The sequence below is a fragment of the Nylanderia fulva genome, unplaced genomic scaffold (genome assembly GCF_048542155.1).
Source record: "Nylanderia fulva isolate GAGA-0341 unplaced genomic scaffold, ASM4854215v1 Scaffold54, whole genome shotgun sequence".
In the NCBI taxonomy this organism is placed as follows: domain Eukaryota; kingdom Metazoa; phylum Arthropoda; class Insecta; order Hymenoptera; family Formicidae; genus Nylanderia; species Nylanderia fulva.
Window position 1 is genome coordinate 74,598 of NW_028190632.1, and position 226,977 is coordinate 301,574.

Sequence of the window (226,977 nt, forward strand, 5' to 3'; positions counted from 1 at the left end):
GGGGGTTAATGGATATCGAGCGACTCGTGCCAGCTCCTCCGGTCGCTGTTCCTTCCACAGCTTCTTCCCGAGATTGTCAAAGGACGCGCGAGAGGACTGATAGACTGATTTATCCCCATCGCGGATAATGGCAGTACGTGCAGATCGCGATAAGGACCCCTTCTAGCAAGCGTCGCTATACGTGTGTGACAATATTGAATTTTCAATGTCACAATATTCGGCTACAGCGAGTGATATCGTAGATTTTAATCCTCAAAACGAGAATATAATCAATATGATTTTGGAGCAAAACGAGAGAAACTTTGTTTGCCGCGAAATATAGGTCTCTCCCATTTTTATCTGCGAGTGACAAAATGACATCGATTTTCGACAAGTTGATTTTAATATTATGACAAAATGTTTTTTTTATTTTGTAGAGAAAACAAATACGAGTTTAGTTTTTTAAATGGAAATTCAGCTTTCAATCATTCCATTAACAAATATTAACAAGTATTGTCTTTTTATTATTTGTATCTTAATTAATGATAGTTTTTTTTATTTTAGTATTTAATTGTCTTACGTTAGTGTGTTATACACATACACACGCACACACACACACATACACATACACAGCAAATAATAATTTAAATATCACGGACTTTTATATCTATAAACGTATGCATAAATGTAAATATATCCGTATTTTCAGAGAAATATTAAGTATCATATTTTTTTCAGGAAATTATATAAATATCGTAACATAATATCATAAAAATTAGAATTTATATAACGTTATAAAATATCTAAAATAACAAAATATTTATTTGAAATGTGAGCTATATTAATATATTAAAATAGCTTTGATTTAATTTTAATGTTATTTCTCAATGTATAAGTTATCGTGCGCAGATATTTAGAGATATCTACTGGACATACAAGAGGATGAATTCTGGTCTAATCCTGAAGGTATATTTACTTTTGAGATATAATGGATTACACATAGAACATATTTACAACCACGATTTTGTGCTTTGCATTATATTTACACAATTTATAATAATATGACAAGCATCAGGAAAAAAACTCGGGTTTTTTTATTTTCAAAGAAATATTATGTAATTAATGCATACATATATGCATATACATGAACAAAAATCATTTGGTTTAATCCACGCGCGTTCTTAAATTGAAGATATAAAATCTCAGGCACAACACTTTGACGTAATTTCCATAGATAATAGGATCCTTAAAGGCCCCTCTTTTAGACGCCCATGAGTTTCTCTAAATGACATTAAGGCGCACCGCGAATTTCAATTTTGCCATAGGAAAATCGCTCTAATCAGTTTTCGGCAGGAGAATCGATAACTTCTAACATCAATTTCCTTCGTAACTCCGTCGAGATCTTAATAATGCCGTTTAATCATCCATTTACATCTCCTCTATCTTCTTTTCAATTCAATCAAAGTTAGCGTAATTCAAACTTGTAACTTTACACACCAGTAAAACAAAAAGGATTTTTAAATCAAAGATTATTTTCACACGTTATATATTCTATACTACTTTAAAGTCGATTTTATTTTAACAACACTATTTTAAGATTTAGTTAATTAAGATATTGGATTTATTGCAAATAAAAAATGTGAACTTTTCAAGTTTGATTTGGATGTCATTCCATCATATACAGCAATTAACAGTCTCCGTAAATTCATTAAAGTACACAAGGATAAGTTACCAAGGGAACTCCATAATAATGTAGTTTATAAAATTGATTGTATGGATTGTGATGCGTCGTACGTAGGGCAGACGGGTAGATTGTTGAAAACTAGGATGAAAGAACATCGCAACAACATAAAAAGAAACGCGTCACAATTATCAGTCATATCGGAACATAGATTATTGAACCATGAATTTAATTGGGAGGATGTAAAAGTCTTAGACGAGGAGCCTTTTTTAGGTAAACGTTTGATATCCGAAATGATCCACATAAAACGTCAGAGGAATAGTTTAAATTTACATAGCGACACTGATAAATTAAATGAGAATCTTGATCTGTTAATAGAAAAATTTACCAAAATCTAGCTTTGTGATTTTACATAGCCGGGTTTTTTTGTTAGACTTTTGACATGAGTGCCGATTAGTTTAGTTGTTTTTATTTTTATTTTTATTTTCCTATTTTATTTTTATATTTGTTTTTTGCGTATATATGTATCGACTGTGTCGAGGTAGAATACCGCACAGTCGTTAGAGTGATGTGTCACGTGTAGCATCGTCTTCTCTCTGTTTTTGCTGTCGGGGTGAGTGTTCTTCCCGGTTTTTAATTTTTAATTCTTGTGAATTGTTCTACGTTTAATTTATACCATGTTGATTAGTGTTGGTAAGGGAGTCACGGCTCTGCTTCCTTCCTGACGATGGTCACCGTTAGGGAGACACTCCGACGGCCGGACGGTTTGAATAGGGAGAAGAATGATATTTAATTTATTTGCGGATTGTATGTATACGAGTTTTATAATTTTCTGATTGTACCGATTATCTTCTATTTTTGTTTCTTTGTATTTTGCAGCTACTGAAGAAGACCCGAAGTGGGTCGAAACGTTTAGAATTTAATAAATGAGTTTGATTTGAGATCTCATTTTAATTTATTAATTTTGTGCATGTCATCCGCACAGGCTCCGATTGCCGTCGAGATTTTATTTTTATTGTAACACAATAATTCGAGCCAAGATTAATAGTTTTTTTATATTTTCAAGTTTGCTTTCAAATACAAAACTTAAGCTAATTTTTCATTTCTCGACAAGTCTGGGATATCTCGTACACTATGATTCCGATAGCGATTAAAATATAATTTCTTCGACGAGAAATCGCGAGTTATTTGATATATAGTTTAATATCTTGGCGTCTTATCGATGTATTTATTTAAGTGGCAGTAAAAGGTAAATCGACTATCGGTATTTCCAATTCTCGATTGAACACGTGTGGATAGATGACACGTCCATTCAGCGGCACGTTTAAAGTACCCCTACGGCGTTTGCGCGCGTAGTACAACTAAACGTATGTAAACACATTTATCCTGGAATAATTCAGCAGTTAACGGTGCAACGCTCGACGTGCGTGCGGACTAATTTCGCTGCTAAAGGGAGTCGCTAAATAGCGCATGCACACATTAAGTCATACTACGCGAGTCAATGATAACACCGTGGTAATTTCTACCATATGAATGAAAGATTACGCTCTTGTATAGTTGAACACAGCGTCAACAAGTAAGTTGAATTGCACAAATTAATTACACATTAGCTGCAAGTGCGAGAGAGTTTTCAATATTTTTTGTGTATATATAAACTTTCGGTGCAAAAAAAATTGTGCTCGCGCTATTTCTACAATTATGTCGGAGAAACGTTTATCATATATGAAGCAAACTAATAATACAGCTTTCAAGTACGTTATATTCCTGCACGGGTGCTCTTAATTTCGCACGCTCTCCTTGTAACTTGTCTGATATCACGGTCGAACGATGCCGTTGTGAGATATAATGGATTCATTGCCATGCAAATTTGTTCGCGTTACATCTTAACTATGCTTGCTCGCGCACAATCGTGGAAAATTTCGTTGGTTCGTGAACTGAAATCGGAGTTCGCAGGCCAGCGCTTTTAATTTAACGTGAATTACAGCTATGATAAGTATATATCATGAACCATTTAATTATATCTACCTTGCGCTTTATTAGTTTTTTCAAACTTTCATAATTCATGATGACTAATATTGCGAACAAAACGTACAAACTAGAATAAATGATATACGTTTCTTTATTGTGTGAGACTGTTATAACATATGAATAAATTTTTTTTAAGAGACTGTGCCTTTATAAATCGTATATGTTTTGTGGCTTTATTGCACTATCGCATTACTGAGAGTGAAACACACAAGAAATGTGTGTACGTGTCTTTTATCGTACCGAGAGGACCGATGAAAAGCGATCTCGACGAATAAAAGTAAACGGTTGGCCCACTCGTTGCGCCAACTGGCGCGCCCGTTTAAAGACGCGAAGGGTTTCAAGAGGGCTCGATTGATGATACGTCGGGAGGGGAAGGAGTCGAGTGAATTTGCTGACCGGTCAAAGGATGACGAGATCTCGATTGCGCGATCGTTGCGCGTAAAAACGCTTCAATGCGAGCCTTAATTTACGATCGCGTATAAATTGCAGCATATAAATTCAAAGCACGACGCGTCGGTTTTTGTACGCGATATGAAAAACCGTCGCTCTTTGTTCGCTGTGCAGCGGGGCACGGCAGTCAGTCGAGCTCGAATCGATTTTTGAGATGTTGCAAAAATTGGTCGAGAGGAATTATATAGATATTATGATGTAGGTGTCAGACAAATTTCGATTATCGAGTAAATCTTGCTCAGTAAGTAGAAAAAGCGCGATATAGTCAGACATAAGCAGAAAGCTTGTTTCTTTTCACTCTTTTATATTTTTTTCTGTCTTTAAAAAACAATTTATAAAATATAAATTTAGGAGTTTATGGAACTAATATATATATATATATATATATATATATGTATTGTGTAATTTAAAAAATTTTAAAAATATTTGATTAAAAAAATAATGTACACGTGAAAAAAATAATCTTGTAAATTCAGGAGAGACTTTAAGCTTTAAACTTTACTCATCGATTATAAATTGTTGCAATACACGAAAGATATTCAGATATGAAAGTTATTTCATCGTGACAAAATCTTTACAATTTGGTTTTGCGATCCCCTGTCCTTCGTTCTTATTTTCTTCACACTTTCTAAAGTGATCCATGAGAGTTTATCCGCAGAGAATCGAGTGGAAAGATGAGTTATTAAATTTGCATTCTCGACCGACTGTCCTTGGGCTCGGAGCGCTCCTCGTGTTTACGAGTGTCATCGACCAAACGATCGTGAGCGAAGGTATGACAGAGCTAGGATGGGTAATAAGGAAACTGGTAGCGCGGCGTTGCGTCGTGCAGAAGGATAAAATGGAACGAATGATGGTGAGAGACAGGGATTTCATTACTCGGGGACAAAATCTTTTCAAAGCGAAGATTCTTAGCGAAAGAAGAATAAAAGTGCCGACTATAGTTTGCAAGCGCAGTCCGAAATAATCCTCCGGCGACGAGACAGAGTAATTTCAATTGTAAATGTCCGCGTAATGCTTGGGGCTAAGAAACGGCCAACGCTGAGTTCTCGCGCCGGACTTTCGCGATGCGACGTGTCTTAATCGCTTTTTCACGAGCTCATGATAATACGAACAGTTTCCGGTATTCGCTCCGCTAAACAACTTTATTCTCCTTCTTTGATGTATTATTTACCACTTTTCTCCAATTTCAAGCATTAAATGCATTACATTTTTTTATTTTACATTAAATTTAACATTAACTTTTTATGGAAAAACAGAAGAGTTATTTTCTGTTAAAAATATTAATTAATTTAATCAAATATTAATTAATTAATATATATTAATTTGTGTTAAGTTTTTTTTTAAGATATTTATTATTGTAAATATTTTTTTACTTAATTATAATAAATGATAGTCTGTAAATGTATACCGATGTGATTTGAGGAAATCAAATGTCAACATTTAAAAAATATCAGATGAAAAATTGTATGTCTTTTCCATCTTTTCAATCTGAGCATCCGAGTATACGCGACACGTGTGATCGACAGATTAAAAAGGAATCGTATACATCCATCACACACATATATATATATATATATATATATATATATATGTGTGTGATGGATGTATACGATTCCTTTTTAATCTGTCGATCACACGTGTCGCGTATACTCGGATGCTCAGATTGAAAAGATGGAAAAGACATACAATTTTTCATCTGATATTTTTAAATATTTATATATATATATATATGTCATCATTTTCACCTATATCGATCACTATGCTCTTCTTCACGCTTCTGGTATTCCAATAACGCGTGCGAGATCGTGGAACGTAAACGGTGGCGGAGAGATTGAAAGCTTCGCACGATCTTTTTCCTTCGGAAGAGAGGATAAATGGAGGCAGGAGAGAACTTTGGAAAGTAGAGGACAACGAGAGGAGAGAAAGAGAGAAAGAGGAGATACAGCACACGTAGAATGAATGTCGTAACTCGTGAAGGAAGCCGAGAAGAGCTTATAGTTAGCAACCCTCTTTTTCCTTCATCCTTCATCGCTTCCAGCTTCAACCCTGGACCTCCTACGGTGCAGAGGGTCTCACGGCAATACGAATCAGTTTCCTCCGAGTTTATATTCATAACGAATAAATTATTCAACTCGGTGCCGGGATTTCGAGCCCATCGGGATGTAGGCCCGTCACGTCGCCTCGCATTATCCACCTAATCGGAGAACGTGGAAAAGCCCCGCAACTCTTTCGAGCCGGTCGTTGTTCGATAAAGCCGGATCCGAGAGTCATTTTCGTCCGGCGGAATAAAAACAATTTGAGCGGATGAAAATAATTTTTTCACGTATCAATTTTCAAGCGATTACAAAGCAGAACATTATTATATACATATTTAATTTCTTTGTAAAACAGATTTTCATTAACTCTTCTATTACCGAGGGATTTCACTTTGCATGGGAGAAAGATCAAATTATTTATTTGACATAAAATTATGATAGAGAAATTATATTATAAGCTTATATTATGCATTATATTGTATCATATATTATCTTTCTCGATAGTGAATGTAAATTAAATTGTAGCGTATAATAATTGCGCACGGCAAGTTTTCGCTCTTTTTTTTTTCGGATGTACTCTATTACGTCTCACATTCTATAAAAATAAATTACTCTTTCTCAAACAATTTTACTGAGCGCGGAGAGGTTTAATGGAAGCGCCTGGAATGAATGTAGAAAAATATATATCAGCTTTGGTCGGACGGCAGTGCAGTGGAAAATCCGCGCGCTGTCGCCGACATGCCTTTCCGGCGTTTCCGAGTGAGAAATAATTAGCAGGTTTCGTCACTCGGCACGTATATCCGCCCGCGCGTTGCAGCGACCGCACTTTGAATACATCCCTCGGAAGCGAATATCGCGCATTTACTATACAGCACCGAAAAGTGCGACCTACCGTACGATACGGGTTAAAAGCGCAGTTAAAGCGGCAGGAATGTAGCTCGCACAAAAGGCCGATCGCATCGACGTGAACGCTAATCGTATAGTAACGTGGTGGAAACAGAATCTACGGTCGACTACAAAGTAATTAGCAAATTCACTATACTATTTAATCAATTAGACTTATCAATTTACTTAGAATTTATAAACTAGGACAAAAAAAATATTCTATTAGGCCTTAAAATTGAGAGGATATTAATTGGAAATTTTCGCATAATAACGCAGAAACTTTTTTGTCATTAAACTTGTAAAATTTCTATTGTTAAAATGTTATTACATGCATCTCGTTGTATTCGGATGATTTTTCAAGGGTTAGCGTTCAAGTTTTGCTCGTCTAAAACTTTCGACTTTCTCAATTTCATCTTTTGCATTTTAATACCTTTCGTCAGATAGCTTTCTGTGTTCATAATTGCTTCTTGTAATTTTCTGAACTCTCAACTTTTCATTCTATAATTATATCGGGCAATACATTGTTGTACGTATTTGTAAAGAAAATCATCGATAAAAGTCGTAGTTAATCAGCCGGTTCATTTATTTAACTTGGCACATTGTTTCTGTTGCTCGACAAACAGTCGCTTGAAGGATACTTAATTGTTTAAAATTTAAAATATATTTCCCGGCAAACATCTCGTAAATTCGGGTATACGCAATGAGAGAGCGACAGGAACGAGAAGAATAAAGGAAGGGTAAGAACGTTACTTGGTAGTAGAAGAGGAGCCTTATTAAGGGTGGCTCTTCCGCCTGCCTGCGCTTAAATTTCAGAACGTCGTTCTACGAAACACGGGCGACATCGTTAAGGCACGGCCGTCGAGATTAAAGGCTTTCTCGGATTCGAGAGATTTCAAGTCCGGGATTGTCCGCAATTAGTGCGGAACGAGGGGGTAAGGTAGCGATGGCGACGGCGACGACAACGATGTCGAGCTCCTTCAAGAAACTACAGAAAGCTTCCTGCGCGGGAACGAAAGAAAGTAGGAACGTTAACGAGAGGAATCTTAAGATGCGTCGCGATCGTTATCGACCCTTCTCTTTCTCTCTTCTCTTTTATTTTTTCCCGAATGTCTGAAAGATGATTGCATTCGCTGCCATCGTCGGACGAACATAACGGGAAGTCGAGAAGTTTGTAATTGATAGTTCTTCGTATATATCGGCTCTCGGGTTTATATCTTCTATGTATCATGGAGTTATTAAGGAGACGGATACACTTGACGTTTGCGATTAATTATCCTGCTTATGCAAGAAGAATAGAATCTAGAGACTAAAAGCTTTTTATGCATCACATGTTAGCGCGATTTTTCAGTGACTTCAATCATTACGCTCGGAGAGTTACGCTCGCTAAAAGAGATTGCTAATACCTACCATTCCAAAGAGACGATTCAATAATCAATATTATGATGCAAACAATTTCAGTTGAAAAATATATTTTTGCTTTCTCCGTATCGCGCGGTATTAAATAAGACAGATTTTCATCGTATGGTAATACTATTGTGCAAACATTATTTTAATGCGTAAATCATGTATAAATAATAATAAATGGATATTGAGAAATTACTTGCACATCCAGCTGTTTTCACAAATATTCATATTTTTCAATAAATGGAAAAATCCAATGGCTACGTTCGAAAACAGAAATTTTATTTTTTACGTTATTCTTATATTCATCGCTTGTTTTTCATTCGCGTGTGTGTTGACTTTAAAAAAACCAACTTTTCTACGATACATACTGCGTTCCACTTCAAAAATAGAGAGATCCACATAAAACGCGCGGAAGGGTTAATTTCGAGGGAAAAACAGATTTGATTTGGGAAATGTATGTACCTATTATCGAATTGTTCCCTAAAGAAGCACGTTTCTCTTTACGATAATTTTTTCTCGCCATTCATCATCTCGTATATAGATATCGCACAAAGCTGTTGTCCACTCGAACTCTCCTTTCAATCGGAAAGCGAGGGATTCGTTACCATGTGAGGATTCGTTACCGTGCAGTTTCGCGAATTAGATTTCCGTGAGTGTCACGTGTTCGCGCGCGCACTCACGGCTCTCTCACACGATCGCTCTATCTCGTTTCCAGCGAAACTTTCGAAACACACTGCGCCGCGCGCACTATGGACACACACGGCGGTACGACGTGTCACACGCGCGTTTACACGCGCAGGAAGTTGGACAGCTGTACTGGAAATTGTTTCCACGGGGAAAATGGTATGGATGTACGCCGTAACCGGCGTCACGATAGCACGGACGTTTCGCGACGCGACGCGAAACTTTCGCACGAACAAATTTACCCCATCGCGATACACTTCGATCGCTTCAATTACACGCCGTCGACGTTACGATTCCGATTATTGCACGATTAGTTGAAAATAGGAAGTTTCTATGACACAGGTTTTTTTGCATCCGTGACAGATTTGGTATTAGACGAAAGATAGAAATGATTGTGATCGCTTCGAGTTTCTTTCAATTTGGACGCGATAGGTGACATTTATTACACACTATTCAAGGATTGCACGCGTATAAGAAAATCGTAAAGTTTTTATGTAAATTTAATTGACACTGACATTTTCGTCTCAAAATCTTTTTTTTTCGTATCAAAGGTAAGATATACTCCGGGAAATGTTTTCCCCTCTTTTTTAATATCGTGATGCGACATCTTGTCGCGACAGCCGGAGCATTTCCACTCTTTATAAAAAATTGTCACTATAAAATATATATGTACATATTCAACGACGACTATCGTTCGCTTCTTAAATAAGCATGAATTTCCCTGAAAAAAAATTCACACCCCTCTCAGCGACTTAATAAAAATTGGCAGAGATATCGTCGAGCAGTGTGACACATTTTTAAATATAACGGAGCAGAAAGTGAAGGAAAAAATCCTCTTTCTTTTTTATGAGATAAAATTTCATGAAAAGGTCAATATCCGATATGTGCAATCCAGTATGTATCATAATCCGATATTATATATACGATATACGTATGTACGTATCTATATATATACATATATATATGAAAATGGGAAAATACTAAAATACGGTCATTTAAATTCACTCCCTCCTGCGAGCGCAATTCCAATTTTAACTGATTTTCCCCTCTTGGGTCCTACTTGTGCGAGTAACATTATAATCCAGAAAAAAGTGAGATAGCTGAGATAATCCAAAATTGATGTATCACATTAGCCGCTTAAAAAGAGAAAGATCTTAAGGCGCTTATATGTCTATTTTTTCACCTTGGAGCAACCATAGATTCGTGATCGTGATAAAAAGAAAGAACGCATCATCAATGTATTTACCTGCGAAGATTAGGCAGCGGGCCAGCATCCTTCGATCCTGTGGTCGAACACACCGCTCGGCCGAATTTGGCGCCTAGTTCCCCGAAGAGGACGATGATGCACGTCACCCTTGAGCGTCACCCCGATGCTCACGATCCGCCGCGGTGTCGTCGCCGCCGTCGTCGTCGTCGGCGACGTGCACGACGCACGGCGCGGGAACGTGGTGGCGATGGTGGCCGACGACGAGGACGAGCAGCAGCGGCGAATGCACGCGGTGCATACGCGGCACGCGGCCAGTCTAAAAGAGCCGGCGGCGAGAGAAGATTACGCGGGGGTTGAGAAGGTGGAGGACGCGCAAAGGGAGAGCAGACGGAAAAAAGGGGAAAGGGAGAATATAAGAAGGATATAGATAAGCAGACCCGAGAGAGCGGAAGAGGTCCGGCGGAAAACGCGACGCGCACGTCTACTACCCTCGCGACGAGAGTCTTTGGCCTCCGGCACCGCCGGCCACGACTGATCGCGCCGGGTAACCCCCCGCGAGTGTCAGGGCGCATGCGTAACCACCCTCTCTCCGACAGACATCCCTTTCCTCTCCTCTCTCGGGGGTGGTTGCGCGCGGGGTGGTTGCCCCTCTTCATGATGTCCCTCTCGTACGAGCGCTGGCTTCCGCCGAGGGGCTGTTGATGGGTGGTGGGTGGTAGGTGAGTGGGTAGGTAGGTAGGTGCAGGTGCTAGAATGGAGAGAAAAGAGAGGACGCACTCTCGCACACGCACAATGAGATAGCATTTTCAAATAGCGGACGTGATTTAGCTATTCAGCGAAGGTAGTGCTTAGGGAATATTAAACGATAAGAGGATAATGATTAGTTTTCATTATATTACAGATGGCTTTATCTACGATTACGGTTAAGATTATAAAGGTTCTTTTTCTTTATTATCGTTATTTTTTGATTTGAAATTTTGCCCCGAAGAAAATTCATTCTTTCTAGATTAGTGAATTTCCCTTTTCAATATACTTGATAGATTCTATATTATATAGTTCCCTTTACTCTCCCTGGGATTCACTCACTTTTGCGAGTTGATTTCCGCTGAGAGGGTTAGCAGATAGCTAGACGGATAGATAGATTGCCATGAAGAATAGAAGGCAATACGCACTCGCAGACACAGAACTGATCGCGCGCCGAAACTATTCCCAATACAGGATTTAATCATTCACTTAAGTGATACTTCGTGTAGTAGAGAACGTTACTTACAATTGGTAAGAGAGAGAGAGTAGTCATTTTCTTGTGTTGCAAATAGCCTTAGGATCTATTACGCCAAAAGCAATTGCAGCTGCTTGTTATCTCTGATTAGCTATCATTTTCTAGATTCTATATCTCTAAGTAATCTCTATTTGCAACGTATCGCTTTATTATATACTGTATTTGATTCTATTAGATATCTTGTAAACGTCAGAGATGATGGATCGTTTACAAAATAAAATTTAAAAATTGAAAACTCAATCTAAGCACGTCAGAGATTATAGATAGTACGCAGAATGCAAAATTAATCCGAAAGGTTATGAAAGTTTGAGTGTAAGAGTCCATTTTTTTTACTCCTAATAGTTATTGCCATCTGCCTCATTTAAGGGCATTTATCAATAGATATATATATAAAGTTTCAAGCGTGCTCGGTGGGAATCCAGCGATTCCTCCTACTTATACATATTATTAGTTTAAAAGTAGAGTCTATATTGAGAGAGAATTTTATATTTATATAAAAATAGCAATACTTAAAATTAATTAATGTAAAAAACGAAGAGATAAATATGATGGATCGATTGCAAAATAAAATTAAAAAATGAAAAATTCAATCAAGCACGTCAGAGACTATATAGATTAATAATTTTAATAAGTAATATTTTCATTCTAAATTTCTAAATCGATTTTTATAAATGCTCCACTATTTATAATTCTGTCAAGAGCAGCAATCGCTAATACAACAACAAAAAATTATTAGATTATTAGATAATATAAGAAAATTTTCTCAAGAAGCAATTAAACGCTTGCAGCAAGAGAATTTTCAAGTACAAATAGTAACCTTTTAGCCGCATTTGACGTGATGAATTTATATACGGGAGATGGATAGACGGAGACGGTAGACGAAAGATGAGACGCAGGTGTCACAAAGGACGAGAGAAGGGTATTCTGCGGCCCCAGCACGCGCAAGGCCTTCGTATTACACCCTGTGCACAATACTCGCGCGCGTGCATAAATTACCTGCGAAACCACGAAGCCTACGTATTTACGACTGCTGTGCATTATACAATATTTCGTGTCTGGGACAAACGCCGTCTTGCCAGACGCGGACGGGAGTCTGCGAATCGCCACTTTAATTAATTAGCTGCCTATCTCTTGCCGTAATTTATTACGAAATTCATTTAATTTCGTTTGTTTGTCTTTTTTAATATTTTTTTTTTTTTTTTTTTTCGTTGAAACTTTTTATGCGCTCTTCGCGCTGCGCGCACTCGGAAAACGTCAAGAACATTTTTCACGCTCTTTATATTTTTCATATTGTAGGTGGTGTCAGGATAGTTTTAGATGATGTCAGGGCGTAATTCTAATAAGGCTTCTAGTGGATCTTAACAAAGGATCTTTATTAGGTTAAACTGTACTCGATAGAACACGCACGACGGCTCACTGCCGTATATCTGTCCAACCGCTCTCCCTTTCCGCGGGGGACTGACCTTCTTAACCTTCTCCCTTCTTTCTTACGCAACGCCGCCAGGGGGGGAGAGGAAACGTAATTCGCCGCTCACGCGTGTATATAAATGAATATCGGTAGAATAATAATTCGCCTACAGTCGGCCAGCCTGACATTACGACCGTCTCGGTCGTACGTATAGGAACAAAACGTATTAAGTAAATATATCCAAGATATACAATTTCCGTTCGAACAAAGAAACATTTATCGAGTCTAAACTGCAACCGGTATCGTCGCGCTATTTCAAATACATCTTTCAAAATATTTAGGTGTTCCTCTATACTTTCAGTCGCTATCAAAATATCATCTAGATATAACAAGATATTACTCTCTCGGATGAGTTTATCAAAGACTTTATTGACGAATGTCTGGAACACTCGTGGAGCATTAGTCAACCCGAACGGCATTCGTAGGAATTCAAATTGTCCGATAGGCGTCACAAACGAGGTGTATTTTACCGAACACTCAGACATCTTAATATGATAAAATCCGTTCCTTAAGTCGAGACTACTAAAATATTTTTTTCCTTTTAACCGATCAATATGATCATCTATCAACGGTGTGGGAAAATTGTCTTTCACAGTAATCTTATTGATTTCACGGAAGTCGACACACAGTCGTGACTCGCCATTTTTCTTCCGCACGAGAACGATTGGGCTAGCGTAGGGTGAATTACTCTGCCTAATTGTACCTGTTTTCAATAAGTCGTCTAATATTACTTGCAACTTTTCTTTATCGGCATACGTTAAACGCCTAGGCCGGAAGGTAATCGGCTGTTCATTTTTTAATAAAATTTTCATCTCGGTTTCCGGTTCGCTCGCATCCGAATCCCATTTATCAACGTATTCTTTGTTATACAATCTTCGAACGCTTTCGACTACATGCGATTCGACACCGGGATTAATATTCAATTCTTCTCCAACTTTTACAGGATTTTCGAGATATTCTATTTGCATAATCTCGGTATCAAAATTGTTCTCGCTTGTCGACTCGTTTCTCCTAGTAATCTTTACCGTTTTACCTAGTTCGATTTTTATTAACGGATCTCGACAAAAATCGCGACCAAGTAATGCCGCACACGACATTGTTTCGTTCGGTACTACCAGAAAACGTAGCTGAATATTAATTCTTTCGATTTCGACTAATTTCGTAAAGGTGCCTATTACGCGAACAGGGGATTTATTTACTCCACAGAAACAATCGCTGTTAGGAGGTAGCGGTTCGCGCAAACTCGTCGGAACATACTCAGTTTTTATGAGGCTCACTGGGGAGCCGGGATCAACTATCGCGTCTACTGTATATTCACGATCCACATCCCCTTCAAAGGACACCGAAAACTTTAACTGTACACAATACGGATCGCTAACGGATATCGGTTCGATCAAGTTCACAACGTTCGTCGACTCGGGTTTCGACTCTTTCTCGGGACAGTCTTTTTCAAGTGGCTGGCTGAACCACATCGATGACAGCCTCCCTTAACTTTCTTCGGGTGTGAACATGCGGATGCCAGATGTCCAACTTCCTGGCAGTTATAACATTTAATTATCTTTCGGCGTGGTGTCAAATCTGCACTCGACGATGCTGGATTTTCTTTAAACGCTGAACTCTCCTTCGTCGACAATTTCCCATCCTTTTGGATTTTTCCTTGATCAATAGGTTTCTTCCATTCGCGATCAGGGAACTTCTTCGGGTGTAGCGTCAATCCTTTAAATGCCTCCAACAAATCCGACTGAGACTCGAACTGCATAATACGTGCTTGATCTCTGAGATTGCGATCAGGTATACCCTCGATGACATAATCGACTACTTCGTCATCTACTATCGGTACCCTATTAGCGAGGATTATTTTATCATGGAAGTAACTCGTGAATGATTCATCCGTCCGCCATGCTCTCTCTTCGAACTTCTTGCGTAGGGACAATCTTGATTGACGAAGGTCGAACATTCCCTTCATGGCCGCCAATAGATTTTCTATACCAAGGGTAAGATGATGTGGTTTGGAGTGAAACCACTCGGATGCACGTCCTTTTAATTTAGAGCTTATTAAAATTCTTGTCGCAGCATCATCCAAGGCGTACGACACTCGCAGCAATTGTACCTGCTGTTCCCATTTCCAGAACGTACCCTCACTGCCGTCGAATTCGCTCAACAAGTCGCGAATAGCCCTTACACTTTCGCTCATCGGTGGACCATTACGTCTTCTTCCGCCATCATTCATCTGCGGTGCTCCATGATCTTCGATGTTCTCTCGTCTAACGATATCTAATTCACGTTGAAGAAGAGCTCGTTCTCTTCTAAGTAGTTCATTTTCTCGTCGAATCAAGTCATTCTCAGTCAAAGGACCTTCAACGGATGCGTCGTTACTTACTTGGCTTTCATTGTCCTTGCCCGCGACGGCATCCCTCGATTCATGGCCCGCGTCAATCGGCTGATCGACACCGCGGCTCTGCCGTGACCTCTGTTCATCCAGTGTGGTCCATATCTCCGGGTCATTGGCAGTCAATCGATCTATCAGGTCAGCTTTGTTACCGGTCGCCGGCAACTTCTTCTCGCGGAGAATGTCCTTAATCTCGGCAAGCGTATACGCACTCGGCGGTCTCGCCATTGTTAGCGACACACTGCACTTCCCTTTTCTATACGTCCTAGCACACAGCGACGTGTTAATAAATGTTTAACCTCAGTCTAAATGTTTGCGACACACGTCGGCACAATTAGCACACAGCAAAGATTCGCGGTACACAGCGCGAATTACCGTCAAAATATTCGCGACACACAGCGCGGAATATTCTATCTCACAGGGATATCGCGTTACACGTCGATTCACCGCGCGCGATACGTGGACTCGCTTTCTCTCGTACGCGGCGGAACAATTAGCACGCAGCAAAGATTCGCGGCACACAGCGCGAATTACCGTCAAAATATTCGTGGCACACAGCGCGGAATATTCGGTCTTTCAGCACGCAGCAAAGATTCGCGGCACACAGCGCGAATTACCGTCAAAATATTCGCGACACACAGCGCGGAATATTCTATCTCACAAGGATATCGCGTTACACGTCGATTCACCGCGCGCGATACGTGGACTCGCTTTCTCTCGTACGCGGCGGAACAATTAGCACGCAGCAAAGATTCGCGGCACACAGCGCGAACAACCGTCAAAATATTCGTGGCACACAGCGCGGAATATTCTGTCTTTTAGCACGCAGCAAAGATTCGCGGCACACAGCGCGAATAACCGTCAAAATATTCGTGGCACACAGCGCGGAATATTCTGTCTTTTTGCACGCAGCAAAGATTCGCGGCACACAGCGCGAATAACCGTCAAAATATTCGTGGCACACAGCGCGGAATATTCTGTCTTTTTGCACGCAGCAAAGATTCGCGGCACACAGCGCGAATTACCGTCAAAATATTCGCGACACACAGCGCGGAATATTCTATCTCACAAGGATATCGCGTTACACGTCGATTCACCGCGCGCGATACGTGGACTCGCTTTCTCTCGTACGCGGCGGAACAATTAGCACGCAGCAAAGATTCGCGGCACACAGCGCGAATTACCGTCAAAATATTCGCGACACACAGCGCGGAATATTCTATCTCACAAGGATATCGCGTTACACGTCGATTCACCGCGCGCGATACGTGGACTCGCTTTCTCTCGTACGCGGCGGAACAATTAGCACGCAGCAAAGATTCGCGGCACACAGCGCGAATTACCGTCAAAATATTCGTGGCACACAGCGCGGAATATTCGGTCTTTCAGCACGCAGCAAAGATTCGCGGCACACAGCGCGAATAACCGTCAAAATATTCGTGGCACACAGCGCGGAATATTCTGTCTTTTAGCACGCAGCAAAGATTCGCGGCACACAGCGCGAATAACCATCAAAATATTCGTGGCACACAGCGCGGAATATTCTGTCTTTTAGCACGCAGCAAAGATTCGCGGCACACAGCGCGAATAACCATCAAAATATTCGTGGCACACAGCACGGAATATTCTGTCTTTTAGCACGAGCAAAGATTCGCGGCACACAGCGCGAATAACCTTCAAAATATTCGTGGCACACAGCGCGGAATATTCTGTCTTTTAGCACGAGCAAAGATTCGCGGCACACAGCGCGAATAACCTTCAAAATATTCGTGGCACACAGCGCGGAATATTCTGTCTTTTAGCACGAGCAAAGATTCGCGGCACACAGCGCGAATAACCTTCAAAATATTCGTGGCACACAGCGCGGAATATTCTGTCTTTTAGCACGAGCAAAGATTCGCGGCACACAGCGCGAATAACCTTCAAAATATTCGTGGCACACAGCGCGGAATATTCTGTCTTTTAGCACGAGCAAAGATTCGCGGCACACAGCGCGAATAACCTTCAAAATATTCGTGGCACACAGCGCGGAATATTCTGTCTTTTACTCGAGTAACACAAGACACGGTTTTCTCTGCATCGACCACAACACTTGGTCGTACTTTTCAAAGTCCCGTGTATCTCTCGTGCGTGTATTAACCTCACGGATCCTTCGCTAACTTCTTCTTCGATTCCACTTCTGAAGTTGTAGGTGGTGTCAGGATAGTTTTAGATGATGTCAGGGCGTAATTCTAATAAGGCTTCTAGTGGATCTTAACAAAGGATCTTTATTAGGTTAAACTGTACTCGATAGGACACGCACGACGGCTCACTGCCGTATATCTGTCCAACCGCTCTCCCTTTCCGCGGGGGACTGACCTTCTTAACCTTCTCCCTTCTTTCTTACGCAGCGCCGCCCGGGGGGGAGAGGAAACGTAATTCGCCGCTCACGCGCGCATACAAAGGAATATCGGTAGAATAATAATTCGCCTACAATATCTTCCCTCTAATATGCAAATGAATTTTTACTACACTTTATTCCCGCTGCTATTAACACCGCTCACTCTCTCTCTCTCTCTCCCTCTCCTCTCGTTATCTTCGTAATTATATTTTTTATCGCACATCGTAAGATTTTTTGTTCTCGATTTATTCGAAATATTATATATTTTTGAGACTCACATGTTTCTCTTTACTTTCTCGAGATATTAATAAAAAGGATCTTCTCTCGTCGCGCGTTTCGTCGGCGAAGAAGAGAGGCTCGCGATCGATCACCATGTTTAATTATTATCTTTATTATATATATGTTTTACGGTCCGGAGGACTTTCCGCGATGTGTTTCGCATCGTGTTGATCATCGACTGGCGCGAACACTTATCTGCTGTCGTGTATACGGAAATGCCCGCATGCAATAGGAGACTGTCATCGTCGATGGGGTAGAGTCGCGTGCAATAAAATTTCGATGGACACGCGGCCGCGACGGGATGGGACGGTCGAAAGTTTTCATGTTAAGCCCGACGAGGCTGGCAAAGCATCAGGCTGGGACCATAAAAGGTACGATGTGAAAGTACGAAAAAGAGAGACAAAGAGAGAGAGAAGCGAGGGAGCGGACCTAGAGAAAAATTTCAACTATATACAGCTGATATTTGGTTGCATTAAACTATTGAGAATTGATACTATAATTTACGCGAATATTATATTATACGGAAGCATTTATTACGAATAATTTTCTCTTCTCAGACATGCTTTATATAATGCATGTAATTGTGCTCATCATTCATCGTCATTATTCAATCATGAATATCCATCAATCGTTTATTGTTATAGCAACATAATTTAATCTATCATCGATATTACATTACCCATTAGTACTTTTAATGCTATTAGTGCAAAATATTTTTAACATGTATTCAATATCAGATTTAGGTTGAATCAAGATTGATAGAGCTCGTATTCGCGCGCGCGGTTTTGCCTTTTAATTTAATCATAGGAAAAAGAGAAGGGAAAATAGGAGAGAATAATAGGATATTTTTATTTAGCAAGAGAGTTTTAAATTATTCAGCAATATTTCTCAACGCCTCGTTCACCGGCGCAGCTATTTATTCGAGCTCATTCACCTCGGAGGGATTTGTTTCGCTGGCAGAGCGAACGTTTAGCGCGCGGAGTTGCGAGGTGTATGGAGAATTTAGTATAATAGTATCGGCGAAGCGAAGCGCCGTTCTCTTTCTCTCTCTCTCTCTCTCTCTCTCTCTCTCGTTTACTACACCTCGGACGTGCACGAGAGCGAAACGACTTCAATGGATCAACGAGGACAAGAGGATCGGCGGGGTCGCGACGGGGTTGTACGAGGTTTGCATGCGGCAGCGGCAACTCGGTGCAAATCGAGGTAGAGGGATACGACGACTGTGTCCGAGCATGTCGTTAAAACCCGACCCGGGGCTACGGATTGCGCGTTGTCGTCGTCGTCGTCGCCGTCGTCGTCTACCGGGTGTACACCCTCCGTTTTCATCCCTCTCTCGTCTTCTTCTTCGTCCGACAACGCGCCGGTCTATCATTCCATCCGGCTCGCTCGTTCGACTATTGTTGCCTCAAGTGCGACATAAAAGACTCGAAGATCGCCCCAACCCTTCTGGTCCGTCTGGTCTTCATTGTACCGGCTATTAGGACTGCCGTCTTGGCTCCTTCTCTCTCTCTGTCTACTCACCAAATTGCGACCCTAGCTACTAACCCTGCCTCACCTCTCTCTTTCTCGAGCCCCTTTCTCGTCGCGAGGGGTAAGTGCAGTTTGCGCAAATTCAAATTTATCCCCGGGTCACGTTCCCTCGAGGAGCGAATTAAGGGCCCGAGCATGGAACCGTCAGGAAGCACGCGTCGCTACTTAATCCTACCTCAAGCCCGCCTGCGAAAACGCGCGGCGGATATGCTGCGGCTTCGCAACCGAAGCGAACCTGGTGGTGGTTCACCCTTGCGAGCGAGGAGCTTTGCTTTTTCATTTCCGTCGTAGGATTTTACGGAAACTTACGGTCGCGATCTTAGAAGTAGAGCCAAGTAGAACTTTGTGTAACCTTCTTCATTGCTTTCTTACGTATGTGCACTTTAAAGTATTCTTTTTCAAATCTGACAAATGAAGCGATGAAACTCGCTCGAACGAGAATTGAAAAATTAAAAAATAAATTTTGTCATATATATTTATTTTTCTACATTCTCCGATAATATTTTTTATATCTTTTTAATGTGATAATATAATCATTTCCCTCTTTATTTCCTTCGTTCTCATTTGAGTCTATAGAGAAGTTAATAAAGATTACTTGCAAATAAAGTTTTTTCTTTTTGCCACGATTCCTACCAGTTCATCGCTTCTCGACTTAATTCTCATCGCATTCTTCGACTTTAAGCACGAGAAATAGCCGCATTCATAGCATTTCCTGGTAGAGATTCACGGAAACTGACTCGAAGGGGGACAGAGAGGCTGCAAGTCCCATCGCAAATTGGCTGGGTAATCGATGCCGGTCTTGGCATTCCATTCGGAGGTCAGACATGTACCGTTTAATTAGAATACCCCGTTCTACTGCCATGTTAAATACCAAATCGGAGGGACTGATTTAAATTTTTATGCTTCTCATTCGGATTTCTGTCATCTGAACGTGATCTCGACATCAAATTAATTCGGTACAATTCTGGCATTAAAGACTGAACGTATATTTTCTAAGTATTTTACGTATATAAGTTGTGATAAAATCAATATAGCGCAAATGTTTTAAAAATTGTTCAAATATATTAAAAAATATACAAAGTATTTAAAATTAAGAAAAATCTATTGCACACACACACACACACACATACACACATATATAATTATAAAATATCGTCTGTAACCACTACATAATATTCAGTATGCACAAGGCATCACATATGTTCGCTGATAAGTGTTTTAAGCAGGCAACCGTTTTATTTTTTTAATTATTAAATCCAGCTTCGTACGAAATTAATTTGTCCATGGGTTTAATAGGGCGTGCGATGTACGCGCGTGGAAAATATTAGGCGGACAAAATACGAGAAAGGAAATTATGTAAACATTACGCGAGAGAAAATGTAATCTCCGTCGCTCGAGAGCGGCCGCGTCGCATTAAAATTAGCAACTACCCAAACTCGCGCTTATACATAACGCAATATCACAAATGTCGGTGCGAGGCGAGCTCGAATGGTACAGAAACCATTAATTAACGGTCGTCGGTACGTTTAATTGGTATTAGTTTAATTATCGTGGAAGCTACGAGGTCTCGAGGGGAATCGGTGCCGAAGCAAGATGGCTGAATGGATAAATAAAAAAAAGAGGCTGAGATAGAGAGAGAACAGGTTCGTGCGGAGCAACCGAGAGAAAGAGAATTCTAAATATGTACGCGCGCATTCAACGAAGAAAAACAAGGGTGGACAAAGAGATTCGCGATGAATGAATGAAGAACTACGAAGTAGGTAGGTACAGTTCTTCATTACGAATATTGAATGCGCCATTAGAAGAAGCCCGGCAAGAGAATGATCGCGCTGATATTTTCAAAGAAAATGTTAAAAACTCGTGAAAATGTTGAGCGTATTTTCTCAAAATATCAAGCACCCTTTCAAACTTTAACGATGCAATCTTAAAATGTGAATATCTTGTAACAACTATTTCTCGAAATATACCTGAATAAAGTGATTGCGTTTATGTTATATGTGTAGTTATATCTTTTTGCACACAAAACGTGTGAAAATATATTAGTCTGTCGGAATTAAATTTGTAAAAATACAGTTTAACGTGAAAATCTTTTTCTTATAATGTGAGAAATAAATTGCAATTTTAATTATAGTCTCGAGACTTATACTTAACGTTGTACAAGTACATACAATATTTGTTTCATCTCAAGATGCTTATGCTTGTAAGCTTTAATCAGGGAAGATGCAAAATTAATAAGTCACCGGTACGGCGGTACATTTGATGAGACGCGAATTGAAAGATCGCGAGCTAATGGGGTTTATTAAATGCTCTTTAAGATTTAAAATACAATGTTACTTCGCGCGCGACCCTGTTCCGATTGCGAGAGGGGAGTAAAATGAAGAGAGCCGACTTTACGTTCGACGATGCGAGAAGAAGATAGGCCATGAATGGTGGTGTGGGTGCTAAAATGGCTACGTGAAGGGTCATAATTAAATTCAGATTTCACTGCGGGAACTCTCGGCGAAGAGGGTGGTAGGAGGAGGAGAGTCCTCGGAGAAAAAGAAATAAATGGACTCGACTGAACGGCGAGGACGTAAGAAAAGGTGCAGCCTCGCCGTTCTCGTAATTGAATTAAAATTTGAATCGTCGGGAGAGACGAGTGCCTTAAGAGCGCGAAACTATGAACGACGAGAAGGACGAAACGACGCGGGGGTCCTTCCTCGTCGACTGTGTCGATAGCGACACTATATCTCGCCACTGGCAATCCCCGCGTCGATTCCTTTTTCCAGTGAATTGTAAAAATGCAAAGTGAATTTTTTACGCGCGAACGTGAAGGGTCTTCTTTCTAGATATCGAGGAATTTTTCGCGCTGTATACATTTGTTACTAAGAAGAGAAGCTACGTTTCCGTACAAAATTTATTTATTTTAACTTTGTTCTTTCTGGTCGTCTTCTTTCTTTTTTTTTGCGCGATTTGTATATATCAAATCTGAATAAATTTATTTATTTATTTTAACTTTGTTTCCTCATCCTTTTCTCGATCTGTATTAAATCTAAATAAATCCATATCAAAATAGCATATTGTATTATTTACGTCTGACTGTACGCGAATGTTTTATTATAGTCTAAAAATTTACATATGTCCATGATTTTACAATTATATTTTCAATTCGATAAAAAAAAAGAATCGCAATATGGTTATATTTTCTTTCATAATATTGACCATAGGATTTAATAGAAATTTTTTTTCTATCTTTATTTTTAGCCCGCGAAAATCAAACTTTTCATGCGTAACGTCCAAAATATTTTTAATAAAGATACATATACATTCACCAAAAGTTTTCACATACATATTTTTTTACGTGTTAAGCACTGGCGAGGATATAAATATCGCGAGGATTACACACGTTGCGTTACAAATGTTACTACGCGCTATCCGTCCTATCGAGAGGCGAGTTTATTATGTTAGATCCGCCTCCGTGATTCTTGACACACTTAAGTTAAAGAGCCCATTACGAACGGCGCGGCTGCACGTTAGAGAGTATCATGTAACTAGGAAGAGCGCGGACCGAGAGTGCCATCGATGCGAGATTTACGTTCGCCCGTCATTCGAGAGTGCGCCGGCCTCGACGCGAATGCCTCTGCCATAACGCGAATGGAAGCCAAGAGTCACTTTAAAGTGCCGGTGCCCGCTGAAGGACGGAAACGTCGGCCTTTCAAGTCGAACTTGGGATCGTGTTAAGGGTACTCTCTCTTTCCTCCCGCGTTTGCGTTCCGTTAACTTTGTTTTCCTTTCCCTTCTCTCGTCACCCTATAGCTCCGATCATCCCCCGGTAAACGATCAGAATTCTGTCTACTTCAACACGTTTTGATTGTCCGTCGAAGGTTTTTATTTTTATATTTTTTATTGCATACGCCAATGATACCAACACATGAAGAGATTTTATTTCATTATTTTCCTTATAATTATTGTATTTAATTATGAGAGATGAAAACATCTGATATTTCTTCTAACGATATTATTTTAAAAAATCTCGTACGCAATATATTTGTAACTACGTTATAATCAGTTTTGGATTACTACTGTAAATTTCATATGTTTGAGGAATTTAATTTAATTTTGTTGTATTTTTTATAATGAAATTGTTTGCTTCCTATACGAATGTGTATGATTCTCGCGAATATATTATAGCTAATATTACGGAGATCGTGAACCTTATACCTTTAGGTTCACCTTAAATTAGATCGGTATATGTGGGAATATTATAACCATCTATTTCGTACTGTTCATTACCTATTTCGTATTATGATAAAATAAATTGTATGTGCCACTATTATCATAAATATTTATTAAAATTTAATTAAAATTTAATTATAAAATACTTTATTTACACTGCAATTTAATATTGTTTGTCAGTTCCGAAATATCATTGATTTCTAAATAAGAAATTTTCGTGCTTTATTTACGTAACAATCCCGACGTAAATACTTTATATAACGTTTTGTTTAATGTCGTTGAAATCCGTACGCACTTTCAAGCAAAGAGCCTTCAAGTGTCTCGAATTCCACCCTGCGTGCGTGATTTTCGCGAGATTCAACGGGACTCTATCCACAATTTCAATCTCCCTCGTGCCGAAAGAAAAAAAAGCGGTACTTGAGGTTTAGGCGAACGAGAGGCAAGGAATAAAGGACGAGAAGAGGTCGACGTTTGGGAGAAAAGAGGGACCACTGGGAGACGTTGAGCCGTGAATAAACGTACGTATTCATACAGCTGGACTCATTTCGTCTTTTATTCCTGAGATTTGTGGATTGATGATATCGCTCGTAGATGGAAATGCTTGTAATTTTTACAACGCCGCGTCTCCGGTTCGTCGTTCACCGACAACTACCCCATCTCGCCGAGGTCTGCTTACAACGCGTTTCTGCAACTTCGCGGAATACTCGTCGAAATCCTTGAGGCGATTTCGCGCGAAATAACCCGCGTCGAAACTTTCCCGGAACATTACCCTGCCGGGAGAAATTACGTCATTTTACTCGCCGATTATAAATTTCTGGTTTAAGTGCGGGAACTTGGAACACAACTCTGATAAATTGAGAAGACGATTTGTCGGTGCTGCAAATACACAATATATATATATATATATATATATCGAGGGGGTAACCACTAGCTAAAATGTTGTCCCACAGATTACATGATTTCATTTGATTTCATAATTTCATTTGATTTCATGATTTCATCTAATTACAAACGATTTCATCTGGTTACAAATGATTTAATCTGATTGCAAATGGATTTTTTTCATTACATATGAAATAATTTCATAAAAGTAATGATTTCATCTGATTATACAATGCATTTTCGTGATTGTACATGTAATTATTTAGGATTTTGTGACACATAAAATTATAAATAGCATTTTATCTTGAATTTGATCGCAATTTACTACGGAAAGTGCTCGTGCCACACATAATTTCATCACAGATTATGATTTCTAATGATTCCGCATGATTTTATTTGACTTTATCAATTACATCTGATTACAAACGATTACACGGGATTTCATAAGGATTTCATAAGGATTTCATAATGATTTCGGGGACACTGTCTCACGATTACATTAAGTGGTTACCCCTTTGATATATATATATATATATATATATATATATATATATATTTATATTGAAATTCACAGAAACATTTCCGAGATTATTTAGGAATTTTTTTATTACGACACTGGTGGCAATGTCTGCAAAGTTTACCGCAAATTCTGTCCGCTTGCAAATTATACTCGAGGCATCCCATTCAACAATTTTATCGATCGGCGGTAGACGAGTGTCACTCTTGCCCCTCCCGTTTTCGATTTTCCTTCTCACCCTCTCGCGAGTGTCGGTCAATACGACAAATCCGCCGGCAATAAAACACCGACACCGCCGCGTTGCCGTTCCTCTTTTTTGGCATTTTCCCCCGTCCTTTGTCCCTGTTCCTCTTTTTCATCTCGCATTCCGTTCGTCTCGCTCGGTCTCGCCTTTTCACTCCCCATTTCTCTTTCTCTCCTTTTCTATCTTTTTTTTTTCTTTTTTTTTTTTTTTTTTTTTTTTGCAAAACTATCGCTAGTATGCGCGTACGCGAGCAGCCTGTATGGATCGTGACTGCGTCGGTCCAACACCGAATAATAAATTATAGCCGGACTGTGGTGCGCGTGCACTCGAATTTTCGACCATGGGAAAGAGGCACGGGCAACGATTCGCTTATCTCCGACAAAATATTGAAAAGCGGTTCAAGATATCGATATAGCGTGAAAATATTCATGCTATTCCTGCGATTTGAAAATAAAAACAGAGAAAGACAAATCAATCTTTTATCGAATAGAGGAACATTGATTCATAGTACAACGTAGTTTTTAATCCATTGTAACGAATTTCACTTATTAGTGATATATGTCAAGGTTCCTATATCAAATTATATAATTAAAAGAAACATTTTTCACAAGATTATTACTCAATTAAATACTGTTCCTCGGTTTAAATTAAATCAATTAGTTTGATTTAGTTTAGCGTTTTTTATTACAAACGGAAAAAGAAGAGTGCTCTTATAAAAGAAATGTATTTGAAAGTTACTTGAAAGGCAAGAGGGTGTGACCTAACGAACCCGAAAATTGTGCGGGTGTAAGGAGAAGGATTGAAATGGGTGAGCGTTAATTAGCCGCGTTTTCCGATCAAAGTCTCGGGGTCTCGCAGACGCCGCATTTAATATTAATTCCCGGACGGCGAGAGGGAGTGGCGAACACGACTCGGTGGTGCACACGGATGGAGGTCGTTGGGACAGGATGTAGCGAGAGAGAGAGAGAGAGAGAGAGAGAACGCGTACAACGCTTAGGCGCCAACGTTGGCGCCCGCGGAACGTTCCCCAATTCTGATCCGGCAAGCGCAGCGTGCGCCTAATTGGTCAGATTTGTAATCGGCTACAGAGAGCGTCAGGTCGATTCGGGTTTGGCACGGTGAGGGTTCGCCAGTTGGGAGTTAAACGTGTGTGCGAAAGGGGTGAAACGGAGACGGACTGAGCAAGGAAGAGCGAGATATAATGATAGAAAAGGAGCGAGAATGGATCAAGAGAGAGAGGGTTGAAACAAGAGTGCACGGGAGGTACAGAGGGAGAAATTGCGCGGAACAGAGACAAGAAGAAAGAACGAGAGAGAGAGAGAAGAGAGATGATCGCACACGCGGCACAGATGTGTTTGAAACATCGTGCCGTTATAGCCATGCCTACCCTAAATTTATATCCACATCCTCTCTACCCTCCTCTCTTCCGTTTCGCGCACACTACTGAGCGTTTCGTAATCCGCGCTAATTTAATTGCTCGTCGTCATCGATGGCCATTAACCAGAATAGAATTGTCGGCAGTATCACTACCGGTACAAGGATCCGCCGGCTGCTGTTCGCGCAATGTATGGCGAAGGTAACGGTGACATTACAGAGTTCTAAACTGTCGTCAAAGTATTGTGCGAGAAGAGTTTTCCGTTCCTTTTCCAATGCTCCCTGTATTTTTCTTCTTCTGTTTCCCTGCTTCGCAATATGAATCGTGTTCTTCTTTCGTTTTAAATGCAAAGGTCGTAAGGAAATGCGTGTTTGAAAAGAACCAGATCTAAGGACTATATAAAATATATATATTTATGAAAGTTTTTGTGTCTCTTTGATATTGACATATTATATATTATTTATATATCTTTCTTTTATAACGCTAAGAGTTGGATTCTCTTTGCTCTCTTGTCAAAGATTCTATTTGAAAAAATTGTTTCGAAAAATACATTTCTCTCCAGCAATATCATCTCTTTTTTTCTCAAATTTTATTATAATATTTTAGATAGGTCGATATCGAAATATTGCTGAAAAGCGCGTTACGCGATGCACATTGTTCCCGGCATCATTGACGCCTGATTATTATCTGCCGTGTAATTTGACATCAGCCGATTGTTACGCGCGCAGCCATCAGCATCCAATAAATTTATGGGCCCGTGGATGTGGCCGGCCGTCTACGTTGAAGACCCTTCACACGAAATGTAATTGGCCAACTGGCCGAATGAGCGAACATTCGAACATCTCGTTAATGTAACGACTGCTAAGCGTCGTCATGATCGACCGAATCGCGGAGGTCATTGGAAACATCATCATTACGGGCATCTTCCCATTTTCACGTTTAACACCGCTCACACAAATGTATCTAATCCTTTTTTAATACCGCACATATTTCGTAAAGATTAAACGCAAATTAAACGCGCATATTACGCGATTACTCGCGCATAAGAGGCTTATTAAAACTTTGAATTAATGCCAATACGCTAATTGTAAGATATATCATTTTCAATATATAAACTTATAAGCACTCTATTATATTTTGTATATAAAATATTTTGACGTAAAGTACAATATATATATTTCACATAAAATAATTTTTTATGCAAACATGGAATAGAAAAGATTCTTCGGGAAGGCGAATCCGGCTTTTAAGTTTCTAGATAAAAATCCCGACGATCGTAAAAAAACATGAAAAGTAGAGCACTGTGCGTAAAGCGAGATGATTATGAAATATTTAAACGAAGATCGTGAATATAGAGGAAGGATTCCGCGAATGGGCGAAGAAGGGGAGAAAGAGAGATTTCGCGCTTCTTTGTTCCGCGGTGCAGAGAGATCGAGGGAAAACGCGCATTGAGGGTGAATCGCGAAAGCACGGAATATCGCATCACGGACCGCGAATAAAAAGTAATATCGGCAAGTGCTGTTCGCGTCGGAGCAACTCTATCGCGATCCTATCGGGAGACGAGCGCTCTCGCACGCTTCGCCATAATTAATCAAAGCGCGCGCGGATCCTGGAGGATCCAATTAGCGGCGAGCGCGCTCTATTCGGAGGCTGCCTAGAGAGTAGAGATCCGCCACGGCTATATAACGGAAATAATAGAGGATAGGACGCATATTAATGTTTTGCCCGAAAGGCATCGAGTACAGGCGCGAATACAGGCTTATATGGCCACAAGCGGGATTTGAAGTTGTCGATTTGCGTGTCTCTCTCTCTCTGTCCCTCGTTATTACCTCTGAACCCGTTCATCAATAATGACGAACACCTTTTTTTCCAAATGTCACTCGAACTGTAGTAGTAATGACCGTTGAAAGGGATGCGCAATTTTTTTCGAATCCCTTTGTAAAAAATTGAAAGATATTAAAATTAAATGAAAATCGCGTGGAGACAAATACTCTCGTTTGTTCAATCAAACATATTAATATCGGAAAAATATATCTCTTTTCGCACTTATTAATTCTAGGTATATGTTTAATTAAACTCACAATCAGTATATATAATTAATTTACAGACTTAACTAACTTTATACAGATATAGGTATATAAAGTATAGCATTTTGTCTTTCTTATAATAACGACGATGTCTTCTCGTAATGCGAAGGAAATGGAAAAGAGTAATAACATAGAAAGATATAGTACACTGCTCCTTTCTTCTCCCATTAAAAAGAATGCAATAATATTGTATAAGAATGCAAAACCATTATATATGTCCTTAGTAACCGGTATCGACGTTGATGCTTCTTCTCGACTCGAATTATTTTCGCCACGGGGGACTTGAAAATGCTATTATACACGTAATAAATCTTTTCATTGAAAGGCCAACACATAGTTTAATCTCAGTAGTAAGAATATTCAAGTCATTAATATATAAAACGTAGTCATTAAGAGAAGCAACGAGATGCAATTTCGCCAGCAAACACGAATAACAATAGTCGTGATTCGAAAATTACTAGAAAATTAAAAGAAGATTTGATATTATGTGTAATATATTACGAGGATAATCATCTTCTGTCGAGGGTAATCAGCACAAGGATGATGAAACTTGATATCAGCGTTAAGCGACAAATCGAGTCGCGCCTTGCTTTTATGACACGCTAGTAGAATGTAATTACCATGATATTGCTTGCACGACTATTACGTTGGAGTCACGCAACTGTTACATAGAAAACTTATTGTGTGTATACGTGTCTCTTAACGCTTATCCCGGGAAAAGCACATTGCGCCACATGCTAAACTTGGCGCTCATTACGTAGCTTCATAATTAGGCCAGTCCCATTTATTACACCGGCGTTTGAAGTAAAAAGCAGCATTCTTTTTATATATGATATTAGCGTAATAATATGAAATTAAATGCTCGTACAAGGGACAAAATCATAAACTTATTGCGCAAAAGTAACAAGATTAAATCAAATATCTGAAAAAAATGATTAAAGCGAATGTCGAAGAATTTTCAGTTTATGCGCGCTGACAAAAAAAACTTTGGAAATCAGTAAAATTGTACGTAGTGCTATTTGTCATTATGCGAAGAATAGAAATGTCACGCGGCGTCCACATCTGTCACCATTCATAATGTTTTGATATTAAACGGAAAAATGTGACAGATATGACGGAGGATTATATATAGCGAAAGCATTAAAGAAAATATATTTGGAAGGATATACTGCTCGGCCAATAAACCATGGTCGTCGCGAGGATTAATCAAAATTTTATGCGTCGTCCTTTGCGATCGCGAGCGTTACATCTATCCGTGGAAAAAAGCGCATCTAGATGTGCGCGATATTTATGCGATCGCGCAATATCGTAAGAGCGCCGAGTATCGATAGTAAATCCATACGTTCGGGATATTATATTTCCCTGCTCTCGTTGGATCCGCCCGGGCGCTTACGGTTTTAATTTCGTCCCGGGTTACGCAGGATCATCGCGGAAACATAAATCGGTAGAAAATCGCTAAATCGTAGCGCGTTTTTTTTTTTTATTTTTCCCGGTATGTGCGTTAGAGATATATATTTAAAAAAAAGAGGAATTCAATAGGGGGATATAATAATGAAATAAAAAAATCAATACACATCATTATTTTCTATCAGGGTGATGTTCATTTATTGTGAATTTATCGTTGAATCGAACGAGGGGGTGTGTCGATTTCCAGACAATTGAAAGAAAAGTGCATGAGTGATCACTGCGCTCTTTTTGTTCGATCGAGCGTAATTTCGCAGTGTGTTTCGTCACTTTTGTTCGCTCGTGCTCGAGATACCCGGGGTAATTGCCGGGATTCCACGGGATTGCTCTATGCATTTATAATCAGCTAAATGTCGGAGGGACGCCTCGCCCTAACGCTCTTTGGATCCTCGAAAGAGAGCGCGATGGGAAGTAAATGGGAGGAGGAGGAGGGTGGAAGATCATGATGCGAGGAAGCGGAATTGAAATATCAGGGCGCACGATTCACTCGTAAACGTAACGTCCGCCGATTTTCCGGATTGCGAAAGAAGGACGGCAGGCGAGGAGGAAAATGCGCCGTCTCGAAGGAAGTCGTTTCACCTAGACGACACGTTCGAATGGCCGGAAGCGGAGTGACGATATCGTTCACTGTTTCCAACAGACTCCCTGTATTGGAGATAGTGAGGGATAGCAGTATTTCGTACGTATGTGTTGCGACGCTTCCTCTTGCGGATTTATTCAGCGAAATACGAAATTTTTCGGTGATGTCCCGGTTTTTTTTCGTCTTTCGATGGCCGGATCTGACGAAGATCGAAGAGCGGATAGGGTCGGCGCGAATTGATTTGACGACGATCGATGCTTACAGCCGAGATACGCGCGGATGATCGGCAAACGAATTTCGCTCCAATTGCTCGTAGACGCCGTGAGCATTACCACCAGCCTGAAAGTTAATTTATACGATAAATAAACTTGCAAAGTGTACGTCGTTGCTTGCCGGACTGTGCATAGCGACGCGGTAATAATACAAAAAATTAAAAGTTGCATGTGAATAGAAGTTGCAATAAATTCTTGAAAAAAGAAGTTAAAATTTCCCGGCTTATCCTCTCTTGATACTTCTTTTCTCTTGGATAAGCGTGATTTATTTATAAACTGTACGAAGCAAATTGCGAAGATTATTGATATTAATGGACTTTAAATAATTCAAATTCGATATAAACAGAATCACAAGCATATAGTTATAAAAAATGTGTGTGTAAGATATATATTTACAATATTTCTATAATTTATACACTCAGACACTTGTTTAAGAATTGATAATAGTTGTTGACTTTATTTTTATTTTCTTTTTAATGCTATTAAATTGATCGACGAGCGAATTTCTCTTCGATTATATTCGCGAATATTATATCCGTAAGCTTGAAAGTTAATTTATATGATAAATAAGGTTGAGCTATGTATGTTAATGCATGCCGAATCATGCATAGCAGCGCGGTAATAAATTTGCAAAATTAAAAAAAAGAAGAAAGTCAATTTACGCGGCGTTAATCCTTTGGATTTCGCTTCACACGAGAATAAAAATATTTTATCTAAATCGATTCGCTCTTCAAATGCAATCTCGCCCAACTCTATTATTATATAATAAAAGTTTACGGTAAGAAAATACACGGCAAAAATGTCTTACCTCCACCGCCGCCGCCGCCGCCGCCGTATCCGCCGCCTCCGCCCAATTTCCATCCGCCACTTCCGCCGCCCGATTTCCATCCGCTGCTACCGCCGCCGTATCCACCGCCTCCTCCCAGTTTCCATCCGCCGCCGCCGCCGCCGAGGTTCCATCCGCCGCCGCCGCCGCCGAGGTTCCATCCGCCGCCACCGCCGCCGAGGTTCCATCCGCCGCCACCTCCGCCGAGGTTCCATCCGCCGCCGCCGCCGCCGCTTTTCCATCCACCGCCGCCTCCGTATCCACCGCCGCCGCCGCCGCTGCTGACGGTGATCACCTTGATGATTTTTCCGCCACCACCGCCGCCGCCGCCGTAACCACCGCCACCGCCGCCGAACTTCCATCCGCTGCTTCCGCCTCCATAACCACCGCCGCCGAATCCGCCGCCGCCGCCGCTGCTTATGTAACCACCTGTAATTTTCAGATTGTGATATCGATTTTTAACCACGTTTGAAAATCCCGATTCCCCGGCGTGATTACGTAACCCGTATGTAATTTATAGAGCGGTGTGAACGTGTGGGTTAGTTCGCGAGATGTGCGATTTATCGACTTTCTTTGTACGGTCGCGAGGACGGGACCAGGTGGTCGCGCGCGCGCTCATGTCGGCCCGCAAATTGCCACGAGGTATTTTGCGATTGCTACAAGAAGGGAACTGGTTGCGCTCCCGCCGATTGCGCAAGCCATCTTAAAGGGCAGGGGAGCGAGTACAAATAGCTCCCGAATTAAATCTTACGAGCTCGTTTAATATCGCTGAATCAACTGGATTAGTAATTGTGTATAAAGAATCGAACAAGGAAGATCAAATTTATGACATTTGTGCGCATTTCTCGTATATTTTTATCTCGCTTGTTGATTAAATGATATTATTCTTGCTGCGACGCGACGATAATTAATTTTCATGAAATCTGTGACCAACTTTCCAGAGAATAATTAACAGCTATCCGCGATTATCGTCTTGCTAAAAATATGATATTAGATTCTAGATAAAAAGACTTTCTATGTTAGCGTTTTTAGATACCGTGCCACGAATGAAACATTTTTAATCTGTCACTTTTACCAAATATTTTTATCTCGTTCATCACTTTTACAAAATTTTCAGTCAGAATAAACTCGTTAAAATTCTTATAACATAAAATTAGGCGCGATCGGAATTCCGTTGATGCTTTCAGAATCAATCACTGCGAAACTCATCGTTGTTTCGCTTTGCGATTTTGGAGTACCAGAAGAGGGTCCAAAACATCGCGAACACTTCACACGCGGGCGACATTCTCGCCATAATCCGCGATCACCACATTCCCATAAGCCTTTCATCGTACTCACCGTATGCGGTGGCAGCGAGTGCCAGCACGAGCGTAACTACGAACACCTGTAACGAGAGAGAGAGAGAACTCAGCCAGGCTTTAATAATCGCGGCACGCACGTATACATCGTTCGCGTGCGCGAAAGATAGAGAGATTACATTCAATAATATAATATATATATATATATAAAATTATGCATCGTGCAACCACGCTTCCAAGTACGTACCTTCATATCGGAGATGTTTGATGTCCGCTGGTCGGGCCTGCCGGCTCTTTTATAGCTCCTGCCTTTCTTCAGCCGGAGGCCCCCGCCCTTCTTCTTCTCGTTCACGAAAGCCCAACTTTCGTTGCCCACCACCGTCAAGTACGAAAATCCCCATATCGCCGTTTCCAGCCCCTCCACCCTCTCTTGTTGTCGCGCGCCACAACGAGACAATCTTGACACTCGATCCATTCCGCTCGCATCTCGAGATAGAGCCCTCTTCGTCCAGGACTTCTCTCTCGCGTCTGCTTTCGCGACATTCGCGACACTCGCTCGGGGGATGATGACGTGTGAAAAGTTGGGCGACCTCGTTAGCGGGAAAACGCGGTCATGATTCATCGGCCGAGATAATCGCGGCATATTCATCCCATTTAAAAAAGAGAGCTTATTAGTCCGGGGCGCGCGACGACAGGAGATTCCGCCATTGCGGAATCTTCTCCGCTCGTTTGCGCGGCGCGGATAGTAATTATCGCGCGGCGAATCGTGCTCGCTGGACCGGAAAAGCCAGGCAGACGTTTGCTCCAGTCCGCTTCTTCGTCAGTCCGGACACGCGCGCGCTCCGCGCCGGTGACTCTTTCTTGATGCTCCTAACCCATTTGGCTCCTCGCGGTTCTTTGCTCTCACCAGGTGAGCAAATCACGATTATACGAGATGTTGAAAATAGAACTGTCGAGACTCGAATTGTCGTAATCTACAGTTTGCTTTCCTCTTGTGTGAGCTGAATTTTTAATGCTATATTTACCCGCGCGAGATTCCTCGTTTTACGTTTTTAATTGTTGTCCCGTCTCAAACATTTTATTATGGAGAGTGAGAAATCAAAATTAAAAAAAAGACTCCAAAAAATAGGAAGATATATATGGTATATACATGTGCGAGAAAAATATGAAATATTAATTATATCTTGTTCTTATTTTTTTTAAATCTCTGTTTACGTGAATATATATTCTTGAGATGCGAATAAACTTGTTCTAATGCCTTTTAGAAGGGTGATGAACAAATCATGTGAGTCCATTTTTAGATACTGATCTTCGCAAAAAAGCGAAGATTATTTTTATAGAAAAGGAAAGCCTTGTTCGAAGGAATTGGCCAATAGTCGCGGTTGCTACGGCGCGTTGCACGAAAATTGTGCAAGTTCCATGCGAGGAGATAAACATCTCCGAGCCATTTTTATCTCCAAACGATCTCTTGGCAGTGTTACACTCGTCGAGACTGCCGCTGTTATTAAAGATCACGTAAATGAATCGTTATTCTGGATAATTCTTCTTGACGTAACAATCGATCGCCCGCTGATATTCCATTACGATTTCGTCAAGAATCGACATTCTCGATGACGTCGTGTGTCAAATCGTTGGACAATAGAGTTCGATAAAAAAGAGTAGCTGAAATTAAAGTAATAACGGAAATAATATTGCATACATACTTCTACATAAAGCGATAATATTTATTAATCTGAGGGTATATATTATATATAAAATAATATTTATAATTGCAGCCATATTTAAGACATTAATTATAGATTAGGTATACGTCAGATTAAAATAGAGCAAGGAACAAGACATTTATATTAATAACTCTGAAATATTCTGAGGTTGGACGCGTTAAAATATAACTCAATATAAAGAAATATTGCAGTTGTAAGAAGGATACTTTGCATCTCTATTTCGTTTTTAATTTTATTTTGTACTTTGCCCATGAAAACACCGAGCTTAATTGCGTCTCGGAAAACAAAGCATGATAACGGGTCGTCGTTCTTCTTCTTCGCGTGCCGACGAGGTAACGTCTCGCATGCAAAACTATCGGCTCGCGTTTTACTCTCGATCGTCGTACAAAAAGTAGCCGGGATATTCTGTAGAAGGCGAAGGCCTTTCTGGCCTTTCACTGATGCCGATGTCCGCACGGACGAGCCTGACCTCTTCGCGCTCGATTAGCTCATCGAACCGCACGATGATCGATATGAAGTAATTTGGGGAGACAATGCTTGTGTCATTGATGGTATCGTACATCAAGGTCGAGCGTAATAAGTCTCGACAGAGCAATTAATTAATGTCATGTCGTGTCGTCGAGGAATATGAAGAAGTGAATGAATGAAGCTTCGCACACACACATATATGTATGTATATATATATATATATATATATATAGAATCCCTGTTATTTTATCGATATTAGTATGCATCGTTTGTGTAATTGCGTTTAGAAATGTAGATGCGTGGTTACCTTTAAGGTAATTGGTGCGTTTGCTGCGGAATGCATCGCCTGTGAACGAAAGGATTTTTCTTAGAATTTTTACGTCGACAACTATCTATCTATTATATATATATATATATATATGATAGTTTGATAAAGTCTATAACTATCGTAACTATAATCATACGGTAATAGTAGAAGCGGACTTAGAAATACGAAATCTGCTCTCCGCTCCAGTGAAAGTTAGATAGTATTATGATATTTAACAATTTCAAGATGAAGTACGATATAAGATGATTAAAGTATCTTTTCGTAAATACATATCTTTGTACACCTTATATTTTGAAAGACTACAGAATAGTTACATTATCCAATATTACAGAGAATACGTCTATTATTAAATACATTAAAATTTTCTGGTATTTAAAAAAGATCTCTAATAAATATATTATAATTTTAAAATTATTTTTACATTGATAAATATTCTATATATTTGAAGAATACATATAAATAATATACAATGTATATATAGCAGACTTTTTATCTTAGATTCTTAGTTTGCATAATCATGGAGATTTTATCTTCATCGTCAAAAGAAAGATTGATGTATCCATTGACATACTTCGCCTTGAGGGGTACCGTTTCATCCGTTTCAAGACTATAATTAAATAAATCAACTCTGTATAAAGTTGTCTCGTGCCTGATTTTCTTCGCTCTTAACCGGGTTTCCTTCGCTATACGTGAGTAAGAAATAAATGGCGAACATTGTTGATCGAGGGAGGTGTGTATACGTTTGAAGTGAATTAGCAAAATACGCGTGCATCGTCGACATCGAGAAAGGACGATGGAATCTCTCTCGAACTGCGGGATGCCACAAGTACGTGACGTAATGTTACGTGCCTCACGGTCAGAAGGTGAAAACCGGTCGATGCCTGAGACTGCGGGATTTTCTCGCCGGAAAAACCGAAGCACATCACCGAGTGGATTCTCGATCGACCACTTTTGTGGTTTCGTTGCTGGCTTTTCAATGTCACATACAATATGTTATGCATGGAATTGAAATGTATAAACATTCTGAGGATTCATCATCTTTTTCTTGTGGGAGGAGGGAGAGGTTATTTACATGTAAAGTCTTCTTGATGAGATTTTTAATAAACAGTTGATTAAAATTAAATGCAGGAAATTGAGTTTAATTTTGTCATGTCAAATTTTAAATAAAGTTTTATTTTTATACTACAGAAATATACAATTTAAAATTTAATATGTAAAATTTTTTCGTAAAGTTAAAATAATTTTAGTTGCTAAAACACATACGCGCGTACGCACACACACACACACACACACACATTATAATACAAGTAAACATTTAAAAAAGAATTTAATTGGGACCATTATTTTCAAGTTTCAAAACTCTATTGTTCGTTATTGAAGCTTGTTCGATTAAAAATATACATGTCGAACGCAGGCGCGAGCATCGCTAGATCGTGCATGCCGATTCGCGCGTTCTCGTATCACACGTTTATCGATGATCGATAGGGATCTAACAAGTTGTAGCTCTCGTTAAAAGTTGCTAAAATATATAACGAAGCGCATGTAGTTGGCGAGCATTGAGCGAACGAGGGAAACAGCCAGAAACAACGGTGTGATAGAGTGACCGAATAAAGCCGACATAAAGCCGACAGCTGGAGCTAGCATTTACGGTTAATACCGTGCAAACCAATCCCTGCTTACGTTTCTTTTTTTATGATCATAATTTCAGATAGATAAACCCCATCTAATCGTTGCGCGTTTTAGAATATATCTTTTCGTCATCTTCTCTTTTTTTTAACATTAAGTATTTTTGTAACTAATCTAAAATTTGTATTTATACTTAATCAGTTCTTATTGAAAAATAAAAATTCTGATCTTATGTTTCCCATACATTCGAAAGTTTGACATTTGTCTTTCTATTTAATTTTTGTCGTATGAAAGAGGCCTAAAGATTGCAGCAAACGTGCGCGCGCGCGATAATTAGTCCATCCGCGGAATGAATGCGGTGTATATATATAAATTTCGTAGGAACGGATGCAGCTCTGCATCCGATCTTTCGTTTTACGCCGCGGGCGATCTTTTCGCAGGATTATTGGGTTATCGCTCTGAAAATCACAATCTACCGCCGTCATTTGCGAGGACTCTTGCGACGGCCGTTCCAATACTTACGCAGGCGGTAATGAGTGCCATTGTTTGTCGGACGGCACTTTATACGTAGCTTTTCACGTTCCCTTTGCATACGAATTTGCTGCTAATTACATATTAAATATGTATTTCCAACCGTTATATCGGATGTGTCTTCATAAGATTGCCAACTCGGCTAATAATCATAATAATCAGGAATTGGAATTGATTGCTGTGGAATTTATTACTTATATATTTGCCATATATAATATTATCACTTAATTATTTGATAATATATGATTTTATATATTTGATTTTATATATAATTATATAATTAATCGGCAACTTTTGAAGTGGCTAACACAATTTTGTTATACTAAATATTTTTGTAATTGTAGCTCATTTTGTATTGAAAAAGATGTCACTTTTAAAATTCAAGCTACCGCAGTTATTTGTTGACTACAAAAAGGTTTGAATTAATACGATAAATGTATACAATATCGTGTCTTCATATTTCGCTCGCGTTTCTATTCTGACACGTGAAATCTCTGCAGCTATGTCATTATACATTAAAAGCCTGTGTCATGCAAGCCTGAAGCCAAAGCACAACTCCTTAAGGGATAAGCTAATGTTGCTGAGAACGTCGCATGCGTCACAACACGCGATAGACAACAGTATATAACAATCGAGGTATTTGTCACGACCGACAAGTGACGTACAATCTCATCAAGAGGCAGAAATGCATCTTGTTTGTCACGAGCAGCAGCGACATTAATGCAAAGTCTAATTAAATCGAATCGCTTCGACGCGAAAGTCAAAGCGTAATAATAGGTATATTTATATCGATGAATATTTTTTTTCGATATTCCACTGGATATCGCTTGAAGAGGCTCGCTATATTAATATCTGGAATTATGTTGCCTAATGTTTCAAGCGCACAATTATGTATACCAGCGAGAAACACTCGGAACAGATTGCAAATTTGTTGCCGCGCCGTATATGAAAGGGAAGAGAGGGATTAATGCGTTAATGTACGTACTTGATGTATTGCGTCCTAGTGTGCTATTGAAACAATGAGAACCGCGAAAAGGGGGACTCGCGAAGATGAATACCCACGGCAATCTCTTCTTCGTAACGTCGACAGACAAATGCCGGAAAGAGCTCTAAAATCTGCCGAGACACAAGGCTATAGATTGCAGACCAAGTATATGCAAATTCGGCTTATAAAACACATACACACGATAAATGCAAAGCAGAGATGAGCGATCGGGGAGAGATGCACCATTATGAATAGTCACGCGACCTTACGGTCGATAGGGATGTAAATTGTACCCTCGTCGCGTGATTTGCAAATGCATTCATTATTATAGACAGCTTTTCGAAGAATGTTCTTTTCAATATTATCCGTTTCGTTATATCTCTTGAGGCATACACATAGTTTTATGGTTTAAGAATTTAAAATAATATTAAGCTATATCGCTTTTTTATCATTTGTGGAGAGATGATAATTTTCTGAGAATAATTTTTACTTGTGCATTTTTACATGCACGTTGCCTCGTGCATCGAATGAATTGAACGCGATGAATTACAATGGTACTTTAATTGTGCTTTCAATTCGAAAATGATCCCGATACAATGAAAGATATTTCAATAACGAACGTATTATCGGCGGATTAAGTGCTTGAAAGTGCTAACTGCGCTCGAGTAAAATCGGAAAACGGGGCAGATGGTCGCAAACGAGCACTTGCGCAGAATCGGTCCTTAGGTTGCGACCGCGAATTACAGAATTCAAAGGGATCCAGACATAAATGAAACCCGGCCACGAACTATTACGAGACACGAGGGACGGAAGAGCGTGACCGGTTTGGACAAATTGCCTCTCGATTTATGGCGACAGCCACGAGAGTTGGTCGTAGTGTGGGGTACGATTTGTGAGCTCCGCATGCGGGAAAACGCTCGGCGGTAAATACACGCAAATGGTGAAAAACAAAAAATCGGATTGTCGCGGCGCGGCGTAACGATATTCGTCGGATGAAACTCCGACCGAAATTCGCTTTCTAATCCGATAAGCTCGCGAAGCGCGCAATATCGACGAGTGCAATCATAACAGTTGGAAATGAAGATTAAGGGCCTCTCTCGTGAATTAAGCTTTAAAAGCGCAAAGCACCTCTTAATATCTAGTTTATATCTAATATTCTGTGAAGATAAGAAAAATATTATGTAAATAGAAAGTGTGTGAAAAAAATTGCGTAAAAAGAAGCAATATTTACGAAGATAAATCATATAATGATATACTTATATAAAAGGACGACATACGTTAATTTCACTCGAAATATGAAAATAACATACTTGGACGAAATTAGATTTTCGGACAATCCGGTAGTTTCGCAAAGTTACGTATTTTGTTCGAGATCTGTTGCAATTAATTCGTAATTAAGCGATTGTAATTAAAATGATGCAAGCGCGTGACTAATTGAGATGTTGATAATCAGTCGGTAGGAGTCTCTTCCCTTTTTTTTTCATCGTTGCTTCGGCGTCTTTCTTTCGACCGGAAGTGCGGAGTCAAGTAAGTCGCGAATGTATTACACGGACGTGGAAAAGGAAGGCGCGAGATATACAATATCTTGATACTTGACTCGAGTGCGATTTGATCACATCGCGCGATCTCAGATCGTGAAGCGCATTCGAGAGATTCTAGATGAATTTCATTAACGACGACGACGCAATTAAAGTGGTAAGGTCGTACTTGTCTTCGGCAACGTCCTCATCATCGTCGTCTCGTCGTCGTCGTCGTCGTCGATAGTAGCTCGTGAATCACTGCGCACGTCTATCGAGAAATCGATTCCGCTTCGACGACTCTAAGCACTTTAGGGACGTTACTCGTAAGAGAATTTGAAGCCTCTCTTATCCGCAACTTAACTCACTCCTAACACGCGTCTTTGCGCTTGCAAGTTTCGCCAAAAGATTCCCGACTATGTTCGAATTATTATTATGTGCCTCGCGGCCTGTCTTCATCGATATGCGTTCTTTGCACTTTCTTACGCTCGATTTTTCAGCGACTAAGGCTCTCGATCTATCTTAACTTCTCGATATTATAATAATATTTATTTGCATACACAATTAATTAATAAATAAATTTTGAATGAAATAATTTAACAGAAATTTTAATTGAACCAAACTTTGTAAACTTTGTTCGATCGTACATAAATTTATCTTCCGTATAATAATTGTACATATCGAGCGAAGCGAAATTTGAAAGACCATCAAGACTTTAAAGTTTTGTCTTGCTCAAAGCTGATGTTTCGATTAACGCTTGAGGCAAAGCCGGTTCGCGTACTAGAAAGCTAAATTGTGCAGACACAAAGATACGTTGTAAAGTAGCCACTTGAGCGGGGATTTTGCAAGAGATTTTTTTCTTTAAAATAATAGCGCGCGCGCGTCTTCACGCTATCATCACGTGCTCGCTTCGGAAAAGCTCGAGCGAAGGGCTCAAGGGCCTTCCTCTCGCTCCGTCGACTTTGACGATTCGGCGCCTCCGACGAAGGGCCTCTCGTGCCAAACGAGGTGTAAGCATCGAGGGTATTCGCACGAATTATCGAGCGACGACGCGGTCCAGATGCTTCAGGAATTGATTTTTCTACGTCTTTCATTTTATTTACCTTCTATCTTCTGCCGTCTTCTCGGTCCTTCCATCTCTCACATTCTCTGTGATTTCATAATTGCAATCTTTTCATAATTTATCATTTTACACATTTACACATGAGTAATAATTCTGCGCTTGAAAGTCTTCGCGAGAAATTCTCGCTTGTTATGTATTTATGTAGGATATACGTATAATATTACTGAACGTAATTTTTCTCAACGGAACTGCCATTGCATGTGTAACAGGTCTTTGAGAAAAACCTTGAGAAAAACCGCCGTGGAGAGATACAAGTATATGAACGCTTAGTGGGCGACGTATTAAATAAACCTAAACGAATCTCCTATAGTTTTTCCTTTATCGCGAAGAGAGAACCTTATTTTTTTCTTTATCAGAACTTCTTTCATCGGACGTGTTGACGCGCGCGGCGCGAAGCAAACTTTTCACACAGGAGGAGGAGGCTGCGACACATTTCGACGTGCATTATGATGCGCGTATTATGGTCGATGTAGCTCGCGGATCGATAATTTCGCACGTACAATCGCGATTGGCAAACGCGCCGATTGATCCGGGCGGACACGTGTATAGAGCCGAGAGAATCAGCGACGATCCATCGGTGGATCGAACATTGGTTGCACCAGGGGTGGACAGCTGCCAATCGCGAATGTAGCAATTCCAGCTCGGTCGACGCGACGCAGCGATGCCATCATCGAATTCCACTCGAGGAATCACGTGAGAATTCTGTCGCGCGGGAATTCGAGCGCTCTTTTTTTCCTCCCTTCCCTTCGACGACGACGACGACGACGACGACGACGATGACGACGACGACGACGGGGTTCCACGACGCTGAATTTCTACCGAGCTTTTCCACCGGCATCCCCGGCACGCGAGGATCGATGACGCGATCTCGAGCTTCTTTGCTCGTGCGATCGTTTATCGGCATTAGAAAATTCGACCCGCGCGACCGCCTTTTTTTTTATTCCTCGCCTCGTTCCGATCTTCTCTACAAATTCCTGGCCCAAAGCCACACAGGCCTTTCGTGGTCCTGAATTATTGGACGAAGCCGATCACTTTAACACACTTACGTAATTGCCTCATGATCATATATCGACGCTTACTGCGTATAATTCTGATATATTACGAGCTTAGACTAGCAAGATTTTAATGGTCCACTCACAAGTTTCAAAGAGAAGACTCATAATTTTTAACGTGGTCGATAATATATATTCGAAGCTCTGCAAATATTTGTTTCGATTTTTAGAGAATGTTTCTATCAATTGTTATGCATTTTCTTTTGGTTGCAAGATAGCAAGAGAATCAATAAAAAATTAAATATTCAATAGATATATAAAAGAAAAACAACCTTGCAAATTGCAGTAAAGAACATTAAGATATAAAAAGTTGAGAAAATATAAATGCTTATATAAAAATGTATATATAGTTAAAAAGAAGTTATATTTATATTATATGTATATCGAAATGACAAAGTATTCCAGCGCGATCGTGATTGAAGCATTAAATGAACATATCTCGGGCGAAGAACGACATATTTTCCTCCAGTTTTCGTCATGTCAAACTCCACTGCGAATTGAATTCTTCGCCTGCGAGAAACTTATCGCGATCAATCGATCTTTCCTCTTTACGTATAGAAGGAACGCTACATCATCTCCCTTGTCGGTCGCGCTGCTCCAGGCGGTTCCCTCGCCTTTGGCGAGACGAGTGACGTTCCACGCTAGGCTAGGCTAGGGAAATAAATTCGTGTTTACTTTTCGGAGATCGATTTGCCTCACCCGAATATTTTCCACGGCTTTCTGAGCATACCGCGGGCATCTATTCGTCGGGCAACTATTTGCCATTGCTCGTGCGGCTGAAAAATGCGAACGACGTAATCGACAAACACGCGCGGTAACTGTTTCGAAAAGTCGTACCGGCTTGTTGAAAATCAACATTTTCTGTATCCATTCACATATATTTCCATCTTTGACTGCGACACACGAACCGGAGCGGCGATGTAAATTGATGAAAATAAAGTTTCGATAAACATCAGTTTTCATATATGTGCGTATAACTACATATATTTTTGATGTGGTTTGTTATACATTTTTTTAACCTTTGATATTTTTTTTACTTCTTTTATCTTATAAAAAATCAATACGAAATTGATGAAAACAGTAATTAGGGTTAAAACGAGATAAAATTTGATGAATGGGCGTTTAACTGCACAATTGCATATTGTAACGCACCACCGAGTTTGATAATTGCGTCGTCGATTCATTGGCTTTTATTTTTGAAACACAAAGTAATTCACTTTGTTTTACGTAGTTAAATAATAACGTTAAATAATAAATAATAACATGGTTTAATATAATATTTGCGTCGTTTGTTTTTTATGAGAAAGTTGCTATTGAAAGCAAAGTATAAATTGGAGTTTTTACAGTGAATTACATTGGAATATTTCACACATGAAGTCTGTGTGGTTTATTATTAAAAAAAAAAAGAAAAAGGTTGCAATCAATTAATTATCTATTAATCAATCATCAATTATAATTATATAATTATCTTAATAAATTGTACTCTCTGATGTTGATCTTACAATATTTCTATGCACATTTTCATGGTTCTATTAACAGCCTTCGTTTTCATTTTTTTTCTTTTTAATACGTCGTCGTCATCAATCTTCCAGCTGAAGAAGCTGTTCATTGTAAAGTTCATTACGCACGTCTAGATTTCGAAATTCGTGCATTGAATTGGATCTCGACATGGGAATTAGCATGAGAAAAGAAAACAGAGAAAATAGATTTACCGCCGAATAGACTGATACTCTACGAGGAGATTCCTTTTTCTCCTTACAGAATATTTTCACGATAAAAAATTGAATAATCCAAGGAAGTCCTTGACACAAAACGCGTCAAAATCACGATGCGTAAAATTTCCACCATAAGAATTCATAATCGACACCTTTTGTAAGCAAAGTCAAGTAATTTGTCATACTTGCATATCTTTTAAACAGTTATTTATCACATGTTCTCGTCTCTTCTTAAAGATATTTTTAATTTTCTTTTCCACTAATACTATTTTTACTCTCCTGAAAGATGGGTGAAGAGATGAAGACACTTAAGATGATGAACATTCGTTATTCTCAAGAAAATTGTTTGTTATAAATTTGAAATTCATATTTAACGTTAAAGCGGAGCACGCTATAGTAATTTATTGAAACTTAGAGAGAAGAAAGTATTAGTTGCGCATATATACATGCGGTATGCAAATATCGATCGTGGGGCATCATCGCCCGTTTTGCGCGTACGCCCCACTAATTAATTCTATCTCGGCGAGAGACGAAGTGGTTTCTCATGTTCCCACGTCTCTGTGTTCCTTCCCGGCGCGGCGCAGCGCGCGAGAGATGTCAGCTCTGCGCCACGTGGAAAACGGCGCCGGGCGAGTGTGCAATGTGCATGCATCTCGCCGTGATATGATGCACCATCCGCTTTAACTCCTAATTATCGACGGCCGCGACGCAAACGCTCGTTCATTCGAACGCGAGTCTATCGCAGCCAAATCTATTGTATGTTAAACAGCTAATTGACAGCTTTTCATCCACGGTTGCTCCTCCGCTTTCTTTCGACCTTAATATCTTTTCGATCATTTCTCCAACAAACTGGGTCTCTCTTTAGAATCAACGTAAGATCGTGGGTGAAACCTGCGAGAATTTTTGCGAATACTATTTCGGAAGTGCGAGTAGAGAGAAAATTCTTTATACTTTGTTTCACTGTGTTTTATGTTGGATTGTAGTTTACTTTTCTTCGTTGCGAAAATATTTAAAGGAATTAGAAATCTATTTAATTGATAATTTTCACTAAGGAATATTTTTAAAGAATTCGAAATTCAATTCAAGGAAATTTGTAATGTCTTATACATATTTCCTCGCTTGCAATCATATTCTTCATTTCCAATAAATATTTGCATTTAACGTAAATGTAAAAATTTCGCAATCATCGATTATTCATCTTTCATTCGCTTCAATCGATTCCATTCATTTATATATTTAATGCGATATTGATTCCTCGAATGCAATCATGTGAAATAAGACGCGCGCGTAAACCTCTAAGCCGCAGAAGAATTCTCAGCTGATGATAATCGGTGCAATCGCGCATTGATTGAACGGGATGCGAGCGAAGGAGTCTGAGCGAAGTAGTCTGAGCGAAAGGAGGGACAACATCGGGAGAAAGTATTCGTAATTCTTGTGACACAAGCAGCTCGTAACCGTTAATTCTCGCGCTGGGTCTCTCTCGGTGATTGCGCAAGATCGCTATAAAAGTGCAAGCTGCACCGGCGCGGCGCGACGATGGCGATCGCCGACCGACCACGCTCTTTCTTTCTTCTCGTAGTCTCCTTCTCGAGTCATCGTCGCCAACCTCGAATGCACCGTGTCAAGGCTATCGGAGGCCGACGACACTGCGCGTTCCGTCGCAGTCGTCACGTTCCGGTACTCTTGAATTCTGTGCTCGTTCTTCCTTATCAATGACCGAGAGCGGAGATGAAAGGGAAAGCAGGAGCACGTCACGGCTGTCTGTCAAGCTATCACGTCTCCGTGTTGCTGGCACCCTCGAGTCAAGTCTTTAAGGTTGATGTCTTTTAAAAATTATTGACGTGTAAAATCTACGTATAAAATGATCACAGATTTATAAGTTTTTTTTTTACAAAGAAAAGAGGTTAAAACTTTACATTTATTTGAAATTATGTTTTGCAGCATAATATTATATACTTTATTTTTTGTTAAATATTATTTCTCGAAAGTACATAGTGTTTTTGAGATTGCATCTGTATCCAAGTGCAATTTAATGCATGCAATTTAAGAGCGTGACGCGATTAAACTTCGTCGTTAACTTAGATTACAAACTTCAAAAAAGTTTCGACGCATCTAACTCCCTGACTTTTCATTTACGCCGTAAACTCACGAGATAGAAGTAAAAGGATAGCGTTTATTTCGCTGGAAAATATTGTTGTTTAACTAAAAGATCCGAGGCAGGAACACAATTTATATTCAACTTTCTTAAATGTAATTTAATTCCAAACTAAGTATAGAGCAAAATATTAAATGCATATTGCCCTTTTTTTATGAATGTTACAGAAATTTTATTTCGCTCCACTCAAAAAATCGATTGGTACGACTTTGTCGCGAAAGCAATTTAAACGATTGTTGAACATCACATGAACGTAGAAATTCTCGAAGCGCGCGCCATTCTCAGACAAGATAGTTCACCTCCTTCCGGATTAAATGGGGAAGAGGTTACGAGCATTGCGAAATGCACTCACCCGGTGCCCGCACGTTCCGGATGGTGGAAGAATAAAAAAAAAATAGGAGACTGCGAAACACGAGTGAAAAGGTTGCGAATGTAATAAAAATATACGCGAGTTAATTCTTTGTCTTTTGCTTACGCATGTATATATAGCACTTTTGGTTCTGTGACAAACACGAAAAACAGGATATGTCGTAAAAACATCGTGGTATAATCGGTTAGGATTGGGTAACGCGTTCTCTCTCACGTTGACAATAATATTAAAAACTTTCGCGTTATCACACGTCTCTCTCTTTTCAGCAGTCAAATTAAGGTCTCTATTTTTGTAATTTTATGTCTTAAGCTGCGCGTTATGTGTCGTAACATGTAATTAATAATTCTTAACTTTGCGCCGCAAGATGTATCTTGGATGACATCCAAGACGCGAAGAGGGTATCAGCGATTTATCTATGCATTTTCATGAATATTTCGAAAGATTGCTCACAATTGTACGATGTTTGTGCGGTAATTTCTTATATTCATTGTCAGTATGGTAATGTGACATTTATTTGGCACAGAACGACTTAGAAAAGGAAGTGTCGTAAATACTGAAATCAGCAATAGGTTTGTTTAAAAGAGCATTCACATTAAAAAAACGAAGAAAAATTCACAAAATCCGGTTGCAGCAATGAATTGTATGCTGTATCGTGAATATTTTGTCGCGACATATCCGTTCGAGAAAGCAATTGTAATTATAAATTTAACGTATAAGACGGGCAACAAGAGCCAAATCGCGGATGACAATGCGTTATCCTAACGAAACTAAATAATTTTTTCGTTAGAATTAAATACCGGTGCACAAGGCACCAAATTTTTACTTGGACACGGCCAAGATTTTAAATATGAAATAATCTCATATTTTGAGATTTAATTTCAATACCCCTTTAACCCCCCTACGGAAAATAAATAAATGAATGCAAGAGAAAAATATAGATCCGAAAATCGCTGAATCGGGAATCGAACCCGAGACCTTTCGCTTGCCGGGCGACTGCTCTTCCAGCTGAGCTATTCAGATCCTTTCGATTCTATACTTTTCTCTGTTATATATATTAATGTTGGTAAACAAACGCATTTTTTAAGCCAGCGTGTATCAAATATAAGAGTTTTAACAAGGCTCTGTAATATAAATATAAATTTAACGTATAAGACGGGCAACAAGAGCCAAATCGCGGATGACAATGCGTTATCCTAACGAAACTAAATAATTTTTTCGTTAGAATTAAATACCGGTGCACAAGGCACCAAATTTTTACTTGGACACGGCCAAGATTTTAAATATGAAATAATCTCATATTTTGAGATTTAATTTCAATACCCCTTTAACCCCCCTACGGAAAATAAATAAATGAATGCAAGAGAAAAATTTGGTGCCTTGTGCACCGGTATTTAATTCTAACGAAAAAATTATTTAGTTTCGTTAGGATAACGCATTGTCATCCGCGATTTGGCTCTTGTTGCCCGTCTTATACGTTAAATTTATATTTATATTACAGAGCCTTGTTAAAACTCTTATATTTGATACACGCTGGCTTAAAAAATGCGTTTGTTTACCAACATTAATATATATAACAGAGAAAAGTATAGAATCGAAAGGATCTGAATAGCTCAGCTGGAAGAGCAGTCGCCCGGCAAGCGAAAGGTCTCGGGTTCGATTCCCGATTCAGCGATTTTCGGATCTATATTTTTCTCTTGCATTCATTTATTTATTTTCCGTAGGGGGGTTAAAGGGGTATTGAAATTAAATCTCAAAATATGAGATTATTTCATATTTAAAATCTTGGCCGTGTCCAAGTAAAAATTTGGTGCCTTGTGCACCGGTATTTAATTCTAACGAAAAAATTATTTAGTTTCGTTAGGATAACGCATTGTCATCCGCGATTTGGCTCTTGTTGCCCGTCTTATACGTTAAATTTATATTTATATTACAGAGCCTTGTTAAAACTCTTATATTTGATACACGCTGGCTTAAAAAAATGCGTTTGTTTACCAACATTAATATATATAACAGAGAAAAGTATAGAATCGAAAGGATCTGAATAGCTCAGCTGGAAGAGCAGTCGCCCGGCAAGCGAAAGGTCTCGGGTTCGATTCCCGATTCAGCGATTTTCGGATCTATATTTTTCTCTTGCATTCATTTATTTATTTTCCGTAGGGGGGTTAAAGGGGTATTGAAATTAAATCTCAAAATATGAGATTATTTCATATTTAAAATCTTGGCCGTGTCCAAGTAAAAATTTGGTGCCTTGTGCACCGGTATTTAATTCTAACGAAAAAATTATTTAGTTTCGTTAGGATAACGCATTGTCATCCGCGATTTGGCTCTTGTTGCCCGTCTTATACGTTAAATTTATATTTATATTACAGAGCCTTGTTAAAACTCTTACAATTGTAATTAATTAATTCGTATATCTATTCACCGCGCCATATGTAGTAATAACAATAATAATAATGATAAAAATTTGTCGGCTAGGAAATCTCGGGAAGGAAACGCGATGGGAAAGATACTCATTACTCGGCGCTAATGACGGTTAGATTGATTACAAGCCGCATCCGCGAAGGGCGGGCGAAGACGACCGCATTATTTAATGAGACGATGGTCCTTGCGGCTACATTTTCCATATAATATCGTGGTAGTGCCATACTAACATAACGAGGCGCGTATATACGTTTTAGAAGATACTTTCGCTTTATTGAGCGTCCAATTACTTCCGTAGTTTTAATTATTGCGAAACCCTTTCCGTTCAGTTTTCCACTTGGAAAAGCTCCTTTTTTCCAGAAAGAAAATGTTTCGTCCTTTGTATCATCGGAAGATAGATATTGGAAATTCAATCCGTCGAACGCGATATCCGTTTAACTGATTGACTTACATTTAATTCCGTTCTGATGGATACGGGAATATGAAAATTATATTTCATACGCGTGCTTTGTATTAATATTAAGAAATGTAGGTTCTCTCTATGTAACCCGTGTTACGTTGAGATGGAAAATATTATTCAGACATGCTATTCTCATACTTGTTTGCAATTTAAGTACAAATATATTCTTCCGAAAATCGACGTGAAAATTAAATTAGCATAAAATCGTAATCTTCTCGTGTAGAATACAGACGGTTCTTGTTGCACGCGAACTTCGATTTACGTGGCAATCTGCGAGAATGCATTTCTTGCGCAAATAGAGAACCATCTCTCTATACGCAAAGTATGAAACGAAGTAAACTGCCAAGCAATATAATCTAATGTCTAGCAACATTATTACATAGCATTTAATGCGATGCCGCACTATGGTTCTTGAATTCTACCCACTTAGCGGATAATTCTATACCTCCACACATCTGATTAGATGTAGATTTTAGCTCATGTGCCAAGTAAAAGAGAGACTATTACTTCCCAGCGTGAAAGATCCTGCTAGTGATAATTAACCGTGTGAAACGCTAATGCCCTGTACCAATTAAACTCAGCACATTGCGATTGCGAGAGAGTGTCGCGAAATACTTAATCTTAAACTTGGCAATTTATTGTACATATAAAGTACTCTTTATCTTTTACACTCTCTTGGACAACACAATCCTTTCCATTTATATAATTAAATTATTTTTTTTTTCAAAAATATAATATATACTTTTATATATATTTATTATTTATTATATTTGTAATTTATTTTTATATTTTCTGTATTATATTACGTACACAGTTGAAAGAAATTAAATTTTATAATTTTAAATTTCTTATTATTATGTATAATTTTTATTTTTTTGCTATATAATTTTTTTTCAGTTTTATCACATAGTTAACGACATGCATACAAACTGCGCGATGCGCGGTGCAATTTGTTCGATATCGAAGGGGAGGAGAATCGTTTAATGGCCGAGAGTTCCTTGCGGGATTTCTTTGCGGGATGATGCGGCAGGCGCTTCTTTCGCTGCGCTGTAAAGAACCGAATGATCGATGGCGTTGCTTCTCCGAGCGCCGTGAAATTCGCCTCCGGAGAGCAGAAGCTCGCATGAAAAAGACAGTTTTCGCGGATGCGGATAATCGATGCCCGCGCGCCATTTTCCACGCGCAATTAACGATTTTCCGTGGGTCGGGAATGCATACGTCCTCCCACTGACAACGAGAGATCACGACCTTAAGATGCGATTATGGAACATTCTCGCGTTAATACTGACTGCAAATGCTCAAGAGAGTACTTGAAAAAAAAATTATCCATAGATCAATAGAAAGTAAATATTACCATTCCAACATACTTTTCTATGTATTATATTTGATCAATTACTCATACTAGCAATTAAACTTAGCAAATGACATTACGATTTTTTTTCTCCTTTCCATAAGTTTTTGTCTGAATCCGTAATGTTCGTTTTATTGGACGTCGACCTTATAAATTGGAAAGGGTGTCGGCTTAATAGACGATTACGAAACGAGAGTCGCAAGTTGAAACGGGAGAAGACAGTCGAAGGGTGCAACCGAAGAAGACGAGAGAGGCGTCTGAGTAGAGGACTCGCAATTAGCTTTATTAAGGATGAGACCGAGTCGGTAGCGAGCGAAACCTTCAAGTAAAACGGATCGTTTTCCTAAACGAAGTAGTACTTGGATAGCGGATGTCAGAGAGAGCGCTTGACCGGTTTCAATGCAACGTAATGAATTTTAGTGACTTTTATGTTGCATCGCGCATGAGTATTTAAAATACAAAATTGATTTTATATAGTATATTGTTTTTTTTTATTTTTTTAAATAAAATCATTTAATTCTGGCGATTTTGAACTTAAAAACAATATTGTTATTTCATGTGTCAATACTGTTATTTCACTTTACTTTATAAAAAATATAAAATAAAATACATGATCGAACAATTTTCCTTTTATTACGTGAAAATAACACAAAAATTGAAAAATGCAGCACAGGGAAAAATAATCGAGTTTTATGTAAATACGCGTAAATATACGAAGATGACGAAAAATATGATAATTTCGAAATCGGAAGATGGAAATCGCCGTCTGAGTCATGTTGCATGAGTAAGATTTATTGAAATATTTATCCGACATTAAGGGCGCTCGGAAATTCATTCGTCCCGACACGTCCTTCCTCCCGATCTATCATCTTACGTTAAGGAAATCTTTCCGCGGGCAGGATCACGGCATCTACGCTATTTTTCACTGGTCAATGAAGTCTGAATCCCGAAGATAGATATAGAGGCGTCGCGCCGTAATCTTTCACGGGATATCTCATACGTATAAAAATTCAAAAGAGAAGCTCCATTATCGATTCATTCTAAAATAAAAAGAAAGCACGGTAATATTTAATGCATAAGGAATAACTATCGGTTTGAAACCGCATACATTGCTTGAATATATTATATTTCTAAATTATGTCTATAGACAAAAATTTAATATTAAGATAAAAATATCGTCCAATATTTTCCGATTTAGTTACAACTAATTATACATATTGATATTTTCGGTTGGAATATCTGTTTCAAATTAGGTGAAAAAAATCGGAGCAATCTATATGCATACAATTTTCAGAATCATGACGCATAAATTCTTAGAGGGAATTCTTTTTTATATCAATTACAATTTAACATAAAAAATAGCATATATTTATTTTATAGAAAATTTGATGAATAAAAGTAAGAGATGCAGTATATTGCACTCGGAGAAACTCATTGAACTCAATTCGACGAACAAAGACCGCGTCCTCCGCGTAGATGCGGATCAGCTGATTTTATGCTCAGCTCGCCATAAATATTTTCGCAGCATCGCAAGGCGAGAAACGTAAAACGGTTGAAGAATCTTCTTTCACGCGCTAAGATGCTACCGTTATTATAACACGACGGCGGATCCGGCGAGAATAAATTATTCGTAGACGATAAATAACTGTCCGTGCGCGTAGGAACGTGTATAAATGATGCGATGTCTTCGGTAACGTTGGCGTACACAAGAAGCGTCATTTTTACCAGTTTTTTCATTACCTCATTTTTTTTACTAGAGTAAAACCTTGTGCTTGGGTGACGCGACTACGTCGGGAATTAATGATGTACAGGTTTTTCTAAGTGCTTCTAAAGAGGCATTTTACGTTAATACTTCATTCATTGTCAGTAAACATCTTTCTCAATAGATAGGCATTTTGCGAGCATATTATATTACGAAAATAAGCTTACGTTAGAAGAGTGTCTCGACGAAAGAAGGAATTCCTGGAAATACCTACAATTATGTAGAAATTTAATTTCAAGAAAAATCTCGGAGCGTCGTTCTTTTAATAAATAAAGAATTAGAGAAAATTGCGTTTCTCTCGTGTGTGAAAAATACATTTGGGAGAAAAATCGGGGAAATATCGCGGGTGCGCGCGCTCGGAGACGTATAGAGGGACATTTTGCAGGGATTTCTCCGCGTCGTGAGCATCAGGCTCGAGAGGCACTTTGCGGACATTTTCCGCAATGTGAAATTACGGCCCGGAGTCACGGAGCTGGCGAGCGCGCATGCACGCACGGCGGAGCTTTCGATCGTGCAGAATCCAGCGTGTTACGTGCGAGCCTCCGCAAACTCATCACGCTCAATTTACGGTATCGATCGATCGGGCGGACCGACCGACCGACCGGGGGCGCGTCGTAAAGCGGAAGAGCGATATATTCGGCTACGCATCGAGATATTGCCGGCGCGAAGCGGCGTGTCCGTCCCCGAATGGAACTCGCGCGTTTCTACCTGCATTTATGACGTCGTAATCTGACTTTGACATCGCGGAATCTATACCCTTACGCTTCGCCGAAACTTAAGACTGCTCGCGGACATCCATTTTTTCGCCCGTTATTGGTGGAAAAAAATTAGGGGGCTGCGGCAAACATATTAGAGGTATTTTACAGAATATTGAAAGGAATTTCTAACTTGGTTTTAGCTTAATGTTTTTCTGGTTGTAGATATTTCTTCACGATATATATTCTTTATCTGTTAGGTATGATATAAATTATAAAATACGTCTTTATAATTAATTTAAAAAGTATGGTAAGTTATTTAAATTTGACCGCGGGAATTAGAGCACCGATGTATATTTAAAACGTTTTTTTTTTTAAATAAACTTAGAATAATAATAATAATAATAATACCGATTTGTCAGATTTTTCCGCGTTTTTAGTTTAAGTAAATAGGAACCAATAAAAATAAATTGTTCGATTCACGTGATTCTTTTGTGTGCAAATATCTGCTTTTCACGGTGCGAGAGCTTTAATTTTACGTTGATGACGGATTTAACTTTTGTTCGGGTCAAACGAATGCGGGTCAACGCTAAAAATTGGCTGGCGGGGGATACTTCGCAAAATAAGCCGAGTACGCGAAACGCCTGCGATTTACATCCGCGAAACACGGGAGTTACAGATCGGATTTACTTTTTTCCGCGACGTACGGATTTGAGTATCGCAGCTCTCGACGCGGTTGTTACCCTTTGCAAAAACTATCCCCGTCCGTCGATTCAGGAATTTCAATGTAGAATCCGATCTTCCGCCCCAATAAGCGCCGCGGAACGAGATAACTCGATCCGCGGAATATCACGGAAAAATTCTACTCTCTCGAAGAATATAGGCGGGCGTGCAGGCTGGACGCATTTTTTTTTATCGTTGTGTCGATCGCGCGCACAAAGCGAATTGGAAAAATGACAAGTTTAATCGGGACTGTCGCGCGAGGACACGGAGAGTGCAGAATTTCTTCTCAAACTCTATTCTTCTCTCTTCCCTCGATTTCGCTTGCTCGCGCTATTTATTCTCCTAAGAAAAAAATCGCATTTTTTCAAAGAAAAAAATCTTACAGCTTTATTTTTTAATTTGCCAAATTGTATATTTCGATTGTTTGTAATTCTTCAATTTTATTTTGCAGAAATCAATTTTAAACGAATGCGTTATCTCACTTTTTGGAATTGTGATTTTCTTCTTTGCATGCACCTGCCTTTCAATTATACAAATTCCTGCGAATTATATCAAGATTCAACATTAAATATTAAAATCTCGCTATACGAAATATGAAAAGGATAATTATCTCTATTTACATCTCGAGAAAAATTCTGTAGGAGCAAGAAAGCTCTATTTCTAATAAAAAACGAATCGAGAAAAAAGCGTCTAGTTTGTGACACATAAAAGGATGACGCTTTTTTATAAAGATAGGCGTGTTCCGCGCTGTAACACACGAATACAACCCTCCCAAGAATTACGAAGCGCGTTTCCGTTTCTCCACGTTTGTTTCTCCCTGCGATCTTTATTCCGCTTTCTTCTCAGCCCACTGTCTTCCATCATTTTGCCGGCGTTCGTGCGATCGTAAGAGAGTGCATCCCCTCGTTAACACATGAAACGCGCTCCTCCCATATCCCTAATAGGACCTGATTCAAAGGAGGTAGTGAAAGGCAGCGGAAACTTTTATTTCTCCTTTTTTTGTACATGTGTCGACCATCCCAGGTCGAGAAAGAAGAAAAGGAAAGATAAAGTTGTTGGTGAGAAAGTAGTATTCGCTTTTTGAACAATCAAGAATCACTCGAATGTCAAAAGTACATGTGCAATCTCAATTCTTTAATGATAATAATTAAAATAATAAAAATCGAGCCATTTGGATGAACATTTTATTATATTTTGTACACATTATATCTTATATCACGTACAAAGAAAGAGAGTATAATCATTATATAATGTTATTATATTCTGTAAAACTTGAAAATAAAGAGAGGAGAAGGAGAGAGAAAAATAATGCAAAAACTATTATAATGTTTCATTACAATGAAATGGTTGTTTCTTTTTGCCTTGATGTAGTCCGTTATTTATTTCTCAGTCTCTCGAATAATAGATTTCCAATTTGAAAGTAGTTGTTTGTCTTGGGAACCGCACATTTATCAGGATTAAAAAAATAAAAATAAAAAAAGGCGGTATAATGACGGTATAATTTGTTCAGCAGCCGATACCGCGTTCGTATTGAATGTGCATTTATAAGTCTGACTACCACATTTCGCATTTATCGGGATCGCAACAGTATAGTCAACGATACGGAGCAACTAATTATAATCCCAAAAGTTCCGCGACTACGTGCGCGGCTTTTCGAACAACGTTTGGCCGCTTGACGAGAACTTTTCCACTCTCTCGTTCCCCTCTTATGCTTTATTTCCTCGCTTTCCCGGAGATTCTCCGCTTTCCATCTCGCTCGATTTTCCCAGGGCATAATTAGAATCCGGGCCGCCATCGCTGAAACAATCTTGGTACAGATAATATAGATGTAACTGATACGCTTTTCTCTTTCTTGCTCTCAAAGTTTATCCTATTATGTCGAATAAAAGAATTTATCAGCGGAAATTTCGAACCGGCGACGACGGCGCAATACTGCGATCCTGATTAAAAGAAAGAACCTCCGGAAAGCGAGACCGTTACGCAAGCTGCCGCACCCGAGATCGTGCTCGGGAAGTGACTCGCTTTTGGCGATAATTAAGCTCCCGCGGCGGTAATGGTTCGCCGTTCTTATTGCGACGATGATCGCCGCCGGCCGATAATCGCTTCTGCGAAAAATCCTGGAGAAACTCTCACGCGCTTTGCAGCGAGATTGGCGGAGATTGGCCGCGAGAACATCTAAGAAATTTTTACTCGACGTTTAACTCGAGTCTAGGCTCTGCGCCTTAAACATAATTTATATTTTATATATTATACCGAGGGGGTAACCACTAGCTAAAATGTTGTCCCACAGATTACATGATTTCATTTGATCTCATGATTTCATTTGATTTCATGATTTCATTTGATTTCATGATTTCATTTGATTTCATGATTTCATTTGATTTCATGATTTCATTTGATTTCATGATTTCATCTAATTACAAACGATTTCATCTGATTATAAATGATTTTATCTGATTACAAATGATTTCATCTGATTGCAAATGGATTTTTTTCATTACATATGAAATCATTTCATAAAAGTAATGATTTCATCTGATTACATAATGCATTTTCGTGATTGCACATGTAATCATTTAGGATTTTATGTGACACATAAAATTATAAATAGCATTTTATCTTGAATTTGATCGCAATTTACTACGGAAAGTGCTCGTGCTACACATGATTTCATCACAGATTTCATAATGATTACACATGATTCCAATGATTACACGAAAATTCAAAATGATTTCTGCTGACTACATATGATTTCATTATGATTTCTAATGATTCCGCATGATTTCATTTGACTTTATCAATTACATCTGATTGCAAACGATTACACGGGATTTCATAAGGATTTCATAAGGATTTCATAATGATTTCGGGGACACTGTCCCACGATTACATTAAGTGATTACCCCCTCGTATTAAACACTTTGAGGCTCGCATCAATTAATTGCGGCGTAATAGGATTTTAGATCATTTTATGTTGACGAGACCAAATTCTGGATATTTAGTCAAACCATTGATTGATAATAATATTAGACATTTTGGTCGTCGATCGAAAAATCATTTCTTTCTATTAATTTTTGAAGAAAAAGAGGGACTGTGAAAATGATTAAGCCAGGTTTTTCCACATGCGCTTCGCGTTGTCGCGATATAAATAATCGATAATATGGGAAAGCAATTAATTATTATCTTCGTGACGATGATGTATTCCCGGCGGTGCGACCGATCAGTTGGGACAATCGACTAATATTATTTACGAAACTCGCTGATATACCGTGTCTATCGCGAGATAGATATTTACGAACATTCACGCCGCAGTAGCTCGCGCAATTTTAATCACGCCCAAAGTTATCCATATCCGTTTCGAGTTTCGCGATCCCGAGAGTTCGTAGGCGAACTTTGAAATTCGCAAAAATTGGATCCGCAGAAAGCTTCACATCACATCTGTCGAATCACGATGATTTCTCATTGCGCGAGTTCGATTTCGAGCCGAAGTAGAGATACTCGACGTAGGTTCTGGCAAATTGTAATTTCCAGCGAACCTATGCTATTTCAAGTCAGGCGATAATGTAATACAAAACCGTTCTCTTTTGAGTCGGGAAAATTAAACGCGTATATTTAATAAGATTAAGAAAAAATAATGTATAATTGTGTATTGTGTTTGACTGTATTAGTAAAGTAATTATTGGAAATTATTTATTTCGAAAAATTTCATTTATTTGACAGATTTTTTACAGTATCCTTCATATATCCAAGAATTGTATAAATAAATGATTTATAACTAACGAAAGCAGAATCTTTTTCCATAATTATTATTCTGAAACTTAGCGCTATTCTGTGTCTAATTTGCAATTCGAATCCGCCTGAAAAAAAAAACTTGCGCGCAGATCGAGATATGGTTTTGTCGAACGCCCGAAGCATCGAATTTTTTTCAACCCTCACAATGAGGACGTCGGGGAAAAAAGTGGAGAACGGTGGCAGAGAGCGAAGTTAGCACGGGCGAGCACGAGCTCGCGATAAGTGGGGAAGAAAGAAGCACGGTATTCGGTCGTTGTCGTCGACGTTGTCATCGTCGTCATCGTCGGTGCGAACGATGGCGAACGGAGAGATTTGCCGGGCGAAAACCGGAGGAAGTGGATGAAAAGTTCGAAATAAAACGATAACGAGCACACCGCACGCCGCGGGTTTGCCGGCAGAAGCCGTCTGCTTATTACGTCACGCTGAACGTAGTTACTAATTAGTTACATTCAAAGCGGCCGTACGAGCGAGGACGACTGTCGGTGAAAGGGGAGGGTGGCTGCCACCCCAACCCCCGGTGAATTTGTTTTCTCGCTGCGAGAGGAGAAAAAGAGAAGAAGACACGAGGGAAAACGAGAGAGAGAGTTTTGCACGCAAGAGCGAGAAAGACACCCGGGGTTGGGAGGAACGCTGGAAAAAGAGAGGCGGTTGGCGGCCAGGGGTTGGACCGCGGGGGTTGAAAAGACTGGAGCAAACGAGCCCGCACGGTAGGTAGTTGAACGCCGTCTCCTCTCTGTCTCTCGTACTTCCGGTCTCTCTGCTGTCTCTTTTTCTTCCTCCCTCTCATCCCTCTCTCACCCCTTTTTTTCATACATCTATCTTTATCTCTCCCTTTTTTTCTCTTTATATCTCCTCTCTCGTTTCTGTCCCATTCCGGACTCTCGCAACCCTTTTATTTCGCGATCTCGTTTCCGCGGCAGCGCACCTTTTTTTCCCTTCCGACCTGTATATGCTCGGCCTTCTCTCCGCCAACCTCGCCCCTGTTTTGTCCTTTACGCGCCCGCTTTTCCGGCTTCTCCTACGTGCTTCTCCGTTCCGACCGCCTGCGTATCCAGCGGGAAATCGATCGACTGAAACGGAACGAACGAGAAGGAATTGCGGTAAAACGGGGGTATATGAGACGTTTTAAAGGAATACCGCAAGAAAAGGATGCAGCGGTCGCTCGTACGTAACGGCCCCGTTCTGTCAGTTTTTCTGGATTTTCCTTCCGACACCACGTTGCTGCTTTTATTTTCCCAATGCATTCTCGCAGAGCTCTGAACAAATCCAAAAATAACACCTCTTACCACGCGAAGATCTATTGGAGATTATTGGTTTATTCGATTGACTTTTTCGTACCTCTTTCGACCTCACATTTGCTTTTATGTATTTTAATGTTATCTATCTTATCTATATTTTTTTTCTACAATTTATTTGTCACGTTTACTTTTATATAGCATTTTATTTTTCTCAGAATATACAAGTTTCTCTTCTCAAGTTTGATTTATGTATATTTTTCACGCTTACGTAGCCGCACTTATTTAATCATCGAATACACGTCGCTATTAATATTCACATTCACTTTTATATTCTTCATTTTATTATCTATCTAATATGCGCATGCGATTATTTTCCATCCGCCGGGAATTGCGCTGTAAGGCAAAATAAAATTATCTCCTTAAATATTTAACTTGGCTTATCGAAAGCAAAGCAACTTTGGACTGGTATCCGCGTCCCCGATGTTATTAATGACAACGCGGGCAATATCGTGCGTCGTTAAGAGTCGTGGAAGCGTCGTTGTATCGTGGAACTGGCCGGTTTTAGAAGTAACGACGAGTACACGCGGCCACCCGTTGGTTTGGGACGCTCGTATTAACGTCCGGGAAATCGGATTATGTCGTGACCTACAGCACCGCCTGTCTACTAACTCCTGCATTAGCCTCCCTTCGAGCAAATTGCATTTATCCTGCAGCGCAGGAGCGAGACGCCGATCGGTTCTCTCCATCCTCATCCCCGTTTCACCCTAGCTTTCTCCCCGTTCCGAGGGTATTCTACGAAGGTAAATTGCTAATTCGCGAATCGTGCAAACAACGCTACGGTGAAAATCCGCGCGCTTACTTTCGACGTCGATAATCATTATTCCACGGATATTTAAAGCGCGGACTTTAAAACCCAAATCCTTTTGCTAAATACCCAGTTTTTTGCCCAACGACCAGTTTGTAATAAATATTGCGGCGAACGTGTCTGCGTGTTTTTTTTTTTTTATATCAGCGATACGAATTTCCTAAGCGTCCATAATATCGGCGAGAGATAGAAATCGAAGAGAGTGCTTAATGCATCTGAGGTAGAAGATTGCGTGGTTTCTGAAGTTAACGACGCTCCTTCGCGATGATGCTCCGTTCGCACGCGATCGATAATTTCAATAAGGAGAAAAGTCGCCGTATGATTGAGAAACGAAGCAAGCGAAATGAAAACAAAGAGGCGGAAGTAAAATTGATCCCACAAACGTTTCCGCAGACTGCCTTTTAAAAAGAGTTAAAAAATCCGAAAGCAAAAATTAATATCATATATATTTGAACAATTAGCTTTTATAAATAATTTTTTGCATACGAAAGATGCGTCGAAATTGATTTTTAAATTTTTGGAAAATGGACAATTTTGAAATTGGAAACGGGAGATTTTTCATAAAATAAATATTGCTGACCGCGACACAAATAATATTTCATTGCAAATCCAATTGCGATAGGGATGCAAATCGCACTCGAGGCAACCACAATAATTGACAGTATCATGATGGCAATTTAATGACCAAATTGAAAGTGCGAGACATCGAAGGTTGCGGTTAATGATAAAGAATCGGGGATCTATTTTGTCTGCATGGATCTCGTTCTGTAATAGCAATAGCCGCGAATTCTTTCGCAATGGTACTAGCCACGTGTCTTCGCAAAGTGACAGGTGCAATTACGTTTACTTCGACGTTCAAGGCTCTCTCGGTCGAGCCACGGATATTACGCGCTGCCAAGCGAGTATGAATCGAAGGATCGGCTTTCGAAATCGATTCCATTACGTCGAAGGACGTGCAACGAAAATGGCATGATCCTTTCGAAATAAATCTTACGTGCAATGAGATAATCACCTGCGCGTTACACACTGGTTAATTCACTATATCCAGCAATAATATCTAATTTATAGACGTCGTGTCGTAAGTCTACAACCAATAAATTTTATTGTCAATAAGTGTTACCTCTTATTAATGCATATAAAATATTTTCGCTTTTTTATTTTATAACTGTGAATGCGCATATTTATGACCTCTTTTTTTGCACAACATAGTATTTATTATGTGTATTTTTTTATCGATATTTTGCTCATGTGATTAAAAACAACAGTTAATATATTTAATTTCTGTTGCACTATTAGTATTAATTAACTAGTCAAATAGTTAGTGGATGCAATGTATATATCGACTCTTAAAACAATAAATTTTCAGAAAGCAAATGATTCGATTTGTTTAATTGAAACGTTTTGCCGTTTTTGTATTATATTGATACGTGATGCCTGATTTTATCGCATTCCCGAATTTGAATTCTAGAATTTAAAATTATGAAATATAAATTTTAAAAAAAAGCTGTGCTTTTTTAATACATATATTAATTTTTTTTATTCTTGTGTATTTTATTTTAAAAAATATTACATTTATATGTTGCAGATATATTTTATTTTTCATTTAAAGATAATATAATACATCAAATGTGAATAATATGTAATTAAGTCGAATGTAATTATAATAATCATCTGATAATTGCTGATGTATATGTATACATATATATATATATATATGAGTTCATCAGTTTTATATGTCCCTTTTATTATTCGGATATTTCTTTCTCATTTTACTGTTTTTATACGATTGATATGCGTTGTTGTTTTAAATGCAAATATGTCATTGCAAATAACATTTGCATACGAGATACAATACACAGCAGTAACTGATAATAGTAATGTAATCGAGAATGCATTTTGGATATTGTCGAGATTGTTCCATAAATCCTATTGTGGTGCACAGATATAATTATACGATATCTTTTCAACTTCATTAAAATAAAATATCTTTATACAAGATTGAAATGAGAAAAATATCAAAATATTGTCTAGACGATAGATAGAAATTCACATTACGAAAATTTAATGCATCGTGCACGAATGCACGCGCTGCAAGTGATATTCTTTATCTAACATGTGGGTGCTGAACAGTGAATGTTCGTTCGCCGAAAATGATTTCTAGCAAGCGAACAAGTTGTTCGTCAGTAAAAAAAAAAAACGCGAATTGCGTAAGAGAAACAAAGACACGAAGGGTGCAAAGAGGAGACGAGAGAAGGATATGAATGATGAGTCCGATTTTTATAATGAAAGCCGTGCCATTTCGCGCGGAGAAAGGAAGAGTGCGTACATGGCCGCGTTTGTTTCTGGAGGACCCTTCAGACCACAGAATCATCCTGTTACGCCCCAGGGGATGAGGGAGAAAAATCCTAATAATCGCTGGTCGAAAAATATCGCCAGCAAACTCCCTCGACCGTTTAATTGCGCGCCGAGGCACAAAGCATATTGGTTTCCCGGTCGCATTTTCCTACTTTTCTTTCCATCAATCGTCCATCCATATCCCCGTCTGCTTTCTCTCCCTTTGTTGCGATTTTCATCGAAATTTATCATATACAAGGATATCTAATATTGTAGCTAAAAAAATAATCTCTCTTTCTCTCATCTTTTTATTACAGTAATATAAATTTAATCATTTTTAATAATATAATTAACAATTTTATTTCTATCTTTAAAATTCATATATTTTATTTATATTTATATGTTTAATTACTGACATAAAAGTTAGAAAAGTGAAATTATGTGAGATGTATATATTATTTCAATTCTGGCATGATTAATTATTCTTTTTTCTCGTCCAACTTTTTTTACATTTTTTCTTTTTCTAGCTTTTTTGTCATCTGCACAGACTGATTACAATTAATCATCATTTTTTCTCAATTTGTCTCAGATTGCAGATTACGATGATACTGATATTGTAATTATCTTTTTTAATAAGTATAATCACGTATTGGGGGAAATTCAATATTTAAAAATATGATTACATATCACGCGTATATATATATATATATATATATATATACAATCATTTTGCAAACGCATGTTGTATTATAATCAGAATTGTTAATAATGTAGCAATTAAAAACATTGTGATAAGTATTATACTTGAAAATCCTGTTTTTTTAGATTTTAGATAATAAATATATATTATAGAGATTTGTTTAATAATCTCCTTTAGAGCTTTTGCAAACATAGAATGATTGTTTATGATAATTATATAAATAATAATTATAAAACAAAAATAAATATATGTACACATATAATATTTTAAAATTATATAATTTTTTAACGTACAGCAACAGATTGCCACAAAAGTTAATTAATGAACAATGAGAAAATAGATTTTCATGTTTGATTGATTGTCCAAATTGTTTCGAATGATGGAAATAGATAATTTTTCGATTTATCAGCTGTTAATTTAAGTAGACGAGCAAAATGTACAAGAAAACTATATTGATTACAGAGTTGCGACACACTTTTTAAATAGAAACCACTAATGTGAATAATCGACAACATTTCTAAATATTCTTTAAACATTATTAAACACTAAATTACTTAAATCACTTTGTACTATAAAAGATAATTTTAGAAACTAATTTTAACTTGAGAGAAGTTGTGTACAAAATTTATTTACTACATGATGTTCACAAAATTAAGTACAGAGATTATTGAGGCAATTTGCGTTGTATACTTTAATAGAAATATATTATCAATAATAATTATATTATTGCTATTAATTATTTAAAATTATAAATATATCGAGTCTTTTAAAATGTATTTATAGTTTTATATTTATCATTTCTTATATGTATAATTAAATATTATTTCCTTTAAAACAAACACAATATTAATATCAGAAAATAAGAATATTTCATAAAAAAATAACCAAGAACCAAATATATTTCTATACGTTTGACATGTTTGTTTCTAAATATGATGAAAATATGTTTCTCTCTTTAAAATAAAATAAAAATAACTGAATTTAATTAATCTTTTATTGCTACATGGAAATTTGATTTTTTTATTTAAATATAATAATTACATATTACAGTTTGCATGGAAATATCCATTTGTTCGCAAACGGTGCGTGATATAGTAATATCGTGCGTCGAATAATTCAGCATTAAACGTAAAATCAAATATTTGTCACGAAAATTTCATGTCCGGCGTTGCACGATCATCAGTAGCTGCAATACCAATGTGTCATTTGCGGTATACCGGCTATTTCTACTTGTCGTAATGTTTGCTGATATTGCTGCATTTATGTATGGCATTTATTATTTCTCGTAAGAAAGAAGATTAGAACGTTTTATATCATGCCATGTTATAAAGTAATTTTTAAGCAATACTCATTTTATTAACATTTATAGACACAGATGTACAAAAAGTATTGTTCATTCAAGAAACTACGCAATTGAATTCATTATCATATGCGATACTTAAAAGAGCTATTAGAATCGTTATATCAATAATTAAATTAATATTCATATATTGATCAATTATTAAAATAATTTCTCGTGTAGCAAAAGTTTTGTTTAAATCTCAGAATTATCTATTTGCTCTTTGATTCCTAATATCACAAAATTTTCGAAATTAGGATAACTTTTCACATTACATTAGATGATTAAAAGGGGAAAGGACATAAGAATCATTGAAAGAGGATATATCTATTTTCAAATATAATAATAGTTTGATATAAAAGCATTAAGCAGGGCTTAATTAAATACGTAATTAAGTAATTAAATACGTTCAATGCTGCAGTTTTGTCGAGAAACTTGATTAAAAGTCACCATTTTTTTAACATATATAAAGTATATATTTATCTTTTGTCTTTGTCTGCAGATTTCTCATTTACGCGCGTATTCTATTAATACGTTATTATAAAAAAAATATATAGTCGCAGAACCATTTAATTTTCTAAAGTATTAGACATTTTATGTAGGTGATTATATTTTGATATTTTAACATATAATATTGAAAATACTTTTATTCAAGAGCTATCAACGTTTAGTTATCAACTTGCAACGCTCATAGAAAAATAGAAATAACGTCAATAATTTTAGTTTAATAATTCAAGTTATCATATTTAATAGAGTTAAATTAACGTATTGCTTTTATTATTAATGTTTGAGGCTGGTGAAAACGATAGTCAAAATATTCCGAATTTGTTTCTAAGATTCTAATGCATTAGAAATTTATCTATGATCTTTTATGTAGCAAAAAATATTTATTAACAACGTATACTAGACTTTTAGTTACATTAGCTGTTGTTCGTACACATTTTGAATACGTACATGTCGTCAGCTATAAATCACGTTTCGTGCAGATGAAGAAAATATTTATGCGATCTATTAAAACATACGAACCATGCATCGAACGCTGCCATGACCATGGCTATCGCTATAGTGAGCAGAATAGCGGGCAAATAAATTCTCATATTGTCGAAAAACAAAGCGTCGGCTCTCGAATCGCAATCGATCGTGTTGCATGCATGCTTAAATAACAATGCAAACGTGTTATCGTGAAATTGGTTTATATAATAATTGCTTCGACTTCTTTTATATTATTATACTTTTTATTGGATTAAAATGTGTAGTATAATAGATCTTCATCGATTGAACTAGTTTTATTGCTTTATACCAACTATTGCATTAATTAATATTTATAATTAGTTTCTCTTTTTTATTTGCTCTATATATTAAAAATTAAACATTGTGTGAAAAAATTATCAGCTCTTTAAATATTATACTTTCCACCTTATCATTTTTATTTTTATTTTTCCGATTATATTAATAGTTCGGTGACAAAAGCAGGGCGAGATTGTATATTCATTAGATATTATATTTAAATTTTGAAAATTTTACTTGAATAATTTATTTATTAATATATATAATCACACACATATAAATAATATATAAATTAATATAATTTTAGTATAGTAATTGTTCAGAGTGTGATAATTTTCTTGCAACTTAATTAATTTATGATTAAATTTTTTCTATAAAATTTAAATCATCTAAGTAATTTATAAAATTGACAACAAGCATATAATATTATTAGATTAAATATACATTTAAATATATTACTTATTTATTTATTATATAATAGTTTACAACCATATTTCAATACTAAATTGTTTGAAATTATAAACTATAAATTATAATAAATATGTTTTCTAAAAATATATTTATTGTAGATGAATTTTTGGTGCATATATTTATCTAATAATATTAGTAAAATCTTAATATGTTTCTCCAATTCTAATTTCAAATTCTTCTCAAGAAAATGATATAACATTTAGCCAATCCATGAACGCCTGAAAATAATGAAGAAAACTTATTATTACTTAGAATTAAATAATGTTATGTCTATATGCATATACATATTTCTTTCTATCTCTTTCATTGAATCATTATTATTAATCTAGAATATAACTAGCTTTATTTTTATTATCGATATAATATTCAACAAGAATTTAACAAATTGCAGCAAATGAATTACCGTTCTTGATTAGTTTAAGCTTGCATACAATGTGTTAATATTAATAATCAAATTATAATTATATTGTTATTGAAGAAATGGGAAAATATAGTAAGGAATAGCAATTAATCTAATCATGACTTACTCGCGGCATACGCAAACACGATCATTATTGCATCTTCCTCCGGTTTTTCCCCTGAGAATACAATGAGCGGCGCAAGCGCTATGGTCAACACCTGCACCAGATAAAAGATCACAAGTGAATCTACGTGCGCGATGGTGTTCTTTGACAGGTGTTTCTTGTGTCACTTGCAATTTCAAAGATTCGTCTTCCTTCTGCAGCAGCAATTCCCGAGGCATCGTATTTTTATCTAGAATATATAACAGAAAAGTGGTATTTTTATATGAAAATTGCAATAAAATAGTTATTATTATTTAAAAAATTGAAATAATTACAAAATTACAAAATAGAAAGGTAAAACGTTACTTTAAAGTATTTGCATGTACGTAGTAACAATAGTACTTTTTTACTATATAAATATTAATTTAAATATAATTTATTACATATTTTTTTAATGTATAAGAAAGAAAGCATGTTTCGTACATATATTTTATTTATAACAAAATCACTATTCAAACATTCTTATTAAGTTGTACATTTTTGTCGAGAATAAATTTTGTTTTATAAGAGAAGTTATAATAAATATATTTAAATTTTCTGATCATACCTTCAGTAGGAACTGCGACAACGACCGCAGTTACGATCAAAAGGGCGAACACGTAAATCTTCATCTTGAGAAGTGATGAGCGTTTTGTCAAATCTTGTAGTAGTATACCGTCAATAACTTGAGCGTTTATATACTAATCAGAGTGATTATAATACTGTATAGATAGTGGGGACATTGACACAACGATAAACTTTAGTGATTTCCCCATTTCTCCGGGAGGTTTCATCGGAATTTCCCAATTCGGAGACACAAAGTAAATACAAATGTATATATGTATATTTATATCTGCATAAAAGTGGTATATCTTATATGACATACAATCATAAAAATCAAATGTGTTAATGTAGCGATTTTATTTCCGTTCTAATATTAATATATAATTTATATTTATAACAGCATATTGCGTGTGTACAGCAAAAACGTTTTTATATGATTTTCTTTCCATTAATGCTATTATTTCACAAAAGTTGTTGTAAACAAATTAATATTAACGAAATTTTTTTATTTTTTGTCTGCAATGAAAAATTATATAAATATATATTCTACTTGAATATTATACATATAACTCTCATGAATGTTTTTAATTGATATTCAAAAACAGAAAACTATTTCAACATCAAATATATTTATCAATGTTAATTAATATATACATTTTTAATTTTTTATAATACTTTTAAAAGAATTTTCGTTTGAGAAAAAAGATTCATTCATGTAGAGCACATTTGTTCGTACATATATAAGGTGTATTTTTTCTTATAACATTCACCTAAAAATATAAAATTAGATGAATTGACTGTGCATGAACAATAAATTGCTAATTTATTCTATTATATTGAAATGATATTTAAACAATTTTTACGCTTTAATTATTAAGAATTCTTTTTTTTTAAATAAAAAGTATATAATACATATAAAAAGTATATACAACAACATATTGTATATAGAGCCAATTTAATTTATATAATATATTTATGCAATAATATTTTAAAGAGTAGCAAATTATTTGATGCGACAAATTTTTAAGTTATGATGAGCATGAATAATAATTATAAGCATGTGTTTTTGTAAAATATATGCAATAAAAGGTAAAGGTCTATTCTAAGCACATATAGAATTGATTTAATTGAGATTTGTTAAAGAGTGTGCATTTAAATGATATTTATTATATATTTCTAATATACAATACATATATACATACATTTGTATTTATTTATTGTTTTTTGCTTACATACATTATTTGTATTTAATAATAATGTTAAAAATAACAAAAATTATAATTCAAATAAAGAAAATTATACGCAACATATATCGATCAAAATTTTTTATTTATCTAAGAGAACAATTACAAAAATCAGGTTTGATCAAACCATTTAACCAATCCATTTTTTCCTGAAAACGATAAAAAATGAGAATAAGGCTTTATTATGGAATTAAAATACATATTTTAGGAGAATATATATAACTATGGTTCTTATTAGTCATTATGAATTCTACACGATACTAATTTTTTTTTAATTGTCTATGTAATATTCAAAACAATTTGAGATATTCTGTTAGCAGTAATAATATTAATTAAAAAGTTTTCTTTAATTTATGAACTTTTCATTTAATTTCATTTAATCCACCAAATAGTCGAGAATATAAGACTGTAATTATATGTATATTCGAATCATAATTTACTTGCGACATAAGCAAACACCATCTTTAGTGCATTTTCCTCCTGTTCTTCCAGTGAGAATGCAACTAATAGCACAAGCAGTATCGTTGAAACCATCTGCAAAAATTTCGCATAGAAAGCCTTCAGGTTCAACATGATTTTCTTCGGTAGATGCCAGTTGCAATTCCAAAGATTCGCTTTTATTTTCCATTTCCAATAAATCTAAGAGGAGTATCCAATCATCTTTATACTATTAGTGTACATAATATATATAGGGAGAAAAACATATACATATATATAATAAAATAAAATAATGTACACATAAAAAATTATTATTTACAATTTTACAAGATTAAAATAATTATCTACTACAAATATTTAAAAGATTATTTTAAACAATTTTTTAAGACTAGTAATATTAATATATTTAATAAAAGTCTCAAGAAAAAAATATATTTAATAAAAAGATAAATATATATATATATATATATATATATATATATATTATACAAAAAGATATTTTAAAAATATTTTTAATATACGATGCGTACACATATTTTATTTAATTTATAAATTTTTGAACAGTTTTCTCTTCTTATGCACTATATTTATGTTCAAAATAAAATTTATGTGCAAAATTATATTAAGTTTGTGTAGCAGTGAATTATAATAATTATAATAATACATACCTTCCATAGGCAATGCAATTGCGACTGTAGTCATGATCAAAAGAACGAATACGAAGATTTTCATTTCGTCTGGCAATGTCTAGCAATTGTCAGATCTCGTAAATATAGTAACATTAAATAGAGTATTTCATTGCGCTTTATATGCTATTTAAGATAATTACAATAATCTTATCATGTTTAATGGAAGAAATTGCTAAATAATGATAAATGATGATTTCAAATATGAGCAATCGTTTCAATGAATTTTCACAGAGATAAGAGAGAAAATACATATTTACATTTTAAAAACATCTGATTATAGCTATAATCACCTGAAAAAACAAGATATGAGCAATTATTTCTATCAATCAATATACAATACGCAATTGTACATATTTATGTACAATTTATATTTAATATTTATATTTATATTTATAATGATCGAGACAATAATAAACGTTCTTTGCTTTTTCTGTACTAATAATATAACATGTAATTATATATATTTTAATCTTATAAAACTTTATCAATATAAATAAATAGCAGATATTATCATTTAATCACGAAACTTGTTCATTATAGTATATAATATAGATAATAGTATATAATATAGATAATAGTGCATTTATCCATCCTTATATATTATTATTAATACTGCTAATTAATATTCATAACTGAATTTTTGATGACATTTAATCATATAATAATATAATATGATGCATATATAATAATCTATCTGAGAGCGATGTCACATATATAAATATCATATATATAAATATCACATATAAATATATTAAAGTTCAAGATATATAATGATTTGCGGTCACCAATTGTTAATTCAATAATAGTATTTCATTAAAGCAAACAAAAGGGATTAAAATAAATTTATTAATATTCGATTTTTCCGAGTTCTGCATGAATCAGTTTTTTGTCTTCACGTTTATGAATAATTTTTATATGCGTTGTCAAATTTAAATAAAGAAAATTATAGGAAATTTTTATTAAAAAATATATTGCTCGTACATATTACATATTGTATAGTAAATATAGCAAATACATAGAAACAGCTGTGTATAAGTGACGTCTAGATAAAAAATGGTACAACATGCACCATCTGCAGCACATAGCGCGCGTAATTATCTTCTTGTCTCAGATGATAAGTTGCGTCATTAAATAAGTGATGACATAACGCTAATAAAAGAAGCTAAGCACATATAGTATAGGAGTTAAAAAGGTATTAAAATTAATCTAATTTTAATTAGAGAAATGAAATCTTAATTTTTTTTATAAAAGAAAAAGAAAATATAATTATATTCATCGTACGTATTAATCGAACATAAAAAAAACTCTATGCTCAAAATATACATATAATTACAAGGAAAAAAATAATTATAAATAATCATAAATTATTTTATTATTCCTCATTCGATTTTTTTGATTATTATATGTTATATGATTTTTATTTATAGCTCGCTCCGCAAAGATTTGATTCCCACCTGAAGTCAGTTGCGATCGGTCATTTAAATTGACTCAATCATTCATCACAATTGATACGTGGGCGCTGCGGCATACATGCAGCACATATACACAGATTAATAGACAGATCGCCAAAGGCCTGCCTAAAGAAGAGACCGCCATCTTCGTGCGATAGACTTTGCCCCTTACCGACACACTTTGCCCCTGGTTCGAGTCCGTGCTAAATTTCGTAGACTTGAACCAAAAGACTTTGCCCCTGGTTCGAGTCCGTGCTAAATTTCGTAGACTCGACCAAAAGACTTTGCCCCTGGTGCAAGTCCAGGCTAAATTCGTTTGACATTACCAACAGACTTTGCCCCTGGTGCGAATCCAGGCTAATTGATCATGAGACCAATTTGAGAGATTTGGCCCCCGTTGTGTGTGTGTGTGTGTGTGTGTGTGTGTGAGAGAGAGAGAGAGAGAGAGAGAGAGAGAGAGAGAGAGAGAGAGAGAGAGAATATTTTACATATATGCATATATATATATAAAATTTATTAAATATAAAAAATATATTTTTTACACATAAAATGTTTTTTTATTGAAATAATCACGATTTTAAATGTGATATAACACAGTGTTCAAAAATTTTTTAATCAAATTTTTTAATTAAATTTTATTAAAGAAAATTACTTGAAATTTTTTACATTAAGAATTTAAAGGCTCCTTATTCTCTTGTAGAAATTTATCACTACGCCAATTAATCACTTATTTTGAGTATTTAAAATACTATAATATACAGTAATTTAAGTATTCGAAATAAAAGTGATTAATTACTCGAAATAAGTGATAAATTGGCGTTACTAGTAATAAATTTCTATAAGGGTTGAAATAAAGTATAAGAGATAAATAGGCTATATGTGAGCCGTATGCGAAATGTGAGATGTAAGACGCATATTGAAATTTAATTTTTCGATATAACTTTCAAAAATGTACACGAGGTACAAAAAATTAGCTTGGACATTTGTAAGACTTAAAATTGGGATTAATTCTCAATTCTATTAATTAAATTTCGATATAACACACCTTACATCCGCGCACGGCTCACATATATATAGCCCATTTATTAGTGCAATTTTTAAGTTCCTTATTTTTCAAAGTTCACCTTTTTACGTTATCAAATATTTTTACGTTTTCAAGAATTTTATATTTTTACTTACCGCAGTTTCTTATCCAAATGTAAAATCTTTTATCGCAGTCTATAAAAAATTGAAACAATTTACAATTTTATGATATAATATTATTATTATTACAATTTTTATATATATGCACATCTGTCAAATATCGTGATTTATTTCACATTATTATTATCTATTTTAATAAAAAAAAACAAAAACACTTGCAACAATCAAAAATAAACCGCCTGCCGCGAACGGAAAATGCCAAGAAAGCACGCAATTTCCGCGAATCTCGTAATTTTTTTGAAAAATCAACAATTTCAACGAAATTGTAAATTCTTCAAATCACTGCACAAGTATAATTCACAATAATAATTTTCAGTAACTACGATAAAAAATCGTATACTGAAAACCGCAAACGAAAGTGCAATGGGAGTAAGAGTAAAGTCTGTGATAAAATTAATTGGCAATAGAAAATTAATAATTTTCAAATAGAAAAATTTTGAAATTACCGAGGATTTACAAATAATAAAGTAAAAATATTAAATAATTTATGTGACTTTGTATAGTGAACACATCAACTTGGCGGAATCTTGACTACTCATCAATTTAAGTAAGCAATTCTAAACACAATTAAGATCTTTCACATAAAAAAAAATAACTTATTAATATAAATTAATATACCAAAAGAATAAAAATATACTTAGACAATCACGGTGAAATATACTGCAATGACAAACTTACTCGGAAATATCCTTGATGATGGGGACTAACTTTTTGATGCTGGATAACATCTAATTGTTTTCAATTCTCATATCAAGCGGTTCTGACGATAATTTTAACTAATAATGTTCAAAAGAATTGATGACGTGGAATGGGCCGTCAACCTGTTCTACTAACAACAGGGAACTCGTTTACATGTTTTTTGACATAATCAAAAAGTTTACCATCTTAACTAAAAAATGGTTAGCCGATTAGAAAAAATATCTAATTTAATAAATGTTATAAGCGTAACCCAATTTAAATTTATCGACTTATTAAACCAAAATGTTCATTAAAAAATAGACTCTAATGCGTAATATGTCATAATTTTTCTTAAGAGAATTTTTATTGTTTTTATATTTACTGAAGAAGGCTGAGGTAACAGCCGAAACGTTTTATTATTTTTATTATCATTGTATCTACTAAGAAATAAATCAATTATGTGTTGACATTACATCTCTCACTAATTTAATATGCTCGTTATAGTTGGCCCTGTCTTTCTAAATCTTATTTTTATAATATCACACGAGCCTTGTCTTTAAATATCTAATTGTTTTCCTTATTAAATTTAAATAATTTATGTTTTCGAATTTTGCTCGCGGAGAGGATCTTTAAAACAAGATTTTTAGAAGAGAGGACCTTTAAAATATAAACAGGCAAAAACGTTGGAAAAATTAAAGCGCGCGTTTAAACAGATAAACGCAATGAAATAAATACGCAATTGTTTTTACTTATCGCTGTAAGCTCACAAGCTTCTGACGTGCTATACACTTTTATATAATATATACAAGGTGTCCGGTAACTAACGGACCAATGATTAAGGGCGGATTCTCTGGCTAATTTGGAGACGATTTTTCCTTAGCAAAAATGTTGAGAAGTCAATAATTTTCGAGTTATAAGCGATTGAAAAAAATAGGTTTTTCGAAAACTAAACGTTTTGGAGTTAAAAGTCTAACATAATTACATTCTTCAGTTAATTTCAGGTAGAGTTTACTATAATAAAATTTTAATTTAAGGCTTAGTTATAAAGATACATAATGACAAAGATTGGAAAGTTGTAAAAAATGATGACCTTTTTCGACATTTTTGCTGAGGAAAAATCGTTCCCAAATTGACCAAAGAATCCATTTGTAATCATTGGTCTGTTAGTTACCGGACACCCTGTATATTGGACACGAGTTTCGTTTGTTTCAGATTCTCGAGAGTTGAAGTAGGAACATACGAGTATCATATATCGTTTGTGACTTGCCGAATGAAAGCAAGACAGAGAGCGAACGAGATGATGAGCTTAATAGCTCATAATGTTATAAATAAATAAATAAAAAATTATAACCTGACCTACTAATTATTGAATCTTTTTTTAATAAAATGTTTCATTATTATTATCATCTAAGTCTAAGTCGTTTAATTACTTTTTAGTTTTTTAATAATTAATTTAATTTATTCTAGTCATTTTTATATGAGAAAAATAATATCACGTATACGTTTTATAATGAATTAATATATTTCGGGAACCAAATTATATATTCTTAATAATATAAAAGTGTTCAAAAATTATATTTAACTTTTAATTTTAATTATTTTATAGCAAAGAGTTTCGAAATCTCTTACACACATAATGGTGATTTTTTTTCATCCATATAATTCGCAATTAAGTATATATGTTAATTATTAATTTTAATAAAATAAAAATTAAAATTAAAGGTCAAATATAATTTTTAAACACAAATATATTAAATTAATTATAAAACGTATACCTATGATAGTATTTTTCTCGTACAAAAATAATTAGAGTAAATTAAATTAATCATAAAAGATTAAAAATTAATTAAAGAATTTAAACTTATATTTTATATAATAATAATAAAACATTTTATTACGTCAAACCGTCGTGAAATAATTAAATAAAATTTGCTTAGTAAAAATAAAAGTTACGTCAAAGTCAAGTTTTCTAAGCTTATAAAACATTTTATTAAAAAACAGATTCAATAAATATAAGTACATGTTATATATATACTTATATTTATTGAATCTGTTTTTTTTATAAAATGTTTTATTATTATCATATATAATATAAATTATTTAATTATTTTTTTATTTTTTTATGAGTAATTTAATTTGTTCTAGTTATTTTTGTACGAGAAAAATACTATCACGCGGGTATACGTTTTATAACGAATTAAATATATTTATGTTCAAAAATTATATTTGACCTTTAATTTTAATTTTGTATTTTATTAAAATTAATAATTAACATATATACTTAATTGCAAATTATATGGATGAACAAAATCTCTATTATGTGTGTAAGAGATTTCGGAACTCTTTGCTAAAATAATTAAAATTAAAAGTCAAATATAATTTTTGAACACTTTTATATTATTAAAAATATATAATTCGACTCTCGAAATATATTAATTCATTATAAAACGTATACGTATTAGTATTTTTCACATATTAAAATGATTAGAATAAATTAAATTAATTATTAAAAAACTAAAAATTAATTAAACGACTTAGACTTAGATGATAATAATAATGAAACATTTATTAAAAAATAATTATAATAGGTCAGGTTAATATTTTATTTATTTATTTATTTATTTATTTATAACATCATAAAATTCTGTCCTTTCCGAAATACGCGAACGCTACGAAAAGATAAATCTCGTACATGCCGCCGGACGAGTTCATGAGCATGAGACGCTCTTATCTTGGGAACGTATTAATAGTTACTGCATTGACCGCTACTACGATATGGCGCTGAAATCAGTGAGAAATGCTGGTCTCTCCTTCATCCAGACCTTTGGCGATCTGTCTATTAATCTGTGACATATATACATACGTGAGACACACGTGCGTACATATGTATGTACCTCGTGGTGTGTAAAGTGGCTCTTTATTAAATTCACGTGTCTCGCCGACCGGCTCCCCGCTGCCGCATCGCATAAAGAGCCAGCTGTCAAACTCCGTCAAAGGAGAGAGACGGCTCGGACGAGGAGGAGCTCAGGTAATGGCGTGTCGCATGGCGAGCATCCTTCCGGCGAGCGTTCTTCCGGTCGAGAGCAAGAGCAGCCACAGCCAGTGGCTGAACGCTCAAGGCAGCAGCTGAGAGAGAAACGTCATCACCATATTGCGTAAGGTCGACGGACGACCGGCCCGGCGAAGATGTTCGCATGCGGTAGAACCATTGGCCGACTGCCCACCAGACTCACGCACGCGAATCGGTTCTATCAATCTGTAAAATATATCGGTACGTATCGACGCGGATTGTATCAATGGGCTTCTGCCAGCTCTTTCCTCGATCAGCGGCTTTTGAAAAAGCGATCCCGTCTTTCCCGCCCACTTTGTGATTTACGCTCTCTTGACGGGAGAATTTTGTCTATTTTTCCGGTATTTTGTTTATGTCATACTTGTAAATTTGTGTACACTCTAATTATATATCCGGATTTAGGATTGTTTACAATTTGCACGGCGTGTCTATTTTCAAGCGATATAACCTAAAAAAGTATGCTTGCTCTTGTAGATTAATTTGTATCGCATTTTTTCATGTATACTTTACAGATTTTTAAAAAATAATGAATAAGAGCACAATACTACATTTTATGAATTATATTTTTTACCATCTTTAATTTATTTTTCTGATATAAATAACATTTTTTTATAAGAAATATTTCTCATAATTTTTCATAGTATTAATTGATTAATATTCTCTTAATCAGTTTACTAAATATATATATATATTTTTTAGGGGTTGTAAATATTAGTAACTTACGCTATAGCAGCGATGCGAGCAATAAAAAATCTCAAAAGCCACGAGGTACCACTATCAAACCGGAGGAATGTATACCTGAATCTAGATATTCCAAGTCACAAAAAGTTGTTCCTCCTTGCGAAACAGGACCTAATGCATCTTGTCCAACAAAGCAAGAATGCAAGTTGAATGGAGATCAGAAACAACCAAATGATAAAGGCTCAGATTTTGGGAAAAATGGAAAATATCAATTTCGCTATTGGCATCTACTTGCTGCTTTGCTTGTAACAGGAGTTGCAGCATACAAGGTAGTACATCACAAAAAATTTTAAATAATTAATATAAGGATATAGTTTAATTAATCTTATTTTACTATACAATTTTTTTAAATGTTATGTTTAATATTTTTTAATATATATTTAATAGATATCCTCATCATCTTGGTGGAAAGATGAAAAAGCAAGTCAAAAAGGCAAAAGTAAACGTAAGTTAACTTAAAAATTATTTTTATTTTTTTATTATAATATAAATATCAAATTTATTATCTATATATATTATTTATTTAATATAGAAAAAAAAGAAGGAAGGAGATTTAGAGAAAAAGTAAAAGTTCCAGCAGAATCCAAATTGATACCTCAAGAAGTAACTTACTTACTGATAGGTGGAGGAACAGCTGCATTTTCAGCATTTAGAGCAATTAAATCTAGAGATCCCAAAGCTAAGGTATATTACGTAATACAAAATTAAATTTTTTTTTCTTTCAATTTAAATAAATAAGAATTTTTGTTCAGGTTTTAGTTTTAGCAGAAGAAGACGAATTTCCATACATGAGGCCACCCTTGTCCAAAGAACTTTGGTATAACACAGATAAAGAAACAACTGCACAATTACGTTTTAATCAATGGAATGGAACTCAAAGAAGGTAAACTTTTCTAGATTTAACCATATGATTTTTCAGCAATATTATTAATACAATTATATTTCTTTTCGTATTTATACAGAATTTTTACATTTATTTCATAGTATATTTTACGAACCACGGGAGTTCTATTCAAGTGTTACCCATCTCACGGAATCTGACAAGGGGGGAGTTGCTGTAGCCATGGGTTGGAAAGTAACAAAAATCGATGCTGTAAATAAAACTGTGGTTCTCGAAGATGGTCAGGAAATAAAATACAACAAGTGTCTCATTGCCACTGGTAAATTTTTAGTGACAATTGAAATCTCAATTTAAAATTGAATTTTTCATATGTAAATATATTTTTTTACAGGTACATCGCCGAAGAATCTGCCAATATTTGAATCTGTTGAAGACGAGATAAAAGACAAGATTATAACATTTAGAACAAAGAATGATTTTCTCGATTTGGAAAAAAGTGTCTCTAATTCTAAATGCAAAAATATTGTGATTATTGGTGGAGGATTTCTCGGTTCAGAACTCGCTTGCGCGCTTGCTAAAAGTCGTATGTTTTTTAATTATTAACAGAATAATCAATATATTTTAAAAAATATTTTATTAATTACAAAAGTATATTTTTTATTATAGATAAATCGAAAAATGTTTACCAAATTTATAAAGAGAAGTTTATAATGGCACAAGTATTACCAGAATATTTAAGTGAATGGACTACGAAAAAAGCCGAAGCAGAAGGTGTTCATTCTCTATCTAATACACAAGTTGAAGATTATAGATACAAAAATGGTCGATTGTCTCTCATTCTCACTGGTGGTCGGACTGTATGTTAATATGTTAAAAAATTTACGTATTTTTGATTAATCAAGTATCCTTATTTACTAATTTTATCTACTTTTTAATTTCTTTTTTAACAAAAAGATTGATGCTGATCAAGTGATAGTAGCGATAGGTGTCAAACCAAATACAGATTTGGCAATAACCTCGCATTTAGAAACAGAACCTAAGATAGGAGGATTCCTTGTTAATGCTGAATTAGAAGCGAGAAGCAATCTTTGGGTTGCTGGTGATGCAGCATGTTTCTATGATATCAAACTTGGTAGAAGAAGAGTCGAACATCATGATCATGCTGTCACTTCTGGAAGATTAGCTGGCGAAAATATGACTGGTGCAGGTAATGCTGCAAATCCGAAAATATTTCAAAATATTAAAGTACAAAAATCAAATGTGAAAACATAAATGGATTTCTTTCTAGGTAAACCTTATTTGCACCAATCGATGTTTTGGTCAGATTTAGGACCAGATGTAGGATATGAAGCGATAGGTATTGTAGACTCATCTTTGCCAACTGTTGGAGTCTTTGCGAAAGCGACGGAAGCAAATGCGATTAATGATTCTAGTGAAGTAAGTAGTTCTTGTAATAGTGTAATTTATATCTTGTAAGGCATAACATACTTTTTACTGTTTACTTTTATTTCGTTTTTCTTTTCAGAACAAGGAACAAAAGAAAAATTCAAAGGAATCACAATCTAATGCTCAATCAAAGTCATCAGTGACACAAATCACGAAGAATGTTGATAATATAAATCCAGAAGAAGAAGAAAAAGATATATCTGGAGATAATAAATCAGTGCAGGAACCTAAGAACGAAAATTTTGAGAAAGGTGTTGTTTTCTATCTACGAGATGATGTTGTAGTAGGAATAGTGCTGTGGAATATCTTTAACCGAATGTCTATTGCCAGACGAGTAAGTCTTTCTGTATCTTTATTATAATTTATTGTAATATTTCTGATTTTTATTTGGAGATATAAATTTTATCCATAATTTTTAGGTTCTTGCAGGAGATACAAAATATGACGATTTAAATGAAGTAGCGAAATTATTTACGATTCACGAAGATTAATTATTTGATTAACAAGAATGAGTGACAATATAGTAGGAGATTTTATTAAATGTAAAAAGATGCCCGAATTCCAGTCTGAGATATATTATTGGAAAACTTGCAAACTTGGAGAGCTCGCTGAATTTCGCAGGTATGCGAATTATAAGTGACAGTGCTATTTTATGTTGTATATTTGTACACGAAGATTTCTAAATGTAGTATATACACAAAACGTTTCCATATACGTACAAAATGTACGTTTCATTAGCTAATGCTAACTGAAAGCACACTTATACACATGAAAAAATAAAAGAATAATTTTATTAATTATATATAATGCAACATCAGTTGTTATTTGCTATATAAATATATCTACTGATATATAATTTTCTCAACATAAAAAGTATATAAAATATTTTCCTTTACAGGATAAAGTTTGCTGTTTTATATGTATCGTTAATATACATACATATTTTTCTTTTTTATTATTTTTAAGATACAAGCTAATAAGATACATTATATACAATTATAATTCATCTTCTGAATTCAGATTTTTAGTCATTGCCGGTAAAACTCGATTTCTATATCGTTGCCCCAAATTATCCATGTACGAAATGTAGTTATGACAACGATATTCGTCGAACATCTGTGTATGAAGATGCATTTAGTACAAGTTGTTTTATGATATATTAAATGTAAATAAGTCTATAACTTGATATATTTCATACACGTACCATATTTTCCGGCCACATCTTTTTACTCGTAAAATTCTCCAACAAAGTCTCTTCGCAGTATTGCAAAAGTGATATGCAATAATACACCATATAATCGGAAGGGTACAAGATGCAAATTGCAAAAAAGTGAACTATTTCACTCCATGGAAGAATTCCCCAGAAACATTGCGTTATCATTCTATTGGCTATCATCCACCAGTTCAGACCACAAACATCCTTATCGTTTAAAAATTAGAATATTATAATTTTTTTAGATGATTAAATTTGTTAAATGTGATAATAATTGAAAATAATTCAATCACCTTTAATCCATATTTAATATGTGGAAGCTCGATATCAACCATGGTTTCTAAAACTTGCATAAAAGTGAATTGCGAACTAGTATTCTCATTATTCTTTTCGTCAATAACTCTGCCTAATTTTGGCCAAAGGAGCAATGTCGATGGAAATTGAATTAATTGCATAATAAATGTCTTGCACCTGTAATATATAAATTATTGTTAGTGTACTAGTCAAGAGATATAAGTAAGGGATTAGACAATTGAATGAAATGGCTCAGTGACAGAATGTTTATTTGATATATAAAAGAACCCAGGTTCAAGTCCTTAGAAATCTTGATATTTTCCTTAAAAATAAAAATTTATACTTATTATCGTATTATATGGTAATAGGTCGATGACGAAAAATAAACATTCGAGAGTCAATGACCATGGAATCATTGACTCGGTGAATATCAAGTTTTCAATCTGAGACCTGCCAATGATGATATATGACTAGCTTGAGTTAATCATGTTGACAGTTTAGAAAGTCTTGTTCGATCGTCTATAATTCTTCGTAATTAATATGTTACAGGAGATTATCGATTGAATGAAAATGTGCTACTAGACCATATGGGAAATTAAAAGCTGTCAAATGATTAATTCGCGGGTCATCTGAGGCTTAAATTTTTTATTAATTATTTTTAATTTTTAATTAATAATTATAGTTCATTAATAGTTAATATTTTTTCTTTGATGAAAAATGAATTATTAAGTGAATGTATTACATACTTGTCTAAATCTTCATCACAAATAATAAACACTGTTGCCAAGAACCAGTCGAAACCTTCGAATCTGTTCGGTTTATTGTACTGTATAAATATGTAAGCAGAATGAATGAATTGTTTTAAATTTTTCTGATTATCGTCAGTATTTTTTAAAATCTGCCGTTGTTCAGCATAATTCAAAGCAAGATTAATCGCGTGTGTATCTTCCGGAAGCCAATAGTCTGCATCATATGTTATATTTTCTTGCCATTCAAACTGTTCTACCCATTCCGCAGTTGGGATAGCTTTGTGCATTTGGTTCAATAAATTCGTCATTGCTGAATTCTAAAACAAAAATGATTTTTTTCCTATTTAAATCCTTTCCTATCAATTCGTAATTAAATTGCCTACTTCAAATTTTAATGTTATTGTACTTTAAATTTTTATTTTATTTGCGTAAAATTACCTTCATCGGACATCGCGAGGCTTTATGAGCCGCTCTAACTTGCGATACCCAACCAATATCTAACAATCCGGGCCTCTCCTCCTGCAGCATGTCATTTAGTTCTGAATCACATTCCGCAACTGGAAACTCTATCATATCTGCGTATATCGTGGGAGGTGGAAATTCCGAAAATAGTTCATATTCGTCCAATGGTACTGTATGTTGCTTCCTATTATATGTCGTGTAGTACGATTTCAGTAAAATATTATGTCGCAAAATGCTAGAATCATCAATTATATATTCTTTTGTCGTTTCTGGCTTATCAACATCAATATCTTCATTCTCTATCATAGTTTGCTCGTAATCAGTTTCTTCGTCGGTTTGCTCATTGCGAATTTCAATTATTATTGTGCTCTCCTTCTGAATATTTAACAATGCTACCTAAAACAGTATTTATTATCCACACATACATATATATATATATATATATATATTATTTATGATAAATTTTTATACGTAAAATATATTACCTGAAAGTTTAACGAGTTTATTAAGTAGACACAAATGTCTATGTTCCAAATCACTACATTCAACGACAAAAGACCTAAATAATGATAACGTGAATTCTCATTTAATACAGCTTGCAGTAATTCAGACAAATTTGAAGGATAATCCTTTTCTTCATTGTTATCTAATTCACTGTCATTCATCATAAACGCGGCAAAACCTGTTTCATTATAAAACCACATGTTAAAAATAAATATACAAGGCATATTGCAGAGTGGCTTTTGAATTATTTACAGTTAAAATTGAGGGAAAACAATGCAAGAATATGTAAAAATTCATTGATGTTTTCTTTGTCCCATGGATCATAAAAGCATGTGGGATCTTCCGCGTTTGCGCAAGTTTGCGACAGTAAAGTCGATAGAACGTGGGGTCCGAGATCAGCGAGCACGTTGTAGCCTAAATCGAAATAACCAGCGGACGAGACGAAGCTGACTATGTCGGTGGAGCTCCAGGTCGCTCTTAGAGGAACGATTAATCCACGAATAAGTTCTTCGAACACCAGTTTCTCATTGACGAGCGCTTGCAAGCCGAGCGGTATCGATACTATTTTTAATAAAACCTTTTTAACAGCACTAGAATATATTTTTATAAGCAATTTAAATTAATTTATAAATTTAGAGATCTATATAAATTTTTCTTCTTTTCATTACCTATCAAATTGCTGAATTTTATTCTCGTTCTCGACACTCCATTTGTTTAATTTCTTATAAAAGCTAGCAACAGCTGGATAAAATTGCGTTTCTATCTGCTCCTGCGCGGCTTCGTAAACATAAATAACATCGAATAATTTCTCTAATAAACTAAATGAGCTAAGAATACATTCTGTACTCATTATGGAAAAGGGTTGTTTTATTAAATTCGAGGCATACTGTATCACAACTGTAACTGGGCATTTTGATGGCGCGTTTTCAGAACTTGCAGAGTGATCTTTGCAATGCTTAATCAAGAATACTGATCCGTCGATCGTATCCGCCATATGAGAGATAATGTTCAATGTATGCGGCCAAATTTTTATATCGTTTGCAGGAACAGACGTCAAGTGGCATAATGCGACGTGATAAAATTCAGCATTGTACAATATTACTGATATATTGAGAACATTTTGCAAAGCACTACAGGAGGTATCGTATACCCCACTTGACGCTTCCTTTGCTAATTTATTTAAGGATTTTAACAGTTCTATTAAGAAATCAGCGATGTCGAACGGCGTCTTCAACAAATTCTCCGTGAACAATGTTCTGCTCGCCTCATAGCTGCAAAGCTGCGAGACGAAAACCAAACAATGCAGATAGGTTGCAGTTTCTATCGTATTCCCGGAGATACGCAGGTCATTGCTCTCATCCGTGATAGATGCGGACAGGGAACAGGGTGTTTCTTTCAGGCCATGATTGACGCATTCGACAACGTTCTGCAGAAACGTTGGGGACTTGGCCAAAGCGGTGACGAAAATTTTCCTCATGGAAAAGCTATGAAGCCATCGCTTGCTCCATTTGGCCTGCGGCTCCAGTATCGAGATTATATTCAGCACATTTAAGGTTTTAGGTTGCAATTCATTGCCAAAGCTGTGCGTACTGAGAAATAGTATAAATTGCTCGATGATTTCTTCTATAGTCTTGTCGCTGTGCCTAGTATTCTTCAACATCTGTTTTTGATAATGAATTATCAGATACATTATGCAGAACAATTTCTCGTGCAGGAAGAACTTGAAATTAATTCCGGAAATTAGAGTAGGCAGAGTTTCGCGCATCTTCTGCGAATGATATTGTGTGTCGAACGCATTCAATAGATTGCCATAGATACTATGCAATTGCGGATAATTCAGCAACTTAGCGTGTACCTGCATGCTAGCTTCAAATATGGCTCTGCTATCATCCGTGAGACCATCCAACAACGTCTTCTGGAGAACGTCCCAGTGCGAACTGTTATTTACATTGGATAATTCAATTTTTAATAATATTTCGTAGCCGGCCAGTCTCACATGAACCAGTTTATCGCGACTAATTCTATCAATGATACAACTATATTCTTCACCGTTTTCTTGCGGAGAAGCCCAATCATCCGCTGTGAGATCACTGGTAAAAGAAAGTGATGATTGCGATCGCGATGCAGCTGATGAAGGTTTTATCGCTATATATTGCTCATCAATTACCTTCTTCATAGAACTCAATAGAGTAGCCATGTCTTTCGAACGTGTGAGCTTATAAGCGATATCGCCAGGTTCCTGCTCCTTATCTATAGCGCTTTGTATGGTTTTCCCAAATTCCTTTTTTAAGCATTTCCTTAGCCATTTCTGAAGATCCGGTGGCACATTCTTTTCCATATTTATTTATCTAAACACTAATGTTGTGTAAGTAAAATTAAGCAAGTGCAAGGAAACGCACGGTGTCTAGCTTCCATAGTTTTGACATTTGTTGTCATAGCAACCAGACATATACGTGACAGTACGTGAAAGATATATATCACACTACACTATATACGGTAAATGTAAACTATTTTATAACAAAATTATACAGCTTGTACATATATGTTTTATAGAGCATATAATATCAATTATATTGTATTGAGAAATAAATCTGAGTATTTTATACACAGTAATGTAATTACGTAATTCAGTTAACGTGCTGCAGGTACTATGATGTTCGGAGATTTGGATCGTAATGCATTAATTCCGCCTTGCAGAGAGCAAACTCCTACGACGTTGCACTTTACTAAAAAATCTGCAAACTGTTACAGAGAATATGTTACAAAATAAATTTCTTTTCATAATTCCTTCTTATAAGATTACTTACCAGCGCGTTATTTTGATCGTGCGGTCCAATAATTACAACAACGCTATTTTTATTATCCATCAACGGTTTTGCGTGCGGTCCAAGTGTCTCGATTTGAGTTTGAGACAACTGCACACTCGTAAATGGAATATTAATGCTACTCAGAATAGCACCTCTTTCAAACCTGTTAAAAATGATCAATGTTAAAAAAAAGATGATAATAATCCTTAATTAATAGAATTGTTATTAACCCCTACAAATACTCACTGTATATTGCTACGTACGTCGACTGCTATAATTTTACTCGGCGAATTGTTGTAGAGATTTAGAAAATCGTCTACACTTATCCTCGGCATTTTTTCAGTTCCCGTTTCAGGTTCGATCCAATTTGCATCCTGTAAATCCAATCGGTAATATGTAGAAAATTAAAATAATAAGATATAGTAAAGATTAGTAAGATTGTTACTATACCTTTGCTGTATTATATTGATGTTTTCTATATGTGATGCTGGCGGGTGTATTTTGATACATCGTCATAGAATCTTTAACGCACAGTTCTATATCAATCTCTGGCAGATCAGAGAACAGAAGAATGCATTCATTAAAACCTGACATTAATAAGGAGTCTCTCAATTGCTTCAATATCGCAAGTCCAACCAAAAGAGGAAATGACGAGTCGCCCAGTAATAGTTTATCCCACAGATGTAATATTTTATGCAGTGGAAATACATCTGAAATATTAATAATCTTTATTATTGACAATTAATAGAGTGCGAAAGGATCGTAAAAACAGCGAAACTTACGTGAAAACATTGTTAGGAACCACGGTATCGCAAAGAGTTCTGGTACAAAATTTATGGATTTTAGATGATTCGCCAACTGGGGATCGTGGAATGCAATAATTTGCGAAAACTTGCCTAAATATTCCTGTATCACTGCCGAGTTGTCTTTTAAAAAGAATTTATGAAGATATTTCGGTATAAAGGCAGAAAGACACGCGAATGCTCGGGCTAAAATTTAAATTAACATTCACATATTATATAATATATAAATATATACATATAATATATAATATTAATAATATACAAATTAAACAACTATAATGCGTATCGAATAATTATACCTTCGTTATTAAAATTTAAATAAAGAAAAGGCGCAGTCAGCGAATCGAGTCCTTGCCAATAAACATAATGCGCATTATTTCTGACCCATGCCTTTAATAATCTCTGTAATCGTTCGTGTCCAGCACCAGACGACAGTAATTCGCTATACTGATGACATCTTGGTATGTCCACCTCTATCTGACAAATTATCAGTGAGATGCATTTATATAATCGAGTAGCGTTTTTTTTTAAATATACAGCAGTCGTACCTGCCGATCAGTGTGAGTGGGTGTCTCCTTGTCGATCATATCGTAACGCTTCTTTATGTTACCGGTGATACCGAGCAAAGCCGCCCATACCGCACCTCTTACTGGAGGTGGTATATCCTTGTGTGCCTCCTCGATAATTGCCTCCTGAGTAAGTGGATACGCCTGCAAGAGTCTATCAAATAAGACCATCCTGTAAAACTGGTATTCCGTGTCGCGTTCTCTTATAATTAATGGCAACTGAGATGCAGCATTCGTCAAGTCTTCCTGTGCCTGAACTCGCATTCTGCAATATAATGTATTTGTAATAATTCTATAACATTAAAATAAGTATAGGATTGAATGAAGACGAATCTATATACTGACTGATTTGTCAACCAAGGATAATTTGCTATATACGGAATATGAGCTAAACGCTGGCGAAGAGTCTCCATAGGAACCTTCACGATCCTTGTATCGAGTAGGCTGGCGGTATCCCTTTGGCCAAACATTTGGCCTAGTAATATGACTAAGCTAAAAAAGAAAATTTAATATTGAATATTTAATCCTATTTGAATTAATATTTCAATAATTATCTAAATATATTATTATCTACATATATATATATATATATATATATAATTACTTTGGAATAGATAAAATAGGTGGTCTTGATCTAATGAGACCTTGTTTTTTTAATTCCATAGTAATATCTCCACCAGCCAACTGCCACAAATAATACAACTCGTCCATTTTTCTAATAATAACATTTTTATAAAGATTTTCTTCTTTTTCCTGTGCATTTTTCATTAAATAATCTACAAATATAGGTAATTCTAACAATTCTGCTGGAGTTTTACGTTTAATAGGATGAATTTGTAAACACGAATCTACAAATTCCTTTAACTCTTTTGACAACTTCTATAAAGAAATATGTAATATTAAATTATAATTATACTATAATATTATCAGAAAATGAAGAAATCCATACTTCATAAATGTGGAAACAATTGTTTTCCCTGGCAAGACGTTCGAATATGCTGGTATCACATAATATTAAACTCAAAACTTTTCTTAAACATTGAGATAATTTCACACCAGACCAAATGGATTGTCCCAACAACTGTTCCGCTATAATCATTCCTAGTGACCATGAATCTACCTTAGCACCACTTAGACTAGGATTTAGGAATACTTCTGGTGCTGTATATTTTGGAGATCTAATAAAAAGAATATTATTTGAAATTGTTTATCAAACAGATAAATTTACAAAGTTATATTGATAAAAAAGAATATTTTAAAATACCCAATTGGAAAGGAGACATTCTTTCCACCATCTGTCATATAATATAATCCATAATTATATAGCTGGACATCATTATTTCCCTTAATCAGAATATTATCCGGACTTAAATGTCTATGTACCAGATCTAATTCATTCATGTGTTTTAGTGCCAAGAGACATTGAAAGGCTATCTTGATAATTTCTTCTGTACGTAGATCATGTTTGGTGCTTAATGGGTCTCCGCTGTACTCTGAGACAACCAGTACTCTTTCTGTAAATACAAAAAAAATTATACATATATACAGTATGTATAAATAAATAATAAATATATAAAATTGTGTTACATTGAGACTAACCATGCTTGCTTCTAATTATATCCAGATAGGGTGAGAGATGAGGATGATAAATGGTCTTCGGAAATTGTGACTTCCCATAAATAGTTATGGAATTTGGTGTGAGTGGTAGACCATTGCTGCCGCAAACTTCTACTGGGTGACTTTGTGCAAAGAAAGTCATGCCTCCCAAGCATCGCTCTTCATTTTCCAAAAGTGCAGGGCACATGTTTGTATAATTATACATAAAATTCTCAAATTATTTGTGCCAATTCCACTGTTCTGGCTCCGTTGTTTTGTCACTCATAATTAATGCAAAGAGAATTTCATACATCCTTTATGACATAGGTGGAAGATCCGCCTCCTCTGCTCATCGTTTACAGCTGTCACTCGACGAAATAATATACATATATACATATATATATCAACATAATTGGCAACGACATCGGTATGTCAGAAATTAATTATATTAGAGTATGATAACAATGCCAGGTCTCATATGATAATATACCAACCACAATGGTAAGATGCAAATTCAAGATAGAGACTGAATGTCGCTAGTATAGGATTTCTATTCTGACAGAAGCAAAAGCTTCAGTCAACGATTTACGTCAATTTACGTCAAATACGTCAAATACGTCAAGATTTGAAGAAAAGGAAAGAAGAATAGTACTTCCTTCTCTCTTGCTGAATCTCGATTACTTTTAATCATCCTCGATGAATCCAAATTAACGTAAATATATTCTCTAAATATAGTCATGTTTTGTGATGTGCATCCTTTTAGCACAATTGCACAGTTTCTACTTTTTCTGCAACTCTCACAATCCCTATTAATATTAATCATTATTTTCTAATTATTCTTATTTTAATTTCTACATTTATTATTATTATAATTTATTGTACATTTGAGTTAATTACTTTTGAATCAAACAATCAACTCAAGTAACATTTACATATGTCAAAAAATAATACAAAAATATTACGATTAAAAATATTATGCATTGTTTTGCTCCAAAAAATTGACGTACTGAGAAAAATAAATGTGTAATAAAATTATTGTTATTACACTAGTAGTTATTAAATTTAAGAGTTCAAAAATGATATCTAGAACTTCGTTGATAAATATGTATATATTGATTAAAACTCTGTTGTTACAGAATTTCATCCTCAGAGTATTTTACCGGGACATTTATAATGTCTTCGGTCCAGCGTGCATTTGCTCACAAATTAAACAAACAACATGCTGCTGATGTGAGACGGCAGATTGCTACTTCTACTTCCTATTCACGTGATTTGTCAAAAAGTGGCAGCAGTGTATCAGGATTTTCTTCCACGGTGTGTAGGCTTTCTTAAAAATCTTAATATTATATTGCTCATTTTGAAGTAAATATCTATTAACAAAAATATTTTATTTCGATACAGATGTCCTTATGTGAGGTGCTAGAACCACTTGATTATGAGGAATTCTTAGCACAACACCAATCTGTACTGGACCGTGATCCCTTAAAACCAATATTAGATTTTCCACCAGGAGATGTTGAATTGAGAGTTGTAAAAAGGAAAATTCGAACAGAAGAGCCAGTAATTCCACATGAATCACTGTAAGCAAAATAATCGTAGTGTTATTAGTACAATTAATTATTTAAAATCTAGCTTTTATTTTGTTTGTAATATCTGACTTTCAGAGACACTGTGTCACCTTATGTAAAGAGATGTATTGAGAGTTTTACTTCAGACTGGATGGTAATACATCGTAAATACAAAGGAAGAATCTCGCCAATTGCTAGAGACAGATTGCTTCAGGATACACCTAAACAAGATTTCGAGGTATGCTGGAAGTGAAACTTAATTTATTTATAAATGTTTATAAATAGTATTTAAGAGTGAGAAAGGAATTTATTTGAATTAGGTAGATCAAGAAGATACAAATGGCTGTGGATCACCAAACGAGGAAGACGATTTATCCAATTGCGGAGACACTCCAAGAGGATCTTGGGCAAGTCTGGATTTGCGGCATTCGCAGCATGATCCGCTTTTGCCGAGTTTATTAGATCGTGTCTGTCTCGAGACGATTGATCAGATGAACGAACAAAAGAGATTGGAGGATCGACAGGTAAATAATTGCAACATAGCAAGTTTGTAAACGTTATTTTGATCAAATAATTGTTTTAGGAAGCTTTATTTCCGCTTTATGCCCCTCCGACATCTTCTGACGACGAGTGGCAAGAAATTAGTGTTGCTCCCGAACCTACAGAGCCTTTCGCTCACAAAATTCTCGTAAAATGTTTGCAATTAAAGTTGGAACTGGAAGTAGAGCCAATATTTGCGAGCTTCGCATTGTATGATGCTAGAGAAAAGAAAAAGGTATATATATTTTTTATAACTTAATGTCACAGAGTTTTACGAATATCTGATATTAATATAAATTATTATAAATAATTAAAAAATAAATCATTAGGTGTCGGAGAATTTTTATGTCGACATGAATTCCGAAGGATTAAAAAGAATGCTTGGAGGACACATCGCTTATAGTGATGCGAGCACTTTAGCTAGAAGCTGCGTTCTGAGTATTAACAAACCTAGTCCCGATTTGTTTCTTGTCGTACGGTTGGAGAAAGTATTGCAGGGTGATATTTCGGAGTGTGCTGAGCCTTATTTACGCGAAGATAAAAATAAAGATAAGGTAATAAAATAAGAATAAAAGTTGACGCATTGAAATCAAACAATTTCCTATTATTGCTGTTTTTTTTTTTTATAGGTCAGAGCTGCTGCTGCCGCTGCGTGCGAACGTTTAGGTCGCTACAGAATGCCTCTCGCGTGGACTGCGATTCATTTATCTGGTGTAATTGGAGGCGGTGGCGATGCAGATAGCACTGGCAGTGCTGGTTCCTTAGACAGAAAGTCAGGCAGTTTGGAACAGTGGCGCAAGAAAGTGGAACCGCCAACGAGGCGAGGTTCCTTAGAAAGACGGAGTTCGGACAAAAGACGCAGTTGGTCTCCGGATGATTTTGCCAACTGTCTCGACAGCTTTAGGTTTGTATAATATTTCTACAGCAAGAGAAGGGATATGAATACAGAACAATCTGAATAAAAGCTTGATATCTTTACAGGCCCATTACGTTGACTGTCTCAAGCTTCTTTAAACAAGAAAGCGAACGACTCCGCGACGAAGATCTCTATAAACTTTTGGTCGAATTGCGAAAACCTGGTTCTAATTTGAAACGATTAAAGTGCTTACCAGGAATATTGAAATTGGATCTCAGTCCTAGACCGGAGGAGCTACCTAGGTGTTTGGATCCTGATCTCAGAAGATTAGTTCCGTACCCGGATGAGAAGAGTCGACCAGTTAAAGAGATACTCGAGTTCCCAAGCGAAGTTATTTCACCAGATTTGACTTATCGTAATCTTCTATATCTTTATCCCAAGGTATATATCGAATAAGATTGTTGATAATATATTTTCTGTTAATTGTACGATGTTAGAATTATATTTTATCATTTGTAGGAAGCGAATTTCAGTTCAAGGACTGGTTCAGCTCGTAATATCGCCGTAAGAATTCAGCTTATGGGAGGTGAACAAGAAGCCGATGCACTTACAGCTATCTTCGGCAGATCATCGTGTCCCGAAATGACACATGAGTACTTTACTTCTGTATCATATCACAATAAGAACCCCAACTTTTATGATGAAGTCAAGATGAGATTGCCCGCGGACTTAAGCGCTAAACATCATTTATTGTTCACATTTTATCATATCAGTTGTCAAAAAAAAGCAGAACAACCGAACGTTGAAACAGCAGTTGCTTATACGGTAAATTTCAATCAGTAATTAATAATAAAATTAATGAAGTGAATAATATAATCAATATATTGAATATATAAAAACTGATTATTTGTAGTGGCTACCGCTTTTAAGAGACGGTCATCTTCAATCAGGCGAATTTAGCTTGCCTGCTATGTTGGATCCGCCGCCTGCAAATTATTCCTACATCGCACCTGATGTTCTTCTGCCAGGTACTCGATGGGTGGACGCTCATCGAGGAGTTTTTACTGTCATATTGGAGCCTGTTTCCAGCGTTCATCCACAAGATAAATATATCGATAGGTATAATAATGTATTATATATCTTGCTTTGTTTAAGTGAATTAAAAGATATTTAATATAATAATTTTGTTACAGATTTTTATCGTTATGTGGTTTTTTGGAAACCGGACAAGTTCCGCCTCGCATAGGCGAAGCGGGCATGGAATCGGAATTGAAATCGGCCCTGCTCGAATTAGCGCGTGCCTCGCATTCTGCTTTGGTGCGATCTCTTCCTCAATTACTGGATCAATTGTTGTGTCTTCTCGTGCGACCACCAACCTTGCCTTCTCAGCCGTTGAACGTCGCCGCTACAATTTTCGAGGCTCTAGGTTTACTCGTGCGAAATATCACTAATCTACCGGACGGTCAACTGGATGCACATGGAAGACATGCGCTTTTGGCTACGTACATCGCGTATCAATGTTCTCTGCCAAGTATGTCTAATGGCGGAGGTGTCGCACGAGCGCAGAGTAATCCCGATCTGCCTTTGGAAGATTTGGAAATGGAGATCCATTCGCGTGGATTGGACAGAACCGCGTCGATGCGACAGGAATCCCCTTCGATTAACAGTCATCCTACCAGAAGACTTTTGCACGAGGAGCTCGCCTTACACTGGGTCGTGTCTACCGGTCAGGCACGCGAATTGGCGATAATTCATTCTTGGTTTTTCCTAGAGTTGATAGTACGCTCGATGGTCGTTACAATGTCCGAGACGAGTACTTTGGAAGCTCCACGAAAACTGAGATTCTCGCCACAGTTTTGCGACGATGTTGCGACGCTCGCCGCTGCTTTGACATCCGAGGTGACATCACGTTGCGGCAAAGAAATACGCGTGGCATCTAATTTAATATCAAGCCTTGGTAATTTTTTGTCCGATTTATTGTCCGTGATGGACAGGGGATTTGTTCTGTCACTCATTCGCGCCGCTTGTTGCTCATTGTCGGAGCAATCGATGCACATTTCCGATTCAGCGGCGTTGTACGCTTTGAAACTCGATCTCGTGAGAACCGTATGCTCGCACGAACACTACGTGGCATTGAATCTTCCTTTCGGCACAGGCTACACTTCCGGTTCCGCTCCGGCGTCACCAAGCCCATCGACCGGTAGTTCAGGCAGTCTGATTTCCACCCTCGTGCCCGGGGATAGAGTTAGATTTTCGGAACTCAGTCAAGAATTCAGACAGCAACACTTTTTGGTCGGCATTATTCTGTCTGATTTCGCGAATACCCTGGAAATTCCAAATCCAATGCTGCAGAATAAAGCTATTGGGAGCATACGGCATCTTATGAGTTGTCACGACGCTGATTCGCGATATTCTGATCCTGCAGCGAAAGCCAGAGTCGCTGCACTTTATCTGCCTTTACTCAATATTTTAATGGACGCTCTACCCCAACTTTATCACTGGGATTCCAAAGATAAAAGTGTTTATCCGGATGAATCCGGATCCATCACGCAGTCGGTAGCTTTGGCCATTGCCGGTGGAGCATCGGCAGACACTGCGGGAAATCAATGTCGCGTGTCCTTGAGCTCGGAGGCTACTCGACATCTATTAATGTGTGTCTTATGGGTACTCAAAGGATTGGAGCGAACCGCGCTAGCGCAATGGTGCTCCGAACTTAGTGCAAGACGTATCTTGAGTTTATTGCAAGTATTGAATATTGCTACCGCCGCTTTTGAATACAAAGGCAAAAAAGCGCTGAAAAGATTGCCACCTCAAGCTGCGGTCACTAGCGACATTAGATCGCGGTTGGAAGACGTGATCCTCGGTCAGGGAAGTGCCAGGAGTGAGATGATGTTGCGAAGGAAGGAAAGAATAACTGGCGACAAGTTGAGATGGCGCAAGGACCAAATGCCTTACAGGTAAATAATTAGTTGTTAGTTCAACTGTAATAATTAAAATTATAAAATTACGCATATGATGATTCTTCAAGATCATGCGAACAGCCGGAAGGTAGAGCTGTAGAACAAGATGCTCACATAGAAGGGGCTTTAGCGGCTGAAGCTTCTCTTGTTGTATTAGACACTTTAGAATCTGTAGTTCAAGCTGACGGTGGTGGAGGTATTTATATTTAATAATGTTATATATATTTTTAATCTATATATTTAAATATAAGTTAATTAAATTGTGACTTAAAATTAACTAGGAGCAGTTGTTGGAGCGGTGTTAAAAGTGCTGTTGAGAGCGTTGGCTAGAAATCAAAGTACATCAGTACTTCAGCACATGTTTAATACACAGCGAGCTCTAGTTTTCAAGTATCATAGCGCATTGTTCGACGAGGAAAGCGAACGCTGCGGAGATTTATGCTTAACATTGCTCACTCGATGCAGCTCGCCGTTAAGCGCCGTCAGAAGTCACGCAGCTGCCAGTCTATACTTGCTGATGCGACAAAATTTCGAAATTGGGAATGTAAGCTATCATAGTGATCTCGGTATTAAAAATTACAAAGCGTTATATTTTAAGTCTTTTAATTTTCTAGAATTTTGCACGGGTCAAGATGCAAGTCACAACGTCTTTATCCGCTCTCGTTGGAAGAGGAAGAGCTCCTAGCGAAGGAGCATTACGTAGAGCATTGAAAACAGTGCTGGTGTATGCTGAAAGGGATACGGAGCTTGCAGATACGAGCTTCCCCGAACAAGTCAAGGATCTACTATTCAATCTTCATATGATTCTTTCCGATACTGTTAAAATGAAGGAGTTCCAAGAGGATCCCGAAATGCTGTTAGATTTAATGTATAGGTAAGACGATAATAATCTGACTTCTGTTCAAAAATATAATAAACTGAGAGATATATATATATATATAGTTTATTAAATTGTACATTTATATTTTGTCTAGAATCGCCAAAGGCTATCAAGGATCACCCGATCTTCGACTGACTTGGCTCGCAAACATGGCGCAACAGCACATGGAAAGAAAGAATCACACGGAAGCAGCGATGTGTTTGGTACATAGTGCTGCTCTGGTAGCGGAATATCTTCATCTATTAGAACCTGGTGGCGGCGGTCGGCCTGTAGGAGCCGTCGCTTTGAATGCTGTGACACCAAACGCCTTGGAGGAAAGCGCCGTAGGCGATGATGTGTTGGCTAGAAGAGAAGAAGGACTTTGTTTAGGTCCTGACTTTTCAGAAAGCGGATTGGCAGGATTATTGGAACACGCGGCTAGTTCTTTTCACGCAGCTGGAATGTACGAAGCTATACCTGATGTCTACAGAGTGTTGCTTCCTATAGCCGAAGCTGCACACGACTATAAGAAGTTAGCTAACATTCACGGGTAAGATTCAAATTTCATTATTTCATAATTTATGAAAAAAGATATTCTTTTAGATTTAAAGTACTTAAATATTTAATTAATAATTTATTAATATTTTAATTAATAATTTAATATTTTTTAAAATATTAATTAAAATGTTTTTTTTTAATTGTGTAGCAAACTTCACGAGGCGTATACGCGGGTGGAACAGTTGGCCGGCAAACGCGTCTTTGGGACGTATTTCAGAGTTGGTTTTTACGGTGTCAGATTCGGTGATCTTGCCGGCGAAGAATTTGTCTACAAAGAACCGACCTTGACAAAACTCCCAGAAATATTTTCACGACTCGAGAACTTTTACGCTGAGAGATTTGGAGCGGACAATATAGTGATAATAAAGGATTCGAATCCTGTGGACCCTAGCAAATTGGAATCGGATAAGGCTTACGTGCAGATCACTTATGTGGAACCGTATTTTGAGGCGCACGAACTCAGACATAGACCTACAGTTTTCCATCGGAATTTTAATATAAGTAAGTGACAATTTAGATAAGCTCTTTTATTATTGCAAATAATTTTTTATTATTCACGATGTTATTTTTAGAACGATTCGTTTATGCGACACCCTTCACTCCTGGTGGCAAGGCGCATGGTGAGCTGCGCGAACAATGCAAACGAAAAACAATATTAACGGTGGCAACACATTTCCCATATCTGAAAACTAGAATTCGAGTCGTAGCTCGGAAGCAGATAGTTCTGAGTCCTATTGAAGTAGCAATCGAAGATATACAGAAAAAAACTGCTGAAGTACTTATCTTAATCATTCATATTATTTTGTAATATATTTTAACTCTATTATATGTAATATAATGTATATTTTTAGGTGGCTGCAGCAACTGCTCAGGAACCACCCGACGCAAAAATGTTGCAGATGGTTCTTCAAGGTTGCATTGGCACGACTGTCAATCAAGGACCTGCCGAGGTAGCGGTCGTATTTTTATCTGGTTTACGCGAACAGAACGCGCAGCCGAGCAGATTGCAACACAAGCTTCGTCTGTGCTTCAAAGATTTCCAGAAAAAGTGTCTGGATGCTTTACGACGTAATAAGAATCTAATTGGTCCTGATCAGCGGGATTATCAGCGAGAACTCGAGAGAAATTACCAAAGATTGACTGAACGATTGGCACCTCTCATCGCTTGGAGGTAAGAGATCTTTATTAGAGAAATAAATATACCTTCTTTTTTCAATTTTGTGTTAAATCTTTTTTATATTCACTGTAGCGGACCATCTTTAATTAATAATAATCAGCAAACTATACCGGCAACCTCGCCGCGTTGGTAATGAAACACTGCCATAAATTACCAAAGACAACTGTATTCAACTATTTATCATGTATGAGATTGTCAATTTATATACGGCTGATTCTACTTATCATATTGTGAGAAATATTCGTTGAATCCTTTCTTTATAACAAAGTTAAAATTATTTAAAATTATTTTTTAAATAAATGTAACAGCTAGAAGATTATATCACACATAAATATATTTCTGAATTATTGAATAAATTAATATTTTTTGTTGTAAAAAAGGATAGCAGTAAAAAATTGTTTAGAAATTTACAAATATGTTAATATGAAAGACTTAGAAATTAAATGTTTATAAAACAAGGATTTAGCGTAATTTATTTATATACAGTTTTATATATTCTTATGAGTATTTAAATATTACGATACGCTGTGACTATCACTCTAAATGAATTTAAATATCGAGTATCAATATTTGGATAAATTGTATTTTTTTTAATGATCGATAAATGTGTATATACTACATAATATTGTTTTGTCGCATATCTGCATAGATTACTTATCGGTTTGTGCAGTTATTTATTATTTAATACATCAAAATGTATAATTTTAATGTTGTAAGAAGTAATTACAATTAAATTTATAAATGTGAGAACTTAATATGTTTATCGAGTAAATATTCGAAAAATTAATTAATTAAAAGATTTATTTAAGTTATTGCTATGCATTTTGTAAAACAATTTCATTCTATTTTATTTGTCAATATATATGTATTATATCACGCATATTCATTCATAAATGTAAACCTTGACATTATGCGCGATTATCTTTATATTTTATGAAACCGAGTGCCGAGTATTTTTATGAGAATAAAAGTAGCTTTCAACTAGACTAGATTATATAAAATCTGAATTAGGAATATTTTTCTTTAGAATTTTTCGATTGTATTGATTATAAAATTACATATGACACACTCGGTTCATAAGATGTTAACTTATAAAATAGATAGTTTGTGTGATATTATATATTATAAACGAAAAAACCTTTTTCTACAATTTTTAGATTTATAAGATTATAATTATTATATATTTACAGCACTTTGAGCCTTATGTAAGATCACATTTTTGTATCTCACAATATTGGAAATATTGGAAATATATACAAATTTTGTACGTAGTCAACTTATACTTTTTAAACGATAAGAAGAATGGAGCAGAGATCTTTATTTAATTTCGATAGAGATAACTTTTCATCACTATTTATACATTCTTCTAAACATTCAGTCTCTGCTTATTTATCATCTTTTTTTATTCATTTTCCTGATTTATAATTTTAGAATAGTTATTGTTTTATTTCATGTCTACATGATTCAATTTTCTGTTTATCGAACATTGATTCTACTTTTCTAGTTCGAAAGAAATCAATCAATTTTTTACAGGAATTTAAATCAAAAATATATCTGAAATTAATTTAATGTATTGTTTCGAATAAATATTAAACTTATTTTATTTTTCAGCGAAATCTGAATTGATTTTAATCTTTGGTTTCTTCTCTTCTCATTATGTGTTCCCGGAAAAATCCACCTTACTTAAAAAAACTGATATTATCAGCTTCAAAACGCGATATCATTCGGAAGCACTTAAATTCACATGCATCGAGCGGAAATAATAATGATACAGACGTAAACGGAGAAACGGTGAATACCTCGGCTCGACGTGAAGAAAGAAGACGGAATAAAATGTCGTAACGGAGGCGAGAGGGTTCCATATTGGAGGTCTCAGATAAAAGGTTTACCTTTGAACTCGGGATGAGACTTCTCGAAGGATTTTCTCGAGGAAAACTTTGATCGCGTTAAGAGATTTCCTTCAGGGTACCAGCGAGACCGCGTTGCGGAAAATTCTTCGGAAGTATTCTCTCGCGATGCGGAATAGAGCGAAGGAGGAGAGAGAGAAAGGGAGAGGTCGATGGCGCAAGGCAGGACAAAAAGTATTATTCGAAATTCCGTCTCTCGTTTTTCCGCGGCATTCGCGTGGCTTCACGTGTGCGATGGCTGGAAATTTCTTTCGTCCTTGTTTATTTTGTCTACGGTCCATTTAACTCTCAAACGCACCAACCATTTTCTCTCTCCCCGCCTCTCTGATTCCCGGTCCATTTTACGCTCACACTCCTGTTGCGTGTCACTCCTGTCTTTTCGCTTCTTATACTATTTTGTTTGCTAGTCTATTTTTTCCGCATCAAAAGTCGCTGTGTTTGTTCGTGTTAATCATCATTATACTTCTCATTCATCATTTCCTTTCTTTATCATATGTGTGCAGTAGATTTGTCTCTAAATTATCTGTTTATTTGTGTGAAAAATTGCTGTTTTACATGAAAAGAATATTAAATATAATATATATTATCTTATTAATCATATACGTTTATATATGTAACAAATTTATTTCTAAATTAGTTTAAATTAAATATAACAAGAAAATATTAAATATTATAAATAATAAATTTAAAAATATCAAGAAAAGATTAAGAAAGATTTTAATATACACATATTTATATTAATGATCAATATTATAAAAAGAATATATATATATATATATATATATATATATAACCTATATTTATAAACTTTTTCTCAAAAATATTAAATAGAAGTATGAACATTTTTACATAAAAACTTGTATAGAAGTCATAAATTATATATTTATATTTATTTCTTTCAATCTATTCTCTAGCTATTTTACGACATCTGAAAAAGGTTGTATTAGAAAAGATTCATATCTTTATCATCTAAACATTCCATTATATATTTTTTATATTATCATATAAAATTGTAGCGTTGTTTCTTTATTTCGAAAATCGCGGGTTAAATATATGAAGTATTCAAATCGGACCAATAGCGTGCGCGCTTACAAGACGCCATATTAGTTTCGCGCCGGTCGGATCGGATGGACGTGGTGTGAAGCCGCTCCGTGTTTTTCGCATTTTTTATCCGGTAAAAGTACATCGCGTGTGCAAAAATGTGTCGGGAGTGTCGCGGAAGCTGCCGGGTGATCGTTGTATAGCAGATTAATCGTCATGCGCGATCGAAATTCGCTGCGTTTTTCCGACATTCGTATTCACGAGTGAGAGCCCTCGAATTGAAGTTGTGCAGTACAGTCGCGATGGAAAGTTGCTGCTCGCGCGGGAACTCGCGGTACTGTCCAGTGAGTAAATTTATCATGGCTGCATCATGATTAATCACCTATTTATTTCCAATCATCCAGTTATTATTCTCGCAACGTAATAATCGTGTGCTTTCTTAAATGTTTGATGATGATTAATGAATCTGAAATTATATATGTATAGAGAATAAAACACGTACACAAGGCTGTTTTTATATATATAACTTAATTTGCAAGAAAATTTATAGCTTATTTGAAATTATGAGAATATTAAGATTATTGTAATATCTTTAAATTTTGTAATATTTTTTATTTTTCTAACAAAATTGTATCACTAATAAAATAATTTAATAATATAAAATATAAAATTAGGAGCAAATATTAATTCTGCATTTTTACTACATTTAAAATTGAAAAAGCGTGATTATTAACATGTGATTATTAATATATATTATTAATATTATGCATATGTATATATACTGATATGTGTGATTATTAATGTGTTATTAATAAGTAATAGCACATTTAAGAGAATATATGGATATAAAAATATATAAGCCGCTTATTTCAAAAAGTGGTTTAAACTCAACGTCACAAAGTTTGCAAAAATTGAGTTATATTTGCAAATTATTGGAATTTCCATTATGTTTAAGCATCATTCTTATACTACTTTAAAAATGAACGATTCGCATAATTCTAGAGTGATATTATACAGATATGGCAATATAATATTATCGTCTCCTGGGACGCGTACTTTATTCCTATATTATCTTTCATCCTATACTATAATTAATAGTGTAAAGAAGAACTCGATTAGAGAACGGCGCAGTAATTAACTTAGCTATTTCACTTAGCTGGTCGCATTGAAATCTCGTTGCCGACGTAATTCTGGCTCGCAATATTCTATAGTTCCTGGTAGCTTCACATCTCTCATCGCCTCCGGCTCTAGATTCTTGTTCCGGTTCGTTCCCGTAGCCGTAGAACATTCATTTGCCCGAATGTTATCGAGTCATCGGTAGGGACCAGTCCGCAGTCGGGGATTCCGCTGTCTCGCAAAATGATCGTACCTTCGTGATAAATTATTTAGCATTTTGCGCATTGCCTCTAGGGATTCGAAGCGCATAGGGATACACCGCGATCGATACCGGTTCCGTTTGATTACGCACTGCAAAGTACGTGAAATTAGCAAACTTCCCGGTAGGATACCCGCATGCTCGATTTTCTCTCTCTCTTTCACTCTCTCCTTCCCTTTCTTCCACTCTCTTTCTCGATGAATGCGTTAATTACTTTTCCAACAACGCAACCAGCGAAGTAATTTTCTCCGTGTTGTCTTCCGCAATGACAGAGAATTTCTCAGACAATGTTTGCTCGTTTGCGTACAGGAGCTTTTTCGTTTGCGATTTCCTTTGTGACTACGATAGCTTATATACTAGTTTGTAAATCGCGCGATGGAGGAACCGCGAAAAGCTTTTTCGCAGCAACTTCGCCAAATTTCACCCTTTTCCGCCGTAATCGTATGCAACACGCGTGCAACGTGTTCGCTAACGAAGTCTAAGTACGTAATCAAAGCTTATAATATTAAATGTACAACCAAAATTGCAGTTTCAGCATTATGGATTCTCAAAAGTCGCGACGATATTTCGTAATCTCGACACCTCATGCTTTCATTGACGCAATAATTTTAACTTAGTTGAAATTTTCGAAGAAGCTTATACGCAAAATATATATATACAAAAAGCTTTTATTTATATTTTATAATAAATTTTCTCTATAACAAAAAATTATTTTTCTTTCATTTTTATATTATACATAAAAATAGTAATTTTTATTATAATATACATACAGCATATATTATTAAACTGTATTTTATTATAATATAAAAAATATAACATGATATGTAATATATATATATATATATATATATAATTATTTTATTATGACATAATATTGTCATTTTATAATATTATTAGTATAATTAAAGAATTTAATAAAATAAATATTTGAATAATTATTTTATATTATTTTATATATGAAATATTTTCTTGTATATAATTTGCAGTTTTGTTTTATAAACTTTGTCTTCTCAAAATTTTAATTAAAATGACAAAAATATGATACATCCGTATATATATGCATCATAGTAATATAATCTTTAATAAATATGCGCAATAAACAATAAAAAATGTGTCTAGTTTAATTAGTCAACAATTTTTTGCCAAGTTATAACGTTTTAGATTTTAGAACTTTAGTAATGCAATCATTAAACGAAATGCGTAACTAGTAAGCGAATATGGTAGAAAACGCACGCTATAATCAGCTGATCATCTGTCAAAGTGGCGCTTTTGTTAGTAGCGCCGCATCGCGACATGATCATGAATCGATACAATCGATATTTGCGCGCGTAAGTAAGGGTAGGTCAAGATACGTATCTGTAGCTGATCAGCTGATCGCCTGTCATAGTGGCGATGCATCTGCGTAGCTGCGCCGCGTCACGACATGATCGCAAATCGATACAATCGATATCTCCGTTTAAAGATATCGTAGCAATTTGAAATAAAGCATTCTAGAAAGCTAAAACTTTCGCATAGCTCGTAAAATATATTTATTATTATTTTTTAGAGAATAATTCGCGAAGAAACATTTGTCTAATTGTGAATTAAATATGTTAAAAAGTTTCTTATAATATAAAATTATATATCGTAATACGTACATATATTTGTGCGTTGCCTTTTAAATGTAATTTATAATATTCTAATTCTATTTATTAGCAAGAACTATATTGCTATTAGCAATATAATACTTGAACTAATTCTATATAGCTGTTGTGATTTATTTGAAAAATAGTTGTGTGTGAGATTTACCTCTGGTGTATACAATATAGTTTTTCAATTATTTATCGTTGCTTAAAATATAATTTAAAACTTTTTATTATCTCTCGTCACGGACATCATAAATTCAAGTGAAGATTATACATGTACTAACATTCAGACTGATTCGAAATTTTTACTAGTAATCAGAATCAGGTTGTGAGTCTAATTGTGTTTGCGAATCTCGTTCGTAAAACAACTGAATCGCTGATATATCGCTGATTTTGTCAATCTGCGGAAGATCACGTAAAGTGCGAAACGTTACCCGTTCACGTAAGTAACTGCTGCGATTATAAAAATACTGACAACGCAGTCAATAAATAGTCCCCTACATGGAGATGTATATCCGTCTCTGATATTGTACTTTAACATATTAGTGACTAACAAACACAATCAGAAGACAGCTCATCTAATCTACTATCGAGACGTGCGTGTTTTTTGATCTATATCTGTTTTCTCGTATGTCATTTGTCCATATTTTCTTTTCGTAATATAAAAATCAAATACGACCCTAAGTAACCATATCTTATTTAGTCTTTTTTTCTAATTGATCTCAGAAAGAGTTTATAAAATTTTTCGTTGTCGATCTACATGCCTAAGTATGATTTCTATAGTGTTCAATTACTGAAGTTTCGTTGATCCAACCAATATTATTTATGTCTTATTCGCGTTCATGCCTCTGTTGGCCTACTAGGCATTACAATTGAACTGTCTTATAAACACATGAATGCGTGTTTGTTATCTTCTCGCTTTAAATATTGTCCAGTTGTTGAGATCTATACCACCTACATTTTATTTTACGAGAACATTTATCCATCTATAACGAACAAAGAATTTTTATGCGGTCTCTATCTTTTTTTCTTCTTTGCCTTTTCTAATTCCCCTTAAATATTTTTCGAATAATTTTAAATCAACAGGTAACATCTCGATATTATAATAACTCCAATTTATAAAAAATTGATGTGATGAAAACTCTTCTAGGTAATATTATCTTTTGCATGTGGTGTGAAATGATACGTCCTTTGAAGGTTCTTGACCAGTCTATAATTTGTTAATTTAGTGATAATCAGATTCAGCTTGGTTACTCTGTCGACCGAATTATCTTCTGATTGTAATTATACATGGCATTAGTCTGAGGTCCATATATGTTCAACGAATAACAACTTCCATCAACCTTTGAGATGTCTCAGACTTGAACCAGGCCATATGGTATACGGACCATAGGCCAACTCTGTTAATATGTCTCATGTAAATTAGAAGTCATAATTTATACCCCAAATCTTTCGGTATTTGTATTATCCAGTGATCCATCGTTATACCGTATCGCAAGTCCAGGACGTTCAACAAAACCCACCAGGAAACTCCTATCTCCATCATCTTTTCAACTATGCGTACAAATCAAACTTTATAATTGACTTCGCTTGGGTAACTATCTAAGTTTTGTAAAAACGAGCGCGAGTAAGTGTATCACATGAACTATGATTCTAACTGGATAGTTTTCCTTATGGATTTTCGGTAATCCATAACGCTTTTGGAAGGAGAGAATCACTACAAACGTAATTTATAATATTCTTTTTTGAAATATATCTCCTTAAGCCATCTCCTTCAACAAATCATTCAAATCGTTCTCTATTTTTTGCACGGATTTTTTTTAACAATAGTGTAAGTGTTGACAATCTTTTAAAACGTTTTCCATTTTGTTAATATAATGAGATCTTTCCATTGCCACCTTAGCATTACCCTTGTCCGCGCGTGTGAATAGAACATTCGGATTGTCTTTACAAAATTTTATTAAATCTCTGTGTGCACCAAGTAATTTTTGTTGACTTACGTCATTTTTATCCTTCGTGTTCAGAAGTTGTGCCAAATTTTGGAACCGCGATATTTCTGATTGTTGTGAGATTATTAATATTATTTCGTTTGCTATTACTCTCTATGTCCTTGATGAATTCATGTATCGCTTTCAAATACCGAAAAACGAATTTTTGGGGGGTATAAATTCATATTGACTTCTACATATTTTACATTTGATGACATAATTTATAAACAGACGTTTGGGACCCCTATGGGGTCACCGTTATCACCAATTATTGCAGACCTGGTTATGCAAGATCTTGAGGATACAGTTCTCAAAGCGTTTGAATTTGGAATGTTTGTTTTATTTTCGTTATGTGGATGACATAATAGTGGCCACCTCTATGACTAATATGACTCAGATTGTGAATAATTTTAACAACTATCATGAAAGACTTAAATTCACGGTCGAACAAGAGGTTAACCATAGCTTGAATTTCTTAGATTTATCACTTAAAATTATTAATAACAAAATATATATAGACTGGTATCAAAAAGAAACCTTCTCAGGAAGGACGTTATCATTTTATTCAAACCACCCACTATGCCACAAAATAGGAATAATATATAACCTTGTAGACAGATGTCTATTGCTATCACATCCACTATTTTTTAATAAAAATTTGGAGTTAATTATTAATATACTCAGAAGCAATGGTTACCCTCTTGATCTGATTTTTAACAAAATTAATCATCGGATAGAACACATCATATCTAAGGGGAGCATTATAGAGAGACAGGCCAACATAGAAAGAACAAAAAGTATAAGAAATGACTCGGTCAATAAAAAATTCTTTGTCATTCCGTATATAGATGGGATCTCAGAAATGATTGTTTCCTCGGTAAAAAATAAAAATTGTATGGTAGGGTATAGATGTCTCAACAAACTGGACAATATTATTAAAGCGCAGAAAGATAAAACTAAACATCCATGCAATTCGAATGTGGTTTATAAGATCAGTTGCAATAATTGTAATGCATCTTATGTAGGCCAAACAAAGAGGCAATTGCAGACGCGAATAAAAGAACATAAAAATAATATTAGGTTGGACTCAACGAAACATTCAGTAATTTCTGAACACATAATAAATGAACATCATACTTTTAATTGGGACAATGTTAAGATCATGGACAACGAAAATAATTATTATAAAAGACTCATTTCTGAGATGCTACATATCAAGGAACAAAAAAATGGACTAAATTTAAACAAAGATACTGAGTTACTTAGCGAGTCGTATTTTGATATTTTGGATATATTAGCGAACAAGAAATAATAATAGGACAAATAGGACATTAACGAGTAAAACATAGATATTAGATCATATATAAACACGCACGCTCTCCGATCAAGTAGAGTTTAGAATGAGCTGTCTTTCTGTATTGTTGGTTTGTTATGTGTCATCCTTAATAACTGTTAATAAGTAGCAAAATTATCAAGAAGAACGATGATAGGTAAGCATACTACCAATTGTAGGGGATACATATTATAATTTGGACATGCGTTGATCGGTAATTTTTTATAAATCGCAGCGCCTACGGAACGGGTTAATTTCTCGCATATTAACGATGAAACTATCCGAGATCTGAACAAAATCAGGGATCATATCGAGGCGAACATTGTTGGACAGGACGGATTGAACACGCGTTAGCTGCGCCGCGTCACGACATGATCGCAAATCGATACAATCGATATCTCCGTTTAAAGATATCGTAGCAATTTGAAATAAAGCATTCTAGAAAGCTAAAACTTTCGCATAGCTCGTAAAATATATTTATTATTATTTTTTAGAGAATAATTCGCGAAGAAACATTTGTCTAATTGTGAATTAAATATGTTAAAAAGTTTCTTATAATATAAAATTATATATCGTAATACGTACATATATTTGTGCGTTGCCTTTTAAATGTAATTTATAATATGCTAATTCTATTTATTAGCAAGAACTATATTGCTATTAGCAATATAATACTTGAACTAATTCTATATAGCTATTGTGATTTATTTGAAAAATAGTTGTGTGTGAGATTTACCTCTGGTGTATACAATATAGTTTTTCAATTATTTATCGTTGCTTAAAATATAATTTAAAACTTTTTATTATCTCTCGTCACGGACACATCAATGGAAAAATTCCAAGACGTGACAAGTATTTTTACTGTACATCAGAAGCTTATTTCGGAAGATTGTGCTCTTGCGAAGTGTTTCCGTAAGAACACCTGAATCGCGTGTAGTATCTGCGCGGTCTTTTTTCTGCTGACATGTACGTGCGTGGTCGAAGAGAGCAACGAAAGAGAAAGAAAGTCGCGAAAGTTACGCACGCGCGCAAAATCACGGTAAAGTAACAATGCTCGTTTCTCTCTCTGCAAGAACGTATACTGACAAGAAGAATAACAATAAATAGCCGCGAGCACAAATCATGTTTTTAGTGAGGATACGAAGACTATATACGTTGTGCATGCGGATGAGAATTTTTTGTAAACATTTTCCACTAACGACGTCAGTTTTACGAAGTTTTATTTCAATGTGCCTAAAAAAAAGTGGACGTAAAATATGCAGTATTTATCGTGACGAGTTTTGATCAATTTATTTAACAATTGTGACAATTTTTCTCCCCTGTTTATACTGAATTTTAAATTGATGAAATTCTAATGCAGGCAACACGAATTATCGATTGATAATGTCAAAAGAATTTGAATAATCATCTTTGAAATTTCGCTGCGCGATCCTTGCCAAGGATAATGAATGCGATTTTTTAAACGACGTAGAAGAGAATGCTAGAGCCGATAATTGATTTTCGATGGACTATTATTCTTGGTATTTCAGGAGTGCGGTCGCTTGAGCGATACCTAAATGGTTTCCGATGGAGCGCTTGTTACTTCATTTGCAACGCATGAGTACCATTCACAATTTTACACAACTGAAATAAAGAACATAACAATGAATGATAAAGTGATTATCACGTATTCATCTAATCAAGTCGGGAAGAAAATTGATACTCGAATCGTGTAACGATTTACATATATACATAAATTATATTTGCATCAATTCTAATTTTTCTGATAGATATCATATTTTCGCTAATTTGAATTTATTATAAACAAGAATGATGATGCAGCATCTTTTTTTCTCTCTCTGTTATTCAAATAATATTATACACATCTTTGTATAACAACAATTAATAAATATCTCTTTATAGACGGTTTATTCATATATAATTTTACATATATACCATTAAAAATTATATTTTTTATTTTCAAAGAAATTGATAAAGTAATTAATTAAAATTTATTCGTATATTGCATAGTATCAAATTTCTACTAACATCTACTTTATAACTAACTAAACATCTACTTTATAATTCTTTCAAAAGGTTTCAAAATATTTTTCAATTATCATCTTGCTTGTGTATTGCATAAATATTGACTTCGAACTATTGCAATCAGACGGCAAGACTATACCCCTTGTCATCGTGTAATCATTGCTTCTGTGTTTAAATATTTGCCGTCGAGCGTTTCTCTCCTATGCTTTACACGTATCCCGTGGTTGCTACGTGTAAGGAGTACATGTATTGTAACAGTACACAGTGGCGGTTACCACCGGTTCTACATTTTCAATCATCTATTTAGCTCGTACGAAGTAGACAGCTTTAATTATACGTTCGAGTTTTTACGTTTTTCTTTCGTGCGTTAATTTCTTCTTGCGACTTTGCAGCAGCAATCAGCATAGTGAATTAAGCAGTAGATAGAAACATCTTTTTAATCTGCAGTGCTCGTTAATTTCAATTTCGTAATGACGACATCAGTTTTCATATGTATGTATCGGTCATAATTATTTTACCAGCAAATGATTCGGCATAGGCTGAAAATTAGCTTGATTAAATAACGAACTGGAGCACCGCGACCTTGTCTTAATGATGAAATTGAGAAATTGTACGAGAACGATAGGTAACTCGATTTAGAAACATCCATTGTATAGGGTGCTTCGTTAACCCTGGCGACGCATCGACTTCTCGAGAATTAGGATAGTTACGTTCGGTTGCATCTTCGAGGTTGCTTTTGCACACCTACGTGTGTGCAGCCATCCACCATAGAAGTCTCCTTCTGCATTCTATACTGTGTCTGCGCCTCGAATAGACGTCGAATCGTCCTGTCACATCGGAGACACACACGCTGCTTTTGAGAATTTAATCATACAGTTGGAGAGTAATACGCGCACGTCATCCCGGAGTCTAGAAATCCTCGATTCGCGCTCAGGAAATTGCGGACGAAAGCGAATAACGGAATTTCAGCGCGAAAATTATCTATGGGTTAAGAGAAAAATTTTATATTGTGAATATTAGATTGTGTGAATATTTGAATGTCTCGATTTGCCACGAGGGTGCCAAGAGAGAAATATTGACTTATTGATGTTCGTAAAATCGTTTTGTTAGATTTACGTCTAAAACTTACGCTCTAGACTTATGTCGACAGTAGAGATCGTAGCCTTAAGGGATTCTTCGAGAGTTCGCGCTAATATATTCGAACCGCAACTCATGATAGCTAATATTTATCAGCGGATTCCCTTCTCGCACGACGAAATTCTCTTTTCCGAGGAGTCGGTCGCGCGTTTGCGGCCGCGACGTGCCGTTTGGAAGCTCAGCTGTGAATAAATGAAGGTGACCTTAAAGGTCGCACCTTCGCGAGATGTTTGCACGTACTTTTTCGCAAGCGAGAGCGAATGCGCTTAGCTTCGTTTCCTTCGTTAATCCTCGCGCGAAGGTTCCGCGGCGAAGAAGCGAGGCATCTTGCCTCTCTTCCTTTGCGTGTTTGCCCAGTCTTATTAATTTACAAAGGCGTCGGAAGCTACGGAGTGAGGCAAAGATGCTGGCGAAAGCCGGGGCGAGGAGGCTGAATAAATATCTACGGAGACGAAGACGAAATTCGGGATATCCAGGCAACAACCAAAGTACCGAGCAGAACTAAGCAGAAGAGCACGGTGTAAGATTGTGTTTAATTTATTTCGACTGCCAAGGACCCGAGCATTAAACTTCCACCATTCTCTCCTTCCATCTACCTTATTTGCCTTGCATTTGTTACTCGGCAGGACTGTGAAAGGCCTGGAAGCAGGTTTGTGAAGCCACGCCATCTACTATCACTCGGTTTTTTTTCTTTCGGTACTACCTTCGGTGAACAAGATGCTAAATGTCATAGTTAATTTGATCCCATTAGAGAATTCAGCGCTCGGTTATTAATTCTGGGGACGTCGTGATTTGTCACCCGTCAAAATGAGTCCCGCACTAAGAAAGTATTTGCTTAGCTTGAATTGACGGAGCTGCTTAATACCAATTCGCGGAAATTACACAAAGGATCGTTTAACATCGTCGGGAAAGGGATCGATGTTAAACAGAAATCGCTAATGCGATCGGAGACGATTCGGGTCTTGCAATTTCTCAGATGCTAAGTAGTAGTTCCATAGATTCGTCGTCTCACTTTCCTTTGCGATGGAGTATTTGCATACTATTGATTGCTTCAATATTCAGGAAATCAGTAGTCTGAATGATACCAGTTTAGACGGGTTGTTTCATTTGGAATTAGTATTCTGCTCATACTGCTTGAGTCAGGTTGCCAGGGACGACGTTTGATTTCTTTCGAAAAATTCACACGGCTACAGATTGACGGCCGCGATTTTTCAATGTTCGACTACGAGAATATATGTTTTACCGCACGTGCAAACAGGATCGGATTAAAGGTACGAGCTGGTCGAAAAATCACGAAGAGGAGCAATCGATAAGAAATTCCAAAATAGAAATAGAATCATTTCATTAATTAATTATTTAATTATCTAAATATTTTGCCCACTAATTTTGAAGATATTTTTTTATTATTTTATATAAAATATACATACATGCTTTTAAATTTTAAATTATATTGATTTAATCCCAGTAAACAAAAAATCATTGCTATAACGTTATTATTGTTGTCAAGTATGTAGTTTTTAACATTGTATGCAACATCATTATGAACAAACTTTAACATCGATTTAGAGGTTTCGGTAATGTTGAAATTAACGTTTTTAAAATATTTTATTAATATTATGAGAGCAATATGTTATTAAATAATATTTTTAAAACATTTATAAAACATTAGTTAAAATATTTTTGAAAATATTTATTAATAATATTTTAAACTTATTTATAAAATATTTTATATCATAACGTTTAGAAAATTTATATAAAATTAACATTTTAAAATGTTGATTAAATATTTCTTGCTTACTGGGATTGTATAAAAAATGTTATAAAGAAATTAAACAGTTATTTTTAATTTAAATTTAAATTTAAAAATTTTTAATAATTAAAATCAAGTATTTAAAAATAAATAGTCCAATCTAGAAAAGTAGAAATATTTCATGCGCTCCTGCGTGTAAAATTAGATGACCGAAAGATTAACGTGAAATAGCCGCGAACGAATCGTGATGCGAAATCAAGTCGAAAAGTCCCTTTTCCAGGCTAAAACACGTACGTGACGAGACTAGAATTTATTGATATCACGGAAAAGCGAATTCGTTCAATTTTTTGTCGATCTCAGTGAATTAGAACATGAAATTAAGGCATTAATTTTTTTCTGCTTTAGTTGTCAAAACTCCGGTAGAAAAAAAAACACAAACTTGAGTACAAGCTGCGAAAATATTCACGAAACTTCGTAATTAACTGCATTTTTAATAAGATTTACTTTTTTACTGCCAAAAGTTCAAGTCGTTTTACGTTGAAAATTTTCTCGATCGGGTGACTAAAAACAGCGGCTATCGCGAACCTGTTCCATTTTTCACAAGCTGCGTATATAGATATAGAGAGTCGGAATTTCTTATCCTTCCTTCCCGCTCTTCCTTCCATCAATGTCGATCTTTCTTACATTCTTCCTTTTTTATTCCTTCACATCACGTTCGCACTTCGAATCTATCGTTCCTTGCCATCTCCGTCACTCTTTCCGCTGTTTCCGCGACTTCTTATCGCGTAGTGTCGCTTCCTACACCTATCTATGTGTCCTACTATGCTGCTTCTATCGCATTACGCTATGCCCTTCCGCGCTCTTTGTCCATTCATGCACCCTACTGATTCGCCCTGCTAACCGAATTCGCACACGTCTGAATTTATCTCCTTTGTGGCAGGTGTCTATTCTACACTGTATATACATACTCAACATGGTAAATGCTTTCCTTTTACCGCAGATGCATTTTTCGAAAGAATCGTATCGTATCGTGTTTTAGTAAAAGGATGTAGTTGTCAAATGTTTGAAACAAACTTACGCTTAAAGACACATGTAATTATTAGAAAAATATAATAAAAATTTTTTTCAAATACTTAATTGATGTTACTCTATTAAAAATAATATTTTCGGCGACTTGTGATTTTCAATTTGATGCTGTTGCAAAGATATAATCGAAGACTTAAATTCGTAAAAAAGAGACGACATATGCGTCAATTGGAATTTTTGTTGCGATCCATTTTTACGTTTGTGAGATTATGTACATATCCGACAATACTAAAGTGGTATTTGTATTGTCCGTGTATTTGCGCAACGGACACAGGAAATCCCCATTTGGTCGACGCCGTGAAGAGGCTGACAAGCCAACGGCGGATATTCGCGCCGAGTTTACGAGCCATTTTATTGCGACAGTTTGCACGGACGCAGGAAAAAAAGTGATGAGTAGACAGAGGTCACCGCTTTAGCCTGATAAATTGGCAGGTGATAACACGGACGCGGCTGATGTCCGTGGGGGAAAAAAAAACTTTTCTCGCTTGCAGCTTTAGCGAAGTCTGGACGTATCGCGAATATATCAGGCAAAAGTTTTCTTCGCTCGCGAGATTTTTCTTATTTCATCGTAGATCTATTACGTTCGAAATCTTTTGTTATCCGTGAATATTCATGGGCGGTCTTTCGAATTCGCGACAGTCATTTCATTGGGCGTACATAATTCTGATTGTTATATACGAGAGTCGCGAGAAAGCGCGAGCAATTTCTCGCCTGCGAAGAGGAAGCGCAAATGCTTCAGATAGTTTCGCGAAAGAGCGGTAATATAGTATATGCGCCGCGGAACCGTGTAAATTCAATTTTGTCGCCGACGGCAATCAACCTGCCACGACAATTCGCGCCGCATAACATCACAATTCCCGATACACCGTGTGTGCGATGCGCATAATCTTTTTTTTCCACGATGAACGCGCGATACGATGCGGTGTCCATTGTTTCGGGGACCAACGCGACAACAAAAAAAAGCGTACTCAGCGGACAGAACGGTTCTTCCGTATAATTACTCGCACACGCGTAATTCACCGAGGCTTTGTGCGGAGTCTACGCCGGCTTTGTTTAGTTATTCGCCAGGTTTTCCCGAATTACAAGCGCGCGCATTTGCGTCATTTACCGACGAGCTGCACGGAAGCGCCGTAAAGAATGGACCTTGTTACGTCTCGTTAAGGAGTTTCGCGAAGTTTCGGCCCGCCGCAGACGCCGATCGTCCCTTAATAACCACGAGATGAGTTTACGGTGTACAAGCAACCGGATGAGAAACAAGCAACAGCTCGGCTCTCCATGTTATCGGAACTAATTTGTAATAAACCTGAACCCCAACGTTTTTGCGTGCGCTTGTGCGCGCTGTGACTCATCTTTCATCGCGAAGATGCTAGTTATTTTATTTATAATAAAATCGCGATTGCGCGCATTCATATATTTTTCATAATATGTATTATTAAATATATGCACATGCATGTTAAATGCCAGGTTTTGGAAGAGATTGATATTAAATTAAACTGCAAATTCATTTTCAAAGCAAACTCGTAAAGGTTGAAATTGTACATATATATTTGTCATATAATTGTACGTAATAACAGTTTATGTATAATTATACGAGTGAAAATAATAATATAAACGATTGGCTATACAAAGAGAGAGAGAGAGAGAGAGAGAGAGAGGAGTGAAATTTTAATAATGTTAGTTATTGTCAATGCAGAGAGAACTTTTCATCGGGTTAAAAAAATACAATCCGTCCATATTTTCGTACAAGCGTGAGTTTATACAGTCGATACATGTTTTTTTACGCGACGAACATCTCGCGGGAATATGCGTTGTTGAAATCAATTGGAGCTATTCGTATTCCGAGTCGAAAAATTTTCAACATATTCACCGAAGGGATAACAGGAGGCCAAAGTTGCTCTATCGCAATTAGTATATATATATATAATTCATACGTAAAAATATTTTTATTACGCCTGGCTAATGGTCCAGAATGTAAAATAATACGGTTTGCCTAGAGAGCATGGGTTTCTCTTAACGTGCGTATAGCTTTGTTGTATATCTTTTGAATCAATCGGGATCAGTGAACTGCGTGCATCGAGCACCGATAGTCAAACCAGTCGGCGATCCTGTGCGAATATCGCACTCGCAGAAATCGACCACGCATTTCACGGTTTTGCGCTCGCGATACGTTTCTGCATGTTTGTGTATACATTTGTACAGGCAGCCGCTTTACTATGATGGAAAATGGGCTCGTTTCGCATGGATGCATCTATGAGACGTATTTGTACATTGCGTACATTCGTGAATTATTCTTAGGACCAAAATTCAGAAAAAAAGACATTTAGAATCTTAAATCTATAGAAAAGAATTTTTAAATAAAAAATCTTGAAAGAACTAATATTGAAACTTTATCATTTGTTATTTATTCGAATTAAAAGTTTATATTATTTGGTATACATATATTTCGCTTATGACACTCGGTATTGTGTACGTATGAACAAATAGGAAATAATAGTGTCGAATTAATGTCACATTAGGGAATATAATGCACATGTTACAAATGTGAGGAGTAACTTTGATGAACTATAGGGCACTACAAATGTTATCGCATTGATAATATATGAGATTAATATATTATTGTTGTATAACATATTATGATCATAATGCGCTGCACCGGCATTAACATTTATTATTTACTTGTTACATTTTATTTGGTGTCATGCGCAGACCGCGCAACGTTAAATTTTATTACGTGCATATTATATGAGAGATTGAGTTAGGTCCTATTATATTTTCCAATATCGCATATTATAGTGTCGCTTAATTAAACGCGCGTGAGCGCGTGCGCGCTTTGGACAGGTTTCCCGAAAGCGTCACTATGCATTAAATTCCATTGGCCGGGCCGGTCGCACAGTATTTGACGATTAACTTTAGTGATACAGAGGATGCAATTACTCATTACCTAATTTACGTCGCCTGTAATTTCATCTACAATTAACGATTCTCCGATCATCGAAAATGGAGACTTTATGAATCTTATTCACTCGCGATGTAATGGGGGGGGGGGGGGGGGGTTGAGATTAATAACTATATTTATCAGTCTCTAATTTCTTTGATCTACTTTCATTTATATGTATTTTTCTCTTATTTTTTCCCCTCTTATTTTTGTTTGTTTCTGTCTTTCTTCGCCCTTATTTATTCGCACTTTTCCATCAGCGGGCCTCACTCGTTTCCCATCCAGATACACTTTCGACAAAGTTATCGCCGTCCATTACCCAGGACGATCCTTTATGGCTGTTATTTACGATTATTATTATTGTGCGGTGATGGCTACCGCTATTGCATGGCTGCCGCACATAGAGAAACCATTCTTACAGCAAAGAAAACGAGAGGAACATTACGTTGCGAAAGTTGCAACTTCTCGCGTTTCTTTTTTCAATTTACAATTCGATAAAATTACACCGTTGTAAGTAGCACCGAGGTCTTTAATTAATCTTTAATTTAATTATTATTATTTATTAGTATAATTAGTTTTTCAATAAGTTGTGTATACGCAGAGCACACTGTCAGCGTTTAATATATATGTATATCTTTCCAATCTCATATTAACGAATTAAACATTCGAAGTCAACCAAGTTAACGCCACAGCTTGTGGGAATATTGACAAAAGCCGATGTTACGAGGCGCGCAGAAAATTAACAGACCTTCCATGTGGCATTTATCGCCCGATAAAATTGGCTTTTTGTTTACGCAACAAGGTTAGCTTTACTCATGGCCACTATCGTGGCTTTTAAAACTGTGGTGACATGTGAAACGAGCCGTCGAAACGGACGGATTTTATGTAAAAATAGTTGTTACATCTTTTTCTCACGTATCTTTGTATGTTTTATTTTTCTATTTTGATTTTACCACATATACTACAGATTTGTATATGGTATACGCGATCATAGCGGTTTTTCTTCCCTCAGAAAACAATTTTATAGCATGTTTTTTAGTTTCAATATATGTATGTATATGTGCACAGGCGACTTGCAATCTGTTTGATATAAAACCAGGTATCCCTCGGTTTTTGGAAAATTATATGTCGAGTTCATTCTTGTAAGAATCGCGCGATTGTTATCGTCGAACATGCGTGCGTGCAGCCCCCTCGTAATCCACCTAATAGCAACGAGGCCTATCAGTAATCATTATTTTAGGCAGGTAGACATCACGCACGACTTAAGGTAGCGATGTGGTTCCACGATGGGTTCGTTGCACCACCTCGCGTGCGTTAGGAATAAGACAACGAGAGTACTAGGGACGATTAATTGTGGCGAGGGAAAAGGATGATTAAAGGAAATCCAAGGTACAAAAAGGGCAAGAGACAGAAAGGGAAAGACTACAGCGTATGAATAATAAATAAATGGAAATGTAATGCTTTCTTTTTCTGGCCGAACACCCACGCGTTTGTATTATACCTACGTATATTCGTGTATATATATATATATATAGATACCTGGTTTTATATATATATATATATATATATATATATATATATATATGCGTGCACGCGTTCAGTCACGCGACTACATCTCGCGCGTTTCCACGTCATTGTTGTGTCGAGTTATTATTCCATCGTTGTTGCACCTGTCCCGTTGTTATGTTACCTGCGATCGAGAGTCGACACGGTTCTCATCACGGTTGCGTCCCGATTGTTTTTTTTTTCTGTTACATGTCCACACGTCACCTGTCAATTGCCGACGAGACGTTTCGGCGTTTCGTGACCGAATACTGTGCGTGCGAACGCAAGCACGCACAAGCATGGACCCGTTGGGTTTTCATACGCGATATCGCCATTTTTTCGCTCGTCCGTCTAGTCGCGATTTCGTCGGACCACCGCATATTCTCGATTCAGCAGTTTTGATAAGTGAGTTATGAGCGCGCCGCGACAATTCTCATTCGAAAAATGACTTCTTCCGGCCATCCGGCGCCGCGCTGTAATGGAAAAGTAACCGTGGGATGACGATAGAAAGGATCATAATAGCGGTAATAGTTACGGTGTACGAGAACGAGAGATGTGAGCATTTGCATGAGAAACGTGCAGTCGAATCTCGACAATTAATTTTCCCGACGCGAAATATTAATGCATTCAATACGACTGACGTGATATAGCTCATAGACATATCATAATTTCGATTATGAAAAAGTATTCTATTTTAATATCTTCATTAATATTTTTTTAAATTATTTCTTCGAAAAATATGATGCAAATTGTCAAATGTATAATATATACTTATATTTCTATATACATATATATATATATATATATATATATATATATATATTATTGAAGTATATATATTATATTTTTTTTATATTATACATATTTGGCATAGTAACTTGCGCGTATTTGTATTCGCGTTTACTTCTACATCGCAGAAATGCGAGTAGCGCCTTGAGAGCCTATTGAAATAACTGCTTTATTGAAAATTACGTGCTTTATTGAAAAGAATGTTCCTTTGTTCCTGCTTTGTATATCCTCGTAATATCGCTATCGCGGTTTCGGAGAATTCTGCCAGTGCACCCTCTAGGAGTATTTTTCTTCTTGAAGAAACCGGGAGACGATAGCAAGATGATCTCGAGAGTAGCATAAAAGCATGACAACGTAAGATGCTCGGACGTAAATATAGTAATGTTAGGGATGACGACGATGACGATGACGGTTACAAGGGTAGTCAGAATGGAAAAGGGACAGCTTTAGGGGATGTGGCGAGATCCATGGTAGGGAAGAAGAGTTAGACGGAGGTTAGATGCTGGAGGTTCGTTGCAAAGGACGGCGATGGGAAGTCCTGGAGAACAACGCCCCAGGGAATCGTTTTCTAGGGAAAGCTTCGAGAGAGCTCACAGACGCTGCCTCTCTCGCTTCTAGATTTCAAGCGCGATGGTGTATATCGCTTGGCGTGGTTTTGATTCGATCGAATGTCAGCGTGCTTAAAACATACGTAAAGAATTTTAGAGATTTTTTAAGAAAATTTCATTTTCCCGAAATTCGATTAAAGAGCACTTGCTTTATAATTGTTTAATATTTTTTTACTTAATTAATCGTTACCATGTGAACATATATATATATATATATATATGGAAAAAACATTAAATCTAGAGATTTGCATTTCAATTATTATTTTTAAATATTAAAATACCCTTTTTGTGGTATTGTTAATATTAATAATAAAAATTTTATCAATTTTCTTTTTCTCGGAAAGTGAAATATCGGAAAAACAAAATATATTAATAAAATATAAATATCATAATATCTTTTTGTGAAAAAGCTCATATAAAAAATGCTGTGCAATAGTGGTCCTACACTATATAGGATTAACGCATTTTAGTATAACATTGTTCCCAATATATTCAACGCTAGTGCTACAAAAGTATCGCGCATATGGAACTTCGGTATGGAGAGTTTTCTTTTTTCCGTCGTTATGTATGTGCGTCCCGTATTGTTTCATATCGAGACCCTTACAATAGAGAGCACGAATGGGTCGGCACGGAGTGGCGGTCGACATTTCTTTGAAAGGAAACCGCGAAAACGAAATAGTTTGTTGCGTAGTAAAAAGCCTCGGTTACCGCCGTCTATCCGCACACAGACGAAAATCTACCTACGGCCACTGCTCCGTGGCATATAATTAATATTTTGACAAACCCGGAGCGTGCGCTTGTACCTCGAGTACTCGTCGCTGTTTCCCGAGATGTCCTCGGGTCATTGTGATTCCGTTAGCTGCAGCTCAAACAGCTTAACCGAGGATACATTTCGTATGCAAATGGGAAATGTGTTCCAGAATAAGCTTACGTCTCTGTAGCTGCTACGGATCAGCACTTACTGCATAAATCGTTTTCCAGGCGTAAGTGCGCCGCCCCTGTCTGTCCTTGGTCTCGATCGACTATTCGGCCTCGATTCAGAAGTTTGCTATCGAAATCGACACAATTGCGCATTCCGCTCTTCGAGGTAAAACGAATGCTCCGATAATGGCGTTCTGATAATTTGACGTCGCGTTCAGTTCGACTGTATCGAATTATACAATATTCCGATTTTAAATATATGTATCCTGCATCTTTTTAGTTTCTTTTCAGATTATCAAGTGAATATACATATAGAATATTTGAACTTTTGATCTTTTTTTTCAAATTACGAATACTATATAGTACGTTATCACGCAATTTTCTATTTCCTTTCGAAATCTTTAATTTCCGGATAATAGAATGTTCGATCGGGCGAATTTTTACATTTTCGAACGGGACGCTTCGAATCTTCAAATATTTAACTTATATAGTTTTCTCGCAGCTTCTTCGAATTGTCGGAAGCTCCGAAGCTTTCGAAATGGAGAACGATATAGTACTTCTCGCGCATTTTCGGATGCTCTGGCTTGCACGGCTTGAATCCCCCGAATCACTGCGTTTCCTGGCATCTGCTGTTCTCGCTTCCTGCTGCTATTTTCTGGAGTCACCGCCGAAATACACACACAATTTCGAGGCGAAAGCCTTCTCTCAACCCCCTTCCGTTTTACGCGGGTGCAAAACGTTGAAACGACGAGCTCGGTTTTCAGAGATGAGATCCGCCGATGACTATCAAGTCGAACAAGACTTTTGCGAGTGAGTTTTCCGCGCGCGCGGGCATTTTTCCGGGGTTTTCTCACCGCGGAATTCTCGTCGTCGCGAATTCCCAGGGCGCATTTCGGCTGTGTGGATCAGAATAAGGAAACTCGAGGCCACCGCTACACGCCGCCGGGGGTCCACCGTGTGCAAGAAGGAACTAAGTTCTAATCGAATCAACGACCCTCTCGCTTCGATTTACCGTACACGGTGAGGACAGCGAAGAGAGACGACGCGCTGGGACGTGCAAGGACGAACTCGTCGAACTGTCTTCCAGGGAGGACGCAGGAGCGGCAGCTGTTTCTCCACGTCGTCCTTTTGCCCCCTCGTTCCCCGTGCACGGAAAATATTATTTGCTTTCTTGCGGTGCCGGGAAGTTTATGCCGTCGCCGGAAGTTTAACCGCGCGCGCGCCTCCGGACGCGTCTGTAAATCCTGTTTTCGGGTTACATCCTCCTTTCGCTCGGATGCGGGATGGTCCAGTACGGAGGTTGTCGGAAAAAGAAAGTATCTTATAATCTACTTCTCGGAGCAGCGAAAGAAATCCATCGATTTGAGCGTTCGGCGATTTAAAAGATCCTTCCTGTGTTAGATAGTCTAAAAATGTACTCGAAAATTCTAGATTTAAACTGTGTTCCTATAGAAGCTTTCTCGTGTTCGTTGAATGTGATTGCTACCTACTCGACTATAGCAAGAATATTTAGTAGGAAAAGGCTTAATGGAGCACAAACGCCTGGTATTGCAACGAGAACTGCATCGTGATATCGTTTGTGTAAATGACGCTTTTCGATAAGCGCGTTACACTTTTTTTTATTTTGTTCTTGCGGTTGTTAAATTAGTCGATATTAATGTTTCGGAAATTTCGCAGAGATCTTTTCTATATCATTCCAGTTTGATAGATTCCGGGGGAAATCGCGTTTATTTTCTCTCCTCCGGTTTTTCTTCTATACCACGAATGAGCCGGAAAGATCAGCTGACGGAATATCGGCACGAAATGTCGCTGAATTATAAACCGCGCGATTCTTTTGCCAGTTCAATCGACGTTATTCCGGCCGGATCGTTCGATAAGCGAGGCTAACAACGAGATGTCGATATCGATGGCGACGCGTGACCCACTCTTCCTCGTAAAATATGTCTTTCTCGCCATTTTTCTCTCTCTTTCTCTCTTTCCACTCTTTTTCCATCCCTCTTTCTTCATCACTCTCTCTTTTCCGTCTCCACTTTTATTCTCTATATGTTGCCTCTTTCTCTTCCTTTCTTCTCCCCGTAATCCGACATGAAAAATTGCGTTTCTCCGGCACGCCGTGTGCGATTCTTCGCTTTAAAGAGCGAAAATCTCGGTGACTGATATTTCATTCTCCCTTTTTTTTTTGTTCACAGGGTCAAAAGCGCCCGGTGATGCTGGTGGGTTGATGTACATAAGATAAATACACGTACGTTCTAATTGCGTCCAGTGCGATAAAGCGCAACGCGGTGGTGGAGTTAACAATTTCCATGGTAAGTGGAATAATTTTACCGAGCCGCTGTGCGCGCAGTGACATCGGAATTTTCGTAATCGCTTTTGTCGCCTGCTTTTTAATCGTACATTCGTTCATTTGCATACGTACGTTGATCGCGCGTGTGAAAAAAATGTTAACCGTGCCAAAGCGTATAATAAGAGACTTGAATTATTACAAGACTGGAAATTATTCATTATCGATCAACTATATATATCCGAACTATATATTTTTGATGCATTCTCAATCATTCCGCTCTTTAGACCGAAGACATTTTGATCGGGAATATTTTATTCATATGACGCAAAAGAACTTATATCTCTTTAACTGGGTGAACAGCCTGCCAATCGGAGGTACTTGTATAGATGAAGTTCGTGCTGTTCGTCCAGATGTAGTTTCTATTTCTATCGTGTCTCGTCTGAGAATCTATATATATGCGCTCGGCCGTATGTATTGATATCGATAACCATCCGACACTTTGCAAAGGCACTACATAATCTGACGTGAAATATTGCGCAAACGGGTTATAACCTTATTGAGTTCGTGTATATCGTATACGCACGTGTATACGGGAGTATACGACATGCTAATACGGGAGTACAAGCCCCTGTGTATGCGTACATAAACTCGCGCACATAGCCGGGATGTAGGTACATACATATACGTGGCTACAGGTTATCTCAATGCTGGCCTAGAGCTATCATGTAGGATTATTGCGCGCGAAGAAATCAAACGAGGTTTCTCTCTCTTTTTCGCTCTCTCCATCTTTCTGAAACTTCCGGAGAAGAAGTTCCATAAAGCGATAATATTTTTGCAGAAGAGAGAGAGAGAATAAAAAGATTATTGTTGCGCGCGATTTATAGTTTGTGTCATATTTACTCACAAGTGACGATGTTTGTTATCAGAAAGCTCAGAAAAGCTGACCAAAGTAATATATTTTATGTATATGTGTTTATTGTATACGTATATGTGTCGACGAGATAAAGCTATACATTAGAAACGTACAACTCAAATATTACGGAGTGAAACATTTAAATTAAAATTAACTGAGCCGCAATATCAACTTTGTTGTTGCATAATAGCGTCAGTCAAGGGATTTATTACAGAATATATTATACCAGCAGAATTACTGAAATTTACTGGCTTAAATACGTCACTAATTTTGCGTAACTAATGTTGGACGTAAATACGTATATAAACCGAATACATATTGTATTACATTTAATTTAATGATGCACGAAAGATGTATCACAACAGAGCGCTTAAAATATTTCAATGATCTCATTTAAAATGAATCAAGGTAAGTCCCTTTCTTACTTATTATATATATATAGAGAGAGAGAGCCGAATAAGAGATATTATTTTTGGAGAGCCGAAAAAGTGTTTGACATCCGCGGGATGTATTTTCTGCATTTTGCTGCACGTAAACACGAAACGTGGAAACATCTTTTTCGCGTTTACTCTGGCCAATGCGACGTAAGAAACTACGTACATAGATTGGACATAGATGACTTTCTTTGTGCACCTCGCGTTCTGCTTACGACCCTCTTGTCCTCCATGTTTGAGCCCATGTAAGCTGCCGGATTATTTGCTTTCTCTCAATTTTTCATAACGCCAACTCGGTATACGTATACATCTCTCAACGTGCGCATACTTCTCCTTCTCTCCTTTTCCCGCTACCTTTTTCAAACTACCGCTATGTCCGCGTTCTCGCGGAGAAACGTGATTACGTTGCGTCACGAGTTAAGAGTCGAGTTTCTAGTTCAACGGGGTTGCTCCATTATTAACCCTTAACCAGCATAGCTTTTTACGCTCGCGTCGTTGCCGCGCGAACTAGGTCAAAAGGATTCGGTTCCGGCAATTTTCCTTCCTTCCCGGCGAAAAGTAATTTCAATTGCCGGTATATCATATTCACCGCGGTGAGCGATTGCCGCCTTATGCACTTTCGATTTTCTTTTTCATTCGCGGGAACGCAATGAACAGTTATCGATGCGTGATACGTCGTGTATGCAATTTTAAACGACTGCTTTTACACACGCTTGGCACATGGTTTCCATTTTGTCACGTTTACTCGCAGAATTGTTGTCGCGATATTTTTTTGCTCTATCTGGCATGCCTTGTAATTAATCCTTTTTAACATCCTTTTTTTACACGCACGCACACTTATACAAAAATGGAAATTGTTCTTGATTAAGTGAAATGGTAATTTGTATGCAGGTGAATAAATCAGAGAGACCTAAAGTATTAAAATGAAATATACGATGCGAGATAACGCACGCGATTATATAAATTGAAGATTTTTGTTTTCAAATTCTTTGATAAATTTTTGTCCATAAACTTTAATTCGAATTTAAGTTCTCTGAAGAAATTTAATGAGCTATTTAGCAGTGCAACTTTCCGCATGGATAGATGATCTTACAAAATTAATATCGCGTTATATCAACATTGATCATGATACTGCGCCGCTAATGTCCCTGCGTCTAGGCGCCGACACAAAGATGAATTTCGATAAAAAGAAGGCGTTCTCAAACGGATGCTTTTACGGGCGCATGATAAATTGGGTAGATACGTTATTTAATTGGCGCCCGTGGTCAGTCAGTTCTTGATTATTATTGATGGCCTGACGGCGGCGCGGTTCTAATAGCATAGTGTGTCATAAATTTCACGTTACGTCGATCGAAATGAATAAGTGCATCTAAGAAATATCCGAGCGTCATTATTATCGATCAAGTCCGACGGTGATGTCGTGAGTACCGTGGTGTCGTCTATACCATGGTGTGCGTATATGGATAGGCTTATTGATCGTTCGGTAATCACTGAAGGTACAGGGTATATTCACCCCTCTATACGTGCGTTATTTTCTTTTCAGTCTTCACCTCCGTTAACTTAGCACCGTCATTACGAGAAATCGAAATCGAATACACGGCATAATAATGTGCTAATTTCTTGCTCGAATCCCGAGTTTATCATTCGTGTTGATTTAATATTACGTTAGCATATTTTCGAAAAAATATTAATTATAAATAAGTTGAATTATAGACAAAATTAAATTAATTAAACAACGTTACAAACAGATTTCAAAAATATAAAATATTTTAAATGCACTATACAGTACATTATAATTATACGTGGATAAGAATAAAATAATCAAAAATAAAAAAAGTAATATCAGTTTCATACAGCAAATCGTTTCTCTAATTACTTGTAATTGTAATATTTAAGTTTCGAATTTATCGTTTGTGAAATAACTCTAAACAATGTTTCGAACTTATGGAGAATTCGCTCGTACTACAAACGATAACCACTGTGTCCGCAAGGGATAAATTTTCGGAAGACTGAAAATGGACATCTGTATTTACTTTCGGAACCCTCTGACACCTTTAACACTTGAAATTCGATCATGGCGTATTATTGTGTTATCACACGAAAAACAAAAAAAAAATTTTTTTCAATAGATTATTGTTAGCATGAAATTTTACGTAGTGTTTTAGAGTGTTTCTTTTTTTTACTATTTTTATTGTTATATGCACAACAATACAACTACACAGATGTCGAAGAATAATAACTTTAATTCATGCATATAATGTAAACAAATATATATATAATTTTCTTCATTTTATTATAATCGTGATTTTATAAACGTAATCTTTGAGAACATTTTTACCAGATTCGTGATATATCGTGAATAAATAAGACATTTCGACATTTCCATTTTTAAACGTTAAGCGTACGTTTATGTCTACTTGTCGTTTCCACAAATAGATATTTGATTGACTCTCGGGAAAGAGGGTGCGAAATCGAGTCCATTTACTTTTAGCGCAAGCAGCGGGAGCGCGCGCGAGATTTGCGTTTTTGCTGCAGACTACTTTCCGCTTTCTTCGTCGATCTAACCCCGGACTTGCCTTCCCGTACCCTCGAACCGTGCATAAAACGTCATTCCGCGTCTCCCAGGGTGGTCTATCGTCCCGCGCGCATTAGGGCGGCCGAAATTTGTCGAGAACGATCAGAAGGTGCTTCGAAAGAAACAGCACGAAGAAGTAGAATCGACGAGCTCCTTCAGCATTGGGGCGGCAGAAGAGGGTAAGTCCTTCGGTCAGTGACAGATGGTGGTTTTATACTACCGAGGGGTGAACAACACCACTCGACGGCGAAACCACTCCCGATCAGCCGCGCGAACAAGGATCTGAAAATATTATTCCAGCGAATAGCGCTACACGCGCGAGCTTCTATTATCGTTAGAATATTCGACTTCGTTCACGTCAAGTTGATTATTTTACAGCTGCGGACACGAGCAAAAATATTTTCCCTAGCGCGTTTTGTTTTTGATTCTTTCGGCACAATCTACTGATTTAAATTGCTACCAGACTTTATTAAAGGATTTTACTATCTTATACTATTATTTTTAGTTTTAAGCTCGATTAGTTTATTTCGCTCGTTTTTAAAATTAAAAACAAAACGGGATGCGGTTAAAATGCATCGGTTTTAATGCATACATTTTCGAGTTTGAGAAACTCCATTGAAACATAGTGAAAAATAACTACTGCTCGTAGAGGCTTAAACTGCGGTTAAAATCAACCGAGGCCGGTGGATGCGGCTCATAGACTTCCAGGGTATTAAAAAATAAACCGCGGGGGTTAAACGTAAAATAAACTTGTAGCGGCGAGCGATACGGGCGATGCTTCTACAAGCTGCTGCGGGCATTAAAGCCAACGTTTGACAGCCGTTTCTCAAGTGTACTTTGTTGTATTTGGTGTCCGGCTAACTTACAAACTGCACCTGCTCGAACTGCAAACGCTCGCGAACGGAATAGTTCGTCCTGACCGCACATGTAACGATGCACACACCTCGCTTAGAGGGCCAATTAAGTCTCAAAGTTTGAATAAGTGTGAACGAGCATTTACTAAGTCTGTTAGCATACTGTAGCCATTTCAGATTTAATATCGCAAACACAGAATATTGTAGATATTTCTCTTCTTAGAAATAAATAATATATATAAATAAATGAATTTTATTAGATATTATTTATTAATTAATAATAGATAGATAATACATAGATAAATTAATTTTTCTGTGTATGTCATTATTTTATGAATTCATTGTAGAGATTCCGCGTATTCAGTTATAAGAAACAAAATAAATAGAGATAAAGAAGGAAAGAAAATTGAAATTCTTTAAACTGATTTCTAAGATTAAAATTTTAATTGGGCGGAATGAATTTTTCTGTCTGTTTTTGTTGATTCATCTATTTTTTTATAAGGATATTTTGATGGCATATTTGAAAATAAGATTAAAAAAATATTTTTAATCTACTATCGTATACAATAATTTTCTCTGGTCAATAAACCAAGGGTTGGTAAAGAGATTTCTAAAGTTTTCAATATGATGCTTCGTATACGTTAAAGAGTTAATTTTCAGCGACGTGCACCGAAATGCACTTCCTCGTGCAACACTGTATTCACACGTCTTTCTTCTCCCGCGATTTCATCTCGCGAAATTTCTTCGTTGCCCACCGAAACGTTATATCGCGCGTTGCAGGCAGGAGACAATTTGTCCCCCTGCATTTCGTAAACTCGTTCCCCCGCGATGCAATACGCCTCTCTCGTCCTTCGATCTCTCGATTTTGCTTCCTCCCTCTCTCTCTCTCTTTTTCTCGTTCTTTCCTTGCCATTTCTCTCGTTCTCTCCGCATGCCGATCTCCCTCTTTCTCTCCCTTCCTCTTTCTATCTGGTTATCCTGTGGAGCGTGCACGATATCCATTTCGTGCGGATATCCCGTGGCGGATTCCAGGCACGAAAGCCGCCACTATCCCGCGGGAGTACGTCGGGCAAACGCGAAACGTCAAACGGGTTCGCTCACTCACTCACTCTCTCTCTCTCTCTCTCTCTCTCTCTTTCTCTCTCTCTCTTCCCCTCTTCTTCTGCATCTGCCTATGCAACCTCTCTGCCTCTCGTTCTCTCAGTCTCTCTTCCTCTATAGATCTATTTGTATTTCACTCTCTCTCTTATCGCTTATTCACCGCATTTGCTCTTTCTCTCTTACTCTCATCTCTCTCGTAGCCTGCCTATCCACCAAAAGGTGGTGGTACCGGGGATGAGACTGATCCCACGAGAATATCAGGAGCCATCGAAGCGAACCGAGGTCGAATGAGCAATGCCGCTCTCTCGTTGCCGTTGGTGCGGGTGCTACTGGTGGAATCGATTTTTTTCTGGTCCTGTCTAGGGACCCCAGGGCGCGATCGCGCCTATTTGCGATCGGGAACGAAATAAATGCGATAACTCATGAAATTTTACGTCGACAATGACTCTCCGAGCCAATGGATCTTCTATGCGTTAATTTACGTTCGTATTTAATCATCTGAAAACAAGAGAAAAATGTATAAAATTAAATGCGTTTGATTAAACGGCCAATGCGATCGTTCGTCGTTATTCGAGAATATATAGTCGTTCCATTAAGCGTCTCTCGCGTAAAAGTATTATTTATATGCGATAAAATTAAATTGCATTTTCATCAAATGTTTGTCCAATCTGAGAACGAATTAATTAGCGGTTTAAACAGCATAATAATCGATCATTCACGATTGCGTTTGAGAAAGTTTTATTGTCGATAGGTTCGATTATAGGATCGAAGAAAAAAATTTAATGATTACTAGATGCATAATGGAACGACAAAATTAATTAAGCGGTTAAAATGTTCCCGAGCATAATTGGGTGATACAGCTCGGGGCTTTGTCGATCGGCGATAAGGTACTTCTGGTTTGTATACACGATTTTCCGCGGTATAATGAGAATGATGGAAGAAGAGGGAAAGAGGGTGAGAGAGGATTCATGTCGAACAACGGTAATTCCGAGAAAATAGGCGTTCAGGGATGCCCGTCGATATTGAGATTAATGATTAATGGAGTGGCATTCGGGTTTCCAGTGTCGTTTAATCGCGCGCAATTCCCATCGGTGATGATGGCGCATTTGCAAAAAGCTCGTCAGGCCTGAAAGCTGATTTTACAGCCGACACCTTATAGGCGTATTTAACCAGACATCATCGATCGTAACATTAACCCGATGAATATTCTAGCGACACAGTGACATCAATGCTTAATCGCGTATAGTACGGTGATCGGACATTTTGACTCGTTTAAAATCCAATATATTGATGCGGAAGTACTAATTATGCGCGTTGTGCAAATCCCGAATCGACTGCGAATTTTATTTGACATCGCCATACCGATCAATTCATTTTAAGACTCTTTATCAAGGCTTGGACAGGTTTGATTATAAAGATGTCGTCTCGCAATCGGCCATTGACAAATTTAGCGAAACGAGGTTCGCGTTGATCCACGGATTACTCGCATATCGATTAGCTCGTTGATTGAAAGAGAACGGTCACGTGCGGTCAGAAATTACGGACCCTAAATTCGATGTAATGAAGTTACAGAGTCGCGTGTTGTTAGAGAACGAAAGATCGTTTCGGATCGGGGAAACGCGAGGACGGATATAGTCCGGCTGGTTTTATTCTCAGAGATGGTCGCCAGAGCCGATTTTTCCAGTCCCTCTACCCTGCCAGATGGCAAAATAAATTAACTAGCCGAATTACGAATTGGCGGCCATCGCGCAGTAGCCACGTTCCCACTTCCGGCTTAATTGTAGCTACCGCCCTCCGAATTCCGATCTGTCATCGTGATCCACCCTTCGTTTGGAAAGAGAATGGTTTAATGTTATTTGTGACGGATTTTCTCATCATTATTTCTTAATTATTATAGATAGAAGATGTGTAAACTTGAGTTAAGTTTTTTAATATAATTTTTTAAACGACGAAAAAGACGAGGGTGTGATTCATAATGTAAATACATACAATACAACATATTTTTAAATTTAACGTATAAGACGGGCAACAAGAGCCAAATCGCGGATGACAATGCGTTATCCTAACGAAACTAAATAATTTTTCGTTAGAATTAAATACCGGTGCACAAGGCACCAAATTTTTACTTGGACACGGCCAAGATTTTAAATATGAAATAATCTCATATTTTGAGATTTAATTTCAATACCCCTTTAACCCCCCTACGGAAAATAAATAAATGAATGCAAGAGAAAAATATAGATCCGAAAATCGCTGAATCGGGAATCGAACCCGAGACCTTTCGCTTGCCGGGCGACTGCTCTTCCAGCTGAGCTATTCAGATCCTTTCGATTCTATACTTTTCTCTGTTATATATATTAATGTTGGTAAACAAACGCATTTTTTAAGCCAGCGTGTATCAAATATAAGAGTTTTAACAAGGCTCTGTAATATAAATATAAATTTAACGTATAAGACGGGCAACAAGAGCCAAATCGCGGATGACAATGCGTTATCCTAACGAAACTAAATAATTTTTCGTTAGAATTAAATACCGGTGCACAAGGCACCAAATTTTTACTTGGACACGGCCAAGATTTTAAATATGAAATAATCTCATATTTTGAGATTTAATTTCAATACCCCTTTAACCCCCCTACGGAAAATACATTAATATATATAACAGAGAAAAGTATAGAATCGAAAGGATCTGAATAGCTCAGCTGGAAGAGCAGTCGCCCGGCAAGCGAAAGGTCTCGGGTTCGATTCCCGATTCAGCGATTTTCGGATCTATATTTTTCTCTTGCATTCATTTATTTATTTTCCGTAGGGGGGTTAAAGGGGTATTGAAATTAAATCTCAAAAGATAAGATTATTTCATATTTAAAATCTTGGCCGTGTCCAAGTAAAAATTTGGTGCCTTGTGCACCGGTATTTAATTCTAACGAAAAATTATTTAGTTTCGTTAGGATAACGCATTGTCATCCGCGATTTGGCTCTTGTTGCCCGTCTTATACGTTAAATTTATATTTATATTACAGAGCCTTGTTAAAACTCTTATACAACATATTTTATTTTTCCCAAAATGAGAAAGAACAAATAAACTGCATTTTTGCTCCATTATATGAAGCCATTACAGAGTAGTATTACAAACATTCGATTTTATTTTTGCAACCGTTGGTTCACTGTTTACACGAGAAAATGGTATAAATTCGAGGAATAAAAAAGGGAAACAAAAATGAAGATAAAAACGCTATGGTTACCAACAGTATACTACAGTACTACTAGTGGATACAATTAAAATGGTATTGGAATGCACGTGATATTTGATAAAAATAGATAAATAAGAAAACATGAAATTACTATCGGATTATATTGTTACTGCAAAAGTAAAAGTAAGAGAAGAGTCTGTTCATTGTAGCATTTGTTAAGTTAAAACAACATAAGAAAGCTTTGACTCGATGCTTTCTTATCATTGTTGGTGTATTTGTTCAATAATAAAGCAGCGGATAAATATTAATATGTATATTGAAAAAAAACGTTTTGCATAGGGAATATTATACAAACATCGGATATGCTATGACAAATATTATAACAGCTATTCGAGTATTTATAGAAAGAAATATTTATAATCTACAATATTTATCCGATATTTCTTCTTTCCTTCTTGACTGCTGAACGCTTATTTTTCTTTATTTTTTTTATTAAGCACCCCGCATACGTCATTTCTATAATAAAGATGTACTTATTTGTCGATTATTTCCCATCGTCGGAATAATTTCATGATTTTTTTAAAACAGATTTATTCTTATTGATAGAATGGCTCGCATTCAAACTCGATGAATGCGCTTTTTTCCAATTAATACAAATGAAAAGAACCTTATTTGATATGAATATGTATAATAGATCAATATTTTTGAGATTCTAAACACACATCACAAAAATAATTAAAATTTATATATACAAAATATACACATAATACTAAGTTCTTAAAACAGAAAATAATTTATGCATAAATAAGAGCACATTGTACATTCAAATAGTAAAAATAATATTAAATTCAATATTACAACAATATAAAACAAAAATATAAATAAGAATTATATTTTATCTCTCTTATCAATTTAATTTATAAATTATTATTATAAATATTATTTCTTTAAATTTATTAAAATAGAATTCCAGAATAAAGAGAATAAAGAGAAGAGATATATAAAATTTTTACTTGTTTCTCTTACAATTTTATTTACGTATTGTTCAGAAATCAAATTGTATTTTTCGGCATGTAGGCTGATTGTGTTTGACCACGAGTTGTTTGTTCGATATCCATTCAAGAATCACGTTATGATTTCGGTATCGATACAGATTATACACGTGATCACCCGATCCTGTACGCGTGATATTGTAAGAATGTGAAAATTCCGGCGTTTTTCGTGCCTGACTCTCGCAGAGAGCAGGCTCTCAGTTCTCGTTCGACTAGCGATCCGAACACAGCGATTCTTGTGTTATCATTCAGCGTTGACGAAACGTTAACGATCGTCAAACATAGTCGTGTATTATCAAAGTTATTAACATTTTATTAAAGACTTTGGATTTAATTGTTATTCGGAGCAGTTTTGTGTTTTTTATTCCTACACATCGACTTAATGCGCGGACTCTCCGAGACAGTGGCCGTAACCGGATATAAACTATATTAATTAATGTTTGATTCGCAGCACGTTAATTCGAGGGGCGTGTACATGTGAATTAATGGTCCTTTGAGCCGGATATGCGCCGAAAAAACTGTGTCTGCAGAGTGTCGTGTCAAGTCGCGTAGGCGTAAACTGTGTCCGCTCATTCTCGCGTCCCGCTGTTATCGGGATACGAAAAAACGATCCGTTGTTTAATTCAGCACTGAACTATACAACGAGGAATTTCGCGCCGGAAGTGCGCGCGCTATCTCTCTCGCTTTCTCTCTCTCGCACGGCGGGCGGTCTCACACGGCGAGCGGTCTCGCGCCAAATCCTACCCTCTCTCTCGCTCCAACGAAAGCGAGAGCCGGCCCTCGTGTTTTCGACGTTTCGCAGTGACCTTACTTTTTTCTCAAATTTCCGCTTTGGTCAGTGGCTATCCGTAGTGAAAGAATTCTACGCGTCGATTTAATATTAATACAATATCAGTACCGTTCATATCCGTGAATCATGTCGGATTTCGAGAACGGTCTCATCGCGATACGTGCGACCGTTCAATTTATGTCTCGGATAGCAGTGAATTATAAGAAGGCCGGCAAGGAGAAATTTACGATTACGAAGACTAAGCTTCGCATGGAGCAATTACGGGAGCACTGGCAAACTTGCTGTAAGCAGCACGTCGAGCTCCTGCAGGTCGCTGACAAAGACGATCTCCAACATGATTACTTCACTGACGACGAAATTAGCAAAGCTGAAGCGGTGTTCGAGGACTCGCAAGATTTCTTAGCAAGCCTACTCGACAAACAGGAGCTACGTACTCCATCTGACGCTGATCAGAGTTCTATCAGCGTCCATCACCCGTCTGGTCACGGGTCATCAGCCTTCGCGCTACCAAGGATCACCATTCCAATTTTCAAGGGCGAAATGACCAAGTGGGAGAGCTTCCGAGACACCTTCCAGGCTTTAGTCGGCGCCAACGAAACTCTCTCGGACGCGCAGAAGCTACACTATTTGAAGTCGTTCATGGACGGGGATGCTGCGCTTCTGTTGAAGCACATCACGACTTCTGACTTGAACTACGCTGGAGCTTGGCAGATTTTGTTGGATGAGTATAACAACGCACGGTCTCTAGTCCATGCGCATATTCACGCGTTCGCGAGTCTCACTGTAATGAAGACCGAAAACGCTGCCGAATTAAAGCTGTTGCGCGATACTGTAACCGCGTCGTTATCGGCATTATCAAATTTAGGCAGAGATACCGATCAATGGGACGACTTGCTTGTGTACATCGTCACTCAAAAGTTCAGCTCGCGTACTCGTACCGCATGGAACTTGCGTTTAGGCGCGTCAACCGATTACCCTACATTTAAAACACTTCGCGAATTTATCACGGAACGTCTTCGCGGCTTATCTGATCTTGTGCCTCTTGTAACTAATTGCGCTACCGCCGGCTTGTCCGCGCGTTCCGATAAATCGAATAAAATCAAGGCAACGGTTCATAACACTACGGACCGTAAGTGTCCTTGCTGTCAGGGGAATCATTTCCTGTCATTTTGTCAGACTTTCCGAAAACGGTCGCTAGACCAACGCGGGCAGCTCGCTAGACAAGCTCGCGTCTGCTTCAATTGTTTAAGACCCGGGCATTTTCCGCTAAATTGTCCAAGTGAGAAGCGCTGTAACTCTTGTCAACGCGCTCACCATTCATTACTTCATCGCGACAACATCGGCGTAGCAATCGCCGACGCTACGGATCGAGAAGGTACGAAATCGCGACACGAATCCGCGGCAAATAAAGCGTGCGAAGCACAAGACGCATTTAATGACGCCTCCACCAACGTAGCGACTAATTATACCGTATCTCTAGGTGCGCGATCTCAAGCTCCGATTCCCGTCCTTCTCGCTACCGCTCGGGTCCGACTTCACACGGTTGAAGGACGAACTGTACAGGCCCGCGCTCTCTTCGATCAAGGCTCGACATATAGCTTTATTTCGGAAGCTCTCGCACAGAGATTACGTCCGACGCGACGTCGCGCGAATTTACACATTACCGGTTTCGGGGAAGAATACTCTGGCATCGCGCGAGCACAAACGAGTCTTCTACTCGAATCGTGTCTCCGTCCTGGATCACGACTGCCGATTTCAGTATACATTTATCAAAAGATCACGGCTTACGCAGCTACTCAAGCGTTTTCCGTCGACGATTGGCCTCACCTGAAAGGCTTAGAACTCGCGGATCCCGATCCGTCAAATAAAGAAAATATTGAAGTATTAATCGGAGCCGACCTCTATGGTTCATTGCTACTCGGGCCAATCCAAAGGGGGCCTCCCGGTTCCCCTACGGCGCAGTTAACGTCGTTAGGTTGGATAGTTTCAGGCCCGGCAAAGTCATTGGATTTAGTATCGCTTCAGGAAGCGACGGTTATGTCTTGTGTGGCCGCTCCATCTCTAGACGAGCTCATTCAAAAATTTTGGGAAACGGAGGAGATTCCCTCTAAAATCATTTACTCTCCCGAAGAGGAGCTATGCGAAACGCATTTTAGTCAAACCCATTCGCGGAATGCGGACGGCCGTTATATTATTCGATTGCCATTCCGAAATAATCAGCCTCCCGTTCTGGGCGATAGTTATAATCTCGCTCAACGGTTGTATTCCAAAACGGAACGACGATTACTTTGCAATAGCGACCTTGCTGCGGAATACAATAAATTTCTCGCTGAATACGAAGTTTTAGGGCACATGGAACAGGTTCGCGATTCCACCTCGCGCCGTCGGCCTGTTTATCTCCCTCACCATCCCGTGATCCGGGAAAGCAGCTCGACAACCAAAGTGCGCGTTGTATTTAACGCTTCGAGTGTCACGTCCAACGGCTTTACTCTGAATGATTGCTTATTAGTTGGGCCTAAGCTTCAAAACGATCTCGGCGGAGTTTTGCTGAATTGGCGTTTCTATCGTTACGTCTATCTGGCGGACATTGAAAAAATGTTCCGTCAGATCTTAGTACATCCCGACGATGTAGATTACCAGAGAATCGTCTGGAGACCGAATCCGCAAAGTCCGGTCCTATCGTACCGTCTCCTCACGGTTACATACGGCACGGCTAGCGCACCGTATCTCGCTATCCGTGTTCGACATCAGCTTGCCGACGATGAGTCTCGTCGCTTTCCGCAAGCTGCAAAAATCCTTAAAAATTCGGCCTACGTGGACGATCTCTTATTTGGTGCGAATGACATCGCGTCCGCTATACAATTGCGCGCTCAGCTTAACGATTTGATGCATTCCGGCGGATTTCACTTGAGAAAATGGGCGGCTAACGATCCACAACTCTTGTCAATTATTCCATCCGGCGATCACGAGTTATCATGCGATCACGCATTTGAAGAAAATACAAGTCTAAAGGTCCTTGGCGTCGCTTGGCGCCCGACCGACGATGTATTCTTTTTTCGAACCACAGAATTCACGGAATCGCGAACCACGAAGCGGACCGTCCTATCATTTATCGCGCGGCTATTCGACCCCTTAGGTTGGGCGTCGCCCGTCGTAATTGTAGCGAAAATACTGATGCAGGATCTGTGGCTTCAAAAAATCGATTGGGATGAGATTATTCCCGCGTCACTTCTGCAAAGATGGCAAGATTACGTTAGCAGTCTTCCTAAGCTTTCTAATTGCCGTATGCCACGTTGGCTTAATACCTACGATCCCGATCACGCGGTGGAGATTCACGGATTCGCCGACGCGTCACAGCGTGCCTACGCTGCTGTCGTTTATTTACGGGTTCGCCACTCGCCTAATCGAATTTCGGTTTCGCTGCTCGCTGCCAAATCAAAAGTGGCGCCCTTAAAAACGATTGCCATTCCCCGCCTGGAACTTATGGCTATCGTACTCCTAGCACGTTTAATAAATCACGTTTTAGGCGTGCTCGAGAATCCGGATATACCGATTTACGGCTGGACAGATTCCACCGTCGCACTAGCGTGGGTCAGTCAACACCCCTCAAAATGGCGAACGTTCGTCGCTACGCGAGTCTCCGAGATTCAGACGAAATTACCGACAGCGAAGTGGCATCACGTGCCGACAATCAGCAACCCCGCGGATTGTGCTTCGCGCGGTATTTCGGTAGAGGAGTTTCGCGTCCACCCGCTGTGGTGGTCAGGCCCGGCCTGGCTAAAAGATCCTCCCGTCTCTTGGCCAGAGAGAAAAAAATTGCAAGACAAATTATCGGACGAAATAGAGTCAAACGTGAATGCCGAAGTTCGCGTCGCTACCGTAGATAATTCAAAGTCCGCTCCGGCAGCGGATATATTCAATATCCACGAAAATTTTACGTCGTGGGGAAAATTGCTTCGCGTCACAGGTCACGTGTTCCGTCTCTTTAGAACACATAAAACCAGCAACAAAGCGAGCGAAATGGCGGCCGGGGTATTGACGAGCCTTGATGTCAAGAGAGCGCGGATCTTCTGGATCCAACGATTACAAGCCCTAAGCTTCAATGCCGAACTCATCGCGTTGCGTGGGAATTCTCCGCTAAGCAAATCGAGTCCTCTGCGTTCGCTAACGCCGTTTCTTGACGAAAACGGCATTATTCGGCTTGGCGGGAGACTCCGCCACTCCTTACTCTCATACGATGAGAGATTTCCGGTGATCCTTCCGCGTCACCGCATTACCGAATTAATTGTCGATCAAGCTCACTTGCGATCCTCGCACGGAGGTCCGCAACTTACTCTACGCGTATTACGTCAAAATTTCTGGATTCTTGGTGCGAGATCTCTTGTCAAATTCCGAATAAGAAAATGTATGACATGCATACGCGAAAGCGCGAGGACCGCAAGTCAGCTCATGGGCGATCTACCGTCACCGCGAGTGACGCCATCGCCCACCTTTTCCCACTGCGGAATAGATTATGCCGGCCCCTTACAAATCATACCGTATGTCGGTCGCGGTCAGACCTCGCGGAAATATTACGTCTGCATTTTCGTATGTCTCGCAACTCGTGCGATTCATTTAGAGTATGTCTCTGATTACTCATCGGAGGGCTTTCTTGCGGCCTTTCGAAGATTCGTTAGTCGACGTGGACTTCCATCCGATGTCTATAGCGACAATGGTACGAATTTTGTAGGGGCCGACCGTGAGTTGCGACTCGCATTTATAAAAACATGTAAAGATCGCGCCGTCCACGATCACCTTGTCACTGACGGTGTACAGTGGCACTTTATACCCGCGGCGTCTCCACATTTCGGGGGACTCTGGGAGGCGGGAGTAAAGAGTTTTAAATATCATTTAAAGCGCGTTATCGGAGGTCATACTCTGTCGCAGTTGGAATTCGCGACTCTTTTGTGCCAAATCGAAGCCTGCCTTAACTCCCGTCCTCTCGCCGCATTGACAAGCGATCCGGACTCCTTCGAGGCGCTCACACCGGGGCACTTCCTGATAGGTCGCCCCCTTTTGAGTGCACCGGGAGAGTCTGTCTTAGAAATTAATGAGAATCGTTTGTCAAGATGGCAAAGGGTGCAGGCCATGCACGAACAATTTTGGAAAGCATGGTCTTCTGATTACTTGCACACGCTTCATCAGAGGCAGAAATGGCGAACGGTAGAACCACCGATTAAAATTAACGACCTCGTAATAATAAAAAACCCTCTGCTTCCCCCCGCTAAATGGGACATGGCCAGAGTCATCGAGACACACCCTGGCCCAGATGGTCACACGCGCGTCGTGACCGTTCGCACCGCGTCTTCAACGCTTAAGCGCCCGATTACTAAAATCTGCCCACTTATTAGAACAGACGAGTAACTGTCTCTTACTCATTGTAAAGATCTGTCAAACATTCCGTCTGCTATCGTTCTATTAAAATTTTAACATACTAGAATTTGTTCATCAGTCCGTTTCGTAGTTTGTACGAGGCGGGCGGTATGTTCAGAAATCAAATTGTATTTTTCGGCATGTAGGCTGATTGTGTTTGACCACGAGTTGTTTGTTCGATATCCATTCAAGAATCACGTTATGATTTCGGTATCGATACAGATTATACACGTGATCACCCGATCCTGTACGCGTGATATTGTAAGAATGTGAAAATTCCGGCGTTTTTCGTGCCTGACTCTCGCAGAGAGCAGGCTCTCAGTTCTCGTTCGACTAGCGATCCGAACACAGCGATTCTTGTGTTATCATTTAGCGTTGACGAAACGTTAACGATCGTCAAACATAGTCGTGTATTATCAAAGTTATTAACATTTTATTAAAGACTTTGGATTTAATTGTTATTCGGAGCAGTTTTGTGTTTTTTATTCCTACACATCGACTTAATGCGCGGACTCTCCGAGACAGTGGCCGTAACCGGATATAAACTATATTAATTAATGTTTGATTCGCAGCACGTTAATTCGAGGGGCGTGTACAGTATTGCTCAACATTTTTGCCGTTTATCATGCTTATATAAAGAAATGTAATTTTTCTCGCGCTTAACGCCGATTAAATTCGCTGCGCTGTTAGGTCTGCTAAGGTCGCAGACAAACAATTGTCATCATGTGCTTGACTCGATCCGCTTCCCTGGATTCCGGTCGCGTCTGCTATTGGCAATTAATGCTTCGCTCGAAAATAAATAGTTAACCGCGTCGCGTGCGCACGCTCTTCGGCAACATTTAATTAGAAAAATCCATTCGACGTGGCGCATACGCCACCGCGACGTCGTGTTAGCAACGCCATATAACATTATTGCCGACGAGGGTAAGCGCGCGCGCTCGTCGGTCGTGCCGGGAATATTACGTCTATATCACCGAGCGGGCCTCGCTACTACGGTTATTGCCGGTGCAGGACTAGCAATAACTTACTGCGCCTCGATGTAGCGCAATAATTTATCGCTAATATTTTCCACCGTGGAACCCAACGTGTCCCCCATTCTCAGGCCGTCGCTACATCCCCGTGTCCGCTTTCTGCCTTCTTCGTTGCTTCGTCGGGGTTCTCCCTTTTCCTCGGGGATATATGATTCACGATTCTGGCGATTCACCGCCGACATTTTATGGGACCTTCTATGGAAGAGACGCGGAACTGAGAAAAGCGCTCTCTCGCATATAAGGTACGACACGCGTTTTACGGTAGCTGATGGATACACGCGACGTTAGGGGAGGAAAACGAAGACGTCTCCGCGGAATTTGACGGCTATATAACTAGAGAAACTCACACAGCGACGAAAGGAACGAGCGGCATCGATGATGAAGAACAGAAACGTGCTTTCGTTCGGATTTGATGAGTATCTCATGAATCCCATGGAATTGACGAGCGAGAGCGGGAAGAACGGGAGAAACGAGGGCTGCAACAAACGTCTCGTGAAATTTGACGAATGGAAAGACGAAACGGATGCAATGCTTCGCGGCGATGAGAGAGCGAAAGATATATGGTGAGAACGAGAGGGCTCGAGGATGTTTACAAGCGTATCTATATAAGAATCTATAAAAGAAGTTTGAACCGATCGCGCACAATTTTTCAACGATGCGCACGAGCATATTTTTGTTTGTTTAAAAATATGTATATAATTTTTAGATAAATTTATACGCGTCTATTTTCAAACTCGTTCGATTTAAAACACGGAAAACTTATATTTATATCCTCTCTCTTTCGTTTTCGTAACATCCACTTCTCTATAAAGGTATGTTATATGTAAAATAAGAGATGATACACGTGTTCCTTTAACACCTTCTTGTTTATGTTCCTGCTGGGGCTGCTAAAAATTATTACCTACCCTTGGTGCCCTAAAGTGTCACCTTGTATCCTGGGGGACATTGTGCAGAATTTGATGCGAGCGAGACGCGGAGGAGGAAAGGGTCGAAAAACGAATTGTTTTCGATGTAAGGCGCGAAGCGGAAAAAGAGCGAAACCCAAAAGGGAGATGCTTCGCGAATTATACGCGATTCGGAATAGGGTGGAGAAAGGTGACGTTGTAGAAAGGAGAAAGCACACGGTAACATTTCTACTGAATTCGAAAGAGTCGTGGGGTTGACAATTGCTAGCGGCATGCTCGAAAGAGACTAAGCTTCACTGAATAGCGCGGGTTACACCGACAATATGGATGAAGAGGAATCGGAAGAAAAAGATGATAGCCTGGAGAGAAACAGAGGGGGAGGGATGAAAGAGAGGGAGAGAGTAGCACAAGACAGGGAAAGTTTCATCGAACTCGAAGGCTGTGGAGAAGTCGTAAGAGAACAGAAAGAACGAAGACATACGATGACAAGAAAAAAAAAAACATGCGGTGAGAGAGAACAAAGAAGTTTTATGGAATCTGAGAATCCCGGAGACAAGTTGTAGGAGGAGACGACGACGTAAGAGAAAAAGAGAGAGGGAATGTGTATCTTATATGCGGAAAGAGAACGAAACCCGATGAAACCCGCGTAACTTGTCCGGTATATTACAGGATAACTTATGAACGGTCGAAACGCGTCACGAGGACGTGTTTTATAAACTTAAAGCCCGGAAAGCAGATTGGAAAGAGTATATAGTCAAAATGGAGAGTATATAGTAATGGATACTCTCTTATGTTCTTGAAATTGAAATTAAAATATATATTTGTTACATATGATTATTATTATATTTATTTGACATTGTTATATATGATTGTTATTATATTTATTTGCTTTTCCATCATTTCTATTACTCACGAGTCAACAGCAGAAATTACGGTTCTAAATAATTTATTTCTCGATTTATTCCTCGAGAATAATTAACATTTATTTCGTTCATACTCTACACAAATGGATTTGTATTTATCGGTTACCGTCGGACAATGTCCGTTAGCGATTTAATCGAAGTTTGTGTCACTAACATTTTTCAAAAATGATATCAGACCGGCGCGCGATGTGTATTCAGCTGACGCCGTACATTTGACGGCGTACGAGGCGTATATCTTGCAGCGAGAAATGAAAGAACGCAAAAAAAAAAAAAAAAAAAAAAAAAAAAAAAAGTGAGGAAAAACGAGAAGCGCGCGATCGACGATGCGGAAGGAAAGGACTGGAAAACGCGTCGCTGAAGATGAGCTAGAGGACGATAGATCGCCCGATCGTCGTTGCGTTCGATCTGCAGCGGCGAAATTTCATAATCTCCGACACGCGCGTGTCGTCTCTGTCGAGCGAGGGATTGAAAAACGAAGGACGAGCCAATACGTGTTCAAAACGTACGGGACAGGGTATAGATCGATGTCGTGCATCTCGCGGAAAGACCCTTCCTTTCTCGTCCGCCTTCGCGCCGCCGCGGAAATCTATCATTCTCATTTTCGGCACGGTCGAACTTTCGCGTTTTAAAGTCGAGGGAACGGCGTTTTATTCGCGCCGCCATTTTTGCGGAGTTTTAATCGAGTTTGGGGCTTATACGCGCGCCGCTGTGTCTTGTTAAGGGGACGGTTAAATATAGGAAGTTTCTCTCGAGGAAAGCGCGCGATGGGAAAGGGTAAAAGTGCTCATTCGCACAGAGGGAGAGAGATCGTAACCGGTCCACTTAGGAGACTCGTCTTCGTCTTCGTCAGCTTCTTTTCGTGTCACCCTCGAGTAATATTCGATACTTGATCTTAGCCCCGATTCCCCTCGTTTCTGTTTCATTAGACGCGCACACATGTAATCAGGATATCATTATTTCTTAACACAATTTTTTAGCATTATTGATAACCCCAATTTAATGTCTAAAAAATATATATATATATATATATTAAAGTAAAATAAATTTATTTAAACTCTATTGCACTATTGAATGAAATAATAATGACATATGCAAATTGATGAATGATAACACTAATATATGCATATATATTAATTAGCATTTATAATATAATAGCTAGCATTTATAATATAAAATCTAGTATTATTTTGAGGGCATTAATTAGATAAATATTGAAGCTCGATTTTCTCTTAAAGGAAATGAAATACAATTTAGAAATGTAGAGCTCAAATTTCTTTATTCTCTCAAAGAGTACCGATTATACTGAGCAGTGATGTGTAATGAGAAAACGGATCTTTATCTTTATTTTTGCCATTTGATAATCATTCAAAATATTCTTTGTACGCTGCCGCTTTTGCTGTGGCTTCTCTATGTGCGCATTCTTCTCTTAGAAGATCTACGGGGTGTCTCGCTGCTTTGAGAAAAAGAGGAGTTACTGGGAAAGGGTAAAGGGGGCAGGAAGGATACGGTAGGGAGGAGTTGAGGATATTACGTATCCGCTCGTATCTTTCAGCTCGATTTCTTTCGATATTCCTCTGTCTCGTGGAGGCCGCCCGGTCTCTGAATAGGTATGAAAATTATTACACCCGCAGGGCAGGCGCATTCTCCGTCGGCGATTATTTATCGACACCCGTTAGATAAAGTACTGGTCTTCGAAATTCAATGGAAATCCGAGTCATTCGCTGAAAACGCGGCTGACGTAACAACGTATGCGTATTAGGCGCCAATATTTTAGAATCAATGTTCTCGTGATTTAAAAGAGCAGTTATCGTCGATTCTACTTATTGTTAGAAATTTAGGAATTATCTTTTTTGCAAATTCTGTTCCTGCAGTGATAAAATCCTTCCCCTCTTAAGATAAAAATTATAATTTTACATATATCGTAGTTCAAACATGTTTTTTGCACATTACATTTTTATTTCATAAGTCATTGAAAAATTAATAAATAGTATGATTGTGATATGAAATGATAACAGATATTTCTCTTTCGTATTTTTACATTTTATCCTTATTCTGATAATTTATTTGTGTTTACGTACATAGAATGTGTAATATAAATTGCTACTGCGAAGTGTATTATATATATATGTTCGAATTGTCGGTTTTTGTCGAGTAAATTCTTCTTGATGGGATTTACAGTTTAAAGTTTAAAGCTAAACTCAAAGTTGAATTTGGAACCGAAACGCGAATATACCTATCTATCAAATTAAAATTTAACTGACTTTTCAATTTGAAATATCAAACGAATCGGTGTAGCTGGATTATCGTAGTCCGGATTAACTTCGAATACCCTGCAGTTTCGAGAACAGTACAAGGAAGTAATAACGAATTTGTACAGAACATTAGACATCGATACTAAAAACTTTAGCTAGTTTCAGAATACAAGAATCTTACATAGAGTTTCTATAGAATGTTAATGAAGTTTCATATTTAGAATAAATATCTCTCTATATTATATATTATTTATATTAATATTATTTTCCATTATTTGTATGAAATTAGATATACACGATAATCATTTTTATTACAGTCAATCCAAAACTATGCAAGTTCATTTATATTTTATAGAAATTGTTGAACCGGATAAATATTATTCCGAGCAATAAATAAGCGGTATATATTATATCAATATATACATATATAGAGGGGGCTCTTGACTTTGGTGCAAGTTCTTTATTACCTAACCGGATGTTTGTACAAGTCGGAAGCGATACTATCCACGACGTCGAAGCAGAACAAAGTGTAAGAGCGGAGCATAAAATTGAGTTAAGTTAGTGTATAAGTTATGGATATTGGCAGAAAAATATCTTTATGAAAAATGTATTCTACGCTGCTCCCTTTTTTAAATCTCCTTACATTAATGGCATACGCTTAAAAAAGTAACTTATAATTACGAAATTAATATATTACTGGTATTGAAATAATTCTGTTGATACTCATTATAAATTTATCATAAATTTTAAGTGCTAATCAGCACGAAAAGTTGAAGTATTATATAGGAAAGAGGTAACCACCAACCTATGAATCGAGGTCTCTTTCGTTAATGGATAGAATTCAGTTTAAAATGATTGGTGCGCGCGAATAAAAATCCGATAGTATGTAGGAACGAACGCGTTTCTTGATTACCGCGATGGAAATGGAAATCTGGATTTCCTCAGAATGCCGGTAGAATTAGTAACGATCGTGTCGGACGATAACGCCGCCGTCGTTGGAGAGGAATTTTAATATTACGGCTGTCAAATATCCCTCTTCGACAGTGCACGCTTAATTTATCTTGGCACGCGCGGAAAACAGTGCGATTATTTCCATTTATTCCTTTAATAAAGAATCTGGAAAAAAAACGTTAAACACAGTTGTGAATGGAATTTGATCGTTGTAATGCATCCGCGAGGCGTCAATAACAGCAGCAATGCAAATAAACGAGAAAATCTTACTCGTCATTTCAGTTTACACGAACTTCGCATCGCGATGCTTTTTAATTCAGCGTTAAATATTCGAAGAGCCGATAGAATAAAATGGCATTCCTTGAAATTTCTATTAAGGAAAAATCGACAGTGAATGTATCAAGGAATCTCCGTTAATTTCATATAAAACTGATATATCTTAGTGTAGAATATAAAGCGATCCTTTGTCGGACTCTCCGAAAAGTTTTCACCAATCACCCGCGATAGCAACCGGTTCTCGTGCCGAACTTTTGGTTTAATGTAATTATTTACTAGCGTACGCTTTGTTATAAATAAACTAGTAGGGTCGTTTTTGGACGGTTCGTTAAGCTAGCGGCAGCTCTCGCAGTTCCTCGTCGTCGAAAAGGATTTCGTGAGTTTAAGGACGAGACAACAGAGCGCACGAGAGCGCGCGCTAATGTCCCAAGTGCAGTTATCTAAGAGTGACTTTTAGGAGAATCGGTGTCTCAAAACTATCTCACGAACATCCGTTAGGCGGAGATGCTTGAACGTGGATAGTGGAAAAGGGAGGAAGGGACACGAACGCGCGAAAGGGATGTCGGGGTGTAAGTGCGCGCGCGGAAGAGACGCGAACGAATTTTCTACAAGATTAAATGCACGAGGAATCGCTTGCGAAATATGCATCGGCAAATGTTGGGACTCGAAGCGCGGAGAAAAATAACGATCTGATAATTTCATTTATATTCGACGATAATATTTTCCTACCCCATTATTTTGCGCATTAGTATCATCGATGACATTTGTTTAAAATAAATAGAGTTATTATATGAGATTTTATACTTTAAGCTCGTTTTTCAAACAGGTGATATTTTTTATGACAAGTTTCGGTAACATTTTCGTTGCATATTTATCATTAAATATTATGTAAATAGACGAGAAATCTGATAATATACATTATTTAATATACGATCAAATAACTGACTATGTAAATGGATGTAATTTAATATGAACTGTAAAGTACAAGTAAGTATTACGTTGCCATATAAATCTTTTGAACGTGCACACAACGACGATAAAAAATTTCGATTCTCGAGAATCGAAGTATCGCGAAATGCAGTAAATTCGCGCGGTGCGAAAGTATTCTTCGAGAGTTCGCCGCATCTTTATTTCCGATCGGCAGACGAAAGGATTATCTGGGAATTGATGGATCACCCGTTAGCGGGCGCATCCGCCGGCTGCAAATAGTCGCTTGTGGCCTCCGGAGGTAGGTAGGTCGGGAGAGTTGGAGGGTCGGTAACGCAAGCGGGACGGGCTATAAGGTGGTGCCTTCAACCACGAAGAAGCGCAGTGAAGCGAACACGTGATAAGGGCCATCCCCGACACCGCAGCTCTAACGCCGCTGGAGTAGTGTGGCCCTGAGGTGGTCGCAGCAGGGGTTGGGGACGTTGAAGATGGGACCTTGGGTGCGAAGGGGACAGTCGCAATTTATTCCAATATTTAGAACGGGAGTCGAAAGAATTAGCCCTCCGTTGGATCCCGGTCCTTTCCCAGCGGTCGCACTTTTCACCCTCGCCGCATTTTCTTTCCTCCTCTTCATCCTCTTTTCTTCGCCGTTTCCGCCCCTTCTTCTCAGTCCATCGGACTTTCAACGAGTCGTTTATACCACTGCTTTACCCCTTTCGGGTCGATGTTCATTGTGAAGTCATTTGGGGTGAGGCTCGCCGCAAGAAGGACACCGGACTTTCAGCCTTTACTACTACAGCTGGAAGTTTTCAAAGTCGCTGAGGGAATTCTGTGAGTCAAATTACGGAAAGGGGGACGAAGCGGGGGACGGGAAACAGATTCCTCCTGGATATTTCAGGGGGAAATGTTTCGAATGCTATTTGCTGAAGGATCTGCCCGTTCGCGCGTAAGTAGCAATTCTCGAGCTTACGTAAACGTCTGATAGTTCGTACATCGATCTTCGACGAGGGAAGAGATTTCTTTTTATACGTATTTCGGATCTGCATATCGCAACACAAACGTTTACAGAACGAAATTCCTATACTTTACCATTTTCTCTCTTCCCTGATATTTGTTTAGTATCCAATGCGAAATATACCCAACGAAAATAATATTTTTATATTCGGTGGAAACGTTAGATTACTTAAAAATGTCTTGAAAATAGTCACTCTCTTTAAACGGTTTATTTAGATTTTGTAAATATAATTAATTGTTTTATCCGCGTACATAGAAACTTATCTTGTCTTTCTCATGATCGGATTTCATTATCGCGTTATTCGATGCGGGGAATTTGAGCGTGAAATAGTATTCGACAAAGTTATCGTCCACGAGAAGTAATGCGCGAGCTCCTTGGCTGATTTATCCCGAGAAACGACCTTTTGAAGCCGGACCTTGAGATACTCGCAAAACTTGGCGCGTCCGCGAAATTATTACACCTTGCTGCGAAAAGAATGAAGAAACTTGCGGGAAGAAGTTTCCCGCCTCGAAAAACTCTTTAGAAGCAACTACAGCTAGCAAAGCGCCGTTTCACATCAGTAGTCATCAAGCAGTAGTTATTCGAATACCGTGAAAGAAAAAAGCGTTTTCATTATATTGCGAAAAGAAATATAAAACTCAATATTTAGCAATAAAATTGTAATAGTACATTATTACAATTGAATAACTAATATTTTAATCTTTGCGTATATATACATCGTTGCATAATATATATTTTGCATATAATGGATTTTTAATAATTGCATATCTTTTACTCATTATTTTACAAATGCAAAATTATATATTATATCTTCACAATTAATTGTTGATCGCCAGTGATAAAATTTTAACAAATAATAACATGCAATTTAATTCGACCAAAAACTGGCTATTCATTTATTGAAAATAAGTACACACTACGTTTCGACCCACATTGTGGTCCTTTTCGAGTGTTGTTCTTATTCAGCAATTATATTAATTAAAAATAACATGAAAGTTGTCTGTGGTGGCAGTAGCTAACAGATTGTCGATATGACAGGAAAACTTTTATGTTTCTATTTTTAATTAATGTAATTGCTGAATAAGAACAACACTTGAAAAGGACCACAATGTGGGTCGAAACGTAGGGTGTACTTATTTTCAATAAATGAATAGCCAGTTTTTGGTCGAATTAAATTGCATCTTATTATTTGTTATAATATATATTATATATTATATAAACAGTACAGAGACAACACATTTCTTGAAAGAGAAATATTAAATTTTCTTTTAATTACTGATAATACATAAAAGATACTATAATCTCGTTATTAATATACCTCTGTGAGATATAATTAAGAAGATTGAAAATAAGCTGGAGATACCATCATTGAACTTCGTCACGGAGGAAATGTAAACTGCAAGCCGAGATTCAACATTGAAGAGTGATGTTGTAACCTCGAGCTTTAAATTTATCGTCAGTCTCCGAGAAATCCTTTCTGAGCTTATTTTGACAAGCTTTCGTCGAGGTTAATTCTATTCGCGTATTTCTCTCGGCGATTTCGCGGAGCTTTTTTGAAAATTGCCACGCGATTTTACCGGAGCATCCTGATTGCGTGATCCGTCGTGAAATCCTTTTATGCTCTTGAAATCTCCGCCGGGGGCTTTCTGTCGCGAGGAAGCTCGCTGAAATATCTTTTCATGGTCACTGCCGTTTCGCGCAAAACTGCCGTTCGTCTTGGAACCGCTTCCGAAGGTTTTCTCACGCTACCGTTTAATTCTCTCCGCGCTCGTCCCTTTTCCGCCTAATAAACGCCGTCAGCATCTTGACAGATTCCCGCAACTAGCGAATGCAATCCGACTTCCTCATCTCCACTTTGCTCTTTCGAAACTTTTACAATCTTCCCGATTCTTTCCGCCCTTCCACTCTCCCCTCTGCGTTCAAGGTTTTCCGTCTGCGACAAACGCTTTCCATTTCAAGGTTGATTATACTTTTAGAGAGACGTTAGACGACGACGATTCTTCTAATATGCATAGGAGTGCTAGTTCTATGCCATATCTTCGGTCCAGTAAGTCTGTTTCTCAACTAGGGCGAAGGTCCACATTGTAGATTGCAATTGAGGTTTGCGGCGAGAATATATCTTGTATCAAGCTCACTCCATTTAGCATTCCAAGATAGTGCCCGAGTATAAATTGTAGTACAAGAAATTAGCAACTGTACCATATTAATTTTATGATGGAATAATTTCCATCTGTTGTATACATTTTATTTTTATTCAAAATAATTACATTAAGTTGTGAAATTTAACTAGAGTAAATTTACGAAAACACTTAGTTACACATTGCATATATAAGAAATTTGGAACCAACAGAAATGAGGAACTGAAAATTTTTTCATTTACTTTAAAACGCGTGGCAAATATTTATTTCTATAATTATTTCGAGTTGCCACGAAAGCAAAAGAACGATACGCATTCTAAACGTCACACTTGTCACCACTTGATAACGTTACTTGCGGTTCCCTGAGTACCGCAAATTATAAGTTTTGTCTTTGAGGCGGACGAACGACTCGAATTTGCTTGTTCGACATTGCACTTAAACCTAATTGGTTTTGCTCACGTGACTGCGTTTTGCTCCGTGTGTGCGTTAATAGCTCGCCGATTTAAATGTCGCCGCTTGAACCGGACGGCGGAAAAAGCGCGGAAAACTCCGATATCCGTAAATTACATGCGTAAGTTCGTTAGGAAAGCTTAAGCTTTCGCAAAAAGCCATCCAACGAATCCTAAACTCGCTCTAAAAAGGCTTACGTTAAAAGCATAGTTGGTTGCATGGACTATACATTTCACACGACGTTACTTTTCGCGGAAATTTAATATAATTCTAAACTGTTTAATTAATTCTGACGGTGGGGAATTTGGAAAAGTCAAATTCAAACGTATGTCAAATAAATAATCCTTTTGCTACACAGTTCGACGAGTCGGCCGTCGCAAATCACTTTGTCGTAATTGCCTCTCATTCGTTCGTTTCAAAGCCTATTTTAATACAATCCATTCACTATTGTCAAATTGAATTGCGCCACAAACGTTTTGACGCGTCCTATGATTCGTTCCGACATCACATTGTACTTTCGATTATTTTGAGATTTAATTAACACCGTATCGTCAATCAGTTAATTAAATGATTAAACCTCGATGTTCTTGGATGACACGGCGGATTAAATGAAAGGACCGCCCGTAATATCATCCCTTGCGCGAAGATGGTAAGCTGGTTCAGCAACTGCACTTTCATATGGTAATATTTGCATTGGGATTAGATGCAAGCACCGTTCGCATTAGGTTAATTGCTACTCCACGTCGCAAATAATTATATGCTATTATCAAAGTACTATATGATCAATTCTCTATGTATAATATTTCCATCTGCGTAGAATAAGAGATACATATTCCCTTTATCATTTTCCATCTGGTAAATTCTGCAGTTGTTGAAAGAAATAATAACCTTGATGAAAGAAAATCACGAACGAAACTGAAAAAAAAAAACTTTATCGTATCGCTTTATGAATTTTATTTAGGCATTTCTGAAAACTATGAGAAGCAAAAATTACAATTAAAAATTATTAAATGATATATAAACTATATGTATAAATCCTTTTCTGAAAACACTGAAAACAATGTTAACGAGCGGACAATCTCCTGCTCGCAATGTCTTGATTTACGCAAATTTGGATTTATTTCCGCGTATCGACAGATGGGGCAACGAAAGCTTCCGCATGCGAATATCGGCGCGTCAAATCCGCAAATAATAGATCCGGCGTGTCAGTCCGTCGGTCCGTAAGCCGACAAGGCCCGCGTTCGCTCTCGCGCGCGAAACTTTTCTCTCGCGCGTCCACGATCGATCCCTAATCCCTGTCACATCGCCGACACGTCGTCGATGCGTCCGCGGTACACTGTACGTTGAAAATTGGCGGCCGTAACGGCCAGTTTCACGGCACGAAATTTCCGCGTTACATTTACACAATATAACGCATATTGCGCGCGTGCGACGCGTACTCACGCGTAATTCGTGACGCGCGCAGCCTTCGCGAGATGATGCATATTGCACGAATTGTCATCCCATTGCCGACGAGAGAGTGTCCACAGACAATGTAATCTCATCCCAGAACAGCTAGGTAAGTGGAGAAGGAGTATAGAGAGGAGAAGAGAAACCGCGCGAGTACGGTTAAGTATATTACAGAAATTGCCGCGGGTGACTGGTCCATTTGTAAATGAGATTGAGTCACTGGTTACGGCAGTCTCTCGTCGTCCCTTGGAAGATGTACTCGCTAACGGAGAGCCCGCGGCTTATGTGAAACCTGAGGAAGTGGAGAAGGTAGAAGAGGTAGAGCGGCAAGTAGATTGGTAACCACTGCTACGAATGAGTTCGCCGCATAACGAGTAAAAATTAGATTTACGTTTAAGACGCGGAGAAAGAGAGAGAGAGAGAGAGAGAGGGAATGTACTAAGAATGGGATTTATGCGGTAATTCTCCCGCCGAGAATATCGTTCTTACATGAATAAATGTGTTTCGTCGGTGATTATTAAACTTTCCACTCTCTGTCACAATTTAGTAGAATGTATTTATTTTTTTTGCAAAATATCACGTATAATAAACAGAAAATCTCTTTTAAACTTCCACGACTTATTTTAAATTAGATAGAAAATTGTAGCAGAAATCTTCTTTATTAAGCGTTAGAGAGAAATAATATCAAATTCGAACAAAATACATGTATACTACAAAATACTACAAATATACTAGTCTCTAGTATATAGATTCGTATACAGTCGCATTTTTAGCTTTCAGCGGACATTTTTCACCGAGCACGAATTTTTCTCATTGAAGTTAATAAATCTAAATGATACGCGTGCACGAGCGTTTCTATTGTGTGCTTTCTGTTGTATGTGAATCGCAGTATCTCTCGGATCATGCTGATGGATGGAGTGCAATCTTCTCAGCTAGCATTCTCACAGAAATAAGACCACTTTCGCTTCGTTATCGTGCGAGTCACGCGACATTGTTCTCATTTTTTTTTCTCTGTTTTATAAATATCCATTTCTACATGGTCAACGGCTAGCTTGAAGCCAGCATTTTCCGTGCCTTTAGTATCGAGCCACGAGTTAATTAGCGCTCCAATCTTGTTTTCAGCCACCTTTTTCGCGCTCATTTTTACGAGCAAGGCCTGTTTATACGAGTAGTCGTTAGCAGCTCGTAAAAAACTACTCTGAAACGAGATTTTTGAAATAGCTTTTAACATGGGATTTTCGGCAAGGATGCACCTAAATCGAGCATAAAAAAGTAACGAAAATTCCATTTCTATAGCTATGTCCAAATGGTTTTTTTAATTATTCAAAAAAAAGTTGATATATAGAAATATGTTAAAAGTTGTAATAGAAATATGTTGAAGGAATAGTAAATATCGCTAAAATCTGTACGATTTTGTAAAATTCCGTTTTAATTTCTAATTTCACACATACGTATAGATTTCATCGAGATAATAAGTATAATATGCAGAACAAAAAAATAATAAAAACTGCGCAAAAAAGGAAAATCTCGTAGAATAATATTTTTTTAGGAGGCGAAAAGTATACAAGGATGATATCCCGATCTAAACGTAACTATACCCCTAGGGAAGGGAAAAATGAAATTCCTAGCTATCTCGATACGTGGTCAAAAATAAAGTGAGCCTCTTTACTCGAGCTAGCTATGGGGTAATGGGGTAGAAGGGGCGAGAAAACTTTCGTGGAATACCGAGTAGAAAGCAGAGAGCAGAGACTCCAATCTTATCGTGCACATGTACGTACAGGATGATTCACAAATCTGCGGTGAAAATATTTCGTATACCTGTCAGATTGAAAAATAAAAACAGATTGCAGAAAATTTGAAAAGAATTGCACTATTAATATTTTGATTACGTTTATTTATTTTAGAAAAAATCATACATTAAGGATTAATATTAGGATTAAAAAATTAAGAATTATTTTATGATATTTAAATATTAAAAAATAAAATATAATTAATATATTTTAACAGCGAGGTTTTCGTTAAATCATAGTGCTATTGATATTCGCGCGTATTTCAGACACAAATTTGAGACGAAGTAAAAAATAATTTACCATTCGTCAAAAATGTACCTTACGTAGTAACTTGACTATTTAATGATTTATGATGACAATTCGCGCAAATTTTAATCGATCGCGAAATCGAACAAGACACTTGCACGCTACCGACTTTGCGAGAGAGCTCGACGGCCGCTCATTTAATAGAAGGTAGATGAAGTCTCATCGTTGCCGGGAAGCAGACGAAATTTTTCCGACGTTAAGCACACTCGCAGACGTGGTGAAGTGGTCTCGAGAGCACGAAATGAAAAAAGTTAGCAGCACTTCGCGCGTCAGGAAGCACGAATAATTCGCGCGAGCGCTTTGCTAAATCGACGAGCGGTCGCTCGCCCGATAGATCTCGTCCATGATGTCATAGGAGCAAGTATCTCGCAGTCTTGTCTTCGTGAACCTGTATATACCTGAGACGTGATCGAAAATATAATGGGTTAGTTATACGCGACCGAGGATATACGCGATCGAGGGAAATCTCTCGTCGTACAGCGGTAAAAAAAAAAAAAAAAAAAAGAGAGAGAAGGGAGGATCGTTACAAGCGAAACGATCGTTTCGCTCGATCGCGGCTCCACCGCTGTTCGTGGAAGGGCTAAAATGGCTAGCAAGGATCCGGGGATGGTTTGTAGGTGCAAAGTGGGTAGCGGTTGCCTGCCGTGGCATTAATGTTGGGATTAGGTCGGGTGCCGGAACTCCGCCCTGGCAGACTGCATTCCAGAATCGAACATCCTGGAATTACCAACACACAAATCGCCGGCTCTCCTCCTCTCCTTTATTTTCCCCTCTTCTCGTTTTCTCTCCGTCACCGACGATCGAGATTCTCGCCCCGGTGTATTCATCCGAGCGCCCTCGCGCACTGGCTTCTAGCTACTCTCTTTAAACAGTCTAGTGGCAACCAGAGGTGGGTAACAAGGTGAGGATGCGGCAGGAGAGGAGGCGAGAAAGCCGGGATGGACGGAGAAGAAGAGGGGACCATCTAATGGGATATCGATATATTCATGGAGAGGCTCATCTCCAGCAGTCTCCTTTTCCCACCTCGAGAGCAGCGGCTTCTCCCATCCCTCTGATGCATGCCAGGGTGAGATAGGGTGCTAGGCTAATTGTTTTCAACCCCCTATCGTCCTTCCATCCTTCCACCGCGCGCGTTCTCATCGCCTTTCCATTCTCGCTCAAAGATTGTAGATCTCTTCTACCTACCGTCTTAGTCGTCTCTTTTCATCATCCTGCTTATTCCTGCTCTCTGCCTTACGCTTTCTTCCTTATTTCTCTTCTTTTCTTTCTTCATCTTTTCTTAGAATACAAACGAAGAATACAAACCACCATCCTCGGCTGAAAGGATCATCGACGCTCGACATACCTCGCATAACGTCCCCGGTTCTTTTCTCTTAGTTTGCAATGCAATAAGCGAACTCCGCCATCGACGATAATTCGGCCTTCCCCGAGTGGAGCAATTAATATTCGACGACGAGGACCGTGATTGTTCATCGGGCGACGTTGCAGCTTCCCTTCTTTTTACCGCCGTACTTTTTTTGCCATTGTGCTTACGTTTTGTCCTCGTTACGCTTACCTGCTTTTTTTCCCAATAGATATGCATATTCGTTAACAATAAAACGAAATAAAAAATTCTCAACCAAAGTTAATTTCATCGTTGAAAAAATCAGAGCATTGATTATAACGTGAACATAATTGTTACATAACATAGTTGTATTGTAATTAATATAATAACTTTACAAGTATACAAAAATTCTACAATATTTATTACGTAATATCGCTGTAAGATAAAAATATAAGACAAATTGCATTTATGTAATTTTTCAGTTTACTATAGTTTTCTATTAAACGCGCATGAAACCGAGTATCGAAAAATTCACCGCGGTGACCGGTCGTCCACCCTAGATTCGAAATAGGAAAAACGTGGGAGATGGAGAGTATGTAATACAACGGGGGCGACAAATACAACGGATCGGGGCTAAGAAGGGGATCAAGGGATTAAAAGGGAAAATCGCGGGCGCCCGAAAGCGCGGAAAGTTCGTTGCGCTTCGATCCAATTCCCGCCCGACTCGCGGGCATCGGAGGTATTCTACCAAATTGATTGAATCATCCGGTTCACGATTCCTTCCGACATTCTGCTCGGATTGCCGGTAAAGCACTCTTGCCGCCCGCGCAATCTCGATGGATTCCTAGGCTCGATCAACACTCGTATATACGCTTTGCCGAGCGGCGCTTCAAGTTTACACGTTCTATTACTATACACACGGTGTGCGAAACAAAGCGTCGAGTGCATGCGGTGCCCATTACTCCGATAACTATTAATGGAAAAGTTTCCGATGGCGAAAAAGTAATGAGCAACAGGGCGTATATATGTTATCCTGCCGTTGCCGCTTCTTCTATCGATCGTGTGAATTTATCTCTCTGACTCCTTAACCGTATACATTTATCCCGTCATATTGTCATTTAACAAAATAAAAATCAAACGTTTCTCGGTTAGAATTTTGCGTGTGCAGTTTCTGTATTTGTGAACAATTTTCAATCAGTTGTTTAAAAAAAAAATTCGCTTTTTTATGATATTTTTGACACTTTATACAACCATTTTCGCGTATATATTCCATTGACATGAGTAACTAGACGTAGGACAACTATGGCGTATCTTGATTACGAATAATCCGCTCTGGTCAAAATGTAGCATGCGCGCTATATATCCGCGCACCTAAATACGGTTGATTGTCTCAAAGCGGGAACGAGAGGCACATTGCCTGCCAATTAACGGGCGCGCGCGTACACACAAAGTCACCGTGTATATCAAAGCGCGCGCGCGCGCTCGCACCGGATATACCACGATCGCGCGCGGAAAAGAGCCTGCGGGCGTAATCCGCCGCGAGGCCGTTAAGCGCGAATAATCTCGTGCAATTGAAATGTAACGATCACTAGCAGCCAACAGACCAGGGCGTGTCACGCGGTTTGTAGTCGGCGCGGCGCGGCGACTCATCTCGCGAAGCGAGTTATCGATTGTCTTCCGGCGTCGATGTCGCGTCATTAATTAGCGGAGTATACACGCTGACATTATTACCGCCCCAGCAGCCCTTAAATGCCGCCGAAAGGAGCTCCGAGGCTTCGCTGACCTCGGCGCGTTGGCAGTTAGCAGTCAGGAAATTAGTAGCCTCCGGCTGTTTAACTCGCTCACTTGTTTTCACTATAGAGAGAGAGATTGAGATGAAGCCAGAGAGAAGGAGAGTATATACCATAGACCGTACAACAACTAACCCTATCCAACACAACCGCGTTTATTCTCTCTCCCTCTCTCTCTCTCTCTCTCTTGTTATCTTCCTTCTTATTCCGTTAGCATAACACTACACGATATATATTCAAGAGTGCCATCAAGCCGCGCGTAGAGTGGCGCTTCCACTCTCTACCGCAGCAGGTAGCACGTTTCGTGAAATTTATAGGACTTTTGTACGGGTCCGCTCCATTATTCGCCCTGAGAATTATTCGCGAGACACGACGAATACGGTAGAAACGAGCCGGACCACTTCCGCGGCCGCTCGCTCCTTCGAGCTTCTTCTTTCCGCTTCTTCGCTCTTTCTTCGCTCTCCCGAGAGCGTTTCTTCTTCCCAACGTTTTACCTCCGTCTCGCACTCCGGGAAAAGTATCGCGCTCTCCTCTCCGAGCTTTCCGGTGACTAATTAGAATAAAGTTGAAGTCGGGCGAGAGCTTGCCGCCCCCGGGGCGAAATAAGGCGTCTAATCCGCCGCAATTTCCCGCGACGGCGATTCCGGATGATTACGCAGAATCGCGTATGCGACCGCGCGATTTTCGAGAATTACCGTCGCCGGAGATTGGACATTTCGTCTCTTTTCTTTTTCTTTTCTTTTTTTTTTCGCCTGGTAGAATGGCTGACGTTATTGTATTCGCGCCGGAGTCTTATTCGACGTTTAATTCGCGCGCAAAATTGAATCTTTCCTCGCGAGAAATATCTCAGTGTGCAACACATTTTCGGCGGGACAAAAGAGCGGGAAAAGAAGAGTCACTATATATCTCTTTTGTTGCCGTGTGATACTTTATTACGTCTCACAAAGTGTTTTCTCGGCAAATAAAATCGTACTTCCCATTGCTTTCGAGACGAACGCTTTTAGAGAGACAAAGATAGCCTCGCTCTTGTGAATACATCGTAGACATGTGGGATGAGACACTTTGCGTGGATAGTCCTTTCGAGTCCGTCCTGTGTAATCTTTCTCACTACGAAGAGAGTGGAAGTAGAAGAGGCAAAATCACCGTGGACATTTTCTGGAAGGGATTGCGGATTCAAAGATCGCTTCACACGAAACGTTCGAACCCAATAAGCTTCAAGCCTAATAAGCTTTAGTTTACCTCGAAAAGCGAAATATAGAGTCATTTCATCATTGTCTATGCTCTCTACCTATATTTTTCTTCCATGTCCTCGCGAGATTTCAGAAGCTCGTCTTTATGCGCAGAATTCCTCTGTAATCTTTTTGTTTCACGAGGAATCACGCGAGATTTGAAAAGATTTGAGTCCGCAATCCTGATCTTTGAGGGTTGAGTTCCAGAAGCCTCGGGGCGTAAATAAACATCAAAATGATGAGATTATAAACGAGGAAGAAAAATGTATATTTCTTCTTCAAATTTTTATTTTATGCATCTTGATAAATCTGAGATAAAGATGAATTAAAAAAAAAACAATTAATTATTTATATTACACATATAATTAAAATTATTTTAATAACTAAATATACACACACATATACATATTCTCTCTCTTTCTCTTTTTTTCTTTATGCAAAAGAGTTATATATATTATACTCAGAGGCATTGTCTCATGAATTTCAAATTCTTCTATAAGTTTCTTATAGTCTACTTTTTTCGTAAAGATAGATGAAAATAGGTAGGAATATTATTAAAGAGAGAACTGAGTGAAGTATATCCGAAGTTAGTCGACTCTATAAGAGTTATCGATTCGATCAATGCGCCAGTTGACAGAATCATCTCGTAGCGTATCTTCGCCACGGAACCCTATAGGGTATTGTTCACGCTGGTAGAGATTGTCGGCCGGCGAGTTCATTTTCGGAAAATAACTTTTTACGAGCGATCTGATAAGTTTTCTTACTCTCTGGATGACGACGGGAGAGATTTTGCGGATACGATAAGTTCTTACTGTCGAGGCAATTCCTTGTTGAGGGGAGGTATCGTAGGACGAGGGGTCATTCTTTATCATAAAGGCGAATGATTCTTCGACATGGACCTAAAAAAGGAGATACTGCATCGAGTCACACAATTTCTCGTCATATTTTAATGCCGCGATTATTTAATCGGTGATATAACAATATTGATATCTAAAGGTATAACTTTGATATAAATATATAAATATTATATAATATTTTTATACATTTATATATTTTAGGCACATTCAAATACAATAATAACGTTCATCATATTCTATGAAAAAATTGTGTAATAATATATTCATAAGATACAACAAGCAGATTTTCTTTGTGGTTGATTGTTTTCAAGAAAGGATGGTCTTTCTCAATTTTTCCGAAGACAATTTGTGAAAACCGCGCGACACGTAAGATGAAAACAGAGTACATTATTGGAAGGCGGACTATCCGGAACTTTGTGAAATTTCACACAAAGTATCCTCTACTTTCTTTCGACAATAATTCTAATTCGCTCGTTATTTACCGTGGAACTTCTACAACTGCACTTCGAGTAATAACCGCGATTACTTGAAAACTTCGGTGCTTTCTGGTCTCGCTCAGAGTCCTTCTTAAGGAGATCCTTTTTAAAAAATATTCTCTGGGACTGCTGGAGCGCAATGTGACTTTCGTCAAGTGCCAATCTACACGAGCTTTGTGAAAGTACTTTTTACATGTACCTTTTATTTTCACTTTTTGTGTTTCTCTTTTCCCTTTTTATAAGATTTATATTAATATTATGAAATACGTTAATAGTTTTTTTAGATTGTTGTTTGAGTACAATTAGCAGAAACTCTCGCGAACTTTATATAGATAGAAAATAGAATGGCGAAAGGAATAAAGAAGATAAAAACGGAGCAAAAAATACCGATAAAAGCTACATTAAATAGCTACGTAGTTTAATGGTTTGATATAAATAACTAAGCCGACAGCTCTCCTCTTACTATTTTTGCGTTTCATATTGCTCTTGTGGCATAACATAGCGAGCTACCTGAAGATATTTCGCTAGAAAGGAAACGAGGAAACGTAGGTCGTAGGAAGGTTGGTTTATATAAACTACCGACAGGAATCCAGTTGTATATTCAGATTCCGCGGATTTGCTTTCCATTGCCTGTCAGAACTCAGAAAGCTATGTCATTCTTTCTCCGGAATGTATACAAGGAGTTCTGAAATGTGTATGACAATTCTCTACTATTTTCTTGCTAAAATAATTTTAATCCTATTTCCATTTATAATAAAATTTATCCAATGCTTTTTATAAGCACACAAATAAATAAATAAATATATATATATATATATATATATATATACATACATGTACTCGTAACTGTATATCTCATTAACATATATATGAGATATTTTATCTTTATTATATTACATTTTTAGGTCATACTCTGCAGTTCTTTTTTCTTACTTATTTTTTAGATATTAAATATTATAATTAAAAAATATCAAAGTAAAATGATAAAAAATTTCTTATATAGGCACTTTATATTACAGTTTGATTTTACTTATTTTTATCGAGTTTAGTTCGCTTAGCTTAGTTAGCAAACAAAGTGCGTGTTCGCAAATGGATGAACGATACTCCAATCTCGTCAATCGCGTTTGCGAAAAGAATGCGGCGGCAAAGAAAAGTCGGAATGGTAAAGTTGAATTATCGTGAAGTTTTTCCTTTAATCTCTCTAACCAATGCAACTTTTGCTAGTCTTCATAAAACTCGTGTATTCCTTTTAATATGAGAGTGAGTAGTTTCAGCTGCTTAATAAAACCTTTTATAGACTTGCGACATTGGTACGTTATGGATCAAAAACTTGGATTTCTTCGTGTTGACAATTTTTCGAGAATTGCTTTCTCGTAGTTTTTCATCAGGGACAAACTATCATCTTAAAAGAGATTGGGCTATATACTGACTCTTCCAACGAGAACCTTTCTACCTAAGTACTTTTCGAAAGTTTCGATATAACTAAGATAAATTTTTAAAATATATTTCCGAGCTGAAGATTTAAAGATTCTTATAATAATACAAATTATATGTGACATATAAATCGTCGCATTATTTTTTAACCAATATAAAGAGTATTTTTTTATTACAAATACTTGACAATTTATGATAAAAATGTATTATAACAATTATAATAACAATTGTATTATAGAATTTTATTTGCAAATATATAGTAAAAATGTCTATCTGTATATGACGAAATAGAAAAAAGGAAACCACGATAGTTTCCGCCGTGAATCTTTCGTTCGGAAATCGCTTACGATCAATTGCAACGTACCGTCAACATGATTCTTTATCGATATGCGGGTTTTCTATTTGCCAATCGTGCTACGTTTCCCAAATTTGTCATCGGAAGAGAATCACGCAAGTATTATAGTGATCGATTTGAACTTGGCAAGACAAGTTTTTGATAGGTAGACGAAATTGAATATCAATAAAGATAAAAATATCAATAAAATAGTGATTATATACATATTACTTCTCTCTAGACAAGTGCAATAATTGCTTTTGTACAATATGAAAAATTGTTTCATAAAATTGATGCATACTATAAAATAATTTTTCTGTCATAGTAGATGTGAAATGCTTATCCATTATGAATGAAATCGATTATTAAATTTCAAAGCTTTATATATTAAATGTTCGCGATTAACACAGTATTTGGTGATTATTTATAATTCATGATTTGTACTCGCGAGAGAATTAACTAAAAGAAAATTACGAGGCGCGATATTAATTTCGAGCAATTGTCCCATTCTTCGTGATCAACAACGATATGATTTCATCTGGTTTCTATATAAGTACGTATCACGCATTAATATCTACGTATCACGCATGAGCGCGCAAATTACTCGTTTAATAAAATGTCTGTCTTTATCAGCCATTGAGCGCCATATCATATATCTTTTGAAAGCACGTATAATTTGTGCGGATTATATATATATATATATATATATATATATATATATATGCTCTACGAAATTTTAAAAAATTAACTTCGTACAACTAAATTCTTTTAGATAAAGTTTCGTAAAAAATATTTTAATTAAAATTAAAATTAATTAAAATATATATTATTTTTATATTTTTATATTTTTGTAACGAAATATCATATAATCTTATCACATGATTATATCACACCCTGCTGAGATTTTCATCTGCGAAAGTCATACCGCAAACGTGTGAAATGCACTATTGCGATTTCTGTGCCAAAGTCTCTTATGAAACTTATCATATTGCCCCGGAATCTCGTCGACTCTCTCTCTCTCTCTCTTTTTGCGAGCGAGAGAACCTATCTACCTACATATCTATCTCTCTAGTCAAAGCGTACTCAAATGACGCGCGAATCGCTTGGAAGATCGCTGGCACAGTGTTGTTCCTATCGCCGGTTGATGCCGCTGTTGGGCGAATGGTATAAACGCCGACACGTCACGTCGCCGGAAACTGGGTTCTATCGATTTCGTATCAGTTCCTGGCATCTCTTCCGGGATACAGCTGTACTCGTATACGCGCGCTTGTATGCACGCACGTTGTATGTACATATCGTCGTGCTACGGCCACAGACGTGCATCTATCGTACGTGTTCACATGAGGACGTATATCATACGAAGACTGCACATTCTGTCTCTCTCGCTCTCTCTCTCAACTTGGGAGAAGACGATAAAGCAAAGTGGAGAGGGAGTAATAGCGAGAGGGTAATGGTGAGACTCTACCTTCAACTTCGAGCGCCCTAAAGCCACTCTAATGTCGTGTCGTCTACAATTCAGCTGTGAGTTTGGCTCAACTATTGTTCTCGGTTCAACTATGTAGGTCATCTCGGATCAATCGTACATCTCGTAAATTATTAAATTGTAAAAATATCAATAGGCTAACGAGGCTTCTGCCTCATTAAGAATGAAAATTGGAACATTAATAACATTTAAGATAAATTTTTATTTTTTTTTTCAACAGTTAAATCTTACATTATTTTTCAAACACATGATAAGCACGATAAATTACTTTTCTTTTTAAAGTCAAGTTATATATTTTAACAAAAACTAGATTTGAGATTTATATGAACATTAAAAAGAGAAAAAACGAAAGGCTGCGTGATAATTATCTGATTTTTTTTCTATATATAAAAAGAATCCAGCTTAGATTATGTGGCAACAAAAATATCGGGATAAAAAAAATCTCATAAATCCCGAGAAAAGGAAAAAAAAAGATGCGGAGACCGGTCGCGAAAATCTTCTCACGTATGTGATGCGAGGTATTAAATTGGGGATTTAATTGAAAGCGCTCGTAATCAGTAAGCAGGCATGGAATCGTAAGATAGACTTACCTGAGCCGAAGGAAAATCATCCAGGCTTTCCCGTCCATTATCGAGCTCGGTGTCTCGTGAAACCGATTCGAATCGGCGCTCGTTACGCCGCCCCCAGGACGGACGGACACTCGACCCCATTGAAAGGATCTCGAGGGCGTCCTTTCAGACCAGCGATCCTTAATTAATCTGGAAATCGAATCCAGGAGAGGAAGGAGAGAGAGAGAGTCGCAAAGTCGGCGCGGCGTGCCGATAGATCGGATCGAAGGGTGAGAGAGGTGGTGAATTCGTTTGGTGAATCCGAGACGGTTTATGTGACCGTCCTCTCTTTCGACGGTTTTCCCCGAAGATCAACGTCTCGCTAATTTCTCCTTTTATTGTTTACCCCATCGACGACTGATCTCCCCCTTCGCGTCTTAAACTGCTCTTATCTCGCCGATCTTTATTACTTACACAAATTATGTATCGGGTCGTGAAAGCTCTTCTCCTCTTTGTATAAATGTTAGCAAAGGAACCAATCGAATTACAAGATTCTCGGATAACCAAATTGCTCCTGTAGTATTTATTGATTTATTCCTTATGATACGACAGCGATTGCAATTCCCGTTAATCGTGATCGCGACGGATATAATTTGTTTTAGTTTTACTATAAATTGTATCTATAAATCGGAAATTAAATATAATTAACGTTCGATTATATGATTACGTTGAGGAGGATATTCTGGTTCGCGAAAGATCTGTATAGACAAGTTGATTAAATCATCGTTTTATTACTGTAATCACTTCGATAATAACGACGAGACTTGGTTCATGTAAAATTACAGTGGAACGAAAGCGTCATATTTCTTACTTTACACACGTAGAACCTCGCACGCGTCGTTTGAGGAAGATCGGATGTGGGGAATATAGTCGAATTAACCACACATTATTTACGCTATACGTCGAGTCGTACTTAAAATTACGGATTGGCGCGTGTACACACACATACCCACCCATACACCCATACACACATTTATATTTATATTTATTAAACTATACTTCTGGTCTGAATGATAGATATTTCTCGGAGACGCGGCATAATTTTACAGCCGCATAATTTTTTTCCCTCGAAAAATTGCACTCGCGTTTCTGCAAATCCCGATACATCTCATGTTACTTTCATCGTGTTCTCCGTCATCGTCCGGCTTCCCGTCCAGTTAATTATACACGATAATTTGTAATGCTAATCCACAATTATACACTATGTACAACGCCGTGCGTCCGCGTTTCGACCTACTTTATGTAGTGTTGTATTGCTATCGTCGTGTCTCTCCGAGTTATCCGCTATATATACGAGATATACGGGGTGTTCTAACACTGTGTATACATGCGATTGAACGTGTACGGGATGCGCGAAGATTCGGGACATTGAAATGTGTATCGACACACTTGGTGTGTCACGCCCTGAAGATTACATACAATACATCTGGCGACATCCGCGATCGTCGATTAACACATATGGAGAAACCGACGACATTATAATACGACATTATCCGCGTGAACAAATGGAGACGTATGTGTATGCACTAATTAACACGAAATTTAATCAAGATATTCGCGGCTTATTTTTTTTAGATCGAAAGCTAACGTTCGAACCGACATTATAATACGCGTAGAGATCTGAGACCGTCGCAGCGGATTATGTGAATCGCGGCCACTATCCAGCACAATAGAACCGTGTGAAACATTCCGATATTCGACCTTCAAACCCCTGATTTAGGGGGATCTTGGGCGAGACGTTGATTACTGGCGGTAAGAGTCACGATCTCCATAGTTTGAGAGGTCAGGCTATTCGGAACTCCTGGTAATGTCGCTTGACAGATCACTTTTAGGCTGTCCCCGATAAAGTGACGTTGTTCTAGACGCAACGTTAGACCCAATCGTGTCGTAGAGACCACACTTCCGTCTATGTTGCTAGCTCGCAAATCTTTAGTTAAAGCACTGTTCACCTGTTGAATCAATCAAAATTTCAATTCAAAAATGGGTGTAATTTGAAATCGATATCTCAAATCATTTTTATGAAGTAACAGAGGCTATAATTTTCGTGGAAATATTATATATAACAACATTGAATGTTACAAGAATACAAAGAAGAAAGAATTGAATTTTCAATTTCAAATTAATTACGGAATCCTGAAAGAGAAATAGCTAAAGTTTTAGAACATCGTGTATATCAACTTTTTTCAAGCTGTCGTGCTTTTATTGCACAAATTGGATATTTTTGTTAGCATCGCAATTCCGATGCGTTTTCGCGAGTTTATTCTCGAGGAGTTAATTTGCGCCTCGTAGTTCGCTGTATTTGTTGAGAACGTGAACGCGCGGCAAGCGAAATAAAAACGTCCACGCAAAGTGGCTCGACTTGACAAATTGTCGTTAAATAAACCGAGTAGTATCTTCTCGCGAATATGACATACATAGAGCGTATAGCATTGAATAATGGGAGTTATGTGGTTCTATAGTTTGCCGTGGTTGTGTAACAGCCGCGGAAACGAGCTTTTTGAAGATGAATTATGCTTCACCATTAATTATAAACTTTTCTCTTATTTGATATCGGTAAATTATACAGAGATATTCTCTAAAGGTGTCACATAATATTTCAGAGACGACTTTTTGTCGACCAATTTGCAGTAGATAACTTAATAAAAATATTAAATAAGAAATTAACTTTTTAGTTATAAGTTATATCGAAAATAGAAGACTATTTAATCCGCACTCAATTGATAATTGTGAATAAAAAATTAATTTTTATTTAATATAAACAATGTGCAAAGTGCGCAAAAAAAATGAAAAATACAACGTCTTTGCATGATATAGAATCTTGAAATGTTGTCGAGCACTAATCGATCGTACTTTGAGTTCATACGGCCTCTCAAAAGTGTAACTGGCGGAATGCACGCACTCGCTCATCGACTCACCTCTTTATCGTTCAAGATGAACGTTAATACTGCCGGGGGGTAACTTAATCCCGATGTGCACTCCGCTTGGAGGATTTCGCCGATCTTATAAGAAGCTCGCATCCCGTCGAGTACCGGAGGACTCTTGGGCGGTATTGCCACGCTCATGTTTGCCTCCCTGTAGTCTGTCTGGAAATTCGGGCCTTCGGACGATACTTCGCAGCCGTAAGATCCCGTCAAGTCGATCTCACCTTTGTTATCAAATCAGAGAAAAAAAGGATTAGATATATAAATTTAAAATTAATAAAGATCTTTTTCTTTTTCTTCTTATAAAAATACTTTTAAGTGAAGCATTATCTTTATATTCAAGAGATGATAAAATAGAATTTTAAGAAACAAATTGTCGATTTTAATTTTTCGAGCTTGTAAACTCTTTGATAATTATGTAATTGAATGATTTTCTATAAAGAAGCAACTAAAGTTACGTAAAGAAGAGTCTTTAATACGAGAGATATTTTGTTATTCGTGCTTGTAAATTAACGTCGCGCACCTTTACGAGTGTACGGACCCAGAAGTGTCACTTGCTTGCTGTCGCTACGACTGAGGTCGACGCGCAAGTCAGTGATATTCTGGACTCGTTTAGGCATGGGTGCTGTTGGCTGGTATCTAAATATTTCTTGACCGTCTTTACTCCACATCACCGAATACAACTCCTTACCGCCGAGGTCGTATTCGCATTTGAGTGACACTTTCTCCCACCTTGGATCGACGATGTTAGGTACATCCAATCTGAGTATCTCCAGTGTGGCACCTATATAACAAAAACGCAAATAATTCGCTTATGCTATGCATCTAATTGTAAGGATGTAATCGATATAATTTAAATTTTGGACTAAATATTAGATTAATTTAGCTACAAGTTGACTTAAATAGATACATGAATATATTAATAAATTTTTGCCAATAGAATTTAATAATTAATAATAATGAAACAAAATACTGATATAATCTTTTTCTTGGTTTATTTCTCAATTTTTTCTTGGGCTAATAAAAAAACTTGACTTATTTATTCTACATATAATGTTACTGTAAAACAATTTCAATTAATTTATCATTTTAAACGCTGAAAATTCGGAAGACTTGGCGAAAATACAATTGGAAAATTTCAGCCATGCGATGAAAATTCTAGGGGGAAATAGCTTTGTAATGATTGACGCGTGCTTTATTTATCGCGCATTCGCAGGACGATCGAGACAAATACGACGCGGTAATTAAAAATATTCTATCGACCGAACGCAGTCGAGTACTCTAAAGTGGGCTGAGATTTAAAGCGGGAATCAATTATTTCGTGACAGCTTCTTCAGATAAATTCATCTCTATCTTTTTTCCGTTTACGATAATAGATGTACAATTTGCAGAATGGTTGCAGAAAAAATTTCAAGCATTAAATTAACACGAAAAGAGTTAAATAACTACGCTATTTGAAATTAATTTAAAAATATTTTTATTGTGTTATTAAATAAATAATAATTTGATTGTAAAAACAGTTTTTATCTATGTGTGTGTGTGTGTGTTTTTTTTGGTATTTTTTATATCAAATCTACAATTATTTTGGTGAAATAGTTATTTTGTGTGTTGCATTTTCATGCACATATATAGACATTCAAATTAAAATTATTTGCGGTAATATTCAAAATATCCATCGTGTTATTCGGCATGTATCATATGAAATTCTAGATTTATTTATAATATATTATTTACTATTAAAGTGTCTTTCGTATATTGTGACATTATTATCGTTTTAATATTTTATATGACAATTTTATCAATACCAATACAATATCGAAATGTTTTATTTTAAACATTAGATGTATATGTATATAGTTCTATTTTAAGACTATATGATATATTGTCAAAATATTGGAGAACAATTAGAAAAATAAAATCAGTTGTCAGTTAATTGTTATTTTTTCATTTATCTCAACATACATAGAACTACATATATACTTACAACGCATAGCATTTATTGATTTTGACAATATCCAGTTTTACAGTGTGTCGATATTTTATATCATTGTAAATATTTTCACACATGTTTTAAATTAAATAAGCTGATATAGTTGTTAAATAAGCTATAAAATCAACATGTCGAATTAAGACTTTAATATTGAGTAATGCGTTATATTTATTACATATACAATTCTTATTTTCTCTCCTTTCTTTATTGTTACCTCTCTTTGGCAGTTTTCACTGATGTACGAAAACATAAAAGTCTCGTTTTTTCTACGCATATAACTATTTTTTCTTTCAACCGAAAGAGTTTCTGTCTAGTTAGCAAGTAATTTCGTGACGGTTTTGACCATTCGCTTCGCGGAACAATAACGAGTCTTTTTAAATAATTTGTCGGCTTTTCAGAGCTTTGTGTTGCAGTAAGCAGTAGTTAAGCGAGAACACAATAGACCCCTTTGACCCTGTCCTGTTAGTCCGCAGGGCCGGTTAGCTACCCCGGTTGGTTTCGGAGTGCAAACTCCCAGGACGCGAAACCGCGGTTCCCGCGCGTGCCTCTGATACGAAGTACTCACTTTGCATTGAATAAAGTCTACGTATTGGGATACGAATGCTTCTGACGTGCTCTACATACCGAAGACATAAATATTGAATAGTGTGTGTGTCGAATGCACAAACATGCAAAACTGTGCGAATACGTAAATGACAAACAAAAACAAGCACAAATTTAACGCCATTGCATTTAGTGACATGTATAGATGTTGTTTGCAAATGTTATCTATATACATATACATATGTATATGCATATTCTATAAAATCGTAATATAATTATTACATAGATACAGTGCCGGCTTTAGCAACATTGGCGCCCTGGGCAAGATTATCGTGGCGCCCATTCAATTTTCGATATCTTTACTAGCCTGAACGGATATAAACGAATGCACGCATATAAAAATTCAGAAAATTTTCCTTTAGCTTTACCCAGAGCTAACGACGTGGACGTAGAAAGTTTTTGTAGCTCCTTTTTTGTTTTTGTTTTTTTTATATATTTATATTTTTTTTATATTTTTATTTTTTGTATTTTTTTGTATTTTAGATACTTTTATTATTTCGGGTTTCTTAGAGGACAAAGCTTAAACTAGAGTTTTTGAGAGATTACGGAAGTTTATTAAAATTACACTTTTCGGGCCTTTTTATCGGCAAACACTCGAATCAAATCGGTGAAATTCAAGTTTGCGGCAATTTCATTTTCAATTGAAAGAGTAGCTAAGTTAGTAAGTCTTGTCTGTGAAATCGTTGATCGTAGATAAGTCTTTATTAACTTAAGTTTCGAAAAACTGCGTTCTCCACTAGCTACCCCCAAGTAACACAGTCTGGCTATATTCGCTGCAACAGCAAAAATGTAGCTAGTAAAACGTTCTGCCAGCCTTAATTACATCTATTTGGCTGCAAATGCTATTTTGCTGGATTTTTAACTGTAAAAGCGCTGCGATAGTTAATAAAAGAATCAAAATACAGCCACAGCAATTTTAGCTATATTTATAGCTGTAAAATCATTGTGACTGCTATCGGAAAATCCAAAATGCAGCCACAGTAATTTGAGCTGTATTTATAGCTGTAAAGTCGTTGTGACAGCGATATGAAAATCCAAAATGCAGCTACAGCAATTTTAGCTGTATTTATAGCTGTAAAGTCGCTGTGACAACGATCCGAAAATCCAAAATACAGCCACAGCAATTTGAGCTGTATTTATAGCTGTAAAGTCGTTGTGACAGCGATCTGAAAATCCAAAATGCAGCCACAGCAATTTTAGCTATATTTATAGCTGTAAAGTCGCTGTGACAACGATCCGAAAATCCAAAATGCAGCCACAGCGATTTTAGCTGTATTTATAGCTGTAAAGTCGTTGTGACAGCGATCTGAAAATCCAAAATGCAGCCACAGCAATTTTAGCTGTATTTATAGCTGTAAAGTCGCTGTGACAACGATCCGAAAATCCAAAATGCAGCCACAGCGATTTTAGCTGTATTTATAGCTGTAAAGTCGTTGTGACAGCGATCTGAAAATCCAAAATGCAGTCACAGCAATTTTAACTGTATTTATAGCTGTAATCTGGCTATAATTTGTATGTTATAGCAAAGAGTAACATGACTTTCAATTTTATGTTAAATTTAGTATGTATCAGCGATGGTTAGCGGACCCATGCGTTCACTTATTGCGAATCTAAACTTATTACTTAAGGATAGTATATAATTCTGTAATCACAGTATTTGTATGAATTTGTGTCCGCATTACTAGTATACTTATATGTAAGTTATAAATTGTAATTATTTGCAATAATTAATTAATTTTTTTTAATCTAAGCTTTTGAAGCAAAGGTTTCGGGTTGTCATAAGTTCAATCCCAGTTAAAGCAAAAAAAAAATTTTTAATATTTTTTTAACCTTTTTACGGAATGTTAAAATTAAAATTTAACTTTTATTGAATATTAATTATCCATTATTTGTATTGCTTGAATATTAATTATCCGTTATTTGTATTGCTTACTCCGATTGCTGTAATGTAGCTATGACAACGTCTTTACATCAAAATAGCTGTGCAACCGTATGACTGTGACAATGTCTTTACAGCAAAATAGCTGTGCAACCATATGACTGTGATGACGTCTTTACAGCAAAATAGCTGTGCAACCATATAGCTGTGACATCATTTTCAAAGCTTAAAAATGTTGTCCCACTTTTGCTGTTACAACTTTCTCAAAACGTCATAATGATGTTGTCGCAGTAGCTGTGGTAGACAAAAATGCTGCAGTTTAAGCTACGACAACGTTATCGCAGACGTTTTAAAGCTTCATGTGTTACTTGGGCCGTTACAGGTATAGTTACCAAAATGCGCAATGCGATCCATACATTTGGATATAGTTCATAAATATTGCGCTGTTTAATAAAATTTAAAACGAAAATGGGAGTAATATCATCGTCATCTGGAAAAAAATTTTTAAGACTTATGAGTTCATCACACAATAAATAACCATCTATATCGGAATCGGAACCAACAGTAAGTTTTAATTGGAGATCAGTACAGAATTTCAGAAGTTCATTTTTTTCAGGTATCTTTTTTATATTGTACAAAAAAGACCATGTTTCTGAATAGTTATGTAACTGTCTGAACCTTTCTTTTATTGACATTAAAGAGACGTCCAACAATTTATTAAAAAATTCAATTTCAAATTTTTTCTCTGGGGATTCGATAGGTTCGTCCGTGGCCATTTCACCAGCCTGGCGTTTTATGCGTCGTACTTTTTTCATTGGTTTAAAAACAGGCTCGATTTGTAGTTCATTCGCCAGATCCCTTGCTGTTGAAAGAGCTTTCTTGAAACCAATTTTTCGGTATTCTTCTAAAAAATTGCAACAGTTTTCCAGCATTTCTGTGCATTTACTGAGGTCCACGGTTTTTGACTGCAGAGATTTATTCACGACATTGATTTGAAAAAGAATGTCGTACCAAACAACTAGGGAAACTATAAAGCCAAAATCTTTTAACTGTTCTGTTAAAGTGATTGCCTCGTGCGAGATAGTAACATCACTTTTCTCAGTTTTGTTAGCCAAAGTAACTAAAGCATGAACGTCACAAATTTGATAGCGGACTGCTTTTACACTGTTTATTTTTGCTTCCCAACGTGTGTCACTCAGTTTTTTCAAACTATAGAGTCCTAAGTGATCGGTTAAGATTTTCCATCGATTAACAGAAGCAGAAAACAGTGTGAACAATCTCTGCAAAACCCCAAACAAAGTAACTGACTTTACCGACGATTTAGCAGCGTCACACAATACGAGATTGTAGCTATGGCAGCCACACGGTACAAAGAAAGCCAAGGGGTTTAAATCTAAGATTCTTTTTTGTACACCAATATTTTTTCCCTTCATGTTTGCTCCATTATCATACCCCTGACCCCTACAATTGTGCAGTTCAAGTCCGTGTTTATTTAGCACATTTAGAATTACTTCAGTAAGTCCTGCGCCACTAGAGTCACCGACAGGAATGAATTCTATGAAATGCTCTTTTATGCTTATATTGTCATCTGATAAGTCAGCAAATCGAATTGTTAAAGAAAGTTGTTCAATATGACTTATATCTGGAGTGCAGTCAGCTATGATAGAATAATATTTAGAGTTTTTGGCTCTCGATACAATTTCAGATTTGACTTTTTCACCCATCAAATCTATTAATTCATTTTGAATATTCTTTCCGCAATAGTGATCCGAAATATCACCCAACATTGCCAACTTCAAATGTTCTTGCATAATCGGATCAAACTTGCCTACTAATTGTACTAGTCCCAAAAACTTTCCATTGTTCGGTGTGTATAATTTGTCTGAGGTTCCTCTGAACGCCATATTATTTTCAGCGAGGTAAAGAACAATATTCATCAACCGAATCAAAACATTATTCCACCGTAATGTTTCTCTGCTAATCAATTTTTGTTCTTCACAATCGATCGTTTTTCCTCTCTTCAATCTTATTTCAGCTTCAAACCATTGATGGTAAAATTTCTTATGGAATGTGCTGTTTTCATGCATTTTTAGAATTTCAGACAAATGTTTCCACTTATTATATCCTTCAGACACTAAACTCGATGCTGACTAACTATTGAAAAGCCGACAACAAAAACAAAAAACACGATCTTTAGAAATAGAGTAAACTAACCAACGACGTTGGATTGTTTCATTATTTGCAAGTTTCTTAGAGTAGTGAGAACTTGAGAAATGACGACCGGTTTCATCTTTCGGAAAGTTATCTCGATCAATGTGAATCTGCGTTGGACCCATAGTTATTATATAGTCAATAGTTTTGCTATTCCGAATAGCCAGCCAAGTACCTACATCTGATAAATTAACTGTACCAAGCTCTAATGATGCATTAGTAATTCCTGACAATGATAATGAGTCCTCAGGATTTTGAGGAAGCTCGGATATGGGAGTCAGGTCTGATGAAATTTTACTTTCATTGAAGAGTTCATCAATTCTCGTTTCAGTTATGCCCTGAAGCTCGGTGGAGGGTTCTTTTACTGATGTAGAGGCAGTAGAAAATGAAGCAACACCTTCTAAATTACCTTCATTTTCGTTTCGCTGTTTTGTTTCAATATATTTATCGAGACTCATAAATTTTTTGGCTTGCTGAAACTCTTTTTCTTTTTCAGCCTTGCGTTTTCGGTATTCCGAACCAGATGGTTTTTTTTCACTCTATGGTCGGACATGTTGAAAAAAAATCTTTCTTACTAATTACTGATGCAATTAATCAGTAAAAAAAAAGGAAGCTTAGAGACTTAGAGACTTTTTAGAGGACCGAGCACCGCTTGAGTCCAGAATTCTAGATTCCAGACCGCATGCAAACAAGTAAACAAGTACGGGAGCTGCAACGATCCCCACTACGCGCGCTTTGCAGGTGGTGGGAGCGCCCTACCAATCGTACAAGTATGCGCAAAGCGGTGGAAGGCGCCCGCGTGATGAGGGAGTCGAGCGTCAAGCGTGGCGATGAAGATCCGCACAAAGCGGAGAACGCGATAGCCATGATAAATACAGATGTGAGACAAAAGAATCAAAAGATATACAAAGGTATAGAGAGCATGTCAGGGTTTATAACACAGTGAGGAGATATAGGTACTCTTGCATACTAGGGGGCACTAGAGTCCCTCTAATAAGAGTCGCGACATCTTATTAGAGGGACTCTATGGAGCACCGGGCAGCAGCGCCCCTACAGATCCGGCGCCCCGGGCAGTCGCCCCACTGCGCCCTACCCTAAAGCCGGTACTGCATAGATATAAATTAAAGCGAGCAATTAAAACATACGTCATCGTTAATTTTAGATTAATTGTTTAATTACAGATACAACTTGAAAAGAGGATCAATTGCTAGCATTATTTAATTCGGATCGTTGGAAACAAGAAATTCCACGGTCTAGTTAGAAATTCGGATTCGCACGTCCCTAAAGGTATGTATCATGGCACACAATTAAGCGCGGTCCGTAGTCCTTTTCCGTTCCTCCGTTTGCTCCTCTCGCGGGCCAATTAAACCGGCAATTAGTTTAATAATTAGCGAATTAATTAATATGCCACGCGACAGGCCGGACGGACCGATTCTGAAGACAATGGGCGAGAGAGCCCATTCTCGGGGTCGACGTTCCGTCGAGAGCCACGTTCTCTGATTAAAGACTCCCACGCGTATCAGGGAATCCCGAAGGATCAGAGCGGCGGGATTCCTTTGAAGTTCCGAGGATTGATTTGCCTCGTCGCGGACTCGGATATGGCAGGATACGGGGCTTCCTTATTCGTCGCGTCGCTGATCAAATGTAAAACCGATACTTTGAATTTTATCCCGCATCGTACCCGGCGAGGCTTTAATTTTATCTCCCTTTCTCTTTCCTTTTCTGGTAATGGCTTTAGCATTACACGTTGATCATCACAGATAAACTATTATTTGGCCATTATTTTATTTTATTGTTTTCGTATTAAATTCTATAATTCTAATAAATATAACGTAATAATTTTATTCAACAATTTTTTTATATTTTTTTTATGTATTTTATTCGTGTCGAAGATGGAATTTCTCTCTTTGAATACAAATGAAAAATATTTTAAGTTGATTTTATTTCACAAAAATAAGTATGCATAATATTTTATTCTTTTATACTATTAAATTAAATTTCATAAAAATTGACCTTTATACAATACATCACAATTTTCCAAAGATTGGTTGGGAAAGCTAAAGGCGGCTTCGGAGAAAGAAGTGGCGTATTTATTATGAATAATTTATGATTTGAAATATCATTTATATATTTCCCGTATGATATTATTTTCCAGTACGCGCGTTCACAGCTGTGCGGTCTTACAATTCAGGCTTACAAACGCAACAGATTCCGATGCATAGAACGCGACCAAGTTTTCCTTATTCATTGCACGGTTGATCAAATGCAAAGCCAATACTTCGACTTCCATTCCATTCCGCGCGTTTTACACCGCAACGAGTAAAAACTTTCAACGATTCATCTTTCCCCGTTCCTTCGTCCTTCGCGAGTAATAGCAAAAATACGATTCTCACCGTTATTCTGTCTTTTATATTTCACAATAGTTCATCGATAATGTCTCATAAACTTTAAAAAAAAATTTATTTCTAGAAGTAGCAGCAGAAAGATAGAACAATAAGAATATATTTCTCGTAATAAAAGAAAGAGTATATAAACAATATATAAATATATATTGTAATACAATGTATAAACAATATATAATTATATGTTGTATTAAAATATATAAACAATATATATGATTATTTTATACAGAACGTTCGTAAAGTTCATCTTTACTTATAAGGAAGAGAATGAAGTGGTTGAAACTGTGCACTTTTTTATCCATCTTTTTCTACATATAAATCTTGAAAGCTACACTTTTTCCCGCGATACAAGATCTGTCGGATACAATTATTGTAAAAATCAACACATTGTCTTTTAAAAAATGTGTTAGAAAATTTAAATAGTTTATTAATGTACAATATATAAAAATTATTTTTAGAAATTTTATTAATTTTTAGTAAAATTTCAATAACATTTTTTAAAAAGACGTATCAATTTTTCCAATGATTGTATCCGACAGATCGCTGGGAATAATGTGTAACTTTCAGGATTCATATGTAGAAAAAGATTGATAAAAAAAAATGTGCACAGTTATAACCACTTCATTCTCCTCTTTATAGTCACAAACATATAGGTATACGAATTTTATGAATAACGCTCTACGTTTACATACCTATAAATACAATATAATAATTGAAATAATTGAAATATCGTTTTCGCATATAGGATATCCGTATAACGCCGCAATATTTCAAATGTCGAAAATAAATAGCTTGGTGCAATAACCGGTGCATTAGTCACGCCGGACGCGTTATTGTTCGTATGCCTTTGTGCCTTTCGTTTTTCTCCGGTCGCGGGACACCGGCTGCATTTCTGGCTGTCGCGAGCAACAGTTTCCGGAGCTCAGTGTATACAAGCTTTCCGATTCGCGCGGTAAACGCGACAAACCGTCGCGGCGGTCGGCCGCGCGTTAATCGCGTTATTTGCCCGCTAATTAAGCGCGCGCGCGATAAATTTGGCGCGACGGCGGAGCTCGGCGGCGCGTTTATTTGCTCGTTCGCCAACGTCGACACGTCGATACGCTTTGCTCGCAATTCTTTTTTGCCGTATACACACAAAGAGCGAAAGAGGGAGAGAGAGAGAGAGAGTGACCGACGATTGCATTTCTACATATATGCGCGCGTTTCTCGTTATATCTCTCTGCGTGCTTCATCCCTCTCGTTCTCAGTGGAAAAACAGGCACTATTACACGGCCGAGGGAGTTGGGGGAATAAATTTCTGGTTAAACGAACTTATGTGTGCGTCGCGATTTATGAAAACTCTCCGGGGCGCGCCAGGTTTTACCCCGCGGCGCAGTAAAACACTCAATTTTGGGAAATTTCTTGCGCGATGTTAACAGCAGGTGCATCCGCTGCGAATTAATTCAGGCTTTCCCGTTTTGTTCGATTCGAAATGATTCATTTTAATGAGAACTATTTATTTGCGCGAGAGATGAAATAGTGGTATAAATTTTCGAGCTCGCAAATTCGAATCATTCATTCTTTCGCACATATACATAAAGGAGAGACAATTGATTTTATTGAACTCTAAGATACACTGCCAGCAATTTAAATCATTGCTGATATTCTTAACTTTGGAAGCATTTATTACGTTATCAGTAATATTGATCGGCATGAATTAAACGGATTTTAACAAATATTTTTACACTATATAATATTGTTTGATAGTGAAATTGATATAGAGATGCATTCAAATTGACAGAATGTGAAAAATTTACATGGTATGAACATGGAATGTAAAATAAAACCGCGATACGAGTTATCGTTAATTGCTTGCATTTAATTTCGATTGTTCGTTTATTCATGAAAATCGATCATTCGTTGCACTTTTAATTAGCACCATACACAATCAGTGACTGCGGGAGGGAAGATGACCGCGATATAAAATTTAAAAATAACACGGCATTCGTTTCGTAATTACCATACATATTCAATTATTATACCGCAATTAGTAATTCTTTTTCAATTTTGTTTTCTATTCGGATTAAACGTAAGGATTTTTAAATATAATATATTGTTATTATTTTTCATGAAATAATTTAAATTATTTCAACAGAACGTAATTATGTTGTTTTCATGAAGATTTTTGTATTATAAATTACAAATGTATTGCATTAAATTATATCGCATAAATTGTGCGAGAAAACAAATGTGTAAGGAGATTAAAATCTATCTGTATTAATACATACATAATACAGAGATATACACACGGAGATTAATAATTTCGCATGTAGCCCCGTTTCTGAAGATATTAAAACAAATCGTTCTCGTGGGTAAATTTTTCTCGAGGGATACGAGAGCGAGGCGGGAGAGAGGCTTGATTGATACAAATTGCTCGAAAATTCGAGGTTGTGGGAAGAGCGAGTGGACCGTTTTACGAGATGTGGGCGGATCGAGAAGTCAAATGGTCAGTCGTCCTAGCGCGAGAGAAGACGTCCGGCGCTTCGTCAAGGCGTTGCGCTTAAGTAACTCACACACGCACATCTCATAATGCAAGGAACGTTCCCTCTTTCGCGTGCGAGGCATTCGAGAGTGCTCCCACACAACTCCCGCTCTCGCAATCAGTTTTGATCCTAAACGTCGGAGGTTGCGCTTATCGCTATGCATATTCACCGCACGCCGCGATAAGCGTGTATATTAAAAGCTTTCATGCTATGTGCAAAATGAATCACTATATAAGCGATTACGTGAAATATCATATATATTTCAACGATGTAATTAGCGCATTGCTTTCGATACATATCTCTGTTGTTACTTAGGTCTAAAAGGGGTGGGTTTAACAAAATTTAATATTTGACAGATTTAGAACAGAATTTAAATATTCTACTTCTCTCGCATGCTCAATTACTAAATGCGTTGCAAATATTTTCTTGTAGGACAAGAGATGTATTCGTAATGCCTCGAACCCTTTCGATTGTGCAATCGAGTTGCGTTACGAGGAAGAACGTGGATGTAGTTAACACCGTAATTGGCAGTTTTAATTGGTATTATTGTTTATTGCGGTTTATCCTTCCGCCTGCCATCGAGCACTTCGCGAAGCAAGTATTGTATATGTCTTCCTTCCTAGAACGTAACTTCTCTTAATAATTATCGCAAGTACGTTTAAATGCGTAATTCACTCACTGTCTCTCGTAGCTGAGTGCACGCACACTCATTCCTCTTCGGATTGTACACGCGTACGCAAGTGGACATTGTAAACGAAACATGTGCAGCCGCAATTGGCTAAATTAGTGACGACATTGTTCAATTTCCTCCATCTACAATTGCCTCTTCAATCATCGCAAAGAAACGTTTCTTTATGATATACACTCGTTCCATAACTGTCGCACGCCGTCAGCCGGGAGATGGAGTATCTTATTGATGTTTATAAGAAAAAAAAAACGTTGCGGTGTTCGAGTGACATTTAAGTATTGTACTGAATTTTTTCTTTGCGAATGCCTTTTATTTGCGGTCTTCGAGTGTGTTTCTGAATACAAGAGCTTGAGAGACGTATTATTTATGTATGTACTTGGTAAATTGATGTAATTTGAAAAGAATTACATCCTTCAACTCTTTGTAATTGAGTCCTTTCCAACTCTGATAATCATAAAAGAGAGAATAAAGAGAGACGGGGAGATTTACAAAAAATATTTAATCATATAATAATTATTTTTGTGTTATATATACATATATATATATATACAGGCTGACATAAAGTGTCACACTGAAAATATACAAATAAATCTCGTTATTTGAAGACGGTTTTTCCTCGGCAAAAATGTCGAGGGAGGTCATCATTTTTTGTATGTTCCCCTTAAATTAAAATTTTAGTAAAGTAAACTCTGCTTGAAATTAATTGGAGAATGTGGTTTTGTTAATATTTTATATCCACAAGGCTTAGTTTGCGAAAAACCTTTTATTTTCAATCACTTATAACTGAAAAATTATTGATGCCTCGATATTTTTGTGTTGAAGAAAAATTGTTTCCTAATAATAAGATCTATTTGTGTATATATAAAATTTAGTAGTATAGTATAATATATAGTATAATATATAGTAGCGTGTTAATATATCATAATACATAAAATATATACGTATATCAAATTTGTAATATTCATCTCGAATTTCTGTAAAGTGATATTTCATGTTTCCATACTGTGTATTCCATGATCGAATGATTATGATCGCCTGCAGGTCTTTGGGCCAATTACCTCATACATATGTGTGGAGTTAGCTCGGACCAATGTGAAACTGTTTTCCCGTAAAATGACGAGGAGATTGCGGCGAATAGGTACTTTCTAAGTACTTGCTAAGTACTCAAACGAGGACTGATCGTTTACTGTTGGATACCGTATTGGGTATCGTTCCGATTAAACTAGCAGAAGTATCGAACGGAATCTCTCTCTGATAGAATCTAAATGCTTGTCCGAAAATAAAGCTAAATATACTTTGCTTATAAACTGTAGAAAATCAAAATTCGAGAATTACGTCATTAATTAATTTTATTAAAAGATCGACTATCATTTACCTACAAATATCTTTTGCGATTAAAAGAATTTATAAAATAGAGAGAATATTGTAATGGAAAATTAACAATTGATATTTTTATTCGTTAATTAGTTGTCAATGCTTACAAAAATATCCTCGCACCAGTGATTGAAATTGATGAGATAAAGGTAGATTACATGCGGCGAGATGTTGCTCGTCGACACGAAAAACGTGAACGAGATTTAATTCGGAGCTAATGACATTGGATAAGCAGGACAAAAGAAACATATATATATATATATATATATATATATATATATTCGAGAGAGAGAGAGAGAGAGAGAGAGAGAGAGAGAGAGAGAGAGAGTACCAACGAGAAAAATAGTATCCGATAATTGCTTCTCAAAGCCGGGGCATCTCCTCTCGTCGCTCCTCCCTATAGAACCACGGTATTCCGACCACGGACTATGCATTAATTCGAGAACGATCCCGCGGGAGAAGTAAGGAATGCGCTGTTATAGGGGTGACTCGGGGAGCCACTAGTGCAACCCTGTCCGTCGTGCGGCCGTTCCTCCAAGTTCGCATAATTGCTTACGAATTTAGCTGGCTGCGCGCGCGATGACCCCACGTATACGCTTTCTTGTTCAGCCGTGATACTGACAACGCGCGATGGTCATTGCTACGGTCACCGGAGTCTGCCCATTCCTCGCTGCAGTCTGCAGCTGCATCGGTCGACCGGCGCGACGGTACAGGTGCGCGAATCCCCCAGTTTCGATGTCCCTCGAGGCGGTACGAGGGACACCGCAGCCGAGGAGAGACCTTTGTCGTCCTTTGTGTAAATTAACTATCGAATGAGATACAGATCGAAGCGATGTTTATGGTGCATCTTATATACATTATATCGCATAACCACGTTGCGATGCATTAAGGCGAGATACGATTCCCACATTTGCATTTCGCTCTCTAAAAAATGCAAGCGAAGAATTGAGTTTATTAAATTTTAATTAAAAATTGCGAGCATGAATTTTTTTCTTCCTGCGTGAAGGAATATTGTTGAAGGTTTTAATCTTCATTTTTATATCGATATTTGTCGATTGATTTTTTTTCCAGTCTCGACTCATCTCTTTTATATAAACAATGCTTCTTTTTATTCCCGTTAATAATCGTTAACTTTAACATTCCCTCGCTGCGATGTTTTGAATAGAACGCGTCGTGAGCACAATGTGGTCCCGACATTATGGAACAATGTCGAATAAAAACTGGTGCTCGAGCAAACGGCGAATAAACTTGCATAAATGATAGCGAGATAGCGAGAAATTTGGAAAAAGAGCGCGGAAACTCTAATGTTTTACCTATTTCATCTATATACGCGAACGTAGCACACAATGATCTTCTCTATATTCTCGCAAATTTGTCCTCTGCAGCTGTGACAACACGATGCAGATGCAAGAAACGCAATACGGCATTATATACCGGCATTGTTGTCCTACTACCACGCAAAGTAAGCAGCTACGGGAACAGAGGTAAAGCAAATTTACGGTAATGAAACCGTAGCAAAGTAAGTTGTAGCAAAAGGATACGTAATTAAATCTGTCTAATTAATCTTTCGGTCGTGTGGTCCCACACGACTCCGTACTCTGTGCCCCATCTTTCTTCAAAGACATTTCAAATGACGGCTATCTTGTTCGCGTTTGTTCCACGTATTTGATTAAGATTCGCGAACGAGCTACTCCTGCGTTCAACTTGCGGCCGGAATAAAGTATACCGGCGCTACTAATTTGTCGCAATTGTCTTATAATTAAGCGAGTTATAAAATGTTTTCTTTTTCTAATAATACACTGAAAAAAAAATTAAATTAAATTAATAAATATTTATTTCAATACTGCCTTATAAATTATTTATTTGAAATTAATAATATTTATTTAATGTGAAAAAGTATTTATTTGATATAAGAAAGTCCTTTTCGAGACAGAAAAATATTTATTTGCTTCAAAGCTACTCCTGCGTTTAACCTGCGGCCGGAATAAAGTACTACCGGCGCTACTAATTTGTCGCAATTGTCCTATAATCAAGCGATTTATAAAAAAGTTTTCTTCTTAATAATACACTGAAAAAATTAAATTAATAAATATTTATTTCAATACTACTTTATAAATTATTTATTTGAAGCAAATATTTTTCTGTATTGAAAAAGATTTTCTTATATTAAATAAATGTTTTTTCACATTAAATCAATATTATTAATTTCCAATAAATTATTATAAATTTATATATTATATATAATATTATATATATATATATATATATATATTGAAAATAAATAATATTTATTATAATATATTTTAATAATATTTATTCGAATTCAATAAATTTTTTTCAGTGTGTAATAATGATACTATCAAATATAACTATCAAATTCTTCTGGGAACAATTTTTTTTGCGACGACGTAAACTCGTAGAAAGATGACCTAGAAGGATAGAAACTATGGGGTGTAAATCCTAGCTCGGCAAACAAGTTTTGGAACGCGAGGCTCAAAGATTTTCCCTTGAAACGCGATTTTTTTCACGTTCACTTCGCCCTTCCGAAATCGTCGTTACTATTTGGAGTGCGTACTTCTCTCGATCGCGAAAGGGTGTGCAGTTGCAGCGCATCAGACTGGAGAATGACAATGTGGGCGGAGGATAGTAATCACGACAATAGAGGAATAACCGTATCCGCTGTTGCCTAGTTTCATATAACGAGATTGCCGATGATAGCAATCGCGGTTGCGGTGAAAGAGAGAGAAAGGGAAAGGGAAAGAGAGGGAGAGAGAGAGAGAGAGAAATACATCGGAGGGGCCTTTGAGTCCCCTAATTAATGCTGCGCTCGTTCGCCGCGTTCCGGAATTGGACGGAGCTTGATGCTCTTGCAATATGGCTATTCACGTATATGTCAAACTTTAGGAGCGCAAAATGGAACTGTCGTCGTTCGTTCGTTCGTTATGCAAACTTTCGCGCAATTTGTTTATTGTCGCAATGATACTAAGCACACCAATCTGCATAGCTAGATAAGAAACTGTCGCGGGAATAGTCGCATGCGATGACGACACTTAAACCTTATTCTACTCTATTTTATTTTAAGATGCATCTTGAGCAGTAAGACTTATTTCACGTTTCTCGCGATACATATTTTTCGCGTTGAAATATTCAAATCATGCTTTTACAAAGAGCTATCGCAGGAAATGAAACTTCCACTTCCAGTTTTAGTCTCTAAAAACTAATTTGTATAAATTTGAATCTTAATTAATCGTAATTTAATTTTAGTTTTAGTTTTATTTCTTAATTAGCCCTTTTTCCGAACTCGAAAATATTTTTCCAATAATTTCAAACACATTTTGCAGAATATTCTTCTTCTCTCTCTCTCTCTCTCTCTCTCTCTCTCTCTCTCTCTCTCTCTCTCGCGCGCGCGCGCGCAATAAAAATAATCTTGCACGTAGTTAAAGATTAAAAACGTCTCTTTTTTTCAGAATTGACAATGATATTTTTAACGATGACATTCACGTTATCTTTCTAATTTCACGCAATACGCGCTCGCCGCATTTATCTCATTTTCGTGCCGGCTCGTGATTTTTAATTGCGCCTTTCATCGCGTCCTTTTGTCTCCAGACCAGACATTTTTTCCCTTTCGCGGCGACGCGACAGCGTACTCTCTCTCTCTCTCTCTCGACATCAGCAAGATAATAAAGTCTCATCGGGACGACCGAGTATATACAATTAGCGCGCTCGTGACACGATCATTGTCTCTGAATGCGCCGGACTCCGCCGACCAGAACCACTCAAATTCGCAACGAGGAGGGAGAAAGAAAAACCACGATTGTTCCATCGCGTTTCGTGCGGCTGATGGAGATTTCATCGCGATATATAAAATTAGCTTTTTCTCTCTCTCTCTCTCTTTCCCGAATCTTTTTTTATAAATTCTCGTACAGAGCTCGGAATATATTCGTATATATTTTTCAGAGTTTTCCTCCTCTAATTCCTCGCATGTCCTCGCGCTCTGTGTGTATTCTTTCTAATTGCGTGGGACGCAACCTGTGCGTCGGCCGCAAAGCGTCATGCGTGCGAGAGTTACCTCGGGAGATTCGATTCTGCTCTCTTTATTATAGTGGATAATAACGAGGTAAGCGGGGGGCTTTAACCCCGTCTTTACGTGCGGGATTGCAATTATAATGTTATTGCGGCGGAAGCGCGACTCGCCCGGCCCCTATTCTTGGCCTTCTTGGCTAATCTCCCCCTTTTTTCCCTCGACTCTCCTTTAGATCGAGCAACGCGTCCCGACAATGACAACGATGACAACGATAACTGCAACATATTCCTTCGACATATTGTAACATTCGACAGCACTAGCAGATCCTGGCGGGGTTTTTGGGATTAAAAAAAAATTGTATGAACCAAAAAATATTAATTATAATAATTTTGTGGAAAACCCCCGTTATCGATGTCAGGAACCGCTAATAGGGTGTCTAGCCGTTCTTGAAATCCTTGAAGTTCTTGAAATGTTCTGAAATTTTGTTCTTTAAAAATCCTGGGAATGTACTTGAATTTTTCGTAGATTTTTCTTGATTTTTTTTTATCGCTTCTGAACATTCAGCTAAAAGAGCAGTTGAGACTATTGAGTAAAAATTATTTCATCTTACTTTGCAAATAATATATTTTTTATATTTAGGATTCTAAAAATATATGTTACGCATAAGTTATTTATAGATTTTAAGCGTTCAATAGTATAATATAAGAGAATATTCCATTAAATATTTGTAATGCATACATTAATTTTCATTAATATGAAATCAATTAATGTATATATCGTTATTATAGAATTAGAAAATGGTGCAAATTTCCTTGAAATGTCCTTAAATTGAATTTTCAAATTTTCCTAAACACCCTGGCTAGTGTTCGACAGAGGAGAGAGCTTTCGCTATCGAAGGTTTTCGTCGCGAAATCGCTGTCGAAAAGCATCGTTAACGGGGAGAGAGGCGATCTGGGTCAACAGCTTCTTGCTCTCCGTGTGCCATATACACGCGTGCAGGTTGCACTAGAAGCAACGCGTAGAAATCCGCAAACGCGTGTTTCTCGCGAAACGCGAGCGCGCGTTTGAGCGAAAGCTCTCGGCCGTCGACCGCAACGCGTACTCAAAACGTAATGCATAGGCGAGCTCACGGCGTGTGTGTCGGACATGTGTGTGTGTGCGGGTGTGTGTGCGTTTGCGCGCCCACGAGCGAGCTGTAATTCGATTATTAATTTAATAATCAATCATCGACCAGGTACCAATCGCATTAGTGACGCCCTGTTAAATTACGCGGATCGTTCGGCCGCGCTCGTTAAAAACGGTGAGAAACGGTTTTTTTTTTATTTCTCGTTTATACATATATATGTATATACAGGGGGAAAGGGATTAGATACGGTACGTTGCACGTGTGATGTTTACGGCTACGGGGAATTAAATATTTTGCCTCTAAAAAGAGTCGGAGCGAGTGCGCGATGTGTGTCGGATTTATAAGAGAATCTGTGGCCCGGAAAATTTACAGAATCCGCGGGAAAACTGATGGTATACGGAGATGTTTTCAACCAGACACTTGTAAAGATAAATGTGTTTTCGGCATATCGGGGATCTATGAAATCAAAGTTCCATGATATCGAACAAAGTATATTGAAACGTTCGTCCGACGAAGAATTGGATTATCGTTAGGATATCGATTGTTATTCAATTAAGGAAAGTAGAACAACATGGATTATTTATATATTTTAACTATATTTAGGTATTTTAACTCGTTTCATTTTGCGTATACATATATCTACATATATTATATACATCTACGAAATATCTCATGGATACAGTATATTACATCGGTTCATCTCCGAAATGCAAAATGGGATAATTAAATTGCTTCTCCCGAAAATTAAACGCAAAAATTGGATGAAAAAGGTATGACACAGAAATGTAAAGGAAATATCGTATTTTCGCGAATCTTGAACACATCGCAAAACATTCCGCGTGACGCGGCTGTTTCTCGCCGTCGATTATCGCGTTCGCGCGCGAATGTGCCAAAACGCAATAGCCATATATACAGCCAGTATATGCACGCCTGATCGGACGGAGGAGGCTTTTAAGCGAATGCGAGATCGACAGCCGAAAGTGGTGCTCCAGCGTGCCGGGCCCGCACCGTGACTCTCGTTTTCCCATTGTTTCTGCGAGCGACGTCGAGCACGCGGCCGAATAATAAATGCGATCTTCCCTACTTACTCTCACTCTCGCTTCTTCTCTCTCCACTCATGGAGATCCAGTTCGGCCGTGGACAATGACGATCGAATGTACGGACCAAAACGGAATTCCTCCATTACCTCTCTCTACCCTTGTCAATTACGCGTCGCGCCGCTGCCGCAGAGAAGAAAAAGAGAGAAAGAGAGCGAGAGAACTTGTCGTCTCCTCCGTCGCGATTCTTTTCCCTCGCTTATTGTTTTGTCTCGATTATGCTCCAGAAAGCCACTCGATTAACGTCACACGGACGTATACGATTATGACACGAACGCCCGGATCTTCATTAACGCGTCGAGGCATAGAGCCTCTACATCGCGGATCGCGTTTCGAGTGCTTTTGCCTAATAATACAACGCTGCTTTCAGGAGGAGACCACTCGTTGGAATCTTGTGGAAATGCAATGCATCCCTAATGCTCCCTTTATTTGAGTGTTAGTATACAAAAATATTTTCTCAAGAGAAATAGGGAGATACATAAATTCTCAAGCTTTTTTTACAAAATACACGATAATTTATTTGATTAATTATAGAATATATTTTAATTTTTGACATCTAATTTTTATTCTCATTTATATTTATTATTTTTTTTTGGAATTAATTACTCATCGTTATTATTCGAATTATATTGCATTGATAGCAAGCTAAAAGTATATATATTTCACGTCAATTTCTAAATATGTACTTCAGTTTGCTTCAACTCGAAGCGTTTCATTCGGTACAAAATTGATACGCGACAGAACATGAAGTTCAAGGGTTCCCGAGCGACGTAACACAAGTGCACTCGCCTCGATTACTGCAATTGCCGCAATTCACGAAACGTAATTAAGTAGGATGGACACAGAGAACGATGATCGATAGGCGGCTCGCAATGCAACCGATTACGGCAATTAAGTACGGAGACAAATATGAAATTAATACTTATGCTTGTCTCTGTCATGCTGTAAAACGGTCCCACGGTGCTATTAACCGCACGCAATGCACAAGAGTATAAATGTATGTGTACATATGTACAATACTGACCGATAATTTCGGTATCGACTTGTGCATAGATATATATATATATATATATATATATATATATATATATATATATACGGCTGCAATTATTAATTGTGACCATTGTATCGAGAAATCAGATATTCCGACATCCATGTTATTCGTGTTAATGTAGATTTTAGATCGGTTGCATATCACAAAATATGTATAGAGAGATGACGCAAGAAAACACGAGCTAGAGAGAAAAGTTATTGTACGTATCGATTGAATCGAGTTTATTCTACATTGTCAATCCTGACAATCAGAACCGTCAAATGTGATTTTAGCTCGAAGTCTTCGGGCGAGAGAAAAAAATCTCCGAGCCGTTCGAGTTCTATGACACTTTTTTTCTTATTTCGTTACAATTTAATCTTTATGATCAAATTGTTCAATGTTTATTTGGTAGCTATTAATAACACACGCGCATGTTTTATCATGCAACTTTTTTTAAAGTGATTTCCGGACGAACCTTTACCGATCTGGCAACTTTGATCGCGATTACGCGACTCGTTTACTCCGGAACTAACGGATGAAACCAACCGCGGCATCGTTTGAAAACCGTTTTCAAAACGAGATCTCGTATGCGAACGATGTCTATATTTTTCCTTTTCTCTTCCATCTATCTTTCGGAAACTGTGGTACACGGTGCATTCGTTATAATATTTCGTTCGTTTGTAAATAACGCGAGCAATAATAATAATATATATATATTATGTTTTTATATATATTATTATACTCTTAATAATATATACAAATGCACTATTATGCATCTTTCAAGATGCATAATGCAAGTGCAATTTTGTATAAGACTCTAAGAGCTCTAAGATGGCAGATGGAGGGCTGAGATTAGGGATTCATGTTGCGTGAGAACTGATCATCTCGTCCTGGCAGATCTTAAGCTGTCACCTCAATGTGCAACCGCGGATATTAAGCGCGCCAGAACTGCTTTAAATCTCACTAATGCTCGAATTAATCGTCAACGCAAAATCAAGAGACGTGGTCTTGTCACGTTCTTTCCATCCTGTCTCGTTCTGTTCCGCTTTAAAAAAATAATCGTACGTGACGTTAAATACATATACATATATGTATTATATATTAGCGACTTAATATACGTTTATTTTCATTAATAAACAATTAAAAATTAATTTTATGTTACGTAATGTAAATACGAGAAATGTAAATTTGTATTATTAAATCATCCTTTAATTATTATCACACTGAATTAACTGTGAATTGCATTCTTCGAGACACGGGCGTACCATGTATGCTGATGTTGGGCTGTTTACGTCCGCAATTTAGTTCTGACATAATTTGCCACCCGTGTCCGCGCGCGCTAGGGAAAAATAATTTTAAAACATTTATACTTTTTTGGTGCTATTTTTTTGTAAAGTATGTACTGTTATCTTTTCAGCCGGTCCTATTTTAAAAAATTTTAATTTCGAAAAGAATAATTATTTTAGCTAGACTATTTTTTAAATCCCTTTTGTGATAAAATATTTACCCCTTGCTACTTCGGGAATGATTTTAAGGTGCAAACGTCATCTTGCGTTGGATTGAACGTTGAGTAAGGTCTCTCTTGAAAAGATAGCTCTTGATGCTACGGTATCCGGAGAAGCCATCTGTCTTATTGCCGATGCGCGCCATTTGTCCCTCCTTATTCCTCGCGTGTTTACGTATGAAAATGACGCACTCCGTGGCGGACAAGACTCGGCGTATTCTGCTTCTCAAACGCGTTCGACTGCACGATGAGGGTCCGATCGACTCGACTCGCAGGAGTGACCCACATTATGCACGCTTCTCTCTCCCCTCCCTTACTACGCTGTTATTATCCTTCCCCATTCGAAAGACCATCTTGCGAGATCATTAATCTCTTATACCTAGAAGCCGCCATCAAGAAGATTGCATTTGGGAAGTATAATATCAGAATATAGGTATAAAGTGAAAGGAAATATGAGTCAGCATGCAAACAATTTCTTTTTAAATAATTATCTTTCATAAAACGAGAGGGTTTCGAGAGAGAGAGAGAGAGAGAGAGAGAGAGAGAGAGAGAGAGAGAGAGAGAGAGACTATTGATCGCGCTCATCTTCCCGCTGTACAATTTTTTTCTTTATCTTTATTGTTATATTTTATCTTGCGGACGGTACGTGTAAAAAGGTTTTTTCAAAACCTGATATGTCATGAATTATTAATTCTCTGAAAATCGATAATTCGTTGATGTTTGAAAAAAAATATAAAAAACTGATCAAAATAATTGTATATGTGTATATATAAGATAAAACGAAAAAAAGGATGTATATTACATAAAATAGATGCTTTTCTCTGGAACATTAAATTTTTCAATTCTATAGTGTTTTTTCCTCTCGAGTTGAAAAACTGCATTATAAAAGAAGCCATTTCACGAATTTCGTCACTTTAGGAATATGATGATATTTAACTTTAATTGAATTTTGGCAATCTATTTAGGCACGTTTATTCCATTATATTTCCAACTATAATTAATCATTTAAATAATGATAGTGGTGCTAATGTGGGTAAATAATTTTTTTGTTTGTTATCATATATATACATATACATATATGTATTTATTTAATATAAATTTAATTCTATATACGAAGTACCTGTTATAATTAGCACTAGGCAATATTATGTGAAACGCGAGCAATCATAGATGAACTGAAGCAAGTCACCCTCTCCCTTTCTGTCTGTCTCAGGTGTGTGTGATATTTGTGCACTTACGTGCATGCGCTGTGCACAGAATGTTATTAAGCATGATAATAATTCGAGTGTAATACCGCAACCCCTCGTAGCTACCGATCGCAGTACGGCGATAAGAGCGAATTAATTCTATAATGATGCTAGCTTTGCTAGGGTCATCTTACTCGCGTCACGCATACACAGTTATAGTTCTTCTGTTCACAGAAAGCGAAAGCCGTTGCAAAAGGCCATTGTGTGCTTCTACTTTACCTGAGTCTAATTTATTACTTTTTTTTACTAATATAATTTTCGAAACTTTTCAACCGAATGCACGCGAAATAGCCTCGATTCAGCTCTGCTTACATTAATAATAAAGAAATATGTGATTGAAATGTATACAATTTTCTTAAAATTTTATATTATATTTTATCATTAAAATATTTAGCATTCAAAATTGAAAGGAAAATTTTGATAAATAAAATGCATAAATGCATATATAAATATAAATAGTAGACTAATAGAATCTTGTGTCCGAACTTTGCATATATACTTTAATTTGACGGAAATTTAATTTAATGATTTTAAGATATGCGTATAATGTTATAAATATCCCTCATATATACATATAATTTTTCCACTTAGTACAAATGAAAAAAATACACAAGATTTAAAACAATATGATTTTGTTTTGCATTATTATTTTTAATACTTATATCTACAGTTTTTATTCTCTTTTGTATTATATGAAATGTTACATTCATTTTAATACGATGGAACAGATTTTGCCATCGAACAATGATTCTTTCGATAATATTTACGTCACTGAAATCACTTGTGCTTTAATCCGCATAAGCTCGAATCTCGCTCACTAATATCGCCAAAGAGGCGCAGCCAGATGAGACTATCGGTCGACCTCTCGTAAAAATACTGCGAATAAATGAATAGCGTAATCAAATGTAACTATAGTTAATAAGTATTACGAGTAATTTCACAAAACTTTTTTATATTTGTTGCATATTATTTGAAAGTATCGGCGTTATTACAATTTGCGTCAATTTGTTTGGTCCTGATAAGTTTCGATATTAATCAGTTAATTATCTTTATATTTTCATCCGTGTCAATACTTTATATTATATCGTTTATAAAATATTACGATATATTCCTGTATATTGATACATATTAATATGTATATTAATATCGATAAACATTTGTTAATGGATTGATTGATTATATATGATTTTGACACATTTTTTAAAATGTTGTTTTTCTTAATTGCTAATATATTATCGAGCATTTTTGATATACGTCCCGCATAATTTGTATCGTTTCAGGGAGGTGTGGGTGGTGACGCTAAATATCCTAATATTTATTCAGAACCGCGAAGGCCCGCGTCGAGGGAACTTGATTGTTTAGCCGGCGGCGAGAGCGATTTCATGAGTGACGTGACGAGTCAACGAAAGGTAAGATTTTAATGAAACCTGGCCTAAAATCCGTCCCTTTTCCTCGACAAACATCAATGTTCCGCTGCCTGAGATTACATGTTTGAACGCGATATTCTAATGGCTGGCAGGCAGCCGGTCTTTCTCGTGCACTTAGTCGAATGGGTTAAAACTGCGGTTATTTGCGGTGCACTCCAATCGAATTGCCTACCGTTTGCATAATCTTCTTCGTTGGTCCCCGCGTTGCATTCGTCTCCCTCGCATTCGCACGCCTTTCTTTCGCCGATTCTCTATTCCTGCTTAGGAGTCGTCTTTCCACCCTCCCTGATCGCTTTTTTCGTTTTTCCACAGCCGCATTCTCCGTCCGCGAAAAACGACTGCGTTTCTTTGCTCGTTCTTTCGCGGGAAATTTAGAGAAAATCTACGATCGCGCGATTTGATTTATATATTCGACGAATCATCCACTCTTTCGTCTCGAATCGCGGTCAACGCAAAACGGATGACCCTTCGCGAACGAATCGGTTCTATTACGACTTTTTGCGCGGATTGGATTCCCGCAGCGAGATCAGACTGCATTTATGTAAACCTGACGACGTCGGTGACATCAGGTATACGTGTCGCACGGGCGTTCTTAGAGGGAAACAAATGACGTACTATGATCGCCTTGAGTTTTGCACGTAACCGATTTGAATAAATTTCCACACAGTCGTAAAAATTGCCAGGCTTGTTTCTGACGTACTGAAATTGCAAGATTGTTTCCACAGCGTGAAGTAAAAATATTTGTTTCGCGAAATTTATAGTTCTTCAGTCGGATATATTTTTCTCGGGAAGATTCTATTTTTCATATAAAATAATGTGTGTAAAATGTCTCTCTGGATATGTATTTTTGGGAGATTAAAAGGGAAATATTATATTATAATTTACAATTACGGATTACATGTATCAAACTATTGGTGTAATTTGTAAACTGTGTAAGCTTTTGCGTATGTGAAATTTGATACTTATAAAATTAACGAATTTCTACAATTCGACGCAAAATCGTTTCGTATGATATGAATAGTACTGCACGCGCGGATACAAAGCGATAACCGTTAATAGCCATAGTAATTGTCCACTCTGCGTGTTATTAATACAACTTAATTACTAGCAAGCAATCTGTGGTATATATTCACAACAATTCCAATCGGATGGGATGTGTAATAGTCCTGAATTCACAGAGTGTTATGAAAGCCAGAGCGCTTTGCGCGCGAATTACATCGGTTACGCTAAGTTTGTCGCGTTACGCGGGTCGACACGAAGTTCTTGTTAAATTACTCCCGCTTGTGCGATTTCGATATATATATATATATATATATATATATGCATAAAATGTTATACATATATGACTATGTGTGTATATATATATATATATATATATATATATATATATATATATATATATATATATAAAATATATTTTATATATATGTATATGCGCATGTATATATGTATGTAACATTGTATATCTTTCAAAGTGAAAATTTCCCGCCGGGCGCTCGCTTTAAACATCGCTGAATATTTATGATCTCAATCTCTTTTCAGCCTACGTTAAAACGAGGTTTACCTCCGTAATGGGGATGAGGTATGCGTCGCGTATCCACGATGACTTTAATAACTAGTTAGCGGATTAATTACGTCACTTTGTCAACGTTAATTTACCCATTAAGCACTTATCGGTGGAATGACATATCACGGGCGACACAATTATTCATTATGTTAATTGCCCAAAGCGTTGCTATATAGATCCTCATGCTTACTACGGGTTTTCCGATCGCTTAAACCTTGTCGTCACATTTCAACATTTTAATCATCATTCTCTCGACCGACGTAAAAAAAAAAAAAAAAAAAAAAAATCAATCCATTTCGCAGCTATTCGAAAATTTATATCGAAGAATCTCGGTGTAATTTAAAAGTGAAATCAACATTATATATATCAAAACTTACATTAGATTTATATTCCGCAAAAAGTTGAGAAATTCTACAAGGATTAAAGCTTCACACTTCGCGGTCAAAGGGGAATATGCAAATTGCGGGCGCTAAAATATAGTTAAGAAAAAGTAAATTATACAAGCGAATGTGAGCGAGGGGAAGCCGGAAGGAAAAGGGTGACGATGGGAAAGAGTCGCCGTTCCGGCGAGATTAAACCTGTCTTACCTGTCGTCAGAGAAGAGCAGAATAGCACCGACAGTAGTACGAACTGCATTTTAGTCAGACACTTGCCGCACCTGGAGCACGATTCGTCGCCGGGCGAAGTGGCGCTCCAATTCTTCGTCTGCGCCCTCGAGTACTTCATCGTTCACTTGACATTTGTGCGCGAGGGGAGGTTAAGAGAGAGAGGGAGGGGTGAATAATCGCGGCCGTTTGCGTCGTCGAGGAAAAAAAAAAAAAGAAAGTTATAGAGGAATCAGCACCTCGGAATTTATACCGAAAATCTTCACTTTAATCCGCGTACACAATATTCTGGGATTTTCGCATTCAGAGAGATGCCACGTGTTTTTCGAGGAAATTTGCTTCGATAATTTTTCAGAGATATATTTAGAAATAATGTATAAATGGACGCTCGAATTCGAATGCCGATAAATCGATGGAAAACCAATGGAATTTCTTTGCATTCGTCGTTTTTATTCTTGCGCGATGTTTCTTCCGCGTTTACGGATCCCCGTAGAAATATTCTCTGTAGCTATGTGCTTTTTAAGATGTTCCGGAATACCGATCGCATGAAAAAAATTCCACCTTGCGCTTGGATTTAACGGAATTTGCGAGGAATTTTTCGTTGTTCTTGCCGTTCTTTTTTTTTCTTCACGAGAGATACAATCTTTTCAACTTTATTTCTCGAGAAAATCGTAAGATAACAGTTGATTGCGATACCAGATAGAAAATAGCTGTTACATTACTTGCGAGTTTCATCGAAATTAAATTATCACGCAAGACTTCTTATCTAACGTTCTTTCGCGATTTATTTAATCAACGAAGAGAGAGAAATTCTTTCAATTTCTCGCGAAAAGAATGTTTTTTCGATGCGGCCACGTGTTCTTCCGAAAGAAACCACAGCAATAACCGCACTCAGCTTTCGTGTATCCGCGCGAAAGCAATTTCGCTATTACTCCAGCTTACTTCGGTCATTTCGCAAGGGTCTTCTCGAGCTTAACGATCCTCCCTTTTATCGTTAGTTGTTGGACGCCGAGCGCTGTTTCCGCCGCAAACGTTGTCCCATAATGTTTTTCGTCCTCTCTCCGCAACTTGCTTTGGGGCTCTTTCTCGGCCGCGTTCACCAACTTTTTACGCAGACTCGACGCGTTTCTTTCTGTTTTTTTTTTTCTACTCTTTTTTTTGCGTACAACGTTAACCAGATGTGCGCCACTACGTATATATCTCTGTCAAAGGAATCATCATTCCCCTCATGACCCTCGTCGTTCCCTTTCAGCGGATTAATTCTACTCTCTCCGTCTTCTTCGATAGCACGCGTTAATTAACGCGGAATAATTACTTGTCGAAGAACGAAACGTGTCTACGCGTCTGGAAGAAGTCGAGTTTCGCGTCGGATTGTTTTTATTTCTATTTTCCAAAGTCAGGACGAGCGTACTCGAGATGAAAACAAACGAGATGTTTTCCCTCCGCTAATGGTTCTTCATCGCTTCGTTGATTAACCGGCTCTTTCGTCGGCCGGGGCTCGTTAGTTATATCAAAGTCTTCGCGCGCAAAGATGCGGCGCGAAATTTTTCGCGAATTTCATCCAGCTTCCGCAATCATCCGCTGATGTGCGCGTCCGGATCCTCCTTTATTTTCGTTTTTTTTTTTTATTATTGCAGTACGACGAGAGGAAGAAAAATGGATCATCGGAGAGATCAGTGGCTGTAATTTAATTTTTTGCCTATGTTAATTTCGCGGTTTAATAAATTCTTCTAGCAATTTTTTCCACGGATCGAAATTTTTTCTCGCGTTTGCGAATTATTGTATCTTGCAGGAATTTGGATCGATGATTCGAACGCGAATTCAAACGCGATACCGCCCACGTGACACTTTCGCCTCTAGCCACGTGTCGTGATCCCGATTATTCGCCAGTATCTTCCTTCGTCGCGTTTATACTCCTTTCGAAAGCGCGATTTATCACATTTGATTGTCGTTTTAATTCTTACGAGCACATTTCTCGAATTCGTCGACCGTCACTGTATCCATTCACCGGTGAATTTTCATCGCGTATTTCGCGAAGACACTGTCACTCTCGAACACACACACGTCTTCATCGATGACTCGAATTGGAGATGTAACTCGACTTAATTAATAAATCTCATCAAACTCTATATTTACATTTCACATATATTATATTAGCGCACTTTTTTATTTATTTATTTTTTTTTGTAGAGATATTTCGAAAAGAGAAAATGTATTTTTTAATTAAAAAAATGATATGTCACAATATTCCGATTGCGTTCGCTCTTCTCCACACTACAAAATCGAGGAGAGTAAATTAGTTGTTATAAAACGTACATGATTCCGCGGACTCGCATGCGGATGTGTTTCGGGTTTATTACAAGTATCCCCGAGAACCTTTACCATCGGCAGTTCGTAGTTGACAGAAACCCTTGGCGGGAGCGATACGACGAATAAGGTGCCACTCCCACCCGCGCATGCTCTGCCACCACTCTTGGAATCGCGATTCCTCCCCTCCTGCTGCTGCTTATATTCTCTTTTCCTGCTTGTCGGTACCTTTCCCTCTTTTTCGTCTTCCTACTTTCGCGCGATCCCCCTATTTACTGAATTTTCAAATCATTTTCTCCCTCTCTCTCTCTCTCTCTTTTACCCTTCTTCTGATCCTCTTGTTCCTTCTCTCTGCCAAGCCTTCCTCCCTTTTGCGACCTCTCTTTCCCTCTTGGTCCCATCACCGCGTAACCGCACGTGGTCTCCGTCAGAAGGGGGTGATCTATAAACCAATTAATTCGGGTAATAAACTCGGCCAAAGGGCGACCTCGGACCCTCGTCTATTTAGAGAACACATCGCCGAATCCTTTTAGCGACTGTCTTCGACTTGACTCGCCTTTGTTTCATATAGTACATGTATAGCAGTAAATCAGCTTGTCATATTGAAAGTTGTGTTTCTGTCCCGCTTGTTGTGTGAATAGGCTTAACTCTTTAGCCACATATGGTATGTCCAAAGAATTCTCGTCGAGAACGAAACAATGGATTTACGAGATTACTATGTGGATTTTCTATTTTAGTCTCTTTTGTCCTCAAATCCAATTGATATAACATACTCGTATATAAAATGGATTACTTGTGGTTTTATATCAACAGTATCGTATATTCGATCGCGCGTAATAATCGTTGAAATTAGCCAATTACATTTTCGAAACCTTTATCAAAATTTTATGAACTTTAAACGAGAGAAATCTGTTATTACGTCGATAATATATTGATAGGCAACATTGATAATATTGGAATGGAAATAAAATATTCTCACGGGTGCGCGCGCGCGCGCGTTTATATCGAGATGAATTTAATAAAGAATAAAATAACAGAGAAGAGAGAGAGAAAGAGAGAATATACATATATATACATAAAACCTGGGAGATATCGCGCATTCTAATGACCGTCACGATCTGTTTTAATTTGTAAAATGTATTCATCGCTCTCGTCCGCATTAGAGCACGTCTAGACGCTCGTATATATATATATACGTAAGTTTCGCCGGTCCCTTAGTCCCGGGTCCAATGAGGGATTATTAAAGAAAGGCGCTCCTAGTGGGTTGCGTAATAAATCAATTAGCTTAAATAAGGAGGCCCAGATGAGGGAGCGACGTTGCGGCCCGTGAAATAACGCTGACTGCGCTGGCTCTTTACGCTCTTCTCGCGGTCCATTATTATGGGTCGCACGATCGTGGGCGAGAACCGACCACCGTCGATTGCGCCGATAAATTAATTGCGCGCGATCGATTAATTAAAATGCCGACGCACCGCGCCAACGTGATTCCCAATGCCGAGCGACGCGGGATTTCGATGTCGCGCGCCTGCACCGGTGTGATTCGTCGGCGGTAAATAACGAAAGCCTTCAAGTTGTGTGCCGCAGTTACCGAGCGCTAACCGCGAACGGTTAACGTTCGATACCTCGCTCGCGTTATTTCAATCAATGCGCGAGGGGAGGCTCGCGATCGATTTCTCGACACGCCAGTCATTCCGTTCGGATCGTCGTATATTCGCGCCTCCCACGCGTTTGTCGGCGAATGTACGCGAATGTTTCTCTCGCCGGGCCAGAGACAGAGATATATAGCGAGGGCCGATTTATATATTCTCTCTCTCTCGAAAATCGAGATGGATATCTCGCGCGCGCATAATAAGTGCACGCGTGTTTCCGCGAATGACGGTCGAGAATTATCCGGTCGAGAATTATATCCGCATAATAATACATATATAGGCGCGCGTTGCAGGCTGTCTGCCTGGATTCTGGATACGAGTTGTTGATGAATGAATTAACATACTAATTACATGCCCTGTCGAGTACGCGATTTCATAGCTTTGGTAACTTCGCAACAACGTGCTGCGTGATTTCATATAGCTTTGGTAGTTTCGCAACAATGCGAATCTTTCGTAACTATACTAAATAGATCGCGACGCTTTTGTATATCTTCCTCCGTGGTTTGTGCGTTTTCATTTTACATGGCTTAATAAGGCAGACGTATCAATGTAAATTTCAATTTGAATGAAACGGATGTTTTTTTTAATCTTTCCGTAAAATAAAAGTGGTATTTTCACGCATATGCATATCTTTAGACTTAAATCAGGTAAACATATACGTTTTTCTATCGATCTGTTGAACTTGAGAGAAATAAACACGAAAATTGCAATGTATAGTTTAAATGACTATATGTATGTTAACTTTAAAGAATCCAATTAAAATTGTGATGTGAATAGTAGATGTGATAGTCGGTGGTAAACAAGCCACGTATTCATCCTTGTTTATTCGAAAATTTTTAATTCAACACTCGAGCGCGGTTTTTGTTATATTTTTTATTGACAAATTGGATACGAAAATCGAGTACGAAAGGGAGAAAGAGAGAAAATTAATGCGATCCATAAGCCGGTCTCAACTTGTTTATCGTATCATTGATTTTGTTCCAACATCCGATTGCTCAGAAAAAGCTCAAGAGATACGCTTCTCAATTATCCGAGTAGCGGAAGCTATATTTACAGATCGCTTATGTGCAGACTTACAATCGTCTGTATGCGTCAATTACATTATATCGAGACATTAAATTCTTTTTTACAACATACATTCAATACTGTTGGCTATAATGTTCTTTTTTTATTTATCTATGTGCTATTCATGTCAGAGATATACTTTTAATTAAACTCCCTACAATTTCTTCCAATTGTCTTCGTCGAAATGATCCAGATTGTTCGAATCCAAAAGACTATTTGTCGAATCGATATTTGGAGTTGGAGGTATGCATATTCAGGTTCTTCACTCGTAGCGGAATTCGTCACATAAATGTCATCCGGATTTGTTCGAAGCCGGCTTAACCACGTAATAATACGTTATCGCTCGCATCCGGCATTTTTCTTCCCGGTCGTGTGGCAACTTTCTCCTCGGTGATTTCAGAAAAGCATTTTTCGGCACACCACTGTATGTCCCCGATCGTTATCGCTCCCAGCGACGGCGGAAGTGCCACGTTGTCGAGCCAGTCTTAAGATCCCATTCGTCTCTCCGGGTCTCATCTCGCCGACCTCACCCTCGCGGAAGCTCGTTTATACGGCAAGCAACCCCGGCTGCGGTGGTTGCTCCTGCTTGGCCAGACGCCTTCAAATTCAAGCTCGGTGCAAGGTCTCTGCCCCCAAGCCTAATCCGCTCTCCCACCTTCTTCGTGGAGCGATACTATACGCGTAGGTAGTGATGGCCCGTCGACCATTGTATTACACGAGCTATGAAAATTGATAGACTGAAGTTAAACATTTTTATTTTTTTTCGACTATTAAATTCAAACTCTCGCGAATATGCTGGTTTTTTATGCTTTTTTTTAAAAATATACATCCGAGTCTGTCAGTCTTGCTCGAAACTTTCAGTCAAATAAAAAAAATTGTTGACATTTATGATCGATGTAATGTATCTTGAAAATTCTGTATTTTTAATTCATTTCATACAATACACTACATATATCGTCGATATGTTTATATTATTTTTTCCTATTGCCAACTAAATTTGCGATTAAAAAAACGTCGAGTATTTTTCGGGATATTCACATTCGCGCACGTTGACATTTATATACTTACTCGTGAATAATTGCAAACTGTTCGATACTTACGCGCGAGGCTATCGATGCCATCACTACCGTCGCTCTTTACCCTTCTGCAAAGGGGGCGTACTTCTGTCTAATCTGGAAAGCCCTGTAACCCGGACTAATGGACCACGCGGGAGAGATCAATTTGTGTTACCTTCGCGCGAATTATTTTTCCGTGAGGTACGACTGTCCGCGCATTTTCCATCGTGTGTGTGCGCGCGGTATTATTGACGCGGACGGTAAAAAATAAACGAAAAAAGTGTGACGTTTACGTCAGAACTGCAGCTTTGCTCTGAGCCGTTCTGCTTTTTTTTGTTGGACTTTCTTTCGACATTTATAATTTATCGATATAAATATCGAGAATGTAAAATCCCTTTATACATTGAATTATATAATATTATATTTAAATATTTATATAATATTTTGATAATGAAAAAATATATCAAACACTTGTGCCCTATAATAATATTTAACATATAAATAATAAAGAGAAAGTCACGTAAGGATGTTTTCAGCCCTCGAAATTTGTCGTTCACATCGAAGTATGGCTCTGAAGCACGCAAATTGAAAATCTCGTTGACGCGAATTGAAAATCTCGTCTACGCAAATTTCACCAGCGACCTCAATCAAATCGGGATGCAAATGGCTAACCTTTACGATAACTGTTCTACCGCATATAAATTTGAATACTCCCAAAACTGCAAAGTTGGGCTCTAAACGGGAATAAGTTCGCTACACTACGGTTTCCTCTCTGCACAGTTAAACGCGGAATATAACAAAGTTTAATACATGAAAAACGATTATAATCGCTTAGCCGCTATCTTCTGGTGAAATATAGATGGTTCTATTTTTTGTGCGAGTTCAATTTGCGTGAATCTAGCTTTACACGATATCTCTCGCGTTAATAACATAAATCGAGAATAACACGTGTCAAACGTTCTGTTGATGCAAAGCTAGAATACGCGATTTCATCGCGTGTGCTCCAGCTCTCCCAACATTGAAAAGTTATTTGTTTATTGTATAATCCGACATGGCAAAATATCCCTTCAGTGTGGGGGAAAACATAATAATTTTCTCCGTGCACTTGATCTCCAGAGGCACTCGTTATTTTCCACGATTACTAATTTTCGCAAAAATTTTCAGATTCTCTAGTACGTTAATCAAAGTTAAATTGCAAATTATACGTATCGAATCGTATTCACCGTAGAACCAATTGCGATTACGGCGCATAACCAAGGTCTTATCGTAATTACATATATGCGTGAATTATTAAATTTAAAAATTTATTGGCCGAAACGCACGGAACACTAACGCGTTGAATCATTATGTTTCTTTTTCAGTGGTCGCATCTGATGCAGACATATATACACGCAAAAACACACATACACACGTAGTAACAATCGGACTTTGACCACTGCAAAGTTTAAATACGTCGAAATTGAACGGGGACCCAGTCGCGTTTTTATTATCCGTATTTCCCGGATAATGACCGCACGCATGTAACCCGCGTTATAGAAAATCGAACCGCGCGTTTATATTGACCACACCAAAAGCTCCTGGACTACAAACCGCTCGATGTAAAAGCCCAATATTGAAATTAAATAACCGAAGCTGTGCGCTCGCGTGCACATACTGTGTCGCACTTAGCTCACCCGGCAAATTATTATTATTATATTATACACATCGTACTATATATATTATAATATTTTGTAATAATATTTTATCACACAGCGCGATATATAATTTTACGTATAAATACTTCTCATTTTATTTTTACGACTTTGTTACAATGTAAAACAATTCTCGTATTATATTGTGTAAGAGTGCGATCATTATTATTTTTCAGGATGTATTGTACGTGTCGCGTTGTCACGTTATTGTCGAGTGCGTCTTGTCGTTTTGTCCTCGGGTTTGATTATTTGTATTTATTATACCGTGTGCGACAGTGAGAGAAAGCGATCAGCTTAGAAAATAACAGACGCGACCGTTCGAATAACAAAATCCGAGTAAAGTTTAGCTGTCGCTTAGCGATTGGCCCGAGCCTGACGGGAAGGGATAAAATTAGGAGCGGTATAAGTACCGGCGATTTTGAGTAACGAGGACATTGTTGAGAACATCATCTTCGGAGCGTTTCATCGAGATACAAGCACGCATTCTCTCACGAACAGGCAGAAGATCTTTAATATCGAGGCGGCAGGAAGGAAGATAGAATAGAAACGGGACTTAGACAGCGAAGACGTTTTCGACTCGCAATAAATACATATATATATATCTTCCGAACCTGACTTCTTTTCCTGATTCAACTAAATTCATCCGGCCTTCTCCTGCATTCCTACATTTCAATAATCAATAATTAATTGATCGATTCGATATTCGATAAAAGATACGGCTACAGTTCAGTAAAAAAGATACGCCTACAGTTTATCAGAAGTGGGATCGAGGCGTTGCATCCGGTTTCGCGAATTCGACTTGAGACAGGCGATTTCGGGATTTGTTCGCGATACGTGTCGAGTGTGAGACGCGCAGGTAGAGACGATTGACGCGTGGTGATCGTCGGGTTGCGTGAGTATCGTGGACATCGCGGTGTGCCGAATAGTCGAGCGGATCGGAGTGACAGCAACGATGCAGCCGAGTGATTTCACCATCGCTGAGATGAAGGAGGCTCTTCGCGAGAAAGGACTGACCTTGGGAGGGTCGAAAGCCGAGCTCATCCACCGCCTGAATACCAACGATTCAGGCGTATGGGCGAGATTAAGCGAGCAACGGAGGCAGGAGAGATATTCGGATGGCATCCCGGCTTCAGGAGGTGTGCGTTCACCCAGTGAACAGGGTGACGCCATGGAGATGGAGACCGTGGACGATACGCCGAGACGAGGGGACCGAGTGAGGATGACGACGCCGGAACGGAGAGAGCATGACGACGCGACGCAGGCAGAACTCTTATTACTGCGTCGAGAGCGAGAAATTTTGGAGAGAGAGCGACAGTTGCTCCAAAGAGAAATAGAGATGATGAGGAGTGCAGCCTCGACACCGACGATAACGAACGGCAGCGTCATTTCTGCGTTCGGCGGTGTGAGAGGAATCAAGGAGCTGCTGCCCGAATTTGACGCAACTGATAGCACTTTCTGGAGATGGAAGCAGCAGTTGGAGCTGCTGAGACGCACGTACCAGTTGGACGAGAATTCAGCGAGAGTATTAATTAGCTCTCGGTTGAAAGGTCGTGCGTTGACGTGGTTCTACTCCAAGGCCGAGTATGTGACGCTGGACCTGGAGGACCTTCTGCGGAAAATGGAGTCGATGTTCGACCTGCGGCCAGGAAAGTTGTCACTGAGGAGGGAATTCGAGGCTCGTGTGTGGAAAGGAGACGAGCAATTCTGCGATTATTACCACGAAAAGGTGATTCTCGCAAATCGCGTACCAATCGCGGAAGACGAGCTCCTCGATTATATTATCGAAGGAGTGACAGATCCTCGTCTGCAGAGCCAGGCGCGCCTGATGAACTTCCAATCCGGAAGAGAATTATTGAAGGCGTTCGAGAAGGTGGTCCGAGGGAATCCAAAGAGACCAGACGTCCGGCCAGGGAGAGACGGAGTGAGGACAACCAGCGGAGTCAGAGCAGAGGCGGCGACGCGGGGAGGCCCGACGAGGTGTTATAAGTGTCGTGAAACAGGCCATACCGCGGCCCAGTGTGTGCGACCGCAAGCGAAGCGAGCGTGTTACGTGTGCGAATCTCCGAACCATTTCGCCAGAGAATGTCCGAAGCGAAATCGGTCCGCGGCGTCGGAAACGCCGAATAGCGTTGCGCGAGCTGCGTTGACGAATGTCGTGCAACCGGTTGCATTACTAAAACCATACATGATTACGGTGAAAATCAGGGCTAAAGATGAAAATAACGGGTTTGATAATTATGTAGTAGACGCGTTAATAGATTCGGGTTCTCCGATTAGTTTGGTGAAAAGCGAAGTAATTCGGGGCGACTCACGTCTGCTCGCGGACGAGTGCGTCGGTCAATTTTGCGGAATTAACGGCTCGCGGTTAAATATCGACGGCATCGTTCACGCCGACTTAGAGGTGAGGGGCGTGCGTTTGGAAATGAAGTTTTACACGGTGCCTCATAATACGATGGCGTATAGTGTGCTACTCGGTAGAGATTTCTTGAATTGTCCGTCGCTGCGTGTTACTTTAGGGCAAGATCTCGAAATTGCAAGCACGGAAGAAGCGCGCGTCATTTGCCAAATGATGCATATTGAATGCGACGATAGTGTGGTACATCCGAGCGAAGAGTTGAAAATTAATCCGGCGGTTGACAAGGATGCAGCCGAAAAGATCCGCGAGATCTATGAATCTTGTTATCTAAATAATTTTCGAGCGGAGAAGTGCGTGCCGGATTTCGAAATGATTATCGCACCGAAACATGAACAACCGATAAGTATGCGCCCGCGGAGATTATCGGTCGCGGACAAGGAAATCTTACGCGAGATTGCGACGAGAGACACCGACGAGAATATAGAGCCTGTTTTGAATTATCCTGTACCACGTAACATCAGGGACGTACATAGGTTCGTCGGATTCGCGAATTATTTTCGTCAATTCATTCCGAGATTTTTATTGGTGGCAAAACCATTGTACGATTTGATTAGAAAAAACTCTGTCTTTAAGTTTAGCCGTCACCTGTTTGTTGTCATTGACGCGTTCGCTAAATTTATCCGGCTCTACCCGCGTAAGTCGACAGCATCGGAGAAATCGATAAAGTATCTCTGTGAATATTTCCGCGTGTATAGTAAACCGAAACGTTTAATTTCGGACAGAGGAACTTGTTTCACATCTGACGTATTTAAGAGATACTTGGAATCCGGTGCCATAGAGCACGTATCAATCGCTGTGAGCACGCCGAGAGCAAACGGACAGGTGGAAAGATTTAATAAAACGATAACTGGTATATTTGCGCCCGACCAAATGCGTCCGTATATACGTGCATGACGATGCATTCTCTTGTAAAGGAATTTTGTTCAAATTATATTTTATTTTGTTCTATTTTATCGTTTGACCGAGACGGCCAAAATGTCAGAATGGCCGAACTGTAAGCGTGCGATCATTATTATTTTTCAGGATGTATTGTACGTGTCGCGTTGTCACGTTATTGTCGAGTGCGTCTTGTCGTTTTGTCCTCGGGTTTGATTATTTGTATTTATTATACCGTGTGCGACAGTGAGAGAAAGCGATCGGCTTAGAAAATAACAGACGCGACCGTTCGAATAACAAAATCCGAGTAAAGTTTAGCTGTCGCTTAGCGATTGGCCCGAGCCTGACGGGAAGGGATAAAATTAGGAGCGGTATAAGTACCGGCGATTTTGAGTAACAGACACATTGTTGAGAACATCATCTTCGGAGCGTTTTATCGAGATACAAGCACGCATTCTCTCACGAACCGGCAGAAGATCTTTAATATCGAGGCGGCAGGAAGGAAGATAGAATAGAAACGGGACTTGGACAGCGAAGACGTTTTCGACTCGCAATAAACACATATATATATATATATATATATCTTCCGAACCTGACTTCTTTTCCTGATTCAACTAAATTCATCCGGCCTTCTCCTGCATTCCTACATTTCAATAATCAATAATTAATTGATCGATTCGATATTCGATAAAAGATACGGCTACAGTTCAGTAAAAAAGATACGCCTACAATTGTATCTTTTTAATATTTTTATATTAATATATACTTTTAATTAAAATTATTATTATTTATTAGCGTCAGATAATAATGGACTTTCACAAATATTTTTCGTAATTTGTACATCTTTAGCAATTTTTCTAGCATTTTCCGCTAGCGGAAGCGTGATTCATTTCGATGCCTTATCACTATATCCGGTATTTTCTCCTTTTTTATATATATGTATCTACGGAGTGTACCTTCCAAGAAAGAGTCTCTAAGCTCTATATTTTCGTTTGTTTGAAAAATTCGCGTCGATCTACACACGGTGGCGGAGTAATGGCGGTGCTTCCGCTAAAATGTTATTTGAACGACAAAGTGGTTTGGCTGCGTGGCCTGTGGGGTGTTATATTATACACATTTACACGTTTACACAGGGTGCGCGGCACCCCCGCGTTTGTTTTACACTGGCCACGTGTCGCGGCACCCTGCCGAGCGTGAACGTGCCTCTCGTACCACGCGTGCACGTGTGTGTGCACGCGTTGCATACAATGCAGTCACGCACTCGTATGTATGTACAGGTGTGTATATATCGTACATATATGTATATAGGCATATATGCATTAAACATATATATAAATATATACACATACGTGCACATTGTTATATGTAACATATACAATTGTTGTGCATTCTTCATTCTTTTTTCCCAGATTCTTGGTCAGTTTCGGCCCTACGTGCAAAACGATGTAAAAACTGAAGAGTTTTGTTAAATGAAAAATGAGGACAAAACCTGGTGCGTTTCTAAGCGGATTTTCAATGAAGAATGTTGTCTCCGATAATTAATTATGATAGGATTAAAAGGGATACTGTGGATCATAATTTTTGTTAAGAAACCGCCATTGATCGCGAAACTCAGTCGTTAAGAGCGAAGGGTGGAGTTCCGGAACATTCTGTGTACACACGTAGGCGCTCGGTTTGTGTACGTGTATATGTACTACGATGTTTCGTATGCGTGTATACGAGCTAAACAATATACACGGTAGGTTTGTCGAGGCTGGTTCGCCGGATTCGGCAAGCTTCGTACGCAACGCAGCGTGTACATGTCTAAACGAGGGCACGGAGGTTGATAGTGGTGGAAATAGCGACGCAGTGCTCGCGAGGGGGCTCGGTGATAGCGGTTATTGAATTATTAATTAAGCCGGTTAATTAATAAACGATAGGTCGCAAGTCCCGGTAGTCAAGCCAGCCAGCCAGCCACAGTCAGCCAGCTCTATATATATATATATATATATATATATATATATATATACACTACACTCTATTCGTTTCTACTACCGACTACTGCAACCACCGCGGCAATCACGTCTCTCTCTCCCATATCCCTTACACACCTCTTGTGTACAACCGTTAGTCGAACCCTGGCACGAAAGGCGACGACGGCGGTCTTTATAAGCCCGACGTCGTAATTTTCTTCGAAACCGAAACGGTCGATCTTTTCCGAAAGCAATATATTACGTTTTTGTTAAGGTCGCGACTGTTACAATTGAGAATGGATTTGATATAAGTTGAACCTCCACTTTTCATCAATTTATTATATTTATATATTTGCGTTGAACGTACCGATCAGAAAAAGAACAAATTTAGTGATAGCCCAAAAAATCACGCAAAGTAACAAAAATTTAATAGCGTAAATTCAATCAATATTTATTGATGACACTTTGTGAGAATATATTCTCGCCTCTTGGAAATATTTTCATAAAAATACGCGTATTATTTTTTTTCTTTTATCTGAGACACATTTTTAAAAAATAAAAATGAAAAATTAAGAAAGGTCAAATTAGAAATATATGTATATATATTTTACATAAATATGTTAGTAACTATTATATATCGTAGTTTTAAAAATCAAATTAGTACTTTGAAAAAAATTTATGTAGATACTATTATTTTGATATATCTAGCAGGTAATTTTTTTAGAGATTTCCTATCAAATATATAATGAAGCAGACAAATAAAATAGACTCTACGCACTTTTTTAATTTTTGTTTGATCAATTTGTTTGATCAATTTTCGTTTGATCAATTTTATTAGCCTACTATTTCCGGCAATAAACCATTAATCGCTAAAATACGGTAGATGCGCAATAAATTGAAAATCTTCTGATATCCTATCGAAAAAAGAACTGTAAAAATTTAGAACACGAGTGAGAGTGATATAACTAAATGGTAAGGGAAGCGTGCTTGGAAAAATGGAACTCTCGTTGGGACTCGAGAATCAAATTACGCGATTATAGACCGTAAAATAAATAGACGAATGAATATTCATGGTACTCACGATTGTTCTTCTTTTTTTGTTATTCGTCACTGTTATCTGTCTATCGCTTCCACGCTTTCTCTCTCATGAACATACGAGTATTTACTCATTCATTCTCTTCCATACATTCGCGAATATAAATTCAGATTTCATTTTTTAGAATTAGAATTGTCTGCTTTGCATTGGTGATGCATGTATAACCGATACAGGGAAATTGCAGGCACTCGAACATATCCAACCATGATTTCAAACCACTAACTGATTGAAAAAGATATAACAGCTACAAGAGGATGAAAAAACAATCGGCGAAATGTGCGCGGTCGAATTTCCCTCATACTATAGATGGTCTATTCATGTCTTGATGGCGAATTATTCGAGATACTTAGAATCGATTTTTTTAATTAAAAATTTAACAAAAATTTGAGATAGGTACATACAGTCTTTTAATTAGTCTTTATTTAAAAGCCAGAGTCTAAAATTACGTACTTCCAGATTGCCTTACTTATTCTTGTTTCACACAATTATGAAATTTAATATCATTTTACCAAATAAAAAATCTCCGCATTCAATTACCACGATTAATTTTTCCTTGGCAAGTTTTCTTTCTCCTCACGTGAATTTATTCTGCGGCGCAGAACAAACATCAATGTGATAGAAGAGAAATGTCGCAGAGGATCTTGCGGAAGGTGAAACTGCGTAGTGGAAGTCATCTGGTCAGAGAATCTCGGACAAAAACTATAATCGAATCTCTATCGTCGAAACCGTCTAGCTGGAAAACTCTTTTCCGGTCGCGCAGTTCGATGAATTTTTTTCGATCCCACCGTCAAGTTTGAAATGAAAACCCTGTTTTCGAAACCTATTCTCTCTTTCTAGAAAAGTTATGTGGTTATTCCATAATGGAATTAACAAAGTTTTTTGAATAGGGAGAATATTTTCAACGACTATGCTTTCGGAAAGATTGACATTTTCCGCTCTTCATAGCATTGTTTGAAATTAACTGCTTCAAGAGATGAAATGAAAGCTCAATAACTGACACACACACACACACACACACACACACACACACACACACACACACACACATATATATATATATATATATATATATATATATATGTATATTTCATTTTTGCATCACCTTATCGAAGCGTTACCAATAAATATTATTGGCCATGATATTTTCTTTTTATTTCCGTTGATTGTCCAGGTCACCATTTTATTTGCTCCTTTCGTAATTGATTATACTTCTCTACGAGCGAACAAATGGGGATGACACTTTTTTCCAATCTCTCAGACAACCATCGACTTTCTGTTATATACAACTGTATAATCAAAGGATTTATTACTTTCGGCAATTATTATTTTCTATTTATATATAGAACTGTTCGTCGGATACAAATTATTCTTCCACGTGTCCTCTGCAGACAAACGACGTACATATATAATTACAAATATTTCCTTGTTCATTCGTACAACACACAAATATGGAAAACGATACAAAATCGATATGAAATTATTCTGAATGGGAATGAGAAAATCATAAATAAAATTCGTAATAACTGTGATAAATCCTCCCTCTCTTCGCAACTCGTACATGCAGCCCAAAGTTCCATGCTTTTTTGTCGCCCTTTGCCCATTATCGATCTATCTGTCCCTCGTACTGTCGTTTCCCCTGCTTTAGGCATCCCGCGGGAAATTTTAAACTCAGCCTGCCATTGTCCGAGCGAGAGAAAGAAAGAGAGAGAGAGAGAGAGAGATGGTATCATAGGGACGGAAAATAAGGTACGGACGAAACGGAGGAGTGTCTTCGGTTTCGTTGCCTGCATACTGATAAACGTCGCGTTGATATCGCAACCAGAAATTTTGTTCTCCCTCGCGACGATAATACTCTTGTACCAAAAGTAACGACCACCCGACGAAAGACAGTACGCCAAATTGAACTGTCGCTATTTCGTATGCCAATCGTAACCACGATTGTTGTTCTCCCGCTACCGGAAAACCTATCTCTTCCGCTCTTTTTCTTGGTATGTTATCGAAGCATTTTCCCTCTCGCAGAAATAAATCGCAATCGCTTTAATGACAGCGCGAATCGATGTTTAATTTAAATATTCAATTAAAATATAGATTTAAATGTAAATTAAAATAGAGAGAGAATTCTCTCTCTTTCTCTCTCTTTCTCTCCTTTGATCTCTAATATGCAACTTTATGATACAGTTATGTATTATCTATAATAACGTATTATAAAGTTTCAAAATATCACCGTATAAGTTTCTTAAGTCATATTTTTTATTTCAATACTTTTTAAAACAATTTCCGGAGCATTAAGCATTGATTGAAAGAGATTTACGGCAAGCGTGTAGCGGTTTCGAGAATGACGTGAAAAAATTTGGCCACTCATTTCGGGAGATAAAATGTCGACAGAATCAACTTCGGCAGACATCGCCGACCGAATAGAGGCCGAAATATCGCGCCACGTGTTGCCTTGAAAAATTAATCGTTCCCGACTCCCTCGGGATCGGCTTCTGCCGATCCCCTCCCGCAAACCCCTTCGTCCTGGACGACGAGTTACCCCGTAAATTCTAACAAACGCGACGCATCGTCCTGCCGGGCATGAAAATTAATGACAGGGGCGTGACAGGAGGTGGTACCTCCGGTCTGTACCGGGGTGTACGAGGGTGGATGAGGGTGAATCGGGGCGCGGCGGTGGTGCAGCAATAATAATGCACACGAACACGCGATAATCCACGGAAGGCCTCTCTTTCTCTCGTTAACCCGCCACCCAAAAAGGGCCGCGCGTCAGTCGTATCATGCCTAACTGCCGTGACAAGGGTCGCTTTGCATCTTACCTTACATTTTTACACCCTCTTTTCTCTTTCGATAAGGACACGGCTGTTGCACGGGAAACACAAAGTCAACATTCCGCGCATTCTATCCTATCGTTCCGCTGGGATACGCACCTGCAACAGCAAATTTTATTTATACCAGATGTCAACTTGTAATATTTTCTGTCAATTACTAAAATACACAGTTTACGTACGTATAAACGATTAAATATTTTTGAAACATTTTGTGTGGAAAATTATTTAAATATAAACAATGATAAATTATTAAATTAAGGCCATGTGTAACGAGCAATACGATATTATTTTATTATTGAGAAGAAAATTCTTAATTTGAAATAATAATTATACAAACGTTTCGAGCTCTACTTGCTCCTCTTCAGTGCGCAAAAAAATAGTGATAATAAATAACGATAATAAATAAATACATAAAATTCTGTTTAAGAATGACAAAAAGTTGGCCATACACGAGTTTATCAAAGATATAGAAGGGAATTCCACTAGTTCTAACATGAAAAATTTAAATACATTACGTAACAATCTGGTTCCACAACTTTCCTATTTTTTACACGGCAAAACTAAGTTTAATTCAACTCATGAAGATTTGATTAGTATGTATAAATATACAAGGAGGTTTTGCCATGATAATCCGGATATTCTTTTTACAAGGGCTGATAAGGGCAACGTAACAGTCGCGATGACAAAAGAATATTACATGAATAAGATGGAAGGTTTACTTGAAGACAATAGCACCTATTCTATCATAAAAAAGAACCCATCCTCCAAAATAGAAAAGGAACTAAACGATATTCTTATGAAATGGCAAAAAAAAAGGGTACATTTCTAATAAAGAATATTACTCACTACGTTCCAGCGACTCCCTTCTTCCAAAATGTTATGGTCTCCCAAAAATACACAAGGAGAATACTCCATTTAGAGTAATTGTGTCATCGATTAATACCACGCTTTACTCGATAGCCACATTTTTACATAAAATCATTTCAAATAGTATTCCTACGGGAAAAAGTAATGTAAACAATAGTTTTGAACTTTACAGCAAGCTAGCGGGTAAGAAAATTGGTGCGGAAGATATTCTAATATCATTAGACGTGGTTTCACTATTCACTAACATTCCGATAGATCTTGCAATAGAAAGTGTGAGTAATAGATGGAATTATATCAATACACATACATTAATTCCAAAAAATGAATTCATTTCCATGGTTAAATTTATATTGTCGTCAACATACTTCACATTCAATGACATTGTATACAAGCAAGTTTATGGCACACCTATGGGTTCCCCGTTATCGCCAATAATTGCTAATATTGTTATGCAAGATCTTGAAGAATCAATAATTAATGAATTGGACATCGGTATTGGAATATATTATAGATATGTAGACGACATTATTATGGTGGCACCAAAGAATAAAATTGATAGCTTATTGAATAAGTTTAATAGTTACAATCAACGACTACAATTTACGATTGAATACGAAATTAATAGAAGCATAAATTTTCTAGATTTAAACATTAAAATAATAGACAACATCATACACTTAGATTGGTTTCAAAAAAAGACATGTTCAGGTAGAGTACTATCTTTTTTATCGAGTCACCCTATGTGCCATAAAATAGGAGTAATTTATAATCTTATTAATAGGGCATTGTTATTATCTCATCCCATATATCATAAGAAAAATTTAGAATTGTGTATTAAAATATTATTGGACAACGGTTACCCTATTCATTTAATCTTTAAAGAAATAAATAAGAGAATAAGAGTTTTAAACAATGGTCAGTTTAACAACAATAGAAAAAAAGAAATTGCAGAAGATAATAGCAAGAAAAAATTTTTCGTCATTCCATACATTAATAACATTTCTGAGACAATAGCATCGACAATAAAAAAATCAGATTTCAGAGTAGGATACCGTTGTCTAAATAATCTTAACAAATTAATTAAAGTCCACAAGGACAAAAACGTGCATAACAATAATAATAATGTTGTCTACAAAATTAATTGTAAGAATTGTGAAGCTTCGTATGTTGGGCAAACCAAAAGAAAATTACGCACTAGACTAAAAGAGCATATGAATAATATTAAATTTGATTCCTCCAAGCATTCTGTGGTCTCTGAACATATTATGGATAAAAAACATGCTTTTGATTGGGATAACGTTAAAATACTTGATATTGAATCTAATTATTATAAAAGACTTATCTCGGAAATGATACACATCAAGGAACAAAGGCATGGTATAAATAATAACACAGACACCGAATTGCTTAACAACGCGTATTTCGACATTCTAGAAGAAATATCGAATTTTTAGACTTATGTAAATGTTTATTTTGTGAGATCTGACACCTATTTATTCGACTTTTTAAAAGACTAGACAACAGTCAAGTACTAACAATAAGACCAACAACAATTAGAAGCATCGTCATCTCAAGTTATTCGGAACAATTTGTAAGCATGAAGGTTCAATATTTTAGTAGTTAGTTTAATTTATAATTTTTAATCTTTTTTTCACATACACATTAGTGGAATCCTATTTTACAATTGAATAAATTCTTTAAATTCAGTTAACAAATATCAAATAATTTGGAGAAGATGAACATAATCATTGCCAGATCGAGGGACTTTCGTCAAATAACGATAAGTGGTTCATTTGGAGTAATGTATAAGTGTCACTCCAAGTTTTTATTAATAATTCTAATATATTTTATGAATAACCGGACGAATCATTCTGCTTCTAATTGGGTTCTTACTTTGTTGAACTATTTTAATGGTCTCAATTCATTGTAAATATATTTTGCGTTTTAACTATAACTCAACTATATAACTTATATTGACTATGTATTGCGGATTTTTTATTAGAATTTTATGTATTTATTTATTATCGTTATTTATTATCACTATTTTTTTGCGCACTGAAGAGGAGCAAGTAGAGCTCGAAACGTTTGTATAATTATTATTTCAAATTAAGAATTTTCTTCTCAATAATAAAATAATATCGTATTGCTCGTTACACATGGCCTTAATTTAATAATTTATCATTGTTTTTATTGTCATACGAGCTTGAGCATTGGTATGTGATGTTTTGATTAGGTATTATTAATTTAGCATTATTTAAATATACTTTGTACTATTTTTTGTTTGTATTTTTTTAATAATACAAAAATTGTAACCATTTATTCATTTATATACCTATTTTTAAATTATATCTATCTTTTTTCCTTTCTCTCTTTTTCTCTTATTATTTACAAAAAAAGTTTTTAAATATTTGATCAATTTTACAAGATATAAAGTAAATATAAATAATTTCAGCTTAAAAACAAGATTTGAACTATTTCTGTCGTTGGTTTAATATAAAAATTGTTTATATAAAGGCATACTGACAATTTATAATAAGAAATTCAACTGACAATTTTTATTAAGACAGTAAAGTTTTATGTATTATCATTTTATTATCGCGTATAATTTTTCTCGCAAAGTTAGCCACGATAAATTTAACCATTTTTTCCTGTAAATTTGCAGTAAAATAATTAGACAGATTTATGCACTCCATACATTATTCTATTTATCGGAAACGCGATTCTGAAAATAATTTCGAAAAAGCAGCGGCAAGCTCGTATAATCCTAGCAGACCGAATGCATAGTAGAAAAACCCTTGCAATGGTATCAAAGGCCGGGTCGACGTTAGCGTGGCAGGAAATGTACAAAATACTTTATCTCGCGTGAAAAAATGCGTTATGTGTTCGCATGTGATCTGATAAGAGTGCTACTGTAAGAGTGCCATGTGTAATACGTCGAGAAGTAACGTAGTAGGTCGTGCTTATAAATTATGTAACGATATCTACGACTACACGATATGCGAACTGTCCGCACATAAGTCTACAGTCCGATGGATTATCATCAGAAATGAATAAAAGCTATACTTTATTATGCACGACTACAACTCTATATATATGTCAGAAAGACAGATAGATAGATTTATTTTTATCTGAAAATTTATAGTAATCATTTTTATAAGAGAGAAAAAAATTCAGTAAGAGGAAAAAGAGGGAAAATTATTATGTTAATGATAATGATAATAATAATAATAATAATAATAATAATAATAATAATATGCTCATATTTGTCTGCGCTTTGATGCGAACGTTTCAGTTGCATTTGGAATAAAAGCGCCATTACATATTTATCGATAATATTCAACATTAGCTGGATGACATTTGTGTAGCAGAGTCCATGAAATGGTTGTTTGATCATTCGCATGTTTTGGAAAATGGGAGGAAGCATGAAACAGATATAGTAGCGTGTAATGTTTATTTCGTGCCGTCTCGCGATGCTTCATGCCATACCACTTCAAGGCGAGGGAGAGGAAGAAGGGTGAGTTAAAAATTTAAAAATACTCGTGTTAGCTCTTCGTATATATCACTGCATTAATTATGCATCAAGAGCGCTCCGCGCGTATACAGTTTCTGAAAAGTGCTCTTAACAAACCCCATTACGGAACGGCGTTGATATGTGCACGCGAGCACACACACACATACACATATATATATATATATATATATATATGTTATATATATATATATATGTATGTATATATAGTTCGTAAAAACGTGAAAGACATCGGTCCGACATTGTCCGAACGATTACATCTCTTCATGATTAATTCAACGCATCGCTCGCATCGCGCGGAAAATTCACGCCGGATTATGAAATCAAGCGAGAGGAACGTTACTTACGGATGCTGAAGCGTGATCGAGGCATCGTGATCGCGCGTATGGATGCGGAACGGCATTCTATTATCTGAGAACGTGTGGCGAGAAAGAGCGAGAGAAATAGGAGAAAAAGGTGTGAGAAGCGACATGAAAAAGGGGCGAATCGCGAATGTGACGCTAGAACTCGAGGAAGATTAGGAATGCCGTGGTGGCCATTGCCAATCACTCGGAAGCCGCCGCCCGCATAGCAATTTCCTGTGGGTTCTGCAGGACCTTACCCAATCCTTGAATATATATCCTCGGTGTGAGTCCCGGTCTCACACCACCCGGATAATCAAGAGAGACCCGGAGCCTTCCCACGAAAGCGTTATCCCTTATTCCGCAACTGGGCGTCTCGTCTCCTTTGCAGTTTCGCACTTGGATAGTAAACAAACCCGGAAAGCTCTCCTGGTGCTCCTTGCTCATCCCCCTTTCTCTATTTCTCTCTGTCTCTCGCGGCTAATTGCGGAATTGGCCTCGTAATTTGTATATATAAATATTTCATGTACGTATATATCGGCGCGTATGGCAAAGCAGGCGGCAAGGTAATATTCGTATTTAATGCATTTAAATTAACAGGGAATATTTAACGAGCGAATGCAATTAATAGTGGAGCGTAGGGCGGCTTATACACGGGTACCTCTAGTTCTGCGCAACCGCAAATATACATACGATTATTAATGCCATGTTAATATTCGCGATATAGCGCATCAACGAGGGCGATAGAAATTAGATGCAGAAGCCTTTGGATTAGTTCCATGTTCGTATTATCGTTTCTTATTGAATTATCACTGCGCTTTACAGTGCTACATTTTCGAATGGTCATACGCACGAAGAGAAAATCATTCATTAATAATTCAACATAAAATGTGAAAAATAAATGAGCAAAACGATATACACATATATAACACTTACTTAATTTTTCACAAAGAAAAACTTTGATATGCATATCAAGTAAGAAACTTAATTTAAGCAGCACACATTACGACATCATTTTCACGCAATATCGGGAACTTCCGAGGGCGATCTTTTAACGCGAGGCGCGTCGCGTCGTGTCGAAGCAAATAGTCACTTATAGTTTTCGTCGACGTTCTACATCTTACCTGCGACCTCCTTTCTCCGAGCCATGAAAGCTATACTCGGCGACGCTGCGAAGGTCCCATGGAGGGTCGCTCAATCATTCATAAAATGCACGTTTTAGAGAGATCTTTCCTCTCGGAGCTTAAATATTCAACGAGCCATTCCGACCACCCTCTCTCGGGCCGATTCCCGGTGGGGGCTTCGTCTTTCCGCGAGTTTCCACCGAGCCAACCATCCGCACCGATACCAATCCCATCGTTGTCGGCCAATCGTCAACCCTCCTTTTCACGCCCGCACCTCGCCTGGGTTCAAGTCCTTAGTCTAGCCGGGGGTGCGATACGTCGTGCCTTTACTCTTTCGTTCAGTTTACGAGCCGGCTCGCTCGCTCGCTCGCTCGATCGATCCGCGAATCGCGCAGGCGAAATCCTCTCGGCTAAATCTCGGCGAGAGAGAGAGAGAGAGAGAGAGAGAGAGAGAGTTTTGCGATGCACTCGACCTGTTGTTTGCTCCGCGCGCGCGCGCCACACGATCAAATGCGCTATAAAAATAATATACCGAGAAGACTTATGAAACTTGTATGACGTCTGCCACGCGTTTGAGTAGCTGTAAAATTTTTAAACGCCGCACGGATTTTGTCTTGACGATGTCTGCATCGCGGAGTTAAAGGAAAGAAAAGCTGCACGCTTTTGAAGAAATAAGATATATATAAGCGAAATGTTGGAACACAGACGCGTAAGAAGTGAACAGTTTGTTCGAATGAATGTATTTTAATATACGATTTTTTTATCTTTTGCGAGAAACACGCTGAAAGCAAGAATAAAGTAGATTACTTTTACTCTTTCTCGGAATTGCGAGAAATCAATTAATTTGTTGCTTATATATATATATATATATATAAATTTGCATCTCTCATCTCATTATATAAAGTGCATCTCTCGATGCACTGAATCTCGATAGAGTTTTTTCTCTCTTCTATTTCGCTCTCAAAGTTCTATCTTAAATCCTTTGCCGGAGGATAGTAAACCGTGATAGAGACTTGTAGCGAAGGGTTAAATAGCGGAAAAGAGTGATCGTGAAGCGTCGGCTTTACTAGGTAGTCTCCAGAACCAGCCGCTACCTTGGTAAATTGTATACATATATATAGGATGGTGACGTCGAGCGGCGAAGAAGCCAAACCTTGTAATGCGCCTAAAGAGACCAAGAAGCTGTGGGATTAGGTCAAAGCGCAGGTGCGCGAGAGAGAGTCGGGAGCACATATACGGAGATATACTTCCGAAAGGATACAGCCACTTTTAGACGGTAAAGTACTATATTTTTATAATCCAAGAAGTTTAAGAGTTATTTCTCAATGATTAAGTGTATCTGGAAAATATTGCAGTGCAGGCTATAGACGCGACAATAATATAAGTTATTAAAAGAAAAATCATTATCATCAAATTTATTTCATTTATTTCCAAAGAAACTGTCAGCATTGTATGTAATGAATTAAACATCAATATTAACAAAGTGATAAATATAAGGCCAACTTATCGAGCTGAATATTCGAGATGTTCAGTCAACTACCATTTATTACATGTATAAATTATAAAACTACAGTCATTATATTAAAACTAACGCAAATTACAATCATTCTATAAACGTTTCGACCGCACGCGGTCTTCTTCAGTATAATTATTGAAATATAAATTCTTACAATTCACATAATATCGAAATTTAATTATAGTTATTCAGAATCAAGAGTTTTTGAGTAATTAACGCGTGTTTCAATCCGTCCTGTCCAACAATGTTCGCCTCGATATGATCCCTGATTTTGTTCAGATCTCGGATAGTTTCATCGTTAATATGCGAGAAATTAACCCGTTCCGTAGGCGCTATCATCGTTCTTCTTGATAATTTTGCTACTTATTAACAGTTATTAAGGATGACACATAACAAACCAACAATACAGAAAGACAGCTCATTTTAAACTTTAAAATGAGAGTTTAAAATGAGCTGTCTTTCTGTATTGTTGGTTTGTTATGTGTCATCCTTAATAACTGTTAATAAGTAGCAAAATTATCAAGAAGAACGATGATAGCGCCTACGGAACGGGTTAATTTCTCGCATATTAACGATGAAACTATCCGAGATCTGAACAAAATCAGGGATCATATCGAGGCGAACATTGTTGGACAGGACGGATTGAAACACGCGTTAATTACTCAAAAACTCTTGATTCTGAATAACTATAATTAAATTTCGATATTATGTGAATTGTAAGAATTTATATTTCAATAATTATACTGAAGAAGACCGCGTGCGGTCGAAACGTTTATAGAATGATTGTAATTTGCGTTAGTTTTAATATAATGACTGTAGTTTTATAATTTATACATGTAATAAATGGTAGTTGACTGAACATCTCGAATATTCAGCTCGATAAGTTGGCCTTATATTTATCACTTTGTTTTCAATATACGAGCGACAATTGTATTAATTTATTATCAATATTAACGTTCTTTTAATTTTAAATAACTATAAGTATTTTAATTGAGAAAAGATTTATCATAATTTTAATTCAAATACAATAATGTTTCAAACCTAAAGAGATCTTTGACAGATGACTTTGCGGTCACCAGTCCTGTCACGAATTAAAAATAAAGTATAGAATTGCTTACAAAGGTGAAAAAAACGTTGCACCATGTCAAAGACCTTCGAAAAGGGAAAACTATTTTGTGATCCAGGACTGTTACGTGGAAAAAAGTGAGAACTAAAGGGTGACGTTCCTCTGTGATCTCGACTGAAAAGTTGTTAGTTAAAGGATTTTATAGAGGCGATCTACACTGAATCGCAACCTCTTTTTTCTCTCTCTTTTTTGCTTATTGATATAATTTTTTTCTTTTTTTTCACATCGTTTGATCAAATAAATGTGGCAAAATTTATTGAATTTTGTAATTTGTGTGTTATAAGCGAATTATATTAATTAATTACAATAGAGAAAATTAATTTTGAGTGGTTACGTTTGAAATACCACTCTCGATGAATGAACAATTTAATGTTTAGCTTTTTTTAATTATACGCGCGGTTTGCAGATACAGCTTTGTGAAAATTAAAATTGATTTGCTGTAAAATTTTTTATTTCTCTGTCGACAGCATTAAAATCTCTAGTATTCGGGTTAAAAACGTTTTTAACCGTGTTTAAATTAACTGTGCATTTTAAAGCTTTTTAATTCAGAGGGATTTATGTGTTAAAAAACCAAAATGCTGCATATCAATATTTTCACGTATTTTTCCTGAGAATAACTTCTCTCATTTGTGTTTAATTCCACTTTTCCGATTTTTCGAATAAAATAATATATAAAATAATATTCGTACATTGTGCGCGCAACGTGTGGCATTGCGATAAAAATTATAGAGAATAAAGGTCGAAATACAGATACTTTAAAAAGATTCTCATATTTTATATTGACCTATAAAATCGCGCATTAACTATATGTTTTATGACGCGCTGTCGTCATAATATGGTATATTTTTTATATTTATAACTACTAATAAACGCAAACTCTTAAATACATCTCGCATCATAATATTAACATTAAAAAAATAATGAAAATATGTTTGTGTATGGTTTTAACATTTCTTTCTTTTCATTAAAAGAATCTTTTCTCAAAACTTCTTTTTGAAAAGACAAGGAATATAAATAAAATCAAATAAAAATCTGGATCGTTTGCAACTAACAATTAAGTTTATATTACGAAAGATTTTTCAAAGAGAGGAATATCAGGTGCGCAAAGGAAAATTACCGAAGCGTTTGTAAACCAGAGGAAAGAACCGAGGCGGGAAATAAAGTAAAGGGAGGTGCGAAATTTGTCTATCGACCGGTTGGAAAAGTCACCCTGTAAGGAATTCCACGTAAAGAAGGTGCCATGAGACTCGGTTGGATAAGAAGAGAGAAAGGTTGTTTTATCTCACTCTCCCTCGACATTCCCGCTTCTATCGTCCCGTCGTCCTGTCCTTGCCGCACATTTGTTGTTTATATTTAATGTAGCCCATTCGAGATCCAGGATGCGGCCTATCCTGACAGAACTTCTATCCTAGAATCCGACGTGGCCTCCCGGCACGGCGCCTCGTCCACCCCCAATTTTGTTCCCCGTTGGATGACCTGACCCGTGAAAAAGCATATCGGCTCGCCTGATCTCCGCTACCGAGGGATTAATTTTTTTCTCCCCTCTTGCCGACGCTTAATTTAGCGTGAATGGCGAACGCGCCCGCGAGCAATTCCCGCCTGGAGAGAAAGAGAGAGAGAGAGTCGCAGTGGGAGTCGAGACTCACCCCGTGAGTAAATTTCATTCCGGCGCATGTTTTGCGTTCCTGAATTCTACGGAGGATATATATGTGTGCTCGCGGTTGGTAAATTAAATATACATACGTATGTTTACGAAAACGCCTGAAATCTCGTATCTTTTGTCAATTTAAATGATTTTCTCCGCAATATATGCGTCTAATGCGGGAACAATTTTTTTCCCTCCTGGTCCTTAATTAATAGTAATTACTTGAATATTCCCGAGCGAGGGAGAAAGAACTCGCGACGCGAAAGACAACGTAAATTAAAGGGGTCAATTACGATTCGCGCCGCAGCGTTTTCGACTTATCCGCCCGGCTTGCTCTCTCTCTCTCCTCGAGGCCGAGCGAGAATTACGAGAGGTTTTGCTCGACGCGGCTCGGAACTCACGCGAGTGCACTAACGAGGCACTGCGCGTTAATGCCGTACTTGCATAACTTGGATATCCCACCGTTGTCTCGATATCCTGCGCACTTTTTTTTCTTCCTGTCTACTACGTGCCTAAGTGCTGTACACATACATATGTACGTACATGTTCCCTATATCTATATACGCGCATAAGTGCGCGAGCTTAATAAGAAAGTGTCGCGTTCTCCCTATATATCCGCGATATATGAGCGATCGAGCGATATACTCTCCCGGATCGATCCTGTACGTGCCTTTTACGAGGATCTTACGAATCTCTCGGGAAGAGAAGAGTAACATTCTGGACATAAACGGCGCGAGCGAGGGTCTCGCGCACTGCCTGGCTCTCTTTTACGTGTGTGCCACTGTATTTTATATCTTTAAAAGCACCCTCTTATCTGCGGCCGCTTGCTTTTACGTTGGAGACGTTCAAGAGTCCTGAAAGGTTTCCGTCTATCTGTTTGATTATTTATTTCTATCTATTAAATTATTTTTCAAAGGGGAGAAAAACAAATATGTAAGATTGATGATCGATTAATTCATTCTACACTGGGGATGCTTATGTATTGTAATTATTTCGAAACAAAATTTATTGTCCCATTCAGATTTTGTCTGAGCTATACTTTTCGTATGAATTATATATGTATGTATATTCACTATGATATATTGTTATGACAAACTGTTTACGATCGTGGGTGGTTATAATGTTTTCCGTATTTTCCAACTTTTTGTTCTTCACACGAAATATATGAAATTTCTTGAAGGAACACCGAAGAAATGCGACTGCTCTCTTGAGATTATTTATTTACGTTTATTAGAAGGGCATCTTACGACTTCGATATTATTGTATTCTTAAACAGCCGCGAGATGAAGGATCTGAGAGCACGATCATTAAAATTTCGCGTTCCAATTCGGCGCGTTATTGTTGTCCGCATTACGCTTTAACGGCGCTTTCACGTGTGTTCAAAAAATATTTTGCATTCGTGTATATCTGAAATGTATTCTCGCCGCCTGTGGCATTTCCCTCTTTACGCGTGTACTACCTACGCGCTCGTTGGCCCTAAAAGCCGTCCGCATCAGAAATTCTCGGGTGCCATTTTTCGTGGTCCTGCGCGGCGCACCTCGAGACACGACTACTGAATAATATTTTAGCGAACGCTCGCATATGTTACGATCTTAAGAGCGGCGGTCGCGCCTGCCGCAACAAAATATTTGATGACTACGTTACGGCCTGGATGTTGCGAGTTATATAGCCGATGGAGGAGAGAGAGAGAGAGAGAGAGAGAGAGAGAGATGCGATATTCGATATTATTACTTTAATTAATAGCGTTCTTCCAGGATGATATAGTATGAATATACGATAAAAGACGTGATACGGTCTCAAGAGCGAATTCATTAAAGCGCGAGCATGCGGTAATTCCCATGATTAGATTTCTTAAACGCAAATCATAAAATTATGTTTTGTGTAAAATCAAATAGATGAACTTTGAAAATTTCTCCCACGTCCGGAATAATCTCTAGAATAATCTTGTTTCATCCTTTAAGGATGTATGGGAGACATCTAAAAATGGTACGAAATTTATAAATTACTTCTATAAAATTATAGATTAACTTCTGCTTTGATACTATAAAGTTACTGTTAACATTTGACTTTTAATTTACTAACTCATTTAAAAGTTATTTTAATTTAAATTTCTGTTAGTTTTACATATAATTTTATGAAAATTCATTACTCGAATTGATTATATTACGTTAAAAAAACAAATCGAAAAAATGATACTCTGTATTTTAAATTTTTTACATGTATAACTGAAACTTTAAAGAATAACGTTGCAAAATTACATTCACATTCATTAAACCATTTAAAAGAAAATAATAATAATTGATTAAACCATAGCGATTTTTTCTAAGATGAATAGCGTTGATACTTTTGTCTCCGATTGTATCTCCCATATGCATCCTTAATAATACCTCGGTTTTTTATCATTCTTTTTTTTTTTTAAGAGGAGGCAAAGAAAAGAAAGGGTATCAGACGACTGCTCACTCGCCGTGAATCTACCCTAAGAGATTGCGTGGTATAACTATCGGCTACGAGACACCTTCGAACTTCCAGATCTCTAGGGGCTGTCGGTGGTAACAGAGGGAAGAACGAGGCGGCACGAAGTTCGCGGTGAAAGGTAGGTACATATATATAGGCGAAATATAAGGACCCTGGTTAGAAGGATCGCTTAGCACGCGATTGTCTTCCTGCGGAGTGTCTTTAAGGGTTTTAATCATGCAACTTCGGTGGAAACGCGCGTCGTTAATATTTCGCGATCGCGCGGCTCCTCCGTTTAGCTTTTCAGAGTCGAGCTTCGATAATCGTTTCGTTCGCGCGTCCGCCTATCACTAAGTAAGTTTTTAATCAATCATCGCGGCGCGCGCGTTTCATCGCGTGAAACAATCGCGCCGTGTTCGACGATGCGATGGGTTACCCCTAAATGAAGTTTCCCGTTGCTAGACGTTAATTTCTTCTAGTAGGAAACGAGAACGTCACTACCGCCGGGCGTATACCTGCTCTCGATTCTGTAATACTTTAGCCCCGCTGGAGCGAACGCCGCTTGTATATCCTGATTTATTACGGGCGTAAGAGATATTACGAAGGATCGACAAGCTGGTTATTGAAAGCAATAAGCGATAATCAATTTTACTCGTAAAAAAAAATTATATCAGTTTCTTCCCTTTTTTTTCGAAAAAATATCTTCGGCAATATTGCGAAAAGATTGCACCTCTCCGATTACTTTGATTTTTACTTTATATTATTATTAGAGTTCGGAATCACTTTGAATCACGTTGCGAACTTTTTAAGATGTGTATCAACATTTTTTAAAACTTTTAAAAACTTTTTATATTAAAAATAATACCTATCTTAAATATAATACAGTAAATATATAATTGGATTATCAGTTATAATAACGTTGATCTTGACATATCATGTTAAAAAATGCTTATTATAATTGTATATAATTTCACAATGAGTTTGCAACATTTTATCCAAAACGAGGATTATACATAGAAAAAAGTAAACTTTTAACTTACGTGGAAAATGTATTTTATTGTTTTACTTTACAGAAAGTGATATGCGTGAGTGAAGAGAGAGAGAAAGAGAAAAAGTTCCTTTTTATCTCAAAAAAAATTATAATCTCATCCACACACAAGCCTAATTTTTATTTTAAAAAATTTAAAAGAGATATATTAGTTTGAGAGAGATAGATTTTTTAGAAACAAAAATGCAGGGAGAGAGATGGAGTATATATATTTTCCTCGCTTATACTTTGCAGTAAAATAAAATAATAAAATACAAATTTCATTTTGCATTCGAAAACTCGTATATATAGTTGCATGTTTAAGAACTGACAGAAATAGATGAAATCTGACAATAGTGTAACGGTCATATTGAAGACAAAAGAGATAGCGTACACAAAGGGAGATAAAAAATGTTAACAAAGAGAAAAGTATGAACAACACAAAGTATAAAACACTGAATATAATCAGGAATAAAAATGTAATACTTCAAAATATTGTATTTCAGAAACTAAGAAAGGTAGCGACACGACTCAGATTTCTAGCTGTGATAATATATATGTGAAAATTAAAGGATGAATAATTAACCTTTTCGCAACATTTACTATATTTTTACATTTTTACCTTTTTCTATGACATTTCTTCTTTCCATCTTTTTACATTATATTGTATAATAATTGAATTAAATCAATTAATAGCATAACAATTAAAATGCATTATGCACAGTCTTCTCGATAAATATTTCTCTAAATATTTAATAATTAAAAAATATGATAACTATAAAAACTACAATGCATATAATTAAAATTATAAGGCATAATTATAATTTTAATTATATGCATTGTAGTTTTTATAGTTATCATATTTTTTAATTATTAACTATTTAGAGAAATATTTATCGAGAAGACTATGCATAATGCATTTTAATTCTTATGCTATTAATTGATTTAATTCAATTATTATACAATATCTTGTAAAAAGATGGAAAGAAGAAATGTCGTAGAAAAAGGTAAAAATATAAAAATATAGTAAATGTTATATTTATGGCTTACATTTATACACATTTGCGGCCTATCGTTTTTTCTCCCTTCCTTCAGACATAGAATGCGAAGAAACGCGTGCGCGACAGGGGGTTAATTTCCTATACTGGACGTATCTGCTGGCACAGAAGTGTCGGAATTTTCCCTCCAAGTGTTTCCACCCCCGTCGTCGTCGTCGTCGTCGTGTCGTTCTCGTTCCTTCTCGCCATTCTTCTCGCTTGGTCGCGCGAGCGCGAACGCATCGTTCATCCTGATCGTCGTGATTCCCTCCCCGGGGAGGTTTACGTATGCCGGACACAGTTCGGCGCCGATTCATCAAAAAGACCACCCACCCGTTTTTCGCCATTTAAGAAAAGTGCCGGCAGTTCTCTTTTTCTCCCTCTTTCTCCCCGGCAAAAAGGAAGTCGGCGGCGGCATCGTTAGAGGCAGATTCGCCCTTACGGAGGACGAGGATCGCAAAACGATCGGGACGGGGAGGAAGGGGTGGGAACACTGCTTTACTCCATCCCCCTTGATAGAGGTGTGCTCGAGAGGGCATCCGGAGATTGGAGTTTGCTAGCGAGCCAGCTATCGTCTCTTCGTCTCCGTCGTATCTGCGACGACGACGACGACGACGAGGACGACGATGCTGCGGCCGAATTGTCCACAGAAAATTGTCTGTCGGATGTTAGACGCCCGCAGCGGAAGTTTCTTGGTAGCCATTACGAAGAAACGTAACATACTCGTGACAATGATGAGTGGACACGTCCAATACGAAGCGCGATTGTGTCTGGAAATACGTTTTTCATCGTTACCATTCTCGCGATATGTTGGACATTTACCTAACGTCAGCAGTATAAAATAGACAAAATCTTAAGGTAGAAAATTTAAATACGTGCAATGTCACATAAAAGTTATATATATATATATAATATAAATTGTTCAAATTAAAATAGAGAATTTCAGACCAACATGAAAATGGGAGAGGCAAATTAATTTGTACATTTTAATTATACACATATTTATAAATATATAAATATCGAATTGTAATTTAGATTTCGAGTAGCCGATAATAATGATCATTTATATATTAATGATCATTCGTAGCGTGATAATTAATCGGTTTTCGAATTAAAAAAATACCGCGATAGCTATAGATATCCCGCGATAATATCGAGCGAGCTCGTGTCTCTCGAAAATCTCGATTGTCATCTTTTGCTGGCGACGCGAGGATGTCCGAGGGACAATTGTCCAATAGTAGTCAACGAAACTTCTTTTCCGCCCGGCTATTTCCCCATCTCTTCCGTACATATTGTCAGTTTCACTGTCAGTACTTGCTGCTTGTAGACTTTGTAATTTCCGGCTGCCACTCGGCCTGTTCTTATTTCCCGTCACGTTCTCCAGGAGCCCTCTTCTGCTTCTCTCGCCACGGGGATGGTGTCCATTCGCCCTCATCCCTCTCTCTCTCTCTCTCTCTCTCTCTCTTCAGGTGTAATGGAGCCCAGAAACAGATAATTACAAACCCTCTCTGACCATCGAGCGCGTCGAGCGACCATCAGCTTTTATTTCGGTCTCTCTGACCCCGCGTATCCGACTTTACCAAGATATAAAGTGCGGATTCGTATTCATTCGTTGGCTTAGCGTTAATATTTCTTCGTTACTCCGCGTTCGTGTGCTCGCACATGGTCGGATGAGAGACCAAATAAAGCGAAATTCGCGGGACTGAGATTTTCCACTTACGATACACTTCGCGGTCTCCTTTCTTTCGACAAATCCAGACGATTAATCGTAATTCTAGAGTAAGTCGTCGAAGCCTTCTTCGAAATTAAATTTTCGACTTGGCAAGAAAATAAATAAAAATATATATTTTTTTGCATCATTATATATATAATTTTTTCCTGCGAGTTGGAAGCTTAACGTGTAGAAGATGGAAAGCGGACGTCATTAAATTTGTACGCAAATGTAATGCGAATGGAAAAAATCTTTCGTACAATTTGTACCGCTGCTTAAAAGCTTAACGCGAATGCAGTTGAAAACTTTCATCGGGGTTACTGCTATAACGATTTTGAAAATTAAAGTGATTTGCTGCTTCCTCGGGCCTGTCGCGCTCCTTACTAGCTTTTTCCTCTTTAGTTGGTACTTTAGGTGTAATAGAGCCGAGAAATAGATAATTATTCTTCTCTCTGACCTATTTCGCGCTCGCATCTTCCGACCTCGGGCTTCCTTCGCTGACTCTTACGATCGTCTCCAAGTTCTTTAGCGATGCTAAAGGTACTACTTTGCGATAAAAAGACTTATATACCTTAAGTATGTCGGAAAGATTAATTATGATATAACATAATTAATTATAATAAATATATCTTCTGATGTTTTTATTAAACATTATTTATTTCTCTTACTCGCATATCTACTTCATTTTTCTCTCTCTGATATAATTATTCCTTATTTTTTTAATAACCATGTAGATTAAATTGTCATGTAGATTAAATTTTAAATTTCATTACGCTGTATAAAGTGGAACGAATTAAATTTTGCAGCGAAAAGTTCCTAATGATTATCGCTATATAAAATTAATTGTAAACTTACATCATAAGAACTGGATATAAAAAAATTACTATTTCTTAATATTAAAAGATAAATCGTTACATCGCATCGACGGAGACAATCGAATCGGCAGAAACGATTTCAAAGACGAGGGCAACCCCGCGGCGCGAACTATATCCCGCATTATCCGACCGACGAGACGTATTCACCCCTTTCTGCTCCAGAGGTATCTACGGGGTGGCACTGCCAACATAACTGAGAATCTCCTTCGCAACTCTGATCGACAAAGTTCCTCCTGGCGGTGCCGCGAGCACACGGACACGAAAGTTAGCGCAAAGTCTACCAGCATCCCTTCTACCTCTCGTCCCCCATGACAGTCCTCTCCCTTTCGTCCTCTGTTTCTCGCTCCTACGCCTCATCAACACCACTGCGTGTCATATACACACACACACACGTACACACATGTATGATTTGTTCTCTTCCTTTTCGCATGAGAGCTTCTCCGTCGCACTCGCGCGCGACTCTTGTCATGCCACGGCGCCTTAGGAGGCGAGCAAGTTTCGCGAAGATAGGCCAACTTTGATAAGATACCGGTTTATCCTGCGCAGCCCGATTGATTATCTTTCTCCGCGGGACCTCTATACCGATGACGGCTACATACGTCCGTATTTTTTCACGTGGCTGAGCAGTGATCTTGCAGAAACTAGGAGAGGCTTGGAAAAAACGTCACGCAAAATCGCGATAGATCATCGTGTCAGGTAAGATATATTAAAAAAAGGTAAAAAAAGGCGACCAGTTAAGGGCACGCCATTAACAAAAATTATCCATTGCAAACCCATGTACAATAGAATTGTATGAAAAATTATCGATTATAAACCCATGTACAATCGTAACAAAAGTAATGAAATAAAAAAAAAATTGCGCCAAGTGAAAGTAGAAACTTGTACCAGTGGAAAATTAAAGTTGCAGACATATATAGAGTCGTATAATGAATCAATAAAAATTTAAATTTGCAAATGTAGAATTGTACCATAAAAAAACTTATCTTTTAAAAAAAAAGATAAACAAGATGCCAAGTCCATGCGCCATGTGAAAAAGTGTTAAACAAAAAAGTATTTTTAAGTAAAAA

The 226,977-nt window shown here is 37.3% G+C and overlaps 8 protein-coding genes and 3 long non-coding RNA genes across 16 annotated transcripts; 4 read left to right on the top strand and 7 right to left on the bottom strand.

Annotated features, from left to right (window-relative positions):
* Positions 1 to 30,577: 30,577 nt before the first annotated feature.
* On the bottom strand, positions 30,578 to 32,294 carry LOC146721151 (uncharacterized). The gene is made up of 2 exons (XR_014925775.1): positions 32,124 to 32,294; positions 30,578 to 31,382 (listed from the first exon to the last, which is right to left on the bottom strand). It is a non-coding gene; the product is annotated as an uncharacterized LOC146721151 (long non-coding RNA).
* A 34,147-nt stretch (positions 32,295 to 66,441) lies between these two features.
* LOC114939452 (defensin-like) lies at positions 66,442 to 67,692 on the bottom strand. 2 transcript variants are annotated; one of them, XM_029313756.2, is made up of 3 exons: positions 67,582 to 67,692; positions 66,999 to 67,224; positions 66,442 to 66,689 (listed from the first exon to the last, which is right to left on the bottom strand). In XM_029313756.2, exons 1-3 carry the CDS (start codon positions 67,643 to 67,645, stop codon positions 66,671 to 66,673), a joined length of 309 nt encoding a protein of 102 aa, XP_029169589.1. In that variant the 5' UTR covers positions 67,646 to 67,692; the 3' UTR covers positions 66,442 to 66,670. The 2 variants fall into 2 exon arrangements, with proteins under 2 accessions (XP_029169589.1, XP_085343485.1); XM_085487359.1 differs by lacking the exon at positions 66,442 to 66,689 and having other exon boundaries at positions 66,995 to 67,224.
* A 1,195-nt stretch (positions 67,693 to 68,887) lies between these two features.
* Positions 68,888 to 70,051, bottom strand: LOC114939453 (defensin-like). Its single transcript, XM_029313757.2, has 3 exons — positions 69,928 to 70,051; positions 69,262 to 69,460; positions 68,888 to 68,970 (listed from the first exon to the last, which is right to left on the bottom strand). The coding sequence occupies exons 1-3, from the start codon at positions 69,989 to 69,991 to the stop codon at positions 68,952 to 68,954; spliced, it is 282 nt and encodes a 93-aa protein (XP_029169590.1). The 5' UTR covers positions 69,992 to 70,051; the 3' UTR covers positions 68,888 to 68,951.
* Positions 70,052 to 76,072: 6,021 nt separating this feature from the next.
* Positions 76,073 to 81,949, top strand: AIF (Apoptosis inducing factor). Of its 2 annotated transcripts, XR_014925778.1 has the most exons (13): positions 76,073 to 76,551; positions 77,050 to 77,360; positions 77,479 to 77,536; positions 77,624 to 77,775; positions 77,844 to 77,974; positions 78,076 to 78,251; positions 78,324 to 78,515; positions 78,599 to 78,789; positions 78,887 to 79,139; positions 79,221 to 79,369; positions 79,458 to 79,712; positions 79,798 to 79,999; positions 80,277 to 81,949. XR_014925778.1 is itself a non-coding variant. In XM_085487379.1 (12 exons), exons 1-12 carry the CDS (start codon positions 76,467 to 76,469, stop codon positions 79,867 to 79,869), a joined length of 2,025 nt encoding a protein of 674 aa, XP_085343505.1. In that variant the 5' UTR covers positions 76,073 to 76,466; the 3' UTR covers positions 79,870 to 80,190. The 2 variants fall into 2 exon arrangements, 1 of the variants encoding a protein (XP_085343505.1); XM_085487379.1 differs by lacking the exon at positions 80,277 to 81,949 and having other exon boundaries at positions 79,798 to 80,190.
* Positions 79,650 to 85,018, bottom strand: LOC114946680 (protein broad-minded). Of its 2 annotated transcripts, XM_085487378.1 has the most exons (9): positions 84,456 to 85,018; positions 83,269 to 84,260; positions 82,853 to 83,190; positions 82,582 to 82,778; positions 82,073 to 82,492; positions 81,632 to 81,951; positions 80,885 to 81,062; positions 80,583 to 80,798; positions 79,650 to 80,494 (listed from the first exon to the last, which is right to left on the bottom strand). In XM_085487378.1, the coding sequence occupies exons 1-9, from the start codon at positions 84,936 to 84,938 to the stop codon at positions 80,375 to 80,377; spliced, it is 3,264 nt and encodes a 1,087-aa protein (XP_085343504.1). In that variant the 5' UTR covers positions 84,939 to 85,018; the 3' UTR covers positions 79,650 to 80,374. The 2 variants fall into 2 exon arrangements, with proteins under 2 accessions (XP_085343504.1, XP_029179152.2); XM_029323319.2 differs by having other exon boundaries at positions 83,269 to 85,018.
* A 74-nt stretch (positions 85,019 to 85,092) lies between these two features.
* Positions 85,093 to 88,769, bottom strand: LOC114946681 (TBC domain-containing protein kinase-like protein). Of its 2 annotated transcripts, none has more exons than XM_029323320.2 (12): positions 88,376 to 88,769; positions 88,041 to 88,290; positions 87,726 to 87,954; positions 87,381 to 87,655; positions 87,122 to 87,268; positions 86,759 to 87,041; positions 86,510 to 86,687; positions 86,190 to 86,396; positions 85,858 to 86,117; positions 85,654 to 85,781; positions 85,408 to 85,570; positions 85,093 to 85,342 (listed from the first exon to the last, which is right to left on the bottom strand). In XM_029323320.2, the coding sequence occupies exons 1-12, from the start codon at positions 88,596 to 88,598 to the stop codon at positions 85,232 to 85,234; spliced, it is 2,454 nt and encodes an 817-aa protein (XP_029179153.2). In that variant the 5' UTR covers positions 88,599 to 88,769; the 3' UTR covers positions 85,093 to 85,231. The 2 variants fall into 2 exon arrangements, with proteins under 2 accessions (XP_029179153.2, XP_029179155.2); XM_029323322.2 differs by having other exon boundaries at positions 85,270 to 85,335.
* Positions 88,770 to 88,925: 156 nt separating this feature from the next.
* Positions 88,926 to 98,161, top strand: Zir (dedicator of cytokinesis). Of its 2 annotated transcripts, none has more exons than XM_085487352.1 (20): positions 88,926 to 89,084; positions 89,509 to 89,686; positions 89,774 to 89,952; positions 90,037 to 90,178; positions 90,261 to 90,464; positions 90,524 to 90,715; positions 90,810 to 91,034; positions 91,110 to 91,384; positions 91,462 to 91,777; positions 91,856 to 92,161; positions 92,250 to 92,455; positions 92,530 to 94,293; positions 94,365 to 94,492; positions 94,578 to 94,840; positions 94,911 to 95,170; positions 95,271 to 95,705; positions 95,862 to 96,214; positions 96,286 to 96,488; positions 96,565 to 96,884; positions 96,963 to 98,161. In XM_085487352.1, exons 2-20 carry the CDS (start codon positions 89,546 to 89,548, stop codon positions 97,021 to 97,023), a joined length of 5,973 nt encoding a protein of 1,990 aa, XP_085343478.1. In that variant the 5' UTR covers positions 88,926 to 89,084; positions 89,509 to 89,545; the 3' UTR covers positions 97,024 to 98,161. The 2 variants fall into 2 exon arrangements, with proteins under 2 accessions (XP_085343478.1, XP_085343479.1); XM_085487353.1 differs by having other exon boundaries at positions 94,584 to 94,840.
* Positions 95,351 to 99,126, bottom strand: LOC146721152 (uncharacterized). Its single transcript, XR_014925767.1, has 2 exons — positions 98,780 to 99,126; positions 95,351 to 95,518 (listed from the first exon to the last, which is right to left on the bottom strand). It is a non-coding gene; the product is annotated as an uncharacterized LOC146721152 (long non-coding RNA).
* Positions 99,127 to 99,920: 794 nt separating this feature from the next.
* On the top strand, positions 99,921 to 172,714 carry LOC146721153 (uncharacterized). Its single transcript, XR_014925774.1, has 4 exons — positions 99,921 to 100,182; positions 121,145 to 121,261; positions 172,295 to 172,400; positions 172,532 to 172,714. It is a non-coding gene; the product is annotated as an uncharacterized LOC146721153 (long non-coding RNA).
* LOC114932283 (uncharacterized) lies at positions 162,221 to 194,197 on the bottom strand. Its single transcript, XM_085487363.1, has 4 exons — positions 191,712 to 194,197; positions 164,954 to 165,214; positions 164,425 to 164,654; positions 162,221 to 163,458 (listed from the first exon to the last, which is right to left on the bottom strand). Exons 1-4 carry the CDS (start codon positions 191,848 to 191,850, stop codon positions 163,213 to 163,215), a joined length of 876 nt encoding a protein of 291 aa, XP_085343489.1. The 5' UTR covers positions 191,851 to 194,197; the 3' UTR covers positions 162,221 to 163,212.
* A 6,184-nt stretch (positions 194,198 to 200,381) lies between these two features.
* LOC146721154 (uncharacterized) lies at positions 200,382 to 202,297 on the top strand. Its single transcript, XM_085487345.1, is given in 2 exon segments — positions 200,382 to 202,188; positions 202,190 to 202,297. Coding segments are annotated over 2 exon segments (1,776 nt in total). The 5' UTR covers positions 200,382 to 200,448; the 3' UTR covers positions 202,226 to 202,297.
* The last annotated feature ends 24,680 nt before the right edge of the window (positions 202,298 to 226,977 follow it).

Coding starts and splice junctions, on each gene's coding strand:
- LOC114939452 (XM_029313756.2), bottom strand. CDS start 67,645: ATGAAGATTTACGTGTTCGCCCTTTTGATCGTAACTGCGGTCGTTGTC. Junction 67,225..67,581: donor TGTCGCAGTTCCTACTGAAG/GTATGATCAGAA, acceptor TATATATTCTAG/ATAAAAATACGATGCCTCGG.
- LOC114939453 (XM_029313757.2), bottom strand. CDS start 69,991: ATGAAAATCTTCGTATTCGTTCTTTTGATCATGACTACAGTCGCAATT. Junction 69,461..69,927: donor AATTGCATTGCCTATGGAAG/GTATGTATTATT, acceptor TACTCCTCTTAG/ATTTATTGGAAATGGAAAAT.
- AIF (XM_085487379.1), top strand. CDS start 76,467: ATGTTCGCATGCGGTAGAACCATTGGCCGACTGCCCACCAGACTCACG. Junction 76,552..77,049: donor TCAATCTGTAAAATATATCG/GTACGTATCGAC, acceptor TATATTTTTTAG/GGGTTGTAAATATTAGTAAC. Junction 79,713..79,797: donor GAATGTCTATTGCCAGACGA/GTAAGTCTTTCT, acceptor CATAATTTTTAG/GTTCTTGCAGGAGATACAAA.
- LOC114946680 (XM_029323319.2), bottom strand. CDS start 84,938: ATGGAAAAGAATGTGCCACCGGATCTTCAGAAATGGCTAAGGAAATGC. Junction 83,191..83,268: donor AAAATTCAGCAATTTGATAG/GTAATGAAAAGA, acceptor AATATATTCTAG/TGCTGTTAAAAAGGTTTTAT. Junction 80,495..80,582: donor AGATGTGGCCGGAAAATATG/GTACGTGTATGA, acceptor CTTCATACACAG/ATGTTCGACGAATATCGTTG.
- LOC114946681 (XM_029323320.2), bottom strand. CDS start 88,598: ATGTATAATTATACAAACATGTGCCCTGCACTTTTGGAAAATGAAGAG. Junction 86,688..86,758: donor CCACTCACACTGATCGGCAG/GTACGACTGCTG, acceptor ATAATTTGTCAG/ATAGAGGTGGACATACCAAG. Junction 86,118..86,189: donor GTTCCTAACAATGTTTTCAC/GTAAGTTTCGCT, acceptor TTAATATTTCAG/ATGTATTTCCACTGCATAAA.
- Zir (XM_085487352.1), top strand. CDS start 89,546: ATGTCTTCGGTCCAGCGTGCATTTGCTCACAAATTAAACAAACAACAT. Junction 91,778..91,855: donor TTCTATATCTTTATCCCAAG/GTATATATCGAA, acceptor TATCATTTGTAG/GAAGCGAATTTCAGTTCAAG. Junction 96,885..96,962: donor GCACCTCTCATCGCTTGGAG/GTAAGAGATCTT, acceptor TATTCACTGTAG/CGGACCATCTTTAATTAATA.
- LOC114932283 (XM_085487363.1), bottom strand. CDS start 191,850: ATGAAGTACTCGAGGGCGCAGACGAAGAATTGGAGCGCCACTTCGCCC. Junction 165,215..191,711: donor CTGCTCTTCTCTGACGACAG/GTAAGACAGGTT, acceptor TTTGTTATATAG/GTGCCACACTGGAGATACTC. Junction 164,655..164,953: donor GGGTCCGTACACTCGTAAAG/GTGCGCGACGTT, acceptor TTGATAACAAAG/GTGAGATCGACTTGACGGGA.